Genomic DNA, 227,434 nt, shown 5'->3' on the forward strand with positions numbered 1-227,434 from the left:
GCAATTTGGCGTGAAAACCAGATTCTCTCTGATTCTCACTTTGAGATTTTGGATTAGTTTGATGCCTAAATTGAAAGCAAACCTCAGGGGGTACAGTCAGGGGAGAGACAAACCCACACATAGCAAAATCTAAAGGAAATATTCACCTGAATCTCTGCAAATCAAAACCAAGATTCACACCATTCTGGTTTCAGTAGCATAGAGAACACTGTGTATCCCTCAAAGCAACTAAGCTTGGCAAAAAAACTATATCTTGGTTTCTGGTACCTAAATGGTTAATGTGCAGAAACAGAATTTATTTATCTGACAGAATAAGAGGCCAAACCTGTGAGTATAACAAAAAAGTGATAGAGTAACTTCTCATTGAGACATATTTTTACCATTACATTTGGAATAAGAACTAGCAGCACATCCCTTTGGTATCGCTAAGCAGAAAGTTCAATACATAATGGCATTAAACTGTTATTGTTCACCCTTCTTAGTTTTGGTTGTTTGTCATAATCCAGCAAACAGTTAAATTCCACTCCAGTCACAATTCCTCTGCTGCTGTAACAGATACCAATATACAGCATTCGGAGCCAATCGTAGGTATGTTGGCATCCTATGGGAAGAAGAGATTTGACTGCCCAGACATTGTTATTTGCTCCTTTTCTCCTATCAGCTCATCTGATCACCCATCTGTTATTTCTTTTTTAATAAGTGTGCTCTTGTGTCTCCTCACTGACAAATGGTGGGCACCTTAATTGCTAAATGCATCCCAGAATCCTTTATGCTGGCTGTAGTGTTGGTTCAAAGGGACAAACGATTCCAGAGCACATCTGAGACACAAGGGACCCTCTACACATAACTGAAGGGGAATAATGACACCCTTTGGAATGGGGAACTGCACGGCCAGGACTGCCAGAGCCTGAGACGAGCAGTTTGGGACTAGCCTACTGGTGGTGGAAGTCCCAGGACAAAAATCTAGAGGTGGGTATAAAAGGCAACTGCCAGTTTAGTCTAGATCTAATACTGACCTTGAAAGGATAATGTGAATGCAAGTAATATTACAAAATTAATGCAAACGGGAAAGGGGTCATTGGAAGGGGACAGAAAACCTCGGGCATGTTTAGAAGCTTATTTTTTATTTATACGCTCTTCCTGTGCAATTGAGAAACAGTGGAGAATTGCGGTGAGCCCATAATTCTGTTTGATCTTGATATCTGATTAGGGTTAAAACCTGTAAAGTAGAGCTTTGAAAAACCGAGGGTGGATTTTGTGCAAAACCAAGGCTGGTATAGATCCAAGCCCCACTTATCCAGACTGTTGAAGTTCAGCAGTGGCAAGGGTAGGCTGGGTTAATGGTGCTGGTTCTGAATCTTTTCAGGTAGAGAAGAGCCCGAACCAAAGGGGGCAGGACAAAAAAGTCAGGTCAGATTGGCCGGGCCCTTGGATAGTTCTCACTTTCCTCTACATCATGGAGTGGGGGTTACTTGCCGGGGTTATCTGGGTATATCTCACTCAATCAGTTCCCTGACATTGTGGGGGGCTTTGGGCATTGGTGCATCTCAGTCCCTTCTATTCTCTCCCTGTGGTGCTAACAGTTTAGTCTCCTGTGGGCTGTAAGATTTTGGTTTAATTCTGGTTGTTGGGTTTCGTGTGCGGGTGCTGGGTGGTGTTGGTGGCCTGTGATATACAGGTGATCAGATCTGGTGATGCCGTGTGCCTTTAAACTCTGTGCCTCGAGACTCCATATGTGAACACCCCCAAACTCATCTCTGATATGTGCTAGAGAGCAGAACAAGATTAGAGCTAAAGAAAGTGTGTGTGAGTATGCCCTGTCCCGATTAGCTACACTAGCATTGTGCTGTGTGAATCTACTGCCAGGTCACGCAGTCCAGTCTCTTCCTTCCCACCCACCTGACCCCACGAAGGAAAGAAAGCAAGCAGTCCTTAGCTTTTGCGTAATGGCGCCCCTTATTTTGGTAAATGTTTCCATTGTCCCCAGGGAGACAGTAATTGGGCCAGTTGAGAGAGAGCTGGAATACAACCAGTTTTCAACATTCAGAGGCATTGATGCAGAACCTGGCTCTTTCTGCTAGATTACATATGGGATTGAAAGAGCCACCGCCTTTAGTAGCATCCTGTTGTATGCTTGTCACAGCTAAACCTCTGCTGTCTTCCAATTAGTAAGACATCAGAACAAAGGCACGTTTCACGATTTGTTTGCGTGAACGATTTGTAAAAGCCATCACATGGCGCATTTGTGAAAGTCCTATTGAAACAAACAGAAGCAAACCACAGCTGGGATTTTCCCATTTGTGGTTCGATAAGGGAAGAAAAACAGACATTTCCGTGAAAGGAACTTTAGCAGATTATTTTCTTCTACCTTCTATTGTTGACTATTAGTTTATGAGCTCTTTCTCTCTCCTGCCCTAAATGATGCTCCCTCTTATTGTCATAGTCTGGGGCACGTCAATGAGCTGTGATTAGCAATCATTTGAACTGCAGGAAGGTGACGTCACTGATCAAAGTCAAGGTTCAAAACGTTAACATAAATAACTAAATAAAAAGTTGGCATATAGTTGACTTGGTTAAAATGATTTAGAAGGCCCGTCACTCAAGTCCTTTAAAACTGGCTTCACAAAGGTACCACAGGCACTGGCCGGGGGATGAACATGCAGTCTTTTCATTCTTACTTCTCTGAGAAGCACACCTCGGCACATGAGCTCACCACAGCACACAATGAGGAAGAAGCACTGAAAGCAGTCAGAAAAAAATTAAGGTGAGCACCAAACTAAAAATCATTCATCTTGCCTTATTGCAAGCTTCCCCCTTTGTTATTTCACGTTGCACACCAAACTTAGGCCTGATCTACACTACAGAGTTCTGCTGGCAAACCTGTGTCAGCTAGAACTGTGAAAAATTCACACCCCTGGGGGACATAGCTATGCAAGCAAAACCCCCAGTGTAGACACAACTGAGCCAACAAAGCTAAACCAAGATACGCTTTGTTGTGTAGACACAGCCTTAGAGTCTTTGTCATACACTTTAAAGCTTGTGTCCCAACTCTCAAGCCTTCTCTACACAAAGTATACACCTTATAAACCCTCCATTTTCCCCCATCCTCCCAGACATGGTTATACTGATATAAATGTGCTTAGTACTAGTATTTCCATATGGAAAGGAGATTAAGCTATGCCGATATAAGGCCCCTTTATACCTGCATAACTGCATCCATACTAGGCATATGCTAAAGCGGGTCCTTCCCCTGAGGGATGGGAGGCCCGGGGGGTTGTAAAGCAAGCCCACCCTGCACTTACCCTGCAACAGCAGCTCCTGTCCCATGGGACTGGCTGGGTGTGGCTCCCTGCTCCAGGTATTGCAACCTGACCCTGGCACACAGGGTTGCAGCATTGCTTATTCAAATTTGCCCCAGCCATCCCCACCTCCCCACCCCCCGTCAGGGGGGCTGGGCCAAACTTGAGCAGTACTGTGAGCCTGTGCACCACAGGCCAGGTCACAGTGCTGGGAGCAAGGATCCAAGCCCAGACAGCCCTGTAGGACAGGAGCCATTTCGACAGGACCAGATTTTATGGGTCAAAGCAGGACAGTCCCATGAAACCCAGGACTGTTGGGATTTCTGACACTAGGGGTTGTAATGGTATCAGTACAAAAAACAAACAAACAAAAACACACACCCCTAACCGACATAGTTTTACTGGCACAAATACTGTGCATACACCATGCCAAAGGCCTTCAAGATTTAGATCTATATCTGTGGTAGGAAGGGAGTTGTTCACTTACCAAAAAAAACAGTGGGCTAGTTCTTTGAGTGCTTTTCTATGATAGCCTGGGAACGTTCCACATGGATAGTGCATTTTTTTAGGCTGCATCTGTTACCTCTAATGTGTGAGAACAGCTTTGATTGCTGGTACTGGGTTACTCTTCACACACTCATTGAGCCAGCTGTGAAACTACCACAGCCGCTGCTTGCAAGGGAAGGTCGTACCCTACTGGCTCTCTTTTCTTCATCCTCCTGGTGCTGCCTGAGATATCATCCCTAGTAGCAACTATTCTGATCTCAAGGGAAGGAGGGAAATCTGTGGGGCTGAACAGAAGCCGAGATTTCACAATTTAATGCTGTCTTTCCATGAATGTGATCCTGTGAATTGTATGTGACAATATACCAGCTACTCAGAGACATGCCTATTTGGGATGCATGCTCTTCAGAAGGAGTGAGTTTGCTTACAGTGAAACACATTGCTTTTATATTATTTCTGCATGAATTCAATGCTTGTGAAACACACCAGATGGTAATTGAGGGATATAGTTAGGGATTTTAAATCTGAACCCACATTGGTTAATTTTTATACACACCCACATCTCAAACCATGCCCATAATTTTCTAAAGCAGATCTGCCATACACACAGGATGCCTGCTAACACAGGGAGTGTGTTTAGATAGAGAGGTGTAGCAGTGTATCTTAACTAAAGATCTGAGAAAGTACTATCAACCTACCAGTCCCTATGAGAAATACTGCCTCTAGGAAATTAGAAGGCTTACACCATGGCATATGTCTGCCTACAGTAGTGCGTAACCTAATTGCCTGGTCCTGCAAAGCACTGCAGACTGAACCACCACTGGATTCAAGGATCAGTTCCAGCATCCTTATTTATCCATGGAACAGGTCAAACTTCCCCACACTGGCCTGTCTATGTGTCTGAAACTTGTCCTGGAGGGACCACTTTGAGTGAGGAGAGGGTTATTCTGATCATGCCTGTTCAATCATTGTTATTACATATTAATATACTTATACCGCACCCAATAGTGTGCCAATGTGCTTAACAGATGGATTAAAAAGAGCATGCTCCCTGTCCCAAAGCATCAGTCCTTGGATATTCTGGTGAAACTGCCAGCAAGAGTCCTGCCACTGCCTGTCATTGTTACGGAAATGCACTGAATACAGAACAATAATGTTTCCATAGAAATTGTAAGGCATACCTAGAATTTAATAGGGAATCATTTATCTGATATAAAATCCCATAGGATTTAAAAAAAATCACTAATCAATATTTAACGTTTTTAGAATAATTGCTTTTGATCCCTATTAGTTTCATCCCTAATACGTTCTATAGGATTTTTCAATATGGGCTAAGCTGGTGGGTTTAGTATTGTAGACATCTGCCCACTAGGAACTGAACTGAGACCACCAATTCATTTCAAATAACTTTTGGGCACTACCAGATGTGACTTTGCCTAAGTAAAAATGAAAGATTCCTGGGGCATATTTCCAATCCATGAGCCATTTTAGTCCCCTTTTTCGGCTTGCTGGATGTCTACACAGCAAAAGCTGTGCACAGGTAAGCCTGTCTGAACTAGCTTGAATCCAGCTAGCGTGGGTAATAATAACAGTGAAGACGGCACAGCATGGGCTTCAAAGCAGGCTAGGGAGCTGAGCATACACCCAGAGACTGTGCCAGGGTTGTGTTATCTGTATTGAAGCCTGCACTGCTCTGTCTCCACTGCTACGTTACTTGCACTAGTAGGATTCAAGCTAGCTTGGGTAGGCTAACCTGTGTACAGCTTTTGCTGTGTAGACATACCCTTAATGATTTAGAACAAGGGACTGGAAGCCAGAAGTCCTGGGTTCTAATTCAGCTCTGCCACTAAGGGTAAGTCTACACTGCAAAAAAAGACCCCAGCAGTAAGTCTCAGAGCCCAGGTCAACCAACTCAGGCTCATGGAGCTCACGCTACATGACTAAAAATAGCAGTGCAGACATTTGAGCTTGTGCTGGACCCTGGGCTCTGAAACCCAGCGAGAGGGAGGTTCTCTAAAAGAAGGCTGAGGGGAGATATGATTGCTCTCTATAAATACATCAGAGGGATAAATACCAGGGAAGGAGATGAGTTAAGTTAAGCACCAATGTGAACACAAGAACAAATGGACATAAACTGGCCATCAACAAGTTTAGGCTTGAAATTAGATGAAGGTTTTTAACCATCAAAGGAATGAAGATCTGGAACAGCAGAGGAGCAGTGGGGGCAAACAACCTAACTGGCTTCAAGACTGAGCTTGATAAGTTTATGGAGGGGATGGTATGGTGGGACTGCCTACAACGACATGTAACTGATCCGTAACTGCTAGCAGCAAATATCTTCAACAGCTGATGATGGGACACTAGAGTTACTACAAAGTAACTCTGAGTTACTACAGAGAATTCTTTCCCAGGTGTCTGGCTGGTGGGTCTTGCCCACATGTTCAGGGTCTAACTGATCGCCATATTTGGGGTCAGGAAGGAATTTTTTCCCTGGGTCAGATTGGCAGGGACCCTGTGCGTTTTTCGCCTTTTTCATCACCTGCAGGTTTAATCTAGTGTAAGTGGTGAATTCTCTGTAACTTGAAGTACTTAAACCATGGTCTGAGGACTTCAGTAACTCAGCCAGAGGTTAGGAGTCTATTACAGGAGCAGGTTGGTGAGGTTCTATGGCCTGCAATGTGCAGGAGGTCAGATGAGATGATCATGATGGCCCCTTCTGGCCTTAAAGTCTATGAGTGTCAGCCTGAACTCGGATGCCTAAACTACTATTTTTAGCAGTATAGTGTGAGCCTCAGTCAGTTGACCTGGGCTGTGAGACTCACTGCCACAGGTCTTTTCTTTTTGCAACGTAGACATACCCTAAGTGACCTTGAGCCAGCATCTTAATCTCTCTGTGATTCACTTTTGTTGTTTATAACATGACTAGCAGTTACCTCCCTTGCAATGGTTTTGTATGGCTTAATTTTTTAATTTTAATTAATGGAGATATCCCATCTCCTAGAACTGGAAGGGACCTTGAAAGGTCATCAAGTCCAGCCCCCTGCCTTCACTAGCCCGACCAAGTACTGATTTTGCCCCAGATCCCCAAATGGCCCCCTCAAGGATTGAACTCATAACCCTGGGTTTAGCAGACCAATGCTCAAACCACTGAGCTATCCCTCCCCCCATTGCTATTATTGTTTCTATTATGGTAGCACCCAAAGGCCCCAATCAGTATCAGGACCCCATGGGGTCAGGTACTGGACAAAGATGGGCCCTGATCTTGCAACCTATTCTCTGTGAGCAGATCCCTACCCTGACATGGAGCCCCATTGACTTCAGGACAATTCCATGCATGAAAAGGGTCCACCCAAGCAGAACAGCTTGCAGGACTGTTGTGAAAAACTGGTGAAAATACGAGGTGCTGCACCAAGTAGTCTGGAATTTGCATTAGAGGTAAAGCAAAGTCTAAAATACCTATTTATCAGATTACAATCTACAGCAGTCATTCTTCAACTTTTGCATTGGTGACCCCTTTCACACAGCAAGTCTCTGAGTGTGACCCCCCATAAATTAAAAACACACTTATTTTATATTTAACACTATTAAAATGCTGGTGGATGAAGCGGGGTCTGGGAGTGGAGGCTGACAGCTTGCAACCCCCACATAATAACCCCCAGTTTGAGAACCCCTGATCTACAGGTATCCTGGCCCAGTTACTAGTTAAAGAAAAGGAAAGTGCAGATTATGTGTTCAGTACACTATTCTAATACTTGTAAAAAAAAAAAACACTGAAATGGATGTATGAGCCATTGATGAGTAAGAGAGAAAAATGGCCCCTCTCTCTTCCTGTCTGGAATAAATTTAAACCTTTACTTTCTTAATAATATTTCACACTTATGTAGCAGCTTTCATCTTTATTTTGCAAACATTACTGAATCTTCACAACATCCCTAGCAATATATCTGAGCATTGCTACCACCTGTCAGGGATGATCTAGATAATACTTAGTCCTGCCATGAGTGCAGGGAACTGGACTAGATGACCTCTTGAGGTCCGTTCCAGTCCTATGAGTCTCTTATTCTATCCCCATTTTGCAGATAATCAGAGGCAGAGAAGTGACTTCTACAAGGCCACAAAAGAAGTCAGTGTCAGACTCAGATTTATTTCTTACACAAAGCTGTTGTTAAGGAAGGGCACAGGGAGCTTTTACTGCAAGTTTCTTGACTTTTCATCAGTTTTATTCAAATCCCTTTTCATTATCTCGACAACTGGTTTTACTTTTAATAAACAGATTTACTTACCACTGCTACTAACAACTTAGATTTTTAAAATGGAAAAGCCTTTAAAATTCAGATTCACTTTTCACTTTATATGCAGTGTATTTATCTTTTGAACTGCACTCAACTGGGACAATGAAAAACTCGTTGTCACTCTCTAGTCAATTTCATTTTTTTTCGATTTTTCAGGAACTAGCCCAGTGCTGCAAAGGTTGTTGTTGCACTTGTTTAAAAACAACAGAGAGTCCTGTGGCACCTTTAAGACTAACAGATGTATCGGACCATAAGCTTTCGTGGATGAATACCCACTTCGTCGGATGCATGTGGGCATTCACCCACGAAAGCTTATGGTCCAATACATCTGTTAGTGTTAAAGGTGCCACAGGAGACTCTGTTGTTTTTTACAGATCCAGACTAACACGGCTATCCCTCTGATACTTGTTTAAAAACAGTTTCCATTGTAGTTTTTAAAAAATAATGCATAGAAACATGTCTATTGGTCTAAGGTGTCATGAAAAGCTTGACAACCCTAAATGTAGGGTCACCTTTAAACCGATGGTGTCTTTTTAATTGCAAAAGCTATGGCATTCTACTCGCACGGGGGTGTTAAACAGTGCAAATTGCCCTTTAAAACTTAATTTTAACCTGCCTACACGGCATCATCCTTTTCACACATCCTACCTGGTGACAGTGACGTTACACGGAACCTATACCTGCCAGATGACTCTTCTTTTCCATGCATAACAGCTACAAGGTTTTAAAAAAATAAAAGCACTGCAGCTGCCCTAAAAGGAAAGAGGAAGCTAGAACTTTGAAGTGTCGGTCAGAGAATCTTGTCCTGCCCCATGATGCTTCTTCCTGTCTCAGTTTGTGAATTTCCACCTTCCCCTATTCTCCGTTTATAATGCAGCACACGTGGGAGTAGAACTGTTTAGTCTCCTTCTGTCTCTGCAGAGGATTAGTAGCAGCAGAGAGAGTCATGCTGTTTCTCCTTTTCTCTATAGTTCGCTCGAGGTAAAAGAACTCTGGCTGGATACCATCCTCTGGTAAGCCCTGTTCTGCCTATGAAATGAAGGTACCCAATGAATATTAAAGTTAGTGTAATACTACAAATTTAGACTGCAGAAATTATGTGCTGGGGGAGGCGGTCACCCATTGCCATTGTGGCTGTTGTGCGTAGCTGATTGAGCGAGTTTAGTGTCGGATTTGAAAATTAGCACTGATGTAAGATTAGAGTTTTGTTATATGGTCTAGCTTTCAGCATTTATTATCTACTCCTTGCATGTAGTGAAAGTGAAAAGCTCTTTTTTAAAGGAAGGCATATCTATGGTAGTTGTACTAAATGCATTACAGATACAATTTCAACTTCCATAATAATGTTTTATAGTTTGCTAAGGATAGAGAGATTGACTTATTTCAAAATATATTTTAAATGATATTTTGGCTTCCAGTGGAGGCACAAAAGAATGGTTAAACGTTATGGTGGGTAATCGTTATTTCTTTGTCCATTCATTCTGAACAGGCAAACAAAAGAAACCAAGGGAACCAGAATCACTAAAGTTCCATCAACTAAATTCCTAATGAAGGTGTTAAGCAGCTGCAATGCTGTAAGTGTGTTTAATGAGTCAAAGGATCTACTTTACAAAACATTAATTTTTACAAATAATGTTGGAATAGTTTCTCACATTTTGTATTTCTTTTCTTTCTTAGCCAAAACCGCTAAATGCCAGCAATATGGAGACTTTGATTGAGTGCCAGTCAGAGGTAAACAATCTCTAACTCCATCCAATTCCTATTGTATGTTCATGTGTGATGCCCTGGCAAACCTGGGGCCAGATCCTCAGCTGGTGTAAATCGGCATCATTCTGCTGAAGTCAGTGGAGTTTGCTGATTTACATCAGCTGAGGATCCAGATCTTGTTGTGTGTTTAATTTGTGCCTTGTTTAGATATTACATCTAAAGAGCAAATATGCAGCAATGATATTTAAAGTTAGTTTAAGCAAGATTCAAAAAGAGATTGGATATTTTGAAGGATATCAAGAATATCCAGTCATAATGGTTAATGAAAATATTTTGGAATGTTTCAGGATTTAAGCAGATTTCTAATTATTAGAGATCAGAATAAGATCTACCGGTATGTGGAAGGCAGATTATCCCACATCTACCTACTGCAGGGATCTTACATCTTCCCCTGAAACATCTGGTGCTAGCCACTGTCAGGCTTGGGTATGACCCAGTCTGGCAATTCCGATGTTCCTAATAGCAACTTAAACATTAGGACTGGATAGTTTTATATACAGAGCTTACATTTAATTGCTAGACTTAATAATTAATTCTGTGATGCTACATTTTTCCATTTTGTATATGAAACATATCACAGGATTTTGAGATACAGATGTGGTTGGCTGTTGTTTTTTTATCTTTGTCTGCTTCATAACTGATTAACATTTATTTTAGGGCGATATCAAGAAATGCCATTTGTTGGTGTCGTGTGACAGTGAAGATGGGCTTTGCCATCTGATTGGTGAGTTTTGAAAAAAAACTTTCTTCTTACATAAGTGTTGAAAGCTGGTATTTCTGTAAAACTGAAGTTGATATATATATATGACTGGAAGCAGGAAAACAGAGTTTGTTGTAAATTGATATTATGTGTGTTAATATCACATTATGTGACATTGTTATTATTTTAAACCCTTAATTATCAGGACTTTAGTGAGCCACAGGTGCAGATCCTGCTAACCTCTAGCACACATAGCAAATTTTCCATTTCATTTTGGAGTTGGGATATTCAACTTCTGCAAAGAAGGCAACTTGTTTAGAAAACACTCCCATTTATGCTTTATGGGAAAAACATAAGCTTCAATACACTGTAATCTTCAAGTTCCCTACATGCCACCATGTATAAGATCCAGGTTCAAATCCAACCATGGGAGACTTAGGAACCTCAAACAACAGAAGGCTAGGAGTGTTGATGATATCCTCCAGGCATGTGTGCTCTGTTCTAGGGCATCCCCTTGTGGCTGGCTAGAACAAAACTTTAAAGTCTTAAAGCAGGTGTTGACCCACTGAGTCACTGCATTTGAGTTTCTGAAGCATAAAAAGAGGGCATTGAAACGGAGATAGACACAGAATTCATGCCCATTTGGACCTATCTACTACCCAGACTAGTTGCCACAAGAATTGAGATCCCATGGCATATATCCATAGCTTGCATCCAGTGGGCCAGCGACAAAACACATATGTAGATGGCCAGAGCCACCCACACCCAAACAGAAAAAAGTCCATATCTACTAAAGAAAAAAGGGCCAGTGAGTGATCTATGAGAAGCGTGGAGCACTGGTATCCACAAGGTGCAAGATATGAAAGGATGTGCTTGTAATCAATGCTTTGCAAGGTGCTGAAAAGAAAGAAAGAAAGAGCCCCCACTTCCATGAACCCACTAATAGGGACAAATAGCAGGGTCAAATAATGTAGTGAAAGAAAATTCATAATACTGCAAACTGCAGATCCGCTACTGTTGAATCAACCACAAAAGCAGTTCTTGGGCTGCGTACGTTCCTGCTGTAAGTCTAGTGCTAAGAGGAAACAGTGAGTACGACATAGAAACAGGAAAGGTGCTGTCTTTATAGGGATGGTCAGAGTGGTACAGTTTAAGGACTTGTTTCCTTAGTAACAGTTCAGCGGTCTTTCAGTTTAGCTTTGCTCTGTTTAGCTTAGCATCCTTATTTTAATGTGTATTGTGGATATTATTTCCTCTGTCACAGAGCATACCCACAGTAGTTTTCTCACACTCACTTTCCTTTCATTTTTGTTTTGCTTTTGCTTGTAATAGACGGTAATAAGAAAAGAAAGAAGGTGATATCATGGCCCTTCGCGCTGCGATGGAACTCTACAATATCAGAGTCCTCGGGACATTTAGAATCTGATCTGAAGACTTCTCTGTTTGATCAGCCTCTGTCAATTGTCTGTGGTGAAGATGACACACTCCCCAAACCCATCCAGGTAAGCAAACAGCTAGTAGTAGTCATTTAGTACTTTTTATGTCTAATGAGGGGCAGTATGTCCAAGTGGGTAGGGCACTAGACTAGCATTCAAGAGACCTCAGCTCTGCTTCTGGGTCTGCTGATGACCTTAGGCATGTCACTTCAGATCTCTCCTCAGTTTCCACATCTGTTAAACAAGGCTAATGATACCTCAATTTGTAAAGTGTTTTGAGACCTACCAATGAAAATCTCTGTATAAGAGCTTGGTATTAATATTCATGTGCAAATAATAGTGCTACTAAGCAAGACGGGGATTTTCCTGTGTTCTAGAAAAACCCAATCCCTCAACTCCCATGGTCTTCAATGAGAATTACACACGCGAGGATTACAGACTAAGGGACTATACAAAAAACTGCATGGATTAGACCATCATAAGTCAGTAGAAAAGCAGCAGCTGAAAAGCTGTGAAGTTCAGGGTGAGGGAGAGGCTTGGCTTGATTCAGTATAGAAAAAGGGGGTAGTCGCAGAGTTCAGATGCTAATCCAAAGTTTGAGGGTATTCAGATGTGGGGGGTTGGGTTCAGCCCCTCTAGCTTGTGTTAGAAGTGTGGTCCACTGGCAAGGGCACTGATCTGGGAGTCAGGAAAAGTGAGTTACCTTCTTGATCATGTCATAGGCATGTTTGATCTTGAGGAAGTCACTTCACCTTTAAAATATTTCAGAAGCATAAAGACATTATGAATGACATATTTCCCTGACAAAAGCACTCAGCTTTTGGGCAAACAACTTCTGGCCCACACAAATGCCTCCTCAACAAAGGAAGCATGGGTCGAGGCCACTTGGCAAGGGTACAATAAGCTTAGAACTGGACTTGGCCCACATTCAAGCAATGGATTTTTTTTTTCCAAAATGAGCTTCACTAGACATTCAATATGGGAGCGGGGACAAAAACATGAGTGCCCAATTTATCTCCTGCTGGAAATCAGGAGTAATGCCACTGAAGTTGATGTAAAGTTAAAGTGAGAGAAAAGTCAAGCCCTTAAAGTGTAATTTATTGGAAATCAACACTAGATGGTATCCCACTTTAAGTCAGTGCGGCTCCCAGTTAAACATGCTTATATCTTTAATAACACAGTTATGCTCTATATGGCCTTCCTTACCATTCTTCCATTCCTCTATGTGTGTTTCCTATAGGATATCCTTACTACACTGTACTTTAAAGGACCTTTCACTGAAGGAATATTCAGAAAAGCTGCCAATGAAAAAGCACGCAAGGAGTTGAAGGAAGAACTGAACTCAGGAGGAAAGGTTGACTTGGAAAGCAAACCCGTGCATCTGTTAGCAGTGGTCTTTAAGGTAAATGCACCTGACCCCTAGCTGTGAGAGTAAATTTCTAACAGGAATGGGCAAATTAGTAACTAGAACAGATCCTAACCTGGAACCAAAATTAAAACCAAAGTGAAGATAGACTAAACTTTTTAAGCTTCAGAAAAAGTTGATAACCTTTTTCATTTCTTATTTTATTTTTCTCCCACTGACTTCCAGTTCTTACGTGACCTTGAACAAGTCACTTCATAGCCTCAGTTTTCCCCTCTGTAAAATGGGGATAATTATATTTTATCTTTCTTTGTGAAGCACTTCATGCTGTTTTGTATATATTCATACAACGTACATAAATGGTTGTGTGTGTATATATATGTACCTCATATACCACATAGCTAAAATTGATTAGCATTGTGCTGAGTCAGTCATGGTAATAATCAAAAGGCAAGAAACGTCTTTATGTTCATTTCATGGTAAATGGTATTATCCAAATGCTAAACCAAAGGTCTCTTCATTGCAGGATTTCCTACGAAATATCCCAGATAAGCTACTTTCATCTGAACTTTATGACGAGTGGATGACAGTGATGGAGAAGCAGAGCAATCCTGACAGAATTGAAGGATTGAAAGAGTAAGTTTTGCAATCAGTCCCATTGATATGGAGAATCCAAATCCAGTGACCTGTCTGGAAACATTTCCACTCATGTCATTTGTAGAAAGTTGGTGCAACTCCTCCAGTGGTTAATTTTGGAGTGAAAACGGTGCAGAACAGCATTTCTCTAGTAACAATACTATCCTAATGTATGTGAGATAGATTTAAAAAACATAAGACCTCCAGAATAATGAACAAACAGGCTTGCAATGTTTTGATGATTAATGCTGTACATCAACAGTGGACAGTCAATTGGGGCCTCATCCAAAGCTCATTGAAGTCAATGGAAAAACTTCCATTGGTTTGAACCTGGTCCTGGGAAAACAAAAAATGTCATTCTTGTGGGGGGAAAAAACAGAAAAATATAAATTATAAATAACAGCTGACTTATATGAAATCACTGTAAGCTACATAACATGATTTTAGATGTGTTAAGGATCAATATTATTGAACCTCTCCAGTGATATTTCTAGATTGCATATCATTTATTAACATTGTTTGTTAGAATACTTTTAAAATAAATTAACGCTTGCTTGTCGGTCAAGACGTTATGGTTAGCCACACAGTCAGCTGCTGTTGGGGATTTTTGAATGATAGTTTTGTAAAACAGTTAAAAAAATCATTTTCCTCTTTTTAGAGGAAGTGTCATGTATGGGAGCTAAACTGAAACTTGTTCCCATAAAGAAGAGGTCATTGTCACCTACTTAATTTTGCATTTTTTCATGTTTCTTAGGGTTGCAGACAAATTACCAAGACCAAATCTCCTCTTGCTCAAGCATTTGGTCTTTGTGCTTCACCATCTCAGCAAAACCTCTGAGGTCAACCGGATGGATTCCAGCAATCTTGCTATCTGCATTGGGCCAAACCTGCTGACTCCAAAGCACGCTGAAACCTTACCACTCGAAGTCCAGAAACAGATGAATGACAAGGTTAGTTTGGCTTCCTCCCTCTGCTCCCCTAAACAGACCCTTACCATTACTATTTGCCTTCAGAAGCTAAGTGAGACACCACTACCAACCATCTCTGGGTCAACCCTTCACTGGTCTATTCAGAAACAGGTCATCAAGTCTCTGTGTCTCATCATCTACATTGTACAAACAACGAGTTGGCCTACAGTACACGCTACTCATATTTCCAGCTCCTGAATACAAATGTACTGAACACATATATATCAATAAAATATACAGTGCGTGTGTATATCTATATATCTAGGTATACACACACACATAACTCTCAATTGAAGAATACTGTAAGTCTTCTGAGCAGATCCACATATCCATAGGTCCAGGACTCCTGTTCCAAGGTGGCCCATTATGTAGCATGAGGCTAACATTTTCACAGGATCCATCCATTCCTGCAAGCCCTTCATCGTTCAGCATGGTTCTGTTCAAAGATACCTTGCTGTCTGATACATGGAACTCTTTATAAAGGAGTGGCTTAACCTAATGTTGTAGCAGCTACCCAGCTGCTGCAGTATTATATGCAAAAGTACTGTACCATATTATGAAAGATTATTATATACTATACACTATGTTCTTTGTACCCCTTCGGTTAAAATAAATTCATTAACATAGATCTTAAACTGCAAAATAAGAACAAAACCAGTGCCAGTTATGAAACTGCCAGTTCAAATGCTTAGTTTAACACACACAAAAATACTTATTTTATTTTCACAGGTTAAGACATTAGTGGAATTCCTCATTGATAACTACTTTGAAGTATTTGGGGAGGATATATCTTTGCTCTTCAGTCCATCGGCTGACGATTCACTGGAACACACCGACAGCTCCACAGGTACTATGATGTGTTGATGTATTTTACATATTGGGTGTATTGGACCCACTCCACATTTGGATAAATAATATCCCTGTATATATTTATGCATGGGAGCTGGTCTATCAAGTTATTGAAGCACGTTTATCTTAAAATGTATTAAAATTTTACTGAAAGTACAGAGGTTTTCTGGGTGCCAGACACAAACTGATAATGTTATTTTATTGGAGCATGCTCTACATGCTAAAGAAGTCACTTAAAATGACAATATCCCACAAGGCTAGACTCATTCCCAATGCCAAGCATCAGCTGCTCATACAGTTTATAAAATCATAATATTCATAGCCTCTCACAGGACTCTATGCTGCAAGGTGCTGAGTGCCCTCAGCTCCCATTGAAGTTGGTAGGAATTGAGGGGACTCAACACCTCACGGTGTTGAGTCCATAATGATCATTAAATGTCCTCTTAGTGGAACTTCATGAGGTCCAAATGTCACCCTCTGTGTACGTGTAGCTGCCAATGGAGTCACATCCAAGGGCTGAAAGTTGTACATTATGGGCCAGATTGTTCCTGCCCGTGGGCAGGTATGTAAGAGGGAATAAGGACCTTTTCCCACTATGAATCCTTTGACAGGTGCCAAGCACAATCCCAAATCTGTGTGCTCCCTGAGTGCAGGGACCTTAGGTCTCATTATTGGCAGCTCTAGAAACCCTCAAGGAGGGGATGGTTCCATAACCATGTCCCAACATCTTGCAGAGGTGCTGGCCCAGTGTGGGGAGAGTATATGCTGTCCCTTTACAAAGGCAGTCAGAGCAGCTGCCCTACGCCAGCCCCTACCCTAAACTAAGTTAAAATCGCAGTTCAACCCCATGGATTTTAAGGAGACCCACTATCCTTTTTGATATAAATGGTTAAGAAGATTGTTCCTAAAAAGAACTATGAACATTGAAACAAATGTGCCTGATTGGGAAGCTATAGAATACAGTGATTGCTCATAGCTGTTTTTTCTTTTCTACTTGTTTTCTTCTATCCCCATTCATAAAATTGTTTACCTTCCTTTCTCCCTCTTTAGCCCTCCTAAAAATATTATGCTACAGTTAGTTGGGTATAAACCTGAATTTAGTGAATTTGTCAGATAAGAACTCATGAGGTGTTCGACTGAACTACATGGGTCAGATTCTCAATTGATATAAATTGCTGTAGTTCCACTGAAGTCAGTTTACATCAGCTGAGGATCTGGCACCATAACTATGAATAAATGGAGATCAGCACATCAATAATGGTTATTTTCAAGTAGTTTTTCAGGTTATTTTCAAGCTTGGCACGTAATGTACTGACAATTTCTTCCTCTCCCACAGAACTGTTATCTCCCACTCAGCAAAATGACTCTGCCTACGACAGCACTGATCCCGAGGCTGAATGCAGCTCCAGCATTTCTCAAATCAAGCAGCTCCAGAAGGCCAAAGGGAAAACCAGTAGCCTGAGAAGTAGAGACCCACAATGCCAAAAACCACAGGACCTCCCCCCCCTTGCCTCTTCACTAACCGTTTTTAAAAACTCCATAAGCACACTGGATAGGAGATTCTCTGAGCCAGACATGTCCTTGCAGGACTGCCTTGACAGCAAGATAAGGAGCCAGAAGCTAACCAAAAGTGAGGATAACTTCACCATCCAGCAGGAACAGCTGAGGTTGCAAGGTCAAGAACTGGAAAAGCGCCTGCCAGGGGAATTTTTTCCTGGAGGTCACTATAGGACTAAAAAGCCACTAAACCTAAGTGTGAAAACCAACTTGCCATCAGAATTATCAAGTGGCTCATTACCCAAAACATCCTCCAACTGTTCCTTGGATAGCTCCTTATCCAATTCTGACTGCTCTGTCTTTACCAGCTCACCATTAGTTTCTCCTTCCAGTCCCAAGAGAAACTTCGTAACCAGACCCCAGTCCTTTTCCACCAAGACTGCTGATGAAAGTGATACACCCATCAGAGAGTTCAAAAAGCACTCCATGTCATTTTCTTTTGCAACCCGCAAGAAAGTGCTAACAAAAACTCAAAGTTGGGAGCCTGGAAAAGCTATGGGCTTTCAAAGAAACAGCTTCAAGAAGGACTCAAAGAAAGAAAATCAGTTTTCAGGTAGAATAGTCCAGGAACACTGTACCAACAATGGCAAACCATTATCTGTGGTATATCAATCAAGGTCTCGTTTCAGGTCAGCTGATGAGGTATTTAGAGAAGTGGACCAGAAAAATCCTGGCAAACCACCATCGTATGAAGAGGCTACTAAAAACTGCCTGGCTGCTAAGGTCCCTTCATACAGTACCTTAACAATTCAGAATATGAGAGCAACTGTGTCAAATCAAGACTCTTTGCTTCCTCATCCATGTCTCAGCAATAGAGAGGTTACAACAGATACATATCAGAAGGATCTACCCTTTGACAGACTTTTTGTGGTAAATGATTCTCAGATACAAACTGAAACCATTGACATTGGAATAAATTCCCGTGCAAGTTTACCTGTAACCCCTCGAGTTTATCGTCTCAGGTCTATGTCTGAGTCCTATCAAAAGAACAAACAAGAGTATCTGACACGACGATGCAGTCAGCCAGTCTTTGAGGTTGACCAGCTCAAATATGCTAAGGAATCCTATGTTTAAATAGACTGTCCATTCTCAACACAATGTACAAATAGTTGTCTTGCAAAATATCGTCCACATTTTACTTTAAAAGGACCAAGATTAAGCTAGCTTGGCGTGAACACTTCTTTTGCATAAAACTTTTCTGAAACTGGGTGTCAGCCTAATGTATCATGTTTTTCCAGCTTTGGGTGTGTGTGGTGCATTATAATGTAAAAAAGTGTATATACTGCACATAATATATTACACTGAAAGAAAATAGTAGAAATGTTAGAGCTGTGTGATAGAGTGTTGTGTTTCTATCCTTCAGAGGTCACTTTCAGGGCTGGGAGGGCCAAAACTTATCCCACTTGCCTTTTCTCCTATATATGTATGATGGCTTTGTGTAATTTGCTATATGTTTTTTCCCCTCTAACATAATACATTGCTGATTTTTTTTTAATTTAAAAAATGGGTCAGCAATCCTTCAGTCCCAGAATTTGAGACATTAGAGATGGAAAATAACTGTTTCATCATCTAGTCCAGTCCCACCCTCTCCTACTGCAGGATTGCGCCTCACAACATACTTTTCTAGAGCTCTGTCTGGTTTTAAATGACTGAAGCAATGTTTCCACCACTTACCTTGGGATACTACTTCACACTCTAATAAACCTTACTCTTATGAAGCTACTCCTACAATTCAAGCTAAATTTCCTTTCTCTTGATTTTAATCTCATCACTCCTAGTTATACTCATTGTTGCCCTCCTAAACAATCCCTCTCCCTCCTTGGTGGTTAGGAGTGCAACCTTACAACAACTAATCGGCATTATTATGTAGTCAATCATGATCTCCAATCAAAACCAGGGACCTATTTTATAAGGCATGTACATAAACATTGTAAGAGACAGTCCCTGCCCTGAAGAGTTTATAGTCTAAATAGACAGGGCACACAGAGGTGGGAGAAAGGAAGTATTGTTACCCCATTTTACAGAGTACATGAACAAGAAAAATCCTGCAAGTAAACATTTCACACTCAAGCTTCCAACAGCTCTTTAAAACCTACAGTGAGGAACATTTTAGTTATAAAAAATACTTGACAGTGTCTTTTAACCTTATAAGAATAAAAATGACTGGAAGTGTAATGTGTTTTCACATGTAGTAACTCACATGTTAATAGCACTTATCTCCAGTTTATGGTTCAATGTCTTGAACCAGGACTGAGGAGACTTTTTGGTTTTTCCTCCAATGTAATTTCACTACAATAAAGCACTTTTTTTCTGCACGTCTAATTGTTATGATATTTTATTCATGGTCTCTTTCTTTTTACAAACATTCACACACTATCTGCATAATGTGACATACCCAGGTAATAGGATATCAACTAATTGCTAATTATTGATTAGCATTACTACTACTATTGCAGCTTTCAGAAATTGAGAGCTGAGTCTGGCACTCAGAATATCTCTCCAAGCAACCAGGTTATGTTGGCACAAAGCAGCATTAGTTCTGGGTGCAGGTGGGGGAGTTGCAAGGGGCTGATGCTGTGGGAAAGGTTGGTAACAGTTGTCAGAATGTTGGTGCAGGCAGGGAGATGGCAGCCTGCTGAGGCAGCCGCTTTCCAGAGAATTTGCCTCCAGCAAAGCTCTCCAGAGTTGTCAGATCTTACGGTTTTACCACAAGTCCTGTGAAACTTGGTGTTTTACTTGAAGCCCCAGCTCCTGAACACAAGTGGATATGTAGAACCTCAGCTTTCATTTTTAAAAACTTAAGACTCTAGTCCTAATAGTTGCAGAGGTTCCCTGCTCTCTGTTTCAGTGCCCAGACCCACTCCAGCCTGGGGCAGCCATTCCTGGGCTGCAACATTCTCAGTCACTCTGTGGAGATGGCACATGTGTGGTTCAGTCACAGCAGAAGCTGTGAGAGATTTGGGCATACTCAGTGGGGACAGAACCCTGAGATTTTAGCTGCTAATCTGCACTGATCACGTGTAAACTGCAATTTTTCAAAGGCTCATAACAGCTAAATTGGGCAGATTTTCACAGGAACACCTAAAGGCACATCCCCCCATATACAAGTCACTCCCTGCTAAAGTTCAAGTCACCATAATTTTTTAAAATGGACAAAAATTGTATTTTCCCTAGTCCTGGTTTCAGAAATGACTGAACTGTTTTGGCTGACATTTTCTGGAAAACTTCAGCCTGCGACAGCCACACAACATGGAAAACTTCATCCCAAATGGTTAAAGTTAGGCAAAGTTAGAAGCAACTGAAAACAGTGTTTTATAATAAGAAATATTGGGCAACCTTAATAACAGGTGGTGCAACCAGCCCCACCTTAATATATAGATTAGATAAAGATATGCTCACACTTCTACAAGGGCTATATAAATGTTTTTCAAACTCAGATAAAGGAATGTTCAAGCCAAAATTTGTCTTGGCCAATTGGCTAGTTTTCTATCCACATACACTGAGATGAGAACCATTCAACCCAAAATCGCTTGGCCCAGAGCTCATAGTCAGTCATTCCCACCATACCCAAACTAATGGGAGCTGGCAGAGGGGGAGAAAATACATACATGTATCTCCCACGCAGGAGCGCCGCCAGCTTTTTTGCCGCCCTAGGCAGCGGAAGGTCCCACCCCTGAAATGCCGCCCCCGACAGGGGCGGCGGAAGGCCCCCCCCCCGAAATACTGACGTCAACCAGGGCGGCCGAAGATCCAGCCGCCACGGTCACCGTACCCCAAATGTTAGTGCCCTAGGCGACCCCTAGGTCGCCTAATGAGTTGCACCAGCCCTGCTCCCACACAGCATCTCCCTATCATGGAAGGGAGAAAAAGCAGAATATTCATGAAGTCCAATAACAATCAAACTGAGGCCTGGAGCTTACCTAGAAAGCACTGTGTTCTCCCCATCCTGCAGCTCACTAGTGATCATTTAGTCTGATCCCCACAGGCCATTTAACTTCCCCAAAATAATTCCTAGAGCATATATTTTAGAAGAGCAACTAATCTTGATTTTAATATATCTACATGCGGAACAAATATTTAATAATGGCTCTTCAATCTAGCAGAGAAAAGTATAACACGATCCAATGGTTAATTATTCTCACTGTCAATAATCTACTCTTTCTTTCCAGTCTGAATTTGTCTAGCTTCAACTTCCAGCCATTGGATCTTGTCATACCTTACTCTGCCAGACTGAAAACCCATTACTAATTATTTGTTCCCCATGTAGACATTTATAGACTGTAATTACATCACCCCTTAACGTTCTCTTTGTTAAATTAAATAGATTGAGCTCTTTGAGTCTATCAACGTAAGGCATGTTTTCTAATCTTATAATCATTCTCATGGCTCTTGTCTGAACCGCCTCCAATTTATCAACATCCTTCTTGAATTGTTGGCACCAGAACTGGACACAGTATTCCAGCAGCAGTCACACCAGTGCCAAATACAGAGGTAAAATAACCTCCCTATCCTATTCGAGGTTCCCCTGTTTATGCATCCAGGATTGCATTCGTTCTTTTGGCCACAGCATGACATTGGGAGCTAATGTTCAGCTGATTACCCACCACAATCCCCAAATCTTTTTCAGTCACTGCTTCCCAGGATTGAGTCCTCCGTCTTTTAAGTATGACCTACATTTTTTGTTCCAAATGCATACATTAACATTTAGCCATATTAAAATGGATATTGTTTGCTTGTGCCCAGTTTACCAACCAATCTAAATCGCTCTGATTCTGTGATCTGTCCTCTTTATTATTTACCACTAACCAAATGTTAGTGTCATCTGCAAACTTTATCAATGGTAATTTTATGTTTTCTTTCGGGTCATTAATAAAAATGTTAAATAGCATAGGACCAAGAACTGATCGCTGCAGGACCCCACTAGAAATACACCTGCTTGATGATGATTTCCCTTTTACAATTACATTTTGAGACCTATCAGTTGGCACAAATTCAACGAGTTAAAAACTGGGTATGTTAATTTTATATGATTCTAATTTTTAATCACAATATCATGTGGTACCAAGTACAGGCAGACCATGCATCCAAATGGAGCTCCTTGACTTCAACAGGACTTCATGAAGCTGAAAGGGTCCACCCATGTGTAAGGGGACTGTTGCCCCCTTACTAACATTCAGTGGGGGTGTTTTGGTTGGCTAGCTCCCAGCACTAAAAGGGAAAGCGTCAATGGGAAATCAGGAGCCTGAGACTGACAGTCCCCAGGAACAATGGCGAGAGGCCAATGCTCCAGATCAGCCTGATTGACAGGGCGGGCAGGCTAATCAGCATGACAGGAGGCCAGGGTGGGTCCCGTCCTCCATGTGAGTTGGAATTGCCTGGGTCAGACTCTGTGGGGCTGAGCTAAGGAGAAAGCAGGGGCCCAAGCTGAGCTGGAGAGCAGAACCGTGCCAGATCCAGAGGGGCCAGAGGCGCAGCCACAGAGCCAGAGACGCAGCCCAGGGAGAGCAGATCCTGTGCTGGGAGCAGAGCTGCAGCCACAGAGCCAGGTGTGGTGAGCAAGTGAGGCCAGCCAAGGGGGGACCTGGGGCAAACGGCCCAGCGCAGAAAGACACCCCTAGCCAAGGGCCCTTGCAGGCCAGACCGGGAGGGGGACCTTAACCTGATGGGGGGCTGACGCTGGGAAGAAGGGTCCCACCACTCAAAGCCCGGAGATGTGTGGCCACCACCATTGCAAGTGTCCAACCCACAGCATACCTGCAGCACAGCCAGGGCCTGAGAAGGAAATATGGGACCTACAAGGAACAGACTGCCCTGATGTCCAGAGACACTGTTTGTGATGTTCCCCTGCCACAGAGCGGGGTGATGTGTTTTCCTTTAACCTCTCCCATTTTTCCTTATTCTTTTCTTTAGATTAATTGTTAATTAAACAACTTGTATTTGCTTTAAATTGTATGGAATAATCAGTGGGTCAGGGAGGTGCCCAGTGCAGAGAAGACACCCTAGCTCCTGTCCTAGGTGACCACAGCAGGGTTGGGGGTTGAGCCCCCCAGGAATCCTGGGCCCAGCCTTGTTGGGGTTACGAGGACTCTGCCAGACAGGAGAGTGGAAGGGGAGCCCTCAAGGGCAGGGAGGCCTCTGGGTAAAGGGAGTGGGAGCGAGGACTCAGATCCTTTTGCTAGCCCACTTCACCGAGGTAGTGCAGAAGCCAGGAAAGTTCCCCACAATAGCGGGACCATTCCCCTGCTTACACATGCACAGCTGTTTGAAAGATCAAGGCCTTATATGCTACAGTGGTGTGTGCTATAGACAACCTTACAATAAATAAAGATTAGTCTGAAATCACAAGCCATTTTTTCTTCAGCCTCACCAAAGCAATGTCATCTTCTTGTCCCATGCTCTTTGGGACCTTTCCTGTTATGTTTTTCTCTTCTCTGAGGCAAGGCATTGCCAGCTAAGTTCCCTCTAAGCTGCATGGCCACGCTGCCTTGCAGCTATTAAGCCCCATGCAGGGGCTCAGGGCTGCAGCAGGGAGAGATGCCTGGACCTGCCGCAGCAAGGCGAGTAGCCCCTCCCCACCGGACCGAGCACGGACCTGCCCCGGACTTGCCGCAGCTGGGGAAGAGGAGCCCCTCCCCCGGCCCAGGCCCACCAGAGCTGCCAGGAAGAGGAGCCCCTCCTTCTACCCAACCCAGCCCCGCCGTAGCTGCCGTAACAGGGGAGAGGCACCTCTCCCTCGGCTCCAAGCTGCTGCAGCGGGAGAGGGCTGGGGGAGTCCTCTCTCCCCACTGCAGCCCAGGGAAGCCTGCACCCCAAACCCCTCATCCCTGGCCCCACCCCAGAGCCCGCACCCCAACCCTCTGCCTCAGCCCTGAGCCACCTCCCGCACTCTGAAACCCTCATCCCCACCCCAAAGCCTTCACCCCTAGCCAGAGTTCTCACCCTCTGCCCCCAACCCTCTGCCCCAGCCCTGAGCCCCCTCCCGCACTCCAAACCCCTCAGCCTCATCCCCACCACCTGAATTTTGTTATGTGCGCCAATATGAAGTTGATATGTCACATACCACCTCCATATTGGCACACAACAAAATTCATTCCACACATGGACATAAAAAATTAGAGGGAATACTGATTGCCAGCATAATCTAGTACACCACTGCTTGCTATCTGTCCAGTCAGGGTCATGGAGTAGCAGCTCTCTCCCATTCTAGCTCCCCCTGTTGTCTGGGGAACACACCTACTTCTGGGAAATGGAAGAACCAAACAGATACTGAATTCCTTGGGGTTTTTTGTTTTTTTTTGGAAAGATCTAATGCTGTATGTGAATAATTGACTAACGATGATACACTGTTATTATCATGGATATGTCCGATTTTTTGTGTGTACAGAAAACACTTAGCAGCAAACAAATGCATTGAATTCCTTCCACTGTCACAGTGCCATGAGGTCCCCCTAGAAAGTCTTTCATGTTGCTTCACAAGGATTCCAAATAAAGCTCTTAATTCTGAAGGATCCCCCCACCCCCACTTTAGAATCATAACACCAATTTTGGCTTGTCTACATTTGCCCCTTTTTCCTAACATTTCCCATCATGGTTACTACCTGTGCACCTCTCCCAGGAGAAGCAACCGTGGGAGCACTAGTGAAGACCCATCGCTGGCTTTCAACTACTGTGTTGTCTAACTCTGCTCAAAGCAGGTGTAAATGATAAAAGGGCGAGATTCTAATACTACATAAGGAACTACTGAACGTAAGGGTAAGATGAGGCCCTGAAACAGAAACCCTTGTATCAGAGGCCCGTTATGAGGCCTAAGGCCTGAACTACAGTAATGGTCAAGACTTTGTTAACATAAAGCAAAGTTAAGCTGTGAGCAAGAGGCAGGCCCTGCTCAGAGTCTGGCAAGGAGAGGGCTGATGTTGCAAAAACACACATACCTAAAAGGTACTGGACTCTAGAGATATAAACAAATACCGGGATGGTACCAGAACACTCCGATACTAGCACATTCCAGACAGATAACAAGGAACATGCTGACCCATCCTAAAGAAAGGGGCAAAAGGGGAATATGATGGACAGGGTTGTTTTGATCAAACCACCATGTACAAGGTGATAGGCAGCACCTTACTACGTAGAGGGGTTGTACCTCAATATGTCAGGAGTGAGGTGTAACTTGTTTGTACTGGTGTATAAGAATGCACCCCTGAGGGGTTGCCTTTGTCTGAGCTAGGGGGCAGTGGTAAATCCTGCCACTGACTGAACCAGTCCATTATCAGGGAGCACATATGTACTAGCAGAACTGTAGACATCTGATCCAGGGAGCTAGACTGTGTTTTGTTTGGCAATAAACCTAGCCGGGTGCCTTCGTACCTTATCGGAGTCTGTGGTCATTGGGGCTTCTCTTGGGGTCTGCTGTGCCAGCTATCTGCACATAGCCGGGGCAGCAGGCAGAGGGAACACACGCATGCAGCCGACTCTTATCAACATTGGAGCAGAGCACCACCACATTGCGGCTGTCTGACAACATTACTACTACCCAAGTTTTATTCATGCCTGATCCCCTCTGACCCTGACAACACTGACAAATAAGTTTCTTATTTTGATAAATTTACCTTGCTTTGAAGATTGATTCTCTTGGATTTTGTTACTATCCAATTAATTTTGAGAAGTAAGCTTGCAAGTTTTTTACTTTACAGGATATAACATATGTTACAAAAGAACTCTACATCCTGCACTGACAAAGATCACTAGAGTTTTAAACAGGCTAGTACAGGAGACACTAACATCTTGCCAGCTCAACAAGGACTCTCTCTGGGTAGATCTACACTGCAGCTAAAAACCCACAGCTGGCTCATGCCAGCTGACTCAGGCTCACAGGGGCTTGGGCTAAGAGGCTGTTTAATTGTGGTGTCAATGTCGAGGCTCAGGCTGCAGCCTGAGCTTTGGGATCCTCCCATCTCACAGGGTGCCAGACAACACCTGCTGCAGCCCGAGCCCACATATCTACACAGCAATTAAACAGCCCCTTAGCACAAGCCCAGGCCAGCTGGGGGGTTTTAATTGCAGTGTAGACATACCCTCTGTGATAGGATCAGAGTACTTCATAGGCTAATATGCACGCCATCAAGCTGCGGACTAACATGAAGCCAAGTACTTTCTCAAGATTTTTTTTTTTAAGTGAGATTGGGGTCTCCATAAAATGTTGATTGGAAAGGAGTCTGAGAAACTAAGTTTTCCTCTAGTTCTATACACAAATTTACCAAAAGTGCAAAGCTGTACTTACCCAAGGTTCCAGCTTAGACTCGTGTGTACTTCTGAAATTTGAAAAAGGCAAAGCCAAAATTACTAAGTGCACCTATTTACATACACAAAACAGTTCCATACAGTATGTTTGCTGCACAGGGTCCTCTCCTAACCTAAGGCATCAAATACCAATATAAAGAAGTACAACATAAAACAAAAAAGATCTTAAACCCCAAAGGAAAACCCCTGTCTGAGTTATTTTTAGACAGACACCAGGAGTTGCTGTTCTGTCTCCAATCTGTTCTGCTTTTTGCTGCCTGACCTCTATATCACAGCTGTGCTGCAACTGTTTGATTGCACACCAGTACATGTTCACACCATTCCCATGGGCTGCAGATCACAATTTTAGGCAGCCTTCCACTGCACCTGAGCAGAGCTCTTGACTCAGAGAAGGAAACTATTGTCCTGTTGACTACTATGCAGGCCAGCCACAAATAAGCCCAATACAAAAGTCTAGACACATAAACTAGGCACCTGAGTGGAGTAGCAGGACCTACAAGAAAGGTTAAACATGAAGACAATTACATACTGGCCTCCAATGGCCTATTAGTGAGTCACAGAGCTGCATTCTGAGGACCTACCAGAATGCACAAGGACAAATAAGAATAATTTCTTTCTACCTTGGGGAACCAAAGATGGGAAATGCCACAGAGATTTGGGACAAAAGGGGAACGGAAAGTAGCAAACTCACATCTTATATACAGATGAAGGCTTGAGTGGAATGAAGTAGAAAAATTCCCTGAACTGCAGAGGATTTAAAACTGAAACAAAGGATCCTGGGGAAAAGAAAAGGGAATTCCTACTCTCCTTTTCTAGGAGCTCCAATCTCAAGCATTCCCTGGAGAAAAACATGACTACATGTGGGTTGTCAGGCATCTTATAATTCTATCAACTGGATTTCTCTTGAGAACCTCCTTTCCACAGGATCCCCAGAAAAGGAAAAAAAAGCCACCTACATCAAACTAACAGACACACAAAACCAACACACAAAAGAAATTTGAGTAGATCACACTGCCAAAGCCTCCGAAGCAAAAATACTATTTTCATAGTCTCTCCTCTCCAATAAATCCCTTAATCCATTCCCTCTAATGGAAAGAAAATTAGAGACAGAAAAAATGAAAAACTATGATTCAATATAATTTAACATTTTTATTCAATATAAAGCACATTGCCAAGTAATATGCACTCTAATCATTCCACCTCTCTACTAATGCTGCAAAATGGATTCTGTTAATAGAACTACTTCCCCTCTGCTTTCACCTCATGTGGTCACTTAGACCTGGGCAAAGTGCGTGGTAAATGCTATCACTCTGTTCCAGAAGTATTTTTGCACTCCCTTTGCAAGTGACTACATGAGGTGCAAGGAAGTGGAGAAAGCAACTCTCAGGTCAGGGCCTACTACAGCAGAGCCAGTCTGCAGGCAATCTAAGGAGCACATCTGGCCTGCAGTAGGCTGTCTGATTGGTTAGCAGAATTAGCAGACTGGCTCTTAAACCCAGCAGCAGTTCAATGGCAGCTCAAAGCATCTGACCATGGCTGTGATTTTTCTTGTGCCTGTTTACCCCTAGCCTTTGGTTCTAACCATTGGCTCTGATTCCTAATTACCAACTCCTGTGCTAACCACTAGGCCTGACTCCTGCTCCAACCAATGGGAATAATCACCCATGTCCTTGTCACTCACACAGTGACTCATTTAGATATTCTGTCCTCACAAGTGTTTCAAACCTATAAATCACAAAGTCCAGGTGCAAATCACATGCAACCAGGGCCAGTGCTACCATTTAGGCAAACTAGGCAGTCGCCTAGGGTGCCAAGATTTGGGGGTGCCAAAAAGCGGTGCCCCCAATTTTTTTTTACAGTGTTCCTACGCCCCCTCCCCAAGCACACGGTCGCTGCTCCACTTTCCCGCCTTCCAGGCTTGCAGCGCCAATCAGCTGTTTGGCACCTCAAGCCTGGGAGGGGAGGAGAATTAGAGCGGGGGTGGCATGCTCAGGGAGGAGGCAGAGGTGAGGAACTGCTGCACGGCCCCCCAGGGCGGGGGGAGCTGATGTGGGGGAGCTGACGTGGGGGGGCGCCTCAGGGTGGGGAGCTGCCGCAGGGCTGGGTGGGAGGGGAGGCACAAGGTGGAAGTTTCGCCTAGGGCGTGAAACTTCCTTGCACCGGCCCTGCATGCAACTATTACACATAGTGTCTCCATTAATGTTTGTTAGCAACAGTAACTCCTAATTCTATTGTATAAATCTCCAGCAGAGCTAATTTTGACTAAAAGGAAACAGGAAACCCACAGTACTCTCTGGTTTCTCAGAATTTTGTTCAGTCAGTGTTTATCTCTTCCGTCATCAGAACAACGTATGACTACTCTCTAGCAGAACTTGTTAAAGCCTAGAATTCAGGAGGGGTGATTACAGTTTAAATAATAACAATAATCTATTTGGTTTACAGACTCTATCATGTGAAAGTCCGGATAATCCTCCTTGTGCATTCCTCTCTCATCCACACACACCCAGTTTAAACTCTCCCTGGATTTGTCCTCTGGTTGGACTACTGGATAGATGTGCCTCCTGGGGACTCTGAAATAGAAATTATCTAATTATCTTTGGGGTTTTTTCTATAGAGCTTATACCTATGCTTCACTGCTGTTTAAAATTAACCTTTCTCAGTTGCTATGGTAAGTGTTCTGATTCACATTTCCTGTTCACTTTGGGTGCAGCCAGTTCTAGATTCTTTATGCTCTTCCACAAAGGAGAGAGAAGGCCACTTTCTAGGTACATGTGACAAATAATAACTAAAATTACAAGTGTGTACCAGGGGTGCTGGAACAATTTGTATAGGGGGGATGCTGAGAGCCACTGAACCAAGCTGTAAACCCTGTATCTACTGGAAACCACTTCAAGCCAGGAGGTGCAGCAGCACGCCCCGCATCTCGCGTTCCAGCACCTATGGTGTGTACAGCTGAACAAATGGTTCAGGCAAAAATCCAAAGCCAGGTTTGTCTTTTGATCTATGTTTCACAGGCTAGATAATGACATGAGACAACTCCATACTTATTAAAGAAAAACAGCTGTTTATTCAATCAGCAATCCATGATCCTCCCTCCAGGTTCCATGATTACTATGATCAAAACTCAAACATACTCAGTTCAACAGATGTCTTCTTGCAAATATTGCAATATTTTGCTGCACTGTATATTCCCACGCTGAGGCCTCTAAGACCTTATGCATATGGTCTAGGGAACAGGAGAGAGCCACCACCTTCCTGTGTGTAGTGCAGCATAGTTCCATGCTGTAGGACTGTAGGTGGTCTTGTGGTTAAGGTTCTGGATAGTACTAAGGCTACAGGAGTTCAATTCCTGCCTCAGCCATAGACTTTCTGTGTGATCTTGAGCATATTATTTACTTTCTCTATCCCTTGGTACCTCATCTCTAAAATGAAGATTATATTCCTCTGACTTCCAAAGGACTTGTAAAGATAAATTCATTCGAAACTTGTTTACAGTGACAGGAGTCATGTAAACTGATATTCAGATCTCATTCCCAGCCTACAGACAGAGGGATAAGCAAGGCTGATGCTCTACAAATTTATCCCTAGATAATGCAGGTGAATAGTGACTATATATGCCTGAGGGCATTCTTTGCCAAAAAATAAAAAATTCTGTACATTTTAAAATTCTGCAAGTTTTATTTGTCAATAAATAAATGCAGAGGCTCTAGCATGCCATTGGGGAGCACAGGCCACTGGCTGCACAGAGGTGGGAGATCACCCTGCAACGCCCCCACCCCCTGGGACACTGACTCAGCAGTGAGGCTGCACCCCACCCTGACACAGCACAAGGCCTGGACCTGTCCCAGCAACACGTTGGGGCCCTGCCTCTCTGCACCAGGCACACCAGGTGTGGGGCAGGCAGGATCAACCAGGCAGGATCCAAGTGTGGAGAGGCTCCATGTGGGGGGATCGAGGTGTGGGGTGAGAGGGTTCTGTGTTGGGCAATCTGGGTGCAGGCAGCTCAGTGGGGAGTCTATGTGTGGGGGGGATCTGGATGCACAGAGGCTCGTTGGGGGGAGATTCCAGGTGCAGGGGCAATGGGATTCTGCAGGGGCTTCCAGGTGAAGGTGGTTGGGGCTCAGTGGAGTGGTCTGGGTGTAGGGGTCTCAGCGAGGGAGTCTGGGTGCTGAAGGAGTAGGGCTTGGTGGGGGTCTGGGTGCAGCAAGTTGGGGGTCAGTGGCATGGGGGTCTGTATGTGGGGGCTCAGGGTGGTGCAGGGGGTGGGACTCATCAGGGTGGGGGTTTGAGTGCAGGGACCTCAGTGGGGGGTGATCTGGGTTCAGGGGTAAGGGTCCAGAGGCAGGAGCTCTGGGTGCAAGGGTTGGGTATGGAGGGCTAGGGGGTTCTAGATGTACAGGGTGAGACTTGGAGGGGGTGTCTGGGTATGGCAGGTCCAGATGCACCACGGTTGAGTGGCTGGGGGAGCAGCTCCCCATACAGTAACCCCCTCCCTCCGCAGCTGAGGAGCGATGGGGGCAGGAAGCAAGGGAGGATGCTGAGCTTCCTGCCGCTGGGGGAGGTTTCTGGGGTGGGTCTGACACAGCCCCAGCTACTCCTTGCAGGGGAAGAGGAAATCCCATCCTCTCCTGCCTCCAGCCCAGCCGGGACTAGCAGCTGATCCCAGCTCAGAGTAGGAGCCACTGGCTAGGGTGTCCCCAGCCCCGCAGTGATTTACCTCTCTGCCGGCTGATCCAGGTGCCTGAAATGATGTACCTGCGCTTCTAGGGAGTGGTGCGTGACTGCTCTTGCAGCTTCCCTTTGCTTCCCTGTCAGAAAGTCATTTTTCTGTGGGAAGCAAAGAAATCTTCGGGGGAAATGAATTCTGCACACACCCAGTGGCACACAATTCCACTGCATCTATAGTTACTCCTGGGGGGGGAACCAGGAGTAACTATAGATGCAGTGGAATTGAAAGGAGGAAAAAAGGTAGCTGGAATACAAATTTAAGGCTTCCTTAATGGCAGAAGAAAACAGAGTGTTTCAGTGGGGAAATGAAAATGTCCTTCTTTTCGGGGTTGAGAAGAGGGTGGACAGGGAGATTCAGTGCCATTTGCACTTTAAAGATCAGGGACCAAACTGAGACCTAGTACCAAGCAATGCCCTACTCTTTTTTCCCCACCGTTTTCCGAAACATACACATACCATTTCTCACCCTTCTGCATTCTAGATCAGGCTGTTTCTTATTTCCCCTCACTGCCTGGGTACCAGCAAGAGGGTCATTGAGAGCATAAGAAAAACAGTCTCCTTGCTTAGTTCAGGTGCCAGGTACCACAGTGGGGTAAAAGTCCTGCTCAGCTATTACAGCTCCAGGAGAGAGCATGCTCAGTTGCTCTGGAGAGATGGTACATGCACAGTCTGATGACACAGGAGAGAAGAGGGGCTGGTGCATGCTCAGTACAGACAGAATCTTTGGAGAATTCAGTGCCCAAACTCTGACAAGTCTCTACTGAGGATACGCAAACTGTGATTATTTTAAAAAGGCTCATAACTCTGTGTGACAGTTACAGTATCCAATCAGATCTACTAACCAGACACTTAAAGTCCCGTTACTGTGGGCAGAGGAGGCAGGGAGGCACCGGGTCATCAGCCATGCCATGCCAGCCCCTACTCCATGAGGGCTGCCTCCTACCTGCATCGGGTGGCTGCAGCTCCCAGCCCCGGCTCCACAAGTCCCTCCCAACCTGGGTGGAGGGAGAGGGGGAAAGCAGCAAGTGACAGGGGAAGATGAGTGAATGGGGGAAGGGGTGGGGCAGAGGTGGGGCCTCAGGGAAAGGGTGGGGCAGGGGCAGGGCCTTGGGGGGGAAGAGGCAGGGCAAGGGTGGGGCTTCAGGGAAGAGGTGGAGCCTCAGGAGGGAAGAGGTGGGACGGGGGAGGTTCTGGCACTCCTACTGGAGTGCATGGTTTTTAAATACAGTAGAAACTCAAAGATACAAACACCAGAGTTATGGACTGACTGATCAACCAGACACCATGTGAAAGGGAGCGGGACATGCTGTTCTCTCTCTCTCACACACACACACACACACACACACACACCGCTCTCCCCGACCGGCCGGAGCGCCGAGAGGAGGGCGGCGAGTCCGGCCGGGGCCCTGCTCTCCCCGACTGGCCGGAGTGCCGGGAGGAGGGCGGAGAGCCCGGCCACGGCCCCGCTCTCCCCTATCGGCCGGAGCGCCGGGGGAGGGCGGAGAGCCCGGCTGCGGCCCCGCTCTCCCCAGCCGGCTGGAGCGCCGGGGGAGGGCGGAGAGCCCGGCCGTGGCCCCGCTCTCCCCGGGTGAGCGCCGCCCCCCTCCAGGTGCCACCCCAAGCACATGCTTGGAGGGCTGGTGCCTGGAGCCGGCCCTGCCATGTGCAAAACCTTTGAGAACCCAAGAAGGCACACTTGGGAATTCCTACCTGTGGGGTACCCTCAAGCCATTTCACCCCTCCTCCAGGGAAGAGCTGAAAAAGAAAAAAAAATAGGAAATCAGCTGTTGCCACCAGCTAATTAAACAATATGTGCACAAACCTCTTAAGACACAAAAATCCAATTCTGTTCTTAAAAAAGGTTAATTTTATTACTAAAAAAAGGAAGAAAATACATCTGGGAATTTAGGCTTTTGCTAGATTTAAAAAAACTACTACAAGGATTAAGCATCAAGAATAGCTCTCTTGAGGTCCAGCTTGAAGGTTACAAGCAAAACAAAAGCACCTGGGGTTAGCACAGAGGAATCCACAAGCCATAAAGAAATAAAAGGGATAAACCTAATCGCGTCTTCCTAGACATGTCCTGATCTACTTACATATCTGGTGTTTTAGATTAGTAGTTTCTAGGTATAATATGGATGAGTTTTCATACCTGGCCCAAGCTTCTCACAGCATAACTGCTCCCTGTCTGCCTCTCCCCGAGAACAACAGACAGACAAAAGGGGAGTCTTGTTTCAATTTTTAAAAGTTTTAGCCTTCCCATTGGCTCTTTTAGACAATTGCCCACTCACTTCTTTTTACCTATACATAGCAGTGAGACTTTTTAACCCTTTACAGATAGAGCAATTAGAGAACAGCTACTAAGAGGGATTTTGTAGCTATTAGCTGGCTGAGTGTCCATAAAAGGGAGCTCTGCCCCCCACCTTCATTTATCACAGCCCCACTGGCCCAGAAATAATTATGCATCCCCAGACCTCTATCTTCCCATCCCTCAGCCCATCAATATATTATGCATTCAAACTCCCAACCCACATCTGTCCCTTGAAGCACCTCCACTCCCTTTGCAGTTGCAGGGTTTCTTCACCCCACCCCACTCCAAGTCTGTTGTTGCAGGAATAGAGATGGGAAGGATGAACAGACTGACCTATTGTTCATGTAAGGAGAGGGAAAGGAGGGAGCAAAGTCAGCCTGAGGAGCTATTTCTGCTTCCCACACGGTGAGAATGGTAGCTGCCTCCTTTAACCTCTCTCCTCCCAAAAATCTCCTCTGGGCTTCTAAGGGAGAGCTCTGCCCACCTCTTGTAGCAGCCCAGTTTGGCTGCCTTTCCCCAGGAGGCTGGGAAGTGTGGAAGGCAGCCAATCAGAAGGAGTTTTTCCCTAGGGAGGGGTGGAACTCATGTGGAGGCTGGAACTTCCGGCATCATTGAGAGACTGGCTCAAGTAGGGTCCAAAACCACATTATTGGTGATTAAATCATGAGAACTGGCAATGCTGCACAGTTTCTCCAAAAAATTCTTATAACCAATTCATTAATATGGGCAAAACAACTTATTTTCCCAATTTTGTTCTCTGAAATGGATGAACCATTTTTGCTGAAACCTTCCAAACAACTTCAGCCTGGGAAAGACACTGGTCATGGAAATTTTCAGTCTGAATGCTTAAAGTTTGGCAACATTATAAGCAATTTAAACTAGGATCTTATAATAGGAAGTGTCAGGTAAGTTTTTTCATAGAGTCATGGAGTTTTAAGGCCAAAAGTCTGATCTCATGTATAACATAGGCAATTAAATTACACCAAGTTACCCCTGTATTGAGCCCAGTAACTTGTGTTTGGCTAAAGCATATTTTCCAGAAAGGCACCCAGTCTTGATATGAGACAGCAGCAGACGGAGAATTCCACCATTTCCTTGGTAGTTTGTTCCAATGCTTAACTAACCTCACGGTTAAACATTTGTGCCTAATTTCTAAAATGAATTTGTCTGGCTACAGCTTCCAGACATTGGTTCTTTTTATGCCTTTCTCTGCTGGATTAAAGAGCCCTCCCAGTATTTTCTCCACAAGAAAGTACACACACACTGTAATCAAGTCACCTTTCTGTCTTCTTTTTGATATATTAAACAGATTGAGTTCCTTGAGTCCTTCACTGTAAGGGATTTGCCTGTAAAAAAGACAAAAGAATTACAGTGACACCTTGTGGTGAAAATATCCTTTTACATCAGAATGATGTTCTTGAGACTTGTCTGAGAACATGCTGCTGATACTGGTGCTTCTAATACAGTATTTCTTCTGCTCCATAGAAGTTTTCTAAAAAACACACAAGATACAGTATTGTAAGTAGAAGTATATCCACTAAAAAGATTATTTCTAAAAATAATCTAAGCAGCCAACTGGCCCAGGAGTTTGAACCAAAAGCATAACTAAAACTATAGCTTCTACTTAATATTTCAACATGACTAATAAAATAAATAAATCACACATATAAAAATTACCACTTATTCTCATTGAATGGAATCATATGTTTCTTTGGAGAGAGGCAGCTGTATCTAGTGGATTGATTTCAGGAGTTTGTGTTAATATTTATATGTGCAACTGTCTAAATTTGCTCACAAATCAGATTGTTAAGTACCCATAAAAATTGAGACTAGGTTTAAAAATCAATCCTTTAATGTTAGCGTCTATATTATATTATGTTGTTAGTGAATTTGATTTGGAAGTGGTCTCATAAATTTGGTGGAGATGGAGCCAAGCAATGAATTGAATCTGGGCCTGAATTTTCCTAAAGTTCAAATAAGCTAACTCATTCTAGCAAGGAGAATCATGTATGAACAGATCCTGCTCCTCTATTTTCTGGTTGGATTTTAATAATCATAATTTTATTTGTATACAGACAATTTCTCAATTCCTTTAGAATGTTTTATCTGTATGTGTTTTCCATTCATTTTGATAACACATGTGATCATTCTGTAACTGATATAAAAGACAGGAAATAATGTATTAATTCTAAAGTATCAGCGCAATTGGAAAAATATTTGAAACACTTTTAGAAGAAAACAATATTAATATGATGTTCTTAAAATTGTAATAAAGTTGATAAGATTATATACATATATGAGAGCTATTAATTTCTAACATGCATATACATATGGGACTATTATTTTAAAAAGTCCTTGTGAAAATTCTATCAATGCTAGATAATACATGAAACTCTATAACAGACATGTAAACACTGGGCTTTTTCATCTTAGCATTGTTCAAGTGCTGATATCATATGAAAAAAGTTACTTCATAAAAGTACATGGTGAAATGAAAAGTCATTCGTCTTTTGTGATACATAGAAAAATTGTCAGTGAATGAATGAATAGAAAACTGTCAGTTAATGAGGGGACCAGGAACAAGTGGGTTTATGTACGACAAGGCTGGTAAAATACACAGTAAATTCCCAGTCCTTTAAACACTTATTCGTGTGCCTAACTTTACTGCTGTCAGGGTTCCCTCCCCACTCTGAACTTTAGGGTACAGACGTGGGGACCCGCATGAAGACCCCCTAAGCTTATTTCTACCAGCTTAGGTTAAAAACTCCCCTATTCCTTGGATTAAGTAACGCTGCCACCACCAAGTGATTTAAACAAACATTTAGGGAGGGCCACTTCGAGCCCTACCTTCCCCAAATATCCCCCTAAGCCCCTACCCCTTTTCCTGGGCAGGCTTGAGAATAATCCCTCACAAATTGGTACAGGTAAACACAGATCCAAACCCTTGGATCTTAAAACGATGAAAAAACAATCAGGTTCTTAAAAGAAGAATTTGAATTAAAGAAAAGATAAAAGAATTACCTCTGTAAAATTGGGATGGTAAGTACTTTACAGAATAACAAAAGACTCAAGAACATAGAGGATTTCCCCTCTAGGCAAAACCTTAAAGTTACAAATCCAGGGCTAAACCTCCCTCTAGACAAGGAAAATCACAAGCCAAAATAAAAGTAAGCTAACACATTTCCTTATTATTACTTACTAATTCTAATTGAGTTGGATTGCTTGCCTTCTTGATCTGTCTCCGGCAAGCACACAGAACAGACAGACCAAGAACAGACAAAACAAAACCTTTCCCCCCTCCCCAGATTTGAAAGTATCTTGTCCCCTTATTGGTCCTTTTGGTCAGGTGCCAGCTAGGTTACAGGTAAAAGGATTTTGTGCCTCTTGCTAGGAGGGATTTTATAGTACTGTATACAGAAAGGTGGTTACCCTTCCCTTTATATTTATGACAACTGCCATGAATAATCCCATTGAAATCAAGCTTGATGTTCACCGGATCAGAGTCTAAGGATATGTCTGCATTGCAATGACATGGCAGGCAAGGGACAGGGAACGGGAAGGTTAGATTGGTTGGGAGTTCCGGGGGCTGTCAGGAGAAGGGGGTGTAGAGAGCGGTTGGGACAGGCAAGGGACAGGGGGGGTTAGATTGGTCGGGGGTTTTAGGGGGGCTGTTAGGAGAAGGGGATGTAGAGAGCGGTTGGGACAGTCAGGGGACAGGGAGCAGGGAGACTTAGCTGGGGGTGGGGTCCTGGGGGCAGTTGGGGGGGGTCTCAGGAGAGGGCAGTCAGGGGACAGGTAGGGGGATTCTGAGGGGGGCAGGAAGTGGAAGGGGGCGGGGCAAAGGCGGCACCCCCTGTCCTCTTTTTTGATTGTTGAAATATGGTAATCCTATCTGACTCAAGTATCAGGGGGTAGCCGTGTTAGTCTGTATCTACAAAAACAACAAGGAGTCTGGTGTCACCTTAAAGACTAACAGATTTATTTGTGTCAGTATATAATGCCTGCATCTGTAACTTTCACTCTATGCATCCGAAGAAGTGAGGTTTTTACCCACGAAAGCTCATGCCCAAATAAATCTGTTAGTCTTTAAGGTGCCACCAGACTCCTTGTTGTTTCTCTCTGACTCATAACTTTTGCACAGTGAGGACAGACTGCATCTCTCTCCCTCACACACACGCCCGCGTGTACCACTTGCAGGTGTGTAAGGAGCCGGATAGAGCTCCACGAGGGGCGCGGGCAGGTGAAGGGTCAGGAACAGCGGCCCCCGTCTATCACAAGCCCAGTGAAGCGTGACGGCCGGCGTGCGCATGCGCGCGGCGCTGGGCTTGCCTCCCCAACCGGAAGTGCCCTGTTGCCGGCCGGGTCGCAGTTTATCCTGGAGACGGTTGTCAAGGAGCGAACGCCGCGTCGCTGGGCAACAGCAGACCGAGGATTGTTCCCGGGGCCCTGAGGCTGGGCTGAGCCCCGCGCCCGGCAGCCCCCGCCGCGGCCATGGCCACGGGCTCCATGCTCCCCGCGCGCAACCAGGAGGCGGCGGCTGCAGCCAGCGTCACCTACAGCTACTGCAGCCGCCCCCGGGCCCTGCCCGCCCGGCGGAGATACCGGGGCGCCCCGGCACACAACGAGCAGTGAGTCCGGCCCGCGGCGCCCCCTCCAGCCCGGCTCCAACCGCGCCCCCGTGAGCCTCGTCCCCCACCCCCTTGTCCCGTCCCGTCCTCCAGCGCCCCCTGTCCCCGCCCCCTGCCCCCCGTCCCGTGGCCTGGGGCGGTGCCAGGACCGTGGGACTGGGGGTGCATCAGCTCTGCAGTGTGTGGGGTTGCCTGCCTAGTCAATAGCTGAGATGGACGTGTACAAGGGGGGGATGCAGGGGCTAATTTCTTTAAGTAGCATCCCCGTTGCTGGTGTGGTTTGTTCTTTAGGCCTTTATTGACACCCAGCTGGGGCTCACTCTTCAGAGATACTACAATGTGACACGATCCATAACCAGCTCTGTTGATTTTGTTCCTTTATGTGATATGTTACAGGGAGGAAGAACCTGTTCGCTATGCGAACCTCATGTACGATAGGAGAGTGGTACGAGGCAACACTTATGCCCTTCATACATTACCTTGGGTAGGTTCTGTTTACATAAATCTTATTATAGCTTTGTTAAAAACTAAGAGTCAATAGAACTATTATAGAATAATGATTTTTACCCGTTTATACTTTCATTTTACATAAAGCACAATCATGGGTTCTCCTCTTGGATTAATATGTGGGTTTTTTCACAGTTTCTAGAAATGCTGTAATGTATTTTCATGTGAACTTCCACTGTTCAGATTTTTTTTTTAACAGTGTTGGGAAAACTTTAGATTAAGAAGTTTTCTCCTTTTTTCATTTCCTTTTTGTGTATATGCTATTGAGTATAAGCCAACACAACTTTATTTACTTCCTGGTTTGTTCATCAGCATCTCAGTGATATTAGCAGGGGCGGCTCCAGGCACCAGCACACCAAGCGTGTGCCTGGGGCAGCAAGCCGCGGGGGGCGGCCTGCCGGTCCCCGTGAGGGCAGCAGTCAGGCTGCCTTCGGCGGCATGCCTGCAGGAGGTCCGCCGGTCCTGCAGTTTCGGCGGCGGGTACGCCGACGGCGCGGGACCAGCGGACCCCCCGGAGGCATGCCACCGAATCCTGGGTATTAGCACAACTCTGGGAATATTGTTTCTAAGTTAACTTGTGCTCACTTATCCTGTAGATGCAGGGCTATTCCAGTAAGTGAGCAGTAGACACTTAGTACATCCTCTCTACACACACACACACACACACACACATCATACATCATACATCATTTGAAAGCTTATGTCGGTGTTGAGATGATGTATGATGTGGAGCTGTGAAGTGGTGCCATTACCATAGAAATCAGGATAAACAGTGACACTATCAACTATAAAATGACCACTTTGGGACAGTTCCTCAGATTTGTCACCTAAAAAGAGTGGCTCAGGTTTGGGAATCTCCCTCACATCCTCAGTCATGAAGACCGATGCAAATAATTCATTTAGTTTCTCCACAATGGCCTTATCATCCTTGAGTGCTTGTTTAGCATTTCAATCCTCTAGTAGGCCCCACTGGTTGTTTAGCAGGCTTCCTGCTTCTGATGTACTTAAAAAAATATTTTTTTTTGCGATTACTTTTTGAGTCTTTGGCTAGCTGTTCTTCAAATTCTTTTTTGGCCTTCCTAATTATATTTTTACACTTCACTTGCCAGAGTTTATGCTCCTTTCTATTTTCCTCACTAGGATTTAACTTCCACTTTTTAAATGATGCCTTTTTGCTTTTCACTGCTTCCTTTACTTTGTTGTTTAGTCACGGTGGCACTTTTTTGGTTCTCTTACTATGTTTTTTAATTTGGGGTATACATTTAAGTTGAGCCTCTATTATGGTGTCTTTAAAAGGTTCCCATGCAGCTTGCAGGGATTCCACTTTTGGCAATGTACATTTTAACTTCTGTTTAACTAATTTCCTCATTTTTGTGTAGCCCCCCTTTCTGAAATTAAATGTTACCATGTTGGGCTGCTGTTGTGTTTTCCCTGCCACGGGGATGTTAAATTTAATTATATTATGGACACTATTACCAAGTGATCCGGGTATATTCACATGTTGGACCAGATCCTGTGCTCCACTTAAGACTAAATCAAGAATTACCTCTTCTCTTGTGGGTTCCAAGACTAGCTGCTCCAAGAAGCAGTCATTTAAGGTGTCAAGAAACTTTATCTCTGCATCTCATCTTGATGTGACATGTACCCAGTCAATATGGGGATAGCTGAAATCCCCCATTGTTATTGAGTTTTCTATTTTTATAGCCTCTCTAATCTCTCTGAGCATTTCGCAGTCAATACCACTGTCCTGGTGAGGTGGTCAGTAGTATATCCCTACTGCTATATTCTGATTATTCGAGCATGGAATTAATATCCTTCGAGATTTTATGGTACAGTTTGGTTCACTTAAGATTTTTACTTCATTTGATTCTATGCTTTCTTTCACATATAGTGCCACTCCCCCCCGCATGACCTGTTTTGTCTTTCTGATATATTTTGTACCCTGTATTACTCTGTTCCATTGATTATCCTCATTCCACCAAGTTTCTGTGACGCCTATTAAATCAATATCCTCATTTAATATGAGGCACTCTAGTTCACCCATCTTATTATTTAGACTTCTAGCATTTGTATATAAGCACTTTAAAAACTTGTCACTTGTTAGCTGTTTGCCATTACACAATGTCATTGAATGGGTCTCTTTTTCAGTTGACTGTTTCTCATTAGATCCTACCCGTATTTTATCATCTTCCATCCTCTCCTCCTTACTAGGACATAAAGAATCTCCATTAATAGATCCTCCCACAAGGGATGTCTCTGTCCGAGCCACATGCTCCTCCACACCTGTCGGCTTTCCCCCAGCCCTTAGTTTAAAAACTGCTCTGTGACCATTTTAATTTTAAATGCCAGCAGTCTGGTTCCATTTGGTTTAGGTGGATACATTATAGCCCTTTATAGAGAATTATTGGGCCTAGTGTTCACAAGCAATGCTTATTTGAAGCAGAGGCATTCAATGTCTTGTGATATTTCTGATTAATATTTTAGAGATATTTAGTTTCCAGAGAATGTTCTCCAACGGATCCTTTTTAGAGTAGATCAACTTTTGGATTTAAAGGACCATTGTACTCAAAAGTGACTTTGTGGAAATGGTTCCATGGTTATTATCTCTTTCTGATTACATATCAAATTTGCTTTGTTTATAAAGTTTAAAAAATGATTTCCTAACTGACAATTCTGCAAGTGCAATATTGAATCTAAAAATCATGGGTACCTTCTGGCTCACCCTTCACCAACAATAAAAATTCTGTAATCAGAAATTAGTAAACAATTCTGTTGACATTATGCAACCTAGAACAGAATCCTTTTCACCCTCATAGCTGTCTGGGCTATGCTCTGCTAACTGGAGTAAAGACTTGCTTTAGACAATAAAGTAAGCCGGCAGGCATGATTGAAAAATTTCAGAGAGCAAGTCTGTTAGTAAACTCATGCCATTTCTAAACAGCTTATTGTTCAAAATAGAACCACACTTCTAAGCTGTTGGATATTTCCAAATAGCAATTTAGGGTAGCTAGCACACTACTTCCTTAGCCCCCTATCCTGCAAAGATTTACACACCCGTTTAATTTTATGCAGTGAAGTCCATGGGACTACTCACAGTATGTAAAGTTAAGAAGTTGTGAAAGTCTTTGCAGGGGCCATATCTTAGAGCTGATCTAAATAATTCCATTTGTAGAAATTTTAAAAAATCACTTATATTTAGAAATTATTTAGTAATTTTGTGTATAATTTGTGCTGGAATTTTTCCCTGCAAAACTAAGAAACTTTTGTATCAAACCCCAGACTGCTCAGCCTGACCCTCTTGAGATCCAAAGGCAGCGAGAGGCTCACAGGAAAGCACTTGCCAGAAAACGAGCAAAAGAGCAGCTTCAGTCAAGAACTCCAGAGCCTGTAGAGGGCAGAAAGCATGTTGATGTGCAGACAGGTAGAATGTTGAAAAAATCTTGATCTAATATTAAAAACAAAAAACTTTTCATTGATCCATATTAGCATACTTAGTTTAATTCACATTGTTAATAGTATTGTAGGAGGAGCTGATAGTCACATCAGTAGTTAAGGTTGTCTGTCCCCTCCAATTATAACGTCCTGTTTTCAGTTGTTTACAACTTTTAACAAATTTATCCATTCAGGCTGAAATTTTCCATGTTTGGCATCTGGCTCAGGTTGAAATTTTTTTTGAAAGTTTGGGCAAAAGTGGTGGAGCCATTTCCAAAAATAAGGCTGCTGTTGGGAAAATAAAGAAAAACTACATCTTTTTTAGCCCTCAATGGTTTGTAGCAGGAACTTGAAATCTAGCAAGAGGATAGCTTTCAGGTCAGTGCAGTGTCTTTCGCTGCCTCTGAAAATCTCTTCAGATTTGGCTGAGCTGTACACCGTGGGAAAAATGCCATTTGCACATGCTCACAGGACACTTGTTCTTAATTTTCTGAATTTTCCAGTGGCATTGAATATGCTCTCAGGTTCAAGTGAGCATCTTGCCCTCCTGTTTCCTAATTGCAGCAGCAATGGCTTTTCCCCCATTTACATTCCTTTTGACCCAATTAGTTCTAATCTCTTACTTTATCCACTGAATAGTGTTGTTAATCTTGTGCACTTCCCAGCCCTTATTACTGAGCAAGGTCTTGTATCTCAGCCCTTCCCCTCCACACACACGTTTTACAGATGAGAAACTGCTCTGATTCTCATTTATCTGAAGGTTATTTCTGAAAAGGTACAAGGAGAAGCCAGGTCTCAATACAGCAGACCTAGTCTCATCCACTTAGCCACTGCCTCTCAAAATGAACATACCATGGAGAATTAAAACACACACACATTTTAAACATAGATGTTAGTAGATATGCTATCTGTGGCCTTTCTTTTAACCTGCTTTATCAGAATTAACTCCACCTGGAACAGTATTTCACAAAGTGAGCTAAAACCTGATAGTCTACACTTAATCAAAATGACCTCATCAACTTCTGAAATCTAACAAATGAAATATCACTTTATGAATCATATCCCATTAAATATATCAGACACTATGGACAATATGAGAATGGTAGCTCCTACACAGAAAAATGGGTGTAAATATTACATTGAGTCTTTAACTTTGTAGCAGTCATTTTATTGTACATTATTTTAATATGATAATTTACCTCTGTTAACAATTAGTTTGCCACATTGGCTTTTTGTGCAAAACAGAACCCTACGTACAGTATTCATCATACTATTGCTTCATAGAGTTGTATCTGGAAGAGCTTGGTGACCGCATAATAGAGGTTGATGTGGAGTGTCAAACAGATGCTTTTCTGGACAGACCACCTACTCCACTCTTCATCCCAGCCAAAACCGGGAGAGATGTGGCCACACAGATAGAAGAAGGAGAGGTACAAATGCAAATTTGGGTCTGCAACCATAGCAACATTTCTTATGTACGAAATAAGTTTGTGATACAAAATGAAGAGTTTAAATCAGTCAAGAAACATTTCAGAAACATGGAGGAACTACTCTTTGTAGAGAGATTAAAAATTCCCTATAATGTCTAGAGTACTTTACTGTGAGGATAATGATGATGATGGTGATAAGGAAAATGCCTCTCCTCGAATGCTAATGTTTTACTTTTTTGCAGTAAAAATTAAAACATTTAGAAATTCGCTGCATGTCTGAATAATAAAATTCAGCATGAGGGGACTAGGGATGTGCATGTGAGCATGGTGTGGGTCCAGTCTAGCCTTCTGCCTCTGACTGGAGGCCCCAAAAGTGACTGTGTTTTGAACTGGTCTGTTGATTGGGCCCACCAGACAGACTTAGACCTATTGCACGTTGCTATGGATGCTTTCTTAAAGAGAGGGGAGCCTGAAAGGATCTCAGACAGAGAGAGAGGCTGAGCTGCTGAGGTGGCAGGAACTACCATTAGAGGAGGAAAGAGAATGACAGAACTACCAGTATTCATGGTTACTGGTATTTAGTCTGGATCATACACATCACTTAGTGAGGACTGGAGGAATTCTTTTTTAAAACTGTGAAATTACCTAAGTCCTCCATATGATCTGGTACTGCCCATCTCCCAAATAGCACCTTATCCTTTGCTTCTCTTTTTGCCCCATTCTGAGTTCAGAATTTCACACATTCCTTGCCACAGTTGGTAACATTACAGCTGCACAAAACTGTCTTCCCAGCCCTGTGTTAGACACTTGTGATCTCACCAGCTATTGCAGATGTAAGCATTTCTGTTCACCTTGATAAGACTTTAAATTGATTGGGACCTGGATACATAAATCTCTGTTTAATTTGCTTTCATCCTCAGCTCTTTGACTTTGATATTGAAGTCAAACCAATGCTAGAAGTTTTGATTGGAAAAATCATTGAACAAGCTTTGCTAGAAGTCATGGAAGAAGAGGAGCTGGCCAATCTGCGGGCACATCAGTATGCATATGAGGAACTACGCAATGCCGAGCTCGCTGAAGTACAACGCCTTGAGGAGCAAGAGAGGCGACACAGAGAAGAAAAGGTATCAATACGATAGAGCAGTCCAACGATGTCAGTGTCTTGACCTTTGGTCTTCTGCAAGCTTGTATTCGTTTGGCTTTACACCACTGGAAGACAAAGACAAAACCTAAAATAAGTTTGCTTAACTTAAAGGGGCAACATCAGGTTAGACAATTATAAAAATAGCTCGACTTAATGCCTTTACTGCTGCATTTTTGTAGTAGTTTCCATATATCAGCAGAATGTTGTGGTTTCTGTAAAGTACTGATATTCAAACTGGAATGTAACCACTTCACAGAAATGTATCTCATACACAGTACAGAACCTGACAGCATTTTGCCTTATGTATCTGATAAAATAATTTAGTCAAGCAGTTAACTGAAGATTTTCACAAAGATACCTCTCAAATGAATGCTTGCAGTGCTTTAAAATTAAAAAGAAAACATCCAACTTCTTAATGCACAAAATCCTGAGTGTACAAACACTTTTCATGGTCTGTATGTACCAAATGAGGTATATTAAAGTGCCCAGCCATCATTGTGTTTAATTTCTCAGCAATAAGCATTTTTTGGAAACAAAGGGCAGTATTTAGAAAATTACACCATAGACCGTAGTAACATTTTTTTTTTAGATCTAATCTTTTTAAAAATGCTTAGATCCTGTAGCTGCAATCAAAAGAGCCAGAAATCCTCAGACAGCCATAAAGTGGCGGCAATAGTCATGGTTGCAGGACTACCTGCATCTCTTTCTCCTTCTCTGGTCTCCCTGAGTGCACCCCATAAGATGTCAATTGTCATGCTCTTACCGTCTCTTGGATGGAATTCTGCAGTTCTCCCACTCGTAGACAAAGTCCTCAGCTACAGTACCCCAGTGTATTGACTGTGCTTACCCAGCATGTCCACCTGGACTTTCTGCCTGTGGTTCTTCCCTTGGGGAGCTCTGACCAATAGTGACTGTTTTTGTTTAACATTCAGCAGTTTTATTTGTATTTTTAATACTGTTATTTTATACTAAATAGAACAGAAAATGAGAGCGCTGAAAACTTTAGAAAATCTTTAAGTAAAACCAGATTTGTCTTTCCCCACCCCAGAAGCAGACCTCCTGCTTTATCAACAATAGGGATTTCCATGTCATCAGCCCAGTTCATGCTGAGACACCAGAGAAGGGCATGAAGTCAGCAAATGCAAAATCACTGCTTTACAGATGTACCAAATATAAAAAAAAGTAAATGAAAGGAACCATTTTGCTGAAATGGCTGTGAATAATGTGGTTCTGGGCATTCAGCAGTTTTGAATATAATTTGTCCATCTTAAAAAACATTTTTGTCCACCTGAAAGATCTATGTACATACAGGTGGACCCCATATAAGTTATGTGTAGTTATCCAAGGAACAATTGACCTCCCCCAGTTTATATGCCTGTTGCATGTTTTAAAAATTCATGTTTTATTACTGTTCTCTTTTTGGGGTTTTGGAATTAACAGCTAAAAGGCTGCAAATTTTACATATAACATTCTTTTGACAGGAACGTCGCAAAAATCAACAGTCACAATTGCTTCAAAAGCAGAAGGAGACTTCAGAGAAAATTGCAGCAAGGGCATTTGCTCAGCGTTACCTGGCTGATCTCATTCCTTCAGTCTTTAGTAGTCTTCGTGAGAGTGGATATTTCTATGATCCTGTAGAAAGAGGTTTGTACTATTTTTAATATTTAATATAACTAGGGCTGTCAAACAATTAAAAAAATTAATCGCAATAAATCGCACAATTAAAAAAATTAATAGCGATTAATCATACGATTAATCGCACTGTTAAACAATAATAGAATACCATTTATTTAAATATTTTGGATGTTTTCTACATTTTCAAATAAATTGATTTCAATTACAACACAGAATACAAAGTGTACAGTGCTCACTTTATATTTATTTTTGATTACAAGTAGTTGCACTGTATAAAAACAAAAGAAATAGTATTTTTCAATTCACCTAATACAAGTACTGTAGTGCAATCTCTTTATCATGAAAGTTGAACTTGAATTATGTACAAAAAAACTACATTCAAAAATAAAACAATGTAAAATTTTACAGCCCGCAAGTCCACTCAATCCTACTTCTTGTTCAGCCAATCACTCAAACAAGTTTGTTTACATTTGCAGAAGATTATGCTGACCGCTTCTTGTTCAGCGTCACCTGAAAGTGAGAATAGATGTTCTCATAGCACTGTTGTAGCCGGTATCGGAAGATATTTACGTGTCAGATGCGCTACAGGTTCATATGTACCTTCATGCTTCAACCACCATTCCAGGGGACGTACGTCCATGCTGGTGACAGGTTCTCCTCGATAACAATCCAAAGCAGTGCAGACCGACGCATGTTCATTTTCATTATCTGAGTCCGATACCACCAGCAGAAGGTTGATTTTCTTTTTTGGTGGTTCAGGTTCTGTAGTTCCCGCATCGGAGTGTTGCTCTTTTAAGACTTCTGAAAGAAATGCTCCACACCTCGTCCCTCTCAGATTTTGGAAGGCACTTCGGATTCTTAAACCTTGAGTTGAGTGCTGTAGCTATCTTTAAAAATCTCACATTGGTACCTTCTTTGCACTTTGTCAGATCTGCAGTGAAAGTGTTCTTAAAATGAACAACATGTGCTGGGTCATCATCTGAGACAGCTATAACATGAAATATATGACAGAATGCAGTTAAAACAGAACAGGGGACATACAATTCTCCCTCAAGGAGTTCAGTCGCAAATTTAATTAACACATTATTTTTTTAACGAGCGTCATCAGCATGGAAGCGTGTCCTCTGGAATGGTGGTCGAAGCATGAAGGGGCCTACGAATGTTTAGCATATCTGGCACATAAATACCTTGCAGTGCCAGCTACAAAAGTGTCATGCAAATGCCTGTTCTCACTTTCAAGTGACATTGTAAATAAGTGGGCAGCATTATCTCCCATCAATGTAAACAAACTTGTTTGTCTTAGTGATTGGCTGAACAAGAAGTAGGACTGAGTGGACTTGTGGGCTCTGAAGTTTTACATTGTTTTGTTTTTGAGTGCAGTTATGTAACACACAAATCTACATTTGTAAGTTGCACTGTCACAACAAAGGGATTGCACTACAGTACTTGTATGAGGTGAATTGAAAAATACTATTTCTTTTGTTTATCATTTTTACAGTGCAAATAGTTGTAATAAAAACAATATACACTGATTTCAATTACAACACAGAATACTATATGAAAATGTAGAAAAACATCCAAAATATATAATTTCAGTTGGTATTCTATTGTTTAATAGTGCAATTAAAACTGCAATTAATCGCAATTAATTTTTTTGAGTTTAATCGCATGAGTTAACTGCGATTAATCGACAGTCCTAAATCTAACATATAAAATAACCATAAAATTCACAATAATTTAAGAAGTTTACAGTCCTTCTATCATTTAATATTGGTTATCCAGATGTAAACAATAAAACTAAATTTCATTCATTATTTACATTTGTGACTGGCATATTTGGTTTGTTTTTTTTAAAAGTCAATTTTAAAACTAACGTTGCTGATCACTCATATACAACTAGATCCTATTTGTGACACCAGTAGCTAATAATCGTTTTATTGAAAAGAGCTAAATTCAATGCATTAAAAACTCGCAACTTAATTTAAATGGAAAGTGAAAGTTAATTGGAACACAGACAAACATAGGCTGAGCTGTAGGTGTGATAAAGTGGAATGCTCAAAGAGTTCAGATTTTTTGAGAATCATTTAAAAACCCTGTTAAAAATTGTTTGCTGTGTTGCTTGTAGACATGCTGGTCCCAGGATATCAGAGAGACAAGATAGGTCAAGTAATATCTATTATTGGACCAACTTCTGTTGGTGGAAGGTACAAGCTTTTGAGCTACACAGTCACTGGGCACAAGCAGAACCTGTGTATATCTTGCAAATATGGCAAGACATAGGGTTGTCTTGTTAAAATAGGATAATGTTGGAAATACCAGTATAAGCAGGAACTCCTTGGGCATAGACAATTAAACAGTTTGGACAGGACAGAGGCCAGGATATGTTCAAATTAAAAGCAGAACTGTTACTATCCTAAATTACTGAACCTTATTTTCATCTAAGTAAATGCAATTTTTCATTTTTAACTTGGGGCCTTATTGAGCAAGAGGCTGCGCACTCTTAACAACCACTAAAGTCAGTGGCAGTTGAGGAGACTCAATTCCTTGTAAAATCAGGTCTTTACAGGACAAGTGTCTTTAATGGACCAGTTGTCAATCAACAATGGGGAACAACCATACATTTAGTGGAAAATAGACCCTAAGATCCTATAACACATCACTAATAAAAATACTTTGTCTTGCTTTCTCTCCACAAATCTTACAGACATTGAGAAAGAATTCCTTCCATGGGTGATGGCAGAAGTAGATAAGACATTGGAGAAGAAGATTCTGGGAAGGGCAGTGCTTGACAGTAAGTTATAAAGTCATGGAATATAATGTACCCTGCTTAACTTTTTTTCAGTCAGATTATTGCGAAATAAAGAAGCAGATGATATTTTAACAGTTGCAATTGTCCAAATGGGATGGTATTTTACCATTTTTTTTTTTAACCTTCTGACTGTTGGACAATTCCCAGACCCATTTTATGCTGGTGATTTGTAATTATTGGTCAAGTGAAAAAAAAAATAGAAATACCAGGCGTGTTTCAGCAGCACATCTCTATTGACAGTACACAGCATATGTGGAATGTCTCTGACAGAGGTTCCTGTTATGTTCAGCAGAAGTGAAATGGTTAATGAATGTTAATTGTTCTCTTTTTATTTACATAGTTTATATTCCTCATTTATTTCACAGACAACAAAACTATGTTCTTGTGCAGTAAAGGCTGTGTTATTCGGCAATTTACCAACCGGAAAGCTCTAGAAACTGGCATTTCTGATATCCAACTGGACTTTTAATATCCATATCCAGAAGTAGCGACATGTCCCTGCTGCTCCTAGGTGGGGGAACGGCCACAGAGGCTCCATGCGCTGCCCCCATCCTGCCTCGAGCACTGGCTCCACTGCTCCCATTAGCCAGGAACCGCGGCCAACGGGGGCTGTGGGGGAGGCTCCCGTGGGTGGAGGCAGCACGCAGAGCCGCCTGGCTGCGCCTCTGCCTAGGAGCAGCAGGGGCATGTCGCCGCTTGTGGGGAGCTGCCCAAGGTGAGCGCCACCGGATCCGGCACCCTGAAACCCCTCCCACGCCCCAACCCCGAGCCCTGAGCTCCCTCTCACAGCCAAACTCCCTCCCTCTTAGTTAACCGAAATTTTTGACTGACCGGCACCCCCTATACCCCCAACATGCTGGATACCAAAGTTTTTACTGTATTTAGTTTTCCATTGAACAAACTGAAGGCTCTTTTGTTTCTCAAATTGAAAAGCATATACATTGTTTAAGGCCACTGGTATATAACAAAAGGCCTGTGGCCTCACATGTATAAATTATCCCAACCATGTAACAATGTGGTCATTCTAAATGAAAGAATAAGAACAGAAGAAACATTCTTGGTCATGATTGGCTGAAAAGTCATGTGGCTAGTAACTTTCCACTATTAATTTTAGACATAATCAATATGGTGATTTGGAACAGTGTAAATCAGTCACATTTTTCATGGAGACGTCTGCTTAGCTCCTCAGTAATCAATAATACTGTACTTTCCCCTGAACTAAAGCAGTAATTAATCAGATAAATGAACCAGTCTCTGATTCTTGATTGGCTCATCAGAGCTTAACAGTATTTTTAAAAATGTCTACCTTTACAGGCTGCAGTTAAAGCACCAATCTTAAACCATGCAATAATCATACAGTTATAATTAATGCATATCAGTGTGTGGTCCCAGATTAGATTAAAATTATTTTTAAACACACATTCATCCTTTTTTACATATATCTCTTCCTCATGGTATCACTGCAAGTCAGACTTAAGAAGGTTGTTTGAGTACCCTAACTGTGCATTTCTGTACCTTGACTTTGGATTCTTTAAAATTTAGTCTGAATTCTGAATTTCTTGGGTCTATAATCTAGACCTTATTTTTTTGATAATTACAACTTTCCTCTTCTGTATTTTACCCTAAATTACTGATATGTATTTCTCAAACTTAACTCCTTACTAATGAAATTTTGTCTGGGGATTTTTTTTTTATTACTAAAAAGTTCATCCATGAACACTCAACAAGCATGTGATATACTAATGACTGGAAGATATGTAGTATCCATCTTAATTGTTTTTTTTTTTTTTTCAGATTTGTGCTTAACTTTTAGGGCCAGATTCACCAATGTGTTCTAGCTGCTTTGCACCATCCTACAACAGTGCAAAGTAGCTGGAGCATGTTGACCGGTTAACAGGTACTTTGCCCTCCTACCCTCGGTCAGGTTTCCCTTCTTTGGACCCTTTGACCGCACTCCTGTCCCTGTTTTTACATTAGTTGTAAATTATTTGAGTTTCAGGCCCTTTAGCAGTGGGCGGGCATAAGCCCAATAGGTACCCTCTACATTCTGTTGCACCACCTTAGTTTTCCTCCACCTTCCTTCAGTGTTTAGTAGGTCTATTTTCAAAAATTGCCCATTGCATCAGATCTATTAAAAATCATCTATTTCCCGTGTAGATAGATAATGCATGAGCTGAGACCATTTGGGACAAAAATAAAAGATCAAATACTGTGCTTCATTTCTCATGGAATCCATTTTTAAATTAATTTTAAGTTGGAAATTAATGAATGGATTTACTTGTAAATTCAAAGAAAATTTATTCTGTACTCAGAGAATAAGTGCTACAGTTTTGGGGAGGATACATTACAGAGAGGGTGAATCTTCTTTAAGTGCAAAACTCAACTCAGTCTTAACCATGGAGCTGTTACTGGCACCTCTATATTGTTCCATTTTCTGTATTGTTTTAAAAATAAAAACCTTTTTTGGTTAATTTTGGGGCTTTTTTTTTAAAGTGGGATCCCACACTTTGTGATATTTATTGATTTTTAAGGGAATAAACAGTATTATTTTGCTGCTGCTTTTGTTTCAGTGAAAGTGATCTTCAACTGTACTGCTCTCCAGAAATATATGTTAGATTCTTTTTGCTTTGGAGGGATCCCTTGCCTTCAATATTTACTGTCCCCTCACTAGTACTGGTTCCTGGCATTGTGGCCTGCTCCAGCAGTTATGAAGGAACAAAGATAAGAGACGAGGGATAATAAAACAGTTGAACAGAACCTTTTAAAATAATTGCCTTGAGGTAACTAGAGCTAATTTGGCTAAGCATGTATCACAATCTCAGGTAAAATTTTCTGCATTTACTATTACATTTCACTGTTGCCCTGTGAGTTAATCAATAATATAATAATGTATAAAATCATCTCTAAATATTGCATTTTTATCCATAAAAATTTCTGCTCTGCCCTATAGTAAGTCCATTTGTCATTTCAGCATTGATTCGTGAGGTGGTTGAAAAGAGGTTAGATGCATTTGGTCAGCCAGAAGCATCTGGTCAGCCTGCTGGGCAAACAGAAGCATCTCATCGAGGCTCCGTTCAGATAGAAGCATTACATCAAACAGAAACTCAGGAGCCTGAAGCTAAGTGAAGACCAAACCAAACATCAAGTAATCAGGTAATGGCCAATAAACACTTGGCCTAGTCAAAAGATGCGTTCCTGGCTATTTACAAATCTCATACACTAGCCTTGGTGAAGGATACCAAACAATAAGATTAGCAAATCCTAAAATAATTTTTAAAAATATTGACATAGCTAACTTAACTAAAGAAGAATGCAGAGAGGTTACTACTAGCAAACTACAGAAGGATGTGAGTGAAATTCTGAACAGTGTTCAGTTCAGCATTGGGGTTGCATTTCTATATAACCAGCCCAAGTGCAGGTTCTTTAAATTGAAAAAGTAATGTTGCCTGACACTTCATACAAGGGGCTGTGATCGGGGGAAGGAGGGGACGGAACTATATTAACTTCACACTAATAGACACTAATTTGCTAAAAGTAACTTGCATGTTTTCATGCCGCAATACAGTATACACCTCTACCCAGATATAACACGAATTCAGATATAACGCGGTAAAGCAGCGCTCTGGGTGGGCGGGGCTGCACACTCCGGTGGATCAAAGCAAGTTCTATATAACGCGGTTTCACCTAAAACGCGGTAAGATTTTTTGGCTCCCGAGGACAGCGTTGTATCGAGGTAGAGGTGTACTATTATCCTAATATTTTTAATCTCAGAACAGGAATGTAAATTCCTCAAATTTCTATCCCTCCACATTTTTCACTTTAAGACTCAGCATGGCTATCAAGATAAAATCAGACCTGTGTCTTGTCTCTCTCACCAACAGAAGTTGGTTCAATAAAAGATATTACCTCACCCACCTTGTCTTTCTAAGGTTACGTCTACACTTACCATTTAAAGTTCCCTTTTTTGTGCTAAAACCGCAGGAGCGTCTACACTTGTTAATGACTTTTTGCGGTGAAACTCAGAAGTTTCACCGCAAAAAGAAAATCACTTTCACGACAGGCATACAGCTCTTACTGCTGTTCTTTTTGCGCTGCTGTGAAAGTGAAGACACGGTCTAGCAGTGTAAACACCTTTTGGCCTCTGGACGATATCCCACAGTTCCAAAAGCGACCACTCTGGCCAGCATCTCCACTGCTCTGATGCACTGACATCCACCCCTCCCCTGTAAGCCCCAGGAAATTGTAAGCTCCTTTTCCCTTTGTTTGTAGATGTGGCGGGGAAAGCAGCCAGACAGCAGGAGGTTTTAAAAAAAATGCCACAGAAGAAACAAGGAAGTAATGGGGCTCCTGAGACATGAAGCAGGGCAGCACAGGGCACTGAGCAGGGACCCAGAATGCCTTCCGCTCACCTCCCGCCCCCTTCCCACAAGACCTATTGAGAGAGCTGCACTGTGGGATAGCTGCCCTACAGTGCTGCTCTCATCCGTGATGGAAGTGCTAGTAGTGTAAACACTCTGTGATGCCCGAGGAATTGAGTGAGTACCCAAACCAGCGCTTTACTTTCACTGGTTCCCTATCACCGGTGAAACTGACAGTGCAAAAACTCTGTAAGTGTAGACATACCCTAAAGTCAGACCTGACAGTCTGGAACGGGGCAGGTATATCGGTCTTAGAATGGTTAAAGCCCTGTTTTCTGTGAACTGAAAGAGGTTACCTCAGGTTAATTATGGACACCTGAGGCTAATTAAGGGCAGCCTGTGACCTTTCAAAACCTCTTCCAGTGAAAGAGAGAATAGGAGGGAAGGAAAGGGAAGCAAGTTGTAGAAAGGTTGTGTAGAGCATGGGGAAAAGGCTTCTCAGAGAAAAACAGCTCTTTACCTCAATAAGGGAAATCGTGTGTGTATTTCTGTTTGGGGAGGGGCCAGGCAGTATCCCAGTGGAAGTTAGGAAATGGTTTTTTGTGTTTTTGTTTTTTTCATTTTAAAGAAACCCCCAGGGCCTATTCTGTAAATATTGTAAATAAACTAACGTGAAGAACTATACCTCCAGAGTACAACTGATTTACCCCCAGCCCTCCTAACACCAGCGCCTTGGTGTTATGAAAGAGGTGTGTTGTCACTATTTAATCCTGTTTGTTTTGGAGGATAGTATGTCAGAACATCTTAAGAGTATCCTCTAGGGAAACGAAGATCAAATTTTAAAATGCTAACTTGCAAAATATTAATTTTCATTTGGTTTGATAGATACACAGTGCTAAAATGATAGGAATTAATAATTTATGGAGAGAGCAATCTAATTTCATTGGTCTTTCTTCAAGACAGGTAGAAAACAAAAGTATTTTTTAGCCAGTGTTAAAATAATAAGGAAAAGTAAATTACATTTGTGTTTTGACTTTTAATGTGTTTGTCACAAACAAAGGTTATGAAACTGTAAATGCTGTCATATCATTTAATTAAGTATTAGCCATTTAATTTATAATACATATCTTTTAAAAAGCTTATACACCTTTGCTGAAAGTTACTATGTTTTACCATTAGATGTCAGTAGTATCATTGAAACTAAAATAAACTTTACTTCGTGGTAAACATTTTTCTCTTATACACACACTCCTATCAATTCTGTTCTTTTTTTCGGTTTCCATGAGTGGCTGAGGCTGCATGCACATTAATTTAGCAATTGTAATTTGCAGCCTATTTCAGGGTAAAATTCTTCATAGCATTGTTCCTGATTGTCATATATTTTGAGTTGTGTGACAGTTTTGCTAGAACCTCCCCAGACTTACCTAACTTTGGTTTATGAACTATACTAACTAAAGGCACGAAATAAGTCAGAGATTACTTAGAGAACCCTTGGCAGATTTATTAGTGTGCCCCTTAGGTGTGAGGTAGTATCTTCTGAGTACCTTTTCTAATACAAAATCCTAACACTGAAATCTCAATCAAAATTACTGCATTCCAACCTGACAAATCAAATATGACTGCAGAGGGAATGTGGGAGAGTTAAGCCCATTACAGGGTGCATCTGGCACCTTACATTTCTGTTGCATAAGGACCATTACAGTCTAGCATAAACAATAGTACTAGACTCCACATGAGTAGCGCAGAATTGGTGGGCAGAATTCTGGGAGAGAGAGCATGCTGCACCTTGGGAAATGATGCAGTAATGATTACTTTTGTGTACATTTCCTGAGTTTTCAAAGAGTCTTTGTCTGTCTTTGAGAGCTTCTGCCAATGAAAAGCCTTGCTTCATTCTCCTCACCCACATAGTACTGGCAGAGACTTAAAGCCATAGTCTTGTCTTGGGTTCTCTTTTTAGTTATGCAGGTGATTGGACTAGAAGACCTATCGAGGTCCCTTCCAGTCCTACAGTTCTATGATTCTATACTTTCCTATTGATTCATTCAGTGTTAAACATACCAGGCACTGATGGCAAAAAGCACCTGCAACTGCTGCCCCCACGTTCCTGGTACATATTGACATTCCAAGTAGAACATTGCCTCTTCAAAGAACACCTCTGCATTCCACCGGCATCAAAGCAGTTTAATAATTAACTATGCTGATGAAAATAGCCCCACCCTGTCAAAACTCTCTCCTCTTGTTCCTCCTCTCTGTGGTACTGTGTGCAGTAATCAGCATGTTAGGCCCAGATCTTAAAGTGGGATCTTAAAAATTCAACACTAATGGAAAAATCAGTATTTCACATTATATATTCTAAATGAGGGCTTCTCAAAGTGTTTTGTAGTGTGAAGTACTATTTCATGCAAATATTGCCTCATGGACTACTTGCTCTTCTAACATCAATGGAATATGCTATCTTCCCTCCCATTTGGAATCATAATATTCTTATGGCAACTAGATAATTGCTTAACATGGAAAAGTCATACTGGAAAGTGTTTATTGTAGTTTAGCTGTCTTTTAATTACATTTAGAAGTTGAAAATAAGGAGGAGCCAACCAGTCAGTTCTCCAGGACCCACCAACCACAGTTTGAGCAACTGCACATTTGAATGCATGCTGCTTAACTGACTGCTCAGTAGTTGAGAAAAACACTGACGTATTGGATATTTGAGTTCAAAGCCAGGACAGCAGAATCTTGAGTAGTTTTTAAAGATTGTCTATACTTCAGTAAAAACCTCTTTATGTTTGTTAAGCTTTGACAACAATCAACATAGAGTATTCCATTTTAGTCTTCTGGTAGATTGTTGTCATCTTATCACCTAGGGATTGGGAACTGTACCTTTAAGTGTTTAGCTTCAGAGATAGGAACACAGAGGAAGGGGTCTGCAGAATTCCATGTTCTGTTATGCAGATACAGTTGGAACTTGACCCTGAATAAAGAGTATCTCTTTCAAGCATGTTGGGCCAAGAGTGATTCCTGGACACCATGAGTCAATAGAAATTAAAGAAAATAACTTGAGTGGCAGAAGGGAGCAACTAAAAGCTCCATCAGAGCTGAAATTTGCTGAAATGTGGAAAACAATTGAAAGAAATTTAAACAGAACTTCACTCTGTATCTGCAAGCAACGGGTGCCAGTGATAAGGAAGACATTCAGAAGGCAGTCTTTTTTCTGACAATAGCAGAAAACATATGAGAAAAATTTTCACCTGAGAATACAAAAAGAAAGCGAACCTATAAAAAAGTTTGACTGCTCTAAAGCAGTAGTTTTCAAACTGTGGGTTGCGACCCAGCACTGGGTTGCAGCAGCTCTGGTCAACACTGCTGACCGGGCCATTAAGTCCCATCGGTGGTACTGCCCGGCTAAGGCAGGCTAGTCCCTATTCTGACACTGCGCTGCACCCCAGAAGCGGACAGTAGAAGGTCCGACTCCTAGACAGAGGGACCACAGGGCTTCGCGTGCTGCCCCCGCCCCATGTACTGGCTTCACACTCCCATTGGCCGAGTCACACGGGCAAGAATCACACGGAGCCACTTGCGTGCCTCCGCCTAGGAGCTGGACCTGCTGCTGGCCGCTTCCGGGGCGCAGCGCGGTCCGTGGTGCCAGAAGAGGCAGGAGTCTGTCTTAGTACACCCACTGTGCTGCTGACCAGGAGCCACCCAAAGTAAGCCCGTGCCCCAATCCCCTATCCCCAGCCTTGAGCCTCCCCAAACCTGGAGCCCCTTCCTGCACCCAAACCCCTCATCCCCAGCCCCACCCCAGAGCCTGCATCCCCAGCCCAGAGCTCTGACCCCCTCCCACACCCCAACCCCCAGCCCTGAGCCCCCACAAACCCGGATCCCCCTCCTGCACCCCAAACCCCTCATCCCCAGCCTCACCCCACAGCCCACACTCTCAACCCTCTGCCCCTCCCACACCTCAAACTCCTCATCCACAGCTCCGTTAGGTCACAGGCATCAACAATTTTCTTCAACTGGATTGCCAGAAAAAAGGTTTGAAAACCACTGCTCTAAGGGCTTATCTACATAGCACAAGATGTGCAAAGGCAAGCCTATCCACGCTAGCTTGATCTAACTAGTATAGGTAGCATTAGCAGTGACGACAAACCAGTGTGAGCTTCAGAGCAGGCCAGCGAGCCAAGTATGCATAGGCTCCGACTCCCTGGGTCAGTGGGGTTCTGGCAGGTCCCCTTAGAAAAACAGAGTACATGTTTGTGCAAGTTCAGCACTTCTTTTGGGAGACACTATTTCTGCATACTGCCATTTGGGTTGTGTTCAGCACTCAAGATGTATCGCTGGAAGATACAAGATATTCACAGTAGAAGAACATGACCAAAGGCTCCAGGCAGTTCTAGGAAGAGCCAGCGCTGCCTGGCTAACGCTAAACAAACAAAAATGTAAACTCCATATAATGGAAATAGCATACTTGAAAGATACATTAACACAGCAACCTGTATAGGTAGATCACAGTAATGTTGAGTGAGGCCATCACCAACACATCTGTCCCAACAGAACAGGAAAGGGTACAAAGATTCCTTGGAATGGTGTACTATGTTGGGAAATTTTTGCCTAGTATAACTACTCAAACCAGCAACCTGGAAGTGCTACTGTGCAAAGATGTCCAATGGACATGGAATGAAATCTTAATAGTGAGTTTGAGAAACAGGAGGAGTTAAGGAGTCAGGAGGTATTATGACAGTAAGCACAAAACTAAGTTGTCCATTGATGCCTCCAGAAAGGGTCCTCTTACAACAGTGTAGTCAACTGGAGATCAGTGGCTTATGCATCATACATGCTAACAAAAACGGAGTGTCAATATACTCATATAAAGAAAGAGGTTTTTCCTTTAGTACTTGGTTGTAAAAAGTTTCAGGTCCTTTTTTATGGGAGCATTAGTTGAAATTAACCATAAATCACTTATTACGATTGCCAGAATGGAGCTGGCAAACACCCTCCCCTACCCCAAGAATACAGAGATTATTTTTTCAATTACAAATGTATGATTTGCAAATTGACTAGAAAGGGTAAAGATAAAAGGGGGAAACATAAGGGTGACATCATTATAGGGGTTTACTATAGACCACCAAATCAGAAAGAAGAGGTGGATGAGGCATTTTTAGAACAAATAACAGAAATATCCAAAACACAAGATCTTGTAGTAATGCAGGAATTTAAATACCCAGACATCTGTTGGAAAAGTAATACAGTAAAGCACAAAATTCCAATAAGTCCTTGAAATTCAGGACAACTTTTGTTTCAGAAAGTGGAGGAAGTACCAAGGGGGACAGCCATTTTAGATTTGATCGTGAGTGATCAACACAAAGGAATTGGTTGTGAATCTGAAGGTGGAAGGCAGATTGGATGAAAGTGACCATGAAATCATAGATTTCATGATTCCAAGGACAGGAAGGAATGAGAGCAGCAGAATAAGGATAACTGACTTCAGAAAAGCAGATTTTAATGAACTTAGAGAACTGGTTTGTAAGCTCCCATGGGAATTAAAATCTAAGGAATAAAGGAGTTCAGGAGAGCTGGCAGTTTCTCAAGGAGACAATACTACATGCACAGCTGCAAACTATCCCAATGCGAAGGAAAGATCAGAAGAATAGTAAGATGCCAATATGCTCCATCAGAAGCTTTTTAATGACCTGAATATTGAAAAGGAATCCTCCAAAAAAATTGAAATATGGCCAAATTGCTAAGGACCTATCTTTTAAAAAGGGAAATAAAGAGGACCCAGAGAATTATAGATCTATCAGCCTAACTTTGATACTTGGAAAGATACTGAACAAATTATTAAACCATCAGTTTGTAAGCACCCACGGGAAAATAGGGTTATAAATAATAGCCAGCATGGATTTGTCAAGAACAAAGCATGCCAAAGTAACCTAATTTCCTTCTTTGATAGGGTTACTGGCCTAGTGAATAATGGGAAATAGTAGGCGTTTTATTTCTTGATTTTTAGTAAGGCTTCTGACACAGTTCCACATGATTTTCTCATTAGCAAACTAGGGAAATGTGATCTAGATGAAATGACTATAAGGTGGGTGCATAACTGTCAAAGTAGGAGAGCAGATCTAGAGAGGTCCCGCAGGGGGGCAGTCTTGGGTCTGGTAATATTCAATGTTTTCTTTAAATGACTTAGATAATAGAATGGAGAGTATGCTTATAAACTTTGCAGATGACATTAAGTTGGGAGGGCTTGCAAGCACTTTGGAGGACAGGATTAGAATTCAAAACAGCCTTGACAAATTAGAGAATTGGTCTGAATTCAAGAAAATGAAATTCAGTAAAGATAAGTGCAAAGTATTTCACTTAGGAAGGAAAACTCAAATGCACAACTATAAAATGGGGAATAACTGGCTAAGTGGCTTCAGCAGCCTTACGGCTGAAAAGGATCTGGGGATGATAGTGGATCATAAATTGAATATGAGCCAACAATGTGATGCATTGGGAAAAAGGCTAATATTATTCTGGGGTGTATTAACAGAAATGTCATATGTAAGACACGGGAAGTAACTGTCCTGCTCTACTCAGCACTGGTGAGGCCTCAGCTGGAGTACTCTGTCCAATTCTGGGTGTCACACTTTAGGAAAGATGTGGATAACTTCGAGAGAGTCCAGAGGAGAGCAACAAAAATGATAAAATTATTAGAAAAACTGACCTATGAAGAAAGGTTAAAAAAACTGGCGTGTTTAGTCTTGAGAAAAGAAGACCCGGGTGGGGGACACCTGTTAAGCCCTGTTATAAAGGGTCTAATGTACTTGGTTCTGCCTCAGTGCAAGGAGCTGGATTTGATGGCCTCTTGAGTTCCCTTTCGGCCCTACATTTCTGGGATTCTGTGAAACCCGGGAGAGATTTGGGGGTTGCAGACATACCCTCTAGAGCATTTGACAAAAATACAGTGGAGCAAAGTCCAGAGGTAGGCATTGTTCATCTCAGTTTGATTTAAAAAAAAACCAAGATATACTATTCAGTCCCAGAGAAAATGTGGACTGTGATAGCCAGAGCAACAGCTCAACAGTGTGGCCAGGACTGCATGTTCCCAGCCCCTGTCACCAATTCATGGGGGAGCTCTCAGTCCTAGATGGGATTTTGTTTAAAGACACCAGGATGGTGATCCCTAAGGTGTTAGAGAAAAGGGATACATGAAGGTCATTTAGGGATTGAAAAATCTAAGAGAAGCCTAGAGACATTTTATAGTAGCCTCAAATGAACAGCAGCATTGAGGAAACTGTCCCACACCAAGCAAATGAACCCATGTTAATGGCATAGGAAAAAATGCCCCATGGGAGCAAAGTAGTTATAGATATATGCTTATGTTGGCTGGAAAAAAACGATGTATTTATTTTAAACTGTTACTCTAATTTCCTTGAGATTGTTTTACTATTACGTTATTATTATCTGTATTATTGTAGCACATAGTACTAGACGATACTACAGCTAAACAAGTGATTGTACATGTCAAATCTTTTTTTGCTAGGCATAGTATTTCTGACATAATAATGTCTGACTGGACCACAGCTTACTGGGCATAGGTTTAAGCAGTTTACAGTACAGTTTGGGTTTAGACATGTAATCACTAGTCCCCATTATCCCCAATCCAACAAGTTGGTGGAAAGTGATGTTAAAATAATAAAGTCGTAACTGGAAAAGGCTGCAGAGTCAGACTCTGATCTGTACTTAGCACTGTAAAGTTGCAGGATGGCCCCAATAAAATATGGTTTGTCATATCCAGAAATATTGTTTATCAGAAAACTGAGAACTTGAATGCTTGTAATGGTAGAAGCTGATGTCAGAATAAGTGGGGACTTGCAGAAGTATGAAGAGACAGATAATGCTAAACATAAAAACGCAATCTGAATTGGGAACTGCCACCACTTCCTGAAAATGATGTAGTGTTCATCTATGATGGAGATCAGTGACAGTGCTGTCACTTGAGGTTGCCCCACAGTCTTAATGGCTGTCACACCAGACAGACACATGCTGAGGAGTAGGCAACACCTTTTCCAGTTTCCAGAAGGGAGGGAGATATGAAGCAGTGAGTTGAGATAATACAACAGGTTGAGACAGACAAACCCCAGGACATAACACTACCAGAACAAATTACCATCTCCTGGCAACAGTAGTACTGATATTTCAAGGGAGATGTCCACAAGTCCAAGGAAACAGTGCAAGGCACCTCAGAGATTAATTGAACATCGTTAATAAGTTTTGTTAGTAGGTAGGTTATACATTTTGGAATTGTGTATTGTATCACATTATTTAAGTATTATCATTAAGTTTGCCTGGGAAAGGAAGATATGATTTGAGGACTGTATCTTTTAGTGGCATAGCTTCACAGATGGGAAGTTTGGGAAGTGATGCTGCAGAAGCCCATGTTCTGTTATGCAGAGGCAGTGGAACTGGTCAGTGAATTGAGTATTTCTTTCAAGCACCGTGGGCCCAAAGGGATTCCTGAACACCACAGGCCATTGACGTCAATGGGGCCAGGATTTCTCCCCTGGTTTCTATTTCTGGTTTTGATACTGCCTTCCTCAGTGACCCTGAATAAGTCATTCTCTCTGTGCCTCTGTTTCTCTGTGTTTAAAAAATTGTATCATTTCCTAACTTCATGGGGATGTTGAGGCTTGGTTCATTAAAATGTATAAATTATTTTTCGATCCTTAGGTGGAACATTATATGTCAGTGCAAAGTATAATTTATTATTAAATGTGATTTTTATATCTTTACAGGGGGCTAACTATAGCTAAGAAGATTGCTCTTGATCATTTGTGAAAAGAAGATTCAATTTGTTTAGGAAATTGTTCCAAGAAGGGAGCAATAAACTGAAGATTTTTATTTTTGCAAATTTTTACCAGTCTTTATGCTTTATTTCCTATAAAATTTACTTAAAGAAAGAATGGCTGCATGATTATACGTGTAAATAGTGTTTAGTATTAATCCTTTTCATACTTGGATTACTATACAAAGAGTTAATGAATTCACTATATGCACTGCAGTAATATAGGAATATTGGCTTAAGAAAGTTCTATAGTACCCTTTTTGTTAAGAAATCCAAATCAAGTATCCATTGCAGATATATTGCATCTTATCCTTAAAGTCCTTTCTGCATTTGCCCTGTTACTTAATAAATCCTGGAGTGTGTACATGCATGTATATATGAAGAAAATAAAGCAAGTTCACTCAACTCTAAAAAGATGTATTGCCAACTTCAGTTTAAATGAATGGCATTTTTAAAAAAAAATGTGACTGAGTGTGCTTGTTTATGGTGTTGCAAACCTAACAAATTATCAGTAAAGTCAGCCTCGGATGTTTCTCTACCCAACTGTGCTTGGCTTTTTCCCCTTTAATGAGGGTTGAAAATAATTTTGGAAAGTTACTAGAAAATTGCAATCCATCCATTTTTCCTAGAAGGTCAGTTGTATGATACAGTGACATTTCTGCTTAATTAGTATTTGTGAATACAGTGCAAGCTTGTAATCATATTTATACTTTTCAGATTATATTAATGAAAAAAAGTCATGATGATAATATGTTACAAAAATTCTTCTATGATAAAACTTCCACAGTGTAATATAACAGGAGTATCCATTCTCTTTGATCCTGAAGTATGGAATGATAAGTGTTCTGTTATCAACAGCTAATAGTTCAGTTAGTGCCCAATGTTTAAGATAAACCAGATTCCATCCTATTTAAATACAGTACTGGTTTAAAGATAACCACAGAATGAATCCTATGAAAGTTCACATAATGAAAAAATCTCAATACCTGTATATGCTATATTTAAAGTAAAAAAAAAATATATAGCATCCATTTCTGATTCTCTGCTTTTGAGTGGCTGTATTGTAGAAGAGGAACATAATTTGTCTGGGCAGGCAGGCAGCCAGCTTTCTTTGTCTGAATGAGAATGTTCTAAGCTAACCCTTTCTAGGAAGAATACTGACATTTATGTAGAAACTTGCTTTCCATAAACACATGTCAATAAAATATCATTGAACTTTAATACAAAAGGTGCATGATTATGGCTGAAATAAATTCATCTGAACGTTTAAATGAATAGGATTTTAACACTATTTTCCCAGATCGATTGACCACACACTTTCTGGACTTCATGATCTATATTATGCATCTTCAGTTGACTGATTAGGCAGTAGGCAGATTCTTCTACATTTTCTTTCCTCTGCCCCAAACATAAAATAACCAGTAATCTTGGAAATATGCAGAAGAGGACAATTAGGAAGTAGCCTGGTGTATTTGGATGGAGTAATATGGTAAAGGGCATTCTGGAAAGTTGGCATATCTGGGTGGGAAAAGAGTTACAGTTTGCTTGTAGTATATGATGTACAATAGTTGTGGTAGTGTTAGGTGGAGAAGAAGATGTATGCTGTTAGGCGACTTAACTTGTCATTTCCTTGGGTTTGTGTCAGCATAGTAGATGTGTGGCAACCTTAACTAATGCACAACAGAGATTTTGTGTATGAATATACTGTAGATTAGGCTGGTAGAATCACAAATTACTAAGGTTGTTCGACACTTCTCATTCTAAGACCCTGTTTTCAGTTGCTTATATCTTTGCTGGACTTGAACTGTTCAGGCTGAAATTCTACATGTCATGTCTGCCTCAGGCTCCATTTTTTTTTTTTTTAACTTTCAGCCAAAACAGTTCAGTTACTTCTGAGAATGAGGCTACTGAAATAGATATGGTTTTGCCCATATTAAAAATGCTGACAACTTTTTGTTTTAGAAGCTCTAGCATCCCCATACTTTGAAGCAAGGACTTGAAATTTGGCAGGGGGTGGCCTTTGCGTCAGGGACGGATCTTTCACTGTTCCTGTGAAAGTCTGTTCCTGTGAAAGTCTGCCCAAATTTGGCCAAGTTATAAGCCTATGAAAAACAGCAGTTTGCACATGCTCAGAAATGTGCTACAGCTTGGCAACTAAAAACACCAAAGATTTGGTCATCACAGAGCATGATACAGCCCAGAGCTGAGCTGAACTTTCCCTGCAATTGCAGCCCTAGGCTAGATCCAGGCGCGGGAACTGAGAGCATAGTTTCTCTCTCTACTCTGTTCTCCCTGCTGGGCCCAAGCAACATAGTGGAGGAATACACCTGATTTGAACACAGAGGACAAAACAGCCAGACCTGGGGTTGTGGGGAGAATAGATTGGGACAAGGAGTCCTGAAGAGGGAAAAAAGATGATAGAGTCATATCATATGATGATATCACCCTTTTCATTCCATTTCCATCTCAGGAGGATGTTAAATAGTAGCTACTAGAGTCAGACATGGAATCACCTGGGTAATTATAGCCCTGTCAGTCTGACATTGCTCCTGGCAAGATAATGAAGTGCCTGATACAGAACCTGATTAATAAAGAATTAAAGGAGGGAAATATAATTAATACAAACCAATGTGGGTTAGTGGCAAATAGATCCTGTCAAATTAACTTAATATCTTTATTTGATGAGATTACAAGTTTGGTTATAAAGGTAATAGTGTTGATATAATACACTTGGACTTCTGTAAGGCTTTTGACTTGGTACCCTATGACATCTTGATTAAAAAACTAGAACAGTATAAAATTAACATGGCACACAATCAGTGGATTTAAATTATAGGTCTAAAATGTAATTGTAAATGGGGAAACATCATTGAGTATGTTTCTAGTGGGTCCCACAGGGATTGGTTCTTGGCCTCACTGTTTTGAACCTTTTTATTAGGGACCTAGAAGAAAACATTAAATTTTCTCTGATAAAGGTTGCAGATGATACAAAAATTAGGGGACTGGTAAATCATGAAGAGGACAGGTCACTGAGTCAGAGTGATCTGGATCACTCATAAGCTGTGCACCAACAAACAATATGCATTTTAATATGATTATATGTAAATGTACACATCTAGGAACAAAAAATGTAAGCCTTACTTACAGGCTGGGGGACTCTAGCCTAGGAAGCAGTGATTCTGAAAAAGATTTGGGGGTCATGATGGACAGTCAGCTGAACACGAGCTCCCAGTGTCACACTGGCCAAAAGAGCTAATCCAATCCTCGGATGCATAAACGGGTATCTTGAGTAGGAATAGAGGTTATTTTACCTCTATATTTGGCACTAGAGCAATGGCTGCTGGACTACTGTGTCCAGTTCTGCTGCCCACAATTCAAGAAGGATGTTGAAAAAATTGGAGAGGCTTCAGAGTTGAGTTATGAGAATGATTAAAGAATTAGAAAAAAAAGTCTATAGTGATAGGCTCAAGGAGTTCCATCTATTTAGCTTAACAAAGAATGGTTAAGGGGTGACCTGATTACAGTCTATAAGTCCATACATGGGGAACAGATATTCAATAATGGTCTCTCTTCAATTTAGCAGAGACAGGAATAACACAATCCAGTAGCTGGAAGTTGAAGCTAGACAAATTCAGATTAGAAATAAGGCAAAAAAAATTTAACAGTGAGGGAATTAACCATTGGAACAATTTACCAAGGGTCGTAGTGGATTCTCCATCATTGGCAATTTTTAACTCAAGATAGGAAGTTTTTCAAAAGCTATGCTCTAGGAATTATTTTGTGGGTGTTCTATAGCCTGTTTTCTACAGGAGATCAGACTATATCAGTGGTCTTCAACTTTTTTTCATTTTGCAGATCCCAAAAAATTTCAAATGGAGGTTCAGACCCCTTTGGAAATCTTAGACATAGTCTGTGGACCCCCATAGGGGGTCTGCAGACCGTAAGTTGAGAACCACTGTTCTATAGAAACGACAACCTTTCACAGACCCCCTTAGACATAGTCTGTGGACCCCCCCAGAGATCTGTGGACCACAGGTTGAAAACCACTGAACTGTATGATCACAATGGTCCTTTCTGGCCTTAGAATCTATGAATCTATATAGTTTCTGTGTACAGTTACTGTTTATTCAAGAAAATTTCTAGCTCCTTATCCCACTGTGCAAGGCTCATTCAAATAACTTCTTAAAACTTGCTTCTTCAAAGAGGTCCACAAATGCTGACCCACACCAGTAAAATGCTGCTGTCTTTCCCAAAAAGCTGTTAAGTGGCACCATCGGCCACGTTTCAATCATTGACTATTTAAAATTCTGCCACTCTTACACATGCTAAGTAGCGTCACAGGCTCCACAAGATTATCTGCATGGGCAGAACTGACCCCCAAATAAGACCTCACAGAGATCAGCTGGTACATTTGTGACCTTATTGCATGAGTGGTCCTATTGAAATGAATGGGACTACTTGTGGAGCAAGGAACTACCTCAAAGTGAGGAAGGGTAGCGAAGTCAGGCTCTTAAGGCATGATCCAAAGCTCACCAAAGTCAGTGGAAACTTTTCTACTGACGTCATGAACTTTGGATCAGGTCCCTAGATTGCAAACACCTTGGAGCAGGGACCATAGTTTCCCTGATCTTGTGCAGGGCCAAGTATGATGTCATCGGTTAAGTAATAATAATCAGAATATACAATAAGCATTTAACTTAGGGGGACAGATACTCCTAGTTCTATCATGTCCAGTGCCCCAAAAGCTGTTGATTTTGGACCTGATGGAATTAGGGGGTTCAGTCTCACAACTAGGGGTTGGTGCCAGTATACATTTTTGTGAAATGCTGCAAGGGAAACACTTTGGATCTTAGTATTATACTAACATGAGAACAGTACATTCCTAAAACAACTTGCGGTGTGTGAGCACTTCCAGTTCCTTGACAAGGCTTCTAAAAGGAAAGTCATACAAAGCAGCACAAACATGGAACATGCTCTTAAATCAGTGTCTAGGAAATGCAGTAAGAGGAACACTGGGCAACCCGAGCTAAAATAGAAGCCAGGAGTTCTCTTCTTCTTGCCCACTATAAACCTTAGCTCAGCTGAGGAGAAATATATCTATAGATATATTTGTATGTTTAAGCAATTGTACAAGAACAGTTCACCCTTATGAAAATATTATTTCTGCAATGCTGCCAAAGTCACTGTTTGCATGGTTATCTGCAACGTAAGTAGCAGTTTCAAAAGATAATTTTGCCTTCGTGGCAGGATTGACCTGCAGAACTAACTTCTACAAATATGTTACCAATTTCATTTTGGAGTCAGCATTCCTGTCTACCCTCTGGGTTACAGCATGCACGCCTCTCTACTAATCCTGTATTATCATCTGTCCTAAAGAAATACTGATTGGATGAAAGTTTAAGGGAAGAGGTTAATCACTTGATTTTTTCCAAATTAAAAACAAATCGCCCTTGACACGGGGTGTCATATGCAACAGAGGTTATGCCGTCTGCGACAAGAAATCTGTCAATCAGTGGTAAACTTTGATCAGCCTATACAATGTGCTCCGTAGCAAAATTACATTTTTTTCACTTCACCTCTGCTCTGGGAGTAGGTTTAGTTTTTTGGTTTGCTGAATTAGACTTTTATTACTTTTGAAAACATCAGTATTGTCCATAGCGACTCTCAAGACCTTGTGGGGAAGGATTTAAGGGGCATTAGGAGGAACTGTAGAGACCTCCGTTAAACATAATTAAATAAGGAAAAGCATCACACCAAACAGAGTATCTGTTATTCCAAATGTTCTCAGTGCAGTTCCATTTCCTGAGAACTAAAATTAGGCTTCTCTTCTTTACAAATCTTTGGGTCTGGAAAGCACCAATAATTTGTACAGTGGAATTGGCACTAGAATATTTGTGCATCAAAAGTATACTTTGCACCAAGCAGCTTGTACCACTAATTAGGTCACTCTGTTCCCAAATCTGCCCTCAACCAGACCCTTCCCTCCCATCCCACCTCTCCATCTCCAGTAACTTCCAACTGCCTCAGTTTTCCCATCTGCAAGGTGAAGATAATACTAATCTTTGTAAAGCAGTGTGAGATTCGCTGATTAAAAGGACTAATAAAGTTCTCAATGTTAAGAGTAACTGGGAGTAGAATTATTTAAAAGCTGTGGTTGTATCTGTTTAGCCAAGCCTTGATTAGTAGTAGCACCCATGAACATTCACTTCTTTTTAAGTGATGAATTCTCCCTTTTGGCTACATGGAAGATTCATACCAAAATGATATGTGCAAAAGTAAAAAACTGCACCATGTTCTATCCAGGCAACCCCACAGAAATCAAATAGGCTGCACGGGTTTAACTATGATCAGAATTTAGCCCATTGCTAATAAAGTCCCAGATCTTGCAAGTTTAGGGTGCAATACAAGTTCAGGGGTCTGCCCAAGCCGTTCTCATTACAGGTTTGGGGTCTAGAGCCAGACCCGCAATGTATTTAGGCTCCTAATTTCCACTGAAATCAAATACCTTTGTGGATCTAGACCTACAACAATAAAGCATTAGTATCTGATCTAATCTATCTAGATCTGTGGGTCCCACATTTATTGATTTATGTGCCACTTTCTTTAAAAGTTGATGTTTGAAGTAACACATGCACACTTCTCTTATTTTTTTTCCTTCACATTTATTTCAGGCCATAGTAGGTGTAAGTTTATCTAGACTCTAGTAAATAAATGCCTAAGGAAGTCTAAAGAGTTCAATTATAATATCCTCTTTAAAAAATCTCAGGTTTTCAAACAGTGAATCAAAAAGAAACACAGTGAAACAGCCATTATTATTTATGACTGTGGAGACAGGAGGGAATTCCCCAGACATCCGGTGCCTCCCAGCCCTGCAGGGACCAGGCTGCATCTTCTGCAGGGCAGGGAGTGCAGAGGGAGCACCTGCTGTGCAACAGCTACCCATGTGGAGCCCTTTGACCTTTAGGCTCCCTGCAGCTGCAGCTTTTGCAGGGGTTCTGAACTGGCCCCCGCACATGTGTGACTTTTTGGACAAGAGGCGCTGGTGGCATGATATGAAACGTCATGAGTTCACCTCAGTAGCTCGAGCTGTACAGCTTGGAGCCAGCTAAAGGCTAGGCCTTGCAGAAAGTCTGTTGTGCATCAAATGACAGTACAGTTACCCGTCTGCACACCACTAAACGCAACTACTATGCTGGCATGGTCAGTGGGTGTTATTCACCATTATGGCTGAAAGTGGCCAGGAGATTACAATTGGCTTCTTATGCATTTTCTGATGTATTACAGGCAGTGCATGCAACGACTGTTCATTTGAAATGGAGAGCCTTTTTTTTTTTTTTTTTGGGGGGGGGGGGTTGTTTTTTTATTTTTTTGCGTACCACTTTCAAGAAGCTTACTACCACCAATGGCACACGCACCACAGTTTGGGAACTCCTGATCTAAGTTCTTGTATTGGCACCCATCAATGAAGTATCTAAGCATCTCCCACAAGTAAAGAACCACAAAGATATTTCTCCCCAGCTGGCAAGAGTCAAACTTATTTTTTTTTTTTTAATTTATATGGAAAAATGAAGAGAGACACAAAACTAACTTCAACAATAGGTCTGAAAAGAAGAAATGTGAGACCAGAAAAGTGAGTATGTTTTAAATTAGGACTTTATATAATTGGGGGAGGGGGTTAAAAAAATCTCCATTATTATTTATAATACCCTTTTTGAGGTTTGAAAATACAAACTCTTTCCCTGATAATTTTGGGCCATTTATTTTGTTCCCCTTTTTAAATAAGAATGTGTTGAATGGGCTAAGATCTACAGATATCTACTGCAGAAGTTAATAGGGAAGGTAACAAAGTTAAAAAAACAAAAACAAAAAAACCTGAGACCCAGAAGTGGTTGTGGTTACTAACACCCAATAATTTTTAAAATGCGGTTACCATGTTGAGGAAGAAGTAGAACACTGTGCTATGACACCGACATGCATGGCAGCATCTCCATTAAGAGACAAGGGCAGTTACAAGGGCAAAACAACACTAATTGACACCCTTGAAGCATGAGAAGTCAGTATACATGCACACCATTTGCAGAGCCCTCTGTATGCATAGGGATCCAATGGGACACATGATTAGTTTATAGTATAACTATATTTTATTCTACATTTTATAAAGTTTCAGTGGATTGAAGGGTCTGATCCTGAATTCCTTATTCAAACAAAAATCCTCTTGGGATCAGCCCATAAATTAGCTTATTATAGTACTGGCACATTACAACTATTAATGTCTGCCAGTGTTTCCGTTATAAACTCCTACTTTAAAGGTTCATAACTTGGCAATAAAATGTACTGTTGTGGACTCAAATTTAGCATAGCAAAACTCAATCCAGGAGAAAATGTTATTACTGTTATGTGCAATTATTTTACAAGACTTAATTAAATGTTTTGAATGAACTTGCTTGAAAAAGGATTCTTTTTTGGACTGGGGATATGCCATGTACACTGAACTGCTGAAACAGGACACTGCTAGGATTGCAAAGTGAGGCTATTCACTAACTCACAGAAAAATCAACAGCAATATTCACAAGTCACAACCCAAGTGGAGGGCAGTGGTAACTGGCAGCCTCTGTCTGCCATTGTACCAGGGAGAGTACAAAGAGAGTACAAAGAAAGGAATATGACTACTCCTTTAAAAAATCTGGAAAGCGAGCCATAGGAATCTGTAATCAGTTAGGGAGGTATCATTTGTTTGTGTCTAAATGCTCAGTCTGATAACTGAGTGGATAAAGGAGCAGAAATGCATGTGACAGGAAAACCAGGTCACTGCCAATATATATACAGGGATGCACATGAATGGTTGGTTGTTCTTTTTTGCTTGCCAGCAGACTTTCTTTTGTTTTCTGGTGGTGTCCTGGAGTGCTCCTGAAACATGCAAGTGTTACCCTTTCAAGAGTAAAAGAAATGTTTAAAAGACTCCATATCTTTTCAGAGGACTTTTGAGTTTAGAAATGGTTTGCTGTCTGAGGGAAGTAAATAAACAATTGAATAACTATACAATTTATGTCATTTCAGATAACTCCATGGGGCTAGTATAGAATGTAATTACTGGTGGGTTGCTAAGGGAATTTTATTATGTTCGTTGTAAATTTTGAATTTGTCATGCAAAAACAGTCAGTGAAAGCTGCAGTTCCAGGCTGGCTTCTTATACCTGGGATGCTAGCATGAACTTTCAGCCCATGACCTTTTGGGAAATGCAGTTTATTACTATTTATTTGTGTTGTGATCATACGTACTGGAACAAGGGGTTCTGGGGACGCTGCCACACACCCTGGCTTGAAGTGGTTTCCATCATATAGAGGGTTTACAGTTTGGTTCAATGGATCTCAGCACCCGCACTAAACAAATTGTTCCAGCACCCCAGGTTGTGGTAGTGCCTAGATGCTCCAGTCATGGCCCAGAACCTGACTGTGTTAGGTATTGTACAAACACAGAACAAAAAGTCAGTCCTTGCCCCAAAGAGCTTATAATCTAAATATAAGACAAGAGACAACAGGTGGTTAAAGACTGATAAGGTGGAGCACAAGGAAACTATGAGACAATGTGTAGTTATATCACATGACCATTTGATTGCAGGCATTGCTATTTATGAGTGGTTAAAGAACGTGAAAGGAATTTCTGAACAAAATTATGATAGATATAGAGCAATCACCTACCATTCACTAAATAAATAGTAACAGCATGAAAAATATAGGATAAAGGTTATATTTAAAGGAAACACCCAACAATGTTTTGTTCAGTGTATAAAATCATTGGATCACAGTATACGATCCTTTGCATGGTTATTCCTGAAACAAGGAACAAAGTGCATTCTTTCTGACTTCATAAGGAATGTCCTTTAAAATAAAGATTGGCCAGACACCCTAGAGGAAGTACCATCTGATCTGATACTATGGTGGTGGGGCCACCTCAGTACCGAGAGTGATAAGAATACATGTAATTTAACTGAATAGGAGGAGATTGATCAGAGAAAAGATTCAGATCCTTTTGGGTGAGGGATTATGGGTATTTCCATCCACAAAGAGAGCTGATTTAAATAGCCAGAGAGCTAACAAATTGGTACAAATAGTCAACATATTGAATATTTAGGACTGGAAGATGGAGCATTAAGATCCTACTTCTGCAATGAGCTCTGCCTGGGAACAGAGGTGCACCCACTCAGAGCTCCTAGCAGGATAGGGGCTTTTTAATTAATCCAAATTAAACCACTTTTTGATGCCATCAGAATTAAAATTAATGGGAGAGTAGAAGAGGAATAAAATAATACAATAAGCCTTATCACTACATTTCCTTCACTATTAACAGACAGTCTAATATAAGGATGTAAAAGGTTAACCAGTTAACCGGTGAGCATTAGGCTTATCGGTTAACCAACCTTAACCATTAACCCCGGCAGCCCCGCATGGGGTGAAGGGACCCCAACCCCGGCCGTGACAGGCCAGCTGGAGGGCATGTCGGGCCAGCCAGCCAGAGGGACCCAACATCAGCCACACCGGGCCAGCCGGACCCCAGCCCCAGCCAGAGTGACCTCAACCCCAGCTGTGTCAGCAGGACCGCAATCCCAGCCCCACTGGAGCTACCTCGGCTAATGGTTAACCGGTTAAACTATATAATTTTAATTATTTAACTGGTTAACTTTTTTAACAGATATTTACACCCCTAGTCTAATATATTTATGGACTTAGGTTTCACACAATAAAATATTGCCAGGCACATACTTTTACTTCAAGATACGGCACTGGCTACCCTTAAGAGGAAGTTTTTTAGAGACCAAGCTCTTTAAGAGGGAAAAAACTAAAATTAGCTGGAATAAGTCATCCTGCCCATGAGAAAAGCACTAGCACTGGGTGGATGAGGAATGTGGCTATAATTAGCCACTGGTGATTGTGTCTGGGTTACTCACACAGTAACACAATATTATGGCCACAGTTTACAGTATCACGCCATGACATCCGGCCTCAGGCCATGGCTCATTTTAAAGGCTTGCGTTCCAAGTGAATACAAAGCAAGCCCAGGGGAGCTTCAGGAGAAAGAGCAGTAGGTCACCCTAACCCCACCAGGTACGGAGAGGCACCCACCCGGCCCCTGACGCACATCGCCGACAGCTCACTGCGAGCGCTGAGCAAAGCACTGCTATTTATAATGCGCTATTTTAATCGCGTTCGCTCATTGGCCGCCCCGCTTTGGTGACGGCACAATCGCACCCAGTGCAAAGTTCCACTCCTCTGCCCCTCCCTCCCCAAGAGAGCGAAACGCGCCGGGGACAGACGGTGTCATGGGGGCGGCACGCGCGCGAGGGAAAGGCACTGGCTGGGGCGCCGAGTTCGCAGGGAAGCCAGGTGCATCCCCAGGCTGCCGAAGAATCGGGGCTGTGGGGGGAAGTGAGGAGGTACCCGATCCAGTGCAGCTCTAGCAGCAGCCCCCTGGCTGGGAGAGCAGCCCTGGCCAGGCTCCCTAATGCTGCATCTCTCTCACTAGCAGTATAACAAAGGGTGGGACTAGAGGCTCAGGAACAACAACACAGAGAGAGGTAGGAAGAGGAGCCTTTATTCCTTGCCAAGAGGAAATTAGCTTTACTACAGAAGCCAAGTGCACAGTGTAAAATATACAGCTTCAGAGGGAGAAGTGTGGTGGATACATAGACATGGGGAGGTGCTTGGGTTTGGGGATGAGGACTGTATAAAGACTTGAATGGACAATAGGTACAGAGAGACCTTGTCTACAGTAAGAACATTCTTTGAAAAAATTTCCTACTACTATTTCAGCCTCCCTGGAAAGAGCAATATTGGGAGTCATAGTCCACCAGCTGCTTACCAGTGTTTTTAAGTACCATGAGAAAAAGCCTGACTATTGAAGTCAATTAGCATTTTGCCATTGACTTCAGTGGGGCCAGGATATCACCTCATGTCATCTAATCCTGCAAAAGGCAGGTCTAATTAGCATGTTTCTCAAAATTGTAGCAACAACCAATGAATGGCTCCCTCTAATTAGGGTTCCTAATGCTGCTAAAACTGGTGGAAGTGAACCCATTTTAGCAAAGATTGGACATTTTTGTTTGGACCATAAACAGATTTCCAGACAGCACTTGTTACAGTAGCACCGGTCAAGGTTTTGTTACAATCTCTGTTACAAACACAGATTTGACGGAGATATCCTTAGAAATTTAGTTTAAGCAGGGAGAATCTGTTTGTTCCCATAGAAAGGGCAAAGTCAGTCATATGGCAGCATGTTCTTTGTAACAACAAAGTGCCAGATTCACCACTGGCTTACACCAATAAAGGGTGGTGGAAGACCCCCCCAGTAGCGGGAAGCGCACAAGGAAGAGTGGAAGGCAGGGACAGGTTACAGCAACATAAAGCAGCCACAATTTCACTTTCAGGGATAGAGACATAAGGGATCAACTTGGCTCTGAAAGAGGGCTGCAGCAGCCAAAAAAGGAGACCTGATCAGAGTGGCCAAAAAGTCCACTGATGCAGCAGCTCGTCACAGAGGGTCCTGCCAGCATAGCTCCTGTGGAACTGTTCCATACACAACTTAGCAGAGCCCTAGCACAGGCTCTATCACCTCTATGGAGGAGAGCTGGTGCATCTCCATGTTGAGTGCAATGGGCAAGAGGGCGTATGCTACACATACCTGCACCGCTTTGCTGAATTTGGCCACGCGATAGGAAAATTCTCACTAGTCATGAGTCTACAGAAGTAGGCTTTCTACAAAGTCCTATTAATCAGGTCATTTAAGATTTATTGTTGGCATAGAACTTAGGCAATTTTAAAATGACAATAGGCCAAATATATCAGCACTCAGGGCCGTCCCTAGGGGGTTTGGGGCCCGGGGCAGAAGTGACGAATCCATCACTTCTGGGACTGACTGCGCTGGCCAATCGCGCAGGCCCGCAGAGACCCCCAAAGCATGGGGCCTGGAGTGGTCGCCCCAATTTGCCATACCCTAGGGACGGCTCTGTCAGCACTCTAATTCATCCAAAAGTAGCTCTAGTGGCTGCTGGTCCATAAAAACTGTGGCATTTTTATGCTCTGTAGTTGCAGAAACTATTTGCAACTCCAGTGAGGAACAGTGTCTTCAGCTGCTGCAACCCCTCCTTTAGAGAGGAGACCTCTCTCTAGCTAGTCTGTTTGCTGTACCAGTATGCCCTTAAGAATAGTGTCAGAAGACTCCACTGAGCATGCTCAAAGTGGACTATCTCCTGATCTCACTTACACAGATTAAATCAGGGTAATGCCAATAAAGTTAATGCAGTTACATGAATGTGCTGTGAGAGGGGAATCTGGACCAGAGTCCTCTATGTTCTAATGAAGGAATGGATTCTTCTCCAGTTGACAAAATATCAGTCAGATGGGCCATCATTTATCAAGGCTACAGTCCCAGGTATTTGGACTCTTCCCTGGATGACAAGACCATTATAAGGACCCCTAGGAGAGTTATTTGCTTCCTTTAATATCAGTGAGAATCATGATCAGTGGTGTTCCCAGATGTAATGCTCAATAACATGGCAGTCAGGCCAGGTAGAGTCAGAACTCTACCTTGGAGGAGGGGCAGTGTGGAATTCCTAATATTTTCTGCAGCCATTTAAATCAGAGAATATCGCCCTGACAGCCAAGTAAAAGATACAGGTCTGTCTCATCTTATGCGGGGGTTCCGCTCCGCGGTTAGCGCGTAAAGCGAAAACCGTGTATAGCCAAACCCCATTGAGCACTACAGGTATAGTATTAAAACTGTTTTTCTCTTTTTTTTTTTTTATTTTGTTTTTTTTGTTTTTGCTGACCGCGTAAAGTTGAAACCGCGCATGTTAAATGTGCGTAAGATGCAACAGACCTGTATTCCAGCTGAGATTTGGTGTAACTTCCCTTTACTGACCAACTGCCGTGGGGGACAGGTAACCCAGCATTGTGGATTATGGTGTTTTTACCCCTTCTTGATATGAGCACTAGTCAAAGTTCAGGGCCTTGTAGGTTGTTCCAGGTGAGAGTAGAAATTGATGATGGAGTCTGATATTTTCTCTGATACAATCTTGTTTATTTACAAGGAATGTACCAAGTCTTGCTTCTCCAAATGCAGGAGGAACCAAAAACAGGAGACAGCTTCTCAGTTTATAGCAAGCCTCTTTACCCAGCACCAGGTCTAAAAGGCCTCTCACTCTAGCTTCTTCTAGGGTCATACACCCTTGTTCAGGCTGACCTTCTGTCTGTCTCAGACTCTCTCAATTTCTTGTGTGTACACCAACTTGTTTCTCCACAAACTAAGGCTATGTCTATATTATAGACTAGAGCCTATGCCGGCACAGCCATAGCTATGCCAGCATAGATCTCTAGGGTATATGTAGCCTGTACTGACTGAAGGACTTTTTGGCCTGGTTCACACTAACCCCCCACTTTGGACTAAGGTACGCAAATTCAGCTACGTTAATAACGTAGCTGAATTCGAAGTACCTTAGTCCGAACTTACTGCGGGTCCAGACACGGCAGGCAGGCTCTCCCGTCGATGCCGCGTACTCCTCTCGCCAAGCTGGAGTACCGGCGTCGACGGCAAGCACTTCCGGGATCGATCCCAGAAGATCGATCGCTTACATCCAGACCAGGAAGTAAGTATAGACATACCCTTTGTGTCTATGTAGGAACTCCAACTTCCCGAACAACATTAGCTATGTCACTGGAAGCCCTATTCCATTGACATAACTGCAACAACACTGGGGATTTTTCATATGCCCTGTCCGACATAGCTCTGCCAAAATAATTTTTAAGTGTAGACCAAGCCGTGCACATGCACACACACTCACACACACACATCCCTAGTCAGATCAATAGTCAGTGGAAATCTCCATCCACATGATGCTAGTTTCTGGGCAGAGTCCATTATGTCATGTTTTAGGTGTGGCTACTTTAACTATCTCTCACAGCAACTTTAAATAATGGGTACTTACACACCCATCTGTTTCAATGAGGTTTTAACTCAACCCAGAACAAGACTTAACCCAGCTCAGAACAGTGTGTCTCCACTGCAATCAGGAGGCCCACATGCAGCATTTATAGGCATACCTGAGCTAGCTTTGACTGAGTTAGCTCACTAAAAAAAACAGTGTAGTTTCAGCAGCATGGACTAGCCAGCTGAGTACAATCTTGTTCAGGACCCTAGGTACATACTCAAGCAGCTAGCCCATGCTACTGTGGTTACACTGCTATTTTAGTGAGCTAGCTAGAGCTGCTAGCTCTGGTGTACCTATATGTGCTGTCCTGATTGCAGGTAGACATATCGTAAGCGAGAGCACATGTGTATGAGCTCTTCATCTTGTAGAGCATTGAAACTTTTGCCTATGCAACCAGGATCTACTTCCTTCAGCACCTCACACAGCCAAAAAAGCCATAGATATTTTCTGCCAGGTACTAGTGTTATTGCATGTTAATATACATTTGAGAGGGTAGAGGACTTCTTATGTTCTGCTTACTAGTGGACTTCATTAGGTGGATTCAGGCAAATTACTAAAATGAGGCCAAATTCATCTCTGGTTTAAATGCCTTTGAAGTCAATGGAGTCACAACACAATGTATGAGCCTGGAGGGATCTTCTACTTTTTGCCCTATCTCTGCCATTGGATTTCAATAGCTATTTGTGTTAAATCATACACAAATTTATACATTATACACAAAATTACTGGATTACCATAAATTAGATATGTATTCCCGTTGCTGATCTCCTGCTGTTTGTTACTGATCCTCAGACATCTGTTCTGGCTATAATTCTCTCATAACCCAATTTAGAGATGTATCATGGATTAAACTTATTTACTCTACATTGGAAGCTCTACTGAAGAAAATACAGAAAAATATATTTTCCAGCAACAACCATTTAATGTGTTAAAGGGAAGTTTTCTTCATGTAGGGCTGTTGATTTTAATTTCCATATAATCTATAGCAAATATATTAATTCTCTCTCATTCAGAGCCTGATCAAAAGCCCATTCGAGCCAATGGGAGCCTTTCCATTAACTTCAATAGTCTTTAAACAGGGCCTCGGTGCATCAAAGTGGATCTTTGTAACAGGATGTACCCCTCAGTGCTCTTCACAGGTCTGCGGTTTAAGTGAAAGCACATTTAATTGATATGTAGTTTAACCATGTGTCTCATATCCTGCATCTTTTGCTAACTCTATCCAAACAAAAATAACAGTGAAATCCAATTTGACAATAATCTTAATACATTTTCAGCGGGTTTGATATTTGGGATTTCCTGATTTCTGGTCTGCTGTCCAGGAAGCGTCATGCCAGCATTTCTCCTAAGTAGCTAAGAGTGATGCTGAAGAGGACAAGAGCAGAGCTTCAGACCTGTGATATATAGGGGCCATGCAACACTGAAGCTCCCATTGCAACTCTGGAATACTTACAAGAAGTTTTAATTAGCAGAAATTCAGAAAATTGGGATTGCACTGTAATAGTAAAAGAAATGGGGCCTCTAATCCTGATTAACACTTTACAATTCCAATTGTCAACTAAAATCTCATAGGTGTTTGAATTTAGAGGCAAGAAATTTAATTATATGAACTTGCTTATCCCCCACTATTCACTTCTACCTGTAACCAGAAAATTGTCCCTGACTCTCAGCCGGATCCACCTCCCAGTGAAGTCAGAGACAGTCTTTCCATTCACTTCAGTGGGAGTTGGATCAGGACCTATACTGGGGCAAATATGCATATAGCTAGCAGCAGTGATAATGGTAGTGGTGGTTTGTGTGATTTTCTGTCTCCTATATGCCATAATCCCAACTGTATGGGATACAATTTCAACTAGAATGCAATTATAATTCAATAACTTTCAAAGCCAAATGACATCGGGCCAAATCTTCAACTGTTGTGTATCAGCATTGAAGTCAATGCAGCTATGCCAGTTTACACCAGCTGAAAGGCTGACCCCTCATGGAGAAATAAATATTTGTGTGCAGTGTCTTTGAAAAGAACTAGGCACACTCCTCTTGCAACATTCCTTGATGTCTGAGTGTTGTACAGGATGTACATCAGAGTGGAATTTGATCGTAGAACTACAAGGATGAGGAAAGGTGAACTGTGGACTAGGAAAGAATGAAGTTGTTAAAGAATAGCTTAGTTACTAAGGATAACCCAGGTCTAGTTGCTATGGGTTTGGAGTGTGCTATTGTTGGGACGTGACTGTAAACACACCACTTCATAATCAACATGTCATAAAATGAGGTTTCAAAACCTGTATAAATGAGCAGCTGGTAAGGTACAGGAAGATTAATACAGGCAGTGAGAGATTCCACCTTTACATTCAGAAGGCCCTGTATGTTTGAATTTCCTAGAACAATGATTAGGGGGCTTATGTGAAATGAATTTGCCACAAACAGAGGTAGAAGCAGCGAGGTTTCCTGCCAGACAGTTGATACACCTGGAGAGGTTGAGGCTGTGTTTGCAAAACAATCTTGTTGCTTAGGATAATCATACATTTTGATTATGAAAACATAAGTTCCAAGTGTTGAGGGAAACTATATGCAATTAGAAGTTATTTTGTATTACAAGGTAGAGAAAAAATAGTATTGATGTGCAGGGGTGGCTCTATGTATTTTGCCGCCCCAAGCACTGCAGTCAGGTGGCTTTCGGCAGCGTGCTTGCGGGAGGTCCGACGGTCCTGCGCCTTCGGTGTACCCACCGCCGAATTGCCGCTGAAACCGTGGGACCAGCGGACCTCCCGCAGGCATGCCGCCGAAGGCAGCCTGACTGCCGCCCTCACAGCGACTGGTAGGCCGCCCGTTGCGGCTTGCTGCTCCAGGCACATGCTTGGAACGTTGGTGCCTGGAGCCGCCCCTGCTGATGTGCAGTGCAGGATGCTATTTAGTAAATGTTTACAGTCTCACTGGCCCTCAAGAAAAAATGCATAAAGTGTATAATGTAATTGCTTCTACTGACTATGGTTTCATTCCATACAAAAAATTACTTTAAAGAATGTTCAGGATGAAAGTTAAGCACTCAAAGGTCAGAAATGCCAATGTTAAGGATGCATGTCAACTGTGCCCACCTGAATGTGTGCATAGATTCATGAGCACATACTATTATTTCCACAGGACCCATACCTTATTCAAGCTCCAATTCAGTAGGATACTTAAGCACATGTCTAAGTGAAATATATGAATTAATTGAATTCCATAGGATTCTTGAACTCTAGTGAGTTACAAGGACCCACTGAAGTCAACAGTACTACTCCTGTGCTTAAAGTTAGGTAATTAAATACCTTGCTGATCTGGAGCCTCAGGGCATGTCCACACAGGGATAAAAAACCCATGGCTGGGCTAGGTCAGCTGACACGGGCTCAAGGGGATTGGGCTCCTGCAGTAAAAAATTGCTGTGTAAAGATTCAGGCTTGGGCTCTCTGGGACCCTGTGAGGGTGGAGGGTCATAGAACTTGGGCTCCGGCCAAGCCCGAACCTCTACACAGCAATTTTTAGCCCTGTAGCCCAAGCCCCACAAGTCTGAGTTAGCTGACCTGGGCCAGCTATGGAGCTTTTATCCCCATGTAGACATACTTTCAGTGTACGGGTTAGATAATGAGTTGGGAATGAGGCAGGGGAATGTTGTGAATCAGGTAGGGGTCTTGTGGATCCCTACCTCATTCTGGGCCAAATTCCATTTGCAGTTATGACAGTATAAATCCAGAATAGTAACTCCATTAATTGCAATGAGGAGTTACTACTCTGGATTTAGACTGGTGTAACCAAGAACAAAATTTGGCTCTGAACACATACGTCAGACAGTGCGCTGTGATTTAAACCAGAGTAAGTGGTGAGTGAGGACAGCGGAACACGACTTCCTCAGTGCACAGGTTGGACATGAGGCAGAAGTGCACTCGCTGACCAGGGAGGACTAAACACCATGTTTACAATAATATATTATGAATCATTTGATTTCTGAAAGAATATTTTAACAGAGATATTTCATTTCCATAAAGAAAATATGGAATTTTTTGATGTTGGCAATTAGCAATTGTCCTTTGGGCAGCCTCCCTCCTGCTTTAATAAGTTATTTTTAAAATCAGTGTTGCAGCCCCATCCTCATTCAGGGCCAGATCCTGAACCACTGAAATCAATGGGAGTTTAGCCACTGGAGCAGGAGCAGGAACTCACTGTGCAGTGCTCAGCCTGGGACAGAATGAGACAGGGAACCTGTGGAAATAGTCTGGACATACATGATTAAAAAGACTCTGTCATATTCATTTTCAGGTACCAACATTTTTTGGTAATAACATGGATTTATTTACACAAAGCCACATTCTGGTCTCATTGAAATCAATGAGAACAGGATGTGGACCAAAAGCCCTTGTTTTACATTGTGTCATGTTTGTTCATCTCAGCTTGTTGCTGTTCCCACCAAAATCCAGTACTTAATGTAACTTGAGTGTTTACACAATGAAGTAATGAAGGAGGCAATAAATTATTTCCTTTACCAATAGACCAGTTTGTACATTTTGCTCATTGCCACCTGAATTAAGTAATTACATTTCTTTGAAAAAAGTCCACAAAATAAAAGTATCATTTCTTGTGCCATTGATCACTATTTCTATATAAAAACAACGAGGAGTCCTTGTGGCAGTTTATTAATTTTTTTATTTATTTGGGCATAAGCTTTTGTGGGCTAGAACCCACTTCATCAGATGCATCACGAAAGCTTATGCCCAAATAAATTTGTTAGTCTCTAAGGGGCCACAAGGACTCCACGTTGTTTTTGCTGATACAGACTAACATAGCTACCACTCTTAAACCTATTTCTATATAGTTTGTTTTGGTTACATTTTGTATGATATGATAGTGTGTGAAGCATGAGGGTTACCAAGATATAATTCACAGTATTAAGTACAATCCTTATACAAACAATGGGAGGGATCTTATATTTTCATAGACAACATTCTGGAAACCCAAGCATCATTACCTATAAAAATAAGAATAAAAGGAAATGTTTTTTTTTAAAGAAAATTATTTTTTTTATTGAAGCAGCAAAACAACTTTTATGGGCATTTGACTTTACTTTTAGGGTAGCAGTGGACTTACCTCCACCAATACCAGATCAGCCTGCCCTCAAAACAAAACAAAAAATGCCCCACACTCATTGCTTGTGTTCACCCAACCCCCCAGCATGCCGCCTGTGTTGGCATCCATGTCACCTTCAGTGTGCTTCCCAAAGAATATAGGGCCTGATTCTTCCACCCATTCTCATGTTGTTTAAATAGGAAAACTCAGTGAATCAGATACTACTGGACATAAATAGGGGTGGCAGAGTCAGGCTCATAAGCTTTCAAAGTTTCCATATTGGTATGAAGGAGTAATTTATTACCTCAACCGTATGAATGTTACATGTTAAACACATATAAGGCTCGACAGTAATGTCACTTACTGGTTTTGCACCAAAGTAACTTCATTGACTTTGGTGGAGTTACTTCTGATTTAGCTTGGCTTGACTCTGATCTCACACCAGTGCAGAAGAATCTCTTACTTTTATCCCTGTAAATTATGCATGCAATCCTTTGGATATTACTTAAACTGTGAACACAGTTCAAGGTTATCACTATGAATTAACAAGGGTTAGCTGAGAAATTAGTCTAATGTAACTAATTAAAAATGGCAATGGAATCCAGCTATAATGAAGACATGGCTTTTTTCACACAAAACATCTCCAGTAGGGGTCCAATCCTGCAGTTCTGACTCAGGCAAGACTTCCTTTGACGTCAAATCAGGACTGTAAATTTGGGTCCTATAAGCAGAGGCTCACTCTAACTGGCACTGTAGTTTGTGTATTTCAGTGCATTTGAAACAATTAAAGTTTCCATTCTTCTCCCCTACAAATGGGGGTTTTCTATAGCTGAGTTTCCCATAAATGGGTTATATGGTATTGATTACTAGATCTGAAAAGTAATCAATTACCTATTACTGATTGCTCTGAAATTGCTTTTGTGAGGTGCTTGTGAGTTTTTGGTGAAACTGTGGCTGTACAGGGATGGGTACCATAACATTGTGGCTTAGTCTCTGGAGAAAAATAAGAGTCCTAAAGTAAAGCACCTAAATCTATATTTGGGCACATAAAAAGTGGGTTGTTTTCAAAGGCTGTGAATACCCACAGCTCCCATGGAAGTCTGTGTCTGAGCTACTTACTGTGTATGCATACAGGATAAAAACCATGCTCCAAAGCTAAATAAGTGCCTTCTATATTGTATTTATTATTTCATTAGAAATTTCTTTTGTTCCTGTTCCCTTCTCTTTCCCCCTACCTTACCACAGTTTCGTCTAACTGGAATTCCAACCCAATAACTTGTGCCCTTAACTTTAAGTCCATGTTTCTGTGGGCCAACATGAAACAAAATGTGTTTATCCATCCTTAGTGTATAGGATTGGCATGAGTATTTGTGCACTATAAATATTCAAACGCTATAGATTTTAGGGGCAGAAGGGATCATTTTGATCCTCTTATCTGACCTGCATAATGCAGGCCTCACCCAGTAATTTATGCATCAAGCTCATAACTTTTGTTTCAGTTTCTGTTTGAATTATATTGCCCTTGTTAAAATGTGATACTTTAGAAAGCAAACAAAGCTAAAGAAGTGAGTCTGTGCCCACAGTTGCTGAGACACTGTGGCTCCTAATCCTGCAATTCCTATTTTAAGTACAGTATAGAAAAAAAAGACACTGTCTCAAATACTACTGTGTGGCAACCGTGAGCAAATGTTGACTTTTTAATGGCAACCACTGCATGTCTGGCTTTCCTAGATAACCAATACCATGTCAAGGTCACTCTGGTTCTTTTGAATATCCTCCTGCCCCCATTGTTTAAATGTACTTTTTATTTAATAACATTTATAAGCCTTATTTTGAGGATTTTAATGGTACTTTGTGGTGCCTAGACCCGTGCTGGTTCTCTGTACAACAGTGAAATTCACCTTCTGCTTTTAAAGGCAGTATAACAAGAATTACTTTACAGAGTGTTTTGAAAGGAGTTGCTAGCCAACATATTGCAGAACTTCATGTTTACCTTTTGTGCCATGAGTCAGAGCTAATTACTTCACAGCACCTCAGACTAGGTGTGTCATTGGGAGGCACTGAAAACTCCATTTGCTTTAGATTAACTCCATGCCTAACAGCATCAGGTGAGCAGTAATCAGCACAGTACCATTTTCTTCCAGTGAGGCCTCACAGAATACATTTGGTTTGGTGGCCTCCTTGTTTCTGAATTGCCGCTTTGAAGGTACCAGTGGCTGATTAGATAAGGCAGTTATGTGTATGCAGAACTGTATGCAGCCCAAATAATGTAACGTGTTAAGTTTGCTCTCCTTGTTTATCAGTGTAGTTTCAAACTAATTGAGGATTTATTTGTGGATGTGTAAAGTGCGCTGTTCAGAATGAAACATGAATAGCTCTTTATCTCAGAGGAACTGGACAAGCCTATGTCCAACAGAAGTTTGGTTCCAGGTAGGTTCTACAAAATACCAGGGACCAAATGCAGACCTGGTGTAAAAGGGCACAGCTCTACTATGTTCAGAGGCATTGCTCCGCTTATACAATGCCTGAATTTGGCCCAATTTCTTTAGCAGTGGCCATCCACTTTCAACACACTTGCATTATCATAGAGCAAACAGAGGATCTCCCTAGGTGTGTCCCTGTACTTCAATCTCCATCTTAACATCTTACTCATGATTAAGGTTAAGATTTTGTCACAGTTATTTTTAGGAAAAGTCATGAACAGGTCCCAGGCAATAAAAAAAAAAAAATAATTGGTGCCTGTGACCTGTCTGTGACTTTTACTAAAAATAACTGGAGGGAATGACAGCTGATAACTGGTGGCAGGGCAGGGTGGGGGGTGGGAATGACAACTAGAGCCCAAGCCCCATTGCCATGGCCACAGCTGCAGCCTCAGGATGTGAGGGCTGCAGCCACTGACAGCTGAAGCAGTCATGGAGGACCAGTAAAGTCAGGGAATCCGTGACCTCCATGACTAAATCATATCCTTAATCATCACTCTGTTTTTACAGACAGAGAAACTGAACTGCAGAGATGTTAAATGACTTTCCCAAGGTCACACAGGCCCCAATCCTGCAAAGTGATCAGTGTGGGCAGACCTGTATATCCACAGAGTCCTACTGAGCAGGAGTGGGACCTCAACAAAGCCCAGTTTCATGTTCTGACTCTTGGTTCCCTGAGCCACACTCCCAAGCCTCTATTGACTGGACAACATGGCTTTTCCTGTCATTATGGTTACCTTTGTGGAATGAGCAGGTAGTGATGGGTGGACCTGAAAAGATTCAGAGGTTTAGGTTTGGATATTTAACCAACACATTCAAATGCTGACTTTTCCTGGAATTTCTACAAATACCTATTTCTATTGTGTCCAGACATGCCACACAAAGAGTGGCTGAGTTTGGCATTTCTTCTCCTGAGCACAACCAGAAACCAGAGTTTCACACTAAGGGTACATGAAAATAGAAAATATTGGAAAGAATAAAATGCTTTTGAAGCTCAAAAAATGTTCACTTAGAATTTTGTGTGAAAGTTTCAGGTATTGGGTTTTTAAAATATGCCATATGTGGAATGTTTGTTCCTAGCTTCTGCCAGAGTCTACCCAAAATGGGGCCTAATTCCGGTCTGGGCCACACTCAATGCAACCCCACTGAACCGGACATAAATCCAGGCAGATATTTGGCCAGGGAATGTCACTTTACATGCTTGATTCTTAGACACGTGTGGAAATTGTTCTTGTGATTCCTGAACATTTTGTGAAACCAGAGAGTGGAGATTCCACAAAAGATACTGAAACAATGTCTGTCCAGCACCCACCCACAGATGATTTAAAACCAAGGCCCTATCTGGTTTCCATGGACATTTGGCCCCATGACCCTTTTCATAAAAGCCAGTTTTCATGGCGTAACTAAACTGTTTCCTCTCCTCCATTGCTGTATGCCAGTTGGGGCCACTCTCAGCTCCTCTGGCAATGTCTGCATTTCAGTGGCAATGCATGTGTGTATTGTAAAGTGTTTCATCAAGAGCAAGAAGGGCATATAAATGTGAAATACTGTTAACCTCTTGTTTCACTCCATGTACTTCACCCTCTTATGTCGTTTATCACCTTCCTTTTCAATTCTTGAATTGGTGATGATTCCTTTTCTTTGGTGTAGGGACCATTGCCTGGTGGAGGCTTGGTGATGGATTGGTGGTGAGGGAGGCACCCCTTTATGCCCATGCCCTGTACCATTGTGCTGTCTTTTTTTTCTGTCAAGTTTCACCTATACTTTTCTGTCCAAATGGAAAACAGGACACTCCACGCGAAGCTGACCTGAGGGGAACCCCCCCCCCAACACACACACACACTGATGGCAGCAGCGGCTGGACTGTGGGGGCTCTTCTGTCTTGTAGCTCAGTTGAGTGCCATCACAGGAATAAATGAAAGAAGTATGGGCCTACAGGCTGTTGCCCGCAGCTCTATACACTGTTCTTATGGAGGGGATACTGTGCAAGCTGGGATGGAAGCACAGGCACTTTCAAGGAACTGCCTGCTGCTTTATCCACAAAAGCATATTTGCATATGAGAAGAGGGGGGAGGGGCAGATGCACAGTATCACTGACCCTTCATATTGAAAAATCAAAAGACAGACCTCCAAACTCATAGATTGTTGTAAAAAATCATGAGATATAAAAAAATAGAGGGGTTATTTTTATTTTGCCTTCTGGTTTCTGAGCCTTTGGGATGCACTTGGGTCATGTGTTCAAGTTTTTCTCTGTACGCATGAGACCTAGCAACATTTAATAAAAATAAAAGAGGAGATTATCAGGTCATAGAGTTTAAGGTCAGAAGGGACCACCAGATCATGTAGTCTGACCTCCTGTATAACAGAGACCACCACCCACGCACTAAGCCCGACAACCAAAATTAGACCCAGTTATTGCGGCCAAACCAAGTATTACATATAATTATGTCTCCAGCAGCTGGGGATTTAAGAAAAGCAGCAAAGATTAAGAGAGAACATAAGAACGGCCATACTGGGTCAGACCAAAGGTCCATCTAGCCCAGTATCCTGTCTTCCAACAGTGGTCAATGCGAGGTGCTTCAGAGGGAATGAACAGAACAGGTAATCAAGTGATCCATCCCCCCTTGCCTAATAAAAACTGTGAGAGATGGAAACATTGCATCCAGGGTTATGGAGCTTTCTCCTCTGCCCCTTGGACTAGTCGAACCTCAGGATGGAAGGAGCAGACTATTAGTGAATAAACTGTTGCAATATATCCAGGGGTCTAGTGCTGCCAAAGCAGTCTGGAATGTCATTCCGGCACCTGAAATCCAGGATACAGAGGAGCGCCAGCAATTCACCAGGTGCACAGGGTCACAGCATGACTCAGGTTTGGCCTGGCTGCTCCTCCATGATGAGGGGAAGTGTCCTGGGACAAACCTGAGAGGCGCTGCAGCCCCGCGTGCCAGGTCACAACGCCATTAATTACTCAAATTTGGTGCATGCTATGTGAGTGTGGCAGACAATGGGAGCAAGTGGTGGCTGGGATTGGGAGGAGCCACCCTAGCCAGGCACAGGAGTGGAGCACTGAGCCAGGGAGGTGCTGGTGAAAGGCCAGGAAGGTTGTTGGCCGTGAGTTCTTGTTGGACTACAGGAGTGTTGGGAAGCTGTGGGGTGATGGAGTGGGGGCAAGTGGGGGATGTTGGGGGCTGCAGTGAGCAGGATGTACATCAGGGCTACTGGGATGCCTGGGGGCTGTCAGAGTAAGTGGAGTCTAGTGGAGACCCATTGCCAACTTGGTCTGATCAGCCAGTTAAATTGGGTTTATGAAATGTCCAAAGAGCAGCTGGAGCATACAAGTGAATCTTGCCCTTATTTTAAATTTGCAGAGAATATTAATGTTGTAAAACCAGTATTTTACATGTCCCACCAGTGGTCTTTTTGATTAACTATATGTGTTCTTTAGATGTGCCTTGCTACTTAAAGTCCGGCACATAAATACTAAGTTACAGGTGGTTTATGTTGATGTGATATATGTATTTATTACTAATGTGTGAAGTCTCATAACTGCTGCTGCACAGACTGTCAATTAGATAAAAAGTAGTGGTATAGGGTTAGTTAGTATAAAAGTTAGTATAGGTGCTCTATCTTATGATAATGTCACACACAAGATAGATTTTGGACTGGAGACTCTCAGGTGTGACAGAATTACCAACTTAATATCACTTCTGCAGGGCTCATGCACTGTAAAATTTAGCAGTACATCACTGACTATATCACACAAACACACACACAAATGAGCTAGCCAAAGAAATAAAAAGTATCAGAAAGTTTTCTTAAGGTGCGAAAAACATCTTGTTTCACATTAGTCAAAAACAGCCCCATCCATGAAAATTTGCAAACTACCAAAAAGACAACCACAAAATCCTCCTCTCTGTGCTGAGAATAAGCATGAAAATTTTCAGCACAAAAGGCGATTGGACATTTAACATAGTGAATGCCAGTGAAAATGAGGTAGGATCAGAGTCTAAAATAGGGAAAGAACAAGTCAAAAATTACATAGACAAGTTAGATGTCTTCAAATCACCTGGGCCTGATGAAATGCATCCTAGAATACTCAAGGAGCTGACTGAGAAGATATCTGAGCCATTAGCAATTATCTTTGAAAAGTTATGGAAGACAGGAGACATTCCAGAAGACTGGAAAAGGGCAAATATAGTGCCCATCTATAAAATTGAAATAAGGACAACCTGGGGAATTACAGACCAGCCAGCTTAACTTCTGTACCCGGAAAGATAATGGAGCAAATAATTAAGAAATCAATTTGCAAACACCTAGCAGATGAGGTGATAAGTAACAGTCAGCATGGATTTGTCAAGAACAAATCGTGTCAAACCAACCTGATAGCTTTCTTTGACAGGGTAACAAGCCTTGTGGATGGGGGGAAGCAGTAGATGTAGTATCTTGATTTTAGTAAGGCTTTTGATACTGTCTCACATGACCTTCTCATAAACAAACTAGGGAAATGTAACCTAGATGGAGCTACTATAAGGTGGGTGCAATACTGGTTAGAAAATCGTTCCCAGAGAGGTTATCAGTGTTTCACAGTCATGCTAGAAGGCATAATGAGTGGGGCCCCACAGGGATTGGTTCTGGGTCCGGTTCTGTTCAATATCTTCATCAATGATTTAGATAATGGCAGAGAGTACACTTATAAAGTTTGCAGATGATACCAAGCTGGGAGGGGTTGCAGGTGCTTTGGAGGATAGGATTAAAATTCAAAATGATCTGGACAAACTGGAAAAATGATCTGGATGAAATTCAATAAGGATAAATGCAAAGTACTCCACTTAGGAAGGAACAATCAGTTGCTCACATACAAAATGGGATATGACTGCCTAGGAAGGAGTACTGCGGAAAGGGATCTGGAGGTCAGAGTGGATCACAAGCTAAATATGAGTCAACAGTGTAACACTGTAGCAAAAAAAGCAAACGTCATTCTGGTATGTATTACCTGGAGTATTGTAAGCAAGACATGAGAAGTAATTCTTCCTCTCTACTCTGCGCTGATTAGGCCTCAACTGGAGTATTGTGTCCAGTTCTGGGCACCATATTTCAGGAAAGATGTGGACAAATTGGAGAAAGTCCAGAGAAGAGCAACAAAAATGATTAAAGGTCTAGAAAACATGATCTATGAGGGAAGATTGAAAAAATTGGGTTTCTTCAGTCCGGAAAAGAGAAGACTGAGAGGGACATGGTAACAGTTTTCAAGTACATAAAAGGTTGTTACAAGGAGGAGGGAGCAAAATTGTTCTTCTTAACCTCTGAAGATAGGACAAGAAGCAATGGGCTTAAATTGCAGCAAGGCCAGTTTAGGTTGGACATTAGGAAAAACTTCCTAACTGGACTAAATTGCCTCTGAACATTATGGAATCTCCATCACTAGGGATTTTTAAGAGCAGGTTGGACAAACACCTGTCAGGGATGGTCTTCTAGATAAGACTTAGTCCTGCCTTGAGTGCAGGGGACTGGACTAGATGACCTCTCAAGGTCCCTTCCAGTTCTAGGATAAGGAAGAAAATGGAGAAAATTATGAGCACATGCCAAAGTGCTAGTTGCAATGAAAGTACTTCCTCAAATTATATGTGGGGAATACAATGCAGGGGGGGAAGGGGCTATGGGGGAGAAGAATTTTTGTCCAAACCCCAACAGCGCTAAAACCAAACAAACCCAAGTCTGGGTAAGTTCCCCAAGTACGTGTGTTATTTGTTACTGGAAGCTCCTTCCTGTTGTTTGCTTCTCTCCCTAAACCCGGAGCTAATGCTCGTTCATCGCTGCACCCTAAAATGCCCCGCGGTAATTTCCCACCCTCAGTCCCGGGAGAAGAGCGCCACGCTGACTGGCCGGGAGGGACGCCGAGAGTGCTGCAGGTGGGAGCACCCCTGCCGGAGGGGTTGCAACGCGTGCGCAGGGAGGCAGCCCCGCATTAAGCCCGCTCGTGGACGCTCTGAGCCGGACTCAAGCTGTCCACACGGGAGAGGACTCTGCGCGCGCGCCGCTCTCAGCCCCTCTTGAGGTCCCGCAGAGGCAGGTGGCGAGAGGGAGGCTGGGGCGCAGCCCCGGGGAGGAGGCGGGCCCCCGCTCGGCCATATTGCAGTGGGAGCGGCGGGGCGGGGCTAGAGGCGCGCACAGGGACCCGAGCGCACCCCACGGCCGCCTGCTAGTGTGCCCAGTCGCCGCAGAGGACAGCCGGGTAAGTCCCCTTCCTAGCCGGAGCCCGAGTAGCCACTCAGCTTCCCCCCTCGCCTGTGTTCGGCCGCGGGAGGACGGGGCGGCGCTGCTGCCAACAGGTGTTGCGGGGATTAGCGCGCCGGGAGCTCCCTCCTCCTCCTGCCGCCGCCGTCTTCCCGCTTCTCTAGGGCGCGGGGCTCCCGGGGCCAGGTGCTGCGCGCAGCGCGACAGAGGGGGAGCAGGCAAGCGAGCCCCGCCGGCTCTGGGTGTCTGCAGACTAGAGTCCGCCTTCGGCTTGACCCCAAGAGCTGTTGGGCTCCTCTCTTTCCCTGGTGGTTGTTTAAGGGCAAAGGGAGCCAGGTGCTGCCCTGACCCCTCCGGGGTTCTCTGGGCAGGACCCTTTAGCGGCTCCTCGGAAGGACTCTAAAGTACCTGCTTTGCAAGGTAGGATCTTAATTGTATGGAATGCTTCCGACCTGCTTGCTGGCAGCAGCCCGGGCGGGCTGTATTGCAAACCGAGCGCTGATAATAGTTTCCAGTTTCTGTCCCCTCCTCCTTCTTTCCCAGGTTATTAAGTTTATGCCGCGCAGGAGTCAGGAAAGGTGTTGAAATTGTATTTAGTCTTATGGGTGTGTCTGGCCAAATGACCTTCTCTAGTTGCAGCTGGGTTTTTTTCCCCCACTGGGCGAGGTCACTTGTGAGTGGTGCGGTTTTTTTTTTTTTTTAAACCAGTGGAGTGCCTTGGTAATTGTTGGTCATGTATGAATCATCCTTGCTACTCCCCCTGATTACTTAAGAATCAAAGCAGAGGTTTTAAAGTTCTTTACTTTGCCCCCTTCTCAGTAAACTAGAACTCTTTCTACTCTCCTATTATCAGATCTCTTGGAAAAAGAACAAACACCTTCAAGTCTCTGCATGAGCATTTGTTTCTGGAACAACAGAACCACTGCAAGAGCTGAAAATGCCCAAACCAGTGAGTGTTATATTTCATGTTTTGTATCTTGTGGTATTCAATGTACATTTTATGTTTTACTTTAGATTAGTAACTTACCTTTTTTAGGTGACTGTTTCCTTCTAACACTTTTCACAAAGCGATCACTCTATATCTGGTCTCAGTCCTCATCTGCAAAGGAAATCTGCACAACCCCTTCAAAAGATGAGCCTGGGAGCTTAAATTATAACTATTAGACACTAAAAAGAACAGACTGAATAGAGATAGTGGTTTATAACAATCTATAACCTTCTCTCCCCCCCAACCTTTTTTCCTGCCAGCTGTCTTCCCCCTACCTCCTTTCCCCCTACCTCCATTCCCCCTATGACTGGAGGGGTGTGAATGGGCCCCTTCATCTTGAAATATGTATTAACTATTTATGCTGAACAATCTGTTCCACCTTATATTTAGCTGTAACACCCTGAGTATATTTCGCAGACCTGAAGAAGAGCTCTGTTGCTCAGAAGCTTGGGTGTCTCACTGACAGAAGTTGGTCCAAGAAAATCTATTACCTCGCCTGCCTTGTTTCTCTATTTCCTTCTATTTTGAGAAGGATTATAGAAATTAGGACCTTGTAATTTTGAGATATCCATGCCAATTTCAAATCTTTTTGATAGGGCATAGCAGCATGAAGAAGTCATATAACCCCATAACTGTGTGCATATCATGCGGGAGGCGCTAGGTGGGGTTAGGGTGCAGGGGGCCAGACTGGCCCAGGGAGTTAGCGGGGGCCCTGGTGTTGGCAGCAGGGGTCAGGCCGGGGCCGGCACTCACCGAGCAGCAGGAGGGACCCCAGCCCCGCCCTGCTCTGGCTCCCGGTATCGTTTGGGGGAGGGGACAGAAGCTGGAATGGGGCGGAGCAGGGGCAGGAAGAGGCGGGGTGGGGTGGGGTGGGGTGGGGGGTTAGGGGAAGGGATGGGAGTGGGGCCTGGGGCGGAGGAGGGATGTTGTCCCAGGCCCTGCATCCCTGTAGGGATGGCCCATGCAGATAACCATCTAATTTAAAAATCAAATGTTGTTGAGGGGGGGAGACAGGATGTGTTCAAGTGAGTGACACAATTTGTAATTCTAACAGAATCATGAATCCAAAGTCCTATCCTCCAATTCTTAATTTAAACTTGTATTGATTTATTTAGACTTTTTAATTTAAAACTTTTAAAACTAGTATTTAAAATATTACTGTACCATAATCCAACTACACAAAACTCTACTCCCCAAGGGCAAGTAACTGTTTTGGTGGGCAAAAATATAATGAACAAAATTAATTTATGGTTAACATGGGTGAGCAGACTTTGCACCTGAATTGGTAAATCTTTGTAATTTTGCAAGATTGCCTTAAAGGTAGACATGTGTGTCCCTTTATAAAAGAGCTAATTTATAGCCTGTGGACTGACAAGTATCTGAGGCTAGGTTTACTTTGTAGTGACTTAAATGTTTTGGAGTTTTTTAAGATTCATTTGCTATTCAAAAGTAATCATTCCAAAAGAGGAGAAATAGAATCATTTCTGTGCTTTACGAAGGGTGTGTGTGTGTGTGTGTGTCAGACAGAACCAAAGAATTTACTGGTTCCAGCAGAATTTATAGCTGAAAAGGGGTTTAGTAATGGACTTTGATTGGAGATGGAAGGCAGAGGTCAACAGATTGATAAAAATTATATTTTGTTCTCTGTAAAGATATTGAAACTAATATGCATACTTAAAATTAATTGAATAAGTCACTTAATGAATAGGTCACTTCTAGGACAAGAATGCCAAGGGCCTTGCTTTTTCAAAGGTGCCGAGCATTTAAACTTGTGGGAACTGCAGATGCTCGGGACCTGAAAATTAGGCCTCCATTGTGTCAGGACAATTATAACTTGATTTTTAGACTAGAAAGAGAGCATAAGAAGTTATTTAAATCAAATGCATTTTGTATTATGTTCTAAAAACCTTCATATGTTGGTAGAAAAATACTAACCCTTGAGTAACTTAAAAGGGAGGTATTTTATTATGCTCCCAAATGTAACTTTTAGAATTAGCAGTTAAAACAAGATAGTTGCAACTTCGTTATCTTCTAGGATAGGTACTGTGTGTGTCTATAACAGGAAGAGTCCTGTGGCCTTTTATCTCTCTTTCTGTCTAGTCAACACTAATATACGTGTTCTTCTGTAACAGCTCACAGGAAGCACTATATAGGATTTTATTAAGAGGCCTGATTTTAGATTTTCATCCAAATATAGGCAGAAATAGCTCGATGATTTTTTTGTGCAAGCTTAGTCACTTTTTTAATGCTGTTGCCAACATTGCTACAAATATCTTGGAAAACCTGTTGCTAGTTGGGGACATACCAAATATAACAATTACTCAAAAGACTAGAGGCCTGATCAAAAGCTCATTAAGTTCAATGGACTTATGATCAGGCTTTTGCTGTGTGCTATGGTTCGCTGTCAGGGGAAACCTTAAAGTTGCTAACCATAAAGGACAAAGTTAGTGCATTACTTTCACTGTATATCTTCCATAGAGGCCTGTCATCAATTTATTTTAAAATGCAGTGGGAGCTGTAGCAAGTCAGAGCTCTGTGGCTTTTGGTTTTATTTATTTATTTATTTTAAGTTATAGTTCTGCTTTGGTAAAAGGGTAAACAGATTTATCTTCCAGTGACTAGCAATTGATGTTCCACCCATCATAATGAAGTTTTGTTTAATTATGTTGCCAATGACAATTGTACTACAGTCTAAGGTTAACATGTATATATGGACTGCAGAATGTTTTTCTGAGTGACGATTCAATGTTCAGTTAAAAATAGTACAATCTCTCTCCTTTCTTTATGTAAGAATATGTCTTTCTATTACTGAGAGGCAGTAGTGTCCATATGAAGGTCTTTTATAAACTTTGCCCCCCCCCCCCGAAAAAAAAACTTGTTGCATTATGAACAATTTACATTCTGAACATATTGCATTATGAACACTTTACCCAGTTTGTAATCTGCTTAACAGGAATGTGCATGTGCACACAAATATATCCATGGAGAGTTTTATTAAGTGTATCCATTTGTCTTCCTCCCTTCTCCATGCTGTTTCTCCAGTTTGCGTCTTGGTAATGACATTTTTTCAGTTAATATGGAAATATCGTAGTGTCAGTGGAAAGTGTAACATGCTGCAGAGACTATCCTATAACCTTCATAGACTATCAAAGTGGCATTGGAAAACAAACTTTATGAAATCATCCAGTTGGAATAATCTGAACTCATGGGGCTCTGATTAATGTATGCTGAAAGGTACTGTAGGCTGAAGAAAAGTTCTTTCATCTAATCAACAAAAGCTGCTTACAACCATGTTCTTAATTCTACCTGAACTGAGCATGACACTGGAGCAATACCTGACAGAGGTTGATATTGTTCCTCTCCTTTTGCTGGCTACTAAGTGAACAGTGAAGAGCCAAAATGTTGACGGGTACGAGTGAGAGCAGCTGGGGAAGGGCAGCCAGCACCTCCTTTGGTTGGTTTCTGAGCCATGTGACCTATTGGCTAGGATTTACAACAGGCATGACTCTGTGGCAGCACCTACTGATATAGCATAAACCCAGCCTTTATAATCAGTACTTAATCTGCTGTTCAGTAGACCTAACTCGTATGTTTACTGGAAAAGGATAGAAGAAGAATCATACTGGGATTACCTTATTAGAACTCATTGCTCAATCTGCCAATTTTAAATTAGGGATGATTAGTTTGGACTTCCCAGCCCTGCCCCTTGTTCTTTACTATCATTAAATAGGATCTTTATCAGTTTATAGGGCATTGTGGGATAGAAATTAAAGCTGTCACTTCAGAGCTGGAACTGCATTGTGAGAGATCAGAAAAGGATAATGCCCTCTGACCAGAAGATTTAGTGACTCCTAAAGGGGAGTTAGACAGAATCTAACTTAGTATGTTATTTTGTGTTAACAGTAGGTAACGTGTTGACTCCTTTACAGTGATGTGGTGATCTGGTACAAACAAATATGATTTATCTATTCATATTTCATACCATCATTGATCGGAGGCTTTGAGATGACAGATTGCTCTTATTTTTCATAATAGTCACTTTTTAAATTGATTAAAAAGCTCTAATTCAGTAATTTAAACACTTTTTAAAAAAAAGTCCTTAAAAACACAACCAACTAAACAAACTTACATAGTTTAGAACAGTGGTTCTCTATCTATTTATTTTATTTTATTCTATTTTATTTTTTTCACGGACCACTTGAAAATTGCTGAGGGTCTCAGCGGACCACTTAATGATCTTTCCAGATGTTGTTCTTTGTACCGTGGGCTAACTGTTGTAAAGCACTTTGGATAAAAGCGCTATATTAAAAAAAAGGCTTATTAACATTTTTTGGTTCTACAACTAAAAGCACACAACTCAGATTTTAATATCAGTTGTCTTACCTTTCTAATGCAATGGATGTGCCCTCTCTCCCTCACCACGGCAGCCCCCAAGCTGGGGATGGGAAGGGCAGGGGGGTCTCTCCCTGGCAACTGCAGCCCTGGAGCTGGGGAAAGTCACCTCTTTCTCTGACTGCCGTAGTCCTGCATGTCCCAAATTCCCCTCACCCCTGCTTCTCACCCCATTGCTCCCTCCCACTTACCCCCTATTCCCCGCAAGGCCACCACCTCACCGTACATGTGCGTCTTCTCCAGGGTGCAGGCACCTAATTAATGGAGCCATGCAGGCAAAGCTCCAGTAATTAGGTGGGTGGCCCTTCATTCTCTCGTGTGCGGCCACCCAGGTACGCACCTTAGAGGGAACTATCTGGGGACCACCTGAACGGAGCTCGCGGACCACTGTTTGAGAACCTCTGGTCTAGAGAGCATTACCTTTTTTGTTCCACTTGTCATTTTATATAAAGAGATTCATTGCTTAAAATCAGGACACTGGCAATACTACTGCTCTAGTGGCTTGTATTTTTTAATAGCTTTTTTTCCCTTACCACTATCCCAACACTTTCAGCTACATTTGAGGGAATTTCTATTGAATCTTGTGATGCACGTTTTATCTTACAGAAACTGCTATAATATGAATTCAAAACTGCTATCAACTGTACTATATGACAGCTCCAAAATAATACCAAATCAATTAAACTAAAATTGTGGACTTTTCAATAATCATGTAATATGTACAAAGTGTAACTGTTCTGAAGGTAGACGCACTTTTAAATAAGCTATTTAGTGCACAACTTTAAGTCCCCAATTCATGTGTGTTTGGAGGCTGGGATGGAAGCCATTTGGGATGGTAGCAATTATCAATCAATTGCTAGCAAACCAAATACTGTACAAGTTCCTTTAGACAATGGTTCCCTAGATTATACATACTAAATTATTTGAGCAAGTATAAGTAGATACCATCCTGCTCTGAAGGGATTTACCTAGACTCTCTGCTTGAGATTTGTTTATCTTAAAAACAAAACAAAATAGTAGAAGAAGTTGCTAGGGAAGGGTTTGCAGAAGTGTAGTTTGGTGAAACTCTTCTCAGTAAATAGAGGGAGGGGAAGCCACAAATGTAAGGGGCAGCAGAAGAAAGCGTGTAGGTGGCAATAGGGAGAGAGTGTAGTTGTTGGCAGGAAGTGAGTCGCGTTGGGCTTGGAACATGAGAAGCTTGAATTGGAAGGTGAGAGGAAGCCAGTGAAGGGCACTGTGAGATTGATATGGACACAATGGCAAAAGAGGAGGTATTTGACTTTTCTAATGCGGTCATTCTTTTGTACAAATGCCGAAGTGTTCTTTTAGGCTCTACAACCGAAGCTCTGTATACAAACACCAGTCGCTTTTATTTGCTGTATTGAGTTTTTTTAGTGACTCATCTCTCCTTTTTTTCCCCCCAGCATATATTTTGGATTTTTTAGTAAATTCTTTTTCTGATCAGAGTTGAGCAAGTCCTGTGTAATGAATGACTGACTTAACAAACGTAGTCTTGTCTTCCGCTGGTGGAAGGTCTGTGTGCTGATTGCAACTTTCTCAGACTTATTTGGTCTTGGTTCCTATTTTATGTGGGGCCTTTACCTCTGGATGCTTCCCTCCCTGCCCCCAAACTGTGTGGGGCAGTGACTTGTCATATAAGTCTCCTGGTATGTTTCCTGATTTAGTCAAGTGCAAACAAGTTTTGTGAATACCGGAAATTAGATTTCATATTTAGCTTCTACAGATTTGTCAGATTGGCTCTCTACATTTATGCCACTAAAATTTAGTCTCTCTTACTTTCCTGAAAAGCAACCCCTAAAAAGGGGTGAGTATGGTCAGAAGAATTCATTTTTAAACACCCAAGAAAATAGTCTTGATAAACTTTTCCCCTTCCATACCTCCATCCCAAAACCCACCCAGCTCTGTTCCTCATTATGTACCTTTAACTGTGGAGGACAATGGACTCATGCCTTCATGTTACGTAAAGGAATTTTTTATCTCCGTCAATTCTTGGGATCAGATTGGCGTAACTGGACTTGAGTCCAAAACTAATGAAACTCTTGTATATGTTGACGTTCACAAGCTGCTCACAATAATGTCTATTGCACTTAATTTCCCACCCCTAAACCAATCTTGAACAGGATTTTTACTATCCTGTTCAAGATTGGTTTAGCTATCAAAACAATCTAATGTTTATATTACTCATGAGTACTTTTAAGTATATTTGTACCTGTACCTGTCCTTGCTGCTTGTCTCCTCACCTCCCCCCTTACCTCCTCACCTTGCTCCTTAAGCATTGTGTGTCCCACCTGTCTCCAGAGAGGTGGCACATGCAGGAGCAACAGGGAAGAAAGGGAGGGGCTGATGCTTCTCCCGACACTGCCCAGGAAACTGCCGTGGCCGTATTTGGGAAATGGTAGTTTAACGTCTTGTCTTATTAGAAACTTAAAAAAAAAAAAAAAAAAAAAAAAACGGTGGAGGGTGCTACTTTTTAGTAAAGAAAAAAGCTCAACGCTTCCATGTGGACATACTACACAACAAAAAACCTGATAATTTTAAAAGTAGGTCAGATTCTGAGACTAAAATTAATTGATGACCTTTACACACTTGCATGTGTGTGTAATTAGTACTCTTATTTAGTGCTTTTGTCCCAGGATCTCAATGTACTTCACATGATATTGGGTCTTACATCAACCCTGAAACAGATAAGCATTGTGTGGGGGGGTTTTTTGTTTTTTTGCCATGAAAATTTGAGACATTGGACCTTAAATCTGTTACTCATCTCAGACTGAATATTTGTTGTTCAAAGTGTTAGATTGGCACAAATGTAGTGTGGGAGGGGTTGCAGGAAGCTTGTGTTTGGGAGTGGAGGAGAAATGTTTCTCTGGGAAGTAGGTTTTTCTTTAAAGGGCAGTTGTTTGAAGCTGCTCAGAGGTCAACATTGGAAGTCTCAGGGAGAGGGCTTAGTGGGCAGTATGCATGTGAGACTGTTGATGCAGGATCAATTAAAATTATCACATAGATATCATAGCCATATCTGTGTATGCATGTAATCTAACACTTTGCAGCCAAAAGGTTCCCAAACACTTGAGCTATTTACATAAAGCTCCACTGAAATTCAGCCACCTCTGGGATAGAGGGCAGCAGCTGTACAGTCACATGGTTTTGTTGCATGTCAGTGAATAGGGTAGGATGTTTTGGCCAAGGACACCAGTGCAAACCTGCATTCTTTTTAAAAAACTGGCTGATATTTTCTAATATCCATATAGACCAGAGAGGACTCTGTTTTGAGTTTCTATCCCAGACACCGTCCCATTAAACTGAAATAGTGCCCGTTTATTTAACTTGGGCTGAAGAGCCAAGTTGGCCTTAATATAGCTGGCTGAAGAACAGGAACGAGTCTTTACGCCTCCCCTCCCCCCCAAAAAAGTCTTTTTCGCTCCAAAAAACTTTGATGTTTGACCAGCTCCATTTTGTTGGGATTATAATTCTAGAATTTCCAGACCAGAGGTCTCCGTTTTTGTACACCTTGAAGTTACTTACAACAGTGGAAACTAAGTGTAAAACAGTGTCCTACAATATCTTGGGCAAACCCTATGGAATTAAGTTAAACCTTACTGAATGATGTTTAATAGCTTTGGGGCCCATTGTATTGAAAATGCATATGTTTGTGTACTATTGTGGGCTTGTATGGAACTTCGCTAGGAGGAAGAAGGATTAATTTAATCTCTGGGAGATGATGTGAATTTCAAAAGATTACATTGACCAATATAGCGCAGACAATTGATCTTTTGGGACAATATCTGAGAAGTGGAATTGCTAGGAAGTACTGGGCAAGAGGGGATTGCAACCCCCCACCTACAATCTAAGACTATGAAACTTCACTCGGGGAGACCTTTTGTCTGGTGATCACCTGTTACAGGAGGACAGTTCAAAGACCCTGGATTCTCCATGGATCAACAGACAAAAAGGATAAATAGCCTGGTTTTAAACAGGCCCAGTAAATGGACAGGACCCAGAGTCCTTAGGGAAGCATTGGAAGGACTGACACCAACCAGAGCCCTTGTGTAGATGGATGGGAGTGATCTCTGGTAATCTTATTGATGTGTGTGTAGGTTCCTTTATTGTTTTTTAATGTTTTCTCTGTAAACCTTTTACCTTAATAAAATATGCTTGCTTAGAGAGAACTGTGTAGTAACTTCTAACTAGCAATGACCTTGTTTCATGTCTGAGAAGAGTAATGAAGAAGGTTTGTTTAGTCAGACTCTCTTTTGCTGGGAATAACACAGTGAAGGCAGGGAACTGTTCAGCCTGGAAATAAGTAAATAAGTATGTATGTATGTATGTATGTATGTATGTATGTCCACCTAAGAGCAATGGCTAGGAATCTAGAAGCCTGAAAGTGGGTGCCCTTGCTGGATCACTGAGGGGGGATACAGATGTCCTTGCCCTGAACTGTGACAATGACCATTCTGACTTGTTGGCATTTTACACTCACTTTGCCGAGGCATAAATAATTACATGCGGGTAGGGTAATAGAAGATTGGGGCCCTGGACTAGCCACCCTAGAACCACAAATTCTCCTGTAAAGGAGGCTGTATTCTAGGCAACACTTTGCATTGCCATATTCCCATTTCTCTCACCCTTTCGTTTCTTTATGTAAGAAAATAACATTGTCAGTAATTGTGCTATCTTTTTTTTTTTTTTTTAAATGCTTTAGGGCCAATAAAAAGTTTAGGGAACCAAATCCTGCCTATCTGCCACTTATTGAATAAAGTAAAACCTCACTAATTTGCACTGATAAGTGTTCTGCCTGTGACCAACTAACATTTGAAAGTTTAAAAAAAAATTTATTCTGTTTAATTCACAGAGCCCTAGTAAACGTATTATATAGCTTGTAACAGTGTTTCTTTTATAGTCGTCTCTTGCCACCCTTCTATAGAACGGTAGCTAAAATTCATGGATCATGTTGCTTTGAATCCTTTCACTGTCAAAAGAGCTTTCATTATTTATATAGTAAAGGGGAAGTATGCCTCAGCTGGAAAATGACAAATTCCTTGACCCTCATTCTTTAAAGTACTATTTAGCTGAGATTCCGCAAATTTACATAATTAGCCTGGTGTAGATTTCGGATTGTGACTCCTAGATCTGTTTCTAGGATAGTGCCGGTACAGGAACTCTTATTTAAAGTATAAATGTAAGTAGGTAGGTACTACTGTGTACTAACATGACATTTAAGAAGGCATGAGTTACTGTATTAAAACTGATAGCTTTCTTGTTAGAAAAATTGCACTTGAAGCATAGTAAATTAGACATAGTAAACATATGGGACAATCTGAAGCTACATGATATACTTTTTTAAAAAAATTGAACTTCCTAAGGCTATTGAGCTGCTGTATTTACTTTCAGCATGTTTCTCCCACCTTGCCCTGAAAGGCACAAAAGGTCTGTGACAAAGTCCAGCCTGTCCAATTTGAATTTTTATCCACTGTCTAAATATTGGTAATTGGTGTTCTAAATCTGCTTTGTAAACACTGAAAAATAACTTTAATTGTACTGCATGTTGTGAGAGAGGAGGGTGGGGGGGAAGAGGGGAGATTTGGGTGAATATGACCTAATGCCCACATTTGCTTGTAATGGGAGAAGAAACATTTAGCAGAAACTAATATCTGAGACGGAATGTTCAGTGTTAACAAGCAGATGTTGCATCATAGAAATGACTATCTTGTATAGAGGTAGGTATCTCTTAGCAATCTGATAGTGTCATTTATTTTAGAGACATAGATGAGTCCCATCTGGCAAGGACAAGTTCATAGCATGCTGTATGACTAAGAAGTATTTCCATATTCTGTAACGTTAGTGCCAGTCTAGCCATGTTACTTACCATGTTATCTGTCTAGGTATGTGTGTTGCAGTTGTTCTCTTCTTCCCCTCTCTCCACCAAAACTGCCAGCAAGCACTTAAAGTTTTAAGCCAATCTGAACTTGATATTTGTTACCTGGGGCAGTTGGAGGCTGGCACTTTCAGAGGAAATTGAACTTGGATCCTTGTATAGGAAAGGGGAGGATAGGCAGAGAAAGGTGAAAGTAGTGCTGGCTGTTTCCTGGCTCACAGGTACACAGAAGACTGATTTCCTCCAGAGCAGTGCCATAGAACTTCAGGGGAGGGACAATATGGTCACAGAGGACAGTATAACCTTTAAAATCTACATTAAAGTCCAAGCATTATAAATTAGTCGACTTTTTTCTTTTGTACTATACTGGCACAGAACACTTCAAAAGATGCGTATGACATTCTCTGTCAAATGTCTTCCTTGATCTTTCTACTGAATCCAAAAAACTTAAAATATCAAGACAGACTGACTACTTCAGTGAGCAACAACATTGAAATAAAAGATGATCAAGGAGGGAGTGACTGGAAACAGTGGTAGTTTCCATAAACATCTTCTCCTACTCCTGTCTCAATAGACTTTTTCAAGAGGAGTTTTTTATTCTATAGGCAATGTTGGGTTACATATTAACTATTTTAAGGGGATAATGCCTAATTTTGTGCTTATTGCTTACAACACAACTGTTTCAAAAGACTGGGTTAAAATTCCATTCTGAAATTTTTCAGCGGGTATGCGTGCTCACATGCTAAATCAAACAGCTTATGCTACTAAAAACATCAGACTTGCTGCCTTTTATGTATTTTGAAGAACTTTGGTTCAGAAATAAAGTAATGTTTCAAAGGAGCACACATAGCACATGACTTCATTCCATTACTGAAGTGAAAATACAAGCCTAATGGAAAACTGAGTAGAAAAGAACGCTTTTCTCTTTGGCCACAAAATCAAGAATTAAAACAAATAGATCTAGACTAGTTCTTGACTTTTTTTAATTTTTTTTTTTTAAAAAGCTTATCTTCCTTAAACATTATAGTTCAAATTGATAGTTGTGTGAGCCTTTGCTGAAGAATTCAAATACAAACCATAGATTTAAAATCTGGTTAAAAAAATCCCTTGCCTCCTCAACTGCTTCAGCTTTCATACTCTAATCTTGTGATGGTTCTTATTTTCCAGACATTGGTGTCCTCTGCAGTAGAGAAGACCTTTATCGTATGTACCATCCCCTCTTTCCCCCAAATCATCTTCAGAATAAACCTTTCAGGCCCCATTTATGCACTATGTAAAGAAGTAAAAAAGGTCACAAACTCAAATATTTTTCCTCTTCTTGTGGGTGACCTGTTTAAAAAAGAGAGATGGAGAGAGGGAAGATGTCTTGAGTTTAATGGCCCTTAATGAGGGATTAGTAAAACCAACAAACTGGCCCTGCAAGGTGTAAAATTTACAAGGAGTCTGGAACCCATTCTTGAAACACACAACAAAAATACCCAGTGATGAGTGTAGTAGACAATAGCATAAAAGCTGTTTTAACACTAAGCTGCATTTTATGCTTTATAGCATTTTATTTCAAAATCTGCTGTGACTTTAAGAGGTCTTCTAGATTGCTAAGGACCTAATCCTACAAAGAAAACATGTGGCTTGAAATCAGTGTGGAGTTCCATTTACTTCATTGGGGTCCTGTGCAACTACAGGCGTCTGCCTCTACTGTTTTCTCTGTAGCTTCTGAACATTTGGCCTTATCTAAACACAAGTTGTACCAATTTCAGTCTATTTAGAGACTGGCGTAGTCAAATCAGTGTAACCCCCCTGGTGTGGATGTTCTTGAATAATTTCAAATTAAAAATCTATTCAGAAGTGTCTGCACAATCAGATTTGCACAGAATTTTAACTACCCAGTTTCTAAACCTAGTTAGTTGAATCAGTATGACTCTTGTGTGTACAGTGAGGCCTCTTTTCTTTAGTACAGGGGTGGGGAACCTTTTTTTGTATCAGGGGCCATTGACCCACAGAAAAAATCAATCATGGGTCACACACAGCCGTGGGGGTGTGTGTGCGCGCGTGAGCTCTGGGATGGGACTGGTGGTGGTGGGGGGGGTTGGAGTGCAGGAGGGGGCTTGGGGCTGGGACAGTGGGTTGGGATGCAGGAGGAGATTCAGGGTGTGGGCGCCGGGTTTGGGAGGGGACTCAGGGCTGGGGCAGGGGGTTGGGGTGGAGATGCGGGGTCTGGGAGGTTAGGTTGCAGGAGGGGGTTCTAACCTGGGGCAGGGGGTTAGGGGTGCGGGCTCTGGCTGGGAGGCGCTTACCTCAGGTGGCTCCCGGTTGGCAGCACAGTGGGGCTAAGGCAGGCTCCCTGCCTGCCCTGGCTCTGTGTTGCTCCCAGAAGCGGCTGCCATGTCCAGCTCCTAGGCAGAGGCGCCCCCACCCACAGGCACTGTCCCTGCAGCTCCCATTGGCCACGGTTCCTGGCCAATGGCAGCTGCAGAGCCAGGGGCGGTGGCAGCACGTGGAGCTTCCCCTAGGCGCAGGGCCTATCAAGGCTGCACAGACATGCTGGCTTCTTCCGAGAGCTGCGCAGAGCCGACGGGATTTTTAACGGCCTGGCAAGCCAAGCTTTCCCCCTGCAGTGGGGCAAGCCAGTGCTTGCGGCTCCAGCCCTGCGGAGGGGTGGACTGAAGCTCAGTGCTGCTGTCCTGCAGTGCGGAGACTTGCTGTGGACCAAATGAGGCCTGCGGGCCATAGGGTTCCCCACCCCTGTTTAAGTAGGTCACTTTCTGTGTCACCAGTTTAGGAGTGGAAGAAGAAAACACTTAAAACTATGTTCATGAGCTCCCAGTCTTCTACAGTCATCTGATTATATTGCGAACTATATTGTGCTTTCTCTATCTTTGGGCCAGCAGGTGCACATCTTATTAGCCATTTTTCAGTCCATACTGGACATATTCTTTATACTGCTATTATCAAATGTTTAAAAATCATGGGTTGGACCCAAAAAATTGGCCTAACAATGCTGATTTAAAAAAAATAAATCTGGGGTTTGCTTGCCTTCTGGTTTTAGAGCCTTTTTAGGGTTCATGTTTTTTTCAAGCTTTTTCTCTGCATCCATGAGGCCTACAAATTACTTTTTTAAAATCAAAGCTGAGATTCTTCCATAATAACTTGTTTCCAAAAGCTGGGGCTATATTTAAAATATCAGCTCAAGACTTGTGATAAAAATGATTCTCACTTCTGTACTTTTGGTCCTGAACCAACCAACACTAATAATACGTGAATGTCAGTAGAGGGGAGTGCCCTTCCTGATATTTTGTAACATGAAAGCACTACTGCTAATAGCAGATATTTAGATCTGTTTACAGAAAGAGCTATTGGTAGTTGCTAAGGCTGAGGTGAGATTACCACCTGTAAAAACTTAGTGCAGATCTGAGAGGGGAATTTTACTATGTGGTTCTATGCCCAGATACTACTTATATCAAAGACCATAGGAATTATTTGTGTCTTGGGAGGGCAGAAATTGGACTTCTGTCATGTTGTGTCAGAGATGAGAATTCTGCTACTGAAAGAGCAGAAGTTTTCTTGTGTGTAATGCATAATGGGGAAATGTTTGCATGGCTTGCACACTCTCTCCATCTTATTGCAACCATAATATTTTTTAATTGCCTATTATTTAGATGTAGCTTAAAACTCAAAAAGAATATGTTAAGGAAAGCAGTAATAAACCTCACTGTATAAGGAATAGTAAAGACTAGAATTTCTGACCACAAGGAAGATAGAGTTAACAGATGACTTGACTGAACTATTCAGAACTTTAGAGTAAAACCTAGACTGTCAATCGCGGTTAACTCACATGATTAACTCAAAAAAATCAATCGTGATTAATTGCACTGTTAAACAATAGAATACCAATTGAAATTTATTAAATATTTTTGGATGTTTTTCTACATTTTCAATATTGATTTCAATTACAACACAGAATACAAAGTTCACAGTGCTCATGTTATATTGTTTTTGATTACAAGTATATGCACTGTAAAAATGATAACAGAAATAGTATTCAATTCACCTCATACAAGTACTGAAATGCAATTGCTTTATTGTGAAAGTGTAACTTATAAATGCAGATTTTTTGGTTACATAACTGCACTCAAAAACAAAACAGTGTAAAACTTTAGAGCCTACAAGTCCACTCAATCCTACTTCTCATTCAGCCAATTGCTAAGACAAATAAGTTTGTTTACATTGATGAGAGATACTGCTGCCTGCTTCTTCTTTACAGTGTCGCCTGAAAGTGAGAACTAGTGTTTGTATGGCACTTTTGTAGCTGGCTCTGCAAGGTATTTACATGCCAGATGTACTAAACAGTCGTATGTCCTTTCATGCTTCCATGCTGATGATGCTCATTTAAAAAAATAGTGTCAATTAAATTTGTGACTGTACTCCTTGGGGAGAGGATTGTATGTCTCCTGCTCTGTTTCACCCGCATTCTGCATATACACCTCTACCTCGATATAACACTGTCCTTGGGAGCCAAAAAATCTTATCGCGTTATAGGTGAAACCACGTTATATCGAACTTGCTTTCATCCACTGGAGTGCGCAGCCTCTCTTCTGTTCTCCCCTCCACCCCGAAGCACTGCTTTACCGCGTTATATCTGAATTTGTGTTATATCGGGTCACGTTATATCCGGCTAGAGGTGTATTTCATATTCTAGCAATCTCGGATGATGACCCAGCATGTTTGTTTTAAGAACATTTTCACAGCAGATTTGACAAAATGCAAAGAAGATACCGATGTGAGATTTCTAAAAATAGCTACAGCAATTGACCCAAGGTTTAAGAATCTGAAGTGCCTTCCAAAATATGAGAGGGATGAGGTGTGGAGCATGCTTTTAAAAGTCTTAAAAGAGCAACACTCAGATGTGGAAACTACAGAACCCAAACCACCAAAAAAGAAAATCAACCTTCTGCTGGTGACATCTGACTCAGATGATGAAAATGAACATGCGTCAGTCTGCACTGCTTTGGATCATTATCAAGCAGAACCCATCATCAGCATGAACGCAAGTATTCTGGAATGGTGGTTGAAGCATGAAGGTACATGAATCTTGAACGCATCTAAGTATCTTGCAACACTAACTACAACAGTGCCATGCGAATGCCTGGTCTCACTTTCAGGTGACATTGTAAACAAGAAGCGGGCAGCATTGTGTGTCTGAGTGATTGGTTGACAAAGAAGTTGGACTGAATGGACTTGTAGGCTCTAAAGTTTTACATTGTTTTATTTTTGAATGCAGGTTTTTTTTGTACACAATTTTACATTTGTAAGTTCAACTTTCATGATAAAGAGATTGCATGACAGTACTTGTATGAGGTGAATTGAAACATTTGTTTTACAGTGCAAATATTTGTAATAAATGTAAAGTGAACACTGTACACTTTGTATTCTGTGTTGTAATTGAAATTAATATATTTGAAAATGTAGTAAACATCCCAAAATATTTAAAATAATGGTATTCTATTGTTTAATAGCGTGATTAATCACAATTTTTTTTAATCACTTGACAGCCCTAGTAAAAACTGATAAGTCCTTCCTATCATCTGACAAGGAGTTGCTCTGTATAATGTACTTATTGTGTTTTACTGGTGTTTAAATTATTGCCCTGTATCCTATGGAATTTACTGCTGAAGGAAAGAAATAAGTGTTGCCTAACTTTATGGTCTTTTAATTTACAAAATCACAGATGTTACTAATGTAAAGGATCTCATGTATCAGGGTGTAAGATGACTATTAGCGTGTGGGTTTTTTTTGTTTTGTTTTTGTTTTTTTCCTCCTCCCCTCTGGGTACAGCATACAACAATTGGCTGTACAGTGGTTAACCTGGCCCAGTTGTAAGGTGGGTGCCTTCTTGGAATTAACTGTGGCCAGAAATCATAGAATCATAGAATATCAGGGTTGGAAGGGACCTCAGGAGGTCATCTAGTCCAACCCCCTGCTCAAAGCAGGACCAATCCCCAGACAATTTTTTGCCCCAGATCCCTAAATGGCCCCCTCAAGGATTGAACTCACAACCCTGGGTTTGGCAGGCCAATGCTCAAATAGGCAAACAGAAGAGATGGATCATACCACTGATCCAGTGTTGCAGGATTTATGGCAAGTTTTTCATACACTCAATTAAGTTCAATTTTAAAAAGGAATTTGTAACACCCTTCTGTTAAAAGATGATATCTTGCCCTAGGATATGGCTTATTTTAAAAAAAACAAAACATTAATGCTTTAAGACCCTTATAATTGACAGGTTACCTGGAAAACAAAAGGTTTCTATTGAAACTACCACGGCTTCTACAATAAGGCCCTACGAAATTCATGGCCATGAAAAACACATCATGGACCATGAAATCTGGTCTTTAATCTATACTATATAGATTTCATGGGGGAAACCAGCATTTCACAAATTGTGGGTCCTGACCCAAAAGGGAGTTTCAGGGGGATCGTGGTATTGCCACCCTTACTTCTGCTCTGCCTTCAAGGCTGGGTGGCCGGAGAGCTGCGGCTGTGGCCAAGCTCTGAAGGCAGCGTGTGTCCCCCGCTGCAGCACAGAAGGTAAGGGTGCAGTACCACACTGTGCCTCCCTTACTTCTGCACTGCTGCTGCTGGCAGCAGCTCTGCCATCAGAGCTGGGCTCCCAGCCAGCAGCCGTTGCTGCCCAGCTCTGAAGGCAGCACCGCTGCCAGCAGCAGCGCAGAAGTAAGGATAGCAGTACCAGAAACCCTTCTCTTCTCTTCCCTGCCCCCCCCCATAACCTCGTGACCCCTTCCCCTGCTCCAGCCACACAACTCCTTTTTGGGTTAGGACCCCTACAATTACAACACTGAAATTTTAGATTTAAATAGCTGAAATCATGAAATTTACAATTTTTAAAATACTGTGACCATGACATTGATCAAAATGGACCGTGAATTTGGTAGGGCCCTACTTAAAAAGATACTGCTGATCTGAAACTGGATTAAGTAGGTAGGAGCAGAGCAGCCTTGTTTATGTGTGGGCCTGAATGAAACTTTTCTTCATACTTCCACTTTTCTGTCCCAATAACAAGTAGGTTGTTCAGAGCAGACATTGTTCAAGTCTAAATCATAGGCTTAGTATTCCATAGTCCAGTAGATGAGGCTTGTAAAAACTGTGATCTTAAAAACTGTGATCTTAAACCTGAACAGTTTGACTCAAGGCTGAGTGTAAACTTATTTTATGATCATGCTGAAAAGCTAAGAGAGGAAATGATTATATAGTTCATCACTTGCACAGTTCTCTCTCTGGCTGTGGGGTGGGGTGTGTTCATTCTCCTCATCTTTTTTCCACTCTGAGTGCACAAGAGTGTCTCTGCACAGGCCAGGCCATGTGTTTTGTGTTTTTTTTTCTTTTTTTAATTTCTGTATATGAAAACACAACACAAAATATTTAATACATTTGTTTAAGGTCCTGATCCTGTAAACTTAAATACATATATAATATATAATGCCTACTTAATTCTATACATGTGAATAACCTACTCAATGTGAATAAGTGTTTGCAGAATTGGGGCCTAAATGTGGAAAGACAGCATCTTGCTGTTTAGCACTTGTATATGCTAAAGTGTAAATATTTCATACACTGTGTATGGTACGTACATTATCCCTTTACTTGTCTGAGTTGCTACCATATTGGTGGGTTTTTCTATCTTAGCTAAGGGCCAAATTTCAGTTTTGGGATAATGCCAAGATTTACTATGGATGTCCTAAATGGTGAGCTATCATGCTGTCCCCATGCAGCGATGACTTCCCATTTGGAAGTCTCCCTCTTATGCATCAGGCTTCCTCCTTAACTCCCTTCCATTGAGGTTTCTGTTGCTAATAGACTACTAATCTGTCTGCTCCCACCATAGCATCTTCTCCAGTTGTCTGTACCTATGCAATTTAGATTGTCAGCCTGTTTGCTTTGGCTCTCATCTGTGGCCACTACTTTCTTATGGGCCTTGCTGATTACAGCTTTGGCATTGACCTCACCTTATGGGGGGAAAAAGCCTTGTAATCCCTGACTCCCACCAAGGGTCTCAAGAAGGCTTAGGCTCTCGACACCGCCTTTGTTACCTTGCCTCCGAGACCAAAAACTTGTACCGTGTCTCTGTGGTCCGTCTGAAAGCTGATTCTGGAATATTCACACGGAGTTCTTGTTCAGAATAAGGCTTACTGGGAGGCAGGAAGTGCGGGGGGACCTCTTAGATGGAAGACTCTGTAGCCTTACCAGGAAGGCCACGGATCCTTGAAAGTACAGTGGACAATTGAAAGCATAATGTTTCTCTTTCTAGAGATCAATGAGTGGTCCTTGTCTGACCTCTTTGGCACTGACAGATATCCAGGTCCCAGAGCCAAGTTCTTCCTTAGCTCTGCTGGCCACTTAGTTGATCATGAACCTTTTTTGAAATGCAGAATGAGAGGGTTCACTTAACCTTGTCTCAGTGTAGGGAAAATTAATATTTGGATGAATCAGGCAGCCAGTGGAATACATGTTTAGCATTACGGTATAGCCCACTGCAACAGAGAGCAGATAGTTTACATGTAATAGTTTTGCCCTATGTTCTTACAGCTAACCCCTGTTCAAACAACTAAAAATAAATGTGAGGTGTGGGACCTTTATAAGCAGTAGTTGATTGTGTGGCTGTTTCTGTAGCTTCTTAAAAATGAAGTATAACCAGGAGGATATCTCGCTATCTGAGTACTTAATCTTTGATATCCTTTCAAACTAGGGAGCTAAAGAACTCTTAATATTCTCCCCACTCATACAGTAATGATGTGCTAGTTGCTACTAAAGCAAGACCTGTAACTTGATGTCAGTTGGAATGCCATGTATAGGAAGGCAGTAGGATTCAGCTCTGTGGTGGTAGGGAAAATATCCTTTCAACCTCCTTAAAATCTCCGCAAAAATGTACTTTACCCCACAATGTGGCTTTCAGCCAAAAGTGTAAATAATCTAAAGGAACTGCAGCTTTGTATTGTATGTAAGGATTACGAATGTATGCATTCCTTAGAGGGTGTGGGGAGAGATTAGTATATAATATTATCTGACGTTCCTGTGTTGCAGGGGGTGGGCAAGAAGATTTCTTATTTGCCAGGGGTTAGATCTTCAAATTTGGGTTGCCATTTCTAAATAGAGCTTACTTTCAGCTTTCAATGTCTCTTCCCCTCCCCCCGTACCTCTAGTACACATTGAGTTGGAAAATCCTTCCTTCCCTTTTGACAGGAAAAAGACTCTTTTTTTTTTTTTTTTTTTTTTAAGTGTGGAAATTGGGTACTGTCTCATATTTTAAAGCATTCCAGAACTCTGCAAATACTAGAGCTAGGGTGGAAAAGAAGTTTTCGAAAAGTTTTTAGATTCAGTTGAAAAGAAATCTAGAACCTGCAAAATTCTCTCATGCTTGACTGTTTTTAAACAGTATCATTTTATCTGAACAAACCCTTAAAGGCATTGGGTCATCTAGCAGACCGCTTCTAGGGTTTGGCCACGGCGGATACACAATTGTGCAACTGTTGATTCTTCAATAGGTAAATAACTGGAAAGAAGGAATGGAGAGATTTTTTTTTTTCTAATAACTTGTTATTTTAATGACTCTTGGAGCCTATGTAACTCACTGAAAGTGTCTTACGTTTTAACCTGAAGGTGTTCCATTTTGTAATTAAATACATTAAAACTATTATTGCCAATATTTTACAGTTGACATAAGTGTAGTTTCATATATAAATTATAATTTTCAAGGGCGGTCTCCAGTATCTACATTATTTTTAAGTAGCTGAAAGCTATTTAAACTTGAAACACTGTGCAAAAGGGCAGATATTTCTCTTCCACCTCTTAATCCCAGTCTAAAAATATTTTGAAATGTCACTGGTATACAAGTTCCTCACCTATAGCAACAGAGGGTCCTGTGGCACCTTTAAGACTATCAGAAGTATTGAGTCTGAAGAAGTGAGGTTCTTATCCACGAAAGCTTATGCTCCCAATACTTCTGTTAGTCTTAAAGGTGCCACAGGACCCTCTGTTGCTTTTTACAGATTCAAACTAACACGGCTACCCCTCTGATACTTGTCACCTATAGCAGACTTTTCTGTTCTGTTAGTTTTGGCTTTCTGTAGTGTTGCATTCGTAAAATGATGTGTCCATCTTTTCACCCTAAAGAGGAGGAAAAATACACCAACCTGTACAATATGTGGCTGGCAAATAAAAATATCCTTGCGTTATTTTAGAAATGCAGATTATACAGGAAGCAAATGGTGGAACAAAGAAGGAAGAGGAGAGCATTACATCCCCTATCCCTCATCTTGTGTAGCAAAACTGTCTGTGGTTTCAAGTTCTTGTTCTCATGGTTTATTACCTCTCCCTTACCGATATTTATGTTGCAACCCTGGGGGATGGAGGGAGGAGTCTTCCTGAGGTGTGCAAAGTGCAGTACTTTTTAGGTGACAGTATTGTTGTATCGTACCTTCAGACAATCCTTTTCTGAGCTGCCACTACTGTGCAGCTCCTTATGATCCTTCCTGCAGGCTTGGTTGCTGCTTTCCTGGTGTGTGTGGTTTTTTTTTTTTTTTTTTTTTTTTTAAATTAATAGACAATTTCTTTGTTACTAGTAAAATATCTCTAGTATTCTGCATACAGTACTGACCTTTCTATTTTATACACTTGATCACCTTTCTCCTTTTGCCTTTGGAAAAAACACAATTAATCAGATTTATTATTAAAATATTTGTTCCACAGTGTTCTTAAACCTCCCTTAATGCCTTTTTACATGCTCAGCAGATCAGTTATAAGCATAATAATTGACGTTCATTAGATTAATGCTGATTGGCTTGGAAGAATAATCAACTGCCTTTTACCTTTAAAACCTTATGTTAAATCTAGCTCTAGCATAAAGGGGAGCTGAACATATAATTTTAAACTTCTAAATTTAATTTGGTCATTATGACATTCTTTTAGGATTAAGGGGTGTCTTAAATGCAGCATGCAGTCCTTGCTCACCATGTGCTGTGCTCAGAAGCAATCAACACTAAAATGTTTTCTCATTTAACCAGAAGTCCAATCCAATTCCAGGCTGAGTAACAAAACCTGTGGAGCAATCTGGATAAGCCAGTGAAGTCAGTGCCCTTAATTAACTTTGTCTATGTGATAATGCAAAACTCTAATTGAGGAATACACTAAAATGTAAATAGTCTTTTTATTTTTAAAAGAGAGCGAGAGACTGGAGCCATTGTTAATGCTCCTCCTCAGTGAGGTGAAGATGCCTATGATGCCTTTAAGATTTTTTTTATTGGAAATAATGCTTAAAAACATGTACAGTACTGGTTCTATGAAATATACATATAGTTCACACTGGTTGTATGGTTTTTCAATATTTTTTAAATCACTCTTATTTTCCCTTTAGCTCAATGTTCGAGTTACCACTATGGATGCGGAGCTGGAGTTTGCCATCCAGCCTAACACTACAGGCAAACAGCTATTTGACCAGGTCAGTTGTGCATGTGTGTGAAACCATTGTAGATTGTAAGCGCTTCTTCACGTCATGAACCGTTTCTCTTCTGACTTTGTACAGGGCATATCAGAATGGGGTATTCTAAAGCCTGACTGTTGCCTTTGGACTTGGCCACAATAAATAAGCAAAGATCCTTAAAAATAATAATAATAATAATTGGCCACTTTTTTTATGTTAGAGATAACTAACAAATAAATGGTATGTCTGTCAAATATCCACTAGTGCATTCATCCAGCCTTTACTGCTCTTGATATTTGCCTTATTCTCTCCAGCAGAGACGCTCATGGGTTGTCCTCTCAGTATGGTGAACACAATAAACACATTTACGAACATAATCTCCCCCATAATGAGCCTCTGCTAGAACTCAGTGCACCTTCTGTGAGGTTGCAGTATCTTACGAAATTACTCAGTCATTTAATAATTATTAATCTCACTCTGAGACTTTAAATATTGGGCATCTGTCCCTGCTAGGGGATTACAAAGGGAAGGAGACAATAACAGCCTGGAATCAAGGGGCAATGGTAATGACTTTAATGGCTTATATTCCAAAGGGTATGAGAGAGGCTGATTAGTATCCCTGGGGCCCACGTTTCTCTAGTGAAGCCCATTTCCAAGTGATTATGAATCTTTCCCTTTATATTGAGTTTCATTCTCTGGGTGCCAGAGGTATAGTAGAGCATCCTGGAAAGGTTTCACTGTGCCACCTTGCTAGTTTCTTCCATTGCTGATGTGCTGTCCTGTGAAGAATGAGCTGTTTAAAACCCTTTCATGTGGGTAATGTCTTACCTTAAGCTGATGATATGTCTTGTCTAGATTAGTGACTTTTGTCTTTCTACTGATGTAGAGGGACATACTGTAGAATGAGCCCTGAGCTACAGTACACTGTTAGATCAACATAGGGAAGCTTATGTTGACCTAACTCTATCATTGTACACACTACAGTCTTACTCCCTCCAATAAAACTGCTCCACTACACCAACATAATAGGGCCTTGTCTACACCACAAAGTTTTGTCAGCAAAAGTTATTCCGCTTTAATTTAAAGCGCTTTAATTAAAACCGCTGTTGCACATCCACACTAGCTCCTTGTGTCGGCAGAGGGCATCCATGCTAGCAGCTCTTGCATAGACACAGAGCAGTGCACTGTGGGTAGCTATCCCACTGTGCAACTGGCTGCAGGGTGCTTTGGGAAGGGTTTGCAATGCCTCATGGGGCACATATAGCGTCACGTGATGCAGGTTTCTCCAGGGACATCCTACTAGGTTGAAAAAGCAGCTGAGGACTGAAGTGTGTGTGTGGTGGTGGTGTGGGGGGGGAGAGAGAGGTGTGTCTGGGGCGGGGAAGACAGCAGGCTGAAAGACCTATCCTGAGGCAGGGGGAGGGGGACACTCCCCCCACATCAGGCCCTGGTGTCCTCTTCTCCCCCCCCCCCCCAAGTGCAGGGCAAAATAGGGGCATTCCACGTTAATAACTGACGCCTCAAATTTTCTGTATTGTTTATTTTTTAAATATTCTCTAATAAAATTTAAATTTGCTCTTTGTTCTCCAAATGGAGCAGCATGCTCAGCTGTCAGATACTTCAGGTAGCTTTGAAAGGGGAGGGGCGCATGCCTGCAGGACAGCAGAGATCCAAATAGTGAGCAGAGCAGTTACAGCAGGCATTGTGGGATACTGGTGGAAGCTACTTATGTGGACAAAACAAACAGCAGTGTCTACTCTGATGCTTTGTCACTTTGACTTTGCTGCCAAAAGCTTTATGCCTCTCATTGAGGTGGTTTTATTTTGTTGGCAAAACAGCAGAGTTTTGCCACCAAAAGTAGCTTTGTAGTGTGTACATCTCCCCTGTTTGTCAGCAAAAGGCCGCTTTTGCTAACAAAACTTTATAGTGTAGACAAGGCCTAACTCTACCTCCACCAGAGGCGTAGGACTTATATTGGTATAATTAGGGTGACATTGTCCATGTAGATGCTGCTTTACTTATGTCAGCTGTTGGCTGTCATTCTTGTCAATTTCATGGCTCCAGGCTAGAGCTGTGAAATTGACAAGAAAATCCTCTTCCCAGGGAGCCAGGCTGCCTACGGGGTCCTGGCTCCACGCTCCCCACACGGTCCCTCTTAAGTCGGTGGAATGTGCACCACTGACAGAAGGAGGGTAGTGTGGATATGAACTCCGCAGTAATTACTGCAGTGGCTGTAAGTCGACCTAATATAGGTGTACATGACAATATGAGGGTTGTGTATTAAGGGCAAATTCTTTTAATAACTGAATATACAGTAGAACATCAGTTACGAACACCAGAGTTACAAACTGACCAGTCAATCACATTAGCTCATTTGGAACCGAAAGTACGCAATCAGGCAGCAGGAGAGATGGAAATAAGAAAAGCAAGTACAATACGTTGTTAAACGTAAACTACTAAAAAAAAAAAAGGGAAAGTTTAAAAAAAAAATAGATTTCACAAGGTAAGGAAACTGTTTCTGTGCTTGTTTCATTTAAATTAAGATGGATAAACGCAGCATTTTTCTTCTGCACAGTAAAGTTGTATTAAGTCAATGTTCGATTGTAAACTTTTGAAAGATCCACCATAACCTTTTGTTCAGAGTTACGAATACTTCAGAGTTACAACCTCCATTCCCAATGTGTTTGTAACTCTGAGGTTCTACTCTTTATATCGGGGTCCCCAACGTGGTGCCCGTGGGCACCATGGCGTCCAAGTGCACCCGCGTACTGGCCGGTGGATGAGCATTCGCCGAAATGCCCCCGATTTTTGGCAGCGACACCTCTGGATGACGCTGCTTGTCAGCGGCATTTCGGGTGGATGCTCGTCCGCTGCCACAGTCCTCCGTGGCTCGTCGTCTGGCACCCGCTAGATGAAAAAGATTGGGGACCACTGATTTATATAAATATGATGAACACACTTACTTCCATCAGGTATCTTTTTAAATATCTGGGTTAAAATATTGCACACATGAATTGCTGTAACACCTTGGACTTCTACAATAACACTTCTTGATTCAAGTCTTAAGGCAATTGCCAAAGGAAGGTATTATCACCATTCTGTACAGATGGGGAAGCAAGGAGGAAACTGAGGAACAGATGTTGTGAGTTGGCTGCAGAGTAACAGGACCCCAGAAGAGTCAGGCATTTTGCATATTAAGTGTAACTGCTTTTTATAGGGCACATCCACCTTGTGCATTAAGACAAAGCAAAGAGGCTGACCACTGGTGTCAGTGGGTTCTTCGAAACACACAGGTCTTATAGGCACTGAAGAACATGGGCAGCCAAACTCTCCTCTTGCTGTTGCTCCGAGGATATGTTTAAAAGAAACAGCATGAGCTCATCTCTGATGTCACTAGTGGGAGGTGGGGCCGCTATGGCTCAGAACAAGAACGAGGCAGTGATTGGATTGAGGCAAGTGGCATTTTTGTAAACCTTTTTATACCTTCTTTTTGTGCCTGTAACAAATACTCAAGAGTTTTTATTGATTGGGTAGAACAGAAATAGGCCAAGAATGGCCTAATTTATCCTAGGCTTGCTTTTCACAAAGACCTAGCTGTACTTCTATATATATTAGAGAGATTCACAGCTCTGGCTTGAAAGAGAACTTGTTTGTAATCATAAAGACTCCTGTATGCCAACAGAGCATTAATATTGCCTGGAAAGAGAGACTAAAACTGTACACAAAAATGGCAAGATTAGCTTAACGTCTCTTACAAAATGTTGAATGAGTTGGGTCAAACAGTTTTTCTTTGCTCCTCTACTGGTCCTTTTAACAAAAGGCTGTGTAGTCTGTCTTTCAGCTCAAGTAGGCAGAACTGGCTGAATAGCATGCATTCTTTATACAAATTTTGTCAACACGCTTTGAATGACATTTCAGACAAGAGTTGGCCAGAGCCAACTCAGTCTTGTGGGAACTGTGCGGATTCCTTTTTTATAGAAAAGATAGTCTGAGTAGCTTTTGTTTTGGTCTGACTTGCAATCACTGCTGTACTTGAAAGCTAACTTGCAATATCACATTTTATTGTAAGAATGATGCAATTTTAATTTCTTTTGATCACTACAGACCTGGGCTAGATTTGAAATCTATAGACTGTTTGCCAAATCTCCAATAAAATGACTTTAATTAAAGCAGCATTTAGTTGTATGACCTAGCTACAGTAGCTACCTGTAGATCTGGCTTGACTTGCTACGCAGAGAATAGAGGAGGGTTGCAGTAGGAAGGGGGAGAATATATTTACTTCAATCTTTCAGGGTATAACTTTCAGAAGTTCCAAAGGCTCACTTTCAAAAATGATTTAGGAATTATTGAAAAATCTTATCCCCAATCTTTAATGTTGCCTGCTATAGATGAAAGTCAAATATTTCAGGCAGAAGTGATTGTTTTAAGATGCTTCTTCAAATATCTAACTCTATTTCTATGGATATACCATCTTGAAATACAATCAAGCGGAGTGGTGGTATACTAAATATAGCTAGCTTTTGCATAAATGGCAGAAAAGTCTCAAGATTTCTTAACTACAGTTGAACTTTGATGTGAAAAATAAGCTTAAAACAAATTTAAAAAATAACAGGAGTGGCAAAGTAGTGTTGGCTACTACCGCTTACAATGATTTACCGCGTCTACCAAGATTCCTAGGAGTACCTTTCTTTCCCACCCCTGCCCACTGTTCTTTTTAACAGTCTTCCATATGATTGGGATGAAATATCAATGAAATAGTATGCTGGGACAGAAAACTCTTTAATCTGACATGGTCTTCCAGTGTCCGTTGCTGGAAAGGTAACAAGGTCTTGCAAATCTCACACTGAAATGACAAGATCTCATTTAATTTCCCTCAAGACCTTGTTCTATATTGGGGGAAATACTGAGAGGGCTGGGGAGGTCCACGTGTCTATGGAGAATGTATGTTGATGTAATCCAAAGCAGACATACTTATTTTTAAAGTCTCATTTATCCCATCATGATATTCTGTTCCAGCAACTCTTCCCATCTCTCATCAAACAATTAAAAAGAACAAGAGTTGGGTTGGGGATCAGTTCCCCATCAGAAACCAGTTAGCTCTGGGGGCCACAGGTGAACAGCAATATTCATCTGTCTAATTGAAAAGCTGCATTGAGAGATTGTCGGGTTTTTATGTTTTGAAGGGGTGGGGTTGAAACTTAAACTGATCTTTATTTTAAAACTTCCACACCTGAATCTTTTCTGGTTGCTGAGGCACTCTGCTTTGTGACAATAGCTGCTATTCAGAATAAAGCTATAGTCTACCAACATCTTGCCATAGTCCATGCAGAAGTTGGCTCCCAAGGACTCCTCAACAGCACAATGTAAGGGGCAATTTTAACAAGGCAATGACTAGAAGCAGGCTTTCTGTATGAAGTAAGAAAAAGAAAGTAGTATTCATTTAAAAAAAAAATCTAGAATAAACTACCGTAAAGGGATAACATCCACTTAAAATCTTCAGACTCTGTGTGTGTGTGTGTGGGGGGGGGGGGGTTACTTTCTACTATTGCAAGTGACACCTAAGATTAGAGAGTAATTATTTTCCTGCTCTTTCATTTTGTTGACTTTGCATTCGGTGTGTAGAAACAGTGAAACTAACTAGGAACGTAAGACTTGCCAGACCCAGGATCCATCCAGTTCAGTATCCTGTCTCCAGTAGGGTCCAGCAACAGATGCCTTAGAGGAAGGGGCAAGAAACCCTACATTAGGCAGATGTGTGATAATCTGCCCTCCCCCCCCACACACACACACTTGTCCTAACCCCTAATAATTAGATTGGCTTAAATCCTGAAGCATGAGATTTAATATCACTACTCAATCAGTCCATTATTTATGTGAGCCTTTGCCCAGCAATGGGAGACTTTAAAAGGAAAGGTGACTGTGAACCCAATTTCCATTACTAATGTACCAGCTTATTTCCAATTTAAGGTCACAATCTGTGGACTGGCTGTGAATTTGTGTGTGTGTGTCTTTGTTTTAAGAAGTGTTTTGATTAAAGAGCACTTCTAGTCTGGCAAAAGCCACCACTTTATTGAACACCTCTAACTTGGGCTGCAGAACCCTCGCTGCTGGTGATGTGAGAGTATGAAAGGAAACCGATAACTCCAGCTGTGATATAAGAGTCTTTCAGGCTGGCAGTCAGAAGGCGTCTTCATTTTAGGAGGCAGCACACTTTATCTAGAAATCCACAGAGAGAATGGATTTTCTCCCCGCCCCCATGTTTAGAATCACTATCTGGAGCAGAATTGGACTTTAAATAGTCTTCTGCCGAAAGGAACCACAATGTATGCTATTCTCTCAAGTTATGCTTCCTGTATAAGTGTATGTAAATACACCATGTTCTAGAAGAGAAACAGATGTAGACCACTTTTTCCTTTTTGGTAAACATTTTAAGTAGGACTTTTGAAATCTGTAAGTTTAACAATATCAAAGACAAGGGAAAATATCCCTACCCTCCTAGACTAGAATGTAGAGCACTGGAAGTATAACATCAAATATTCATCTTAAGTTGGCCTAATTCATTACCCCAGTAGCCTATTTTCAGGCTTTCGAACATCAGTTGGTTTTCTGCTTGCAGTAATACAAAAGGCTTGTCTATATGGGGGAACTGATAGATTAAGTTATAGCTATAGTTATTCCACTATTCAAAACAACTTCCCTATGTAGACAAGCCCAAACAAGCATATAAATCTAAATGTACCTGAAAGCAGCAAAGTAAGATTTAAATTTGCATGAGCAGGCTCTAATACATGTAGTGCAAGCTCTGCGGATTACTAGCAAACTCTGTTTTCAAACTTACTGTGTGTATGGCAGACCTCTGAACCTTTATTTAATTAGAAACTACTTCACTGGCTTGTGTAAAGGTGTGTGTTTATTTTATTTAAAAAGTTAAGCCTATGAATGTTCCAACCCCTTTCCTTTTAGATCAGGCTCATATTCAGGGTCTTCATACTTTTCCCACAGCACAAGGAGTTTCACAATCCTGGATTCCTACAATCTTTCAAAAACAGCCACTAGTTTCTGCACGGTAACTTATGGGTAATGGAATGGGATCAAGTTGGTGGCACACTCACCTCCTTTAAACAACTGAGAATACACTTGGGAAGGCAACACCTACTTTGAGAGTTGCTGGCTTAATTAACAAACAATTTTTGTGATTAAACTGAAGATCCTTAGTCCAGTTTGTGTCATTCTGTTTGTACATTCACACTGATCAAACATCGGTTAACCAAAACTTAGTCCCATCCGTATCAATGACTGATCTCCCATCTAGTAAATATCTTTAATACAAACAAAATAATTGGAAAAGTACTAGGTTATAAAGCTACATACCATCTCTTATTTTTTAAATATCGCATCATGTAATTTTTTTAAGTACCTATTGCAAAGTGTGAGCGCATGTTAATTCTATATGACTTGTTAAAATCACAGACCATCATGGCGTATCACATTCTTGTGATCTGTGAAAATCTATCTTGATTGTGGTGCCTGGAGTTAACATTTCACAATCCCCAGAGGTCAGGGAGCAGCATCTGTCAAGTAGACCATTTGTAATAGCTTGTCAAGGTGAACTAGGTTATCCCTGCATCAGGGGTAGTCAATTATTTTTTGTCAAGCTACAAATTTCTTGGTGAAGGTATAGTCAGGGTCCAGGGAAAATAATAAAAAAAAAAAACTACAATTTCTGGGTCCTTTCAAAGGCATCTGATGGTCCAGATTTGGCAGGTGGTCCACCTATTGACTACCCCTGTCCTACAAATAAACTAAATAATATATGCTATCAGCTAAAGTAGTGTCTTGACTTTTTAAATGAGTAGTACAATTGCTTTATTTGATCTGGAAAGAGCCAAATGACCCTTGAACTTAAAGGCCTTTTTAAATGAGTTGTAACCTTGCTGGAGAGTAGATTCAAATAGTTCTGTTGAATATGATTTTAACTTAAACTGGCTCAATTGCACTGAAGATAAGGCTTAAGTCCTTCATCATTGCAAAAATGAGCTAAATCCTGTTGCTTAACTCATGGAGTATTCCTGTTGGCTGCCATGGTGTTTCCTAAGAGACCAATCAAATACGAGCAGTAGGATTAGGCCCTGCAGTGTGACTGTGCTGTAGGCAATAAAAATAGCTTTAGAATGTGGCCTTATTTTTTCATCTTCTGCCTTTTAATTGGCATGCTGCTGTTAGTTGGCTTTCATAGGATTACCAGGCATCTTACTCCATCTGGAATAGATATGAGACTCTAGAATTTGCTGCTTCAGTACCCTTTACTTGCCATCTTGACAATGGGAATCATTTTTTTTTTTTTAAGTTGTATCTAAAGGTCTCAATGGTGAGCTGATGCATGTATCCAGTTACTGGATTTTGTGGTTTGATCTAGGTTTTCTGTATTACCATCCCCACTTAGTTAAATCCTGATTCAAATCTCAAAATGCATGAGATTTTAAAAAAAATGAGGCTTCTTTGTCCTCTGTTGCTGGAGGCAGATTTTTAAGTTTGTGGGAGCCTAACTTCCATTGAAATAGGAGTTAGGCACCTAAATGCATTTTAAAATCTGACTTTGAAGACTTGAGGGCTCTTTTTTTTTTTAAGCTTCTGCAGACTAGAAAACTATATTTTTTCAATTAAACTTGAGATTTTCTGGAGTGCAACAGTTGGGACTTTAATAAAAACCTCAAACCATGACACTTGCCATAAAATCACGAGAACTGGGCTTTGTGCAGCAGAATGAATTTTGAGCGTTGGCATTCTTGTCACCATTATCTCCCTGCCAGAGAGTTTGGAGTAAAGCTCAATTTCCCTCTCTTCAGAATATACCTAGACCTCAGGAACCTCTCAGGCTTCTTGTGATGGAACAAACCAATTCTGCAGCTGGGAAGGAGGAGGGATTTTAGTCAAGTACCAGTTGCTAGTTGAGGTGTGTTCCTCTTACCACCCACCACTTTCCAAAACCCCGGATTTTTGTTATGTTCTGATGACAACATAAGATTTGTTTTGACCTAAAGTCTATTTTTAGTAAAATTAGCATTTCACTTATGAGCCAGCCAAAGTAGGGCACAAGAATCGTATGGACCGCATTCTGAGTTGTGCAAGAGCATATTCCTCCTCCTCCTCCTTTTTTTTTTTTTTTTTTTTTTTTTTAAATAGGTACACTTCTAACAAGTGGGAAATAGCCCCCACAGGTGTGTGAGATGACCTTTATGTTCTTGAGTAGGGCATCTAGCTTGTAATTCCTCTGTGTAACCTCTCCTTTGAATTCCAGTTTCCCTTGAGTCATGTGCATTGCTGTAACTTACAGATTGTCTATCACTAATCAGCCATGGCCACTGAAACTGTAACCCCCCCAGAGTGGTAATCAACATAGTTGCTGGGGTTTTTTAAAGGCATTCTCACATGCTAACTGCCAGCTTCTGGCTCATTGGGTACTAAATTCAAGGAAAGCAAACTGTGACGTGAAGGTCAGGTAAGTGCTCTGAGGAGAGGAAGTTTTTGGACTCTGAACAAGATGTTTGCATGAATTTGACTTTTATAAAAACACAGTTAGTGGAGCATTAATGAAACTACTTTCCTACACTCCTGAGAAATCTGAGCTGCAAACATCTTGGCCTCTGTGCCCTGAGTGGCATCACAAGTACCATAAACAAGGGAAGGAAAATAAAAATGCTGTCCTGGTCTAAATCTCAAATCTCTTTCTGGCATTTGTGGTGTCACCTTTTTTGACCAGAGAAACCAGCATATCTGCAGTTCACAGATTACATGATTTTAAGATGGTACCAGTTACAATATAACACTAATTTGATCCTTAAGAGAGGTTCATATACTATTTTTGATGTATTATAAAGGATTTTCTAAGCTCTTCGCTTTCAAATGGTTTGAGTACACTAACATTCTCAGTAACATATACCTTACTACAGTTCTTGTGGGAGTTTCCCACTCCTCAAACAGTGTTTGTTCGTAAGAACGGTCATATTGGGTCAGACTAAGGTCCATATAGCCCAGTATCCTGTCTTCCGACAGTGGCCAATGCCAGGTGCCCCAGAGGGAATGAGCAGAACAAATAATCAAGTGATCCATCCCCTGTCGCCCATTCCCAGCTTCTGGCAAACAGATGCCTGGGACGCCTTCCCTGCCCATCCTGGCTAATAGCCATTGATGGACCTATCCTCTATGAATTTATCTAGTTCTTTTTTGAATCCTATTATAGTCTTGGCCTTCACAATATCCTCTGGCAAGGAGTCCCACAGGTTGACTGTGCATTGTGTGGAGAAAAAATTTCCTTTTGTTTGTTTTAAACCTGCTGCCTATTAATGTCATTTGGTGACTCCTAGTTCTTGTGTTATGAGAAGGAGTAAATAATCCTTCCTTATTTACGTTCTCCACACCAGTCACGATTTTATAGACCTCCATCCTATCCCTGCTTAGTCGTCTCTTTTCCAAGCCTGAAAAGTCCCGGTTTTATAAATCTCTCCTCATATGGCAGCCAGTTCATACCCCTAATCATTTTTGTTGCCCTTTTCTGAACCTTCTCCAATTCCAAGATAATCTTTTTTTGAGATGGGCGACCACATCTGCACGCAATATTCATGATGTGGGCGTACCATGGATTTATATAGAGGCAATATGATACTTTCTGTCTTACTATCATCTATCCCTTTCTTAATGATTCCCCACATTCTGTTAGCCTTTTTGACTGCTGCTGCACATTGAGTGGATGTTTTCAGGGAACTAGTCACAATGACGCCAAGGTCTCTTTTTTTGAATGGTAACAGCTAATTTAGACCCCATCATTTTATATGTATAGTTGGGATTATGTTTTCCAGTGTGCGTTACTTTGCATTTATCAACATTGAATTTCATCTGCCACTTTGTTGCCCAGTCACACAGTTTTGTGAGATCCTTTTGTAGCTCTTCGCAGTCTGACTGGGACTTAACTATCTTGATTAGTTTTGTATCATCTGCAAATTTGCCACCTCACGGTTTACCCCTTTTTCCAGATCCTTTCTGAATATGTTGAATAGGACTGGTCCCCATACAGACCCCTGCGGGACACCACTATTTACCTCTCTCCATTCTGAAAACTGACCATTTATTCCTACCCTTTGTTTCCTATCTTTTAACCAGTTACCGATCTATGAAAGGACCTTCCCTCTTTTCCCATGACAGCTTACTTTGCTTAAGAGCCTTTGGTGAGGGACCTTGTCAAGATTTTTTTTTTTTTAAATCTAAGTACACTATACCCACTGGATCCCCCTTGTCCACATGCTTGTTGACCCCTTAAAGAATTCTATTTGAGGCATGATTTCCCTTTACAAAAACCATGTTGACTATTCCCCCAACAAATTATGTTAATCTATGTGTCTGACAATATTATTCTTTACTATAGTTTCAACCAGTTTGTCTGGTACTGAAGTCAGGTGTACTGGCCTGTAATTGCTGAGATCACCTCTGGAGGCCCTTTTTAAAAATTGGCATCACATTAGCTATCCTCCAGTCATTTGGTACAAAAGCTGATTTAAATGATAGGTTAGAAACTACAGTTAGTAGTTCTGCAATTTCATATTTGAGTTCCTTCAGAACTCTTGGGTGAATACCATCTAGTCCTGATCATCATCAAAGATCTACACGCTATCCTGAAAGATGATCGCTCACTCTCTCACAGATCTTGGGAGACAGACCTGTCCTCGCTTACAGACAACCCCCCAACCTAAAGCAAATACTCACCAGCAACCACACATCACTGAACAAAAACACTGACCCAGGAACCTATCCTTGTAACAAAGCCCGATGCCAACTCTGTCCACATATCTATTGAAGTGACATCATCATAGGACCTAATCACATAAGCCATACCATCAGGGGCTCATTCACCTGCACATCTACCAATGTGATATATGCCATCTATATATGCATATAGAGTGGAATATATATATATATATATATATATATATATTTTTTTTTTTTTTCTCTTACTTAATTGGTAAGACAACTCCCACCTGTTCATGCTCTCTGTATGTGTGTATATATATCTCCTCAATATATGTTCCACTCTATATGCATCCGAAGAAGTGGGCTGTAGCCCACGAAAGCTTATGCTCCAATAAATTTGTTAGTCTGTAAAGTGCCACAAGTACTCTTGTTCTTTTTCCAGCCAATATGGGGATCGTTGAAACCCCCCATTATTATTGAGTTTTTATTTTTATAGCCTCTCAAATGTCTCTGAACATTTCAGTCATTATCACCATCCTGGTCAGGTGGTTGGTAACATATCCCTACTGCTATATTCTTGTTTGAGCGTGGAATTACTATCCATAGAGATTCTATGATACAGTTTGGTTCACTTAAGATTTTTACTTCATTTGATTCTATGCTTTCTTTCGCATATAGTGCCACCCCCCTACCAGCACAACCTGTTCTGTCCTTCAGATATATTTTGTACCCTGGTATTACTGTGTCCCATTGATTATCATCATTCCACCAAGTTTCTGTGACGCCTATTATATCAATATCCTCATTTAATAAGAGGCACTCTAGTTCACCCATCTTATTATTTAGACTTCTAGCATTTGTGTATAAGCACTTTAAAAACTTGACATTTTTAGCCGTCTGCCATTACATGATGTAATTGGGACTCATTTTTTCCCCCCTCTTTTTCATTTGACTGTTTCTCATTAGATCCTACTTGTATTTTATTATCTTGCATCCTCTCCTCCTTACTAGGACATAGAGAATCTCCATTAATAGATCCTCCCCTAAGGGATGTCTCTTTCCGAACCACGTGTTCCTCCACACCTGTTGGCTTTCCCCCAGCCCTTTGTTGAAAAACTGCTCTGACCTTTTTAATTTTACGTGCCAGTAATCGGGTTCCATTTTGGTTTAGGTGGAGCCCATCCTTCTTGTATAGGCTCCCCCTTTCCCAAAAGTTCCCACCATCTGTCTGTTTAGATTGTAAAATCTTCAGGGAAGGGACTACCTGATAGTTTCAGCTGTCCAACACAATGGGGATTGTACTTCTAGATGCTACTGTAATAGAAGTATCTAGAGGTGCTTCTAGTTGGTGCAAAGTACTGTATCCGCATTTACATTTAAGCTTGCTTTGCTGTCAAGAGGGCTGTGTGCGCTACTGTGGGATAACACCTGTTAGCTATTCCACTGCAATGGCTTGTCTACACATGGGGTTGTTCCTGAGTAACTCCATATGTGGACCCTTATCTGAAATAAAAGTACCTTGTTCTCATTGCTGTTTAGCTTAACCCACTGGAACGAGGTGTTCTTATTCCAGATAAGTGTCCACACATACTGTTACTCAAGAACTACCCTATGTGTAGGCAAGCCCTAAAACCCTAGTGGAGACAAGGCACTTGTAGTGTTTACAGTGACCTCAACCACAGGCAGAGGTATAGGGCTGACCTCACCTAACTACCTCACAGAGAAACTGCCCATGCCTTGTCTCCACAAGGATTTTAGTGTTTTAATTTCCCACGGTAAAAATGCACCTTTTTTTGCAGCAAAGCTGAAGCCTTGGAGAGGGGTTTCTTTTATAATTTCATCATTTTGATTCTTCAAAATAATGGTATCCACTGGCTCCAGATACAATTGCAAACTCTCCTTTCCCTTCTTCCAACCAACACATCTTTTGAAGTGCCTTAGCTCAAGCAATTCTGCTTGAGTAGCATCATGAAGCACAAATCCATCCGCCACACACAGACGGTAGGCCTTCCATCAGTCACTTCTCACCCTCCTTTTTGGGAGTAGAAATATGCAGCTAATGCTCTGTTACCTCCTGCTGTTTACTTTCCTGTCTGGGAGATCTGATTTTTGGCTGGACTAGCTCAGCAGTCAGGGGCTGCAACTGGAGGTCCTGAAGCTGGCAACCTTGGGTGGATGGGAAGAAGGGAGGCCTGTTAGAACATTAATTAGTTGTGGGTGGGTGGGTGGGTGGGTGGGCGGTGTTCAACGAAGAGAGCTGATGGTCCAAATGACATTTTACAGGTATATTAACTCTTATTTTATTTTGTTTCAGGTGGTTAAGACAATAGGCTTGCGTGAAGTATGGTACTTTGGTCTTCAGTATATGGACAACAAAGGATTTCCGACTTGGCTGAAACTTGATAAAAAGGTAATTGCTGTTTTGGGTTAAATATTGAAAAGAGGCTAACTTTTGTTGTAAGAGTCATGTTGTGATATCAATTGCTGATGTCAGTCCTGTAGATGCTGCTGTTAATTTCCTACAGCTCCATGTTTGTGGCTTTTTTTAAGAGAACCAGCTGACTTAGGGTGGCAGGAATCCTGTGAACAATGGTCTAGCAAACTGGAGTTCACTCCCATCCCTGTGCATGCATATTGGCAGTCTGTGGTGTATAAATGTGATAGAGCTGTTTGCAATCACTTTAGCAGGGTGTACCTTGAGTCTAGCCCCAGCACATCAGGGCTTTCCACAAAATAAGCAGCTATTTTTATTTCTCTTAGTGGAACCTGCTAATTTATGGTGCTTAATCTTTCATGCTAGTATAGAATTAGTTGCCAGGCTCATTAGAATAGATGGTTCATTTCTAGATTTTAAAAAGTATTATGCTGTAATTTAATGTACTCTTTGTTCAGTGGTTTTCAGATGTGTTGGGGATTAAGATGAGCCCTTGGTGAGCAGACAGATTATTCCACATCTGCCAACTGTGAAGTTTCTTGTACCTTTCTCTGAGGTGTCTGGTGCTGGTCACTGTCAGACAAGGAACTGGACAGATCACTGGTCTGACCCAGTATGGCAATTCTTGTGTTCCTGAATATACAGAGTTTATTGTGGCAGTCTCTGCTCCCATATTATCCGGGACTGCGGGTCTTAAACCCTGGTCCACTGGCCTCTTAAGAGCTAGTAAATTCCAACCTGCCATCTGGGGACCGGCGAACAGTTGCTGGGATAGAAGCTGAACCCTAACAGAGGACTCCAGTCCTGGACTCTGACAGAATGCCGGGAGTCCTGATCAGTTCATGGCTTCTCTGTAAACCCAGCATAGGAACAGGAAGTTGTCCATGCAACTGGGTTCTCCAGTAGGTCAGACTGTGCACTTCTCAGTCGTGACACATTTATGGAAACTACAGCAAATGTTTTTTTGAGTATTTTTCCACATGAGATGCATAAAGAGTATTAAAGTTTTCATGCTGTTTAGCAGCTGGGAGTAAGGAGGAGAGCCAGCATTCTGAAGCAATGGACTGATCACATGGAACACCTGCGGTTCCATGGGCCATAGTTTGGGATGGTCTTCTGTTTGTTGCTTAAAATGTAAACAGAACTTCATTTTCCTTCTAGTCTCTCCCTCTCCTCCCCCCCCCCCCACCCCCACAAAACCATCTGGCATGGAGTATAGATCAGTCTGAGGTATGTGTTTCCCTTTGAAATAGTATCCATTTGCCCCCACTATCTAGTGAAAGGAGTTGATAGGGAGTGTTAGAAGGATACTGTCTTTGCCTTTTTTCTTGTAACGAAACAGGCTGCTCTTTGGATTAACTGTATGTTAAATTTTGTGCTATCGTAGGAGTGATCCTACAATGAATGCCTCATGGGTGGACCCTGGCACTTACATAGGTGCACATGGATTTGAAAGGGATCCCATGTTGGTGCAGGAATTTGTTGCAGAGTTGGGCCATATTGACAGTAAATTCCTGAAGTAATCTTGTCTGTAAACCTATACTAGAACACCCCCAAAACCCTTTCTTTGTGAAAGAAACATCTCCTATTGTCAGTTAGCCATCTGCTCAGTTTTTGGGTCTGTGTGTTTGTTTTGTCTCAGGTCTCTGCTCAGGAAGTCAAAAAGGAAAATCCCCTCCAGTTCAAATTCCGTGCCAAGTTCTTCCCTGAAGATGTGTCTGAGGAGCTGATCCAGGACATCACCCAGAAGCTGTTCTTCCTGCAAGTGAAGGAAGGGATCCTCAGCGATGAGATCTACTGCCCACCTGAAACAGCAGTTCTTCTTGGCTCCTATGCTGTGCAAGCCAAATTTGGAGACTACAATAAAGAATTACACAAGTCTGGGTACCTCAGTTCAGAACGCCTGATCCCTCAACGGTGAGTGCTTTAAAATAAAAGGGTAAAGCTGCCCTAAGTCTTCCAGTGTATTCCACTTATTTGAACTCCCTCAAAAAATGGTATGATCAGAAGGCATGACACTTCAAAAGTTAAAGCCTCTGCATCTCATTGTCCTCTGTTCCATCCAGGCTGCATGCGCATGACTGGAGAGCACTACTCAATACTTCATCAGAAAATAGATAAGGGAATATTTTTACTTCTTTCAGTTAGTTTGGATCCCCCTCTCCCCCAAAGCCTAAGCACTAGCAACTGTAAGCAGGTTTTGAGTGGGGAACAGCAGATTGCCATTATGAACATCCCTGCCCCTGGAGAAGTTCTGTTTGCACGTCGTTAATTTTTAAAATCAAATTATCCCAATGACACACTCTCCAGCTGCAGAAATGAACTTCTTTTTTTAACTCACTCCTCCAACTGTCTCAGTGGTGTGCGTTTTTCTTTCCATAAACTGTTCCACTTGGTCAAGGGGTCATGTGTTCTACCTTCATGCCCTTGTGGAATGAGACTGTGGCCTTAGTCAGTGACAGCCAGGGGTTCTTGCTGGGGAGAGATGGGCAATTACCTATGTTCCACTTCATGAACTAGTCCTTCTCCTAAAGGCATTTGTTCCTGGCTGAAGGGGTGAGGTGCGGGGGCATTTAGGCTTTTTGTGAGGTTCATTTCAGCAGCACACGTGCACTTCCTGTAGAGGGATACCAATTTTGTTCAGAAATGCTACAGCAGTAATCTTAAAACAGCTTTATCTGCAGATCACAAGAGTGGGGGAAAAGTGACATAAATATAAATGCATAGCAAAGTTAAATATTGCAACTATATGCAGCAGAACAAGTAACCTAATACTTCTAACTTCCTTCCATGTATCAGAGTAATGGACCAGCACAAACTTTCCAGAGAGCAGTGGGAAGAACGGATTCAGGTCTGGCATGCTGAACATGGTGGAATGCTCAAGTGAGTACCTCTATTGGGCTGTATCTAGGTCATCTTGATTTGTTCTGTTAATCTCCTTAAGCATGCAGTTTTATTACGTATTTTTAAAGTGGAATCTCAAAGTAATTGGACCTGGAAATAGCTAACACTTATTTTGCAATCCAGCATGGAATAACGTGAAAATTCAGTAGAATTGGAAACCAGTTTTGTAAAGTGTACTGCAGCCAAGCTCAATGCATTTCCAATCCGATTAACAAACCTGTAGGTCGGCCTGGACTACTCTGATGTTCATAAAAGTTAAGATGACATGAATGCTGGCATACATGGAGAAGACCTCAGTGAATGAATACAACCTTCTGAAACATTCATGTCGAAGGCTTATTGAAAGTGCCTTTAAAACAAAATACAGTTAGGCTTGTAGAATGGAAAGTCAGGTGTTACATTCTTCCATTGTCCACATGTTTGTTGGTTGTCCCCTCCCCACACCATGACAGATGAATGCTACTGACTGAGAAGTCATGATTTAGGGTTTAACTAAACAAGAATGTATTATTCTGTTCAATAATAAACTAAAACACATTCAGGACTTCTCCTGAGCCCAAGCATCAGAACTGGAGTTAAGAGCAAACTATCTGTCCCAGAAGCAACTCCTCTTGTTATCCCACTTGCACAGATGTTGCTTCCACTAGCTTTGACTTGTAATTTCAAAGCAGTTGGTTATCTTATGTATATATTTATACCGTTTTTTTTGTTGGTTTGTTTTTCTTCTTCTTCTTCCCACTTCAACCAGAGAGAATGCAATGCTGGAATATCTAAAGATTGCCCAAGACTTGGAGATGTATGGAATCAACTACTTTGAAATCAAGAATAAGAAAGGAACAGACTTGTGGCTGGGAGTAGATGCACTGGGCCTGAATATTTATGAGAAGGATGATAAGTAAGTGTGTGTGTGGTGTGTGCCTGATCCCTCCAAAGGACAATGGGCTGGTGCTGGAGCCCAAAGAACTTTAAATCACTAAAATTAGTGCTTGCTTGGTGAATGTCACCTAAGTTTGGATAGCCACGGGGTAAAGTTTGTGTTGGGAGGCAGGACAAGGCTTGTATTTCACGTGAATCCTGATTTGCCTCTTCTTTCCCTCACAATGTGACTGCTTTCCTCTTAGGCTATGCACCAGCATGTAGGAAACTTGAAATTATGTTTATAACAGCTCTGTAAATGTAGTGCATGAAATCATGGTACTAAACTGCCAGCACTGTTAACTTCCATTTCCGTAAACAGCTGTAAAATCAGGCCCTAAAGAATTATTTTAGGGAAATATCAACATTGTCCAAAGTTAGGGGATCAGACACCACAGTAGTGGTTGCAGCGTAAGAATCTAGAGACCAGATTCTCATTATGCACTCCCAGGAACTGCCTTTTTCAGGGATGAGTGTTAAACGCAGTTGCCAATAACATAAGAGCTAATTAGAGTGCATTCTTTTAGTGTGTCCGTAGTTGCGACCAATCCTTTCAGTAGTTGTGGGCTCACTAATAATGGAGTATGAGAGGGGGGAAAAGAAGGCTGAGAAGTAGACTGAAGATTAAAGAAGAATAAAGTTTAAAAGGAAATGAGTCCTGTTTGTGTGTATCTCACTTTGCTGGACTCTAAAAAATGAAGCACAGGCCCAAAGTGCAGCAAGGTGAAATACGAGGAAGTTTGAAATGAAGGATTCTGTGTCAAGGACTTAGGCTCCTAGTCTTGGCTTCATTTCTCTGAATTTCTAATGTAAATTATAAGCCCTAATAATAGTAGGGTAGCAACAGGACCATAGGGGGTGGACAGTAAATCTGGGTCTAAAATGACAGTTGAGATGTAGCATTAATGGGAACTGTTTGGGATTCCTGTTAGGACTGCAGAGGAAAAGAACGCATTTCTCTTTGCTGTGTTAATGTGTGCCGTCACCCAGAAAACAAGGAGTGTCACATGAGATATTACATGAGTGAAACTACCTTTCTTTATTTCTTGAATTACTGGTTTCACTGTGTAACCATGGTCACACAAACAGGTTTTTCGAGCTGCATAACCAGGCAATATGTAATCATGACCTCTGAAAGAGAATTATGTAGAAAAACTTACAAAACAAAACAAAAAGTTAGGCCAAATGATTTGTTTTCTTCAACTTTTTTGGTACTATGCAATTGGATCTTTTGAGCACATAATGTCAAGACTAGGAAAAACCGTGGTGTAAGTAAATCAGGACTGGATGCACTGGCAGAGCTTTGGGATTGGGATGGGGGAGGTTGGGGAAAATTTTGCAAATTTTACTCTTACTGTTGAGTAAGACATTACTGCTTATTAAATACAGGAGTCTGTGCTATATGTCAGTACATTTATTTAAGGGTGAATACCAGTCCCCCAAAACTTGATTTCTACTACAGTATTTAAAATGTGGGGTGGGGGAGAGAGAAGACTACCATTATACAGTACTACATCTGGAATTTATTCCACAAGGTATCAGTGCCACCTCAAGTGCACTGTATTACTACATGCTAGTGTTAGATTTCTCATTTAATTTAATATTTTGGAGACTGGAGCAGTTATTGCCAAATCAAAACTTAGGCAAGCAAATTACTGTGTGTGTATTCAGAAAGGTTAAGAAATGCTACATTTTAATAGGTGTTCATTTTACTTTTGCACTGGTTTAAAGGCTGGTGCTGGGAAGTAGGCTTGGGCCCAGTGTTTCTACAATCCTGTGTTTAAATGGTAGGTAGCTTCCACCATTTGATACAAGGCTTGGACGAATTTGCCTTAAGTTGCCAGCTCTTGTTTCTCTGGGCCTCTTTTCCTTTCCTTCCCTTCCTCATGTATAGTGCTTATAATCTTGAAGAAACTCCAGTTATTAGAAGTAGTAACCTGGAGTTGTTAAACATTAAATATGTCTAATACACTAAAGAGTTTTTTTTCGGTACTTTGATATCTCCATTCAGTCATTGAAACTGTTTGTCATCTTAATGATGGATTACCGCATGCACAGCCCCTTCCCCCCACCATGCAGTGTGCTATAGAACTTGTAAGAATCTGCTGTCCTTTGAGCAAGCACTGGAATTCTGCAAGCTTAATTGCTTCACTTCCACTTTGCTTCATTAAATTGTCAAGATGGAATCTTATTCTCTATTTTAATTAGAACAGAGCAATTAAACGTGTGCTGGTCACTTCATCTAGCTAAAGCGAATTTTACACTGGCCCTTTCTTGTAAAGGGACACTGAGCAGATTTTGGCTCAAAATTTAGACTGCAAAAATAACTTTTTCAAATGCTAATGAAAACTGGTTTTTAAAAACAACTGCACGTACCCCAACAGTGTCTGAACACGGATGTTGCAGTATTGGGCAGACATATGAGAACCTAAAAATGAAATGGACTAGAAATGAATTAGATTTAGTAATTTCTCTTTTGATTTAGCTTATTTTTCCAAGCTCAGAAATTCAAAAAGTAGTTGGCACAAATAGTGAAAAGTTAAGATATGGACTTTTTTGTTTTAATAATCTGAAGTGTTTGTATTGCTGGGAGGAATTCTTGTTTGTTTAAAATTGACTTTTAGCCTACCAGTTTGTGCTTTAACTGCAGGTCTGTTTTCCAGTGGCAAAGAACTGCATAGGACTGTTAGCATATGAGAGAGCCCATGGTTTAAAGTTCTGCTGTATGACTTTTGGGCAAAGTCCTTTGTGCAGGTCTCAGGCAAGAACAAAACAGAGACTTTTGTCTCCCGTCTCTCCAATAATCTGGGGGAGGGAAAGAAATATAAGAGGTGTCTGCTTCCCTTAACTGTCTCTAATAAGCATGCTATGGATTTAGGCCCCAATTCAGAAAATCTTCTTTAAGCATATGATCATGGGACTTAGCCACTTGCTTAAGTGCTGACCTGAATAGGGATACTTTACAGAACATGGGCCTTAAAAGATTAAAAATATGTTCCATTGTATATTTTATTAGTCAAAAAATAGATGTAAACTTCTGAGGCTGTATCATGCCAGACAGTGTTTAATAGTTTTGGAAGGGCCCTATATACTTCAGTGCAAGGGGGAAAAAAGTATTACACTTTTTTTTTTTTTTTAAAGCCAAGATTTTCAAAACCTGGTGCCTAAATTAAGGCTCCTAAATCCATAGTTAGATACCTAAATAAAGGAGCCTGGCAGTCAAACGTGCTGAGAACACAACAGATCTTGCAGTAGTCAAATGGAGCTGTGGGGCCTGAGCACTTCTGAAATTCAAACGCACACACTCTTGCATTAATGACCACGTCACTAGGCTGGTTACTTTGAATTAGGAAAGGGAGAGCCGCTGAGTTTGATAAGGGATGTTGAGGGACATATCTTCCCATGGGCAGGAGCAAACGTTTTTCTCGTGTTTTATTTAGTATTTCAAGTTGTCTAGTCTGGTTTAGAGTATGTGGCTCAGGGCCCCCCTGCAGAGGAGTGATGTAATGGCACATTGTTTCAAATTCTGGAAAGAAGATCAATTAATCACATCTTGTCATTTGGTTTGTGTCTTGGCTTCTTTTAAAACCTGTCTTTGTTTTCAGATTGACCCCAAAGATTGGCTTCCCCTGGAGTGAAATCCGAAACATCTCTTTCAATGACAAAAAGTTTGTTATAAAACCTATTGACAAGAAAGCACCTGTAAGTACATCTAGAATGAACTCTTGCATATCCTGTTTAGATTGTTAAATACTTTTCATCTCCATGCCATAAAATACAGGTCTTGTACTCCTTCATAAAACCTTGTTCATTGCATCAGAAACAGTATATACTACCATAGAGTATTCATCAAATATTTCTGCCCATAACTAAGGCTGCAATTCTGTCACGGAGGTTGCGGAAGTCACAGATTCCGTGGCTTTCCACGACCTCTGTGACTTCCGCAGCAGCCGGTGCGGCTGATCCCCCGGGGCCAGCTGCTGCTCGGGCAGCCCTAAGCTGCACTGGCCCTGGGGAGCACCCAGGCAGCAGCTGACTGTAACTGTTCATCTTAGAAAAGAGATGACTAAGGGGGAATATGATAGCTGTCTATAAAATCACAAATGGTGTGGAGCAGGTGAATAGGGAAGTATTAGTTACCCCTTCATGAAACACAAGGACCAGGGGTCACCCAATTAATTTAATAGGCCACTGGTTTAAAACTGACATAAGGAAGTACTTTTTCACACAAAGCGCAGTCAACCTGTGGAACTTGTTGCCAGATGTTGTGAAGTCTAAAAGTATAACTGGGTTCAAAAAAGGAATTCGATAAGTTCATGGAGTATAGGTCCATCAATGGCTATTAGCCAAGATGGTCAGGGATACAACCCCATACTCTGGGTGTCCCTAAACAACAGTTTAGACTGCCAGAAGCTGGGACTGGATGATGGGATGGATCACTCTAACTGCCCTGTTCTGTTCATTCCCTCTGAAGCACCTGGCGCTGGCCACTGTCGGAACACAGGATACTGGGCTAGATGGATCTTTGGTCTGACCCAGTATGGCCTTTCTTATGTTATGTTCTAAGGGGGTTAGAGTGCAAAACAACACTTCAGAATTATAGAAATCTTCTTTGTCTTGCTATACTCCACATACCACCATCCAAATCACTCACCACTGCCCCACCAAAAAAATATTCTCTACAATTCTATCTCGCGCTGATATCTGAGGTACTTTTCAAAGGTGATGTCTGAGTTACCTCTTCATAGACAAATAACTTTTTGAGTTGTTTTAAAAAAAAATTCTCCCAGGGCTTCTCTCTCACTTCTCAGAACACCTGGAGTTGCTGGAGTTGTTTTTCTATTAAAGGCTTCTTGTGATGCTACTCTAAAAGTGAACATGCACAGCATTCTTACTAAGGGTCTCAGGAGCGCGTCACTCCAAAAGTGCACATCACACACCAGATCATTGCATATTTTGACTTCTGAAACTTCACAATTGTTTGGAGACAGATTAGGGGGCAAATCGCATTGGAATTCTGATTCCAAGAAAGGAGCAGAGTCTCTTAAATGAGCTTCTAGACTTTTTAGCGTATGGAGAAGCAAGGACATGGATACCTGAAAAGAGGTAATTTAAATACAGTACCTGTGTGTTTAAAATACACCATGAGCATGTTTTCCCAGGTAACTGTAGTGAATTACCAATATCACTATTAATTATCAAACCATGAAGAGTGGAATAACAGGAATAGGTGAGGCTTGTTCTGACAGTCCTGTCAGCTGTTGGAGCAGGAGAAAGACATTAAGAAAGGGCATGCTCTTGCAGTAGCTCATCTATTAACAAGGCGTGAGGAAAACGCAGCTTTTAGAAACAGTCAGTTTGGTTTTGGTAGGGCTTTTTGAGAAAATTGTGGCTATGGAGTTAAAAGCAACTGACTCAACAAACTGTTCAAATAACGAACAGCAGAATATTGAAAAACTGTCGGTGTGAAATCCATCCTTTTTCTTAGAAACAAATCTGTTTTATAATGTAATTCATGGCAACCACCAAAACACTGCCGCACAGTAAAGGTTCACCTTCCTGTACATGCTGGACTTCTCGGTAGGAAAGCCCCTTTGTGATCTCACTCATACTTCATGCTGAGTACAAAATGTTAATCTCCTGTTTGTGATTCAAGGACACAGCTTTCCACTCACTCTCCAGCTGCAAATCTGAATGCATTTAAAATGGAAACTTGCAGGAGACTAATACAGTGAAGCTGTTACTATTGAAAACACCTATTATGTCTGTTCCATTCGGTTTGGAGAGCCTTGTACGCTCTAGATGCTGCTTGTATTCAAACTTTGCTACAAAAAAAGAGAAGCAGAGGTCTTGTTTTCTCTGGACACAAGTTTTGAGTTTCCAAAGGCAAACTTTAAAAACAAACCAACAAAAATAACAGCCCAGCCCTGGGTACCTACTAGTAGAATCCCCAAAGTAAAAATAGGATTGCCGTTTTTTCTCTTTATATTGACGAGGCTTTAAGTTTACTAGGAGCAGAGTCTGACTCCTGAGGCACCTAGTGCTGTGGAGATTCTTTTTGAGTCTATGTGCCACTGATACTGAATAGAGATGGAAGATTTTGCTGCGGGTATCAAAATACCAAGTGAGAATGCACATCTTCATCTCAAACCAGGGTAGGTTGGGCCTGAGTTCTTCTGTGCCTCTGATTATAATGTTCACTGCAAAACTCCTGTGTTCTTACATTAATTCTTTTTCCCTTAGTTACGAGGCTATAGACGACAAATGTGGGCTACCATCCGTGACTTTAGTATTTACCTTCTTGGAGTTAGACATTGCTTAGAGATGGAGGCCATACCTGCATACAATACACATAGCTGTTTGGCTTTTTTTGAACGTTTGCCATAAGTGGAAGCATAATGAATAGTTTACAGCTGTAGACCGTATCAGGCATGCCAAAGACATTGTGATCTGAATAGTTAAAAAAAAAAAAACCAAACAAACCACCTTGGTTGACTTCAAAGTCTGCATCCTTCAGAGTTGGTATGTAAATAGAATCATAATGGAGGGTTTGTGCTGAAGAGAACTTATCCTTGCTGGCAGGTTCTCGCTGAATTTGGAGTTAGGAGCATTTTTTATTATTTCTGGAGTCCCTTCCAGTGTTAGTCATAGGTCCAAAATACCTTCTGAACCCCCAGGTGTAATTGAAATGTTTGGAGTGGCAGTCATTGATGTCTGAGACCCATTCTCTGTAAATGCACAGCTCTGATTCTTCTTGTGAAAATTCCATCTCATATGAACTATGAGGCACTCCACAGGAGGGCATTTCTAAGGGATTAGTGCATTTCCCAGGCGACTTGTCATTTTATCTGTTGGTCTGTCTTATCACCCTATGCAAAGCATGCTGTAATAGCAGAAATGCAATGCTTTCTTTATTGAATAATCAGTGTTTCTTGAGTTCAAAGCCTTACTGGATCTATAATTGTTCATATACTTAAAACTATCTGGCCCAGTAACAGATGAAGAATTCTATGGTTTTGGGCATAGCCTTACTGAAGAATTTACTTTTACCTGTTTACCTTACCTACAGAAAGAATGAGTTTTTTTCTAATAAATGGATTGTTGTTTGATGCAACTTGGTTGATTGGATTTTGTTCCATCCTTGTTAACTCAGAAACCTTTCCCTGTTCTTTAATTCTGTTGGTTATCAGTGCTGCATGTAACCCAATACCCAAAGCATTACTCATGTGGTGTTGGCAGCTGGGGAGGGTGATAGAGTAGCTCACTTATACTCAACTAATGCTTAGAGCTCTGATCACAGCACAAATCTTCTTAAAAATGCCACCAAGAGGCAAAGACAACAATGCAGATGTCATGAATGCAGAAATCTTGCTCCTATAAAAACTCCCAAAGTTTCTTTTGGCTAAGTAGCAAAAGGAATGAGGAGTCTCCCATCTTCATTCTAGAGGAGGGAATTAAGGTGTTTCTCCTCTCCTTTTCCCACCCATCATCTAGGAGAAAGGGCTGCATGAATGCTTGATGGTGGCAGTCCCTCAGTAGCCACTTCAGAAGTGGCTATGGACAGTCATTTGTCAAAGTGGTGGTTCCATTAGTGTGTAGCTACACTTATCCATGTTCTATATTTTGCACCTATGTAGAGATACCATTGCTGGGACTCCCAGCAAATATTGATACAACTATTGTGGCTGGATTCTCCAGTACAGGAGACTGTGACATAGCTTGCATAGCTACAAACATTACTAAGATAAAGATGCTACATATCTTACTTCAGAGTATAACCTAATCGCCTTCAAGGGGCGGGAGGGAATCTGTCTTCTCACCCTTCTAACTGTCCCTTCCTCCTGAACCATCCCAACCCTCTGAAAAGTATCTCATGGTACAATTGGCTGAGTGTGGTGACAATTCTTCATCTTTGTCTGAAGAAAGAGATAGTAGCAGGTTCTAAGACACTGAATTAGAGGGATCAGTGATATGACCTAAGACTGTAAATCCTTGTGGTATTTTTTAATATTAATCATATACTATTACGTTTCAGGCCTCCCTAAGTCTTATTTCCATTCATAAGATCTTCTTGCCCACTTTGTATACAAATGAATAACACAGTAATCACACACTGTCCTATCTTGTGTAATAAATAGAGGTGGGTGGGTTACATGGCTGCTTAGATATCCTCCCAAAAAATCTGATTGACTTTCCAAGTGTTTCAAACCTTAGGAAGCTCCTTCTGTACTACAGTCATTCTTGAATCGAGGTATTTATGGGAGTGTTGTTACAGTCACTGGGAATACGTAATTGAAAATGCAGCTACTATTAATATATAAATGCCTGTGCATATCTTTGGATTGCAATAGAACAGTGGCCATGTGATTGGTCTGCCTACAATAAGTTAGAAGTGCTTTATCTCCTTCCATAGGAAACCATTTGCCTCAGGGACTGAATTCCATTGTTCTGCCTCTTCCCTAGGACTTTGTGTTTTATGCACCTCGTCTAAGAATTAACAAGAGGATCCTGCAGCTGTGCATGGGTAACCATGAGCTGTACATGCGCCGCAGGAAGCCTGACACCATTGAGGTCCAACAGATGAAAGCCCAGGCCCGTGAGGAGAAACACCAGAAACAGTTGGAAAGGTGAGCTGAACTGGACAGAGGAGGGTGAGAGCTCAGGGGGAATGTGGGTGACCTGAACGGAAGCAAATTGACAGGATTAAGCATTTTAGTTGAGACAGCTGAACTGTAGCCAATAGGGTGGGGTTACACCAAAGCAGGAGGTGAACCATTCAGATGCTGAGGGCTACTGCCCTCATCCCACCTTAGCCAGAGGGGAGTATCTGGCCCTGGATTCTAACTTATAATAGAGGGGGTATTGACTAAAGGGAGAAGAAACAATTCAAAAGAATTGGACTTGCCAGACTGGCTCAGACATGAAGTCCGCATGCCAGTATCCTATCTGACAGCGGTCAGTATCAGATGCTTGTGAAGAAAGTACAAGAAACTACGTAATGGGCAGTTAGAGAATAACATACCCATAGACAAATTTCCTCCTACCCCATTTGTTGGCTTCTGCTATGGAGCATGAGTATTTATATCCATTAAAGTCTTTGTCTATCTAATGTAACTGTAGGTATTCTTCTTATCCACATGGATTTCTAATCCCTTCCTTGAATTCTGCTTACATTTTGGCCTCAATGAACACTAGAGGCAAGTAGGTCTGGCGGTTGATTGTCTTGTAGGAAAAGTGTTCCCTTCTGTCAGTTTTTAAATTTGTTGTCTTTTATCTCATATTATGAGAGAATATATAGGAACATGTGATTTGCCTATGCCTGTTACTTCTAGCAGGTCTTTTGTTTAACTCTGCTCTACACTAAATGGTACCAATCTTCTCAATGGTTCTCCGTCTGGAAGTATTTACATGCCTCTGATCATTTTTAGAGAGACAAGGTGGGAGAGATCTGTTATTGGACCATCTTCTGTTGGTGAAACAAGCCTTCAAACTTACCCAGAGCTCTTCTTCAGGTCCTCGAAAGCTTGTCTCTCTCACCCACCTTGTGTCTCTAATATCCTGAGACTGACACAGGGTCTACATTGCATCTGATTGTTTTTGTCAGCTGTCTGTGAATCCTTCTTTATGCAGTGGGATATCCAACACTCAACACAGTGCTCCTGGGTAGGATGTAGCATTGACTTGGAAAAGAAAGATGGAAAGTATATAACTTATCCCATTCCTTAATAGTAGTGATAGTATTACCTGGTTATGGGCCAGGACCCATTGTGCTAGGTGCTGTACAAACACAGAACAAAGACAGTTCCCACCACCAAGGACCCCCTAACATAGTTTTTGACTGCCATTCACCAGAGGTTTTCACTGAGCTTCCTACAGAGATGCCTAGGCCTCCTGCAGCATGCATGCAGTTCAATGGAGCAAGCAAACTCCTACATTCCTAAGTTCTAAACTTATTTCTCTCTAACAGGCAACAGTTAGAAAGTGAAAAGAAGAAGAGAGAGACCATTGAAAAAGAGAAGGAGCAGATGTTGAGGGAGAAAGAGGAGCTGATGTTGAGACTGCAAGAGTACGAAATAAAGACCAAGAAGGCTGAGAAAGGTAAAGGGCTTGCACTGGTCAGCAGGCAGGGTACAGGTGATCCCACACATTGGGCTTTACCCTTCTACTTGACAGCTGCCCTTATCTTCAAAGTGTCACAAGATGGAAGAATTTATCTGCTGCACAAAACGGGCTTCTACCAGTGCGTCTGTGCGCCTGTGTAAATACAGGGACAGTGAAATCTTTCCTTTTCAGTATAGTGATCACCAGCTATTGTATAGAGAAAGTAGATGTCATGAGACCTTTATTTTTTGGTCTGGAAACTGAGGTTTAAAACTGAATGTTTGCTTTCCCATAGGAGGAAAGTGTAATATGGCCATTTCCATCAGTGACTGACTCAAACATTTCTCACTCAAGTAGCTTTTAATGGTCCCTCACATAACTCCCCTGCCAGGATACCTGATGCTTTGTTAACAAGACATCAGTGAAATTGGAGTCTGTGTCCTCCCTACCTCCAATGTGTAGAGAAATATGGAGGACCAGAAGCAGCAACATCCAGTTCTACTCCATAAACTGGTATTCTAAGAGTTTGGAATTGCCATGTTTTCCTCAATATGGAGTAAAACCCACAATTAGACTCTCATTGCCTACATTCTGTAAAAGGAATATTACCTAGAACATAAGCTATGGACGTCTTGCGTATGATGTGTCAGGTAACTGCATTTAGACTTGTTCATAAACCAAGTTGGAGTTTGTGGATAGAAGACTGGAGTGAAGTATTTCTTAGTCTTGTTCCCATGAGGATTTGCACCAGTGTGCAAAACCCCTTTTGTGAAGAGGTTAGTTAAACTCAGTGACTTATTGCTTTCCTCTTCCTTTACAGAGCTCTCAGATCAGATCCAAAAAGCCATGCAGCTTGAGGAGGAGAGGAGGCGAGCAGAGAAGGAAGCTGAACGTCTGGAGGCCGAGCGCTTGGCTGCTCTCCAAGCCAAGGAAGAGCTGGAGAAGCAAACGGTTGACCAGATGAAGAGCCAGGAACAGCTGGTAGGAACAATAGGCTTTTTGAGTCTTAGTGTATAAAGCCTTGAATCGTATATTTCAGTTAACGTGGGCTTGTTATTGTATATTTTTAAATGAAGTCCTGCATACAAGGAAATGAACCATTAGGCCAGAGGACACACTGCAGTAGCATAATCATGGACTCAATTTTGACTGGGAAACTTTTCAAATGATATACCAAATAAGTGCAAATTGCCCATAACTTAATGGAGTCTTTATCACAGTGGAGGAATCTATTCACAAAATCATGTAACATTTGGGTCATGTTTCTCATTCACAAAAGCATTATTGAAAGAGCTGCAAATATAATTCTAGTCTTGATATTCAATAGGCTACAGAACTTGCAGAATATACAGCCAAGATTGCTCTTCTGGAAGAGGCAAGGAAGCGTAAAGAGAATGAGGTTGAAGAATGGCAACACAGGGTGAGTTTCTCTGCTTTCCTAAATTGATCCAGAGCTTTGGTACGTTTTACTAATTCAAGTTTAATCTGCTTAGCCTTGTACAACACCACAAAAGAGAAACTTTAGTAAAGCCTTAATGGAAATGCTGAATTTATGAATGTAGCTATTAACTTCCAACCCAAAGTGCAATGTGTAATCTCCCTCCTCCAATAAATCTGACTCTTCTCAAAACTCTAACCAGTGAGCTATATAACAACTTAGAATGCAATCTTAACTAGAGAGTCATGATAGTAATATATTTGGGCATCTTGGGATACACACGTTCATGTATGAAAATGTTGAATGAAGGAGAGAGTAACGGACAAAGTGTAACAGCACTAATGTAGTGGTCTCAATAACTTTGTGCTATTGGAAAGTGCCTTCTTTTGTCTTGCCATGAGGGACTCAAGTATTCATAATGGAATGCAGCAGAAGTGAGAGCAAATCTGGAAGATCCTTAAGTGTGTAGTTATATTTATGTGCCCACATAAGTTCAACACTATATCTGGAAAACATTTTCTCACTCTTTAGTTTTCTATTTTGTCTTTGCTATTTTGCACTTCTAGGAAAACAACCCTGCAGCATTTTGTTCACGAATAATTATTATGTAGAGGAAAATGTGTGTTCTTAGAACTTTTTAAACACTGATTAGAGATCTGAGAGCAATCCAAAAGTTTAGAGCTGGCTGGGGATATTCTGGATATTTCAGAACTTCAATGAAAACTGGCCAAACTCTTACCAACAGTTTTCCATTTTTCCCCAGCTACCTTTGAAGTTGAAGCTTGCCACAGTATTACAGCCCCCTTTCTACATTTGCTGGATGCTGAGTTCAGTTTTCCCACAAGACCATAGCTAGCCCTGGGGAGGGAAGAACTGTTTAGCAAGCAAGAAGTCCAATTTCTTGCAATTTACACACCTCTTTAAAGTCCCGCAATTTAGGAATGTCATTTCTCATTGTATGGACTTCCCAGCTAAGGCTGACTAACAGCTTCTTTTTATTTGACAAGTAGTATGTTATAAATGTGGATTCCATATTCCCCTACAATACTAGTAGTTTTTCAGGCATTGTTCTATGTTGGAGGAAGACTCTTGCTTAGTGAAATTACACTGGCCTCATCCACAATCCCAATCAAATTTTTTTTTTTTTTTTTTTTTTTAAATCTCACCATACAGAAGAGTATATTGAAAGCATGGTCTCCTGGTTAGCAAATATCCAACCACTCTAACATGCCCCTTTCTTTCTGTCCCTTCCCCTTTGGGTGCAACAGTGTGTTCATTGAGCTGGGTTTAAATAAACTTCGCATCTGCTTTTGTGCCCATTTTTTTGTTTCCACTTTTAAAGGCCAAGGAAGCCCAAGATGACCTAGTGAAGACAAAAGAAGAGCTACATTTGGTAATGACTGCCCCACCTCCACCGCCAGCCCCTGTCTATGAGCCAGTGAATTACCATGTCCACGATAACTTGCATGATGAAGGAACAGAATATTCAGGCTACAGTGCAGAGTTCTCAAGTGAAGGCATCTTGGATGATCGCAATGAAGAGGAACGCACTACTGAAGCAGAGAAGAATCAGCGTGTTCAGAGGCAGTTGATGGTAAGAAAACAAAATTATTGGGAGAAAATTTAAATCTAATGTTGCTGAAAATTGAGCCCTGTTTAAATGCACGGCTCTCCCAAAGTGGTTTATGTAAAATATTAAAGGCTCATCTATATGGAAACTTCGTGTACAGCAAGCAGTGTGTAAATCTGCAGCAAGCTGTGGGGACCCTGCTACTGCACACTAAAAGTTCGTAGTGCACTTTGACCTACTGCTGGGATCTGGACTGTGCACTGCAGAACTGTTTGTACATGGCAGCAGGGTCCACGTGGCCAGTTAGCGTGCTGTAGATTTAAACCCTGGTTTGCCATGCACTAAATCTCCATGTAGACAAGCCCTACAAGAAGTCTTGAACATAAAGGCATCTGTGTCTGTATTTTAACATGATTGATTTTCATGCAATCCATACGGGCTTTTCTTATGACTCAGATGTAGGGATGCACTGATGCTTCTGGTTCTTTCAAATAGCTAGTGTTCAGTCAGCACATTGTAATACTCAAATGTCCAGATCTCCAGTTCACCCATTTCCTCAATACTCTTCTGCATCCAAAGATGTCAAAAACCTCTAAAACATTTTTAATGCTTGACTCTGGTCAAACTCTTGAGATCCAGGTCTTTCATGTCTGACCCAGATTTGTGACATCTTTACTCAATGTTGCAGACCCTGACAGATGAGCTGGCCCAGGCCAGGGATGAAAACAAGAGAACCCACAACGACATGATCCACACAGAGAACATGCGACAGGGACGTGACAAGTACAAGACGCTGAGGCAGATCCGACAGGGCAACACCAAGCAGAGAATCGATGAGTTTGAGGCCATGTAAGCGCACTTTACAGCCAAGAAGGCAAGACTATGAGACAGGCCGATCTTCACATACGATCTGCCTTTTCTGAGGGGTCACTGTATAACATCTAAATATATAGATAGATATCAAATGCTCTAAACCTAGCTTATCCTCCAGTTTTTACTATTAAAATGTGGCGACTGCCCATTAAGTCCGTCAGCCAAGCAATTCTGATAACTTTTTGCTCATTCATATCCTAGTGCCAAAAGGCCTATAAGTCACGTCCATTTTTTTCAAGCAGGGTTTATTTTAATACTTCGTCTTTCTATCCATAAAGATATTATGCTGTGATAGGTGGTACATCTGGATTCAGCTTTTTAAATAAAAACACAATGCTGTGGGTGAATTTTGTGCCATATATCTTTACATTCTTTACATACAGCATATAACTCGACTAATTCTACATTATGCTTTGTCAGCAAAGACTTGCAGGCCCTTGTTTATAATTTTACAAAATGGTACCAGCAACCATCTGGAAATCTGTTATTTCTATGTACGATAAGTATGAGGGGTCTTTTTTGTTGCTCTATTCAACTGGAGAAATTCCTGCAGTGATCACTCAGACGAAATGCAGTATAGGAACACTCTTTGACACCCTCCTTGCATAGGTAGGCAAATATTCTGTTGGACTCATACACTTGTTGATGTGTTATATACTCCATCTTAATTAATGATCAGCTGTAGTGTAGTATTTATATATAAATAAGTGATAAATATGGATTGTAACACTAGTTTAAAAAGGGGGAAAGTTTTTGCTCTGTATATTTTGTTACCTTTTTCAGATTTAGTATTAAAATAAATTGCATATGTAAAAATTTTTGCCTAAACAATATACTGTCTGTGCTACAGAAGCAGTGTAAAACTGATTACTTGCTATAAAACATTATTTGTAAAATGATTTTTTTACTTCAAATAAAATTGATATGCACAATTCAGTATATACAATCTTACTGCACCTATTTTTTCTAACAAATTTTCTAATTTTTTTAAATATTTGATTTAATATTTCAGACTCCAACTATGAAGGGATTGTTTGTTTATATCCCCCTCTTATTCTGTCCATGAAAAGAGCATTTGTAGACTTCCTGTTACCTCCACCCCCATCTTTGAAAATTTGTTAGAATGTCAGTGTGTTGGTTCTGCTCCTCCATTTACAACTCCAATGCTGCTTTATACTGTTAACGTTAAACCTTTATATCAAGGTGTTGTGGGTTTTTCACAACACATGAATATGAATAAAAGATCTGCAAGATAAAGGATTTGAAGTTGTGTTTTGTGTTGTGTGGGGTGTTTAACCCCAGCAGAGCAGTGCTGTATGTATGCTAAAACTACAGTGCAGCTCTACATTTCTCACTTTGGAAATATGAACTCTTACATTTGCAGCTTCACAGTGAAATGTCCTTGGAGAAAAACACGTTCTTTTAGTGAGGGTGCGGGAAGAGGAAGACAACTGCTTCTTGCAGTAATGTGTGATCAGGGGGCAGGGGTGAAAGGGATGAGACCTTTCAGATAGAGCATTCTCCCCACTTCAGAGAAGATGCATCCACCAGGAAACTGGTACTTCTCTTGATCTTAGACCGCCTCTACACTGGGAAAACTTCACACACCAAATTGCTATTCGTTCTAATGTAGGCTTGCTTTCTGCGGCTAACTAACACAGCAGTAAAGATAGCTTCAGCCACAAGAGCCTCACCTGTCTAAGCCTCCCACTGGGACTTACAAAATTTGCACCACTTCAAATGAAGACATGTAACCAAAGGCAGACAAGGCTTTGGCCAAAAGGCTGACCTATGAGTTCTCCAGTGTGCTGCCACTCCATTAGGAGTGGGTTGTGAGGGGCACCCCATTTGCTGAGAGCAAGAAAATTGCTGCATCACTAACAGCATGCTCACTCCTCTCCTGCAGCTGCCTTTGTCCAGTCCTAGGGCAGCTTCTCAGCATGCCCCAGAGCTTGGCTCTGTGATAGAAGTGACATTTCTGCAGCCCTCCTGAACTGGCTCTACAGCTTCGAGCACTTCCCAGCCTCTGGGGCTAAGAGCTCTGTAGTTGGGGAGACAAGAAAGTAATTAACAGCAACTCCTGCACCATTTACAAACCTCCACCCCACATTCCCATAGCCTGGAGCAGGTGTTTCCAAACAGTGATCCATGGACCATCAGTATTCCATAGATCGCTTGCTGGTGGTCTGCAGAGAGCTGGCTGCCCACCAGCTAACTTGCATTAAAAGATAATGTGCTTTCCTTCTTGTTAGCTACTGCTGTAGTTGCTACAAGGATGGGCAGTTGTTAATGACCCCATCTTTATTAAAACATGGCCACACTATGGGGGAAAAACTAAATCTCTGCTCTAGAGTATTTGGTCTTGAGTCAGACTCCCTTAACATGCATATCACATTGTCCTTTCTGTACTGAGTGCCAAACTCTCTTGCAGTCCCAAGATATCAAAGTGACTAACATCTGGAAGGATACCTTATGCTCTCTCCCTTTAGCAGTCTCCTTCTTGACATCTTTTTGCTTTTCTTTTGGTAACTGTACTGAAAACAACTTGCAAGCCAGAATCCATCAATGCTTCAGGTGTCATGGTTTCCTAAGGGAATGTGAAGAAGTTTCACCTGTACTCAAACAGATGGCCTTTGACCATAGTAACATTTTTGGCAACAAATGTTGAAGCAACTCAGCAACTATTGCTTCTCCTTTTGTAATATTATAACAATGCATCATTTAATCCCAAAACACCACCACCACATTTGAGCTGGCTGTTACTGATAAATGTCTTACCAGAGCTGCTCATGATGAAAAATCACCCACAGGATTTTTTTAATTAAATGCTCCTGGAGTGTAACAGTTTAATATTTTATTAGTTTTGTAATGATTCTAATTACACAGTTCTGTTTTACGTATAGATACAAGTGGCTTACGTGTGGAGAGCTCTTTTCAAAGGATATGTTTCTTTCCAGAAGGCAGACATGACCAGAGAGCATGCCGTGCTGCTTAACCTTGAGTACGATGTTTGGGCAATTCTTTCCTTTCCAACTGCTCACACATGGAAGATATGCTTGTCACACGGGTGCTATTAGGACTTAAGTGTCCGTATTTGAATGCAGCGTAAGTGTAATATCTATCCAAGTGTTTGGGCTGCTGAGTATTTTCTGCCACTGACGTTTTGCTTGGGGGTCTGAATCCCAGGTGCCAGATGGTTCTTCTACAGGAAAGTTGAAACAAAAGGGTAAGGCTAGATGTACATGAGCATTTCTGCCCTAACATATAATCTCTGTTCTCCATTATTTCTTCTAATGCTTTGTGTCTCATTATGTAACACCATGCTTAGATCCATGAGTATCAAACTATTTAATTCAGTACAATGAATACAGCCTGTATTCTGCAGCAATCTGGATTTAAATTCTGCATTAAGGACCCTGATGTGTCAGCTCTATTTAAACAAAGTATATTGATATAAATATGGGAAATTAAAATCAGCACAGCCATGGTTGGGTTTATTAAACAATTTATCTGATTGTAGCACTCTGCTGTATCACAGAAACTGTTGGTGAGGAAGCGGGTTAGGGCAGGGGCTGTCAACCTTTCCTGACTACTGTACCTCTTTCAAGAATCGGTCTTGCATACCTCAAGTTTCACCTCACTTAAAAACTTGCTTACTTTCTCATTTTTACCATATAACTATAAATCAATTGGAATATAGATATTGTACCTACATTTCAGTGTACACTAGATAAAGAAGTATAAACAAGTAATTGTCTGAAATTTGTTTGTACTGACTTTGCTAGTGCTTTTTATGTAGCCTGTTGTAAAAGTAGGCAAATATCTAGATGACAATGTAGCCTTGGGAAGACCTTTGTGTACCCCTGGTTGAGAACCACTGAGCTAGGGTATTTGAGCTTCTGGTACCCCAGAAGGCAGATTAGGATAAGTACTCTACCTAGGTGCTTCTGCTAAAATAATCAGCAGTGGAAATAATTAAGAATGGATATGTACTGTCACTTATTTTCAGAGTCCCCCACTCAGAGATGGAGCTGTTAAGGTAGGAGAGCAGGCATTGGCTTACATGCAGCTCATATTTTTAACCATGAAGCTTACAGATCAGTTTTAAAGGAAGAGGTGGCTTCTGCAACAAATTCCATGGCTAGAGAATTATATTGCACTGTCCTATTTCTTAACAGAAGAATCACCGGTCTCGTCTTAAAATCTACTTCAAAGCATGAGACCCTTTTGGTACAATTGCTCTGAGTAGTGCTCTGGGAGCAGGCCTCCACTACTCTGCATTGGAGTGAACCTACACTCAGTCGCATGCTGGTGCTGTATTTGGTGACAAAATGGAAATACAGCAGCTGTGTGAGATGTACAGAAATGCAGTTGAGCAGATTAACTGTTTTTCAGTTTGCACAGCATGTATGGCAGATGGGTAAACAAGACTTACAGGTGTGGCTACACAGCAGCTGGAGGCGCGCTTTGCGGCATGGGTAGACAGCCATGTTCTAGTTCTGCTCAAGCCAACACACTACAACTAGCAATGTGGGTGTGGTGGCACATGCCGCAGCTCAGGCTAGTCACCCGAGTCCAAATCTTCCCAACCATTAGGTACGTGCTCACATGATTAGCCCAAGCCTGCTGCATGCACCACTTTACCCCTCTAAATTTTTAGTACCTTAGCTGGAGCAGAGCAAGTCTTTGTTTGCCTAGCTGCCCCATAGACATACCCTAGAGCTCACTGAACAAAGCCAATGAGGCTGAGCCTTTGCCAGATGAACTCATCCCCATAGGAAAAGTCTAAGTAGGTGAACTTGAGGCACCTTTGACTGCAGTGGAGCAGAGACATAGCATGGTTATTTAAAGGGCCTAGCTAGGTGGAAAGAGAGACAGCACATATGACAGAGGCTTGCTTATCATTAAGGCGGGCAGGCAAGATGATAAAAGCTAGGTTATCCAATGCTAACACTGCTACTTGGGCCTATACTAACCTTTAGAAAACTGTCCAGTTGCCCCCCAAGGAATTTGCTGCAGCACCTGCCCCTTGCCCCGGAAGCAAAGATTTCATTCAATAAAGAGATGGTTGGAGCCTTGGTAGTTAAGAAAAGCTTAAAAATATGAATATAAACTGGTGTAGGGCTGCCTGCCTGAAATGCTGCTTGCTCCCTTGAGCTCAATGGGAAGTTTTCACATTGTGGCAGCAAGTTGAACTCTGAAGCCTACTGATGAGGATTTAAATCTGGCCACTTAATCATTTCTCTGCCAGTTATTTTAAGGGAATCTGCCACAAAACCAAACTATAGCCCTTGCCTTCCTGGGTGCCTGACCCTCCAATTTCCCTCACCCAAGCCACCAAAATTTCCAGCTATTCCCCACCCCCAACAACTTTCATGCAGCAGCTATATTGCAAAACTCTGCAGCAGCTTGAACAAAAATGGGGACAGAAAAACAAATACCCATATAAACCCTGGGGCCATGTACAGAGGGCATTTATTAATCATGTTCAGATTTAATGCAATAAATCTCTCCATTTTAAAATGTAAATGAAGCAGTTGCAGAATTTCCTAAGTGATGCAACTAGCAGGGGGTCCTTGCTAGGTCACTGGTAACCAAAAGTGAGTGCGGTGTTGTGAAGCTTTGAGTTCTGTTAACTGGGTGGGCTTTGGTTTTAAAGCATTAATTAGCCAAGCTGTAAAATGTTAGGGGTTGACTTGGTCATGTCAAAGGCGGGATGGTTGTGGGAAAGCCTGGCAGGAGCTAAAGCAGTCAGACAGCAACTCCAAGTAGGAGTGGTTCAAAGGAATTCTCAGGCCCATTCTTTGGTAAACAAGCTAGAAAGCATGACTGGAGTAATGTCACCTGATGGACAATGGCTGATGCCAAAGCAGCAATAACAGGCTCCAGTGAGTCAGTTCCAGAATAGGATGATTTGACAAGCAACAACTGGTTGGGCTAGTGGGTGTGGTCATATGCTGGACAGCAGGTGAGAGTTTGACAATGGGTGCATATGAAATTAGGGGCCCACAAGCTACCTGGGGCAGCCCAGGCACAGGTTAACTACAGAAAGAGAGCTCAAACCGAGCTTTCTGAAATGTTAAAGAAGAACAGAGTTCTACCCTTGCCTCTTCTAAGATAAATTATGCAGAAGTTACCAGTAAGGCCCCAACTGGGCAAACACTTATGTGCACATGCTTAAGTTTACACCTGTTCTATTGAATGGGACTAACATGTGAAAAGTTAAAGGCATAAGTGCTTGCAAGATTGGGACCACTCCCCCTTCTTTCTTCAAACTTGTCCTCCACACTTAGCTCTATCATGAATCTGTAAGAAAAGAGCCAATTAAGACTGGACAGAATGAGCAGATGAAGCGAGCTGGCACCTACTTTACTTATTTGTAATTATTTTTAAAATCACACTTGTATATGCAAGTGGCTGCTCCTGCCTTTCATAGGTCTGCTGTCTGTGTTCTTAGGCCCTGATCCCAAATCCTGCCCCTAGTTAGCAGACCTCTGTGCCCACCTGGAGCCCCATTGACTTAAGTGGCACTTTTCACAGGCAAAAAGTGAAGTATGTGCATAAATATTTGCAGGATCAAGGCCTAAGACTGTAAGTGCTTCAGGCCAAGGGGTGTTTGTGTTTGCATAGCACCAGTCCTGAGTAGGGCTCCAACTGCTACTGCATTGTAAATTATTATTATTATGTAAAATTGGAGTGTTTCTTTTGTCTTCAATTTTTTAATGATAAAAGACTTACTTGTGCTAAGCCTGGCTCCCCCCAGGAACCGGTCATTTGAGCCAAAAGATGCCTGGTCCCAGAGGGCCAAGTCCAGACAAGATTGCCGTAGCTGCGATGGGGTCACGCCGTCAAAGACAAACAGGTGCTTCCACTGAGGACAGGCTTCTTTCTTCAGGACAGGAGATTTCTGTCTTATCTCACGTTGGTCCGGGAGAGTGAGACAACTTCCAAAAAGGAATAAAATAGATGTTGGGTGAGGTCACTGACCGAAAAGATATTACCTTACCCACCTCATCTCTAGGTGTATCTCACAGTTGGGGGGGGGGGAAGCATTTAGTCTAATAAGATAGGACACTTCTCATTGGAATGCTTTGACTAGTAAAGTGAGGCATAAGTGTGAAATGGTAGTATATTAACACCACTTTTTCTTTTAAATCATAGGCTTGATCCTCCTCCCATTGAAGCCAGTGGGTCTATTCCCATTAACCTGTATGGGGAGTAAGAATGAGCTCCTTTGGTTCTGCTTGCTGATCCAATTGTTAGGGACCACTGTAGCAGCCTTTGCTTCCCAACAGCAGCTGCTCCCCTGGCCCATCCAGCAATGCCTGCCTAAGAGCAGCGTTTCTCTCACTCACAAAACTAAAGAGACCATTCCCCCTCGGGTAAAGTGCTCTTATCAGATACGAGACATACCCTCACTACGGGTATCCAATATCCTGCCTCCTGCTGTGTACGATGCTTGATTGTAGGAAGGTAAAATGACCCCATAGTGCTAACTCTGCAATGCTACACATGGGAGAAAAATTCCTTCCTGACCCCTGAAGTGATGGAGCAGGAAATGTGATGAGCTCCATCTGAGCTTGCACAGCGAGAACGTGTTAGGAAGGTAATACAAAATGACAGCAAAACTGAGTGTGCATGGGGTACGTGTTTCTGTGATATGCCGACTGAACATAATAGGGTTTCACATACAAAACTAAGTGACAGCTTTCACCGAATGCACCCTTCCTAGTCACCGTGACAAAGGCAGGATAGGGGTGGTCTCCAACAGATATGTGTACTTGTCACCTACATCAGTTCCAAACATTCTGACCTAGTCATAGTACTAAAAGAACTCTTCTGAAATGCCTAGAATGAGTAGGATAATAGGTTACCTCTCCCAGTGAGTATAATGCCGTAATTCACTTTGCAACACCACAGCTCAAAGCATGAATTAAGAAGACAGGAGTGGCTCTCCTCCCTTGTTGTTTATAATCACATTTCCTAAGTGTTTTCCTTTTACTGCTTCAGAACTTGACATTTAAACACTTTTGCAACTGTGAAACCTCAGTTTTCAAAGCAGAGATTAAATCTCAATAACTGGTGGAGTTGCCACAAATCCTAAATCTGTCTGAACAGGGCCTAAGGGTCAGATTGTGGCCCCTTTACTTACGCTGGTGAGTGCTGCCACCTCAGGAGCTACTTGGGTAAATGCTCACCATCACGAGAAAGGACTCCACAATCTGGCTTCATACTCGGGTGTAATGAAGATCTACTCCCTGGTATGTGTTAAGCTAATGTTTAGCTCCATGCAGAAGTGGGTGATGGTTTTAAAAGATTCTAAATCTGAAGTGTTACATCTCAAAAACATACCCTTTAACAAATGAGTTCAAAGTGCCACCACTTCTCATCACAGGCAAGTTCTTGGCTCCAAGCACCACAAGGTGAAGCTGGCCATCTGCACATGCTTGGTCTTCTATCCCTAAAACAGAAACATTGCTTATAATTAGCGACCACTGTGTGTAAATGGTTGGCTAGTTAACACAGGGCTAAGGGAAGGAAGGAAAGTTACTAAACACTGTTGCCCTGAAGTGAGGAAGTGCAGCGTGTTTGCTGAACTGCAGAGATATTTCAGACAACAGGAAAGATTTGAAAACACTTTTACAGTATGTGATTTCAAAAAATGGAGGGAGGGAGGGAAATGAGTGGCATGATGGGAAATGAGTGGCATGATGATGAGGAAGCTTTATCAGGCAGGGTCTGTTCAAAGACCAAGCCCCCAAGTGCACCTGCAGAGATCAAGGGAGCAATCCATGACCCATAGTTTTACTCTGAGGCAGAACCAGCAGCAGGGACAGCTGGCACAACCCACAACATGGGTTGTTGGCCTCCGTCAGTGTGTGTGTGTGTGTGTGTAAGAGTGGTTGACAGAGGAGGAGCACACAGGTGAGTGTAGAAAGGAGAGAGGGAACAGACAGCATGAGGGAGGAGGAGGATTGAACCAAGAAGGGAATGGTGACTGGGATACAGGGAGAGGAGATGGGGATCCAAGGGACAGAAAGAAATAAAACTAACAACTGACTTGATCTTTCCACTATTTCCTTCCTACCTCTGTCTAGGAGATCTGCTGTAGGAGGCTAACAACAGCCAATGAGCCACCTCTGGAGCTCTGCCCTGCAGTGCTTACTATTATCCAGTGAGCAAAAGAATGTGAAGCTGTTCTAATCATCGACCCGCTACAGTTTTTCCTTCCTTCAGCAGTGACTGAACCATTTACAGAAACTGAATCTCAGTTCGAATGAAAAGTTAAACTTAACTCCACTGAGGAACAAAAACAGTCTGAAGAGAGCAGTGCTTGTGCCTAGCAGACATTTCCCCATCACCTGATTTACCAAAACTGAGTCTCTAACTCCAGAGGGTTCCTGGAGTGGAATAACTGGCCTGCTACAGCTCAGGAATGAGGTGCACTGGCAGAGGTCTGAGGGCACAAGCTTACTTCAAGAGCATCTGAGTGCACTATGCCAACGCCACTTTAATAAGCACATTTATACCTGCTTTTTTGGTGTGAAAAGGAGAAAATGTGAGACTGACAAGTCTGGAATTCAAATAATTTTACCAAGGTTTTGTTTTACCTTAAAAGGTTTCTAACCATTGACATAGTCACAACACAATACACGCCAAAATATGCAGGGACTATTTAGTCAAGCAGAAATAAGCCCCTATGCGGGCAGTGTTTATACCCAGATGCACACACAAATACTTCGTTTGTCTCCATGTTTTCATAGCCAAAGTAATTCATACAAGGCTGAAATACTTTGTACCTCCTCTCATCTGCTCTTCATACTGGCATTTTTTAGACTGGGATGGTAAGATCAGTTTTGCACACACCAGGAGTTCTCCATTGTACTGAACCAGGTTGTCTTCAGGCTTTTCAGACTGAAAAGAGAGAGAGAGACACAAAGTCTGTATTATTATGATCATCCTATACCACCTCCCCTTCTCCTCATTCTCATTGTTCACCTATATCTGGAACATTCCCGCCCATATGCTGGTATGGCAGGACTGGCCTGCTTCATCAAAATTTCATCCTTCCTCTCTATGATCTAGTAAGGGTGGGCCCTGATACAGCTTTCACTATATGCTATTTTTTTAAAACACAAATCTTTTGGAAAATTAAAAATGATAATGATAACCTAAAGTCTAGGAGTCACCTTCACTTTAAGCTGGTACCAATTGAATGACTGTGTTGAATTGTCTTCAAAATTCCAAGACGCCAATGGAACAACCACTTCTCCAAGGAACACCCTTCGCTTGAGTGTTTCTGAGTGCCACACAGATATTTGAAGCTGTCGTGTTTCCAGCTGGGAGTATTCAATCTTATACTAGAAAAAAGATAAATAGCAGTACAGGGTTAATGAAAGCACATATGCACAAACAAGACCCAACCACAACACAATCATCGGTCTCCGCTCAAAGGAAGCCCAAGAATGGACTTGCTGAAGGCATGGAGATCTAGATTGAGCAGCATTATGTCAGCTGGGACTGGGAAATCTGCATATTGTCTGCCCACACTATGCTTGTCTCTAGCCAGTGTAATGGCCCCTCACTTCTAAAGCATTGTATTCACTCACTTTTAACATTACAAAAATAAAACAGGACCACCTATGTCATTACCTGTGCTGCCTTAGATGAATAACCTGAATTTAAGAATTTAAATAACTTTTCAAGCTCTTTGTTCTTTGCTTACTTTTTGCACCTCACTCAGCTGAGACAGCAATATTGGACAGGCCAATGTCACGTTCTAGTTCTCCAGCACTAGCATAATGCAGTTGTGCTTGGGTCAGCAGCACTGTGCAGACTAATATTTAAAGTGAAGACAAATAACTTTTAAATTGTATTATTTTTAAGAATCACGAAAACAGTTCTCTTCACAGTGGGCCTAATCTTCATTTACTCGACATCCTCTTTGCACTGCTCTGGCCACATAAAGCGGGGTAACTGTGATTTACTGCTGCTTTAAGTCCCTTTATAGGGCCAGAGCAGAGTAAAGGGGCCCCAGTATAAATGAGATTTAGGCCCATTACATTCGTAAAAAAACCCTTGTTTACAGATAGATGTTTCAAATCTAAGTTTGGGTCCAAAGCCTGTTTTCGGGCCTCCTTTTAAGATGTAGGGACAATGTCTCCTGTATGACTGCACACATCTTGAAGAAGTAAGAGCACAATAGAGGCCACCGATTGGAAATTACCTGGGCTATTTAGATTTATAGATTGGATGGTGTTTGAGAAAGTGAAAGGGCTGATACACTGCCAGAGCCGTAATGCCTCTCTTTGCCACCTGCGCACTGTGTTAGAAGTGGGCCAATTCTCAGTGGTAACACAGCCCTGAATCTTTCCTGGAAACAGATTGTGCCAAAACCTGTTCCTTATAACAGGAACTACTGGACTGTTCACTCACATGTTTAAATGAAACAGGTTTATGAAGAGGACTCGAAGTACATGTACAGGGGTAGAGTGAACATGCTGAAGTCATGGAGCTTGTCCTTGTAGGGCGCTTCAGTGGGAGTTTTGGCTGAGTAATGGCTGCAGGATTGGGCCCAGAATCTGATTTCTGCATCTCATGTCATGCAGGAGGTCTTGAAGATAACATATTGTCTCATGGTTCCCTCACACAGTTTAGAATATTTCCCATTCCCATCCTGTTATTCTCCACTGCAGACTGAGAAAGACCTTATCCTATTTTACTCTGTAATTGTACAACAGTAATTAGCAATAATGGCCCATGTGCTTCACCCCCTTCTCTCACTTTGCAGTGTTGTGGGGAATAAATCTGTGCAAAAAGTCACAGTGGAGCCATGCAGAAAGGGAAGTAGCTACGCTAGACACTTCTCCACTCCACATAACTACCTTTGCGCTCCTCTGCAAAACATCTCAGAGGCCCAAAGCTGACATGGCAAGCCGTGAAGGGAGAAGACACCCCAAAATTGTGGTTGATCTGTAGGAAAAGCCTTAGGTAGCATTAACGCCTGCTGCACCCTCAGTGACTCTCCTCTGCACAGCTCTGCCAGCAGACAAGGGGCACTAGCTGTGCCATACTGCCACGAAAGGGGGTATACGGCAGAGAAGCACAGAGCAGGAGTTCTTCTGCAAAGCTAGCCAGAATCTGGGACTTCAGAGTCCAAATCTGGGGCTTTCCTCTGCCTTCTGAGATCCTCCCCCACCATCACCCACTCCACACCCCTGCTGGTTCTGTGGACTCAGGGGAGGAGCAAACACTACAGCTTTATTAGAGTCGAGGACTCTGGGCATTAATCTTTCCCTTCCCATGCAAATGACATCATCAGATTCCATTGGGGCCCTTACTACCTTGCACATCATTGCAATCCCTCAGTTACACATAATGGCCTTAGTACAGGATGGGAGGTAAGAACAGCTGAGTTCTAATACCAGCTCTGTCAGTAACTCACTGCAGCCTTAGCAAGTCATTCAAACTCAGCTTCCCCCTCAGTCAAATTGGGATAACAACACTTATGGACTGCACAGAGGTGCTGTAAGGATTCATGAAATAATGCTGTAAAGCACTTTGAAAATGAAAAATTACAGCCACTCTCTACTGTGATGATTAATGTGTTGTAAATTAACAAGTCCAAACACTGATGAATGAGACATCAATTGTGTTGGGGAAGAAAAAGGAGGAAACTAACACATAGGATCTATCGCTCCTTTGAGCAGAATAGGAATTAATGGAATAGCTATGATTCATGTAGCAAATTGCAAAGAGACACTCCCTTTGACATTCACAAAAGAGCTGTCAGTTCAAACAGATAACAGTACAAAATACTAATTTTTCTTTGTAATATACACAATTAGTCTATGTAACCATAAAAAGATATGAGCGTTTCCTTTTACCATATTTCCGATCTCTTTAGCCAGAAACTGCAACAGAATTTAGTCAACTTTATGTTTTCTATGGCCAAAGCCAGATGGCTTCCTTTTTTCTGCCAGCTTGCAACTTATTAATAGAGCTGTACAGAAATGTACAAGAGGCTGCTTTTATTCTGATTGGCATCCATCATTAGTTAATGGTTAGGTTCACTTTGACCCCTAGAATTGAAGAGTGTGGCACAATTCTAAAAGCCCTTACACGGGGCTCTCAAAGTCAAAGGGAGTTCTGCTCACAGAGAGCTTGTAGGATTGGACACTAGAAGTGGAGACTTTGCTCTGCAAGTGAGAGATCTTTCCAGGTCACAAATGTTTACAAGTCACCTTTAAAGTTTCATGGAATGCCGGATCCACTGTGTTCTTTTTAACAGCTGTCTTCCGTTTACTCCGAGAAGATTTATCAGGAAGCAAATAAGTCTTTGCATACCTTGCAATTAGAGAGAGGGTTGGGGGGGAGAGAGCAAAATTTAGGACAGTTCAAACCGAGAAAGAAAGGGAAGGAAATAAAGCAGCATGTTCCCCACTGTCTAATCCTTGGCACATTCTGAATTTTTCCAGGGTATATTCAGTGCTGGTTAATGGTGCCTGACAACCTCTATTTATCAACAGAATAGACAGATACAGTGCAGTGTTCCTCACATACTGTCGAGTTGATGTGTTTCAATCCTATCCTGATCATCTCTAAGAGTTAGAGGGCAGGTCAGTTTCCATGACCTCTCAATCGTTGGTCTCTGCTGAAGGGGCCTTGGGGTGGCTATGGGGTGGGGGGATGACAGCGCCACCCTGACCACAGGACCCTGGTCGGTCATCCACCCATAAGGCCGGCTCTGCCCGCACCCAAAAAAATGATGATCACCTCCCGTACCATGCGACCCTTATGTCTGCACTGCCCACTGCTCTCCGGCTGCCCAATTCTGAAGGCAGCGCCTCCATCAGAAGCAATGTAGAAGTAAGGATGGCAATTCCGCGACCCCCCTACAATAGCCTTGCGACCATCACCACAACCCTCTTTTGGGTCGGGACCGCCATGGTTATAACATCATGAAATTTCAGATGTAAATATCTGAAACTCTAGAAATTGACAATTTAAAAATCCTATAACAGTGAAATTGACCAAAATGAACCCTGAATTTGATAGGGCCTCTGTCAGGTAAATAACTCATGTTAAGCAATATTCTCTCTGAATGAGAATTCTATGGACAGACAATGGTCTACACCATGGAGTATGAATCCAGAGCCAAAGGTGATCGATGGCATTATGGATGCCCATTATCTGCCCGTAGGGTCTGTGGTGAAGGAGACAAATTCTACCAGAACATTCTTTAAAAATGTAGTATTTTATATTTAATTTATAATAGTATATAACTGTTAAACCAGTCTGGGTTAAATTCTGGGGAAACTGAAGATCAGTTGTAGCTTTCAGCAGCAATGCACTGCTTCCCAAGCCCCTTTGTACTGTGTGTATTTTAAAAGCCTTTTCAGCAACAGGGAGTCATGCAAACCAACCAGCCATAGCTCAAACCAGCCAACAAGCTGACAGTTTTGACAGTTTGCTAGCATAAGTGTTGGAAACAACACCTACCCCAGCCAACTTCTGTGTCAAGTGTTCTAACTGTAAACAATGCCTGTACTTTTTCCTACTGGCTGAGAGACAGCACTCTCTACACCAAATACAGAATGTAATGTTCACTACTACATGGAACTTCCCACACCACGCTCTCAGATTTTTGGTGATTTGTATGCTGGCTATGCCACCAGGAAACTCAAGGGTTATTCAGTCACTTATTAAATATTCCCTAACTGTATTAGCTGGCATCCCAACAAGGATCCTTTTATTAGGGTTCAGTTTTATGATCCTCCTCTGCAAAAGACTCAATGCCAAATTCTTCCTGGTAGAATCTAAGCATAACTCTGGAATTTCAGCACGCTTAGTGTTGGCCCAGCTGATCCAAATGCACTCAAACAATGTATTACAGTAGGGTCAAGCACTAACCATACAACTGGACATTCTGCCTGATGAATTTCCATGAATGACTTCTGCCATGGAAAGACAGAGAATCATTCATAAAACAATAACCAGAGAGGAGACACTGGGTTAAATGTTCCAACATTAGCACCTACATTGCAAACAAAAAGCACACAGGCATCTTTCATACACAAAAATGGGTACTTTTTGCACAGGTAATATTTATATTATATTTTATCATTAGCTGTCCTAGCATTTTACAAAAGCAGAGATTTGTATTCTCATTTTATAGCTGAAGACAACAAACACATTCGTGTTAAATAACTTGCCCAGTGTCATGCAGTGAGTCAGTCGGGAATAGAACATAGATCTCCCAACTTTCTATCTCATGCTGGAACCACTAGACAATGAGTGTACAGGCATTTTTTGCAGGCACAACTCAAGTGCTAATGGTTTGACATCTGGGCCTCTGTATAAATTGATATGTGTATAGTACACAGTGGCAAGTCGGACACACACACACACGTGTGTTTCTTGAAAAACTAAACACCTTGTTTTTGGCTTTTTCTTTTGACACCAAAACACTTACGGGTTACACTTTTTCTTCTTCTCTTCTCCGTAAGCCAGGTTCTTGCAGGCCTTGATGCAGACTTCTAAAGTGCAGGCTTTAAAGACATATCTGATGGCAAACTCTATTTCTCCTGTGACATTAACCATGTCAAAATTGCCAGCCTCGGTGCAAGTGCTGTTAATGCTATATAAACTGCCCTAAGAAAAGACCAGGATTAAAAAAAGTGAGTTCAAATCCAATAAGATAAAATAGTTTTTCTCCCTCAATCTTAATATCTTTGCACCAAACTGACTGCTAAAGTCATAGCAAACAACTCAGAACCGACACAATACGTGCATAAAGCTATTTCTTCACTATCCATACTAGGCCTTAAATAATAACTATTGTTGAAATTCTACAAGTTGTTAATTTTTCTATACAGAATTAACCATCTTTATATAGTAAGCTCCATGAGGTAAGGGCAGTGTCTTCCTCTGTCCTCCATACATGACTGAGCATAACTATCCTATAGGCACTCACTGTATGAGACCATATCTCTATCTGGAAGTAGACTCCCCCAAAAATTAGTATGTGACCAAAAAGAGGGTTTATTAAAAAGCATGTGATAGGAACAATATGAATACTGGACTGACCAGCACTCACTGATGTCAATGGCCAAAGTCCCAAACATCTAAAAATGTACAGCTAGACCAGGGGTTCTCAAACTGGGAGTTGTGAGGTTATTATGTGGGGGGTCGCGAGCTGTCAGCCTCCACCCCCAACCCCGCTTTGCCTCCAGCATTTATAATGGAGTTAAATATATTTAAAAGTGTTTTTAATTTATAAGGGGGGGGGTCGCACTCAGAGGCTTGCTATGTGAAAGGGGTCACCAGTACAAAAGTTTGAGAACCACTGAACTAGGCCGTGTTTGTCGTATGCAGCCCAGAGTAACAGGCAGTGCTGAAGTACACAGCCCTAGAAAGAGCCCGAGGAAGTGTTGTGGGAAACAAAGAGGGTCACTTATTAAACATTCCCTAGGGCTCCCCAGTGGCATATTTAAAGGGAATAGCATACTTTTCCTGCATAGCCAGCCAGCACTGGGTACCCATGGCTCCGCTCCTCCTTGCCCACTCTTTACCCTCCTTGGGGGGGAGGTTTTGGGGTGCAGCCTCTGTGCTCCCCCAAGCGCCCAGACAGCACTTGTGGCCAGCTCTTACACAGGCCCTGAAGGGGGGGTGAAGGAGGCGGCTTTACTCCCTATTGTGCCCCAGTGCAGCCCCATAACTGCAGGGGGTAATCTAGCTCTCAAGGTATTGAACTATGTATTTATTCAAGACAGTTTTGGTCTCTCCTCTCCATTCTTTTTTAATGATAGGCTTTAATGTGAGTGCTTCAGGGTTTCCTTTTAAGTACTGTTACCAGCAAGTGTGTCCTTAAGATCTTGTTATTACAGCAATCTCTTCTGACACTAACACCTTCATGTCATCAGTATTTGACATCCCTCCCTTTGAAAAAATAGTCCCATCCCATTCTACACCCTCACCCCAGCTTGGTTAACCAAGGAGTTCTTACTTTGCATGCCTGAGCAGCTAACAACTCAGGCTAATGTTTAGAATAGATTGTATCTCTCTGCTCTGCAGTTGTAATTTTTAATTTGTGCAGCTTGCCAAGCAACCATTTCAAAATTCACAACAATGTCTTTGACTGAAGTCAAAGAAGTCACCTGCTCTACCTTATAAGTTCCAAGTAACACACATTGCTTTTTTGGCCTGAGAGTGGAAAGAGACGTCCTGACAGGAGCTAGGGTTCCATTTTGAACTGATGTACAGCTCATGTAATCCAGCTGACCTCACAGGATATAGGTCAGAGCAGCAGTTAATCTCTGTTGCAGTTTTCTACTCACCCCCTCACCACAAGGAAGTAAATTATTTGACAGCTAAGTAAAAAACTCGTTCATTTTTCACTATCACTCATCATAGGAAAGGAAGGCAAATAGATTTTGTGCCTTAGCTGATAGATTTTAATGACAGTTTTGCAAAGCTGCCCTACTGTTTAGTTCATTGAACCTCTTATTTATTCAGAGGAACTGTATGCTTATTCCAAGCAGTGCTCCTCAGGTTGGATAGCATTATGTGTTCCTTGTTTTCAGCAGGCTGTACAGTGGCTTTAGCAGGGTCAGATCCTCGGACAAAAGCAGGCTTTGGAAACATTTAACAAGGAAATACCCCTTCCATTTGGTCCTCCCTCATAATAAATTAACAATGACCTCCTATACTCAAGCCTAGCTGGCAGGAGTTGGAGCGACACCATCTCCTAGGTTAAAGGATAGATTTTGATGAATCGATGATCAGCATCACAGAGCTCCCCCATAAAGAAGGTGCTTGATAAAGCTGGGCCTCCCCTTTGACAAGGCAGCAGGCGATATTCCATTGTTTAGACTGGACTGTCCATAGTACAGCCAGTGGAGTCCCAGAATGCATCTTGCAACTGCCCTCCAATCCACTGCATGCTAGGTTGTAATGGGCATGACCCGGATGCAAGGTGGGAAAGATGCTAGGATGCACAACCCCCCTCCGAGCTTCTCCAGAGCAGTGGGGCAAGTACATCTCCATACTACCCCCAAACACAGAGCTGTGCCTTACAGGCACAAACTAGCCCTATATCTCAGATACAGAGCTCTGACTCATGAACACAAGGGTTTCTAACATGACAGACCCCAAGTCCATTCTTCCATTCTGAAGGCTTTGTCCCCGGTCTATGGTTGTTTTATCATTGCTGGGGTATTTATCCAACAGGTAAAATATCTATTCATGTATGAAGGAATATACACCTCTAACTTGATAGAACGCTGTCCTTGGGAGCCAAAAAATCTTACCGCGTTATAGGTGAAACTGCGTTATATCGAACCTGCTTTGATCCGCCGGAGTGCGCAGCCCCGCCCCCCCCGGAGCACTGCTTTACCGCGTTATATCAGAATTCGTGTTATATTGGGTCGCGTTATATTGAGGTAGAGGTGTATAATTATAAGCAATTATTAGGGTTATGTTCATTTATATTTTGTCAGAAATACAAGTTAGGTAAATCCCTTATATCAATGGCGTTTGTATTTGTTTTTTCCGGCACCTTGTCCCATCCCTCAAAGAAAATAATCATGTTTGAAAAGGAAAAGGAGGAATATAGGCAGATCTCTACAGAGAGCAGTAGTGACTGTCATTCAAAAGTCAACTTTGCCAACTGCATCACAGTTATGACCTATGCTAAAAGGAAATGTATGGCAACTCAGATACAACTGTGTGGTGAACTGTTGGCAAACAGCAAGGGCCTGACTGTCCACTGCCATGCATTTTGTGTAGTTATTCACACCTCTGCAAAGCATGTGTAAAATTATCTCATTGTTCTGTCACTAAAAAGCAGGAGGCTGGTTCAATTATGTTTGGCCCCTAAGCGCCATTTTAGTTTCCTTCCTTCTTAACTCCAGCTCTGAAATGCCTAGACACTGCAGCTATGATTCCCACTGTGTCCTGACAATTCCTGTCAAGTCATTTATAACATACTGAAAGCATTACCCTCAGTGACATACAGTTAACATAACAGCTAATCAAATAGACTTCAAAACCCTTGTTGCATTCACTTCTGATTGCTTTTCTTCTCTCCCTTCTGCCTAAGATCAAGTGCAGTTTCTGATATGTCATCAGTCAGGGGACTATATTTTGTAGAAAATGTCAATGATTTAGAAAGGCTTTTCCATCCCTAGTGACTATGATCGCCTTTGCACTTTAATGTTTTTGTCCTTTTCTATAAGCTGTCCTCAGTGAAGAGAATGAGGCAGCTGAGTTTGCACACCTCAGAGGACATTAACTAAACTTCAGTTAACCTGAGGTTTCAGCTAACTGCCGTTCATTCAGCTGTATTTATGCTGCAGTAAACTTATACCATTGCTATAAGGACCATGCCAAGGACAGACAGTCTTTCCTTGATCTGAAATAAAGTAGAATTCTCTTATTTCTGAGCATAATCCATAACACACAAAATACTGAACAAGCTTTTAACTCCTACACTTCAGTCCATTTTACACCACTGTTCTATTCTGCTTCATCTCGCGTTGACACTTACATGTTTTTTGCCACCGCAGAATACAGTGTCACTCATGGGACTGGTTGGAATGTCTTCTGCCTGCTTGCAATACCTTTTGGTAAAGATTTCATTGTCGTCCCGTGTCCCATTGATGAGTTGCTGAAGGCTTGGTATATTTTTTATCTGTAAGAGATGTAGCACTGAACTTCCATTCATTTGTTTATTAAGCCAAGTGCCCGGTGGTTCCCACCCTCCTCCCCCCTTGTGTTCTGCCACATAAATATGTGGTCCATACCTACAATTTGCATATGGGTGTGGCTGCTTTGGGAGACTGTTTGACCAAGGAACAGGTCTATAACTAAATTATAATTTGTACACATACTGTTTGATCCATTGCTGCTCCATCCTATCCATAGTATACCCATAATCTTGTGTGGTGAACATGCCATTATCCACCATATGATGATTGCTAATATGGTAGCTACAATTAAAGGTAATTACTGTAGCAGTGTATTAATAAAAGGCCTCATTAGGACAACTTCACCCCGACCCCCAAAATCCTGGCAGTTTGCCAAAAGACCTCTTTCTCCAGGAAATTACAAATTGTATGTTGCAGCATACATGGCATATGCCTGTCTCCATCTATGTGAAGAAAGATCAGAATGAATGTAACTTGAAGGAGTCAGTACAAGGATGGACTGAAAAGTCTTACTTTAGCTGTGACTCCAGAGAAAGGCTGAACATTCAATGTTTGTTTAACCGTAATTTTACTATAGTCCAGAATGAGGGAGTTCCAAGCAGCACATCTTTAAATTCCACTCCCCCATGAAAATTCTGACTGTGTGGGCAAAACGAAGAGATGAGGTAGGATTCCTCAGGATCTCCCATCCATCAGCCTCTGTTCTTCCAAGAAAATACAGTCTGTGAAACACATTTCTTCAAGGGCATGGGGGGAAAATAGCAGTAGGAAAGAAGGAAAAGATCACTTTGGAATAAATATTTGTTTGAAGAAACACTCTGGTGGAGTTTACTACCAAAGGACTAGTGAGAATATTCCTGCCTGAATGAACCAACAACATTAGTGAGAATTATTTGCATAACAGGGAGGGGATAACATGCCCTTAATAATCACAGGGATTTCCTGTACTACTAGTAGAAATAATTACAAAAATGGCCATTGATGAAGATGAACTGGTGAGATTAATTTAAAAACAGACCTCATTCTGAACAACAGGTTACACACCATCCAAGCCATTATACTTCTCTACTGTGCTAAATACAAAACAATCATAAAGATGATGGATAGGGCAATGTTAATACCAGTGCTAAGGTTAGAATAGCACACATATATAGGGACAAAATCAGAAATGCTGAGGCACAAAGTGAGTTACACCTAGCAAGGGACATAAAAGGCAATAAGAAGAAGTTCTTTAAATAGATTATGAGCAAGAGAAAGATGAAAGCCAGTGTAGGTTCTCTACTTAGTGAGGAAGGAGAGCTAATAACTGATGACAACAAGAAGGCTGAGGTGTTAGTGCCTATCTTCAGTGCTTCAGTCTTCATCAGTCAGCCTAACTTTGATGCCTGGAAAGATACTGGAACAAACTAACAAGAGTAAAAATAAATTTGTACTGCTTTATGTCATCAAATCAAGGAGGCATGTCTGATTATACATAGGGATCAGACCTGTTGAGTAAGAAGGTGCCATTTTGACAGGCACTCTTCAGCGTAGAACTGCGGATTAAGATCACTTTAAGAGTTCTGGCAGAGAGAATACAAACAGTGTGATGGGGGGGGGGGGAGAAAGGTGGTAACCTGGTTTACAAAGATAAAAAGAAACTAGGAAACCACAGAGGGAATAGCAGATGAGGCATTTGATAAAGATAACAAACAGGCTACACAGTGAAGTGTAAGAACTGATGGACACTGCCACTAGCCCTATCAAAAGGAAGACAAAGATCAGAACTAGAGATAATGCTAGGAAAAAGTAAGAGGGAGGCACAACAGCTCACAGAGATTAAAAGTAAACTTAGGGATCACAGCATGAATGCTAAGAGCCATAAAAGAGGGGTGGGGAAAAAGGTGTGAGTAAAAACTTCAACCAGAATTAGAAAACCTAGATTGCAATATCCAAAATAGAAGATCAACCAAAACTTCACCCAAATCAGCCAAAACTTCAGCAGAGGCTTGGGTTTTTCAGTTAGAGGGGCATTAGAAATTCCTGTTCTCCAGGAACAGAGTTCTGACAACTCAATCAAGAAAAATGTTACCTTTCTATATCCTTAACATAAAGTGCTGACATACTTTAGCACCCTAAAACCTTTAGCATTTATAGACAATTACAAAATCCAGACATATTGTTTGGCAAACATATCACAGGGAGATTTCAAACTATAGAGATCTCATTCATCCATAAACCACAATAGGATGTGTGTTTAATGTGCAATGAAAGCACGGTTAGGGTGTGTAGAGAATGTCAGTATACTAACTCCTTCCTTACTGCTTCTCAGTGCAGTGAAACACAGCAATGATTTTCCAGTGAAACCAGATCGACGAGGAAACACTGGGGATATGGTTGGTCACACACAACTGGCATAGAACTAAAAGGAAGCACTGAGGTGATTAACCTAGCTATATTCTCCATAATATTTATAATATAGTTTCAATACATCCTATAAAAATAAACACCACAGATAATTTGCTTCATTTTCTAAACTACATAGGATTTGCTGTACCAGGTCAGATCACTTGTACATTAAGTCTGGCATTCTGACTCTGACACCAGCCAATTCCCGATGTTTTAGTGGAACATGAAAAGCCACCACGATGTAGAATGTTGTACATGGGGGGAAATGTCCCTTTCTGCCCCCTGCTCTGAGAAGTACATGCCCTAAAGCAGGAGCAGTTTTGTAAACACCTCCCGTAACAACACAGCATGTGAACTCTACGCTATTCAAATAGCTGCGGCAACTCAGTGTGGCCCAGCTACCTAGAAAGTTTCAGCTTATAAAGCTCAGCCATTTGGGAGCTAGATGTGTACAAAACAAACCCTTAACCATCTTTTTACAGAAGATAAACTGAATTGTTTCACTCTCTCACAACTTAAAAACAGGAGAATGGATTTTGCTCGAACATTTCAAAAATACTGAGGGGTAGTGATTGGCCCTTGTGGAGGTGCATGGGAAGGGGCAAAGGGAGGAGCTGCAGGAAACCTTCCCCAAACAGTTCAAACAATGGCCAACACCTTCTCTCCTCAGCAAATTGCCCAAAATGTCCCAAGAACGGTGTGGAAGAGCTATAGCTCAGTCTCCTCTTTATCAGTAGGGGCTGAAGGAGGGCTAGCAGATGGACTGGGAGAGCAATCGGAGCAGCCTATTGGCTGGTGCAAAGTGTGCACCAAGCAGCCCCCGGAGAGCTTGTGAGCCATGTGCACTCCTGGTGTTCCCTGTTGGAGCAAGGTGGCTCCATGCAAACCAGCCCTTAGCTTTGAGCTGAGACTAAGGCTGGAGAATTTCAGCCAAAAAGAAGAATTATTGAAAGAGTTACAAAAGGAGATGATCCAGTGGCCATCTGAAAGTAACCTTAACTAGCTTCCACTGCTCTAATAGAGCCAGTACTGTATGACGACAATCATCAGTCTTCTAATCATATTCCAATCACAAAACAGCCCTTAAAACTATAATGACTAAGTATAATGAATTGCATACCCTGTGTGCAATATCGATGGCAGTGTCAGACTGACTCCTCCTTTCCTTCCTCTGTTCCACGTCCTGCCCATAATCTGTAGTTAGGAGACTTTTGTCAGACCTCATATCATTCTGGGACTTTGAGATTTCTAAAATGAATACAAGGAGAGAAGGACACATTTATAATGAACATTGTCAGCAAGTCTAGAGATTTATGAAGCTAATCCTATGCCTTTCAGATCTTTTAGATTACAGATCTACTATTGATCTCCCGGGAAAAAGAAACAGATGGGAAAGCAAGTACATGTCCCATTTTGTGTAACTGCATTCTGCTTACCTAAATTCACAAATGCAATACCATTATGATCATTTATGGGAGTGCTACAGTGGAAATTAGGAAAATGGGGAGTCAATTAAAATGGATACAAAATATGGAAGAAAGTGGAAACTTTTTATATTCAGGCCACATGCATGATTTTAAGGATGAGTACCCCCACTGACTTCAATAGGATTGTTCACTTGCTTAAACTTATGCATGTCCTTAAATTCCTGGCTAAATTAGGGCCTTGGTGCATTAAAGGTCCTTTTCCCAAGCAATTCAGATTGCAGTACAGGTAATGCAGCAAAATATGATAATGCATCAGTCCCTGTGGGCTGTACACAATTAGCCAAATAAACCTGCCAGTGCACTTAGAGCTTTAGTGCAACACTTCTTTGCTTCTTTCACCTTGGGTGCAGTCATGAGGGCTTCTCTTTATTTCAGGGGAAGGAAGGAGAGGACATATTCATGATTCTTAAGATTAACGACGGGCAGTCCCAGCAACAGACACACTGTGTGTTGTAAACACTATCTTACATAGCTCCTTATGAAGAGTTAATATTGCAGTACAAGTGGTGCAAAAAGAACAACAGCCATCGCATGTTTAATATATACTGGGGAAATAAATCTTTCTCCTGTAGTGTATAACACTGGCTGCTGCAATGGGAAACTCACAAAGCCTGTTAAGATACTGTAGAACAATGGGACTCTGGGGTGTGTGACGTCTAAAGCCATTGTGACATAGGTTTTGCTTTTAAGAGCAATTGATCCTCCTACATTTATTGAGCTTTGTGTAGGCAGTGAACGTGCCAGGTGACACATTCATAAAGAGGCTCAGTCCAGTCGTCTCCTACAGTAAATGCGACTGGATTTTTTTTTAATATATAGCAAATTCAGCACTCATAAAAGGGGCTGGAGTGACAGACCTAATGGGCCGAATAGGTTTATAAAAGATTCAACACCAGCACAGGCTTGCCCCACACTGCTCTAACAATGGGATTGTTGGAGGGATTTCTAAAGTCAAGTTAGTTCAATTTTCACATCCATTCTTTCTTTGGTGTCTCTGCTGAGACAATCAATAAGGGTGCCAATTATTGCCAGTTGCGGATTGTGCTGTGAACTAGACCAAGACCAGCAACTCATTTCACATACGCCATTCAACAACTAAAAGGTTATAACAACTTTCTCTCTGCCAAAGAGAATCAACTGGAACTAGCACCCTAAAAGGGAAAGGCTTTATAGAAACTAAGGCTTTGTACCCTACACTCAAATCCTTTGGTTTCAGATATGCACACATGAGTTCCATTGGCTTAAATGGCAGTGTCTGAGGGCATAGCCAGGCTCTTCATTTTTACTTCTTGCAAAATACAGGAGCTGTGTATGCTCAGTACTGCTGCAAATGAGCCCACTTTTATTTAGATGCCAAAATATGGATGTAGGAACCTAACTTTAGGCACTCATGACTCAAAATTTTGGCCCACATGTTTATCATTGGGCTTGAAGGAAACTCCTAAGGGGCATAGTGTCAAGAAGAGGTGGCTTCCTGGTCCAACAGGGGGCAGTGGTGAGTTAGAGCTCTTAGCTACAGTGACTCCCAGCTAGCCAACCCTTCCTTCTAGGAAACATCCCTTTCTTCCCTGGCTGGCCTCCCTTCCTCCACGCTCTGCCCTGATCAGCAAGGAAAAGCCACACTTCCTCACATAGTATTTGGGTTACATACTGGCTTAAGGTGAATGACCATGTCTTTCTTTGGTAGCTGACTTCACAGACAATAACAGCCTACCATACTTTCTTACAGCTAAAGAGATTCTTGCCCTAGTTCAAATGGTAGTGTGCTTTTGGTGTTGTATATTCCAGGTTCAATCCACACTAACAATCATAGTGTCTATATATATACAGGCTGTTACGCTTCTCAGTGTTCTTGGGTCACATGGGCAAACTGGATTACATTTGGTGAGAACAAGGAGAGGGGACTGGCTAGGGAGGAGTCTCATTTGAAGGGATTCAGAGTGGTAGCCTTGTTAGTCTGTATCAGCAAAAACAATGAGGACTCCTCATTAGAAAGGAGTGATTAAGAGGAAAGACAACAGAGAGGAGGCAAGAGACTAGTGCCAAGTTACTCAGGTCTAGTCTCATTTTATAATCTTTGGGATAAGGATATTACTCTAGCCATGAGGGACAAAATTTACAACTGCCCCCAGTCTCTGCAGCAGGCAGCAGATTAGTAAAAATATATGCTAATTGTGGGGTCTCTGGTCTTCATAAGGGTCAGAGCTTGTTCTCTTCTGGCTACTGCTCCCTTTTGTTATGCACATAGGGCCAAATTCTGCCCTCCAGTAGGTGCAGGTTGTTCCATATATGTATCCAAAGCCTAAACTTGCCCTCTAAAGTTACTGAAGAACAGAATAGCAATAAGTGAAAGAGGAAATGAGGAGGACAAAGAATATCAGGATTAAAGATGAACTGACGGGAGAGGATGACTTTTAAAAACACATACACTGACAGGAAGCTAGAATGAGGGAGAGGGAGAAGGGAGAGGTTTTTAAAAAAAAACTGAAAGGAAAGAGAACGACAATACTAAATCCTTCCTTCTGAGAGTGATCAAAGAAGGGCAATCTGTGACAAGTTCACTTGGGGAGGGGAAGATGGATAATATCGCGGTTACCACAATAGAAAGTTGGCATATTCCACGCCACAATAGTTGAGTTTGCTGCAGTATTTTCAGGTTTTATCAGCACATATCTGAACTGTTACATTTGTTTAAAAAAAAAACACCTTCATAAATAGTCTTTTTGCTACTTAGTAAGAAAAGAGAGAGTGCTCAGCTGGAATCATCAGTTGCTCAGCTTGTTAAAACATTAGAGGGAATTCTGATGGAAAATTAGACATGCCTTGTAACTATTTGTTGGTCCTAGCAGCAGTCACTAACAGACCTTTCACTTGTAACCACTCGTGGCTCAAATTTAAATGGCAAAGCACTGAAGGACACTTACTTTTCATATTTGTAGCAAGAGACAGAAACAAGTTTTCCACAGACTTATTAAAACTTTTAGATTGGCTGATTTCCTGCAATTGAAAGAAAAAAAAATTAAGAGATAAAATAAAGAACTGTGTTTTCAAAGCTTCCCATGTCACACACGTTTAGAAATTGCAAAAAATAGCATGTGTGTAAGATTGCACAGAGCTATCATTTCTGTAGCATTTATAAGCACGTATTTTTGCACTACATGTAAATATTAGCACGAAAGTATTTGGCTGGGGAAGGGGGTGGCTCTTTCAACTGAGTTCTTTTGCATCTACCAGCAGAAAACTCTGCAGGCAATTTCCATATTGCTTTCATAAATCTAAGCAAATGACATAGCTGATTAATTTTTTATAGTATTGTTTGCATTTAAATTAAGGTAAGAAAGAGTCTTATTAATCTTAGAGCTGCTGTAATGCTTCTGGCAGTGCGGATTCAGAGGATCCTCACAAGGATTGGAAGTAGAGCTAGTCAAAATTTTTCATCAAAATCAATGGGATTTAAGCATGTGTATAAAATTAAACATGTGCTTAAGTGCTTTCCTGAGCAGGGAAGGGCTGCTGAATTAGGGCACGAAGGGCCTAATCCAGAGCCCTATGAAGTCAATGGTAATCTTCCAATTGATTTCAATGGATTTTGGATCCGGTCCTAATAATCCACCTGCTAGAAACTGTGATGAAATTGCAAACATCAAAATCATTCTGCTCTTCGCTCATTTATACAAACAACACATGCAAAGTTTTCATTACAAATGGCTACATAATGTGCACTAAAAAGTTGGTGACTAATCTAATATGTCCCTAAGAGACCAACGCCTCAGAAAAAGGAACGAGACAAAGGAAATAAAAGCATCATTTATATTGCAACAAATTCCTAAACAATATTACGAGTTGTTGCTATTTGCTACACTTCTGCGGCCGGTCATTTCCACTGAAAGAGCTCTTAGATATCTGCACATATAAACATTACCATTGCGGTGTTTCTCCCGGTGGTTTCAGTGAAAGGTGGGGGAGTAGGAGGAACCACAGAAATTTTACTAGGAAGTTAGGAGAAAAGAAACAATTAACATATTTGTCACAAGACTCTAATATTTACAGCTTTCCCAACCTCTTTCTTTGTTTCTTCTTTTTCATCAAAGGAGCCACCTCTCTCCTGCAACCTAAAGATCTTGGGTGAGTCTGTGCTACGCTTCTTACAGGCTCAGCAAAGAACTTGAAGCCACAGGAGTGGGGGCTAAAATGGCTTTGCACCCTCCAGATCCTCAGCTGCTCCAGCCAGTATAATTTAGACAGACCTCAGGGCCTATTTAAGTCACTGCAGCTTCCTTGGACTGCTCTATGGTCACCAGTGCATACTGTATCCCCGCCTCCCCCCGACACCCCCCCACTGACTCCAGCGTGCATGCATCTTCCTGCCACAGGTTGTGAGAGGATCCTCAGAAATCAGCCTTATGGCCATCTTCCATGGTTCCTGTGCTGGAGGGATCCACCCCGGCTGGAATTGGGGCTTTTAGAGCACTTGTATTCCACCCCAGCACCTTCATGCAGCATAAAAGGGCCAGACCAGGAGCAGTGATCTGCCCCTTAATCCTGTACTCCTACCACAATCAAAACCCCCAAGCAGACAATGCATTTCCCCTGTGCTTCTACTCTGTTCTATCTAGGTACTTATATGGTCATCCTCACCATTGTATCTGACCATTCACAGGTTCTCTGGTGATGCACCTATGACCCACCAGAAAGCCTCAGTTTGGCCTATGATTTGTATCTATTCTTATTTACTCACTTTTAAAGGAACAAGATTCCTTTAACAGAATATACACTGCATACACTTAGGTGCACCTTGACAAACAGGGACCTTTCTGTCTTATATTTACTTAAAAAATAACAATAGGCACAATCTCCAGTCAGTTTACTGCATGTTTGTACCATTACTATTTTTCCTGCAATAATTTTCAACCCATATCTTTTAAACAGAGCCTGTAAATGTGAAAATCACTGGAGAAAAAGATCACAGCAAAATACTGTATGCTTCCCTGAATTTCCAATAAATTAAAGCAAGGAAACTGTCCAGCTAAAAGTAGGATTCTTTCTACTGTACTCCAACCTCTTTCTATAGAATGCACAAAGCCAAAAAGAGGACAATCTTTCTATAGTACTACTAATTGCATTCCAAACTTTTTAAAATCTTGAGATTTGCCGTCTTGGTAATCAGAAAATTTAAGCAGCAAGCTGTTTTGTATTATAAAATAGGTTCATTGTATTGTAGTCTCAGTGCCCTAGGACAATTTGTCCTTCTACAAGTCTTACCTCAGTTTCTGATAAGATTTCAAGAGCTTTGCACCAGCTGTTTCGTGTCTACCTATGAAGCAAGAAAATAATGTAAAGGTCATTTTGTAGCAATAACAGTCATTAGCACTTAGATAACACTTTTCAGAATCAAAGTGCTTTCAGGCACTGGACTAAATATATAAAAGCTTGTGAGGATGTAAATCACTATAGGTGAAATTAAACTCTGTGCAACAGGCCCCCACAAGCCCTAAGCACCATTTAAATCCCACCTAAGCCAAAAACTGTTTTATTAGCTTACCTCACCCTCTCTTCAGAGGTAGTTTGGCAAGACTAAAGATATTAATCATAGAAGTGTAGGACTGCAAGGGACCTCAAGAGGTCATCTAATCCAGTCTCCTGCACTCAAGGAAGGACTGTGTAATAACTAGACCATTCCTGACAGGTGATTGTCTAACCTATTCTTAAAAACTTCCAATGGCGTAGATTCCACAACCTCTGTAGGCAATTTGTTCCAGTGCTTAATTACCCAGACAGGAAGTTTTTCCTAATGTCAAACCTAAACCTTCCTTGGTGCAATTTAAGCCCATTGCTTCTTGTCCTATCCTCAGAGGTTAACAAGAAAAATTTTTCTCCTTCCTCCTTGTAACAACCTTTTATGTACTTGAAAACTGTTATCGTGTCCCCTCTCAGTCTTCTCTTCTCCAGACTAAACAAATCCAATTTTTTCAATCTTTCTGCATAGGTCATGTTTTCTAGACCTTTAATCATTTTTGTTGCTCTCCTCTGGACTTTCTCCAATTTGTCCAGCTCCTTCCTGAAATGTGGTGCCCAGAACTGGACACAATACTCCAGGTGAGGCCTTATCAGCGCAGAGTAGCGTGGAATAACTAATTCTCATGTCTTGCTTACAACACTCCAGCTAATACATCCCAGAAGGATGTTTGCTTTTTTTGCAACAGTGACACTGTTGACTCATATTTAGCTTGCAATCCACTACAACTCCCAGATCTCTTTCCATGGTACTCTTTCCTAGGCAGTTATTTCCCATTTTGTACATGTGCAATTGATTTTCCTTCCTAAATGCATTTGTCCTTATTGAATTTCAGCCTATTTACTTCAGGATATTTCTCCAGTTTGTCCAGATCATTTTGAATGTTTATCCTATCCTGCAAAGCATTTGCAACCCATCCCAGCTTGGTATCATCCGCATATTTTATAAGTGTATGCTCTATGCCCATTATCTAAATAATTTATGAAGATATTGAACAGAACCAGACCCCAGACTGATCCCTGCAGGACCCCACTTAAGATGCATTTCCAGCCTGACTGTGAAAAACTGCTCATAAATACAGAACAGTAATCTTATCTGATTCCCAGATACTGGGCCTATCTATCTAAGATACTTATATGATCCCCATCACCATAGTATCTGAGTACTTCAAAATGTTTTAATGTATTTATCCTCACACTCTTGCATGGCAGGGAAGTACTATTATCCCCATTTTACAGATGGGAAACAGAGGGCAGGTCTACACTTAAAATGCAGGATCAGCACTTAAGTGAAGATGTTCCTTCACCAATGGGAGAGAGCTCTCCCATCCACATCTCTGAGAGGCAGTAGTTATGTCACACCCCTGAGCAATGTAGTTATATTGACATAGGTCTGCAGTGTAGAACTGGCCTGAGGCACAGATCTAAGTGACTTGCCAAAGGTCACACAGGACATCTGTGGCAGAGCAGGGAATTGAACCAGGGTCTCCAAGTCCGAGGCTAACCACTACTAGACCATCCTCCGTCTCTAGAGTTCTAAGTGGACATAAATGGGACTTGAGTAGTGCATAGGCCTTGTGCTGACCAATGCACAGAAGTAAATATGACCTATAAAACATAAGCATTGTGAAAAGTAGTGCAAATGAACATTCAGAAAAGCAATACCCATGAAAGCACTTCCAATGTGATTTTGAAAAGGTCTTTTCATTTTTCACACAATACATTTGAACAATTATGAATATGCACCAATGACTCACAAACAAAAAAGAGACTGTGTATAAAGCTTGGGTCATCCAATCAGGGAGCAGAAACAATGCCACATGACTTAGATGACCAATCACAAGGCATTAAGAACAACAATCATACGTGCTTTATCAATCACAATTAGAGTAATAAAAATTACAAACAGACAAAAGTTGTAAACTAAATTCATTTAATAAGTGGAAAATAGCAAGTAACTGGCTTATTGCTAAGTCACTGTTAGCAATGTCAGTATGTCACTAGTAATATTGCTCTAAGAGCAATGTGGGTATTGTGGTCTGTTGCAGAAGACTATAATAATAGATGAGGTAACACCTTTTAACAGTTGGGTTTGGTGGTAATAATCATTTTTTCTTAATGTTATAACGTTTACCAAGTGTCCTGAATTTGATGCTCAGTTGACTGTAAGGACAATTAACAGTGAGTAATGTCCGGTATCTTGGTTTATTGCAGCTTTAAATGCCTCTTTAGCCCATTACAGTAGAACCTCAGAGTTAAGAACACCCAAGTTACAAACTGACCAGTCAACCACACACCTCATTTGGAACGGAAGTACACAATCAGGCAGCAACAGAGACAAAAAATCAAATACAGTACAGTACTCCGTCAAACATAACCTACTCAAAAAAATAAAGGGAAAGTTTTAAAAAAAAAGATTTGACAAGGTAAAGAAACTGTTTCTGTGCTTGTGGCACATTAGAGACTAACAAATTTATTTGAGCATCCGATGAAGTGGGTTTTAGCCACGAAAGCTTATGCTCAAATAAATTTGTTAGTCTCTAAGGTGCCACAAGTACTCCTGTTCTTTTTGCTGAGACAGACTAACACGGCTACCACTCTGAAACCTGTTTCTGTGCTTGTTTCATTTAAATTAAGATGGCTAAAAGCAGCGTTTTTCTCCTGCATAGTAAAGTTTCAAAGCAGTATTAAGTCAACATTCAGTTGTAAACTTTTGAAAGAACAACCGTAATGTTTTGTTCAGAATAACAAACATTTCACTGTTACAAACAACCTCCATTCCCAAGGTGTTCGTAACTCTGAGGTTCTACTGTAATTTACTATTTAGTAAAAGCAGCTAATTGCTTTTATGAAGGTTGGTTGTTTAAGTTGCTAAAATATTAACAGGAGAAGCTGTATACCAGTATTGCATTTCATTTTTTTAAAAACCTATAACATGGAAAGAATAAAAATGTTAGCGATAGTATATGCTAGTAAATTAACCTTATACAGTGAACAACTAATCTTGCATTACGCTATCAAGCCAAAAGAGGGCTCTGTTCCTACACTCTTGGAAGATGCATAACTAAGCACAATGCAGTGTTTCAGTTATCCACAGAGACCTGATCCTGAAAGGTGATGAATGTCATCAACCACAGTTTACTTCATTGGGAACTGAGAGCACTCAGCACCCTGCAGGACCAGGCCCAATGTCTGAGAAAAAACAGTTACTCACTTCCGTAACTTGTTCTTTGAAATGTGTTGTTCATGTCCATTCCAATCAGGTGCGCGCGCGCGCATGTGCACGTTCGCTGGAAGATTTTTCCCCTAGTAGCATCTGTCGGGTCAGCCTGGGCACCCCCTGGAGTCGCGCCCTCAAGGCACCTAACATAGAGCCCTGCCGACCTGCCACCCCTTCAGTTCCTTCTTGCCGGCTACTCCGACAGAAGGGTAGGAGGTTGTGTATTGGAATGGACATGAACAACACATCTTGAAGAACAACAGTTATGAGAAGTGAGTAACCGTTTTTTCTTCTTCGAGTGCTTGTTTGTGTATATTCCAATCAGGTGACTCTCAAGCCAAATTCAGAAGGTGGGGTTGGAGCTGTCCACTGATTGGAGTACTGCTCTTCCGAAGGCTGCATCGTCTCTGGCCTGCCAGGTGATTGCATAGTGTGCGGCGAAGGTGTGTATGGAAGATCATGTCGCCGCTCTGCAGATTTCCTGGGCAGGAACTTGAGCCAGGCACAACGTCTATGAAGCCTGTGCCCTGGTAGAGTGCACTGTGATCGAAGGCGCGGGAACCCCTGCCAGGTTGTAGCACTCGCTCATACAGGCCATTATCCATGATGAAATGCACTGGACCGAAACCTCCTGTCCGCCACTGCCACGAAGAGCCAGACCGACTTCTTGAATGGTTTCGTTCTCTCAATGTAGAAAGCAAGCGCTCTGCGGACGTCCAGAGTGTGGAGTCTCTGCTCCCTGTTGTTAGAATGAGATTTAGGGTAGAAAACTGGAAGGAAAATGTCCTGGTTGATGTGGAAATGCGACACAACCTTCAGGAGGAAAGCAGGGTGGGACCTGAACTGAACTTTATCCTTAAAGAACACGGTGTAGGGCAGACTTTAAGTCAGGGCCCTGAGCTCAGACACCCTCCTGGCCAAGGATATCACCACCAGGAACGCGACCGTGTAGGAGAGGTAGAGCAGGGAGCATGTTGCTAAAGGCTCAAAGTGGTGCCCCATGAGTCTAGAAAGGACCAATTTGAGGTCCCAGGCAGGAACCAGTTGGCGAACATGCGGGTACAGCCTATCGAGCCCCTTTAGGAAGCGGCTGACCATGAGGTTGGCAAAAACCGAGTGGCCCTGTACGCTTGGGTGGAATGCTGAGATGGCAGCCAAGTGCACTCTTATAGAAGGTAACAAGAGACCCTCCTGTTTCAGATATAGAAGGTAATCCAGAATATGCGACACTGAGGCTAGCATCGGGGGCGAGTCAGGCTGCACCGACCAGAAAATCTCTTCCACTTGGCAAGGTACGTGGCCCTCGTTGAGGGTTTTCTATTGCCAAGGAGGACCTGTCTAACCTGGTCTGAACAGGAAAGCTCCGACGGATTCAACCCTGGAGTTTCTACGCTGTGAGATGGAGCGACTGCAGGTTTGGGTGTTGGAGAGGTCAGTGAGCCTCTGTGAGAAGATATGGGAAGAGCAGCAAGGTAATCGGGGCTCCCATAACCATGTCTAGGAGAGATGTGTACCAATGCTGATGAGGCCAGGCCAGCATTATCAGTCTGACCCAAGCATGATCTTTGTGGATCTTGAGCAGGCCCTTGTGAACGAGTGGTATCGGCGGGAAGGCGTATAGGAGAGCTCCTCCCCAATGGAGGAGGAACGCATCCATTGTGGAGCCCGGGCTGTGATTCTGGAAGGAGCAGAACTGCTGGCACTTCCTGCTGCTCGCGTGGAGAAGAGGTCGATCAGGGGAAATCCCCACTCTGGAAGACTGAACTTGTGATGTCCGGGCAAAGGGATCACTCGTGGCTGCGGAATGACCTGCTGAGGTGGTCCGCCAGCTCGTTCTGAATCCCAGGGATGTATGACGCCTAGAGGTTGACTGAATGTTCTACACAGAAGTCCCATAGCATGAGGGCTTCCTGGCACAGGGGAGAGGAGCGTGCACCCCCGTTTGTTGATATAGAACATTGCAGCCATATTGTCCGTCATGACTGATACACATTGGCCAGTTAGGTAAGGGCGGAATGTCTGACACGGTAAGCGCACCGCTCTGAGCTCTCTGACATTGATGTGGAGGCACAGATCTGCTTGCGACCAGAGGCCTTGGGTCTTGTGATCCCTCAGATGAGCTCCCCAGCCCAAATCCGATAAGTCCGTCACCAATGAAAGGGATGGCTGTGGGACAGCAAAGGGGACCCCTGAGCACACCTCCTGAGTGTCGATCCACCACTGGAACAAATCAAGGACAGGGAAAGGCAGAGTCACGATCCTGTCCAAGCTGTCCTGGGCTGGTCGATAGACTGGTGCAAGCCATGTCTGTAGTGGCCGAAGCCTGAGTCTGGCGTGCTGTACCACATACATACAGGCTGCCATGTGCCCAAGAAGCCTCAGGCAGTTTCTCGCAGTAGTGGTAGGAAACTGAGTGATTCTCTGGATCATGTCGTTGAGGGCTTGAAACCTTGCCTGTGGGAGGAATGTCCTGGCTTGGGTCGAGTCCAATACTGCCCCATGAACTCTATCCTCTGGATGGGGGACAGAGTTGATTTTGCTTCGTTTAGGAGCAGACCCAGGTTGTCAAAAGTGGCTTTGATAAACGCGACCTGAGTTTCCACCTGTCCTGGAGCGGCCTTTGATCAGCCAGTCGTCGAGGTACAGAAATATCTGTACCTGTTATCTCCGCAGAAAAGTGGCGACGACTGCCATGCATTTGGTGAATACTTGGGGTGCTGCTCACAGGCCGAATGGGAGAACAGTAAATTGGTAGTGGGAACCACTGACCACAAACCTGAGGAACTTCCTGTGGTTCTGAGCGACTGCGATGTGTTTCTTCATGAACTTGTTGAGCTCACGCAGATCCAGGATAGGCCTGAGGTTGGCTTTGTCTTTTGGTATTAGGAAGTACCGGGAATAGAAGCCCTCGCCCTGTGTGAAGACCGCCTGTGGGAGCGATGCCAGGAGCGGTTTCTCAAATGGGATCAGTGCTCTGACCGGTGCCAGGAGCGGCGTCGGGAGCCCGAACGATACCGAGGTCCGGAGCGGTGCCACGAGGCGGAACGGTACTGGGAGTAAGATCTGGGCCGCGAGTACGACCTGTGCTGTGATAGAGAATGGCGCCGGGACTGCGAGCGGCGCCGGGACATGCTCCGAGATCGGGAGTGGTGCCGAGTGTCCACGCTCGGAGATGGTGGATGTATTAGGGCTGGCTTGCCCCTAGACTGTACCACATGGGTGAGATGTGGTGCCGTAGCCTGAGCTGATGCCGCTTCTGTAAGGGCAATGAGGTCCCTCGCCATTGCAAACATCTCTGGCGTCGATGGAAGTCAGGGCTCAACCACGATGCGGGTCGGGGAGCCAGTCCATGCCAGACTCAACGGCCCTTCCCTCGGTGCCCGAGTCAATGGTGCCGATATCGGCGCCTGTACTCTCAGTCGCTCCGGTGCCGGACGCGAATCCGAGGTTGTCAAAGGGGGTACCGGTGTCTGTTGTTGGGAGGCAGCCCCCTCCGGCTTGCGAGGTCTCTTCTGTCCTGGGGAGGCGCCGAGGTGCTTGTGCTGGACGCGGTGCCGGCGAGGACCGGTGCTGTGGGTCTCTATCCAAGTCTCCCTGTGGTGCAGTACTTGAAGTCGCCGCCAGAGCACTGTACACCGAGGCACTCGGTGCCGGAACTTGGCGTGCCGAAGGAGGATCCAGGCTGAGGGCCACCTCCATAAGGAGCTGCTTGAGTCTAAAGTCCTGCTCCTTTTTAGTTCGAGGCCTGAAAGCCTTACAGATCTTACACTTTTCGGCCTGGTGAGACTCCCCGAGGTACTTTAAACAAGAGTCGTGGGGGGTCTCCCGTTGGCATAGGCTTCGAACAGGCTGAGCATGGCTTAAAACCCAGAGCCTTGGGCATGAGCCCGGGCGGCACGCAGGGAGGAAGGGAGACGGACCTCTTCCAGCCCGCTAACTTCACTTACAAAACTAATTCTACAACTATCAAAACTACACTAACTATATAACTATTAAGAACTAGAACAATTAACCAAACCGGGAAGTAAAAGCTAGGGAGAGTCGAGGACAGCTATGCCGCGCTACACAGTTCCAACGACCGTCACGGGCAGTAAGAAGGAACTGAGGGGGCGCTGGGTCGGCTGGGGTATATATCCAGCGCCATGAAGGCACCACTCCAGGGGCTCCACAAACACTCAAAGAAGAACCTCCTCTACTGACCCTAGTGATAGGAGCAACTGCACTTCCTGTATGAGAAGTTGCTTGTAATAAGGGTCCCTGAAGACGGATGGGGAAAGAGGGTGGAAGGGCAGGAGGGCACAGAATTGGATGGAGTACCCCCTCTCTACCATGTGAAGCACCCAGCGGTCCGAGGTGATATGGGACCATGCACGGTAGAAAGGGGATAGTTGGGAGGAAAAGGTAAGGCGGGTTAGATCCAGTCTGTGATCTGGTGCGCCGTCCTCGACCGTACCTTCAAAAGGCTGGTTTAGGATCAGAGGGTGATTTGGGATGGCCAGAGCCCTGAGTTGAGGAAGGGTGTTGCCTTCTCCTGCCACTCCTGTTCCTCCTCCAAGAACCGTCCTGTTGGCTCTGCTGCTAGAACCTTTGAGGAGGTTGTGGGTGGAAGTGTCTCCGCTGCGTGGCGGGGGTGTGCAGGCCCAAGGATTTGAGGGTGGCTCAGGAGTCTTTCAGGCTGTGCAGCTGCTTGTCTGTCTTTTCAGAAAACAGAATCTCGCCCTCAAATGGGAGGTCCTGAATGGTTTGCTGGACCTCGTAGGGTAACCCTGAGACTTGGAGCCAAGCACTGCGCCTCGAAGCTACCTCCATCACCATCACTCTAGTGGCAGCATCTGCAGCGTCTAATACAGCCTGCAGAGAAGCCTGGGAGACTAGCTTCTTTTCCTCCACCAAGGCTGTGAACTCCGCTCGTGAATCCGAAGGGATGAGCTCAGTGAACTTCGTCATTGCTGCACAGGTGTTGTAAGAGTACCCGCTCACAATGGCCTGTTGGTTAGCAATACGGAGCTGCAAACCACCTGTTGAGTGGTTTGAAGCTCCATATTTCTACCCAACAAGGTCTAGGTGTTTAGCATCCCTGTTCTTTGGGGAGGGTTCTTGGAAGCCCTGTCTCTCACGCTGGTTAGCCGCATCGACCACCAGGTGAGAGTATCAATGCTCTAACCCTCTGGAGGGAACAAAATACTGCCACTCGTTGCGTTTGGCAGTAGGAGGCAAGGATGCCAGCATCTGCCGCAGGGTCTTAGTGGTGTCCACAATGGTCTTTATAAGTGGCAAGGCTATATGTGACAATTCTGAGGGTGCTCGGATGTCCACCATGGGATCAGCCTCCTCCACCACCTCCTCGGCCTTGATGCCCAGACCCTGGGCGGCCCTACGCAGCAACTGCTGTAGCACTCTGTTGTCCTCTAACGCAGGGGCTATGGCTGTCCCCACCAATGCTTCGTCCGGCGACGAAGAGGAGGAAGTGTGTGCCAGGAGTGGAAGCTCCCTACCATCTACTCCCAGGGGTTCACGTGACTCTCAGGGCAGCGTTGGAGGTAGTGGTGCCATCGATGGTGCCGGGGCTGTGGACATCGAAGCACACATCGGCGCTGCCATCAGCCCTATTGGAGGGAGCTGCATCAGCACGCTCACAGGAGCCACTGGAAGCAGGGGGCCCGGTGCCGACCATTGGCACCGGGGCCGCCAGTGCCTGCATCAAGGTCGACGTTGACAATGGTCAGGCGTGGGAGACGGGTGTGTCAATGCCGTGAAGGGCGGTGCTGAGGTCGGAGTCGAGCACGGTGCCAGAATTGACAATGGAGCCGGAGGCAGAGGCATCAGGACTGTAAGCGCCAAGGGCAGATGCGCAGTGGAAAGTGGCATGAAGGTGGTAGAGGCCACGGAAGATGTCGCAGAGTGTGGACCCTGGGTTCCTCCCTGACCCTGGTGAAAAGCCCAGGGGGTCCAGAAGGGCCACTGAGGCGGGTTCTGCCACTGCAGAGGCCACACCTGGGGCTCTCTCTTGTCTCTACAGGACCTCGATCTGCGACTTCTGCTCCTCCCAGAGTGATAGGAGTCAGACTCTGACTCTGAGGTCTCAGACACTGAAGACCATGGAGGAGCCGAACCTCGGTGTCTCGGACGTTGAGAGCTCAGGGAGTGGGTAGGCTCTCTGTCCAAGTGGTAGGCACTGAGGGACATGGCAAGGTGGACTGTCTCGACATCATAGCTGGCTTCCCCTTCAAATGCACCGGAGGACGCGGATCCGCCAGCGCTGAGGGTTCCTCCCTGGCAGGCGAGAATGGTGCCGTAAGATGGAAGAGGTCCCGAGCAGCCTGGTACGGGTCCAGCGTTGACGGGAGCTGCAGCTGCTGTGTAGGCGCCGATGATCAAGGCAGGGCCGGACTTGACTGCCGCACTTGGGCAGGAGTCGACATGGCCCCGGCAGGGGATCCTGAGGAGTGGCCCACTTGGGATCGCACGTCTCGTGGCTTGGCCGGAGAATTGTCATCCGGCTTCTTCTTCTTTTGAGGCACTGGCGAGTGGGAACGGTGCCTACTATCAGACAGGCCTCGTGAGGAGCCGTGTTGGTGCCGAGTGTCTCAGGAAGAGTTCTTTCTTGGTGCCGAGCTCGCCGACGGTACCGGGGCGCTCCGCATCGAGGACGACGCAGTAGGGGTCAGGTCTCCCAAGCCCGGGTTGGAGTGGGACCATAGAGCTGCCTCCATGAGGATCACCTTGAGCTGCTGTTCCCTTTCCTTAAGAGTTCTCGTACGGAACTCGTGGCAGATCTTACAACGATCTTTCTGATGAGTCTCCCCCAGGCACTGTAGATACGACAAGTGAGGGTCACTCTTTGGCATGCCCTTGGCGCGGACCACACAATTTTTGAAACCCAGGGACCGCGGCATACCACGGCTCCAGGAAGTGGAGTGGGGGGGGGCAACAAACTCTATACTAAGACACCAATAACTCTAATAACACTAACGAATTAACTATATACAAGCAGATAAAGAATGAACTTGCTGAGCAAGAGCTAAGGGAAGTTCCAGCCACCGTCACTGGAGGTAAAAAAGAACTGAAGGGTGGCGGGTCGGCAGGGCTAGATATTAGGCGCCATGAGGGCGCGACTCCAGGGGGCACCCAGGCCGACCCGACTGATGCTGCTAGGGGAAAAATCTTCCGGCCAACGTGCACATGCGCGCGCACACACCTGACTGGAATGGACATGAACAAGCACTCAAAGAAGAATAACAGTAGATCACTTTTCTGTATTTGTGAGAGGTTTTTTAGATTTACGTCTTTACTCTCACCAACCACCTCTGAAGAGAGAGAGATGAGCTCATATAACAACTTTTGGAACTCCACTGCCCGTAAGAAGGTGAATCAACCAACATTATTAAATTGAGAAGTGTGTTCTATCTAGAAGGGGATTCAGTGAAGTCTATAAATAACTGCTGTTATCTGATTTTTAGCAAGGAAGTGTATCATTACTCAGCTTCTCACTTTGTTTTGATGCCAGCTTTCAGTGAATGCCTGTTGTTTCAAAGACTGCTTGCTTATTTAATGTATAACGTCCTTTTTCTCTTATATTGCTAATGTTTTCCCAGATAAACAGAGCTCCCTGAGGTGGTATTTTAAGGACCAGTGCCTATTGGCTTCTCCTTCTACATCTAAAGTCATAAAATGGGGATACTCTGGTCCAGTTTGTGTCATTTAGACACAGGTCTCAGTTAGGGGAAGTGGGAAGCTACAGGACCCCCAGGGGAGCTCAAGAAGGGACTATGTCTCATAAAACACAATCCTTTCCCCAGAATGCAGGGGTAGAGTGCACACTGCAGTAGCCCTTTAGGTGATGCAGCATGTTCCTCATTCACCTGACCTGCTTTGCATTCCAGTGCTGTGGATGGGGATGGATCTGCCACCTCCACACACCTGTTGGCTACTTTGTGTCCCCAGTGGCATAGGAGGGCACTACACAAGGGGGATGGTATAATTGGGTTCCAAATGGGTTGTGGTTTAGGTTCCCATAGATTAGTATGTGCTGAACACGGTCTCATAGTAGGTTTGTAAATTTCCCCTTTTTATTGTCTTCCATCCTGTTCTCTTTGTAGGATTGCACTACTGAAATCAATGGGAACTTTGCCATTAACTTAAAAGGCTGCAAGATATCTTCTTGCAGTTCACATACCTAGTGCATCTATATTTATTTCACAGACCATTGTATTTCTTATTCGTCTTAAGGTGCACACTTATTTGGTGCTCACAATTTCAGTCACATTGTTCAAATTAAAATGGTTATCATATTTTCATATTACCCAGCCAAAGTACTTAAGGCCTTCTTCTGGTTTATGCTTGAGGCAAAGAGGCAGGCATGCTGCTGTCTTACACCCACTGTAGAGACACATACCACAAGATCTAGTCTTTATTTCAGACCTATCTCCTACTAAATGGGCTAAAAATGAAACAAAGTAGTGTATCAAGATTTTGTATTGTACATTACTTAGATGAGGACTATACACCGCAAACCAGTTTGTTGCCTGCTGCAGTAATTACCTTCAGCTGGGAATTTCTTGGCACGTTCCTCAAAGAACCATTCCCCAGTCTTTACTTTCATGTCTCTGAAAAACAAACAACACACATTTGAACCTTTTACACAGTTTCCAAGATGAATTTTCATGACCATATACATGTGCACTTAAGACAAAAATCTGTTTAACAGTCAAAGGCTATAGAGGGACCCTTCTTAATTGTACAGTACAACTAATGGGAGATTGCTACAATCTAACCCTGAGTTTGAGGGCAAAGGATCAGCTTTGGTCTCCCAGTAAGAACTGTTCTGCGCTGACGTAAGTATTATCGAGTGTTTAGAACAACACACTGGAAGTCAAGAGTTCTTGATTCTATTCGTAGCTCTGCACCTGACTTGGTTTATGACCTCAGATAAGGACCTTAGGGCTAGCTTGCTGTTTTCTGCCATAGCCTAGCTTGAAGGAGTGTAAAGGTACTGTAGTGTGCGCTCCTAGGTGTAAGTCAGAATGGCTATATAAGAGCAGCACACACTGCAGTGTCATAACCCTAGAAGAAGGTGCAACACACTCTCTCCTCATTGATGTGGACAGTGTGGTGATGCCATGGCCTAAACCTTTACCTTACCCTGCTCCTCTTTTGAGAAGCTAATGCACTGCTGGCAACTGTCATGCACAGTACCTGCATGCATCAGGATCATGAGATCAAATGGGTGATGTTTACTGAGTATGAAATGCATATAAGGACAGATCCTTGAGAAAAATTCAAAAGCCTGTAACTAACCAAAACCAAAAAACTATATATAATTCTTACTGAAATTCACAAAGGACAGGAAATGCAGCAGTTGGGCTGCCACTCTGGTTCTCAACTCATTCCCTTTTAAAATATGGTACAATGTTTAGGACGCTGTGTGCTTTTGTTGCAGCTTGGTTTTAGGATCCATTTTTAGGCTCCTAAATAAGCGACTTTGTATTCAGAGGAGCTGAACACCTGCAACTTTCACTTACTCCATTGGAAATTGAGTATGTTCAGCTCCTCTTGAAATCAGGCCATTTTTTACCTGTCTAACCATAGATTTTGGTGCTTAAGACAATGGAATCTGAAAATTTGGCAGTAGGGGTACTGGACACTGCTTTAAACCCATATAATGTGCTATGATTAGGCTTGAAAGGATTAGTTTTGTATTGGTAAATGCAGGTAAACATCTATTTCACTATACACACACAAACTGAAGAAAAAATATTTCCATCAATAATAATCAAAATTTATAGATAGACAAAGTAAGAAAAGTACTGCTTGAGAACTTATTAAAGTTTGATTTCAGGATATTTACTTTGTAAATTTTGACATGTGATACAATTTGTGTTTTGATGGTTATAAAGCTTCAGTGTTTTTGAACCTCAATGTCTACTATCAAGAAATAATTATTGTCTGCCCCCCATTGTCTGAACTCCCCCCATAATTTCCCACAGGTGTGAAAATTTAAATCTATAAATGAAGAAAAAGATGCTTAAAACCCATAATTTTGTGCAAGTGTGAAAATTTAATCAGATAAAAATAAAAAAAATGCTTAAAAATAAACATCTATATTATCCATTGAAATTATAAAAAAGTTAAAAGCAAATTCTGCCAAGCCTAACTATAGTTTTGATCAGTGCTAATCCTTCTAAGCCTAACTATAGTGAGTTATCCCTTTGTATCTTAAATAATTTGTTTGCTTGCTTCCTTTCAATAATGTATGGCTTTCATTTTGGTCTTCATCACTATTAGATGGCTATGAAAGCAAAACAACCCAGAATTTATTACAGTTTGCAAACACTGAAATAATAGTGTCTTGCCAGAATCCAGTTTTATTTTACCCATGTATCCTACTGTCTGTTGATTGTTAAGAAAGTGCTTTTTGCTACAAGAAAGTAAGCATCTTGTTACAGTGGTTCCATAGTTCTGGAGAAAGGAATACTGATCTGTAATGTTTAGATTGCTTTAAATGAATGCAATCAACTTGAAATCTGAACTTTTTTTTTCAAACAATAAGTTTCAAGTTGGTTCAGATCATACAACTGCTTCTGAGTCCTCTGGTTTTAACACTACATTTTCCAAAACATCTTTCTCTCCCCTGTTGTGTGAATGATCCATACAAATAGGCGAACTGACTGACTATAGAGGGGAAACAGTAGAACAGAATTCATCCAGAGAGAGCCTACTGCAAAGCTACTGAAGCCACTAAAAGAGTCTTATCTATCCATCTTAGGTCCTTATAAGACTCCATCATCATAGTGTTGGAGGGCCTGATAATTTTTAATGTATTTATTCTCACAAAATCCCTGTGAGGTAGGGCAGTGCTATTTTACAGATGGGGAATTGAGGCACACTGAGGCTAAATGACTTTCCCAAAGTCACACAGGTTACCATTGACTTAATTGGGCTGTGGATCAGATACAAAGTGTGATGAGGGGTTTGGGGTTCAGGAAGAGGCTCCAGGCTGGGGCCAAAGGATTTGGAGTGCAGGAGCATGTTCAGGGTTGGGGTTGGGGTGTGGGAGGAGGTATGGGGATGCGGGGTCCATCTAGTCCATTACCCGACAGTGGCCAATGCCAGGTGCTCCAGAGGGAATGAACAGAACAGATAATCATCAAGTGATCCATCCCCTGTTGCCCATTCCCAGCTTCTAGCAAACGTATGTATACATAAGTTATATCAACTTTCTATTTGATTTCCCCCTGGTTATACAGCCAAGAATTGCATTAGCCAGTTTAGCCACAGTAAAACACAGGGAGCTCATATTCAGTTAGTTATTCATCATGACCCCCTAGGTCCATTTCAGAGTCACTGCTTCCAAAACAGAGTCCCCAGTCCTGTAACTGACCTATACGTGTTGTATGTTGTTCAAATGAACTCATCTTACCAAGTGATCTAGACTGCTCTGTATAATTGACCTATCCTTATCATTTTTTACCACTTTACCTATTTTCATATCACCTGCACACTTTGCCAGCAAAGATTTAATATTTTCTTTTAGATCGTTGATAAACATACAAAATAGCATTACACCAAGAACAGATCCCTGTGAGAGCCCACTAGAAACACCTGCTTTGGATGATAATTCCCCATTTACAATTATTTTTTGAGGTTTATCAATTAGCCAGTTTTTAATCCATTTAATATGTGATATATTGATTTTGTATAATGCTAATTTTTTAATCAGAATGTTATGCGAAACTAAATCAAACACCTTACAGAAGTCTAAATCCATACTATGCCAATACAACAAGGAGTCCAGTGGCACCTTAAAGACTAACAAATTTATTTGGGTGGCCATGCATCTGAAGAAGTGAGGTCTTTTACCCACGAAAGTTTATGGCCTAATAAATCTGTTAGTCTTTAAGATGCCACCAGACTCCTTGTTGTTTTTGTGGACACAGACTAACATGGCTACCCCCTGATACTATGCCAATACAGTTACCTTTATCAACCATACCTGTAATCTCATCAAAATAAAAAAATTATATAAAATTTCTTGAACAAGACATATTTTCCATAAAATCATGCTTTTATGGGGGACATGGACAAGGGTAAGGGGGATGCGACCCTGAAAAATTTGGGGCCCACTCATTTAGAAAGACAAATAACATAATAAATAACTTTATCCTTGTTCACCGCTTCCTTCCTACCACAGGATGTACATATTTAAATGTTACTTTACATCTAGCATTCATTCAATCCAGATTTATTTCGTTTGAATACATTACATGACTAACAATATGATCAGCCCCAAAATCCCTGATCTGAACATCCCCAAACTTTCTGAGGTTAAGATCCCCATTGGAACATTGTAGTATGGCTCTCTTTCTACTCACAATATAGCAAACCAAATGCCGACCTCAGTTAAACATTTATTTTCTTTGGACAGGTGGGATCTGAGCACTTAAGAGTTGAATTTGACTAACAGTGTTCATCTAGCAAATGGGGACATGTATGTAGTCCTCTGATAAATCATAACCAAGGGTATAATGGGATTGCTTGAGAGATATTTGCCCTCAGCCATGCACAGAGAAAGGGCACATGAGAAGTTAAAAGATGCTTCTACTCACATTTATAAACTTATCAGAGCAAGACCAAGAACAGAGAATGATGGCTGATTTCTGTTCACTTATGTGTGACTCATAGTAATACCTAGAATCATCTAGATACAGCACACGGGAAATACATTTCTATTTTGTTTTTGAAATGTCAAAACTGATATTCTATGATAGCCTTTTTGTCATTGCTTATGCTCAGTTTGACACATGAAGTTTGTCTCCACAGATAATCGAATATCTAAGACTAGTATCTAAAGAGCAGGGTGGGGAAGGAAGAACATCAGTGATGTTGCTGATACCAATGGTTTGTTGGGGAAAAAACATTTTAACAGCAACTGAGAGCTAGGCAGTATCAGGAGTAAAAAAAATCAAGCAGAAGATAATTAAATTATACTGCTTATCAAATATACAGCAGTGTGTTTTGTATTTGATCATTTATAAGCAGTCACTCTACTTGTAATCACAAAGACACACAGAGCTTCTGTTGACCTAGATTCTGCAAGAAGTCATTTAGATGCTGATTTTCAGAGGTCAACATGCTTTTCTTGACTTCAACAGAAGGTATGAGTGCTCAGTACCTCTGAAAATCGGACTCTACATTTCTACATCTTTCCTCTTCCCATAGGGCACTGAGTGGAACTACCCATTACAGAGGGCCCACACATAGCCCTATCCATCTCTTAAGCTTTATAGTCCTGAACCAAAGCCCATTAAAGTCAATGGAAAAACCTGCAATGATTCCAATGGGTTTTGGATCAGGCCCTAAGTGTTGAGCTCAAATGAGGGGTAAATGGAGATAGGGCCTTGTACTGGCTCTCTCCTCAAAGGTAAATTTCACTCACTGAAGTTGCATCATTTTTCAACATCTACAATAGACAGAAAAATAGATTTCCCTGGGCATGTTTATGTGTGTGTCTTGCTGCATGCATGAATAAATAACAGGATAAGTGATGATATGAGATATGATATGATGTGATCTTATATGGCTGAAATGACACTTTTATTATAAACCTCTATTTTTAGTTGCTTTAGGATAAAAAGAGTTTTTCCATGTTAAAACTTGGAACACTTAGCCTCTGAACAATAATCTTAATAAACAAATTAGAAAAAATGTGATCCATTTGTGTGTAGGAAACTTATGGTTGCCTACACACACAAAGAGTTATGAATCCATCCCCTTTTCACTAAAAAGAAAAGCATTTTGGAGGTAGAGATTATGGTTCTGGAACTCATAATTCAAAAGCTGCTTTTCCCTCCTTCCTCCCCCAAAAAACAACCCCATAATTATTTAGCCCCAAATGTGGGGCAAACTACTTTGCCCGTTTTGTGATAAATGCATTTCAAAATACATTGTTTAAAAATCACAGTTTACATGAAAAGACATTCATTGTGCATTCCTAAAGTCTGCATTGTCACCCAAGATACACAAATTGACTTTAAACCGGCAATCATTCACAGATAGTCAACCCTGTTCAAAGAGCTAGTACAAGACCTATACACCACTTGAGTTCTTATTTAAACCTAAATTTGAGGTCTAACGAGGGATTTAAGTGGTGCACAGCCCTTATACTGATCTTCATAGTGATGAATTTTATTTAAAGTACTCGCCCTATGCACAGGGATGAATTTCACCTTCAGAACTGCTGGCTTGATTTCAAAACTCTGTATCAGAATGTTTCTCATCAAAGGCAGAAATGTATCAGAATATCCCTGTTTGGACTATTCCGCTTAGACAGGATGTTATGAATAAGAGTGTATTCAGTGGAGGTATTTAATATAATAGTACAGAGAAGGTAAATCAAACACTCTTATTTACACTTTCTGGTAATACAAGAACAAAGTGATATGCAATGAAATTAAAAGGTAACAAATTTAAATTAGATAAGTTTAGGGCTGTGTCTGACTATATGCGCTTGTCATCAGAATGTTGTTATTAATATTTGTTATACTTTTTTAACCTACATGTACTATGGCTTCACATTATTTATTAATTATTATTATTATTAAACACAATGGAGATACCTCTACTCTTGTGATAGGGGCCTTGGGAAAAATAATGACAAGGAAGTAGTCAAGAACTCAGTCATACATCTCATCCAAAAGATGGTACCTCCTATGGCACAAGATACCCGGTACCCTGCAGGAATGCACTGGTTCAGTACTGACTCAGAGGGAAGAGAGCTATCTGTGGTAATCACAGTATCACTTCCTGCAGTAACTGGGTTTTCTTCAGATAATTTCTATGCAAGAACCAACTATACCAAATCCTGCCCTACCTTATGAAATCTAACACTATCACAGCCCCAGGAAATAGTGATGCACCTTTGAGTCTCTCTGACCTGTCCATTTTGCTAAACACAAGGGATGAAATTTCAGCTCAACTGAAGTCAATGGCAAAATTCCCATCGACTTCAATGGGGTGAGGATTTCACCCCAGGCTTTCAACTCTTGTCAATGCTATCTTAATTATAACAATTTAGGCATTTTATTTGCTTCTCTAACTATTACTTTCAACACCACAAATAACAGAGATGGCTTAACAAAACTAGTCAAATTTCTCACCCATGAGCATAACAGATGGTGCATTTCCACAGGTAGGGATTCAGGCAGACACGGCACTCAGAGCACACTCGATGACTGCATCCATTGCACACTGCACCTCTATTCATCACCAGGCCCAAGGATTTCTGACAGCGAGCGCAGGATCTTTCCTGGTATTCATGGCTTACACTTTTTGCCCCCTTCCATCGAAGTTGCTGCAACTGCATTTTCAATTTCCTGTCCCCACCAAGCAAATAAAAATATGTACAATAACAAGGTGATGTTTGTATCCAATAGTGATAATACTTTATGGGTCATATCTTCAAATTGTGGTCTCTATTTTTAAGTTGCCTAAAATCACTTGCATACAGTATTTTTTTGCATTATCACTTGTACATGAAATCCAACTTGTGTGCATAAATGGAGTTCTAATCTACTACAAATGGTGCTCTGCACATGCAAATTATGCACACTTAATAGGAAGCCAAAAAGTATGTATGCAAGTGATCATGTGTTCAAAGCTGTGCACATGCAAATAGAAGCTGGATTTGGTTCCCTTTGCAAATTTGATTCATGAGTGAGAACTGCAAAAACAGCTTCCTCAAATACATGAATCAGCTAAAGGTGAATTTAACTGAATTATGTGTAGACTTAAAATTACCCAAAAAATTGAAAATTGTTGCTTTTACTTACCAGACATAACCTTAGTTCAGTGTTTCTCTGACAAGGATCAGTAACATTAAGAATCCTGTTTCGTTACATCATAACCCTTCTGCAGGAAACTATACAAAGTTGAACTGAGTAAATACCAAATACTGTATTTGCTCAAATTTAAAAATGAATTTGTTTCAGCTTTGCTTACAACCTATTAGCATTTGCTTTCCACAGACATTTAAGCTTAATCATGCAAATACTTGCAGAAAACAAACTGTAGGGCCCTACATTCAAGTGTGCAAACACAGAGAATTTTAAACTTGCAGGTGTAAATATTAGCAACCCAAATGGAATGTTTTATATGGGGTAGGTTATTGTTTGACAAAGTAGGTTGCAAGGTTCCAAAAAACCCTTGTCAGAGCCCTAGTATACAGGAAACAAAATAAGCTAGACAAAGATTTAACCTCACCCTTTACAAATCAAATATCTGTGTGAAGGTGCTGAGAGAGAATTAAATTTAAACTCTTCATTCAGCCAATAAAACCATCTGGTGATGACAGGAAATTGCACACTAGTAAATGCAATGCACTTGGCATAAAATTTATATGGGATGGGACACTGCTTCACTCAGCATTGGGAAGAGGTTCCCAAAACCCCTTGTGAGAATCCTGGAACAGATGAAATGACATAAATCAGTCAAAGACCTGAACTCATTCTTTGTAACTGGGACAATGCATGTGCACCTGTGAATGTGATGGGAGAGAATTAACTATAAACTCTTCACTGAGGGAGTAACCCTTGTGATAGCCTGATTTTTTTTAGGAATGCTAGAAGCTAAATTCATTCAGTAGTTTATTCAATGCATGGTATTTGTTCAGCTCTAAAGGATAGTGAGCCACTAGCATGTTAAAGCCATGACACACTGGATACCTCTTAGTTTTCCCAACTAGAAAGAAGATACTAGTTAACAGCAGACAAGAGAAGGAATAAGATTAGAGAGGAACGCAAAGAGAAATGGTGGCATAGTACAAAAAAAGGCAAATACCTTATCCTTTCCTCATCCACTTTTCTCACCATCTGGTCACGGTACAGGACCTGTAAAACTGTCTCACGTTCCAATTCCTTAAGGAAGTTCAGATTCAGTTCACAGGTCATTTTCCCCACACTTCACTTCCTTTGGAGACCCCTGCACAATACACAGTTCTACTATATCCAAGCTGACAGATGTTACTGTTGTCTGGAGTATAATATAGCACTCAGGAGGTCTATGAGTTCTTTTAAGTGCCTGTGCTCTTATTTCATTGGTGATACATTTCTACTGTGTCATACTCTTGAAGAAAAAAAAATGAGAATGTTGATCTCTATGCAAATCATTATTTCCAGAGCGTCTCTGCCCCCTGATGAACAGGTCATTTAGCAGGGTCACAACAGTCTGCTGCCTTTCACATGAAAGTTCTTTTTTTTGCTGAGAGTGGCTCCAAAACTGACAATAGCCCAAAGTAAGGTTTTATTTGTAATCACCAGGCTGAGGGAGCCTTCACGCAGGAAAAGGGCAAGAAGGAGAGGAAAGCAGCTTGTCTTACTTGACCTCTTGCTTTAGAAATTTCATGGTAGGAAGTAACTAGAATAAAAATAGTATCTTGTTCAGGACCTAGAGAAAAACAAAGATAAAGTGTTATTTTCCCTCATTTCTTCTTCTTCAACATCTTCCTGCTAGCATCTGGGCATTACTCTGTGAAAAACAAACTTTATTGTATACAAATATACCTTTCATACACTGATTCAGATATGCTGGATTAGCCTGAAGATACTGAATAAGACAGACCATTCTTCAGTCAGCATTGCCATCATACATACCCACATGTTCCATTAATGCTTAGCCTTCTGCGTTAATAGCTCAGAGAAGAATAATTTTTGTGTTGTGCTGATAATGCAAAAAAAATCAATCAATAAAAGTAGCTGCCAAGAAAATTCAGAGGCTGGCCCTATGGCCACATGACTTGAAGACATATTGGTTATGATATGTGCTCCTTAGCTGATCAGTAGCTGTACTAATCATCTTCTAGAAGTGACAAAGCATTAAAAACTTGTAATAAAAGGAGAAAGAAACATCTCTAAGGGGTGTTGCTCTATCAATTATTTATAGGTTTTAATAGCTAATGGGCCTGCCATCTGAATCACATCTAGCTTCTTTCTGTAGAGGCTAGATAAAAGGTTTCATGCACAGCAGTGCTGCTATCTTTGTTAAACACACACAAACACAAAAAGTCAAGAGGATACAGTTTTATTTCTAGCACTGTGCACAAATAGTTCCTCATCCCAAGCTGATGAGTTACTTATGTGCAAACATACAAGAAGCAGGAAAATACAGAAAGAGAAATGGAGGAATGTGACACAGAGACCCTTTTTTCTCACCTCAGACCTGACAAACTCACTACACCAAAGATGTGTCTTACATGTCTTATTCATTAGAAAGTAGTATGTAAGGTATCTAAAGAAAGCTCCTAATTTGTCAAGACTCATAATCTCATTGCAATATATATGTACAGGTAATATTTATGGAATAATGTATTTATATGGAAAATAGGCTTTATGGACTTCGAGTAAAAATTAGTCACCAGGGGTAATATGTCTCCATGCTGACCCAGTCAAGCAAGAGGGAGTTATCATCCCTCCTTAGTCAGCCATCAAGGTAATGCAAGGTTCTATTGTCTACCCTTGCCACACCCCAGATCAGAGGTGGGCAAACTACAGCCCACGGGCTACATCCGGCCCGTGGGAGCCTCCTGCCTGACCAGGGCGGCTCGCCCCCGGCCCCTCCCCTCCTGCTGTTCCCCCTCCCCTGCAGCCTCAGCTCACTGCGCCGTTGAACAATGCTCTGGGCGGCGGGGCTGGGAGCTCCTGGAGTAGCGCAGCTGCAGAGCCCAGCCTGACCTGGTGCTCTGTGCTGCGTGGTGGCGTAGTTGGCTCCAGCCAGGCAGCGTGGCTGCTTGTCCTGGTGTACTGGGCGGCGAGTCTATAGCGCCGCCAGCCACCGGTGCTCCAGGCAGCACGGTAAGGGGGCAGGAAGCGGCGGGGTTGAATAGAGAGCAGGGGAGTTCAGGGTGGTGGTCAGGGGGTGGGGCTGTGGATAGGGGTCGGGGCAATCAGAGGGTGGGAAATAGGGGGGTTGAATGGGGACAGGGGTTCCAGGGGGGTAGTCAGGAAGGAGGGGGGGTTGGATGGGGCAGCAGGGGACAGTCAGGGCAGCTGTTCCAGGGGTGGACAGGGAGAAGGGGTGGTTGGATGGGACAGGAGTCCTGGGGGGGGCGTCAGGGGGCAAGAAGTGTGGGGGGGCAGATAGGGGGCTGGGGACAAGCCACGCCTGGCTGTTTGGGGAGGTCCCCTAACCGTCTCTGCATAAAATTTCCAAACCCGATGGAGCCCTCAGACCAAAAAGTTTGCCCACCCCTGCCCCAGGACAATCAATAGAAAACCATCAAAGACAATTGATTGGAACCACTTGGAGGTGAAAATGAACATTATATAAATCGCTCTGGGTATGAATAAAGACAAAAGATTGCTTCACTTTAAAAGAAGCAATGTCTATACTATAGCCTATGTCAGCAAAATTTATATCGCTCGGGGTGGGAGTGGAATCCACACCTCCCCCCTGAGTGACATAAGTTACGGAGACATAAGCACTCATGTGCACAATGCATGTCAGGGGGAGATCTTCTCCCGCCGACATAGCTTCGGCAGCTCTCGAAGGTGTTTTTTTAATGCTGACAGGAGAGCTCTCTGCCGTTGACATAAAGCATCTTCACCAGATGCGCCACTGCAGTGCTGTACATATAGAGATAACCAGAGTGCAAGGGAAAGCACTCTGTATCCATTCATTGAGGAAAACCCCTGGGAGAGAAGGGTGCTTTCAGGAGCATTTGAATGCTGGCTCTACTGAAACTAGCCAGTTCTGCAACTGACTAAACTTTGGGGGTGAAATCTCCTTTATTAGCTAAGAAAAGTAACTATTAATAAGTGAAGACACAGGTTCACATTTTATGATTTTGTTTCGTATTGTAACCACTTTTTCTACCACTCTCTCATTTCTACTTAAATCTCTATTCCTACTTTAACAACAAGGAGTCCGGTGGCACCATAAAGACTAAAAGATTTATTTGTTTACTCCATGCATCTGAAGAAGTGGGTTTTTTGCCCACGAAAGCTTATGCCCAAATAAATCTGTTAGTCTTTAAGGTGCCACCGGACTCCTTGTTGTTTTTGTGGACACAGACTAACACGGCTACCCCCTCATACTATTCTTACTTTAATAAATCTTCTTATAAAACAAAAGTGCTCTCAAGTGCTGTGTGGTTTACAGGAGCAGTGGTTTAAGGTACAACTGGTAAATTGGGGTATACTGCATCTTTCGGTGCAGAGGATCGGAAATTGCTGAGAGCAATCAGTGTCAGGGACTGGATATTGCAGGGGAACACTTCAAAGGGACTTGGGTGCACCTATTGCTAACCTGCTAAACTAGGGCTGGAATAGCCTAGAGGGGAATGCTCAAGTGGCTGAAGGGCTGGCACGGTCAGGAAGCTAACATCCAGCGACCACAAGCAAGACTTCCTCTTGCTGGAGGCGGAGGGCAACAGGATGATTCACAGTTCTGGGTACCTCAAGAACCGTGACAACGAAGTTTAAATAAAAACACGCAAGAACTGCTTTGTATCTATGGGACAAATTCTGTGGTACTTACTTGTACAAAACTCCCACTGAAATCAAAAGGTGTTTGCTTGATGAAACTGCAGAAACTGGCTCTATAGCTTTCAAAAAACTGAACAACAAAAAAAGTGTGTTATTTTTTCATAATAATTGATATTACTGTAGCACCTGCAGAAGGAAAACAGTTATTGAATCACATTCAGAATGTTTGCATATCTTACAAAATCATACTGTTTCTATTACATTATAAAGTCTATATTTGGGTTGGTATGACCTATTCAGGAGGGTTAAAAGTAGACCAGTTTTGATGCACCTCTATTATTAAAAGGCAATAAAATAAAAATTAGTTTTAAGATAAAGTCTTGAGTGTTTAATCTAAGTATTATAACAATCTTGGGGTTCATTAAACAACAAACCAAATGAATGATAAAGGAACAAAACTTTATTAAAACAAACTGGAAAGCATCTCTGATGAACTGCCCACTGCCATGTGATGTTCCCAATCACTGCCTCGAGGGCACATCTCCAATTCCTATGTTCATAATACTGTCCCTTATGAGGGATCGTCTCTAAATTATAATCTACAAACATATCTCTGTATCTTCCCTGTTAAAGAAAAATAAATAACTCATATATAACAGCTAACAACTATCTAATAACACATGCATTAAATTCTAAACCCCATCTAGTACATTTCCATAAACCCAGTGTGTCAACTACCTAGAGAGGACAGATTACTAGCACATCACTCTCCAATGAATCTTTACCACTCACTTTCCTCAAATACCCTTTCTCCAGGCAGGTTAGCAAGTCTCTATGAGTCTTCCAGGATGTTTAATCTCACACTCTGATCTTCTGAGGATCAGCCATTCATTAGAGTCTGAGTTGTTCTCTTGTTCCTTGACAGTTGCTCTTTTGTGAGTTGATGATAAAGGATCAATCACATGGGAAATGCCAGAGTCCACATCAGTTGTCAATTAACCTTCTGAGATTAATCGTACATCCCTTCAATTATGTCAAAATGTGTCCATCTGGTCTGTCTGGACTACATAAAACCTTGGATGTAGCTGTTCTTTAATGGCACCCCTTTGGCCCCAAGTATTAGAGGTGTGATTCCTCAGGCGCACACTAACACCTGGGTTAAGAGATGGGATGATATGGGCCCTTTTGTCAAAATAATATTTCTTCTTCCACTTCTGATTTCCTTTCATCTTCTCTATGGTTGCACTGTTATGAGATTTCAACAGGTCATCAGTAACTGGTAAATTAGATCTGATCTTTCTTCCCATTAACAACAGAGCTAGAGAAAAGCCATTCTCCAGGGGTGTACTTTGGTAACCAATAATGCTTTATGCAAATCACCCCCACTGTCAAAAATCTTTTTCATAAGATTCTTTGCTGTCTGTATAAACACTTCCTAAATCCATTTGATTAGGGATAATTTGGACTTGATGTTTTGTGATGAAAATCCCAATCTCTGGCAATTTGCCTAAAATCTGCACTGGAAAATTGCAGCCCATTATTGCTAAAGACTTCATCTGGAATTCCCTGTTTGGAAAAGATCCTCTTCAAGCCAGCTATCACTGACTTATTATTAGTACTGTGCAGTGTGCACATTTCTGGATACAGAGAATAATAATTTGTGACTATTAAATAATACTTTGATTGTCAGATAAATAAGTTATACCAACCTTCTAATAAGGTCTTTGTGGAACTGGATGCATTTGACTTTTCTGCATTTGGGATCTGCAGCATTTTTCAAAATGACTATTTCCCCCACATTTATGACAATATCCTAAAGGCAATACACTATTTGGGGCCATGCTATGCTCCACAGCTTCCACATGAGCATGTGTAACCAGTCTTCCCCCTAGCAATGGTTTTCATAGGTGGTTTTCCACTCTTTGATTTGACCTATTCTGGTTATATTCTTTTGTACTTACTACATGGATAACCCTTTCTGGTGAATTCAGCTCTTTGGAATGTTGTTTCACAGTTTCTGTTGCCCTGCATATTTGGAGAGCTTTTTCTGACGTTAAGTCTCCTTCATGTAGAAGTCTCTCTCTTAACACATTGTCTTTAATGCTACAAATGAGCCTATTTCTGACCAGAGACTCTGTCAGCTCACCAAAGTCACAGGTTTTACTGAGTTTCCTTAATTTTGTAACATATTGCTCTATGGTGTCATCAATTTTTTTCCATGCATGTAAAGAATGTGTCTCTCTTAAATGTTTCAGTCCTTTTTGGCATGCAATGTATCTAAAGTTTAGTCAATATCTTGCTCAACTTCATGCTTTCATCTTCTTCAAACATAAGAGTTGCTATAAATATCCAATGCTTCCTCCCCCGTAACATACAAAAAGACTGACGATTTCACTTTATCATTTTTTTTCTTTGCCCCGATGGCTGCTAAATACAATTCAAATCTCTGTCTGATATTTTTTTCAGTTCTCTGCAACATTGCCTGACAATTGCAGACTGGATGGAGGTTGCAACACATTCATTTCTGGCTTCCCCTCCCTTCTTAAGTTAGTCAAGCTTCTATTGTGCTCACCAAATACATGCAAAAGCCTCTGTGCCTGGTGCTCCACGTGCTTCTCTCGTGCCTCCCTGTCTCTGCTTTCTGCAAACACAGGAGTTAACTTCAAAATCACTGCAGTTTCCTTCTTTTTCAACACTTCAGACACTATGCTTAAAGAGCAAACCAAATGAATGAGAAAGGAATAAAACTTTAACAAAACAAACTAGAGAGCATAACTGGTGAACTGCAGCACACAGCCATGCCATGCGATAATCTCAACCCTCACCTCCAGGGCACATCTCCCAAATTCCTACGTTCACAATACTATCCCTTATGAGGGAGTGTCTCTAAATTATCATGTTCTACAAACATATTTCTACAGGTATTAAATACACAGGGCCAGATCTTTCACTAGTATGGACGGGTGTAGCTTTATTGAAGTCAATGAAATTACACTGATTTACACCAACTGAAGATCTGACTCATTATCTGTATGTTTTGTTTTAAGTACCAGACACTCCATGTTGCCAATTTATTTGCAGATATCTACAGCTATTTTATTGTTTTATAGGTGTGTTTTACATCCAAACTGTCAAGGATGGGCAGCAGGTATCATAGGCTGGGGGAGGCTGTGCCTCCTAAAACAGCAAGGCGTGACCCCACCCATGCTCTGCCCCCAGCCCCTCCCTCCTGCTTCACGCTCCACTGCCATGGCTGGAGGCCAGTCTCCCTCTGGGGAGGGGCTTGGGCCGCATCGCCCTCCTGGTGCTACAGGGCTGGAGGGGGGGAGGGGAGCTAGCCTGGGACAGGGGCCAGTGGCTGTGGTGGGGGCTCTGGGCTCCAGTGGGGGTGTGCGGAAGAGGCAGGGCCTTGGGTGGAAGGGGCGGGGCTGAGGGCTAGCCAGCAGTTCATGCATCACCTATGCTGTCAGGCCAGCTCAACTTTATCCACCTAATTTTGCAAAAGAAGGCAGGAGGAGATGCTGCTTTTTATATTCAGACAGGAGCTGTGTATATGCTCCTGCATTCTTTTGATAAAATTCTTTGATGACAAAAAACTGACAGATTTTCACATAGAAAACTGTTAAAGAAAAAAAGAGATATAACATGAATTTCCGGAGGAAACAGAGGAGGCAAAGATATGAACAATCGTATTTTATTTCCTCACCAATTGCATTTTACAGGAAGTTACTAAAACACATTTAAAGCCACAGCAGTTATGCATTCTCACAACAAAGGCCATTTTCAAAGACATGCACAACCACTGCTCAAGTCGATCTTTCGCTACCATCATTTCTTTAAGGCTCTTCTCTTTTGGAGTCTGATCCTGCCAGGTACTGAATTCCCCTTGAGTGGTGCTGAGAGCCCTCAACTCCCACTGAAGTCAGGAGGCCCTTTGCAGGCGGCATGCAGCACCACACAGCATCAGGCCCCCGGAGAATCTGTGAGCAGTACCTTCTATTTCTCTAAGATTGATTTGAAAAGCTAATATTGTTACAATGTCTTCAATAAATCTGAAGGCAAAAATTTGGAGGCATGTCATTTGGTGACTAGCAAATTCCACCGAAGTAATTAGTAGTGGGACCAAGCAAAACCCATCTCAAAGGATTAATATTAATACACTGCTAATAACAGCAACACCTACAGTTATCAAATAAATAAATGAATAGTTATGTTATTTCCCAGCCCCTCCATATTCTTAAAAACAAAAGGGTTTTCCCCCTGGTCTACAAAATGCCACACATAGAATTAAAGATTTCAGGCCCATTTTGTGAAGCAGCTTTTTGACAGCAGCTATTTCTGAACAGTACATAACAAGCTGATAATGGGGAGCAGAGAGAATCCTTTTTAGAGATTCACAGAATAGTTTATTTATACACAAATAGTGATATTTTCAAGGATTTGTATTGGTACAAATATAAAATACTAATGGGCCAAATTCTGACTAAATTCCCATTTAAGTACATGGGAGATTAGCCTGAATAAAGACAGAGGCCCAGATCCTCAGAGGTATTTAGGCTTCTAATTTTTCCACTGAGTTCCATGCAAGTTGTGAGCCTAGATATCTTTGTGGATCTGAGAACTCAGCAAACACTTGAATAAAGACATTTGGAGATGGCCCAAAATGAGTACTTAGAATACCACTATTCAGAAACAATGGATTTGCTGCTGCTATTCAAATTCTGTGCACAGTAAAAATTTAAAAATGGGGCAATTGTGCATTCAGTTCTGATCTCCTGAGATATAAATTATAACATCTGGCAACATTTAAAACATACAGAACCAAACTATGGCTAGGCCTGCATGGGAATCAAACAGAGCAGAAAGGGCCCGGAATCATTTTCCTCCCTATGCCCCTATGCAGGTGTCAGCCACAGTCCCAGTTCTTGCATTCTGAGAGGTTCTGGAGTCTAGTGCAGTGGTAGCACCAGACTTCCCAAAAGGGGTCAGGGTTAGCAAGGCATGGCCAAGCTGAATTAGTACAGGGGGAGTGCCTGCTGCACCTAGCCCAGTGAGCCAAAATGCCTCTGGTGACTCGCACTGCCATGCAACCCCACCCCACAAATACAGACTGTGGCTTAAAAGCCACAACACAGCCAATAGCTTTACACAGCTTGGATGGAGATTTGCATGAATCATAGAAATGTAGGGCTGGAAGAGACTTTATACAAGAGTTTATATAATCCATCCCCCTGTGCTGAGACGGTACTATGAACACCTTGACCACCCTGACAGATGTCTGTTTAATCTGTTCTTAAAAACCTCCTATGATGCAGATTTCCACAACCTCCCTTAGTAGCCTCTTCGAGTGCTTAACTATACATATATTTGAAAAGCTTTTCTTAATATCTAACCTAAATCGCCCTTGCTGCTGATTAAGCCCATTACTTCTTGTCCTACCTTCAATGGACATGCAGAACAATTGATCACCATCCTCTTTAGAACAGCTCTTAATATATTTGAAGACTGTTGTCAGGACCCCCCCTCAGTCTTCTTTTTTCTAGGATTAAATGTACACGTTTTTTAAACTTTTACAAAATCTGTATTGTGTTATACTAATGACTATTTTTCCCTACTCGTGAAAAGACAGAGTCAGACAATCTTTGTTGCTCTGGCAATTTTCTTGTTTTTTATTGTTCAATTACGTGTAAGCAGGGTCTGAATGAACTCTCCCCTGACATCTGGTGATCAGTGGGGGAAGAGGATTTCAGGAGCCAATCTTGTTTGCATGGACACACCCACTCGGTCTAACTGTGCAGCATGATGGGAATGCTTTGCCCAAATGATCACTTTCGGCTGGTCTTGGATCACAAGTCACCTTTTTATTGGGGAGCAGGGGTAATAAAGGGTTGTCATCCCTGTTGTGTGAATCAAGGGCAGCAGAACTGTGTGTGGCATACCCTGATTGAGGGACTCACCCTCAACTGAACTGCAGGGGTGTCAAAACCCAGTGGAGTTGAGAGAGGGTGGGGATAGATGTTTGTACCTGGTGATATGGGTGTTGCCTAAGGCAGTGGTTTTCAATGTTTTTTTCTGGCGATCCAGTTGAAGAAAATTGTTGAAGCCTGCGACCCAACAGAGCTGGGGATGAGGGGTTTGGGGTATGGGAGGGGCTCAGGGCTGGGGCAGAGGGTTAGGGCTCGGGGCTGGGGGTGCAAGCTTTGGGACGGGGCTCGGGATGAAAGTTTTGGTGTGCAGGAAGGGGCTCTGGGTTTGGGGGGGATCAGGGCTGGGGCAGGGGGTTGGGGTGTAGGCTCTGGGGTGGGGCCGGGGATGAAAGGTTTGGGGTGCAGAAAAGGGCTCCGGCTCAGGGCTGGGGCAGAGGATTGGGGCACGGGGTTGGAGCATGAGCTTATCTGGTCAGCGGTGCAGCGGGGGTGCTAAGGCAGGCTTTCTGCCTCTCCTGGCAGCACAGACCGCGCTGCACCCTGGAATCAGCCAGCAGCAGGTCCAGCTCCCAGGTGGAGGCGCGCAAGCAGCTCTGCATAGCTGTCGCCCACAGGCATCCTCCCCCCCACCGGCCAGCTCCCAGTGGCTGGTTCCCAGCTAATGGAAGTGCGGAGCTGGTGCTTGGGGTGAAGGCAGTGCACGGAGCCCCATGGCCCACCCCTGTTGAGGAGCCAGACCTGCTGCTGGCCGCTTCCGCAGTGTGGTGTCAGAACAGGTAGGGACTAGCCTGCCTTAGCCAGGCAGCACTGCTGATGGGACTTTTAACAGCCCAGTCAGCAGTGCTGACCAGAGCTACCACGACCCAGTGCCCTACATTCCGCAACCCAGTGCTGGGTCGCGACCCGCAGTTTAAAAACCACAGGCCTAAAGGTCCTAGAGATCACTTGACCTGCCCCCTCTCCACTGTGTACTGACAGAGCTGATTAAAACTCAATTGAGAGTTGTAGTGAGACGGTGTGGGTCCCCGCTGCCCCAGAGAGAGACGAGCCCCTACGGACACCAGTGTGGGTGGAGCCTGGGAGCTCTGAGCCTGCCCCCCAGAGGGTCAGGCATGGCACAGGAAGTATAAAGGCCTGACCCCAGAGCTCACTGGGAGAGCAGCTGCCGGGGAGACCAGACGACTCCGGCCTACCTCCCAGTTGGGAAGCCCCAGCGACCTGCTGCGGACCCAAGGGCTGGCCCAGGCCAGCTACCCGGAGGAGTGGCTGAGCCTGCCCTGCACCAACGATCCCCAGGAACCCATGGTGTTGGACCCCACTGAGGACACCACCCTGACCCAGATACCTCAAGAGGGGGAGTCAGGAAGTAGCCTGGGGACAGACGACCCTAGTCTGTCTACGACACTCATAGAATAGAATATCAGGGTTGGAAGGGACCTCAGGAGATCATCTAGTCCAGGAGTAGGCAACCTATGGCATGCGTGCCGAAGGTGGCACGCAAGCTGATTTTCAGTGGCACTCACACTGCCCGGGTCCTGGCCACCGGTCTGGGGAGCTCTAAATTTAATTTAATTTTAAATGAAGCTCTTAAACATTTTAAAAACCTTTTTTACTTTACATACAACAATAGTTTAGTTATATATTATAGACTTATAGAAAGAGACCTTCTAAAAACGTTAAAATGTATTACTGGCACACAAAACCTTAAATTAGAGTGAATAAATGAAGATTTGGCACACCACTTCTGAAAGGTTGCCGACCCCTGATCTAGTCCAGCCCCCTGCTCAAAGCAGGACCAATCCCCAATTAAATCATCCAACCAATTTTTGTCCCATATCCCTAAATGGCCCCCTCAAGGGTTGAACTCACAACCCTGGGTTTAGCAGACCAATGCTCCAACCACTGAATGAACCGCGGACGAGGTCACAGAGCAAATTATTTTAGAACAGTATGTCCACATCCTCCCGTTGCGAGGAAGGGCCTGGGTGCTTCGCCATCAGCCAGTGACGCTAGCCACCGCTGTCACACTGATGGAAGACTTCCTTGCAGAGCCCACCCCCCAGAACCAGAGCGCCCTAACCCCAAAAAGAAATGGGGTGCCCAGACCGAAGCGCAGAGCCTCCTACACGGGCAAGATGCTTGCTCGGGGATTTTGGGCCAGACGTCCCAAACTCCCACATCGACAAGGATCCGCGCCCTTCGTGCAGGGGGTCCCGAGGACCAGTCGGAGTCCCTCCAGGGGCCTGACGGAAGCTTCCAACTGGGGTGGTCGCCCGGAACTCGGTTTTATGCGGGAAAAAACAGGCACTTGCAGCATGATTGCACGGAGATGGACTACACCTTCGGCCATATCTGTGTGGGAGAGACCCAGGCCCGGCTGCTACAGGTCCCCAAGATCACGATTCCAGTAGTTGTTGGGGACCACCCAACCCTGGTCCTGATCGATTCGGGCTACGGCCAGACACTAGTCCATTAGGCCCTGGGCCAACCCCCATCTGGGGACAATCCAGCTGCAATGCATCCACAGCAACATGCGGCCATACCCCAGTGCCCGGGTCCCACTCACCGTGGCCATGGTCACACACCGGATGGTCATTGGCCTGGCTCTTTGAATAGCCTATCCAGTGATTCTGGGGTGTGACTGACCGGCGTTTGAGGAGGTCCTCTGCTCAACCCCTGCACTGGAAGGAGCAGAAGGTCCCAGACCCCAAGCAAGGGACTGAGGAACCAGAGGACCCCCCACCTGGACCGGCTGTTGAATCCCTACTTGACACTGACTTTTGCCGCGATCAAAGAGCAGACCTCACCCTTAGTTGGGCCTACGGACAACTAGCCACTGTCAATGGGGCCGTGATCCACCGGCGTCACACGAATCAGTGGCCCCGTTTTGAGCTACACCATAACCGTCTTTACAGGGTGGAACAGGATCCACGCACGAAGGAACCATGGACCCAGCTGCTGGTGCCTCGGTGCCACCGACAAGCAGTGATGAAGCTCGCACATGACATCCCTGCCACAGGGCACTTGGACCATGAAAAGACCATCGCCCGGATTTTGACGCGGTTCTTCTGGCCCGGCATTCACCAGGAGGTGAGGAATTATTGTAGCTCCTGCCCCGAGTGCCAATTAGCGGCTTCCTCATGGGTGCCTAAGGCCCCCTTGGTTCCCATGCCCATAGTGGAAATGCCATTTGAGCGGGTGGCCATGGACCTGTGGGCTCGCTCCTGAAAAGTGCCGCGGGATTCCAGTACATATTGGTCATCATTGATTATGCCACCCATTTTCCCGAGGCTGTGCCATTGCGGAGTACCACTGCCTGAACCATCGCCAGCGAACTAGTGAAGGTTTTCGCTCGAGTGGGGCTTCCCTGGGAGATCCTAACGGAGAGGGCACCAAATTTACCTCTCAGCTGTTGTGACAGGTACACGAGATTCTGGGAGTTAAACAGTTACGCACCTCCGTCTGCCACACACAGACTGACAGGTTTGTGGAACGATTCAATCAGACCCTAAAGGAGATGCTGCGCAAGTTCCCCCCAGAGGAGCTACGCCGGTAGGACCAGCTACTCCTGCCTTTACTGCTGGCCATCTGCGAGGTACCCCAGTCATCAACAAAATTTTCTCTGTTTGCGCTACTATATGGCCGCCGCCTGTGGGGCCTATTAGACATGTGAGAGACATGGGAGCAGTCACCATCTCCGACCCAGGGCCTCCTGAAGTACATTCTCCAGCTCCAGGAGTACCTTGCTCACACCAGAGCCCTAGTGCGCGAAAACTTAAAAGCCACGCAGGAAGTCCAGGCGCGAACCTATAGCCAGGAAGCATGGGTCCAGGCCTTTGAGCCAGGTGATCGGGTCCTGCTCCTCCTGCCGTCAAGCGAATCAAAGCTGCTAGCCCGGTGGCAGAGACCCTATGAGGTGACCTGGAAGGTTGGGCCTGTCACCTATGAGGTCCACCAGCCTGATCGGCATAAGAAGACCCAGAGATATCACGTGAATCTCTTGAAATCATGGCGGGAGCGGGAGAGCCTGTTAATTAACCCTTACCCACCAGAACCAGAGTTGGGTCCCCGCGCGCCCCTGACGGAGGATCCCGCAAGACCCCAGCTTGGGGACACGCTCACGGAGGAGCAGCGAAAGCATGCCCAATGTCTCCTGCAGGTTTTCAGGGGAAACTCGATAGCCCTACCTGGTTACACGAACCTGGTCCATCATGCCATCCAGACTGAGCCGGGAAGGGTAATCTGGGAGATGACCAGGCCACTGCCGCACCGAATGTGCCAGGAGGTCGAGGAGGAAGTACAGGCCATGCTAGCCCTAGGAGTCATCAAGCCATCGCAGAGTGAGTGGCGCAGTCCGGTGGTATTGGTACCCAAGCCCGATGGAACATGGCGCTTCTGTATAGACTTCTGGCGGGTCAATGTGATCTTGAGGTTCGATGCATATCCTATGCCCCGTGTGGATAAACTGCTCGGACGCCTAGGGGAGGCCTGTTTCATCACAACCCTAGACCTCAGTAAGGGGTTCTGGCAGATCCTGCTCGACCCCTCTAAGGAGAAGACAGCGTTCGCCACCCCAACGGAACTTTACCAATTTACCCGAATGCCTTTTGGCCTTCATGGGGCCATGGCGACGTACCAATGACTGATGGACTGCCTTCTACGGCCCCATTGAGACTATGCAGTGGCGTACTTGGATGACCACCTGGAGCAGGTAGCAGCGGTCCTGAGATCCCTGCGAAAGGTGGGACTAATGGCCAATCCAAAAAGTGTCGCATTGGATGGTAAGAGGCAACCTACCTCAGATACACCATAGCAGGAGGATGGGTGAAGCCCCTCATTGGGAAGGTTCAAGCACTGGCAGCATGCCCGCCACCCACCATGAAACGTCAAGTGCAACAGTTCCTGGGGCTTGCTGGCTAATATTGGTGATTCATTCCCCAGTTCGCTTCCATTGCAGATCCTTTGACAGGACTTTTGACTAAGGACAGCCCCCGGCGCATGCCGTGGACTCAAGAATGCAAAGATGCCTTCCGGACACTCAAAGAGCGCCTCTGCCAGGAGCCGGTCCTATATAGCCAGGACTTTGAACGTGACTTCATCCTCCACACGGATGTCTCAGAGGTGGGGCTTGGGGCAGTCCTGTCCCAAGAAATCAACGGAGAAGACCACCAGGTCTTATATCTCAGCCAGAAATTATTCCCCCACGAGAAGAACTATGTGGTAGTAGAGAAAGAAGCACTCGCAGTGAAATGGGCCTGTGATGCCCTGCGGTACAACTGCCTCGGGGCCACATTTATGCTAGTCACAGACCATGCTCACTCCAGTGGTTAACCAAATGAAAAATAACAATGCTACGCTAATGCGCTGGTACCTGGCGTTACAGCCCTATGCTTTCACAGTTCTGCAAAGGGCTGGTAAAGACCACGCCAATGCGGACTTCCTGTCCCGCCTAGGAGGTATGGAAGAGCCTGGCCCTGATGAGCGGGAGACAGATTTGATGGTATGTGTGTGTAGTGAGGCAGTGTGGGTCCCCGTCGCCCCAGAGAGAGACGAGCCCCTACGGACACCAGAGTGGGCGGAGCCCGGGAGATCTGAGCCCGCCACTCAGAGGGTCAGGCATGGCACAGGAAGTATAAAGGCCCAACCCCAGAGCTCACTGGGAGAGCAGCCACTGGGGAGACCAGACACGTCCAGCCTACCTCCCAGTTGGAAAGCCCCAGCGACCTGCGGCGGACCCAAGGGCTGGCCAGGCCTGCCCCAGGCCAGCTATCCAGAGGAGTGGCCGAGCCTACCCTGCACCAGCAATCCCGAGGAACCTATGGTGTTGGACCCCACTGAGGACACCACCCTGACCCAGGTACCTCAAGAGGGGAAGTCCAAAAGTAGCCTGGGGACAGCTGACCCTACTCTGGCTGCAGCACTGCCAGAATGCATGCCAATGTGTTGCAGCCAGGATCCTCACTGATGCAGCAGCGGTTCTTCTGCCGCTGCTAGGGCCCTGGGCTGGGACACAGTGGAGTGGGAGGGCCTGCGTCCCCCCGTGCCACCCAACTCATGGGTGGTAGTCTCCCCCCTCCCAGGCCTTCAGACCCAGGACCTGGGCTCACTGTTGATATATTGTTGTTGCTCAGTCCCTGCCTGAAGGCCTGAGCCCCTGACTCACCATTGCCCCGCCCTGACCTAGGACTCAGGCTGATGACTGTCTGTGTTGTTTCTGCCCTCACAAAGGCCACAGAGGAAGACTCCTGCAACCAGACTAATTTCCTTCTAGACCTCCTCCCGAATTTAGTGAGGCGGTGGAGGTCCCCATCTCCCTAGAGAGAGTCTTTGTTGCGCATCAGTGGAGCTGAAATCACTGATAACCAGGTCTGAGCATTAGATCTGCTATGGGACAGTGTCTCCGGTGAAAGAAACTGCCGAGCCTGCAGTAGCAGTGAGGTTCCCCTACTAGGAGCTGAAATCACTGAGCACTGAAAGCTGTGTTAAGTGGTGGAACCTCAAGACATCTCAGAGGGTGTGGTGGAGCAGTGAGCAAGTGGCTGCGGGAACAATCAAGTTGTCTTCTCCCTCCCTTCAAAGGTGGAAGGTGAACACATGCAAAATCACCTCTGAACGCTGGGTCTCCACTTACCAAGGACAACACCTGTGAGTGGATTGTGACGGAGGGAGGGGGACATCAGAGGAACTTTTGGTTGTTGGACTTAAGAACCTGAGTCCGAAGACACTGCCCAATGTACTCTGGGATGAGTGTTTTGCTTATAAATCCTGCTTGTGGCATTTTCCCAAGATAATGCTGGGTTATTTTCCCCCTTTCTATTAAAAATTTCTTATCTACACACAGACTTTGTCCTTGTCAGAGGGAAGTATTGCCTCGTAGAAGTGCCCAAGGGGTGGTATGTACTTTTCCCAGGTTATTGGGTGGGGGCTTGAGCAAGTTTTGTGTTGCATTGTTAAAAAGGAACCCCTAGATCAGCGGTTCTCAAACTTTGTTGCACCGTGACCCCCTTCTGACAACAAAAATTACTACACGACCCCAGGAGGGGGGACAGAAGCCTGAGCCTGCCAAAATCCTGCTACCCTGGGTGGGAGAGGCCAAAACTGAAGCCCCAGGTCTCAGCAAGTCTAACGCCAGCCCCACTTTGGGGTCCCGAACCACAGTTTGAGAACCGCTGCCTTAGAAATTGAACCCGGCCTTATGACCGCCAACTCCACCTGGAAGAAAGGTTACATACCTAATTTTCTATAGATGTTCTAAGCTAATTTAGAATCACAGTTAGGGGGTTTATAGGGTAAACAAAGTGCCCTTATGAGGGCAAAGCTTCATGCCTCACAGTCACTTGAGTTTGTAATTATTTTGCAGGTGTGGTCAAATTGGATGGAACAGGTGATTGCTTTTGTAACAGTAGAGAAGAACTTTTGAATCACTGAAGTTGCCTGCATCAGACCTATTCTTAGGAGAAATCAAGAAATGATATTTTTAATAACAACTGTTCCTCAGGATTCACAGGGGGGAAAAATCTTACAAAACCTTCAGACACCTTCCTTCTATACATGCCTGCTGGGAAAATCCATCTAACTAGCGTAGAGTTTTATACTGCCACTCATCATTATAATGCTTAAGCACCTTCTTTGTAAAATCAATAGCAACAGCAAGATTCCTAATGAACTTCATGATTCCTCTCCCTTTTTAGAGTATAAACACTTTGATTAAGATAGGGTTATGTTTTTGTTTGTTTGATTTGTTAGTTTTGAGACCAGGGGGACTTTCCAGGGGCATTCCTAAACTTGTGTGAGGGAATGGTACAGGGCCAATGTACACAGCTCTATGCCTCTCTCCTTTGCAACATCCAGTGCCGGGTTCAGATTGCAGAATCTTTGGAGCACTCTGGGCTCTGGAAATTTTGAGCTGGAGAGCAGCACATTGGTAGCAGTAGGGAAGCCGTCACAAGTTAGAGCCGCCCAGAATCCAGGAGGACCAAATGTCTATAATATGATAGAGCTAGGTCTCATCCGCTTTGACAGAATGTTTTTTGGAACGCATGTGCCCTATGAACTTGGCTATGCTGTCTGTACCCATCACTCTAACAACTAACCCCCATTCTGATCACAAAGTCAGGAACAGATCCAGAAATACTGACTCCCAATATTCCACTGCTCTACCACATATAGTTGCCATTTTGTCACTGGCAAAGGGTGTATCATGTTCCTGTCTATGGGCTGGTCCACCTAAAAGATAACAACTTAGTTCTGCTACATTACTCTATTAGCACAAGAGGACTGCAATATGGATCTGGAATTTCTGAGTACAACCTTTGCCGATGACCAGCCATGCAGGAAAATGTAATATATGCTCACATAATTACGGAGTATAGCATAATATATACTTATAAGTGGGCAGGATTAAGTTTGCATGAGTAACTTTACTTCTGGCATTTCTTAATCTTTCAGTATTTGCAACTTTATCCTTCTCTTAAGGTTGCTTGTTTGCATATAATATATAATAAAGACTCTCTCTTAAATTAGTACTTGTTTGGGGGCTGGATGCCTCAAGGCATTGCTAATAAATCAGAGATCTTTTTGCTAATAGGTCACCAATCTGAACTCAGACGAGCTCAGTAGGGAGTAAAAATTGGGGTCTTTCTAAATTGAAATCCTCAGATGAAAGGCAAAGTATTACTTTTATCATGTTTATTATTATTTATAATAATAAATACCCAAATATTGTGGTGATATATGGAATAATAGTATATGATTGTATATGAACATTCTTTTTTCATTTTAAATTACTCAGATATTTTCATTGTGAGATCTATGAATAACATTTCCAATTCCTATAGCCACATTTATTTTTTGGTTTTGATAGTGACACTGAATCAAATACATACAAAATGATCTGTGAAAGTAAGGTCCTGATTTGAGATAATTTGACTATCAGATCCATTAATTCAAAAGAGAGACGTGGCATATCTACAATAGAGACTCAGAGTAATGCTATTTCCTGGAAAAAAACATGCAAATCACAAATACTAATGGACTTCATGGCAGTTGCCTCTCATACAAATATGAATAAAATTAATTAATTAGAACTCACTTGACAAGCAGAATTATGGGAAAAATTTGCACTATCGGACTGTAACATTTTAATTTTCATGTAGATATAGAATGTTTTCCCATAACAATGTCTTTTGTGTTGTAAAATTAAATATGTTGCTTGCACTTCTCTCTTGTGGTATTAATATCATCCTATCCAAGTTTATCCAGTAAAAGATTACTTCACAACAAATCATTTCCAGTTCAAGTTCCAGCTCCAAGTCTTTCCACAAATCCTTTAAAAACTAAGCAACATTGTTTAAGCAAAAATCCATTTCTCCTTGCTGTGTTAGATAAAACAGATTGAAAATATGCCTTACCTTTTCAGCTGCCACAGAAGGAAGAGATGTGGAAATGAACTGTTCATTAGAGATTGAGGAGTTCACTTCTTCTTTACTGAAAAAATTTGATTTTCTCCCCACTCTTTTCCTTCCTGCAGGGGCCAAAGGTGGAGTAAAACATCTGTAGACAGTGATCCCGTGGCAGCCAACAGAGACCTGGCTCAGGGGATGGTTGCTACTGCTGCCACAGGCTCCAAAACACTGCTGTTCCTGGGAGCAAAGCAGAGACTAGTGATCAAACGGAAGTTATTAGCTTCTTTAAAATTCTAAAAAGAGGTTTCACCGTGAGAAAATGCAATGCTGAATTCATCAAAATGTGCTTATGGCCCCCAAGCCACCCACAGGAAGCATAGTGGCTATGCTTTCTTAGACTTCCGAATGATTTCGCTTTCTGAAGTAATAGATTTGCAAAAATTGCAAACCTCAACCTCCTCATTGAGACTGAAAAACACTGGTAAACTGAGCAGGCCCTTTACTGGAAACAAGATAGCCTGGTTTCCTTTCCAGTCAGTTGCAGATCACAAAACATGACAGATAGAAGACACTATGAACTTTCCTGAATGAACACCTATGAAAAGTAGAAATGAACCTAACTCACCAAGTATGAGTCTGGAATCAGATGCAAATCCAAAATCCATGGATGTCTGGATTGGGGATTCCAGTCCAACCTGTTACAGAGATAGGCTAAGTATCTGCATCCAAACTTCTTTAGATTCTGGGAGTGGGTATTGAGCCTCTTTTTCCAGGTCAAGCTCATCTCTAATTTAAAGGAGCAATTATTTCTGGGTCAAACACAATATATAAAATAGGACAACAGGGTTCTTTTTATTTCTTAGATGTCTTGAGAAGTGGCATATATCAGTACAAAGTCTATAAAGCATTGCCATCCACATGGCAAAATGAATCAGCTTGTGTGACTCTTTAATTGCATAGCTCTACTAACCCAATAGGTTCAAACAGCATGTGCTTAACTTTAAGCATGTCAGTAGTCTCACTTAAGTAACAAGAACTGCTCTTGTGCATAAAGATAAGCCCATGAGGAACTATCTGCAGGATTTGGGCTTTTGTCTTTACTCAGGCGACATTCTTATTGGAGTAAAGACTTACTGGCAGTCTTGCCAACCAACCTTAAACATTAAAAAATGAGTTTATTTTTAATCTCATGATTTTTAAGACAAAATTTGGATTATTTTTATCATTTGGTTTGTGAGCCTGTAAGATCCACTTGGGTCATGTTTTCAAGCTTTTCTCTACAGCCATGAAGACCAGACACATCCCATCGCCCCCCCCCCCCCGGTGTTTTTTGATTTTTTAAAGCAAGCTGAGATTCTCATGAAATCACATTCCCAGAAGCTGCTGCTTTAACAAAAACAACAAATAGTGGGAAACTTGAGATTAAATCACATGAATTGACATTTCTGGATCTGTTAGTGATTCCATCATCTCTCAGCATCTTCCATCCAAGGCCTCTGATGTGCTTTATCAACATAAAAACCTCACAACACCTCTGGGGAAAAAACTACTTGGGCAGCCATGGCAGGATTTGAGGCCAGACAGAAAGGGCCAAGTTGCATGGGGTGTAAACCAGAGAACGATCAGCAGATATGTTTGGAGATGATTCAATTGGTGTTGGTCCTGCTTTGAGCAAGGGGGTTGGACTAGATAACATCCAGAGGTTCCTTCCAACCCTGATATTCTACGATTCTAAGTGACAATGGGGTCAACTCTTCCCATGGGTGCGACTTGGAACCATCTCACTAAGACCAACCTTCCCAGCAGTGCCCACTGATTGTATATATATATATATATATAAAAAACTTTTAATTAAGGCAAAGTTACCACCCGCACCTCCGAGCACGCTAGAGAGAAGAGAACGACCACATTTCTAAAAAGCTGGCCCCTTCGTGGCACCATTCTGGCCGAGATAGGTGGCGTGAAAGTTTCCCCCAGTCTAGGCCGCCTGCAGCCGGGGCCCGGGCCATGGGCAATGCAGAGTCCTGCTGATCACACACCATCCTCCACGGGCGCTGCGCCACCTGCCGGGGGTGCGGGGCCAGCCTGGGGACATGGTCAACAAGTCCCAGGAGCGGGCGGCGAGGCCCGTACCACGCTCAGGCAAACCCAGGCCAGCTAGGCCCACTCACTGCCAGGCCTATGGGTAACTCGGAGGGGGTCCGGGTTACCGTGGAAACAGACAACTACCACCTTTGTCACGTGGGAGACATTGGGCGGAGCCTAGCGCTGACTGGCTGCTGTCACGAGATTAGGCTGTGGGGGCGGGGTAGAGTGGAAATTTGCGCCTTTCCCGGCACCAGTGTATCCCAGAATGCACCGCCCTGCCTGTGGCTGAAACCGGGGCCAGGCGGTTTACGGAGCACGGTAGATTACGCAGGCGCAGTATGAGCAGCAAACTGGGAGGGGGCGGAGGTGTTGGATGAGCCGGCTCAAAATGAGCCGCTCGAGACTAGCGGAGGGATATGTCGGATGACAGAATGAGGTTGAATGCGCAGGCGCACTGTAGGCACCGTTCGGCGCTGCAGAGAGATGTGAGGTAGCTGAGAGCATTGCGCAGGCGCGGTTCGAGCGGCTGGGACGCCAGTGGGCGGGGCGGGTGCGCAGGCGCGGCGCGAGCAGCCAGCTGTTGGCGAAGAGGTTATCCAGGGGGCGGGGCCGGGGTGTTCGCTACAGGCTGGCGGCGTGAGTGGTTGCGGTCCGAGCCGGAGGAAAGATGGACGAGTTCCAGTCAGGGGAGGAGGTAACGGCTCGGGCAGCGGGGCAGGGATCCCGGCGAGGAGCCTTCTAGGGCGCAGGGATCCCCAGTTCGCATTGCTGCCGCCCCTCCCCGACACACACACTGGGGGGGGGGGTTGCTAGGAGACTCACCATCCCCCGGGATGCTCGGGGAGTGGGGGCGAGCTGAGTGTCCGGGGGCAGGGGGACTGGGAGCCTCGCGCTGCCCCGGAATCCCCAACGGCCGGAGCGTGCCCGAGCTTCTAACGGGCTTCCCCTGCCTCCTGCATTGCCCGGGGGGAGTAACGCCCGGTGCCCCCTCCTCAATGCTTGTGAATCCCAGGCGGGGGGAGGGGAGCGGAGTCTTTGTGTTCTCCATGTGGCAGCGCAGTGCTGGGGCTGCTGCCGTTTACTTGCAGGAGCAGGGTGCCATTTGATTAGTTAGTACCACACATCCAAGGAATAATGACAAGGAATCCTTGCGGCACCTTAGTGACAAACACATTTATTTGGGCATAAGCTTTCGTGGGCTAAAACCCACTTCATCAACCTGTCCCCAAGGAATGATGTCTCCCAGAACTGCATATCCGCGGTGGGGTTTTGATAACATCACAAACCAAGTGGACGAAGCTTGATTAATCCAAATCTTAACATAGAATTCAAGCTTTAACTCTTTGTACATTAGTGGTCATTGAAATATCTCACTAAGCAATATTCCCACATCCTGTCCCTAGGTCTCTCTCTTGTGTTTCTGTATCTTGAGGAACCACTTATCTTTCACCCTTCTTCTATGCCCCTCTTATTGTCTTCTATCCTGAAAGTTTCTCTTTCAAAACTTTTTTGTAGGCTATGATAGAGAAATATCGTAATAGACATTTTCCTGAAGTCATTGTATGAAACTTCACTATTGCATTAAAATTAAGTGCACAAAAATGTCACATAGCCCAGAGGCTTGAGCACAAAAGCAAGAGCCAGATAAACCTCTTAATTGTGCCTCAATTTTGCAGCACACAAAGATGTTTACTTCATATTTCACAGGCACGTACCCCCAAGGCCATACACATTCAACTTTTACCAAAATAATTCATGATTTTTACAAAAACTATTTGTGTTTTACTGATTTTTTTTTATTGAAGTACACAAATACTGATTATTAAGAAAACCAGTATGTTAAATTAGCTGTTTGTTAAATTAGTCTAAGTGTAAATGAAAGGCAGTCTATTAAAGCAGTTAATGTGTAAATTGGTAAAAAAATATGTAAATTAAAAAAAAAGTGTCAATTTCCTGGAGCTAGCTCCCTGCTCCATAAGGAGAGATGAAGGCTTGGTAACTTGGGCTGCCCTCTCTCCCCCTGAAATGGGGAGCTAGGTCAGAAGTATTTACTTTGCTCTTTGTTGCATGTTTTTTTCCACTGACCTTCCATACCCTGATATGACTTTTTCAAGCAAATTAGTACAGAGTGGAGGGAATACTCTTGAGAGAGTTCCTTATACCAGTAGGAGGAATAGCTCAGATGGATTTTGAGGGCTTAATCTAGTTTTCATCAAACTCAAAATGTATGTACTGCTTAAATGCTAATAAGAGATATTACATCACCTTCATCTTATCCGACCAAGGTCTGTTGGTGAAAGAGACAAGCTTTCAAGCTACACAGAGCTGCACTTCTGGTGTGGGAAAGGTACACAGTGTCCCAGCTAAATACAAGGTGGAATAGATTTAGTGTACGTAGTTAACACATATTTTTTTTTTTTTTTTAAGGGACCGTTCAAGGTGAAGTGGCCTATTAATACATCTGCAGTCATAGGATGAAAAAGGAGGGTTAGTGGGTCACAGATTGTTGTAATAAGCCGTAAATCCTGTGTCTTTGCTAGACACTAAAAATCATGATCTTGATAAAAGTTATGAATTTAATCTCCCAGACTTGTCTTTTGAAGGTGTTATGCAGGGTTCCTTTGAGGACGGGGCCTGAAAGGTCTGATATGGTGTGACAGCTTTGTGAAAAGTGTGTGCCCATGGGTGATAGTGTTTTTTTTTCCTCATCATTTGTGTTTGAGTTCATTTGAGAGTGTTGTGATTGTCTGGTTTCACCCATATTGTTGGGGCATTTAGTGCCCTGGATGAGGTACATCACATGTTGTGATAGGCATGGGTAAAATCCCTTGATCTTGAAAGGTGTGTTGGCTCATTACAACAATCTGCAACCCACTTTTTTCCATCCTATGGCTGCTCAGGTGTTAATAGGCCACTTCATTTGGAATTGTCCCTTAGAATGTGTTATCTACTTATGCTAAACAATCTGTTCCATCTTGCATTTAGCTGTGACACTGTGTTCCTTTTCCAGACTAGGAGAAGGACTCTTGTCTCTTTCACCAATAGAAGTTGAGGCCTGTCTTTTACTGGACCAACTTTTCTCTTTGTGGTTATGGGCAGCCTGTAATTACCAGTATTAGTGCCAGTAGGTAAAAATGAACAAATGGAATTGTCATACACATTAAGTTTACTGTGTTATAACTTGTGACTACCATACTTGAATCACCAAACAATCATTGAACACATTAGCAGTGTCCAAGAGACCACCAGTTTAGTAAACTGTTTGTATTTGTTACCAAGACTTGTTTTTTAAAAACTATTGATTCTGTGAAGATTAGTACACACAGGTTGTCATTGTCTTCCCCTTTACCATTTCAAATGGGAGAAACATAATTTTATAAGCCTCCGATGTCAGGAAATGTGACTCTGACATAATGGTCATGTTTGTGTAAATATTCTAGCACCTTTTTCTTTTTTCAAATGCCCAAGGAAGTCCAGTATGAAAGAGTTAATGAAAAGACTGAGAATCTAAATGCACAAGTCAAGAAGGTCAAAATTATGGATTCTACAGCAGAAGTAACTTAGTGACATTACACATACACAAGTACAAATTTAGCACAGTTTTCTGTTGGACACCACATTGTTAGCAGAATCCGTCAATCAGAGCTTGCTTTCTTTTTTTTAATGAAGATTACATTGCCACTATTCCCCCTTTTCTTCCTCCCCTCCTCCAAGTTTTTTATTAATTCCTCAGGACAGAGGAACTGATCCCTTTTACTTCATTCATAAAACATAATCTCACATCAAGGGTTGACTACAAGCTCTTTGGTCTCTAAAGATATTTTACAAGGGTTAGGTGGAATAAACACTTAATACTGTAACATGTAAGGAATAAAGACACTTAAAATAGAACTGTATCAAGGAGAAACACGTTGTACAGTTATACTTGCATATACACACACACATTATTGCCAGTTTGACCGTGTCACTTTCCTTCTCTGCGCCCACTCAGCAAGCTTGATCCTGATGTTTTTTCTCAGGCAAAACTTCAATTTTACCAAGCTCAATCATTTTACTATTATCCTTAGGGCTTGGCTACACTTGCAAGTTAGAGCGCATTAAAGGAGCCCCAGGCGCCTTAGCTCACTACCCATCCACACTGGCAAGGCATGTAGAGTGCTCTGACTCCACGGCCAGAGCGCTCCTGGTACTCCACCTAGGTGAGAAGATTAACGCTTGGTGCGCCTTGGCTGAAATGCCCAGGGGTCGGTGTGAACGAGGTGTTGCATTACTGCGCTCTGATCAGCCTCCGGAAACATCCCATAATCCCCTTAAGTCAAGTGGCCACTCTTGTCATTGTTTTGGAATCTCCGTGGGAATGCGGATATGCCCTTTGAAAGCTCCGTTTCTGACAGCCAGCATGCTTATCAGCTCTAGGACAAAGCAAACAGCTACTGTGGAATGCTGTGTGAGGGAGAGGCGGGGGGGGGGGGTCTGCTGCTGTCTGAACTTGCAAGACAGCATGTTGACATGCTCTCAGCCCCCCAAAAACCCACTCTCTCCCCCACATACATCCAGCACAGTCCCTGTCACGCTCCACTCCCCCCCCCCCATTTGAAAAGCACGTAGCAGCCACTTGCATGCTGGGATAGCTACCACAATGCACTACTTTCAGCTGTCAGTGTGGACAGATTGCAGCGCTTTCCCTCCTGTGCTTTACGAAGGCTGGTTTAACTCAAAGCGCTCTACATCTGCAAGGGTAATCATGCCCTAAGTATCTTCATTCCAATTTTTCTGTTTTCTCCATCAGTAGTCACATCAGATTGTAAACTCCGTCAGATTGTAAGACGTTTGGAGCAGAGGTTATTTCATGTGTATACAGAGTCTAGCATTACTTGCTCCCTGATAGGAGCCTCGATGCTACCACGATATAAACAACCTGGACATATTTAAAAAGCTGTGGGGAGCCAAGAGACTGCTACCTACGTGGAAGAGAACTTCAACAGAATAGTAAAAGTGGAGTGGGAATGGACATGTCCCCTTCTCCGTAAGGTTGCATCTGGGCTGTCTGCTTTTAATCTTTGTGACTAATAATTATTATTGATTATAATCAAGACTTTCAACAAGCCAGGAAAGTGAGTTATGACTTCTTGGGCAACAATAACTCAGTCCTTGAGTACATACATACCCAAATCTAAGACTACAATTCTTGCATTGTATAGGCATAGTTAGTAGAGTCCTGATTTTATAGGGACAGTCCCGATATTTGGAGCTTTGTCTTATATAGGCGCCTGTTACCCCCCCCCCCCAACTCCGATCCCGATTTTTCACACTTCCTATTAGGGTGACCAGACAGCATCATGCCACTGTCCTCTAAAAAAGAACAGCTCTGCTCAAATTAGAGCTAATATGCTGAATTTTATTGTAAAATGAAATAGGTCAGCTAAAGTCTTACTTAATTCCATGCTAATCCAAATGATTACTAAGAAATATTTTATTAGCAATGTAGGCAAAGTACTGATTTAATCCAGTGAGGTGCCTAATTAAACGTAAACAAGGAAGATTAGGTGCCTCTTGATTTAAGTCTGACAGACTATCAGTCTAAATTATCCTAAAAAATGTACTCTTAACTAGCTAAATTTCCACTAGTGAAACTTGTACTCGCAACTAGAAACTGGCTCCGAAACATTTAAAAGTATTCATTTTATTTAAAATTCTATCTCTGAATTTTTCTGTAGACTTCTTTTGTTGTTGATGAAGTGAGTAACATCATTAAAGAGGTAAGAAGTTACCAAATGTCTTCATGTTGTCCTGTGAAAATGTAACCTTGTATGCTCTATATTTGTGTTATACTATTTGCTCTCAATAGTTTTTGTGTACAAAAAAACCTATCTTCCAACCAATACATTGCTTAGTATTAGAAATAGATATTACATAGGTTATCATTCAGTTTTCTATTAAGACTGATACCAGTTAATAGTTGTCTTTTTAAATCTATTTAAGTATTGTTATGAACTTAAAATATATCTGATATTTAGAGTATGTTCCTCATCTAGTGTGAAGCTTTCTTCATAGTAATTCCTAAACAATGGAAATTATATGAATAAGGTGAAATTTATGCAGAGGGGCCTAAGCTCCATTTAAAACTCAGCATGAAGAGCTTTGCACAGCCCCTCTGCACAAACATAAATTTCACTTATAAATGTCTCACACGTCAGGATTTTTTCCTCAAAGATAATGCATGAGCTACATATTTGATGTAGACGCTTTAAAGTGTATTTGAGATAAATGCCCTGTAGTTGCAAGTTGCTAAGAAACTTGCATCTTGTCTACAGAGGTGTTTGTTTGTGGCAACCACCTTTCCTGTTGTAGAAATTCAGTAGAATGGCAAGTAGATGGGATTAGGACACATTGTTTTGATGTATAGTAACCAAATAAACTCTCCAAAGTTGCAGATTAATGTAGTCTTGGTTAAGGAGTTACTTTCAATGAATTGTGGCCATTTAATATGTCTCTTAGGAATTTGGAAGGCCCCTTTCATATACTGTACTTTTTTTTTCTCTACACTAAGTGAATTCGTTCTTTGATTTTATATTTTTTTAAGGAAGCAAACTAAAACTTCTGTAAGAAAAGTGCATGACCTAAAATTACACATTTGCTGTTCAGCCATAAAATGTGCCTGCTTACTTTGAAAATGTACACCACTGGGTACAAGTGAGAATCTGTACGCATAAGTAGTGGAATTTTTTATACTTGCTTTCTTAAATAATTTTCAGCCATGTGGTCTGTCTTACTTCTGGCTATTGGTGTAGTAAAATAACAGGATTAAAAAAAAATAAATAAATCTTAAGACTACTTCAAAGATTAAGCACAAACAGTTGAAATTCTACTTTCAGACCCAGCTCTCTGCACAGAGTCATACAGCAGTACCAAACATGTATATGTGTGAATATCTGTTTGTGAATCAAAATGTTTCCAGTCACTCTAGTTCTGTTGCAAATGCAAGTAACATTTGTAGTTCATAATGCCTATTTGGGATTCTGCAGTAGGGGTTTGAGAAAAGCAGGAATCAAATTAAAATCAAAGGCTAAAGTAGAACGATTGACATCACCGTGCTAACAAAGAGCAAAGCACTCCAAATGATTTGGTCTTACATGGTAGGTGTGTGGTAAAAGTATTTCTAATACATACCACTGCTACAGACTCTGGCATCTTCAATTCTAGTTAAACTTGGGGTTCTCCGTAAACTGAATGTCCAATGTGTTAAAAACATATGAAGTACTTAATTAAAATTAGAGGTCTAAGCTGGATAGTGGCAACATATCTTTCTATGTTTGTCACTTTTAGGCTATAGAAAGTGCAATAGGTGGCAATGCCTATCAACACAGCAAAGTGAACCAGTGGACTACAAGTGTGGTAGAACAAACTTTAAGTCAACTAACAAAGCTGGGGAAACCTTTCAAGTATATTGGTAAGTTTGTGCTGCTATATTGGCTTTGCTTACATTTCAGTCTTCTGGTATAGTCAATCTATTAGTGAGATTTATTTAAAGATGAATGCAAAACTTTTTATATAAACTGTCTCCTAAACTAGAACAATACATTATATTTTAGTTATAAACTATGAATATACAGTAAAGCTGATTTTATAGTTTGATTTATTTGCCAAATATCTAGTGTCAGTCTGTAGATTAGAGTCTGGCACTGGTATTTTGCGTGCTGTTGGTTTTGTTCCCCTTGCCCCCAAGAGGTAGGAATATTGTTGCCCCTTCACGAGGGGGGTTGGGAGGAGTGAGACATAGAGATTGTGACTTGCCCAGCATCCCACAGAACTGGGGAAAGAATCCCCATCTCTTGTCACATTTCACTGCCTTAACCACAAGACCATCCTTCCTGTTACAGGTTATAAACTTCTTTATTTGTTACCAAAGTGCCTGTGAGTCCCAGTCCTGGATCACGACCTTATTGTGCTAGGTGCTGTACAAAGCGGGGGAGGGGGAGCCTTTCCCTGTCCAAAAGATCTTAGTCTGTCTTGAGATTTTATGTAGGTGATGGCCAGAGCTGATTTATTTGGGACACCTTTGAAGTATCCGTGTTAGCACCTTAGCTTTTTCTTACATTGATTTTTAGTGCTTTTGTATTTATTCTGTTATACTATTTGACGTGTAGGGGTCTGCATCTTTTTGCTAAGAAGTTTTTACAGTAAATTGCATTCATGTGGTGGATGTTGCATGTAGTGAATTTGAGTTCATAGACAGAGGGGACTGATGTAAGTGTGTTGATAGTAATGGTCAGTTTGGTTCTCTAATGGAAGCCTCTTTTGTATGTTAACAGTGACCTGTGTGATTATGCAGAAAAACGGTGCTGGCCTTCACACAGCAAGCTCGTGTTTCTGGGACAACACCAGTGATGGTACAGAAGCGACTTAATTTTCTTTCTTAAAAATAGCAACTTTACATAAAAATTATCATGCTAGAACTTGCTTTTATTGACAAGATTCTGATGCTGTATTTTAGCTAAGACTGACACTTAATCTTAAACTACTATTTTGGAGCAGCGTGGTACAGATTAAACTGCCTTTGGTGGAAAGGAGCAACAAAAGTCTCCAAATTAAGAGGCTTATAAATTTATTTCAATACATGTGAAGTTAGCAGCTAATTTCTTTTAAAAAAATTGCAAAGTTTAACTACTGTGATAGCTTCACTCTTAGAATTTAAAGTTTCACTTTTTAATCAATTTTTAATATAGATGTCTGATCATGATATGGGGAAGCATGCATAACTTGGTGTATGTAATGACAAACTTCTTGGTTTTAAATACTTTCTCTTCTGCTGTAGGAAACTGCACTGTGAGATGGGAGAATAAGACTATGTACTGTATTGTCAGTGCCTTTGGACTTGCAATATAATTGCCTTGGAACTGCTCAGCCTTCTACTGATTTTCTTCTTCAGCACTTCCATTTCATAATCTGTTCAAATTGAATACACTTTTGTTTTTAATGTACTTTTTTATGTAGTTCTTTCAAATGGAGAAATGTGAAAACACTAGTCATATGCTGTTACAAGGACTATACATTTGATCTTTATTGCACCAGTGTTGCCAGACTGTCTTAAAATTTCAAGGACTTTTCAAGGTGCTAATAAACAAAAACCACCCTGAAACCTGCTGCAATGTAAAGGTTTCTTTAGCTTTACTCTCTGAAACTAATTTAAATAAGAATTTTCACACTTTGTACTTTTGGTTAGCATTAAATTATTGAAGTTCATAACTTTGTGTGACTCATCTATTGAATTCAACTGTTTTGTGGTTTTGGGTTTTTGTTTTGTTTGGGTTTTTTTGTTTTGTTTTTGTTTTTTTTTTGGTAGGGGAAATTTAAGAGAATAGCTTTTCATTCTACTTGTTTTCAAGGTGTATGTCATAATTAATCTCTGATGTAGACAATCTGCCTACACTTCAGTGTAGGCAGAATTGCAAAAATCTTATTTGAGACAATACTATTTAAATACAACCATGGTAAAGACTAAATGAGCAAAGGCACAGTCTAAAAAGATTCTCTGATCTCATCTCTGCTGCATTTAACACTGGTCCCAAGAATGTGTTTCTTCCATATAGTAATTCAGTAATTTTGTGAGCCTCTTCAGCACCATCTGTGTTTAAATAGGAGGGCTCAAGGAGGCATCTAATATGGTCCAGTCCTATCAGGCATCTGAAACATGGGTTAAATTGAAGTGCTATTAAATAACATTGGGTTATATGGGGGACTCAAGGGATTTGGATAACTAGAATTTTCAGATAAAGCAAATGCAGATAAGTGGAATTATAATGTGTCTGGTTCTCTGAAAACCTCTACCTTAACTATAAGAGTTGTAGAAAGTCAGAAAACTTGAAAAAATAAAGGGGAATGCTGTTTCCCTTCTGAATGTTTGTGGGACCTGGGTTTATGTGTGAAACTTCTATTTCCCAGTGGGGGGGAGGGAAGGGACACAAATAAACCAGAAGAAATGTATATCATTCACCTATACTATTCTTCAAAATGTTAATCTTGCCTTCTAAAATAGTAACCATAGAATCATGTTTTTAACCATTAGTTTGCTTGCAGAAATGTGCTCTAGTTATTACTTGTGTCCTCAAATGTCATGGGGCATCAGTATTGCTTCACTTTTGCATTATGCAGTAATGCATTATAAATAAGTGTTCACATCTAATAATGACCTACATATCTATAAAAGCAACTTCCACAGCACAATCAGAAACATGCAGGCCTGTACTGGTTTCAACCTTATAACTAACTGCTTCTGCAAAATTATTTATATGGTTAAGTGTTTGCAGGGTCAGGCCCTAAATTAATAGTGCAGTGTGTAAAGAAAGAGGATTGAAACGGTTGAATTTTTTTGCTTGGTCAGTATCCTTCAAAACAGGAGGCTGAAGAGGGCTATAAAGCCAGCTGCTAGTGGAATGATTTTGCTTTGCTTTTGCAGATGGGTATGAGGGACAGCCATCATTTTCACTTTCTCTAAGTGCTGCTGATGGTTTTTGGTGCAGCATGTTCTCCCCAACAAGTCATGGTGTCTATGCAGATATACAGGGGTAACTATATGCTGGTCAACTAGTTAAACATTGAATCATAGTGTTGAAGAGCTCTGTGAGCTCAAAAGCTTGTCTCTTCCACTAACACAAGCTGATCCAACAAACAACTACCTCCCCCACTTTGTCTAAGATCCTGGGCTTACCGTAGCTACAGTGCCCCCATCTCAACTGAACACTGATATACATAACTGGAATCGGTCTGATTCATTTGTGGGTTAATATTGATAGGTATTTAGTCCACTTAGAATTCTATCAAATGCTTGAGCTGCTGCATGTGTTAACTAACTTGTAATGTCTATATTACAATATGGAATATAATAATTGAGCAGGTGCAGTGTAAGCCTTTGAATATATTAGTCACTGTGGAGGAGAGGGGTATTTAGTAGTGTGAAGAGCTGCTCTTCTACAGAAATTGTTAGGCCCCCTCCCTATATCTAGATTGAGGAATAATGCAACAAATGTCCTAGAGAGCTGTTGGTATTCTGTTTGCCTCTCTGCCGATGAATCACGGAGATGGCCTCCTGAGTTACCAACTGAGTGCATGTGATAGGGGGGAATAAGAGCCCCAAACAAAAGGCAGGTAAGGTATGTCTGCACTGCAATTAGACCCCAACTGGCTTGGGCTATTTAATTGTAGTGTAGACATTGGCTTGTG

The 227,434-nt window shown here is 42.4% G+C and overlaps 5 protein-coding genes and 1 long non-coding RNA gene across 13 annotated transcripts; 4 read left to right on the top strand and 2 right to left on the bottom strand.

Annotated features, from left to right (window-relative positions):
* Positions 1-351: 351 nt before the first annotated feature.
* On the bottom strand, positions 352-33,136 carry LOC117874800. The gene is made up of 3 exons (XR_004645084.1): positions 33,107-33,136; positions 26,649-26,679; positions 352-2,738 (listed from the first exon to the last, which is right to left on the bottom strand). It is a non-coding gene; the product is annotated as an uncharacterized LOC117874800 (long non-coding RNA).
* TAGAP (T cell activation RhoGTPase activating protein) lies at positions 8,972-19,686 on the top strand. Its single transcript, XM_034765294.1, has 10 exons — positions 8,972-9,108; positions 9,585-9,669; positions 9,773-9,826; positions 10,520-10,586; positions 11,895-12,064; positions 13,239-13,400; positions 13,888-13,997; positions 14,752-14,947; positions 15,695-15,812; positions 17,151-19,686. The coding sequence occupies exons 2-10, from the start codon at positions 9,643-9,645 to the stop codon at positions 18,443-18,445; spliced, it is 2,199 nt and encodes a 732-aa protein (XP_034621185.1). The 5' UTR covers positions 8,972-9,108; positions 9,585-9,642; the 3' UTR covers positions 18,446-19,686.
* A 4,910-nt stretch (positions 33,137-38,046) lies between the features above and the next one.
* On the top strand, positions 38,047-63,489 carry RSPH3 (radial spoke head 3). Its single transcript, XM_034765295.1, has 9 exons — positions 38,047-38,335; positions 38,732-38,819; positions 42,122-42,263; positions 43,559-43,704; positions 44,625-44,828; positions 46,330-46,492; positions 49,188-49,274; positions 52,264-52,445; positions 62,422-63,489. Exons 1-8 carry the CDS (start codon positions 38,199-38,201, stop codon positions 52,416-52,418), a joined length of 1,122 nt encoding a protein of 373 aa, XP_034621186.1. The 5' UTR covers positions 38,047-38,198; the 3' UTR covers positions 52,419-52,445; positions 62,422-63,489.
* A 27,534-nt stretch (positions 63,490-91,023) lies between these two features.
* On the top strand, positions 91,024-147,263 carry EZR (ezrin). 2 transcript variants are annotated; one of them, XM_034765304.1, is made up of 14 exons: positions 91,024-91,260; positions 92,116-92,211; positions 113,961-114,044; positions 128,083-128,178; positions 129,845-130,119; positions 131,002-131,085; positions 131,855-132,001; positions 135,627-135,723; positions 140,485-140,648; positions 141,989-142,119; positions 142,943-143,103; positions 143,450-143,542; positions 144,903-145,154; positions 145,819-147,263. In XM_034765304.1, the coding sequence occupies exons 2-14, from the start codon at positions 92,200-92,202 to the stop codon at positions 145,981-145,983; spliced, it is 1,761 nt and encodes a 586-aa protein (XP_034621195.1). In that variant the 5' UTR covers positions 91,024-91,260; positions 92,116-92,199; the 3' UTR covers positions 145,984-147,263. The 2 variants fall into 2 exon arrangements, with proteins under 2 accessions (XP_034621195.1, XP_034621194.1); XM_034765303.1 differs by lacking the exon at positions 91,024-91,260 and adding an exon at positions 91,419-91,682 and having other exon boundaries at positions 145,819-145,983.
* A 1,577-nt stretch (positions 147,264-148,840) lies between these two features.
* SYTL3 (synaptotagmin like 3) lies at positions 148,841-216,494 on the bottom strand. Of its 6 annotated transcripts, XM_034765299.1 has the most exons (20): positions 216,002-216,494; positions 214,752-214,821; positions 214,133-214,363; positions 201,368-201,436; positions 198,848-198,925; positions 195,155-195,760; positions 193,477-193,692; positions 186,863-186,927; positions 174,850-174,901; positions 173,510-173,576; positions 172,512-172,584; positions 169,221-169,348; positions 165,553-165,696; positions 161,479-161,657; positions 159,248-159,350; positions 156,194-156,364; positions 155,804-155,918; positions 154,356-154,464; positions 152,742-152,947; positions 148,841-149,205 (listed from the first exon to the last, which is right to left on the bottom strand). In XM_034765299.1, exons 6-20 carry the CDS (start codon positions 195,262-195,264, stop codon positions 149,084-149,086), a joined length of 1,860 nt encoding a protein of 619 aa, XP_034621190.1. In that variant the 5' UTR covers positions 195,265-195,760; positions 198,848-198,925; positions 201,368-201,436; positions 214,133-214,363; positions 214,752-214,821; positions 216,002-216,494; the 3' UTR covers positions 148,841-149,083. The 6 variants fall into 6 exon arrangements, with proteins under 6 accessions (XP_034621190.1, XP_034621187.1, XP_034621191.1 ...); XM_034765296.1 differs by lacking the exon at positions 201,368-201,436; XM_034765300.1 differs by lacking the exons at positions 198,848-198,925; positions 201,368-201,436.
* A 275-nt stretch (positions 216,495-216,769) lies between these two features.
* Positions 216,770-225,457, top strand: DYNLT1 (dynein light chain Tctex-type 1). 2 transcript variants are annotated; one of them, XM_034765305.1, is made up of 5 exons: positions 216,770-216,908; positions 221,932-221,973; positions 223,541-223,664; positions 224,527-224,604; positions 225,030-225,457. In XM_034765305.1, the coding sequence occupies exons 1-5, from the start codon at positions 216,882-216,884 to the stop codon at positions 225,098-225,100; spliced, it is 342 nt and encodes a 113-aa protein (XP_034621196.1). In that variant the 5' UTR covers positions 216,770-216,881; the 3' UTR covers positions 225,101-225,457. The 2 variants fall into 2 exon arrangements, with proteins under 2 accessions (XP_034621196.1, XP_034621197.1); XM_034765306.1 differs by lacking the exon at positions 221,932-221,973 and having other exon boundaries at positions 216,805-216,908.
* The last annotated feature ends 1,977 nt before the right edge of the window (positions 225,458-227,434 follow it).

The sequence above is a fragment of the Trachemys scripta genome, chromosome 3 (genome assembly GCF_013100865.1).
Source record: "Trachemys scripta elegans isolate TJP31775 chromosome 3, CAS_Tse_1.0, whole genome shotgun sequence".
NCBI lineage: Eukaryota > Metazoa > Chordata > Testudines > Emydidae > Trachemys > Trachemys scripta.

Bases quoted from the DNA above. Each gene is read 5' to 3' on its own strand.
- SYTL3 (XM_034765300.1), bottom strand. From the start codon at position 195,264: ATGACCTGTGAACTGAATCTGAACTTCCTTAAGGAATTGGAACGTGAG. The intron at 172,585-173,509 runs GTAATGTTTATA...TTTCAATTGCAG, and splicing joins CCGGGAGAAACACCGCAATG to GAAATCAGCCAATCTAAAAG. The intron at 161,658-165,552 runs GTAAGTGTCAAC...GTCTTTTCTTAG, and splicing joins TCTGCGGTGGCAAAAAACAT to GGCAGTTTATATAGCATTAA.
- TAGAP (XM_034765294.1), top strand. From the start codon at position 9,643: ATGAAGGTGTTAAGCAGCTGCAATGCT. The intron at 12,065-13,238 runs GTAAGCAAACAG...TGTTTCCTATAG, and splicing joins CACTCCCCAAACCCATCCAG to GATATCCTTACTACACTGTA. The intron at 13,401-13,887 runs GTAAATGCACCT...TCTTCATTGCAG, and splicing joins TGTTAGCAGTGGTCTTTAAG to GATTTCCTACGAAATATCCC.
- RSPH3 (XM_034765295.1), top strand. From the start codon at position 38,199: ATGGCCACGGGCTCCATGCTCCCCGCGCGCAACCAGGAGGCGGCGGCT. The intron at 42,264-43,558 runs GTAGAATGTTGA...ATTGCTTCATAG, and splicing joins GCATGTTGATGTGCAGACAG to AGTTGTATCTGGAAGAGCTT. The intron at 49,275-52,263 runs GTAAGTTATAAA...TTGTCATTTCAG, and splicing joins GGGAAGGGCAGTGCTTGACA to CATTGATTCGTGAGGTGGTT.
- EZR (XM_034765304.1), top strand. The intron at 130,120-131,001 runs GTGAGTGCTTTA...TCCATGTATCAG, and splicing joins GAACGCCTGATCCCTCAACG to AGTAATGGACCAGCACAAAC. The intron at 135,724-140,484 runs GTAAGTACATCT...CCTCTTCCCTAG, and splicing joins CTATTGACAAGAAAGCACCT to GACTTTGTGTTTTATGCACC.
- DYNLT1 (XM_034765305.1), top strand. From the start codon at position 216,882: ATGGACGAGTTCCAGTCAGGGGAGGAG. The intron at 221,974-223,540 runs GTAAGAAGTTAC...TGTCACTTTTAG, and splicing joins TGAGTAACATCATTAAAGAG to GCTATAGAAAGTGCAATAGG. The intron at 223,665-224,526 runs GTAAGTTTGTGC...GTATGTTAACAG, and splicing joins GAAACCTTTCAAGTATATTG to TGACCTGTGTGATTATGCAG.